The sequence below is a fragment of the Temnothorax longispinosus genome, chromosome 9 (assembly GCF_030848805.1).
Source record: "Temnothorax longispinosus isolate EJ_2023e chromosome 9, Tlon_JGU_v1, whole genome shotgun sequence".
NCBI lineage: Eukaryota > Metazoa > Arthropoda > Insecta > Hymenoptera > Formicidae > Temnothorax > Temnothorax longispinosus.
Genome location: NC_092366.1, coordinates 9,728,892 through 10,005,660, shown reverse-complemented (window position 1 = coordinate 10,005,660; position 276,769 = coordinate 9,728,892). Strand labels below are relative to the sequence as shown.

At 37.3% G+C, this 276,769-nt stretch overlaps 10 protein-coding genes, 7 long non-coding RNA genes and 3 pseudogenes across 44 annotated transcripts; 14 read left to right on the top strand and 6 right to left on the bottom strand.

Annotated features, from left to right (window-relative positions):
- The first annotated feature begins 5,253 nt into the window (after positions 1–5,253).
- On the top strand, positions 5,254–5,604 carry LOC139819236 (uncharacterized). The gene has a single exon (XM_071788436.1). It carries the CDS (start codon positions 5,254–5,256, stop codon positions 5,602–5,604), a length of 351 nt encoding a protein of 116 aa, XP_071644537.1.
- A 5,009-nt stretch (positions 5,605–10,613) lies between these two features.
- LOC139819355 (uncharacterized) lies at positions 10,614–16,395 on the top strand. The gene is made up of 6 exons (XM_071788626.1): positions 10,614–10,992; positions 11,120–11,252; positions 11,436–11,720; positions 12,514–12,609; positions 13,056–13,214; positions 13,595–16,395. Exons 1-6 carry the CDS (start codon positions 10,839–10,841, stop codon positions 15,411–15,413), a joined length of 2,646 nt encoding a protein of 881 aa, XP_071644727.1. The 5' UTR covers positions 10,614–10,838; the 3' UTR covers positions 15,414–16,395.
- Positions 16,396–45,739: 29,344 nt separating this feature from the next.
- Positions 45,740–50,260, top strand: LOC139818900 (uncharacterized). Its single transcript, XR_011733556.1, has 5 exons — positions 45,740–45,896; positions 45,970–46,096; positions 46,209–46,543; positions 47,628–47,851; positions 47,924–50,260. It is a non-coding gene; the product is annotated as an uncharacterized lncRNA (long non-coding RNA).
- Positions 50,261–56,928: 6,668 nt separating this feature from the next.
- On the top strand, positions 56,929–61,681 carry LOC139819238 (uncharacterized). Its single transcript, XR_011733643.1, has 3 exons — positions 56,929–57,987; positions 59,214–59,301; positions 59,372–61,681. It is a non-coding gene; the product is annotated as an uncharacterized lncRNA (long non-coding RNA).
- A 1,577-nt stretch (positions 61,682–63,258) lies between these two features.
- On the bottom strand, positions 63,259–68,433 carry LOC139819237 (T-box protein 2-like; annotated as a pseudogene).
- An 8,086-nt stretch (positions 68,434–76,519) lies between these two features.
- LOC139819111 (uncharacterized) lies at positions 76,520–78,355 on the top strand. Its single transcript, XM_071788293.1, has one exon. The coding sequence runs from the start codon at positions 76,780–76,782 to the stop codon at positions 78,079–78,081; it is 1,302 nt and encodes a 433-aa protein (XP_071644394.1). The 5' UTR covers positions 76,520–76,779; the 3' UTR covers positions 78,082–78,355.
- A 16,427-nt stretch (positions 78,356–94,782) lies between these two features.
- LOC139819156 (uncharacterized) lies at positions 94,783–142,857 on the bottom strand. Of its 2 annotated transcripts, XM_071788356.1 has the most exons (4): positions 142,109–142,857; positions 98,016–98,392; positions 97,757–97,905; positions 94,783–97,677 (listed from the first exon to the last, which is right to left on the bottom strand). In XM_071788356.1, the coding sequence occupies exons 2-4, from the start codon at positions 98,350–98,352 to the stop codon at positions 97,327–97,329; spliced, it is 837 nt and encodes a 278-aa protein (XP_071644457.1). In that variant the 5' UTR covers positions 98,353–98,392; positions 142,109–142,857; the 3' UTR covers positions 94,783–97,326. The 2 variants fall into 2 exon arrangements, with proteins under 2 accessions (XP_071644457.1, XP_071644458.1); XM_071788357.1 differs by lacking the exon at positions 142,109–142,857 and having other exon boundaries at positions 98,016–99,807.
- Positions 118,850–126,481, top strand: LOC139818715 (uncharacterized). 4 transcript variants are annotated; one of them, XR_011733490.1, is made up of 7 exons: positions 118,851–118,965; positions 119,044–121,348; positions 121,831–122,117; positions 122,236–122,481; positions 122,593–122,938; positions 123,011–123,141; positions 123,219–126,481. It is a non-coding gene; the product is annotated as an uncharacterized lncRNA (long non-coding RNA). The 4 variants fall into 4 exon arrangements; XR_011733492.1 differs by having other exon boundaries at positions 118,854–118,965; positions 119,044–119,582; XR_011733491.1 differs by having other exon boundaries at positions 118,854–118,965; positions 119,044–119,587.
- Positions 133,163–134,543, bottom strand: LOC139819107 (uncharacterized). Its single transcript, XR_011733601.1, has 3 exons — positions 133,652–134,543; positions 133,426–133,500; positions 133,163–133,302 (listed from the first exon to the last, which is right to left on the bottom strand). It is a non-coding gene; the product is annotated as an uncharacterized lncRNA (long non-coding RNA).
- LOC139819106 (uncharacterized) lies at positions 133,219–136,656 on the top strand. 3 transcript variants are annotated; one of them, XR_011733600.1, is made up of 4 exons: positions 133,219–133,508; positions 134,554–134,685; positions 134,957–135,168; positions 136,037–136,656. It is a non-coding gene; the product is annotated as an uncharacterized lncRNA (long non-coding RNA). The 3 variants fall into 3 exon arrangements; XR_011733598.1 differs by having other exon boundaries at positions 133,228–133,508; positions 134,957–136,656; XR_011733599.1 differs by lacking the exon at positions 134,957–135,168 and having other exon boundaries at positions 133,229–133,508.
- A 6,777-nt stretch (positions 142,858–149,634) lies between the features above and the next one.
- On the bottom strand, positions 149,635–161,975 carry LOC139818745 (uncharacterized). Of its 3 annotated transcripts, XM_071787622.1 has the most exons (11): positions 161,116–161,975; positions 160,101–160,242; positions 159,529–159,622; positions 154,106–154,294; positions 153,958–153,986; positions 153,050–153,327; positions 151,994–152,193; positions 151,551–151,847; positions 151,377–151,446; positions 151,057–151,142; positions 149,635–150,867 (listed from the first exon to the last, which is right to left on the bottom strand). In XM_071787622.1, the coding sequence occupies exons 4-10, from the start codon at positions 154,114–154,116 to the stop codon at positions 151,077–151,079; spliced, it is 951 nt and encodes a 316-aa protein (XP_071643723.1). In that variant the 5' UTR covers positions 154,117–154,294; positions 159,529–159,622; positions 160,101–160,242; positions 161,116–161,975; the 3' UTR covers positions 149,635–150,867; positions 151,057–151,076. The 3 variants fall into 3 exon arrangements, 2 of the variants coding, with proteins under 2 accessions (XP_071643723.1, XP_071643724.1); XR_011733499.1 differs by lacking the exon at positions 153,050–153,327 and having other exon boundaries at positions 149,635–151,142; XM_071787623.1 differs by lacking the exon at positions 153,050–153,327 and having other exon boundaries at positions 149,635–151,142; positions 153,958–154,294; positions 161,116–161,302; positions 161,408–161,975.
- Positions 157,176–170,172, top strand: LOC139818747 (uncharacterized). 4 transcript variants are annotated; one of them, XR_011733501.1, is made up of 4 exons: positions 157,349–157,657; positions 158,027–158,153; positions 158,596–158,736; positions 158,838–161,206. XR_011733501.1 is itself a non-coding variant. In XM_071787626.1 (3 exons), the coding sequence occupies exon 3, from the start codon at positions 168,308–168,310 to the stop codon at positions 168,992–168,994; it is 687 nt and encodes a 228-aa protein (XP_071643727.1). In that variant the 5' UTR covers positions 157,217–158,153; positions 161,967–162,070; positions 168,298–168,307; the 3' UTR covers positions 168,995–170,172. The 4 variants fall into 4 exon arrangements, 2 of the variants coding, with proteins under 2 accessions (XP_071643727.1, XP_071643726.1); XR_011733500.1 differs by having other exon boundaries at positions 157,176–158,153; XM_071787626.1 differs by lacking the exons at positions 158,596–158,736; positions 158,838–161,206 and adding exons at positions 161,967–162,070; positions 168,298–170,172 and having other exon boundaries at positions 157,217–158,153.
- A 307-nt stretch (positions 170,173–170,479) lies between these two features.
- On the bottom strand, positions 170,480–184,739 carry LOC139819233 (elongator complex protein 1-like; annotated as a pseudogene).
- A 403-nt stretch (positions 184,740–185,142) lies between these two features.
- LOC139819232 (probable cytochrome P450 6a14) lies at positions 185,143–190,925 on the top strand (annotated as a pseudogene).
- A 3,920-nt stretch (positions 190,926–194,845) lies between these two features.
- On the bottom strand, positions 194,846–235,815 carry LOC139819673 (uncharacterized). Of its 11 annotated transcripts, XR_011733792.1 has the most exons (11): positions 234,612–234,759; positions 221,591–221,711; positions 221,379–221,471; positions 221,108–221,227; positions 220,896–220,988; positions 220,631–220,744; positions 220,420–220,512; positions 219,931–220,056; positions 196,661–197,569; positions 196,243–196,350; positions 194,846–196,131 (listed from the first exon to the last, which is right to left on the bottom strand). XR_011733792.1 is itself a non-coding variant. In XM_071789230.1 (9 exons), the coding sequence occupies exons 4-9, from the start codon at positions 221,194–221,196 to the stop codon at positions 197,518–197,520; spliced, it is 567 nt and encodes a 188-aa protein (XP_071645331.1). In that variant the 5' UTR covers positions 221,197–221,227; positions 221,379–221,471; positions 221,591–221,711; positions 234,612–234,759; the 3' UTR covers positions 196,371–197,517. The 11 variants fall into 11 exon arrangements, 8 of the variants coding, with proteins under 8 accessions (XP_071645331.1, XP_071645332.1, XP_071645329.1 ...); XR_011733793.1 differs by having other exon boundaries at positions 194,846–196,350; positions 196,661–197,589; XR_011733791.1 differs by having other exon boundaries at positions 194,846–196,350.
- Positions 214,885–216,445, top strand: LOC139819675 (uncharacterized). Its single transcript, XR_011733794.1, has 4 exons — positions 214,885–214,899; positions 215,411–215,529; positions 215,652–216,055; positions 216,141–216,445. It is a non-coding gene; the product is annotated as an uncharacterized lncRNA (long non-coding RNA).
- LOC139819676 (uncharacterized) lies at positions 233,022–234,046 on the top strand. Its single transcript, XR_011733795.1, has 2 exons — positions 233,022–233,650; positions 233,752–234,046. It is a non-coding gene; the product is annotated as an uncharacterized lncRNA (long non-coding RNA).
- Positions 234,199–238,758, top strand: LOC139819672 (zinc finger and BTB domain-containing protein 41). Of its 4 annotated transcripts, XM_071789221.1 has the most exons (7): positions 234,199–234,428; positions 235,742–236,067; positions 236,480–236,672; positions 236,748–236,887; positions 236,963–237,125; positions 237,307–237,561; positions 237,732–238,758. In XM_071789221.1, exons 2-7 carry the CDS (start codon positions 235,976–235,978, stop codon positions 237,867–237,869), a joined length of 981 nt encoding a protein of 326 aa, XP_071645322.1. In that variant the 5' UTR covers positions 234,199–234,428; positions 235,742–235,975; the 3' UTR covers positions 237,870–238,758. The 4 variants fall into 4 exon arrangements, with proteins under 4 accessions (XP_071645322.1, XP_071645321.1, XP_071645324.1 ...); XM_071789220.1 differs by lacking the exon at positions 234,199–234,428 and having other exon boundaries at positions 235,678–236,067; XM_071789223.1 differs by lacking the exons at positions 234,199–234,428; positions 235,742–236,067 and adding an exon at positions 236,091–236,272.
- Positions 238,759–239,206: 448 nt separating this feature from the next.
- On the top strand, positions 239,207–252,593 carry Bugz (Bub3 interacting GLEBS and Zinc finger domain protein). Of its 3 annotated transcripts, XR_011733790.1 has the most exons (7): positions 239,214–239,540; positions 240,996–241,122; positions 241,203–241,606; positions 242,547–242,907; positions 243,043–243,514; positions 248,502–252,202; positions 252,291–252,593. XR_011733790.1 is itself a non-coding variant. In XM_071789211.1 (6 exons), exons 1-6 carry the CDS (start codon positions 239,500–239,502, stop codon positions 244,679–244,681), a joined length of 1,428 nt encoding a protein of 475 aa, XP_071645312.1. In that variant the 5' UTR covers positions 239,207–239,499; the 3' UTR covers positions 244,682–252,593. The 3 variants fall into 3 exon arrangements, 2 of the variants coding, with proteins under 2 accessions (XP_071645312.1, XP_071645311.1); XM_071789211.1 differs by having other exon boundaries at positions 239,207–239,540; positions 244,659–252,593; XM_071789210.1 differs by having other exon boundaries at positions 248,502–252,593.
- Positions 252,594–255,652: 3,059 nt separating this feature from the next.
- On the top strand, positions 255,653–274,145 carry Yellow-b (L-dopachrome tautomerase yellow-b). 2 transcript variants are annotated; one of them, XM_071789219.1, is made up of 6 exons: positions 255,653–258,952; positions 265,798–266,075; positions 266,717–267,129; positions 267,411–267,588; positions 272,433–272,644; positions 273,075–274,145. In XM_071789219.1, exons 2-6 carry the CDS (start codon positions 265,802–265,804, stop codon positions 273,411–273,413), a joined length of 1,416 nt encoding a protein of 471 aa, XP_071645320.1. In that variant the 5' UTR covers positions 255,653–258,952; positions 265,798–265,801; the 3' UTR covers positions 273,414–274,145. The 2 variants fall into 2 exon arrangements, with proteins under 2 accessions (XP_071645320.1, XP_071645318.1); XM_071789217.1 differs by lacking the exon at positions 255,653–258,952 and adding an exon at positions 260,419–261,085.
- The last annotated feature ends 2,624 nt before the right edge of the window (positions 274,146–276,769 follow it).

Sequence of the window (276,769 nt, the reverse complement as noted above, 5' to 3'; positions counted from 1 at the left end):
TGGAGTTTATGGCTTCTGAGAATAAGCAAAGACGGATGCGCCGCGCGCTCCGACTATCAGCGTTAAGAACCATAATGGCTTATCGTACTGTTTCATACGAGGCGGCCACGCTCCTGGCCCGTGTTCCACCTCTGCATTTGTATGCAGATTTCTTGAGAAGGACATACTTCCGACACCGAAGAATGAAGGAGAATGGAACGTACAATGAGGTATCGGCTCCGGCTGTACGTTTGGAAGAGTGGGAGGCACTACGAGTGCAATGGCGCGCTCATATCGCGCAGGGAAACCTTCCTGGAAGAAGAACAAGAGAGGCAATCGGCCCCAGTTTCGAAGAATGGCTAGATCGCAGCTCTGGCTTTCTTACTTACAGACTGACTCAGTTTCTAACAGGTCACGGGTGTTTTGGCACCTACCTATACAGAATTGGTAAGGAGGACACCCCAATGTGTCGGTACTGTGATGTTGAAGAAGACACCCCTGAGCACACCCTGGAGGTGTGCCATTTCTGGGCTCTAGAGCGCGGTGAACTCGCTGCTGCGATAGGTCAAAATCTTTCTCTGGGAAACATCGTTGCTCGGATTTGCAACTCGAAAGAACGATGGAACGCATTCTCGGTTTTCGCTGAGCGCGTTCTCCAGCGCAAGGAGGAAGATGAGCGAAGGAGGCAACAACAGCAAATCGATCCGGGATAATTGCGTTCTTCGCGATGTCACTGCGACGTTGTGTACTGCGTGCGTTTTTCTTTTGATGCGATTTATTATGCGTGCGGACGGGGTTTTCTTGCCGTTCCTGGGTTGCCCGGGTGCGGGCCGGTCCTGGCTCTCCTCCTCCTGGGGTCCGGTGCGTCGCTTCGGCGACGTTCCCGGATCCCTGGGGGGTGGTGGGTTGGAGGCGGTCGGCGTGCGGGTCTTCCTATGGGCGGCCGGATGGCTCTGTAATAGAGAATAGAATTAGATGTAGTTTATATACACACATACTTGCTTCTTTTCCTGGGAGCTCCGCTGCGATGGGTTGGGGCTTCCCTGGGGGTCGGTCGCCCGTGGTCTCGCCGCTCACCGCTGTGCTTGCGGGGCTCCGGCCCCACTGCTCCGCAGTGGGTCTGCCGGAGGCCCCGTTGTGGCTGCGGGGTGCGGGTGGTCGTCCTTCTGGGTTTCCTCGGCCTGCGGCGGGGTTCTTGGGATCTTTTCTCTTTTCGCGCCCCTCCCTCCCCTTCTCCCCCCTTCTGGGGGGCCTGGGGGCGGGACGGGCGTGATCTTTACTACAGCCGTCTATGCGGCCCGTGATGCGGACTTGAGTCCGACTGTTTTCCTTGGTGGTGGGTATGTCAACCCTCAATGTTAACGAGCGTAGCTCGTGGCTTTTTGATTTATGTGGAACCTCTCTCCGGGTAGAGGGGTTCCTGTTCGTCTGGTACGTACATGTCCTATGGCCCTGTGCGTTCTTCCTTGGGATGTCCGTGGCTCCCTATGGAATGGCCACGCAGCCAATGAAGAGCGTCCCTCAATGATATGACTGCCCGCGGTCACTATCATGAGGACCTCCGAGGCGGTCGAACGTTGGCACTCGTGCCAAATTTTCGACTAGTGAGTCATTCCGGCGGGTTCTGCGGCATCCCTGTTTGATCCTTCGTATGATTTCGTGTACGGTTTACGTTTTCTGTCGCCTCTGCGAGAGGACTGTTGTGGCACGTGATGTAATACCTCGAGTCTCCCGCGTGTTGCAACTGTTGTCCAGCGTGCTAAGTGTTTGGGAGAGGTTTTTTAGTGGGTGCAAGCCCCACATATCCTGGGGGACGGCCCCCGGTAGAATGCGCGAGGCATCTTCCACGAAACAAAAAAAAAAAAAAAAAGGTTAGGTTAGGTTTAGATTACGCGTTGAGATGCATCTCTTCTCGACTAACCGTCTGTTCTAGGACACCTGAATGGAGAGAAGAAATAAAAAACATATACACCAATTTTTCTTTTCTTTTGTTATTTATTTAATTATCACCGATATACCGATATAATTACAATGTGTTTGGACTTCTTTGTCTTAATGTTCTTGTTTATGTCCATAATATGCGTTATCACATCACATTACATTATATATATATATTATATTCACCCACCGACTTCTATTCAATTGTTTATTTATAAAACTGAATATGTTACAACAAATTTGTTCACTGACAGGTAGGTTAATATATAACGCGCGCGCGTATTATTATTTTTTGGGCATGAGTCTTGAGAAACACATGATACGTAACTCACAGCTACATGTTGTCACCTTAAGGCGGATTTACATGTACGTTAATCTTTTTGAAGATTCTGTTTCTATGATATGAGATCTGCAATAGTATTGTTAGACTCATGTGTTTCTTGATCTTTCGATTTATACTTTTGTAAATAGTATTTTGTACATTGTCTGGCAATTTAACTATGATCAAATAATGAAAACAAACAAACTAAATAAATTAGAATAAAATAAATAAAATAGGATAAATAGGATAAAATAAATGAATAAATTTATATTATACCAGGCAATTAGCCTCAGCTTTAACTATACGGACTATATGCTATCATATTGGATAGCATTATATATATGTGAAATGACTAAACCTTTAGTCATTATTATGGAAGGTGACTCTTTAGAGTCTATTAATGAATAATTCTTGGATTATTCTCTAAATTAATCCCCACGTATTGCTCATTTCTGCGTGGGATTAATAACTTTGGCAGTCCTACATCTGACTGCAAGACTCGCAGCTGGACACTGCGAACTCTTCGACGAGCGGTCCTAGGATGCACCATGGGCGAGGTGCACCCGAACTTTAATGTCCTAAGGGGAGAACACCCCTGAAACAATGAAACGAAATATGAAAGGTAAAAATAAGGAGAAGAAACTTACTGTCTCAGGGGGTTCGGAGACCCAGAGGCCGGCGCGGGAAGAGTGCGGTCCCAGCGATCCCCGTGTCGATGGGCTTAGCCCTAAAAAGCCAAGTCCAGAATCATACGATGGGCCAAACGAAAACACAAAAATAGCACTGCGTCCTGATTGGACAGGCGCAGTTGCTGATAAAGAGACTACTAAAGAAGCCACCAAGGAGGTGGATATGGAGGAAGAGTACGATAAAGGAGTGGACCTTGCGAGGAGGATTATCGCGGACATCGATAAGTCACCTGAAGATCCACAAGCTCCCGATGATACGAAGGCTGATCCTACGTTCGTCCCTCCTGGGGTATCTGATTCGGAGGAATCGATGCACCGGGATGAACATGCAGCTGGTGACGTAATAATGATTGAGGATGATGACGATGGCGAGGATACACCTCCTCTACCTACCCCTAGTAGGGAAAAGAGGAAGGAGCGATTCTCGTCGAATTCCCCAGACAATACGGCAAAACCTTTCAAAAGAAGGTATACAACTTCGGAAAACAAAGTCTACACTTCCGTTCTAACAACTGCGAAGCACAAACTTACGATCCATCCGGTGACTGCCACCAATCTGCGCACATACAACACTGAGCAGCTGACTAAGTGCGCTACCGAGTGTCTGGAGAAGATGGAGACTATCCGAACGAGCAGCAAGAATATTAAGGGTAATTTCTCGGGCTATCTCAGAGATGGGATAGCTAATATCTTTGAGATCATAGATATCTATCGCGAGCGTCTTGGCGCTACCGGCGATATCGCAGATTTAGAGTTACAAAACAAAAATCTCACAACACAATTACGTAAGATCACCCGTGAGCAGGAGTTCCAAAAGAAGGAACACTCCTTGCTCCGTAAAGAGAATGAGGACCTCCGTAGGGATGTGGAGATGCTCCGTAAGGAGATAAGAAGTATGAGGGACGCCACAAATACAGGATCCTCTTCAAAAGTACTCTTCGAGAACAGTCCTGCTCAGGGAACTGATACCCGTAAAGTTAATATTAGGGAAACAGAAAAGCGCATGGAGGATTATCCCCCTCTTCCGCAGAGGAAGCCTAGGGTCATTTCTTCTGAAATACTACGCGATAAAACTGTTAAATTACGAAAACATCCTACGAGTGCTTCTGGGTCAGAGACTGACATAATCGAGGCTCCCACTTCGAGTAAGAAGAGATCCCCTCCCGGAAAGAACAGGAAACCTGATAGGGAAACTCTTTCCACGCAGACTCCCATTCGTACTTCGTATCCAGAGGAGGACACCGGTCCAAATTACATGCTTGAATGCATGAACAAACAGATCGTGCAACTGGTTGCCAATATGGAGGAATTGCGTTCCAAATTTGGCACAAAACCAGAAGATTCTTCGAACAATTATAAGAAGAAAAGGACCAAAAGAACTTCTTTTAAGAACGACACCACGGAGACCTCTGGCATCTCGGACGGGGAAGCTCTAGGCCCGCAAATCTCTGCGCCGCCTACTGTTGATGTCGTGCGTAACGAGACGAATGTCCGGAATGATGGATCTCGACGTGGGGTCATCGGAGGTGACCCTCGTTCGATCACCCGTCCGCGCAGACCTCCGAAAACTGCCGCGGTTTCGATTACAAGCCTTAGAGATGACGTCAGCTACGCTGACATTCTGAAGAAAGCTCGTGAAAGTATAAGCCTGGATACTCTCGGTATTGAGACCTCAAAGATCAGACGCGGTATCAACGGCGGGGTCATTATTGAGATTCCCGGCGCTGACGGTACCTCTAAGGCTGACACGCTAGTGGGTAAGCTCAAGGAGGTTCTGGATATTAATAACATACGCATCACTCGCCCGACCACTATGGGCGAGCTGCGCATTTGGAATTTTGATGACTCCATTTCCCCGACGGAGATCCTTAACGAGATTTCAGTGGTCGGAGATTGTGACGAATATCTCGTCAAGATCGGCAATATTCGCAAAATGAATAATGGGCTTAATTTTGTATGGGTCAAATGCCCCCTTTCCGCGGCTATCAAAATCTCGGCCACGAATAAGTTTAAAATAGGTTGGACCATTGCTCGGGTCGAGCTGCTCGAGACAAGACCCGTCCAATGTTACAAATGTTGGCCTTTCGGACATGTCCGCACCACATGTAGCTTCCCTGAGGACCGGACTGGCGCCTGTTTTAGGTGCGGTGAGCGCGGTCACCAGATTTGCGCCTGCAGAGAAGACCCCTGCTGCGTCGTCTGCAGAGATGCTGGAAGACCCAGCGATCATCGTCTGGGATCGCTCAACGTTTGCGCGAACAGCGTTGAACCTACGCGTGGGAGACGTAGGGACCCTGTTATTAACGGTCGGGCGGCGGCGCAGAGATGACTCTGTGTCTCCAACTGAATCTTAACGGTAACAAGGAGGCTCAGGACCTCCTTGTTCACCATTCAAGGGAAATGGGGGCTGCCGTTTGTGCGATTTCCGAACCCGCCCGAACGCACAGCCCTTATCAACTATGGTTCTACAGCCACGACCATCTCGCGGCCATCTTTGTTAATAACAGGGTCACGGCACACCCTGCCACGTTGGAGGTCCGTGGTAGGCATTGCGTACTGGTCAGACTGGGAGAGTTTTACATTCTTTCATGCTACATCTCTCCCAACGTTGATCTTCCGACATTCTCGGACTTTTTGGAGGAGCTATCCACCTGCTATCCATTTGCTCCTGCGTAGCACACAATAACAGGATCATCATCTGCGGGGATTTTAATGCCCATTCTCTCTCCTGGGGATCGAACACTTCTAATGTTAGGGGCGAAGCTCTAGAAGAACTTGCGTCGCAACTCGACTGGAGATTGGTGAATCAGGGAAATCACCCCACCTTTTCGAGCCACCAGGGGACGTCGATAGTGGACCTCACCTGGATTTCTTCCGATTTATCTGGCAGAATATGTAATTGGTCGGTTTGTGACGACTTAGAATCCATGTCTGACCACTTCTACATTTCTTTCAAAATCTTAGACTCATCGACTCGGCGTATATCAACACCGCTGCCCCGTCGATGGAACTTCAGAAAGATGGACATTGGGCTCTTCCAGGAAGCCATTGAATGGAGATGTGCGGTGACTCCTGGTGATCCGGAATATCTGATCGGGGTGGGCCCGGATAAATGGATAAATAACTGCATTTATGATGCGTGTCAGGCGGTCCCTCGCCTGCGCGCTGCTAGGGTGGACAGGGCCTATTGGTGGAATGACCGAATTGCACAATTAAGAACTGAGGCTATCGCTGCGAGGAGATCCTGGACTCATGGTAGGAGTAGAGATCTCCCGGTAGTTTTGGAAGCTAAAAGAATCGCTTATATTGCCGCTACTCAAAACTTAAAACACGAGATACAGAACGCCAAGTCCGCCGCGTGGCAGGAACTTATTGACACGCTGAAGGATGATCCGTGGGGCCTTCCCTACAAGTTAGTTTTAGGAAAACTTAGGAAACCTACTCCGGGGCTCAGTACCACCCTTGAGCCAGAGGTGCTGAATCGTCTATTGGATGACCTGTTTCCGCCTGGTAGGAAACTGTCTCAGGTTAATCTAGGTGATTGCGAGGAGGGGAGAACCCCCATCACTTCGGATGAAGTGGAGGAAGCGATAGCGGCCAAGAAATCTACCAACACGGCGCCTGGTCCTGACGGCTTCAAAGCGACCGTCCTAAAAAAGTTACCTCCTACTATGGTGCATCGACTGACGGCTAATTTTAACATATGCATGCAGTCTGGGGTCTTTCCATCCAGGTGGAAGTTGGCGGACCTCGTTTTGATACCCAAAGGAGATATTCCACCGCGCGGCGAGGTGCCTAAGGCAAGGCCGATTTGCCTCCTGAACGAAACCGGCAAGATTTTTGAGCGCGTCATTGCCAACCGTTTGGCCACTCATCTTGACCAAAATCCCAGATACGATCTCTCGGCGAATCAATTTGGATTTCGTAAGATGCGTTCAACAACTGACGCTCTTTTCTTGGTCAAGAATATAATTACCGAGGCCCGCGCGAACGGCAGGGTGGTGCTGGCCGTTTCGCTGGACATTAAAAATGCGTTCAATTCCATTAAACATTCTAGAATCAGAGCTGCCCTAGGAACAAGCGTGTTCCGCGGTACTTGAGGCGTATTATCGAGGACTATCTGAGAAACAGAGTAATCAGATACGTCTCGTCTGACGGCACCCGTCGCACTAGGCGCGTCAACAGAGGGGTCCCTCAGGGATCGGTGTTGGGTCCTCCGCTTTGGAACTTGGGTTTTGACCAGGTGCTGCGCACTCTGCTTCCGGGCGATTCCCATGTTGTGTGTTACGCCGACGATACACTGCTCCTCGTTGCTGAAGACGATTTTGACTCAGCCTGCGCTCTCGCGTCTGAGTGCCTTGACAGGCTTATGATCAACATCAGAGACCTCGGCCTGTCTGTGTCCTGGCCCAAGACGGAGGCCGTATTCTTTGGACACTGTCCCCGAAATTCGAACTTTGTCTACGAGGGACAGAACATCAGGATATCCAGCAGCATAAAATATCATGGCGTTTACATTGACAAGAGATGGGCATTTAACACACACGTGAATTATCTTGCCGCAAAGATCTCTAAGGTAAATCGTGCCCTGTGCGCAATCCTCCCAAACCTCAGAGGGCCTATCGAAAACAAGCGCCGGTTATATTATTCTGTGGCAACTTCTATTGCGCTCTATGCCGCTCCCATTTGGAGCGAAGAACTTATGGCCTCCGAAAACAAGCAGAGACAGATGCGCCGCGCACTTAGACTGTCTGCGCTAAGAACCATCATGGCGTACTGCACTGTTTCGTATGAGGCGGCTACGCTGCTGGCCCGTGTTCCGCCCCTGCATCTATATGCGGAATTCCTAAGAAGAACATACCTCCGACATCGAAGAATGAAGGAGAATGGGAATTACAACGAGGTATCGGCGGCCGCTGTACGCTTGGAGGAATGGGACGCATTGCATGAGCAATGGCGCATCCATATTACGCGCGCAAACCTCCCAGGAAGAAGAACGAGAGAGGCGATTGTCCCCAGTTTTGATGACTGGCTGGATCGCAGTTCCGGCTTCCTCACATACAGAATAACTCAGCTCTTGACAGGTCATGGGTGTTTCGGCACCTACCTGCATAGGATTGGTAAAGAGGACTCTCCGATCTGCCGGTATTGCGACGTGGAAGAAGACACCCCAGAGCACACCATAGAAGTGTGTCACTTCTGGGCCTTAGAGCGTGGTGAACTCGCTGCTGCAGTTGGCCAGAACCTTTCCCTGGGAAATATTATTGCTAGGATTTGCAATTCCAAAGAACGATGGAACGCATTTTCAACTTTTGCTGAACGCGTTCTTCAGCGCAAGGAAGATGACGAGCGTAGGAGACAACAACAAATGATCCTCGACCCGGGATAAATGCGTTTTCTGCGATGTTGTTGCGGCTTTATGTATTGCGTGCGGTTTCTCTCGATGCGATTTATTTTGCGTGCGGACGGGGTCTTCCTGCCGTTCCTGGGTTGCCCGGGCGCGGGCCGGTTCTGGCTCTCCTCCTCCTGGGGTCCAGTGCGTCGCTTCGGCGACGTTCCCGGATCTCTGGGGGGTGGTTAGTTGGGGGCGGTCGGCGTGCGTGTTTCCCTATGGGCGGCCGGATGGCCCAGTAAAAGAAAGTAGATTTAGTCTTATATCTATATATATTTTAAGTTTTTCTCCTGGAAACTCCGCTGCGATGGGTCGGGGGCTCCCGGGGGGTCGGTCGCCCGTGGTCTCGCCGCTCACCGCTGTGCTTGCGGGGCTCCGGCCCCACTGCTCCGCAGTGGGTTTGCCGGAGGCTCCGTTGTGGCTGCGGGGTGCGGGTGGTCGTCCTTCTGGGTTTCCTCGGCCCGCGGCGGGGTTTTCGGGATCCTTCTCTTTTCACGCCCCTCCCTCCCCTTCTCCCCCCCTTCCGCGGGGCCTGGGGGTGGGACGGGCGTGATCGTTACTACAGCCGCTAAAGTGGCCCGTGATGCGGACTTTGAGTCCGACTGCTTCTCCTGGTGGTGGGTATATCCCAGCAAACGAAAAAAGATTGAAAAGAATTAAAACGGGATTGCCAGAAATTCAATTAAGGACTTTCCGAATTCCATTTTGTCCAAAAAAGGGATTGAAATAGTTTCAATATCATGGAATTTTTTATTTTGGAAAGAATTTGTCTTTTTTGAATCCCATCCAATTCCGACACAAAAATGTAACAAAATAAATACCACTGAATGCCAGGTTAGGGATTGGAAAGTTTCGTGATGAATTCCATTGAATACCATTGATTCCGTTAACGAAATGAATACCACTGAATGCCAGGTTAGGGATTGGAAAGTTTCGTGATAAATTCCATTGAATACCATTGATTCCATTAACGAAATGAATACCATTGAATGCCAAACTAGGAATTAAAAATTTCCGTATTGAATTCCATTGAATTCCGTCTATTCTGACAATAAAATGAATACCATTAAATGCCAGGATAGGGATTGAAAAGTGTACGTGTTAAACTCTGTGGCGGTACGCGCCACCAATAGTACACGCCCGCGCGGTATCTGCATTACCGGCAGTTCGCGTCGACGCCGCTAAGCGTCGCATCGCCGGGGCATCTTCTCGAGTTCAAAGTTTCGTCTCGACCGCTATGTAAAGAGACCCCCTACGGTGCCTGACAGATCTTACAAATCTCATTTTCGGGCTAATTGCCCGTCGGCAGTAGTGCGTGTAATGCCCTTAGGCATACACAAAAGCTCACCGACGAACAACGGCGCTTGGTCGCCCAACGGAGGCGCGAGACGTTTTCTAAACCATCTAATGCCATGCAATTTCATAACCTTTACGGATCCCATAGGATTGGATGGAATTGAAATTTTTCTTTTTTGGATTCCATGGGATTGGATCATCTCATTTCGAATCCCATCTAATTTCATCTAATTTCGCCAAAAAAGGGATTCAAAAGTATTAAAAAATTTCAATATCTTTTAATCCTTTTGCGTTTGCTGGGATGTTAACCCTCAATGTTAACGAGCGTAGCTCGTGGCTTTTTGATCTGTGTGGAACCTCTCTCCGGGTAGAGGGGTTCCTGTTCGTCTGGTACGTGCATGTCCTATGGCCCTGTGCGTTCTTCCTTGGGACGTCCGTGATTCCCTATGGAATGGCCACGCAGCCAATGAAGAGCGTCCCTCAATGATATGACTGCCCGCGGTCACTATCATGAGGGCCTCCGAGGCGGTCGAACGTTGGCACTTGTGTCAATTTTCGACTAGTGAGTCATCCCGGCGGGTTCCACGGCGTCCCTGTTTGATCCTTTGTGTGATCTCGTCTCTGGTTTACGTATTTCTGTCGCCTCTGCGAGAGGACTGTTGTGGCACGTGATGTAATACCTCGAGTCTCCCGCGTGTTGCAACCATGGTGGAAGAATACATGGTGTGCGCAAAACTCGTAAAGGTGCCTTTTCATGCTGACGCTCGACGCTCATTTTCAGCGGCAAGAAGGTCGCATGACCACAATTGACGCCGGCGTCAATTGAAATTCATGAAAAGGAAAACAGCGTCAAAATTTCGGCGTCTTCGCGCTGCTTTGGCTTTGACGCTTGAAGTTGGAAAAATCCAACTTCTCTTTCTTGACGCTGGCATCATAGTGATGTCACGTGACGTCGCTCAACGCTGTTGAGCGTCAGCATGAAAAAGCACCTTAAACCACGCCTCTTTTCAGCCTTTGGGGCACGAAAAAACACAGGGCAGGCAACTGCGAAAAACAAAATGTTTAGCTTTGAAAGTTTGGTACAATTGGTGTCTAAACATCCTTCTCGCACTCCCTGGTTATTATCTTCTATCTTACTTGATCTTACTTTACTTCTGCATATGTCATTGTTGACATTCTCTGTCGAAACGTGAGCGTCGTGAAACGTGAAAAATCGTTGAAAATGGTGCGCTGCATAGTGAAAAACTGTGAAAATAATTGCAGAACATGCACACCGGAGCAAGCAAATTTTCATAAATTACCGGATAACAAAATAATCCGTGAAGGATGGTTTCGGAGCATTGGAGAGGTTATATTGCCTTCGAACATCGTTAACGGTATGCCTCTGCATGATAAAATTTAAATTTGTTTATTTTGATATACTGTATCATGAAGTAACAAAAACTATATTGTTTGAAAGATCAGAAAAGTTTTGTAATGTATCTCTTTTATCTGTTATTTAAGCACGAATTTGCTCCGTACACTTTACTCCGGAATCTTTCATTCAATCGAAGAGAAAAAGAGGAGAAAATATTTTTAAAAGACGACTTTTGCCAACTGCTGTACCAACGTTGCATCTGGTAACAACAAACGAACAGTAAGTTGGATGTGTAATTTATTAAACAAAGCAAATATTGACGCTCCCTTTTTTAAAAATAATTATTAAGAATAATAAAGTTAACATAAACTATTAATATTCATACGCTTATGACAAGATGACTATGGATGTTGCTCCAAGAACCATGTGACAATGAAACTACATTTATATTTTCTTTATTAGGGCACATGACAAAGGCAATGTAAATTGTAACATTGTTAAGCGGACCTTTAATTTGGTTTGTCCATCAACGTCACCTCTAGAAGCAATAAATGCTGCAAGTCTGTCGCCTGTGCCAGGCCCATCAAAGGAGAGAATCTCATCTGTTGAGCCGGAACTTTCATCTTTGCTACGTTCATCAACACCCGTATCAAGGATGATGACAGAACCTTTGCTTGATTTAGGTCTGCTGGATAAGGCAGATATGACAGGTCAACATGAAACTCCAACAACGTCAGTGTCTTGTCGGTATGTATTACACTACAAGTACTTAATTAGCGCTACTAATAATAATAATCTCATAAATGAATATTTTAGTACCCACAAACCACTACAGATATCAATAGAGCCATAAAAAAAAACAGTTTTCAGATCTTTGGTCATACCACGGGCAATAAAAAGTTTATAAAAACCATTATCAGTGATAAAGTCTCATAAAGTACAGATTCTTATGGAGGATTTACATTACGTCCGATGTTCGACGTACGACGATCCGACATCCAATAACAGAATTTATTATTAGAGACAAAAATTTCCTATTGGATGTCGGATCGTCGTACGTCGAACATCGGACGCAGTGTGAATCCTCCATTATCAAACAAACCTGCCGTTGAGAACGTTTTGTTACTCGTGGTAAGACCGAAGGCCTGAAAACTGTTTTTACTACCGACTGCAGTTTTCATGTGCTGAAAAATACAAATAGAATTTTCAAATCTGCACTCATTACTACGAATAACAAACTTTATTCTTAAAAGACGTATAAGACTTTTCTTTGCCAGCAAATAAAAAAAAGTTCAAATAATAAATACTTTCTTCTTGACTTTATCTGGCATTTATTAAAAATCAATTACAAACGACACAACGTTTCGACTAGGCGCTTCCTAGTTATTCTCAAGTGTACCTATCAATAATTACAAATATTTAACTAGGAAGTGCCTAGTCGTAACGTTGTGTCGTTTGTAATTAATTTTAAATAAATGCCAGATAAAGTTAAAAAGGAAGTATTTATTATTTATATTTTATTCTTTTTATGTCTTTTCAGAAATCCTTGGCTGGAACCAAATGGCAGGGTCAACCGTACACCAGAAGGGCCTTTTGATTCGTTGTGCAACGTACGGAATTCTACGTTCCCAACAAGGTTTGTAATACTCACTTTGAAGATATATCAATTCGGGTTTTTTGACAAATGTCTATTGGTTTCAATAAAAAATTATTTTTTGTTGAATTATTCAATCTACCATGAAATGTATGACAATTAAGAAATCTCTCATCGCCCACATAGTTGTCTCACAAACATATTTAACAAGTTGTGAGAAAAATGTTAAGTCAATCGGTTCAACCCTTTCATCTCAAGAACAGTGTACCTTGTCAATGATTATGAATATACACAAATTGGTATATCTTCGGATTGATTGTTTATTTTTTTCTTACATTTCGTGGAATTACATTTGCAGACAACATTTGTATAGTAGATAACAAATATCTATAATTGATTTTGAGATTTGAGATCTATTGTCTTTTTGCTATGAATTTTTCCGACTAACTAAGTTTTCGAGTTACTTTACTTATGCATTTCTTTTGTAGGTGTGAAAGAAAGAAAGCTGTATTACATAGGCGCAGTGAACTTTCAGCCGTTCGTCAATTGAAATATGGGAAAACCCGTTTGACGTCGAAGATCACGGGAAAAGAGGAGAATGAGTATTTCAGCGAGGAAGGAAGTCAACGATTGAAACGTCAGCATCGGTGAGAAATACTTCCTTATTTACTGCATAATTAAATATTTTGTTACGTTATCAGCATTATTTTTTATGAGAAAAAAAAGTTTGTTTTTTAAAGTAGTATTAAAAAAAAATGTAATAATCTGTCAGCTGTAATGCTAACATTTGTATTAAACTATTTTTAATGTAAACAATTTTAAAAAATGCAGTAGCGGTAATCTTTTCAGTATTAAAGTGAGATCACCTACAAAATTTTAAACTAATTTTTCATTTTCACACTTCCTTTATGTAACGAAATGACATCAATATTCTTCATATCTTTCAGACTGTACAGTAACTTGAAAATAACATAAAAAAATATTATGTAAAATGTAACGCAAAATAATGATCTAAAACTTATTTCAGATTTGTGGATGACAATTGCACCGGCAGTAGCCGTGACAACACGACACGCAAGGAAGAGGATCCGTATGAGACAATTAAGTGGATGAAGGAAGAATTAAACCATTATCGAACACTTGGAGAATTTCATAAAAATTCATCGGAGAATCACTTTCAGGAACAAAACTTTCTTCAAGCGAATAACGTGGCATTAAAATTGGAATTAACAGAACGGGAACAGCAGTTAAAGGCAATTCTTGCCGAAAATTTAACACTGAAAAAGTCCATTGCCGATCTTCATGTAAGATTAGAGACAACGAATCTCGAAAAAGAAACAGCACTGACAGTGGGTGTCACTGAAAAGGTCAAAACGGTACTAAACCCATATTTTACCGAGGGGCAAATATGGTGCTTATTAGAAAATAAAAAATGGGTGAAGTGGTCAGTTGATGATTATGCTTCTGCCATTTCGTTTCGGAGCATCAGCCCCAAAGCATACCGTTACTTCCGTTTAAAATTACACTTCAGTCTACCATCGCTGGCATCATTACGAAGATGGGCACTAAAAAAGTTTGATGTCTACGAAGGCTTTTTAATGGACGTACTAGCGATCATGAAGCAGAAAAGCGCAGACCTATCTGAAATGATGAAGATCACTGTACTCACTTTTGATGAAATGGCAGTATCTGATGAAGTACGCTTCGACTCGAAATTACAAAAGTTGATCGGACCATGCTCCAAAGTACAGGTCATTATGGTACGTGGACTATTTGGGAATTGGAAGCAACCCATTTATTATAAATTTGACCAGCCAATGAAGAAAAACATTTTGGATGATGCATTAACACTCTTGCATAATGCTGGATATCAAGTTGTTGCATGCACATCGGACATGGGGAACAAGGGAGTATGGGGAGAATTGAAGATCACTCCCGAGAAACACTACTTCCAACATGCGTCAATTAAAGACGCTAAAGTGTTTGTTTTTGCAGACGTTCCTCATCTTCTTAAGCTTCTAAGGAACTGGTTTATTGATGATGGCTTTACATTAAGCAACTGCAAAAAGACATTTACTTCTCAAGTTTATGAGGAAATTGTGAAGATGGGTAACTCTGGAGATCTTCGCATAGCTCACAAAATAACCCAACAACTCCTTAATGCTCGACAAAACTTGAGGCAGTCAGTGCACCCGGCAGCAAAACTCTGGTCCCACACTGCTGCGAAAGCCATCAAATGGGCCGGTGATCACCAGCTTTTAAAAGAGGTGGAATATCTCAAATACTCTGATTTCGTCCTGGCTGTTAATAATTGGTTTGATGTTCACAATTCCCAAACCAAGTACGGCACACACCCAGGTGTTAATGGTTATGGTATGGATCTGGAAAAGCAAGAACAAATATTATCTCTGATGACTTTGCACATGGAGAGCATGCGAGTGGGCCGCAGGACAAAGATGATGCCATTTCAGGAAGGCATTATTATCAGCAACGCTTCTCTACGTGCATTACATGATTATCTTAAAATCAAATTCCCCCAAGATTTCCAATATATAATAACACGCCGACTCCAACAAGATATATTGGAAAACTTCTTTTCGTATATTAGGGGAATGGGTGCAACCAATGACAACTCCTCTGGGTACGACTTTCGGTACAGACTCCGTTGGTACGTCCTTGGTAAACATTCACAAGCTTTGTTTACCATGAACAGAAATACGGAAGAAGACTTAAATGCAACATGCATGTCTTCATTGTCAAGTGCTGGCACTTCTCACACTGCAGAACAGCCTATACATCCCGATATGTACAATCGGCTCAAACGACGTCGACAAGCACATCTGTGAAAAACATGACTTTATCAACCCCAAATTCAGAGTTACGACTTAATTCGTTTAATGAAAATTTCACGGATGCGACTGTTGTAGAGGACAATTTCAAATGTGCAGACGATAATCTCCAAGAAGAAATAACTCTCACACAGGAATTATTTAAAAACATTATCAATATTACATGCGATGAATTATTGGAGGATTCCGTCCATGAGAGAGATAATGACAGAAGTGACAATTTAGAAATCTTGGATGATGATGTATGTGAGAATGAAAATGAAGAAAACGACTTGTGGAACTTTATGCAATGTGGCTTCAAAATCCAACATCAAGAGAAGGAACCAGTCAGCTGTACCAATAGCAGCGATATAGTCCAAACAGCAGGACTGCAATATGTTGCGGGTTATGTAGCCCATCGCTTCATATCAAAATATCCATTTTTAGGAGAGCGTACAATCAACATTACTGACAATTCTCGTACGGAAGAATGTGACTGGGTAAAAACAGTTTCCAAAGGGTACCTAATTCATTCATCAGAGGAGCTTATGAATCTAAGCAAAGTTGTGGATGAATGCTTTGTAGCTTTCCACGGTGAAGGCTTTTCAACTGAAGATTATGTCATCCGAAAAGTTGTCTCCCTCGTTAAAAACTCCGGATACGATTCAAATTGGGTACCTGAGGAAGTGCTACAATGCCTCGTTAGAACTCGCACATACATCAGAGTGAACAAAATTAATAAAAGAGAAAATATAAGAAAGGAAGAAAAAAAAAAGACAAAAAAGTTAAAAAAAATGAATGTTCTTCCTGCAAAAAGAAAGCGCAAATAAGCGCAATCTCGTCTACTCGAGAAAAAACAATGTACAATATATATAACGTTTGTAATTTTGTATTAATTATGTAAATATACTTGACAGAATGAAATAATGTATATAAATATGTGTACCTAAAAGTAAAATTTATAGTAATATTGTAATAAATTACATTTTTATTTCATACAACTCTCACTTTCTTAATTTCTAATGTTTCGAAACTTATGTTAGTATGCAAGAAGAAAAAGTTGTTTCAAGAAATGTTTCAAAATAATACCGCACTGTCGAGAAAGGATTGAAAAACATGAAAACACTTACACTTACACTTATTAATTTTATTCGTGCAATTTTATTTTTAATATTGATATTTTTTAAATATTTTTTTTTATATTAAAGTATGTATTAAGATGTAAAAGAAACAATAAAGATAACAAATAGTAAAAAGGAATACATTCAGGATTTAGAGGTTTCCATTTATGCAACAAACTGTCTACTTTTACATATATAATTTCACACGATTAACGAATTATCAATTAATGTCACATAATACACATACATATGTACATATGTAGTTGTATGTACATATGTTACAGTCTAGTCAGTCATAGTAAATTCTGCAATGTACCGCCACTTACATCCCTAGAATTCTAGGGATTTTTTTATGTTGGTAGACATATATTTTTTCGTGTCGCAATCAGAAAGAAACAATAGATTTTAGACAAAGAAAGAGTCGTTTTGCGCACACCATGTATTCTTCCACCATGGTTGCAACTGTTGTCCAGCGTGCTATGTGTTGCGGAGAGGTTTTTTAGTGGGTGCAAGCCCCACATATCCCGGGGGACGGCCCCCGGTAGAATGCTCGAGGCATTTTTCCTCTTCCACGAAAAAAAAAAAAAAAAAGGTTAGGTTAGGTTTGTTTTGGGCATGAGTTTTGAGAAGCTCATGATGCGAAACTCACTGCTACATGTCTAGGGACTTTTGTCACCTTAAGGCGGATTTACATGTACGCTAATTTTTGTTTCCATGATACGAGATTCGAAATAGCATTGATGGGCTCATGTGTTTCTTGATCTTTCGATTTATATTTTATAGATAGTATTCTGTACATTGCCTGGTACTTTAATTATAATTAAACAATGAAAACAAATAAAACTAAATAAAATATATCAATAAAATAAAATAAACAAAAATAAAATAAATAAAACGTACATTTGTATTTATATTTATACCAGGCAATTAATCTTAATTTCAATTATACTAAATTGGACTTTATGCGAATATATCTGCTTAAACAACATTATACACATATGAAACGACTGAACATCAGTCGTCATTACGGAAGGTTGACTCTTTAGAGTCTCTTATTGAATGAATCTTGGATTATTCTTTAATCCCCACGTATTGCTCACTTCTGCGTGGGATTACTAACTTTGGCAGTCCTACACCTGACTGCAAGACTCGCAGTTGGACACTGTGAACTCTTCGACGAGCGGTCCTAGGATGCACCATGGGCGGGGTGCACCCGAATTTAAAATGTCCTAAGGGGAGAACACCCCTGAAATAATGAAACAAACCATGAAAAGTAAGAATAAGGAGAAAAAACTTACCGCCTCAGGGACTTCGGATACCCAGAGGCCGGCGCGGGGGGAGTGCGGTCCCAGCGACCCCCGTGTCGATGGGCTTGGCCCTAAAAAGCCAAGTCCAGAATCCTGCGATGGGCGAAATGAAAACACAGAAATAGCACTGCGTCCTGATTGGACAGGCGCAGTAACTGATAAAGAGGCTACCAAGGAGGTGGATATGGAGGATGACTACGATCGAGGAGTGGACCTCGCGAGGAAAATCATCGCGGATATTGATAGGAAGTCACCCGAAGATCCACAAATTCCTGATGATGTGAAGGATGATCCTACGTTCGTCCCTCCTGGGGTGTCTGACTCTGAGGAGTCGACACACCAGGATGAACGTGCAGTCGGAGATGTTATAATGATAGAGGACGACGACGACGACGAGGATGCACCTCCTCTACCTGCCTCTAATAGGGAAAAGAGGAAGGAACGTTTCTCGTCGAACTCCCCGGATAACACGACGAAACCTTTCAAAAGAAGATACACGACTTCGGAGAACGAAGTGTACACTCCTGTTCTGACACCGGCGAAACATAAACTGACTATTCACCCGGTGTCTGCCAACAACTTACGTACCTTTAATACTGAGCAATTGACGAAGTGCGCCTCCGATTGCCTAGAGAAAATGGAAACTATTCGTACGAGCAGCAAGAACATTAAAGGCAACTTTTCTGGCTATCTCAGAGATGGCATAGCAAATATCTCCGAGATAATAAACATTTATCGCGAACGGCTTGGCGCTACTGGCGACATTGCGGATCTGGAACTTCAAAACAAAAACCTCACGACTCAACTGAGCAAGATAACGCGCGAGCAGGAGCTACAAAAGAAGGAGCACTCTATACTTCGTAAGGAGAATGAAGACCTTCGTAGGGACGTCGAGATGCTCCGCGAGGAGATTAGAAGTATGAGGGATGCTACAAATCACACAGGATCTTTCTCAAAAGCACCTTCTGAGAACAGTCTTGCTCAGGGAGCCGATATTCGCAAAACTGATATTAGGAAGACAGCAAAGCGCCCGGAAGACTATCCTCCTCTCCCTCAGAGGAAACCCAAGGTTATTTCCTCTGAAATACTGCGGGACAAAACTATTAAAATCCGGAAACACCCTACAAGTGCCTCCGGATCCGAGACTGATATGATTGTAGTTCCTACCTCGAGTAAGAGGAGATCTCCTCCTGGAAAGAACAAAAAATCTGATAGAGAGACTCCTTCCGCGCAGACTCCTACTCGCATTTTGCATATGGAGGAAGACACTGGTCCTAACTACATGCTCGAATGCATGAATAGACAGATTGCGCAACTAGTTACTAATATGGAAGAACTGCGCTCTAAATTTGGTTCAAAACCAGAAGAATTCTCGAGTAACTACAAGAAGAAAAGGATTAAAAGAACATCCTTCAAGAACGATACCACTGAGACCTCTGGTATCTCCGACGGGGAGGCTTTAGGCCCGCAGATCTCTGCACCGCCTACCGTAGATGTCGTACGAAACAAGGCGACTGTCCGGAACGATGGATCTCGACGAGGGGTCGTCGGTGGTGGCTCTCGTTCGGTTATCCGCCCGCGCAGACCACCAAAAACTGCTGCTGTCTCGATTACCAGCCTAAAAGAGGACGTCAGCTACGCTGATATTTTGAAGAAGGCGCGGGAGAGTATAAACCTGGACACTCTCGGCATTGAGACTTTGAAGATTAGACGCGGTATCAACGGCGGAGTTATTATTGAGATTCCCGGCGCGGATGGTACCTCCAAGGCCGATACGCTAGTAGGAAAGCTTAAAGAGGTCTTGGACAACAATAACATACGTATTACTCGCCCAACTACAATGGGCGAGCTACGTATCTGGAATTTCGATGATTCTATCTCCCCGACTGAGATTCTTAATGAAATTTCAGTAGTCGGAGATTGCGATGAATACCTAGTTAAAATCAGTGGTATACGTAAAATGAATAACGGGCTTAATTCTGTATGGGTCAAATGCCCCCTATCCGCGGCGATTAAAATCTCGGCCACGAATAAGCTTAAGATAGGTTGGACCATTGCTCGGGTCGAACTACTTGAGACAAGACCCGTCCAATGTTATAAATGTTGGCGTTTCGGACATGTCCGCACTACATGCAGTTTCCCTGAGGACCGGACTGGCGCCTGCTTCAGGTGTGGTGAGCGCGGTCACCAGATCGGTGCTTGCAGAGAAGACCCCTGTTGCGTCGTCTGTAGAGATGCCGGAAGACCCAGCGATCATCGACTGGGATCGCTTAATGTTTGCGCGAGCGTTGAACCTACACGTGGGAGACGTAGGGACCCTATGATTAATGGTCGGGCAGCGACGCAGAGATGACTCTGTGTCTCCAACTAAATCTTAACGGTAACAAGGAGGCTCAGGACCTCCTTGTTCATCACTCAAGGGAAATGGGAGCTGCCGTTTGCGCGATTTCTGAACCTGCCCGAACGCACAGCCCATATCAACTGTGGTTTCACAGCCACGACCATCTCGCGGCCATTTTTATTAATAACAGGGTCACAACACACCCTGCTACATTAGAGGCCCGTGGCAGACATTGTGTACTGGTTAGATTGGGAGAGATTTATATTCTCTCATGTTACATCTCTCCCAACGTTGATCTCCCGACATTCTCGGATTTCTTGGAGGAGCTTTCCACCATTTGCTCCTGTGTAACACACAATAATAAGTTGATCATCTGCGGAGATTTTAATGCCCACGCTCTCTCCTGGGGATCGAGTACCTCTAATGTTAGGGGCGAGGCACTCGAAGAATTGGCATCACAGCTTGATTGGAGACTGGTAAACCACGGAAACCACCCTACTTTTTCGAGCCACCAGGGGACATCGATAGTAGATCTTACCTGGACTTCCTCTGATCTATCCGGCAGAATCCGTGATTGGTCGGTCCGTGGCGATATGGAGTCCATGTCTGACCATTTTTACATTTCTTTCGGAATTATGGATTCATCGACCCGGCGTACATCACCACCATTGCCCCGCCGATGGAATTTCAGGAAAATGGACATTGGACTCTTCCAGGAAGCCATTGAGTGGAGATGCGCGGTGACTCCTGGTGATCCAGAATACCTGATCGGGGTGGGTCCAGACCGATGGATACACAACTGCATTTATGATGCGTGTCAGGCGGCGGTCCCTCGCCTGCGCGCTGCTAGGTCAGACAGGGCCTACTGGTGGAATGACCAGATAGCGCAATTAAGAACTGCTATCGCTGCGAGGAGAGCTTGGACTCGTGGCAGAAGTAGGGATTTGCCGGAAGTACTGGAAGCTAAAAGAATCGCGTACACTGCTGCTACTCAAAATCTGAAGCACGAAATACAGAACGCCAAGTCCGCCGCGTGGCAAGAACTGATCGATACGCTGAAGGAGGATCTGTGGGGCCTTCCCTATAAGTTAGTTTTGGGCAAACTTAGAAAACCTACTCCGGGGCTCAGCACCACCCTCGAGCCAGAAGTGTTGAATCGCTTATTGGACGACTTGTTCCCGCCTGGTCGGGAACTGTCCCGAGTGGATCTGGGTGATTGTGAGGAGGGGAGAACTCTCATCACCTCAGATGAAGTCGAAGAGGCGATAGCGGCCAAGAAGTCTAGCAACACGGCACCCGGTCCTGACGGCTTCAAAGCGACCGTCCTGAAAAAGTTACCGCCCACTATGGTGCATCGACTGACGGCTAATTTCAACATTTGTATGCAGACTGGGGTCTTTCCATCCAAATGGAAGCTAGCGGATCTCGTCCTGATCCCCAAAGAAGATATTCCACCACGCGGCGAGGTGCCTAAGGCAAGACCGATTTGCCTCCTTAATGAAACCGGGAAGGTCTTTGAGCGTATCATTGCCAACCGTTTGGCCACTTATCTTGACCAAAATCCTAGATACGATCTTTCAGCGAATCAATTCGGGTTTCGTAAGATGCGTTCGACGACTGACGCTCTCTTCCTGGTTAAGAACATAATTACTGAGGCCCGTGCGAACGGCAGAGTGGTGCTGGCTGTTTCTCTGGACATCAAGAATGCGTTCAACTCTATTAAACATTCCAGAATCAGAGCTGCCCTAAGGAACAAGTGTGTTCCGCGGTACTTGAGGCGCATTGTAGAAGATTATTTAAGAAACAGAGTAATCAGATATGTCTCGTCTGACGGCACCCGTCGCACTAGGCGTGTCAACAGAGGGGTCCCGCAAGGATCGGTGCTGGGTCCTCCACTTTGGAATTTGGGCTTTGACCAGGTGCTGCGCACTCTGCTTCCCGGCGATTCCCATGTGGTGTGTTATGCCGATGACACATTACTCCTCGTCGCTGAGGACGATTTCGATTCGGCTTGCGCTCTCGCGTCTGAATGCTTGAATAGGCTGATGATCAACATCCGAGACCTCGGCCTATCGGTGTCCTGGCCTAAGACGGAGGCCGTATTCTTTGGGCACTGTCCCCGAAACTCGAACTTCGTTTATGAGGGACAAAACATCAAGATATCTAGTAATATGAAGTACCTTGGTGTTTACATTGATAAGAAATGGGCATTCAACACCCACGTCAACTATGTCGCTGCAAAGATATCCAAGGTAAATCGTGCCTTGTGCGCAATTCTTCCAAACTTGAGAGGGCCTATTGAGAACAAGCGCCGACTATATTACTCTGTGGCAACCTCCATTGCACTCTATGCCGCCCCCATTTGGAGCGAGGAATTTATGGCCTCCGAAAATAAGCAGAGACAGATGCGCCGCGCGCTCCGACTCTCTGCGCTAAGAACCATTATGGCGTACCGTACCGTTTCGTACGAGGCGGCTACTCTTCTGGCTCGTGTTCCGCCTCTACACCTCTATGCGGAATTCCTAAAACGGACATATTCCCGACATAGTAGAATAAAGGAGAATGGCAATTATAACGAGGTATCGGCTGCCGCTGTACGTTTGGAGGAATGGGACGCACTACGAGAGCAATGGCGTACCCACGTCACGCGTGCAAATCTTCCGGGAAGAAGAACGAGAGAGGCAATTGGCCCCAGTTTCGAGGACTGGTTAGATCGTAATTCTGGCTTCCTCACTTATAGACTAACTCAGCTTTTAACAGGCCATGGGTGTTTCGGCACTTACCTGTATAGGATTGGTAAAGAGGATACTCCAATATGCCGATATTGTAACGCGGAAGAAGATACCCCAGAGCACACCCTCGAGGTGTGTCACTTCTGGGCCCTGGAACGTGGTGAACTTGCTGCTGCAATTGGTCAGAACCTCTCCCTGGGGAATATTGTTGCTAGGATTTGCAACTCCAAAGAACGCTGGAACGCGTTTTCGGTTTTTGCTGAGCGCGTTCTTCAACGCAAGGAAGAGGATGAGCGTAGGAGACAACAGCAAATGATCCTTGATCCGGGATAATTGCGTTTTCTGCGATGTTATTGCGGCGTTATGTATTGCGTGCGGTTTTTTCTTGATGCGTTTTATTTTGCGTGCGGACGGGGTCTTCTTGCCGTTCCTGGGTTGCCCGGGCGCGGGCCGGTTCTGGCTCTTCTCCTCCTGGGGTCCGGTGCGTCGCTTCGGCGACGTTCCCGGATCCCTGGGGGGCGGTTGGTTGGGGGCGGTCGGCGTGCGGGTTTCCCTTTGGGCGGCTGGATGGCCCCGTAATAGAAAATTAGATTTAGATTTATATCTATTTATTGCGTCTTATATATTTTAATTCTTTCTCCTGGGGGCTCCGCTGCGAGGGGTCGGGGGCTCCCTGGGGGTCGGTCGCCCGTGGTCTCGCCGCTGTGCTTGCGGGGCTCCGGCCCCACTGCTCCGCAGTGGGCTTGCCGGAGGCTCCGTTGTGGCTGCGGGGTGCGGGTGGTCGTCCTTCTGGGTTTCCTCGGCCTGCGGCGGGGTTCTTGGGATCTTTATCTTTTCACGCCTCTCCCTCCCCTTCTCCCCCCCTTCCGGGGGGCCTGGGGGTGGGACGGGCGTGATCGTTAATACAGCCGCAAAAGCGGCCCGTGATGCGGACTTTGAGTCCGACTGTTTTTCCCGGTGGTGGGTATATGTTTAACCCTCAATGTTAACGAGCTTTGCTCGTGGTTTTGATTTGTGTGGAACCTCTCTCCGGGTAGAGGGGTTCCTGTTCGTCTGGTACGTGCATGTCCTATGGCCCTGTGCGTTCTTCCTTGGGACGTCCGTGATTCCCTATGGAATGACCACGCAGCCAATGAAGAGCGTCCCTCAATGATATGACTGCCCGCGGTCACTATCATGAGGGCCTCCGAGGCGGTCGAACGTTGGCACTTGTGTCAAATTTTCGACTAGTGAGTCATCCCGGCGGGTTCCGCGGCGTCCCTGTTTGATCCTCCGTGTGATCTCGTCTCCGGTTTACGTATTTCTGTCGCCTCTGCGTGAGGACTGTTGTGGCACGTGATGTAATACCTCGAGTCTCCCGCGTGTTGCAACTGTTGTCCAGCGTGCTATGTGTTTGGGAGAGGTTTTTTAGTGGGTGCAAGCTCCACATATCCCGGGGGACGGTCTCTGTGAAGTTGGCACCTCACTTTCAAAAATCGAAAGATTTATCAACAGTTCTATTTGCACCCGCAATAGTTCTACAGTTCCTGCTAATTTTTAGAAATAGTTCCGTTGATTTAGTTAAAAAAAATGAATTTTGAAAATATGAGGTGCTAACTTCCCGTAGCACCTCATGTTTCGAAAAAAATAATTTTAACCATGACATTTTATAGTTCTCAAAAAGTTCTACAGTTCCTGATAGGTTTTAGCAATAGTTCCGGTCAATAAGTATTTTAAAACAAATTTTTAATCTGACCACGAGCACCTCAAGTTCCAAAAAAAATTGATTTTTACCATGAAATTCTATAGTTCTCAAAGAGTTCTACAGTTCCTGATAGATTTTAGCAACAGTTCCGGCCTCTAAATATTTTTTTAACAATTTTTTACTTTTACCTCTGGCACCGCACACAAGAGTAAAGTCACGAATCGCAGGCAGTTCTGATCGACTTCTTGACAGTTCTCGATAGTTCTCGCATAGTTCCAACAGTTTTTATAGGTTTTAGCAACAGTTCCGGCCTCCAAATATTTTTTTAACAATTTTTTACTTTTACCGCTGGCACCGCACACAAGAGTAAAGTCATGAATCGCAGGCAGTTCCGATCGACTTCTTGACAGTTCTCGATAGTTCTCGCATAGTTCCAACAGTTTTTATAGGTTTTGGCAACTGTTGGAACTATGCGAGAACTATCGAGAACTGTCAAGAAGTCGATCGAAACTGCCTGCGATTCATGACTTTACTCTTGTGTGCGGTGCCAGCGGTAACAGTAAAAAATTGTTAAAAAAATATTTGGAGGCTGGAACTGTTGCTAAAACCTATAAAAACTGTTGGAACTATGCGAGAACTATCGAGAACTGTCAAGAAGTCGATCGGAACTGCCTGCGATTCATGACTTTACTCCTTTGTGCCGTGCCAGCGGTAACAGTAAAAAATTGTTTAAAAAATATTTGGGGGCCGGAACTGTTGCCAAAACCTATAAAAACTGTTGGAACTATGCGAGAATTATCGAGAACTGTCAAGAAGTCGATCGGAACTGCCTGCGATTCATGACTTTACTCTTGTGTGCGGTGCCAGCGGTAACAGTAAAAAATTGTTAAAAAATATTTGGAGGCTGGAACTGTTGCTAAAACCTATAAAAACTGTTGGAACTATGCGAGAACTATCGAGAACTGTCAAGAAGTCAATCGGAACTGCCTGCGATTCATGACTTTACTCTTGTGTGCGGTGCCAGCGGTAAAAGTAAAAAATTGTTAAAAAAATATTTGGAGGCCGGAACTGTTGCCAAAACCTATAAAAACTGTTGGAACTATGCGAGAACTATCGAGAACTGTCAAGAAGTCGATCGGAACTGCCTGCGATTCATGACTTTACTCTTGTGTGCGGTGCCAGCGGTAAAAGTAAAAAATTGTTAAAAAAATATTTGGAGGCCGGAACTGTTGCCAAAACCTAACCTATAAAAACTGTTGGAACTATGCGAGAACTATCGAGAACTGTCAAGAAGTCGATCGGAACTGCCTGCGATTCATGACTTTACTCTTGTGTGCGGTGCCAGCGGTAAAAGTAAAAAATTGTTAAAAAAATATTTGGAGGCCGGAACTGTTGCCAAAACCTAACCTATAAAAACTGTTGGAACTATGCGAGAACTATCGAGAACTGTCAAGAAGTCGATCGGAACTGCCTGCGATTCGTGACTTTACTCTTGTGTGCGGTGCCAGCGGTAAAAGTAAAAAATTGTTAAAAAAATATTTAGAGGCCGGAACTGTTGCTAAAATCTATCAGGAACTGTAGAACTCTTTGAGAACTATAGAATTTCATGGTAAAAATCAATTTTTTTGGAACTTGAGGTGCTTGTGGTCAGATTAAAAATTTGTTTAAAAATACTTATTGACCGGAACTATTGCTAAAACCTATCAGGAACTGTAGAACTTTTCGAGAACTATAAAATGTCATAGTTAAAATTATTTTTTTCGAAACATGAGGTGCTACGGGAAGTTAGCACCTCATATTTTCAAAATTCATTTTTTTTAACTAAATCAACGGAACTATTTTTAAAAATTAGCAGGAACTGTAGAACTATTGCGGGTGCAAATAGAACTGTTGATAAATCTTTCGATTTTTGAAAGTGAGGTGCCAACTTCACAGAGACCACCTTCTCGCGGTTTCCGTCGAGCAACAACATGTACGTTGTACATGTAATATAAATACAAGATATAAATATCGATCTTAATTTTAAAAAAAGTTATTCTACTTATTAAAAAATTAATACTTCATTTTTATTAAGAAATGTTTTCAAAATTTTTATAACAAAATGTTTTTAAAATATATTTAATATGGCATTAAACAAAACGTACACGTTAGCCAAGAGTGGCATTTCATTATTTTTTGTTTTAGGATTTTTATAATTTTGTTATATACATATAAAAAATATATTATGTACAAAGAATATGTATATCTAAATATTTTTACTGTTCAAAACAAATTACTTATAATGTAAATTTTGTTGACTCTTTCTTTATTGAACGTATCGTCAGCGCCGCGCTCGAGCGGCCCGAAAGAGAGATGTTAAACCCGGTCTACATAGGCCGCAGTTCGCAAAACGCAAGACACACGCACAGTCTACATGTCAATCTAATCTCTTTGTGTATACAGGTTAGATTTAATTGAAAACGCGAATATCCATTCTCCAATAAAGCAGCCGCGTTCAACACGAAGCTCACGCCAAAATTTCGAGGCCCCCTCGAGGTGCGCAAAATTATTTTTCCCGTAATAGTCGGGGGACAAGAGCGACAAGAGCGGCAAATGGATACATCATATCCACATCCAGGATTTAAAATCGGCCCCCTCCCGTCAAAAGATATCCCTAAAGATTTGCCATCTTCTGCTACAAAAAGGAGCAGGGATATAATTGAAGATGATCCTGATGACCCATGCAAACGAGAGGAGGAACCAACTCCAAAATCTTCGAAAAAGGGCAGGGATATAATTGAAGATGATCTTGATGATTCATGCGAAGAAGGGGAGGAACCAACTCCAAAACCTTTGAAAAAAAATCAGCTATATGCACATAAATATAGACACAAATGGAAGACCAATCCTGAATTTAAAAATTGGATTCAACCTTCCACACTTGGTAATACTTATTTTGTAACGATGCGTCTTGCAAAGCATCGTTCCCGCGCACCACCCGCCGGATACCGCCCGAACGAATTTTTTATCATTTGAAACGCACCGTGTGCGCGGGAAATCCGCCGCACCGGTGCCTTCCCGCACGACGCCGACGAGCGCCGAAGCGAGCCGATCCCCGCCGAAACGAGCACGCGGGATCGCGCCGCTCCCACCACCGCGCCATCGCCTGACGATCGGCCTCCCTCCTGCCAAGCTCACCGCGCCGAGCGGTATAAAAAGCCGGCGCGCTCGACGAAGAGACACTTCGTCTTTACCACGGCTCTCCGCTATTCCTGACGAAGCTACCTTCCGAATCCTAGGGCGACACGCACAACGAGGTCCAGAGTTCTGGTCCTCTACTGAGGGTTCTCAGAGCGTCTCCGAAAAGCTCCCTGACACTTACCCCGACGGCCACGGCACCGTGGGGTCGAGCGTGCTCGGCCTCGTAGCGAGGGTTCTCGCGACCGTAACCCCGGGATTCCGCAATCCTCCGTTGTACATATCGCGCTCCCGCCCACGTTATCAGCTTACCGATATTCCAGATACCACGTCGAGTGCACATGCACTCCCGTCCTTATAAACGCCGCGTCCAGTTGAAGACCCGCGTTCCGATATCCCGTATACCGCGTCGAGTGCACCGGCACTACCGACCAATGTAATATACCGCGTCCCGTTATTCGTTGTGTGTAATACCGAATCCCGAGTACCACGTCGAGTGCACCGGCACTACCGACCAATGTAATATACCGCGTCCCGTTATTCGTTGTGTGTAATATCGAATCCCGAGTACCACGTCGAGTGCACATGCACTCCCATCATTGTAAACGCCGCGTCCAGTTGAAGGCCCGCGTTCCGATATTCCGTATACCGCGTCGAGTGCACCGGCACTACCGACCACTGTAATATACCGCGTCCCGTTATTCGTTGTGTGTAATACCGAATCCCGAGTTGAATAAAGTGAATGTTACTGGTACGTTGCAAATTGATTATTGTCTCTGGGCCTTTCATCGAACTCCCGATCCCGTAAACTAGTCCGCGTTCGATAAAGTCAGGCCGTTACAATTTTAAATGTAAAATATGTGCTAAAGATTATATTGGGGGCACGGCAGCATTACGAAAACACATGTCTTCTAAGAAACACCAAGATAAGGTCACAGCTGTCATTTTACAACCTCCTGTAACACAAACTTTTAAGACTGAGCCAAAAAATGCTATTAAAAGAAGTGAAATAAGACTTGCTGCATTTATAGTTGAGCATAACATATCTATTAGCGTTATGGATCATTTAGTAGAAGTGTTCAAACCTATTCAGAAAGATATAGGCAAAAACATAGATAAATTGTCTTGTAATCGAACAAAATGTATAGCCATAATTAATAATGTCACAGGAAAAAGTAGTTTTGATGCACTAGTAGACCAACTCAGAACAAATAAATTTTAATTGTTAGTTGATGAATCAACTGATAGTTCGATAAAACATTTGGCTATGGTGGCACGAATTAATGTCAATTTTCAAATTCGTGATTAATTTTTAGCTTTATTACAGATAGAAAATGCTTCAGCACAAAGTTTGTATAATACTATTGTTAATTTCTTTAAAAAGAATAACGTACCTTACAAATTAAATATGATTGCTTTTGCTGCCGATGGTGCTAATGCAATGATGGGTCGTAATCATTCTTTAAAAACTTTACTTACTAAAGACATACCTAATTTATTTGTCATGAAATGTGTATGTCATTCTTTGGCATTGTGTGCTTCATATGCATGTGCAAGCCTTTCTAATAGTCCTGAAAAACTCGTCAGGGATATTTATACGTACATGCAATATAGCTTCAAAAGACAATCACAATTTAAAGATTTCCAAGTTTTTTGGGGTTTAAAACCTCATAAACTTCTCCAACCAGCACAAACATGTTGGTTGTCTTTGGAATCAGTAGTAAAAAGAGTTCTAGAGCAATATGAAGCACTTATCCTTTACTTTCGAGTAGAACAATTTGATAAAATAAGTGCTGCTTCTGAAATCTACGAAAATCTGATGAACCCGGCGAATAAACTATATTTACAGTTTTTAGAATATGTCCTTCCAATTTTCAATAATTTAAATCTTGAATTTCAATCGGAGTCTCCAAAAATCCATCTCTTGTATGATAACGTAGAAAATGCTTACAGAACATTACTAAGTTACTATATAAACCTAGAGTACTTGAAAACAATAGATGTTACCAAAATTCAGTACAGAAATCCAACAAATTATATGCCTCTTGATAAAATATATTGTAGCCCAAAAGTTGCATTAGCATTAGAAGGAAATAATTTGTCTAATGAAGAGAAAAAGTGTTTTAGATGACGATGTCTGGATTTTTATATTAGTGGCGCTCATGAAATTTACAAAAGATTTCCATTCAATTCCCCTGAAATGTCAGTACTGAAACTGCTTTCATTCTTAAATCCAGAAAAAGTCAGTTCAACCGAGACGTTGGTACATTTAGCTGTAAAAATTCCACACATAATTTCTGATTTAAATGCATTAGATAGGGAATGGAGATCAATCACTCATATGTCGAATAAACCAGAGACTAAAGATGTAATAAATTATTGGAAAACAATTTGTGAGAGAAGGAAGGGTGATGAGAGTTTGACATATCCGGAAATTAATAAATTGGTGTCATATCTTTTGACATTACCACATAGCAGTGCTTGTGTGGAAAGAGTTTTTAGTGCAATCAATCTTAATAAAACTAAAGTTAGGAACAGACTAGGAGGTGAAACATTGTCAGGTATTCTACACACTAAAAGATTAATAAACGAACACGGAAAGAACTGTTTTAATTTTCAGGTCGTTTCCAAAGTGCTTGAACATCACAACAAGATGATGTATTAATTTTAATTAACGTCCCGGACGTTAGACGTTATTTGTCTATACAGTCGTTGATCAGGCGCGGCCGAGGAAACGTGTTTGTGCCGGTTCCAACCATTTCCAGCTTAGCGAAAGTAGTGCATAAAACGTGCACATACAGTGATTGTGGTTTTTCCGATTCTGATTGTGATTATATATTTGATTGTAATATATATTTCGATAAGTGTCCGATTTCGCTCGATAAAACAATAGTTAAATATTAGAAACGGCCAAATTACGAGCTATTAATAGGTGTATATTTATTAAAACATATTTAATGTCTCCTCCGAAAGATAGCCCAGTTTATCCGCACAAGCCCCACTCGTGCGAGGGGTGCAGTTTGTAATATAAAAATTCCTGTGATCAGGTGTCAGGTTGACTCGAACCCGGTTCCTCGGAGTTACGAGTCTGGCGCTTTACCACAAGACCACGCTGCCACCCTAAACTCTTTTATGTTTATTATCTGTATATATTGCAATAGTTACTTTTAGATACTTAATTCAAAGAAATTAAAGCAATGTACATACAAAGCAATGTACATATTGAACGATGTCAAAATATTTTAATAGTTGGAAAACGTTTCTTCTTACAAGTTTATATATATGTTATACTTATGCTATACTTGCTATATGTTATATGTTATATAATGTTGCTACATGCTATATGTTATATAATGCTATACTTATGGCTAGATGCAATGTTTAATTTTTTAATTAAAAAATACATAAATAATCGTATTCTAATTTACATGGAGCTTATAAACTATACAATAAACAATATCTTCCGTATTCTAACGCAAGAAAAAGAGAGAGAACATTACGTGCGGCTGTCCTCGTCCTACGGTATGCATGCACAGTATGTATGTACATGCTATGTTCATATCAGAATTAATCGCCTAACGGAAAGTATACATTTTTACGCGAGAGGACAACAAATCATAAAAGAATCTTTCGTTCTGACGAAAATAAATTTTCGACAGCCCTGTATATTAACGCGTTTTGCCACAACACGAGAAGTGATTTTGTGAACATTTATTTTGCTAATGAGTTATCGGAAAGGCGTTACATTTGGCAAATGGATTTTAAAACAATACTGGATAATTTGGTTGGTGTTGAAACTACCTAAACAGATGAAAATGGAAGTATAGTGTAAGCAAATTTTAATATATACTAACAATAAGTTAAAAAACAACAATAAGTTAAAGAGATTTTACTCCAAAAGAGTCACTCCAAAACAGTTTTCAAATCAATCTTTGACATTTATATAATTCATCTTAGAGAACACACAGTTTTGTCGAACATGCCTGCACGGGAGATTTATAAAATCGATGAATGCCTAACGCAGACGCATTTCTATGAAACCTTTGTAATTTCTTCTAAACTTCTGGCAATTGTAGTATCCGGTTTTTCTTATATTACTAACAGATTCAATGAGAGAATTAGTCTTCGATGCAGACAACAAGCAGTATTGCATTTAGGATACGCAAAAATGATTATCGAGAATGTCATACGACATTTCGAATCTCAATGGGGGCGTTACAAGGAGCTTGCAAAAGTGGACTATGTCACAATACCGGGTTTTCCTCATACGAGCATGGTTAAGTTACGCCTCGACAGAGTTCACGGAAATATTTTATTAGCGGCGTGACGCTCCGATGCTCGACTGGGCATGCTTCTTCCGCGAGTCGACCGGCTAATTAAGAAATAATTAAACTCAGCGCCATTTACTTTGGCAATCAAAGAACTAGGAATTAACCTCAACAAATAAATACTGATATATGATAAACACTTGTATCATATTGATGTAGATCGACGTGGAAACGATTCGATTGTCGTCACGTGCTTGCAATCGATGTCGAACCAGTCGAACGATACCGTGTTCTTTTCGACAAAATGGCATCAATCGGCGAACTTAATAATTTTGCGATTGAGACAAGAATATACAAATTTGCCCCATTTTTCCTATCCGAAACGTGACTTTAGTAAGAATCGGAATATTCTAATCTAATTGTTCTTGATCTAATCTGCTCTTGAACAGCAGCCAAAGATTGATTTAACAAATCCGTCTAAACAAACTTGTTAAATATGAGCCTGGTTTCAACCTGTGCACAGAACCAGATAAATTATGCTCAAACGCACCTCAAACATACCGCATTCCCATTCATGCGGATTTCGTAATCGGTTACTCAAGTCTGCCAGGTATTGTCATTTGCGCTATCTAAACATTAACCCTTCATTGCCAATCTTACGTTATTTAGCCAACTTATGTGATATAGATAAATCCAAAAATTCGACCCAAGTGGTGGTAGCTTTAATTTCTTCTTAACAAATAGTTTTTTTTTTACTCCCGTCGCATTCTTCCCTAAATAATGTATATTGGTTTTTTATTCAATCAAAAATTTTACCTAACAAACGACCTCGGAAACCGTTTGTTTTGATTTACGCCCCTTTTTTGAAATCCCTTAAATACCGAATTAAGTATATCCTACCAGTTTTGCTGTATCGCTCGAATCGTACCGATCTTATCGCGGCTCTTGTATATTCGCTTATCACGAATAAAAGTTCGCTGTTCTAATTCTAAAGACTTTTTGTTTTTTCAATCCTTATCACAAAATTTATGCGAAGTAAACGAACTGAATCAAGCTAATATCGTGAAGGACACGTACGAGAAGAAGCTATAAACTAGACGAAACAGTATATTTGCCTTTCGATGAAGTACCTACCTGCGAAACTGACAAATAAAACATTTGAAGAATAGACGGCCTACAAGAATGGCAGGTCTGAAAGACTTGTGGAATTACTTCCGCGATGTACGTGATAATTTGGCAAAGTGCACAATGCCAAAGTGTACAACTGAAATTGAGGCAGACGACTCTTCAATGATACTAAAAATGAAATGCCACCTAAGGCAGACCATAATATAAATACAAAGCGTATACGTACCTCTGTACCATACAAGGTACAAAAATGGAAAAAAAAAAAAAAATGGAGAAACAGTTAAATGAAAAAATTTTCAAAATCAAATACCTTTTTACAATTTTACTGTATCGCAAAGTCGTGATCCGCGCATTGAAATTCGCGGTATAAAAAGGCGCATTGATATGCTTGGTTCCACATGCGAATTATCGCCAGTGATACCAAAAGTAAATAAGCCAAGGAAGTATCGAGCAAGACGCTAGAAAATAATTTCGTACCTACAAACAATTTTCAATCTATCTTACCTATATCAAAATAACGCATCACATGTTTCACGATTTCGTCAAGATTTAACGAATATTTCAATGTCTATGATAATAAATAATGAAGATATTAACAATGCATCAGAGTTACTGTCTAAAGAAAAATTTTTATGCAACACGTGCATGGAAAGTGCCCCATTATGCACGCTACGCGTGCGTGATAGACCACTTTCCAGGCACTTGCAACATAAAATAGGGAGTGTAAGTCGTGTGTAAAGATGAAAATTCCCGGGTGCGGAGTTTACGCACGAGCGTATATGCACTGTTAATAACGAAGAGAATCTAGATATAGATCAATTATCTGATGTCAGTGATTCTGTAAGAGCATTGCTCAATGACTCACCTACATCGCAAACACCTATTAATGAAAAAATCAAGCAATGGACTTTGCGAAATTTAGATACATTACGGTTAAATGTAGTTTCGGAGTTACTATTAATATTGAGGGAAGAGGGGCATACATCCTTACCTCAAACAGCTCAGACTTTATTAGGCACAAAACATAATCGGGTTTTGCAAGTGATGTTTAGTAATCGGGAGACTGAGGGAGCATACATGTATCTAGGAATTCAGAACGGGTTGGAAATAGTTATTTGTGTAACAAGTCAGATATTATACAAGTCAGATATTATCAGCCATAAGCTCTGCGAAGCAGAGTATACTATATAATATAGATAAAATAATTAACAAAGTAAAGAATACAATTGCAGCCAACACTATCGAAGCACCAAGAGACAATGTCCGCGATATTAAAGACAAGTTGGAATTTGTGCTTCCCATAAATACTTTAGAACAATTTCTGTCGTTTGAGGAGGATATCGCAGCATCAAAAGAAAAGAAAGAAGCTTTGGTAATTCTATCAGTATTATTAACATTACATTTGCTTATATAAGCAGAACGATACAATAGAGTTACTGTTATTATCAAGAATAAAGCTCTCGAAAACAATAATAGATAAAGTCATAAAGGCAAATGAGAGCCGTTTCGCTCGATGGACGGGCGACAATAATAACAAAATTATAAAATTAATATATATAATATAACGCAAACGTTTCGGTCCTTGGTTTGGACCCTCCTCAGTACATACAGATGGTCATCAGGGTGAATGCAGTGGTCAAAAGGTATAAAGCAGTGGTCACAATAATATAATGTAGTCAACTTCCGCTCTCCGAGATTTTTTGAGAGTATGCATCTCGAATCTCCAATCCGACTGTTACCTTAATTCCGTCAGAAGAAAATTAAATAAATATAAATGGTCAAACATTAAAAATTAAATCGTAAAAGTTACCTGACAGTCGAATTGATCAGAGTTAAGATATCATCTCTTCGCGTATTATTACAACGTTAAAACGTCCTTCTTTAGACGAGCGCAAGAGTTACAATGACGAAATATCATGAGGCATCGGCATAACATTAAATAGAACTGTTGTGAGAAAAGAAATCAACAGTGTGGAAGTCCCTCGATAACAGGCGTGTAATTATTACTAAGTCCCGCCGTGTCCTCCTGTAAGTTAATGCCGTTGTTTTGGCGCTTAATATAAAACATCTCCGAAATGCTTCTCCTTAAGTAAGATCTCTCCCGATCCATAATTAAGACATTGTCCCAATCAAACTCATGCCCCTCCAAACGGTGTTGTGACACAACTAAAAGGTCCCTCGGATTTCTGCTAAGCTGATTACGATGCTTCTTAATACGGGTTCCCAATTGTCTCTTAGTCTGGCCGACGTACGAAGCATCACAATCCTGACAGCAAATTTTATAAACAACTCCGCTCAAGAAGTTATTATGTAGCTTGTCTTTCAAAGGTTTGATAATCCAGCTCAGTTTGTTCAAGCCAACAATTGCAGTGCGCAAATTAAATTTTTTAATTGTATTACAAAAGCTATTAGTGATTTTATTGATGTAAGGAACAACAAAGAAACGATCTTTAACCATGCTGTCAGGTACTATACTAATAGCTTTTGTAATACAATTAAAAAATTTAATTTGCGCACTGCAATTGTTGGCTTGAACAAACTGAGCTGGATTATCAAACCTTTGAAAGACAAGCTACATAATAACTTCTTGAGCGGAGTTGTTTATAAAATTTGCTGTCAGGATTGTGATGCTTCGTACGTCGGCCAGACTAAGAGACAATTGGGAACCCGTATTAAGGAGCATCGTAATCAGCTTAGCAGAAATCCGAGGGACCTTTCAGTTGTGTCACAACACCGTTTGGAGGGGCATGAGTTTGATTGGGACAATGTCTTAATTATGGATCGGAAGAGATCTTACTTAAGGAGAAGCATTTCAGAGATGTTTTATATTAAGCGCCAAAACAACGGCATTAACTTACAGGAGGACACGGCGGGACTTAGTAATAATTACACGCCTGTTATCGAGGGACTTCCACACTGTTGATTTCTTTTCTCACAACAGTTCTATTTAATGTTATGCCGATGCCTCATGATATTTCGTCATTGTAACTCTTGCGCTCGTCTAAAGAAGGACGTTTTAACGTTGTAATAATACGCGAAGAGATGATATCTTAACTCTGATCAATTCGACTGTCAGGTAACTTTTACGATTTAATTTTTAATGTTTGACCATTTATATTTATTTAATTTTCTTCTGACGGAATTAAGGTAACAGTCGGATTGGAGATTCGAGATGCATACTCTCAAAAAATCTCGGAGAGCGGAAGTTGACTACATTATATTATTGTGACCACTGCTTTATACCTTTTGACCACTGCATTCACCCTGATGACCATCTGTATGTACTGAGGAGGGTCCAAACCAAGGACCGAAACGTTTGCGTTATATTATATATATTAATTTTATAATTTTGTTATTATTGTCGCCCGTCCATCGAGCGAAACGGCTCTCATTTGCCTTTATGACTTTATCTATTAGAGTTACTGTTATTTTACAGACAAACTTATATCGGATCATAATATGTGGGAAGTCGTGTTTGACGAAAGGCGTAAAAAACATCATGACGGCAACACTGTCAAAGGATGGAATATTCAGCCACAGAGATGGAATATTCAGCGTTCGGACGACAAATTCATGGTTTAGACAAACGCAACTTCAGCAAGACTGAAACTTATTCGTGTATGAAAGGTTAGTATTATTTAAATCTTAAGTCTATGAAATTTTTTCAGGAAATATAATTTTTAACAGGGAATTATTTGTCATGCAGATGTATTAATGCAAAAATTCGGCAATAGCAAAGCGTTTCCCAATATATTGAGTCGTTGGTTGTCCGGAACAAGAGACAGAGAAGGAGGAAGAAAAGAACGGAATAAAGATGTCCCGGTATAAATGTTCGAGGGAAACACGCACGCGCGCACATAGAGGATATCTGTTACGTTAATTTTCGGCTATTTATTGATTATCAAAAGTTCATTAAATCCGAGGTTTGTACCCTAGATATATATGTATTAAAGATATATGTAGAAAGTTGAAAATGTCGGTTCAATAGTCTTTAAGAAATGTCGCGCACCGACTTCGAAGATATAATTAAAAAAAAAAAAACGCGTTTAAGTACATTTTCGAACAAGCATTACTTTTTATATTATACTTTGTTTTATATTTGTATGCAATGTGTCAAGTTGCGTAGTTCTTTTTGATAAAATTGCTGAATATAGTTTATTTTGCTGGATATCCAATGGCCCATTAAAATTTTTTTATTCGACGAAATATAGACATATGTGATACAATTAACATATGCAAATATTTATTTACGAAAGCAGAAAAGTTAACAGGACTGATTGTGCTTTAGAGATTGTTTAATGATGCTTGAACAATGTTTCTTATATTTTTGACAAGTATGACCAGTTATATAGTGTATACTTTTCGTTATTCTGCGTTACCTTGCGTACCTTTGCGTAACATTGCGTACTGTAAAAAAGAAATAAATTGATATACTATTATTTCTCTGTAAGAAATTGTGATACTTTATTGATACATTTGTCGTATAACGAGGAATGGCAAATGATATATAACGATTCAACGATAATATATATTAACGCGACGATATAATAAGAATGAAATAGAAATAAAGAATAATACTAAAACCTTTCATATTGGTAAACATTGTAACACTACCTTGGATTGTACATCATTCTTTGATGAATAATTTAACATATGTATTTGTATGTATATGACAGTTTTTATTGTATAAAGATTATATTAATAAACTGTCAAATATATACGCAGCATGTTCAATTTTTTTCAAAACATGATTTATAGTTGTAGCTTTACAATGTCTTTCAATAAATTGAAATTTGAATTTTTCACTATACATATTTTTATTTTAATTTCGTAATTGTTTACGTTGATATTAAGTATCATTGCCGAGCCATTATATATTGTTTGCCATTCTTAGTACCATGTTGTCCCATGCGTAATCCTATGCTACGCTAGTAATTTTTATCAATATCCGGCTGGCGCTATTATCGCACACTGGACCAATGCTGAGCCGATATTGTTGTTAGTATTGCGCCAGTTCTTGCCCCGAAACTCTGGTAACCAGTACAAACATAATATTAGGCCAGTAGTGATCCCAGCATTCGGCCGAATCTTTAGTAACCAGTACTGTCCTAATACTAAGCCTATTGTAAAGCCGTTGCTGAACCAGTACTCAACCAGTGCTACACCGGAATTCTGGTGATAAGTAATGGACCAGTATTGGGCCAATAACGTTTCCAGTGTTGCCTCAGTACTGCGTCGGGACTCGGGACTGTGGGTAACTGGTACTGACTGAGTACTGGGCCAATGTTCTTTCTAACTGTGCCCGTTTCGTAACTAGGTAATTTAGTATTGGGGCAGTACTGGGCCGATTGTAAAGCTAATATTGACCCAGTACTGGAAAGCTACGGCTGGGCCAGTACTGTCTGCCAGTATTGGACCGGAGTTATCATCCATGGTTGCACCAGTACCGTTTCAGTAGGGTTACCAGTACTGTGCCAGTACACCAACTGTGGGAAACACACTGGCTTAGTACTGGGCCGGTTATAAAATCCTACATGGGTAGTTTGCATTTACGCCTCTTCGGCCCGTTCTTCCTTTCGTTTTTTCCCTCCTTTCCCTCTTTCGTTCTTCCTGCTCGAGCCCGTCTTTTGTTTCACGCGTACATCTCTTCGGGCGAGCGGAGACGAGACGAATACAATGGGACGTTATGCGACGCGGATTCTACGATGGAAACATAACGTCTCTTTTACGATCCGTACAGATTAAAAGTTAGAATTTGAATGAATGCTAAGTTCAAAAGGCAGTTATCTCTCTTTTTTTTTTGTTTACGATTTTTTCTTTGTCTATAATCGCCCGCGGTCAATGGCCCTATTCTGTAATATTTTGATTTTATTTCTAACTACATCAATCCCCTTCTCGTTCAGTTCGAGTATAGTTTCTTTGAACACTAGTCCCAATAGAGTTACGAGTCAAACATCAATCAACAAATCATAATAGTTTTGCCCACTCCAGGTAGACCAGCGATGATGATATTTGGAGTATTTCCATGCTGAGCGAAAACAGCTAATCTAGATACAGTGTCTTCGTTGACAACAATGTCGGAAAATATCTGAGACCAACATTTTTCAATTCTAAATTATATAACTAATGATATTCTCTTGTATTTATAACTAACGATATTATAATTAATAATAATCTCATGCTTATATTATCAAAAATGTAACAACTGAAGAGATTCATGCATTTATTAATTAATATTGCTGTCAATATAATCTCTCATTTACTACAGATCATCATTTCATAATGATGCATTTGCAACGAAATAGATACGTCAGCAACATTCGAAACCATCGACTGGAAAAAACATTCCTCTTGGTCTATTCGTTGTGACGGATAAAATCATATAATTTCAGCACTCAGCAGTGGATTCACTTCAATGCAATTTTAATGCGGAGCTCAATTCAAAAAATCCTCGTTGTTACTAAATATGCTTGCAAGGCCTCGCTCAAAACGCTTGAGGAAGTGAAGGACGATGACGAAACAAGGCGAGTCATAAGATTCCTCTTCGCGCTCTATGCATCGTGGGCGTACTCACAATTTCTCACCCGCGACAAACTATCGAGCATAGAAACAAATAGGATAATGCAACGTTATTACCTGCGTTGTGAAAGGGCCTTTAAATTACGGTCCTTTTTACACGAATTTAAATCCCAGCCATATCAAGAACTTCGCGCCAAAGTCGCACACGTCATACTTCTACTTCACAGAATCGCACGAGCCATCCTCGAGCCCGACACACCGCGCCGTTCGCGCGCGTCGCGCGAATGACGGTACGTATCGACGACGAATTTCGATTCCGTCAAACATTAATAACATTTATCGCGAACCACATGGACGTATTCCCGCTGTACGTCATACAACCAACTGGATATTATTACAAGTGGTGCGTTGTAAAAAAAAGACAAGCGGTGACGGTAGAATATGTCGCGAAACGATTGCAAAAGATACGCCGCTACAAAAAACGCGATAGACCAATGCCACCGTCCTCCTCCTCCTCCTCCTCCTCCTCCGACGACGACGACGACAACGACGGCGATCACCACCACCGCCGCCGCCACCGCCACCGTCACGGTTCATCGTCCGTCGTGCCACCGACGACGGAGAACGACGACGATGACGACAGCGAAAACGACCGCGAAGACGAATTTCAGCCGCGGCGTCCAGGTAGGAGAAGAAAAAGAACTTTTATAGTCTCGTCCAACGAAGACAAAGATGCGTATACATCACCGCCGCCACCGCCGCTGTCGACAAGAAACGAATCTCAGCCGATTAGTAGAAAAAGAAAAGAATCGTTCATCGTCTCGTCCGACAACGGCGACAACCAAGACGAATATCAGCCGCGCCGTCCAAAAATTGGTAAGAAAAGAAAAGAAACGTTCGTCGTCCCGTCGCCCGTCGTCTGGACCGACGAAGACGAATGTCGTCAGCCTTCTACTACCACCGCCGCCGCCGTCTCTTCCAACCAACGTAGACGCGATAGAAGTTCATCCAGAAACGGCGCAGGAACGCTATCAGCGTCACCGGCTGCAGCGTCAACTGCAACCGCAGCAGACACTGCAACAACAGCGTCAATTGAAACAGCAGCAGACACTGCAACAACGACGATTGCCAATCATCACAGAGCAAGTAATCATTTCAGCCGTTCTTTGTCCGCCACCTGATCGTCCGCGACACGAACGTCTGCGAACGGCAATATCGTTTTAAAAAAAACATCCGGTACCGATAAAAAAGCCTGCGGAAACGCCTCTTCCCAGGACGCCGGCGCGTCACCGACGACGTAGTCGTCATATCCGACGACTCCGACGTTGAGAAGGAATACCATATGCCGCGTTTAATCGTTTCGGATGACGAGGAGGAAGACCGTATGTCGCGTATATACATTTCGGATGACGAGGAAGAAGCAATTACGATTAGGGATGCGCAAACTTCACCGCGATTGAGCAGCGATGACGACGACAACCGTCACCCACTAATAAGACGGCTCAATCCCACCGTCCTAAACGTTGACGACCCAACGAGTTATATTAAGACGAGCGATATAGATTCGTTGATCGTGGTTTGCAGGACGCTCGAACCATTCAAATGCGACGTAATATGCAAAATCCATATAAAGCCAAAATTAATCATGCTCGTAAACAACACGAAACTAACTAGATACATCGTAAAAAAAGACCAATTTCGTCCGCCCGTACGCGAACCGGCGTTCGCCGTCCGCTACGACGATGAAGTAAACACGCGCGGCCAGTGTTCTACGAATTCGAATTAGGGACGATAAACTTTATCTCCGTGTACGTATTGTTCCAGATAGACCAGGAACATTTATTTTTTCAAGGTGTTCCGCGACAAACAAACCGCGAGGAGGACGGAATATTGCGGCGTGCCGTGGCCGCATTTATCCAGCGCATCGTCGTACGCGCGGCACGATTACTTAATTCCCACGCGGACGGAAACGACGCAAGCGGGCATTAAGTACGTCGCAAACGAGGTAGATCGGACGTCATGTGCGTAGATTTTGATAGATTCGCTAAATTGTTGACCGAACGATTAGGAATATGCCACGACCTGACGAACACGTGCGGTATGTCGTACGTGCGACTATACATGTACGAGCATGACATGCGCCTCCCAAAGGATGTCGCCAGATGCATGGTGGATCGCATGGTCGATGTCGACCATCCGCACGTCGACATCGTGCAGATCCACCGAGCCGACGTTTTCCGATCGACCGGACCTGAGACCGCGTTACTCGTTAAACTGTCCGGCACCAGGCGCAACAATTCTCTCGTTGGCATTACCGCGGATGGAATTAAACTCACGTACAGATCCACGCATAAGTATCGCGTCGGCTTTACCGCCGATTACGGCTATTTCGACGCTAGCGTCTCCCCGCAGCGAGGGATTACCCCGGTCACCTACATGCAGACGTATATACTGCTTGGCGGCCAAAATGGCACGCCCAACGGATTCCGGGTTTACGGCGGCGTACGCGATCTGCCGCGGATTCGCCGACGGCGATCGCGCCTTCTCCTTGACCGCGAAGCAATATCGGCAGCACGTGACGGACTTTCTCGCGTACTGCGATAATTACGTGGTAAAAAATCACGCGCTGAGAATAGAAGAGGTATTGACGTTTGATTGTCTGAGAACCCGTCACGTGCCGACACCGTGTCGCAGAGGTTCAAAATTCACGGCGTGTTTGACTACGACCGCGTGTGCATAACGTCGCGCGCGATGTTAAGGCTCGGTCTCTGCATCTACAAAATGCACAATTGGGGGAGACATACCCGGAAGTGCGTCGGACGAGATCTCCGATACATGGGAAAAATCGCCCAGATGGAAAACCCGGAATACGCGACGGCTGTATGGACACCATCCGCAACGACGAGCCGCGCGATACGGGCCGAATTCCGTGGCATGTACTTCGCGCACGGAATAAATCCCGTGTATAACTACCAGGTCACGGGAAATATGTTCCTAAAAGGACGCGAGAACAACTCCGTCGTTCGGGGTATGGTACGATTGCGTCCGTTGGACGACCCGACGGACGATTTTATTTATCCGTTATACACGAGCGCGATAAAATCCTGCTTCGCGAATCCTATCCGACACGCGCGAGACGTCGCGTATCAAATAGACACGATTGAGGGGGTGCCGAACGAGGACAAAACAACGCGAGCGATAAGATTCGTCGTCGCGCTGTACGCGTCGTGGGCGTACTCACAATTATTGAGCAAAGAGACGTTAACGAGCGAGGAAAGAAACATAAAAACGGAATATTATTTTCAACGTTACAAAAGGGCCTTCAAATTGCAATCATTTTTGATGGAATACCAATCCCACCCATTAGGACAACTTCGCGCTGTAATGCACAACGTTTATCCAGCAACAAGAATCGCGCAAGCCATCTTAGAGCCCAAAACACCATTCGCGCGCGTCGCGCGAATGACGGTACGTATCGACGACGAACTTGGATTCCATGAATTACTAACAACATTTATAGCGAACCACGTGGACGTATTTCCGATGAACGTCATGCAATATTCCGGGGAATACTACGCGTGGTGCGTAATAAAAAAAGACAAAGTGCGCGGCAAACAAACAATGACGGTACAAAATATCACGGCACAACTAAGAATGATACGCCGCGAAAAAAAACGCGACCTCGGGCCAGTGCCGTCCGACAATCGTCGCGAAACCTACGACGACGATGACGACGACGACAACTCTCAGCCGCGGCGTCTAAGTAGAGTCAATAATAAAACAAAACGAAAGTTCGTCTCGTAAAAAAAAAAAAAAAAATCTAAGGCTTCTGCTACCGCTGCCATTAGTGGTAGTCGTCGTTCTCCTGCTGCTGTGGCACCACCGTCACCACAGCCGCCATCGCCGCAACTATCGACGATAATCGAAATCCACGACTCGACCCCCTCGTCGACCCAGAGAAAACGCTCCACGCAAAAACAAACGGCAACCGAATTGTCCGTCGTGCCACCGACGACGGAGAACGCCCATGACGAGAGAGACGACGAAGACGAATCTCAGCCGCGGCGTCCAAGTAGAGTCAATAATAAAAGAAAACGAAACTTGTCCTCGTCCGACGAATTCGAATATCCATCTTTTCCGGGAATATCCACTACCGCTGCCACTAGTGGTAGGTCGTCGTCCTCCTTCTCCTGCTGCTGTGGCGTCGCATATCAGCCTCTCATCCGACAAAGAGTCGAATGGCCGTGCATCACCATCACCACCGTCACCACCACCACCACCACCACCACCACCACCGTCGAAAAGACTGAAAAAAGCAGCAGCCTCACCGTCGACGTCGAAAATAATCATTGGTGACTCGACCACCTCGGCCACCTCGACCCCGAGACGCTCGAAAAAAATAAAAAAAGCAGCAGCCTCACCGTCGACATCTAAAATAATCATTCATGACTCGACCAACACCTCGGCCACCTCGACCCCGAGACGCTCCGAGCGACTGAAAGCAACAGCAGCAGCAGCAGCAGCCGCCTTACCACAGATCGAAATTGATGACTCGGCCACCACCTCGGCCAGATCGAAAAACGATCCACACCGGAAAAAAGCCGGATCGAAAAATGAGGATACATAAAAGCGACTTTACGCAAAAAATGGACGCATTGATAATGAGACACATGCTCTAACAACGTGTAACCCGAACAGCTTATATTCGTGGGCGACTCTCGTAGCTTTGCGGCCCGTGTTCGCGAATTTTACGCCTTCGCAACTGCGCTACTGTTTTTTTCAGCTGTGCGACGGATTGCATAGCGAACAATTCGATGTGCAGTACCGCGATTTATTGGAGAGCGTGCGAAAACTCTGCCGCGATCAAAGACTTCTTCGTTCATGTAAATAATGTAAATAAATATCGCAAATGTAAATAATGTAAATAGGTATGCATGTGTGTGCACGTGTGTAGGTATGTGTGTATGCGTGTGTAGATATAATTGAAAACCAGCTTCGCGTGGTCTCCTAAATTTCCCCTTCCCTATTTTAATTTCCTTCTTCTTCGCATTCCCCTTTCCCCCCCGCCAATGTGGCCGCCACCTTGTCGCGGTGGCGGGGCTTGAGCGTGCGTCCCCCCTTGACGCACCGACCAAGAACTGTGCCGCGATTATAATTAAATTACGCAAATAAATACATGCGCGTAGTGACAAGTGTAAATAATGTAAATAGTATGGTAGATGTAAATAGTGTAAATAGTCTAAATACGTGCGCGTAGTGACAAGTGTAAATAATGTAAATAGTATGGTAGATGTAAATAGTGTAAATAGTCTCCTTAAGTCTCCTAATATTCCCCTTCCCTATTCCAATTTCTCTTTCCTTCCCATTTCCATTCCCCCCCCCCCCCGTCCAATGTGGCCGTCACCTTGTCGCGGTGGCGGGGCTTGAGTGTGCGTGTCCCCTTGACGCACCGACCAAGAACTATATATGCCGCGATTTTAAACTACGGAAATAGGTACGTAAATACCCAGATAGCACATGGACGTCCACTGGAAAAAGATCCAACGGATAGCTGATGGACGTCTATTCGACGTACATTTTGCACAACTTCGGACGTTCATATATTGAATCACTTTTACAGAAAGAAGTGAAAGCCATTTTTCTTAATAAAGAGAAAACGTACATAAATGTTATAAAATTTTATTTCAGTACTGTTATTTTAATGAGGATACTTTGATGAAAAACAAACATCTTATAATAATTGAATTGCATTCAATATTATCGTCAACGATAATTATTCAACGTCAATTAAATCATTGCATTTTTTTTCCAAAATATTCCTATCAGCATAAAATAACACAAGTCTGCAACAAACAAGCATGCAAAAGTGAACATGCGCAAGTTATCGTTGCATGTCTTTCATTTCTTATGGAGTACAATCCTATGAAATGAACTATTTTCAAGTATTTCAAATACTTTCAGTAATAAAAAATGCATATATGTATACTTATATATATAATGTTTTATAACGTAAATAGCATCTAATTCAAAATAATAATCAGAACAGAGAGAAGTATACACGTGGATCTGTCTGCAAGTCACATCGTTCGTTGTGCTGCTTTCGAAAGGTTATCGTCATCAGTTGCTAGAAGTACGTGAATCACGTCAATACATCGTGAATCGTTCGTTGTGTCTGTCTGCATGGTCTTCGCTCCAGTTTATGCGAAAATCGTAGTGCTATCACAGTAAGTATATTCATATATATACATATTTGTTAAAACGTAAATAGCATCTAATTCAAAATAATAATCGGAACAGAAAGAGGTACACGTGAATCTGAATACAAGTCGCATCGTTCGTCGTGTCTGTCTGCAAGTCACATCGTTCGTTGTGTCTGTCTGCATGGTCTTCGCTCCAGTTATGCGAAAATCGTCATGCTATCACAGTAAGTATATTCATATATATATATATATATATATATATATATATATATATTTGTTAAAACGTAAATAGCATCTTATAAAGGTTTCTAATTCAAAATAATATAATCGGAACAGAAAAATAGATATTTTGAGAAAAACCGGTCTGTGGTTTCTGTATCTTTTGAATTGGAACAATTTGATACTGCTACAATACGTCTTGTTGAGGAGAAGAAGGAAAGTGACTCATCGCTGGTGGTGAGTTCGGCCGGTAAATCAGGTGAAAGACGCCCAAGATTTCTACTCTAACCTCGTCAGGGAACTTTTGAAACTGATCACGAAGAATTTTTTGGGTTGTTCCGAATGTCGCCTGATCAGTTTCGTCTTTTGGCTGACTTCCTTCACCCTCGTCTTAAAAAGCGAAGTAATCGCACACCACTACCAACAGACCTTCGTGTTGCCGTCACATTGCTGTGAGTTTTTTATATAATTTTTTTTTAGCCTTGCTTGTTTCTGTTCAGTCTATTTTTTAATGTCATCTGTGATAAACTTTGCAGGTACTTGTGTTTAGGATTAAGCTAAAGTCGTTACGGTGAGGCGCTGTCGCGACAGCGAACGCCCCTGGCGCGAGCAACGTCCCCCCAACAACCCTAAAAAAGTTTCATTGATCCCGCTTCATTTCCGAGCTCAAATGTCTAATTTGACTGGGCTACAATGCGGAAAAAAGTACTTCTTTGACCAATATAAATATATGCTCAATGTACATGCGATTTTATCAGCAAATTGGCAGATAATTGTTTTTATTGAAAGAGTATAACTATGAGCATTTAATTCGACCCCCCAGAAACGCGATACGATTGATCGAAAAACGTGTTTCTTTTAGGCTTTGTCGTGTTCTCAAAGTTTATACAAAACACATGATTAAGAAGCGTTTGTTGTTCAGTGAATCTCAGGATGTTAAGTGCACTCGCATTTGTACCTCCAGCTGACGTTGAAGCTGCATACGAAGCATTAATTGCGTCATAATTTTACTCTGATCACACTGGCAAATGGGAAATGTTGCTTTCTTATTTTGAATCAACTTGGATCGGTACTATTAATCGGCGTAAAGTACGAAGTGGCGCTTTATTTCTCGTAGCCTTGTGGAATCATTACAATACTACTCTTGAAAGTGGAGATCGTACCAACAACATCGTTTAGGAATTTATTGAAAAGAGAATGTCTCTTTATTACTTTTAATTTCTCGAGTACACTTTGCCATTCGCTTTACTCATAGCATTATACAACTTTACTCGGTCAAGATGGAAATATCGATTTTGCGATAACAATTCGTATTCAGCGACACGCTTTGCCGATGAAACCTGTAATTGACTTTGTTTATCAAATTAATTATAATTTAATTATTTAATTATCAAGTTAAATTTTTGGACGTACACAGCACTTTCGAAACGATCGTTTATCTGCGATCAATTCTTACACTGTTAAATTCATAGTGTCAAATTATACTTAATTTTAATAAATTTACACACTAAGAACAAGACAAAATTCTTTTTACAGGACAGTTGCTACATACTCACATGTATTATAACATGAACCACCCTCATCGAGAAATAGCAATTATCTTCAATCACAAAATTTTCAAAAATAAAAAGGATTTTACTCGCTTCGGTACGGAAATCGATTGTAAGAACTTAAGAAAAACTTGGGAAAATCTTGGATTTCAAGTTAAAACATATATACCGATTATACTTACAAAAAAATCCAAAAAGAATTAAAAATAGGTAAGATGCTTTATCATAGATATAACTAAAATATGTGTAACTGAAATAACAAGCAGATTATTATTTTCACAGCTGCGGAAATGGACCACTCCAATCACGATACTATCATAATATCTGTGTTAACACATGGTCACCAAGGACGACTCATGTCTTACGATGCTAGTTATGCAACCACTTCTATTTGGAATTATTTCACGGCCGAAAAATGCCCAACTCTGGCGGGAAAGTCTAAGTTATTTTTCATTGAAGCGTGCCAAGGCAGTCAGTCTGATCCTGGCTTTAGTTTCAACGCACACATTGAAAACGATGGATTAGACACAACAGTTTCAACAGTTAAAACAGTCCGCATACCGATCTATGCGGACCGGGGCTCGTTGGCACCGTTTTCACAATTTCGGGATTTCACTTTTTATACAACCAATTATCATGATTAAACAGGGCGAAACTTCCGAAAACGTCCATGCTCAGATTTAGATGAAACTTTGTGAATAGGTTCCTTTTAGATAGAAAACACATATACTAAAAGGATTTTTGCGACTCCAAAGTTTAGCAACTTTTTTAACATTTTTAACTTACTGCCTCCGCACATACATTTTCCACGCGAAACAAACCAAAACAGCTCTCAAGTAATGTAAACAACCATAAAGTCATACCCGTCAAAGTGATAACATAAACATCATTGGTGAAACTTCCTCTGTGAGGTGAGAAGTAGAGGTGAAATACCACCTCTACTTAAACGAGCTTGTAAAGCGCGCCATACGAACCTATGTGGCACCTCGTTTCGCGTGGACAGTGTATGCGTGAACTATTTCGGGACTACCGCACCTCCCCCGAAAGCACGGGGGGGTGTGCGTGAACCTCGGTTCGCGTGGAAAGTATATGCGTGAACTATTTCGGGACTACCGCACCTCCCCCGAAAGCACGGGGGGGTGTGCGTAAACCTCGGTTCGCGTGGACAGTGTATGCGTGGAGGCAATAGGTTCCGCCCCCCCGCGGGGGGCTCCACTTTTTTCGGTAAAGCAGAGTATATAAACTAATATATTTGTACTTTGTGTATGATTTTATAGTTGTTTACATTACTTGAGAGCTGTTTTGGTTTGTTTCGCGTGGAAAATGTATGTGCGGAGACAGTAAGTTAAAATATGTCCTTCCTAATAGCTTTTGACACTTTTCTGTTTATAGAGTTTATTTCTTATTGCCCTACATTTCTATCGCTTACAAGTGTTCTTCTCTCTTCCATCTTTGATTTTGTTTTTATACTAATACTAATTTTTTTTTCTCATTTTTTGCACAGAATCTTTTTTGTGCTTCCGTTTTTCCGTTTAACCTCACTTCGCTCATTCGCTGACAGAATGGTATATTCGTGGACAATACGGTGTAATTTATAGTAACATTCTAGTACCTTTTGTGTCGAAAGTGTTGTGTATTGACTAGAAGTATAGCATTTAAAAAATAGCTATTCGTTAGATACGTAACCAGAGGTTTCAATGAAGAAAACGAATTTTTAGTTATTTAACGGATATCTTTATCTAGAAGATAGCTATTGGGAGGTGTGAAGAAATTGGGCATAAGTTGTTCAAGGCCTCCATATTATTTGTTGATATTTTGCTTTGCAAAGTTCAAGATAAAGATACAATTTTTATCAAGAAATACGTATCTGTTACCCATTTTGTGTTTCTATTACGTTTTCATTAATTTAACGTATATTTCGCGATTTACATCGATCTATGTACAAAGAACACTGATCCTGATATAATTGTTCCGACAGACCGGAGATTCGTGCACGTGAATGATCGGGCACGAGGGCGGAACGTGACGGAATGACCGTCGGGTCGAAGCAACCGAATCAGGAATTAACGCACGCAGTGAAACGGATATCTTGAAACGGAAATCTTGAGACGCGAGTACCGAATGGAGATTTTGATGCGCGAGGATCGCACGGAGATCTTGAGCGCGCTGTAGCGTGGACGCTCGATTCGTCGCTGAGACCTTCGAGGAGAGCTACTCCACTCGCGCCCAGCTCTCTCCCAATATCACGGGAGGCCGGTTTCGGTAGACGTATACGCGTTACCGCGCGGAAAGTAGTCTCGTTGCCTAGCGGTTCGAATAAGTCTATGTCAGAGGTCCGTCGAGCTTGAACTGAACTCGCAGGATCGTCGCATAACACGCGAGAAGCCGAATTCGGCAGCGGCGCCGGTATGCGGAAGCATGGCCCGCGCGTGATCCTATTGTCGGTGACACATGAACGCGTGATTGTCGTACACGCTATCGTCATACGCGAACATCTCGATAGAGCTTAAATTCCGGAGTAACGGCGAATCCGGAACACTATCATATTAGTACTGTTTAAGGCTGTACTTCCGAAAACGTCCATGCTCAGATTTAGGTGAAACTTTGTGAATAGGTTCCTTTTAGATACACTGTAAAAAAATTCTGTAAAATTACAACTATTATAGTGGGTAATTTTGAGACCCACTATAATAGTTGTAATTTTACAAAATTACAGTACGGAAGGAAAAAGTAATTTTGTATTACAATTACACAAATTAAGAATGTGTGGAAATTTACACCTATTATAGTGGGTCTCAAATTACCCACTATAATAGTTGTAAATTTTACACAAATTTTTTACAGTGTAGAAAACACATATATCAAAAGGATTTTTTGCGACTCCAAAGTTTAGCAACTTTTTTAACATTAATAGTAGAAGAGTTTTATGAAATCTTATATAATAGTCAATTACCGTTAGACTCAAAGGAACGTAGTACAGCAAAAATTACGAACGTAGGATCAGAGGATATTTCCGATATCACCACAGATGAGATACACAACGCCCTCAAGAAAATGAAAAACGGTAAAACTCCAGGGGAAGATGGAGTTATTACGGAGGCCATAAAAGCTGGAGGCCCTACCATAATTCGTATGCTGGAAAAAATATTTAATCTGTGTCTAAAAAACCAAGATATCCCATCGAGCTGGAATAGACAAGGCACGGTGTGCCCTTTTTAAACTATTAATCTCGCGTATCAGTCCGCAAACGGACTTAGCGCGGCAACCGACTCGAAGCGCCGAGCGGTGCCGAAAACGACCGAGAGCCACCGAACGCAATCGCGGCGTCGGGGCGCCGTACTTCCCGAACGCTCCACCGCTCCATCCCGGCGCGCGCGATTGCCGTCGCGTATACCCCCGCCACGCCGACACGCCTCCGCGGGCGTATATAAACCGAGCAATGTTGCTAGGTTTGAGATTCCGCCGTGAGCCAGCAAACCGATTCTCCGCTGCTCACGGATCCCGAAATTCCACAGTCGAACAACCAGGAGGTAGAGAGTGTTCTCTGCCTCTGCCGAGTGAAGCATCTAGGCGGTTGACTCGAACTTCCATACGAACACCTGTGACACCGGAGTGAACCAGGGTAAGAGAGTTCTTCTCTTACTCGCCAAGGGTCTTGGCCACCCGGTGCCGCCTCCCGCCTACACGAATCGATGCGCCAGGAGATAGAAAGTATTTCTCTATCTCCGCTAAGGGTCTTAGCCGCTCGATATCACGTCCAATCGCGATCCAGCGCCTTACGCGCTCACTGCCGCCGCTATCCAAACCTGCGATACCGCGTCACCCGCGCCGAAATCGCACACCGTACTTCAGCGAGCCCGCACGCCCGCCGACCCGCGAAACTCCGCGATCTCCGTGTATCGTCGCTTTACCGGCGTCCGCCAGCTCCGTGATATCTGTATATCACCGCCGTTGTAACCGCCTCCGCGATCTATTACCCGTTCCCATCGACTCCGCGATATCTGTACGTCACCGCCATTATAACCGCGTCCGCGACCTATTACACGTACCCAGCGACTCCGCGATATCTGCATATCACCGCCATTATAACCGCGTCCGCGATCTATCACACGTAGCCATCGACTCCGCGATCACTGTAAACCGCCGCTATCGTAGCAGCGACCGCGATCTTTTATACATATTCACCGCTCCCGCGAGCATCTCTATGTATTCACGCATAATTGAATAAACCTTATTTTGTTTTGTTATATTTTAACCGAGTCTTGTGTCTTCCTCCGCGCCTACTCCGAACCCTGACCAGCCGCGAGCTAAATCCGCGCTTCGGAAGCTAGGTTGTTTTAAACTTTATTAACCATAATTGATGAATATTCAGTAGACTATAATTTTTAATAAATTTATAATGTAGTTATTACTACGAGTATGTCATATAATATTTTAAGGAGTGATCTGATCATAATTAAGCTAGCACGCGTGATGTTGTATCAGAGTAAATTCGGCAGAGATAGATATGCACTAACTCTGTGCTTTAATGTGCTATAAAGACTGCTATACACGAAGTAATCTATATGAAAATTATTGGTGCGGTCTCACAGACTGCGCGCCACTTTTGAAAGATTAATCGAGAGCAAATAAATTATTGGTTGAATAAACGACTCACGGCCGGTCGTTTCCGGATGCAACGATGGCTTCGGCCTAACGCGTATCGCGGGAGCGCGTAATTACTGTTTCTTTCACGCCCGGTCTGTTGAGCGTCTTACTATGATAATAAGGATCGTTTATTACGACAATTACGCAACGCATCTTGGCAAATCGTTCCACAGCAGAACCGGCGATATACGAGGTGCTAACGACTGTCTCAAATACTAGGTTGCGGAACAACGACGCGAGAAGGTGCATTTCGGTTCCCGAAGTATCCCCCTCGCGATACCAGGAAGCGAGTCCTTATCGGATATCCGCACTGTTACACACATACACATACATCCGCCCCGATCATTTCCGTCGTTTGCCCGACGATCTATGCGGCGGGCCTGTTGCCGGGATGACTTGTAAGATCGTAAGCTCCTCTATGAGGAAGCTTGTATTTTATTCGATGTATAATTATTAGTATTTATTTGTTTTGGCTTCCTCATAGAGGAAGCTTTGTGAGCTTTCAAGCGCGAGAAGAATCATTGACTGTGATTGGTCTATTTTCTTACGGCCTTACGATTATGACTAAAATGTTGTTACGTGCAATGGCCTTTACTCCGTGTATTGTAGACGACGCTTTACGGAACGTGGCCTATGCAATTTTACATGTTTTATTAATTACAAATTATTTATATTTTGCAGATATACTAGAAATTGCCATGCTAATGATGAGAACCAATGATAATGATATTTTTAAAATGGTAATAATTTTCATTATATTAATAATATACTTATTTATATACTTAATAATATAATTAATATATATATTTTTTAAATATATTTTTGCACACAGGAATGTTCCAGAATTTTCTGGAATTGACGAGCAGGAAGACATGACATGACAACACACAAATTATACTAATATAGATTTTTATAGCTGGTTGAAGTTTGGAACGTTCCTGGAGCGATTTTTTAAAACCGATTTGTTCCATTTCCCCTTTCGCACAGAGTTAGTTCTAAGCGTCAGACAAACAACAAAAAATAGTAGGAGCGAATACACGCGTCGGAAAGCACCATTACACACGATAAACTACCCTTCAGACCACTAAAAAAATTCTTGCGTCTCTAAAACCGATTTGTTCCACTTCCCCTTTCGCACAGAGTTAGTTCTAAGCGTCAGACAAACAACAAAAAATAGTAGGAGCGAATACACGCGTCGGAAGGCACCCTTACACACGATAAACTACCCTTCAGACCACTAAAAAAATTCTTGCGTCTCTAAAACCGATTTGTTCCACTTCCCCTTTCGCACAGAGTTAGTTCTAAGCGTCAGACAAACAACAAAAAATAGTAGGAGCGAATACACGCGTCGGAAGGCACCCTTACACACGATAAACTACCCTTCAGACCACTAAAAAAATATAAATATTAAATATAAATATATATATATATATATATATATATATATATATATATATATATATATATTATATATATATTAAATATATATATATATATATTTAAAATATAAATATTCAAGAATTACCGGCAACTTGCTCGAAGGCAGGTTTCTTGAGTATAAGGGTGTCTTCCGCAAAGTGTATCGGCTCGATCTCTTATGTAATTTGTGTGTGGCACTTAGAAGTTGCTCTGTGCCAAAGGAGAAATGGAACAAATCATTTTCGACGTAGCCAGAATATTTAAAGTGGTCCGGGGGTAGGTTTTTTGAGCAGAAGGGTGTCTTCCGCAGAGTGTATCGGTTCGGTCTTTTATGTACTTTGTGTGTGGCACTTAGAAGTTGCTCTGTGTCAAAGGAGAAATGGAACAAATCATTTTCGGCGTAGCCAGAATATTTAAAGTGATCCGGGGGGAGGTCTCTTGAGCATAAGGGTGTCTTCCGCAGAGTGTATCGGTTCGGTCTTTTATGTACTTTGTGTGTGGCACTTAGAAGTTGCTCTGTGCCAAAGGAGAAATGGAACAAATCATTTTCGACGTAGCCAGAATATTTAAAGTGGTCCGGGGGTAAGTTTTTTGAGCATAAGGGTGTCTTCCGCAGGGTGTATCGGTTCAGTCTCTTATGTACTTTGTGTGTGGCACTTAGAAGTTGCTCTGTGCCAAAGGAGAAATGGAACAAATCATTTTCGACGTAGCCAGAATATTTAAAGTGGTCCGGGGGTAGGTTTTTTGAGCAGAAGGGTGTCTTCCGCAGAGTGTATCGGTTCGGTCTTTTATGTACTTTGTGTGTGGCACTTAGAAGTTGCTCTGTGTCAAAGGAGAAATGGAACAAATCATTTTCGGCGTAGCCAGAATATTTAAAGTGATCCGGGGGGAGGTCTCTTGAGTATAAGGGTGTCTTCCGCAAAGTGTATCGGTTCGGTCTCTTATGTAATTTGTGTGTGGCACTTAGAAGTTGCTCTGTGCCAAAGGAGAAATGGAACAAATCATTTTCGGCGTAGCCAGAATATTTAAAGTGGTCCGGGGGTAGGTTTTTTGAGCAGAGGGTGTCTTCCGCAGAGTGTATCGGTTCGGTCTTTTATGTACTTTGTGTGTGGCACTTAAAAGTTGCTCTATGTCAGAGGAGAAATGGAACAAATCATTTTCGGCGTAGCCAGAATATTTAAAGTGATCCGGGGGGAGGTCTCTTGAGCATAAGGGTGTCTTCCGCAGAGTGTATCGGTTCGGTCTTTTATGTACTTTGTGTGTGGCACTTAGAAGTTGCTCTGTGCCAAAGGAGAAATGGAACAAATCATTTTCGGCGTAGCCAGAATATTTAAAGTGATCCGGGGGGAGGTCTCTTGAGTATAAGGGTGTCTTCCGCAAAGTGTATCGGTTCGGTCTTTTATGTAATTTGTGTGTGGCACTTAGAAGTTGCTCTGTGCCAAAGGAGAAATGAAAAAATCATTTTCGACGTAGCCAGAATATTTAAAGTGGTCCGGGGGTAAGTTTTTTGAGCATAAGGGTGTCTTCCGCAGGGTGTATCGGTTCAGTATCTTATGTACTTTGTGTGTGGCACTTAGAAGTTGCTCTGTGCCAAAGGAGAAATGGAACAAATCATTTTCGACGTAGCCAGAATATTTAAAGTGGTCCGGGGGTAAGTTTTTTGAGCATAAGGGTGTCTTCCGCAGGGTGTATCGGTTCGGTCTCTTATGTACTTTGTGTGTGGCACTTAGAAGTTGCTCTGTGCCAAAGGAGAAATGGAACAAATCATTTTCGACGTAACCAGAATATTTAAAGTAGTCTGGGGGTAAGTTTTTTTAGCATAAGGGTGTCTTCCGCAAAGTGTATCGGTTCGGTCTCTTATGTACTTTGTGTGTGGCACTTAGAAGTTGCTCTGTGCCAAAGGAGAAATGGAACAAATCATTTTCGGCGTAGCCAGAATATTTAAAGTGGTCCGGAGGTAGGTTTTTTTAGTATAAGGGTGTCTTTCGCAAGGTGTATCGGTTCGGTCTCTTATGTAATTTGTGTGTGGCATTTAGAAGTTGCTCTGTGCCAAAGGAGAAATGGAACAAATCGGTTTTAGAGACGCAAGAATTTTTTTAGTCGTCTGAAGGGTAGTTTATCGTGTGTAAGGGTGCCTTCCGACGCGTGTATTTGCTCCTACTATTTTTTGTTGTTTGTCTGACCCTTAGAACTAACTCTGTGCGAAAGGGGAAGTGGAACAAATCGGTTTTAGAGATGCAAGAATTTTTTCAGTGGTCTGAAGGGTAGTTTATCGTGTGTAAGGGTGCTTTCCGACGCGTGTATTCGCTCCTACTATTTTTTGTTGTTTTGTCTGACGCTTAGAACTAACTCTGTGCGAAAGGGGAAATGGAACAAATCGGTTTTAAAAAATCGCTCCAGGAACGTTCCAAACTTCAACCAGCTGATTTTTATATATATAGCATTGTTATCGTTATGAGACACATTCATTTATCCTAAAAGTTTATTTATACGTTTTTTATTTGTTTTTTTTTATAGTTACTTTTCTTAAATAAAATTGGAAAATAATTCTCTTAATTAAAAATTAATGTATGTTAATTTGTTTTAGATTTAAAAATCAAGCATGGTAATCAACCGTTGAAACATATAACCCGTTATACAGTGGGTAAAAGGGTGAATGACTTACATAATAAACAAGTCAGTGAAATACGTAAAGCGATGAACAGTGCACGTTACGTTTGCACAACGGCCGACATTTGGACTGGTTCAAATAGGAGATTTCTAGGTGTTACTGCTCACTGGGTAAGAAATGTGTTATTGGCATAAGATATAATTAAACTAACTGTCAACGTAACTAAATGGTAATTATTAGATTTCTATACAGTTGTTTATAAAAACTTATAATATCAACAGATTGACGAAAAAACTCTAGACAGAAAATCGGCAGCTTTAGCATTCAGGCGATTTCCCGGAACTCATTCGTTTGACAATATTGCGGAGATGTTAGAAGGAATCCATACAACATTTGGATTAACATGTGACAAAATTATAGCTACAGTTACAGGTAATAGATCTAACTTTGTGAAGGCTTTCCAAGAATTTGGTATATATGACCCAAAATGTTTTTCACAAGGTGATTAAAATATCGTATGCGATAAAGTTAAAAAGTACGGGCACTGCTAGGTTACGAATCTAATTTGGAAAATATGCCATAAGCAGGTTCTGAACATACAACTTGTAGATATGCTGGACGTGTGGGATTGTTTCCACGATGTGGCTGACAACGTGGCAAAATGCAAAATCGAGGGGTGTAAAATAGAAATTCGTGAGGACAATTCTTCAATGTTGTCAGAAATGAAACGCCACCTACATGCGAAACACTGTACGGATTTTAAATGTTTACGTACATACCTCCGTACCTTATAAGGTACGCAAATGTTATATTAGTTCTGAGGGTACGGCAATGTGCAGATTATGTGGGCACATAAGAAAACTGTGTAAACAAGATGTTGGAAATACGTAAAAATATCGGTAATATCGTGAGATGGCTACAGCCATCTATTGCATTAATAATATACTTTCGCGGTTCCATGAATGAATGCTAGATGGCAGATCGTTTCCGCCTAGTAACTATTGCAAGCGGACGCGCGAGCAACGCGGCGCACCGAGTTCAGCTCACGCTAAGATCACGTGACAAGAAGGCGAGTGGAGGGGATGCGCAAGCACGAACGTGCAGAGATACGATCCCGGCCATTCTCGCACATTCTGTCGAAAGTGAAACAGTTCGAGTCACGTACTGGGCATTCTGCCACGATAATACTTTATCGGGAACATGTTCAAGTTCAGTTGAAAACTTATCGCTCGTGTCGTATTAATTACTCATGTTGTATTATTGCCTTTGTCATTGCTCGTGTCGTATTCAACGCTCGTTTCGTTTTAATAGCTCATGTTGTAATATATTCCGTTGCCGTGAGTTTATACACGAGTTTCGCAATACTCAGTCAATATTCAAATCACGAATAATATTATCAAACACGTCAAAGAAAGAGAGAAGAACGACGTATATTCGGGGCTCAGCCGAGCCTTTACTTAATGGTGGACATTTGTTCGAAGTTGGCAATCGAGAGCGGCCATAATTGATTTCGTTCCTCTCATAAAACGAGACGGAATAGCAGCCATTATCCTTAATATCTGGCTCGCATACGGCGAATGAGTTCCCACTTTTAGTGGATGATTTTCCGTCTAAATAAATAGCGGATTATTTATAAAGAATTGGTGGATGCTGCAGATTCCACGATAAGGTACCTTTGAATTTATTATCTCGAATATTCGGTTCTTTTGTCAGATATATCCCTGATGAAAGTGATACTTTACAAGTGCGCACGTGCTAATTCAAATATTCGGTTACCGGACATAACGTTATTTGCTTATATTTGTCCTCAAAGAAGGACGTTTATTATTTATTCAGATTAATAAAAAAAGGAGATAAATTCTTATCTCGGAACGTAAATTCAGTGGAATTCCAATTAATACTTCTGATTGATGCATACATGGATTAGATTGATCATGAAATAATATTCCTTCGAATTCGTTGTGTGTCTTATATATATATTAAGGACTCATATTTCGTTCACTTTATAAAACTCTCTCGTACATACTGTATATAACGAACTTTATGTTAATTTGATAGATTATTACTGTTTAAGATAATATGTTGACTACTCGATTTTTTCGAAATAATATTATAAATTGATTAACGACTTACAACAATTATGAACCGTGCGAACTAATTAACTTCTTTACTCAATTACGTTATGTAAAGTTACTATTGCGTTATGTAAAGTTACTATTGCGATCCTCTTCGTATTTCTTTCGATTAATTATAAGGATTTATGCTACAAAGATTTACTGCTTTCAGTAACGTATATGGAATAATTATATTTACTACTTTCAAGGAAGAAGTTTCGACTTTAATTAAAAAGACAGTTACTGATAGACTGTTAATTTATAACATTATCGAATTTAATTCCTGCATAATTCTTTCATTTATAATAATTCTCACGTTGAGATTTAATGTATTTTGAATTCTTTTGTTTTCTTAATTCCATATTCGTTATCTTAATATGTATTAATTGTGTTCATTCTCTTTATATTATTTTTCGTACTTATATATTTGCTTCGAAGATAATCCCTTGCAGAAGTTCTACATAGAGAAGAGATCACTTATTTCATTTTAATAATTGAAAATATTTAATACATTAAATATTCTTTAATACTTTATTCCTCGATTTTAGTTTGAAATATTTCGTAAATGGATCTCAGTCTTAACCTTAACTTATTATTTGTAATAAGATTCCGTTAAACGAAGGGAATATCTTCTTTACAATGTTTTGTATCGAAATTACATATTTATGATTACATTTATGTTTCACGACCAAATGATAGAATTGATTGTTTTATGAACTCAGTAAATTAACGATTCTATTTCTTAATTTGAATATCGTTTCTCCTTCTTCACCATCCTTAGCTCACGCAACATACGGGGCGTGTACACAAGACCATGCTCGGGAGCTGTCAAGACATGCAGAAGAACAGCATCCAAACTGGAGAAATGAGTAAGTACATATTAAAAAAAATAAAATAAAATCTACATACGGCAAATCTGACAATATCATTTCATTGCAGACTTCCCTCTGAAGGGCGGCGCGAAACTATAAAAAAGGCAATCGCAAATTTGTTGCGATATATTTGGGTTCAAGTTCGAAATATTTTTTATAGAATTTTTAATTCTGATCTTCGTTACATGGACAACACTAACAATATACAGTTAACTGACATTGCGAAACTCGCAATAATATTTAATTCGTGATTCGTGTTTTAAAGCTGGTATAAATCACAAATCAATATTGAATTGTGAATTCAAATAAAAAAATCAAATAGATAAATTGTCTTCATGTTCAAATTTCTATCTGGAGGAATTAGTAAATGTACAAGAAAATTTGTATTTCAAACTTGTGCCAAAATTACTTTAAAATTGTTTAGTTCTGATTAAAGTTCCAGCTTCTTTTTGAAGAGTAAAAGAGTATTTTTATGTTTATAAGATAAATAATTTTCCCATTTGCTAACAGAGCACGGTAATGTTCGCATATATATGTATATAATATTTATTTTTAACAAAGTCCTGCTTTGTTTCCGGTGTCGAGTATTAACAACGAAGTATTAACAACGAAGCTCATTATTAGTATCCAGACATTGTCCAGATTTTCTCGATTTTTCAGCCGAAAATTCGTAATTTTTTCTAGAAAGTTAGATCTCGAAAAATTTTCACGTGGTGAACCAGTTTGATGTGTTTTAAATAGTTTTATTATATGTGTAAAGACGTGAAAGAAATGTTTTAGTTACATATATTTAATCTCGCATGACCGCTCTGACCTTACACTAGTAAGTCGCACGCGCGTGCAACCTTGACTTTCAGAGCGAGTTGTGCACGGAGAGGAATGAGAGAAAGAAGGCGCGTACTTAGTTCATTCTACTGTTTTTTGTTGTAAAAATGGCGAGATTGCTTTCAACCAAATCATTGAGGTCATTATGCTCATTTAGAGAGATTGATGCCATTAAAGAATTAAAAAAATCAAACGAGAAACCACTTCAACAACAAATTCAACAGCTCAAAAAATCAAACGAAGAATTAAAAAAAGAATTATAAAACTCAAACAAACAGCTCAATTCAAGGCTTAATGAGACTGGCTAAAAGTAAAAAAAAAATTAGAGCATTTACCAACTTAATATGGATTTTGACCTTAGGCGAAGACGCACGAATCAGTAAAAAAATTATTGACAAATATCTACGACATCCACGACAGATCAAATTCTTTGAAGAAGAATCAAGTTTTTCTATAGAATCTCTTAATAGAGATATACGCGTAATAATTAAACATCGAAACAGAATTGCGCATTGCAAGAGAGAGGAGGTAAATAAAATGTTAAATGAATTTTATAACTAGACTATTTCGTTACAAGAAATTGAAAAAAAATTTCTTGTAACAAAATATATTTTAAGTTAAAAAATTTAATTGTAAATATTTAATTGTAATTGTAAATATATTTTAAATTAAAAAATTTAATTGTAAAAATTTTATGACAAATTAAATTATGAAAAAAAGAAGAAAAAAATTAAGGTATATATAAAACCGAATAGTTCTGAATAGCTCATCTGAAGCATTTTGAAGAGTACTAGAGTTCCTGATAAAAAAAAAATTTTTAATTTTTTTCAAAAAACAAAAAAAAAGTGATTTAAAATCAAAATAGTTTTAAGTAGCTCATTTGATTCCTTTCGAAAAGTTCTAGAATTCCTGATAAAAAACTGCAAAAACTTAGAATTGTTTCAAAAAATCATCATCAAAACGCAAATGACATTCACGGCAGACCTTCGAAGTCGAATATCTCCTTAAAACTCCCATCAAAACGCCTGCAACTCTACTCTACTAACTACTAGTGATCCGGCCACTAGTTAAGAAGATATTCGAAGATGCAACGGATGAAATTCGACTAAGACCCGTTTCACACGTATCCGACACTGGAGACTACTGACGCTGGGTATCCGATCGCGAAGTGTATGGATTAACATGGGAGCATTAACAGGTTTGTCCGATAGCCAATTTGTGAAAACAAAAAAAATCGATCGGGTACCCAGCATCGGTAGTCCGGCGCTGGATACCTACGTGTGAAACGTCTTAATCTTTCTGTCCGTAAACGATACGGACACGGCACGATTATGTCTAAATCAATCTTAAATCGGAAATATATTCACGAAGGGAGTTCGTTATACGAGTAATATTGATACAAATCTCGCAGCATCGAAATATACGCGTATAATCGATTAAAGATCTAACGATAAAATTATTGTAAACAATATCAAAGAGTAAAACGCATAATTTAATGCATCAAGTACAGACATTCATGGCGTATTAAAAAGTTGAAGAAAGTTACGTGCAACGTGCGTAACTTTCTTTCATTTAAAAAAGAAATGTATAATTTTATGATATAATGAGAAATTCTTTTTCTATACGGCTAATTCACTGCAAATCCAAGTGTGTTGTTTTAACTAAAGCTCTTTTTACACATTTCTTGTCGTTTTGAATGATGCCATTTAACACGGTTGAACATATTAACACGATTAAACTTGTTAATTTAACACGCAACAAAACATGTAAAACGAGCTTCAAATGTGTCATTTTTAAACGTATATATGCATGTAGAAATGACACACTTGGATTTACAGTGTCTGATAAAATGGTTTGCAATTACAATTAATTACAAAGTATTCTATACATACAATCATTAGTCTACATAGGGTAGAAAGGGGCACGTTGTCACACGGGGCACGTTATCACAACGGCTTTATTTAAAAAACTAATAACCACAGGGCAGCACCCGTCATTCTCAAAACGTGTTAGTGTATGCCCATCTTTGGTGTGTTTACAGTGTTCAGATTGTTCCAGCCGTGTTGACGTAAAATCAACTTGAAAGTTTTTTGCGACCGTAAGTAAAATTTTATTGTCTAATATTCAACGTACTGGACATGAAGCTTATGTTTTTTCAGAATAGACTTTTATATTATCTTAGTAGTACTTTTACCTACCGCGTGCAATACTACTTAGTAGTACTTTTACCTACCGCGTATGTACTTTTACCTACCGCGTGCAATACCTAACCTTATGAATATTTCAAACGTGTCGGCCATGAGGCTGTTTGAAGTAAAAAAATGCCCTCGGGGCACGTTGTCACGAATTTGATGGGAATCTATTGCGAATCTTCGGATGACGATAACGAGTAAAAATATTTTATGTTTAATCACCGACATGATTATAAAAGAAAAAATGTGTATCAATAAGTTGCGCATTCGAGTGAAATTCTTGTATTTAGATTAAGACGAAAACTTCGTGCTTTTTGAACTTTTTTAAAATAAAATAAATGTTTCTGTGAAGGATTTTACTTTTTTACATTGCAGCGCACTATAATATATTGATATTTACGTTGAATACAGTTTGGATAACATTTTGCATGCAATAACATTTGATGTGACAACGTGCCCCGGTCACGGGGCACGTTGTCACAAGCGACCTGTCGTTATTTATTGTTATGTAACAACTGTAGAGTAACAATCACACAAAATTCGATACTGTCCAATTGAAGCTGAGGGTTCACTCGAAATTTTGGCATATCGAAGTACTCTTAAATATTGAATGTAAAAAATACAAAAAATATTGAACCAAATGTGTGACAACGTGCCCCGGTCTACCCTACTCTATATAAATAAAAAAATGGTATAGTTACTATAACTCTCCCTACGCATTAAATATTAAAAGATAAAATTTAAACCAATACCTTAAGTTAAATAACATTTTGTTCTTTTTAATTACCTTGTGTCGAAATTTATTATTTTAACACAAATAATGTTATTTTAACTCCATTGATTAGTCAAATTATCATTAAATTAACATTGTTTTAGTTAAATTAACTCTTTAGAGGCCAGGTTATAAGATAATCTTAAAAGACGTGCCTGACGAGGGTTTTTTTTTTTTTTTTTTTTTTTTTTTAATGTACATAACTATGTACACAGGCCCCTAAAGGGTTAACGACATATTGAGTAGCAAAGATGGTCTTACTTCGCGTGGCCAAAATACCAGAAGAGAGTTCACGCCGGCGAAACTGGAAACGATCAGTTAGATTACATGATCGGAGGCACTGTTGGCCATGTACCAAACCCGCGGCCGACCGACCAATCGCTCGTCGATCCGCGTTAAGTATGCGATCGCGTATACACGTACTCGTTATCTCGGACCTACTACCGGTTATCACGCTGGCCACGACGGCCTCGCTCCCGTCCACGTTGCAAAGCGGCAAGACTACTACCTTTTGTAAATCGTGGCAGAAAGGAACGCGAAAAATTCAAGTGGCCTGAAAACTACGCTGGTGCGAACATTGTCGTATTGTATCGAAGAAGTCAGGCTATCTCAGGCCCTTGATTCTCTGCACGAGTCTCTTTGGGCCTGGGGTCAGAGTCAGTTTACTGGTCTGATGATGCGAATATATAGCCTCTCCTAGTCAAGTCATGCGCCCACCTGCCAGTGGTCTCGCTGGATCGCTGCAATGGGGCTGTTCCGATTCAGTACGGCTCGGTCGCAAGATCTGATGTCGGCTGGCCAGCGCGTTCTGCAGTAACCAAGTGGCGTCAATGGCGATCTGACTGCGCCTCTAAGAGCTGTAGTGATACGGGCCCAAGTACCGCTGGTGAGTTGTGGAGCCAAGAAAGGGCACGGTTATCTAGAAAGCTCTCGGCTGTCAATCCGTTTGCTCCCCAACACGCAGTAAATATAAAAAATGAGTGAATGAATGAATCTTCACGCCCGTGTTCTCGGTTGGTCCGGGCACGCACAATGCGAGATTGATGAATCGGTTAGTGCAGAGACACCCACTGACTGCGTAGATGGCTCCTCGAGAGTAGGCGCTAGTTATCGGGTATAGAAACGATTACGCCTCTTGACGCACGAGACTCATGCCACGAGTACCCGTGGCCTCCAATAGCCTTCTTCTTCTTCTTTGTAAATTTTATGGCACCTAATCCTCCTCAAGATCACATAACGGCTAAGAACAAGTCGAATATAATAAATACAGACTCGAAAGATTCAATCCAAACTCGGCGCTGATTGCATCAGCAATCTTCAAAAATCATTCAGGACAAAACACGTCCGAACATGTCCATGGTCTCGACGAGACTTGCTCCAGTAGCCGTGTCAAATTAAAATAGAAATAAATAGTAATTAGTTATTTCGTGAATGGATATCCATATGTGTCAAACGCAGTGCACGGGCACTGGTTTCAAGCATGCCCGACGCCGGGGATCGACTCGCAACGGTGGCGGGATTCGCGTCCGCTTCTCCCACGTTGCAAGGCCGGCCAACTTCGACTCCCCGGCTAAAGTAAAAGATAATCGCATGCTTTAATGGGCTTGGAACCCTTAAGGGGGTGTCATTCGGCTGATTCGATTCGAAGTCGTGTGTCAATGAGACCCCTTCGTCAGGACTGGAATACGATTGGGCCTGATGATCGATCAAATGATGCTTTCGCTTGAACCGTGACTGACCTATCTCGCGAAAACCCTTTGCAAATGGATTGTTATTGATTTTCAACTTCGCGATGTTCTCGTTTTGGTATGCCGTCACCGCGATAAATTCCGTCTCCTTAAAAGCGAACAACGCGGCTGAATGAGTAAAGAGCTCGTTGTAGTTCTTCGCATCGAAGCAACGGACTATCTAGATCCTAGGAATGTATTTGTGCATCGATGTTAATACCAAGTTATTGTTGGGGTCGTTGATGTTGTACGTGAGCTTCAATTTATTGAAGCTGATTGTCCATCCAGTGGCTCCCCGTTGCCGGACTCTCGGGATGCTTATAAATCCTATAGCCAAAGGGCTGTTGCGGCTCTGCCGGCCCCACGAAACTCCAGCCACCCATATTGCTGTTCTCGCCCCCGTTCTGGTATCCACAGTACTTGTGGCAGCGATCGGAAGCCGGTGCGATCTTCATAAGAACATAATAATTCTTACGTTTCTCCAAATCGTTTACGTTTATTTAAACGGACGAAAACATGCGCCGGCCGCTTTTGGTAATTATCATTTCTGTATTATTCTCGTAGAATTGCTACCAGAGGTTTCGATTAAGCAGCTCCACGTTGACTCCGCGCAGCAATAAGGGTTGAAATACCCATTCACTTGAATTGATCCTCTCACCTAATTTGCGTTGTAGAGCGATCGGTGACTGTGCGAAGAGTGGCAATGCCAGTTGCATATTCAGTTCCAGTAGCATCAGTGCGTTGTTTAAATTCTGAAGAAACATCTCCGATGATCGACGTTTCTTCTCCGATACCGTCAGTGTAAGGTATAAAGCAAATACAGAAATGATCAGAACAAACGTCGAAATCACGTGCAGTTGTAGAAAGGAACTGAGACAACCGGTTCTCGCCTACCAGTGACCTACCACAAAACGGGATCAGTGCAATCCGCCGAAGCTAGGCGAACTATATGTGTCGTCGGTCGTTCGGCGCCAACATATGAGACAACTATGTGTCCATGAACCTCTTGTCCTTTCTGCCGCGGTTTATAAAAAGTAATATATAAAGTAACAAACATATAACGTACACATAATAATTTTAAATGCCATAATCTACTAAGCCAGTTAAAATAAATATTAACTCATTACGCGTTGTTAATCCATTTGTCCATTAACTTTCTCTTTTTTTAACCCTTTAGGGGCCACACATCGATCCCGTTGGAGTAAAATGTTATAATTTATAAGGTAGTCTTAAAAAACGTCTCTTATGAAAGTTTTTTAGTTTTGTTTTTGTTATTTTTTTTTTTTAGTACATAATTATGTACATAGGCCCCTAAAGGATTAAAAATGTTCAGATACTGTCTGTTCCTTTTCCTGGTAATTTCAGTAGTCTCATCCTGCACTTCTTCAAGCTTCTCACATATTATACATATTTGCCTTTCCGCTAAATCTCGATCAGTCGAACTCAAGATATTAAGATTCTCTAATGATTCGATAATATTCCAACAACGTTCAGATGAAGAAATTATTAGATTAATGTGTGTACAAATGGCAACAACTGGCTTCTTTTATGTACAGTTTACATTAATGATATATATTAGCGATATTTAGACCCTGATAAAAGTATGTGCACGGAAAGAACGGTTTTGCCGAAGTATCTAAAAATTTAGCTAAATATTCAGATTTGAAAATAATTTTGTTACACCATTAAAATAATTATAGTAAGTCGCTGAAATATGGCGATTCTGTAAAAAAAAATTGACATTTTAGCAATCAGTTTAAGTTCTACATAATTATTTTGATCAACCACCAAAATTATTTTCAGATCTGTATCTAGCTAAATTCTTAAATACTACGGGTACAAAATTCCGTTTTGTGAAGCGCAAACGAAAGCCAGAGACTTGCAGAGTTTCTTATTCACGCATCATGGAAATGCACGCCCTTAATCTACACATACGGAAAGAACGGTTTTCTGTTTGAAAATAATTTTGTTGCACCATTAAAATAATTATAGTAGGTCGCTGAAGTATGATGATAATGCTGTAAAAATTTTGATATTTTAGTAATCAGTTTGATTGTTTTACATAATTATTTTGATGATGCAACAAAATTATTTTCAGATCTGTATCTAGCTAAATTTTTTGATACTTCAGCAAAACCGTTCTTTCCGTGCACTATTCTTCTGTACACTCTTTACAAATATAGAAAGAGGATATCAAAAATAAAAATGCGTTAAGTCATTACAATGTTAAATTTACGTAAAAATCCATGTACACGGGAAATCTCGAGATTTTTCTCTTTTTCTCTCTCTCTCTGATGCGGTAATGAAAACTCACGTTTTCACGCCAAATCGCGTATTACGATATCGTATTAAAACTTATGATAAACGACTGTTTCGGCCAAACTTCAACCGATAACGTAATGTGCGCCTTTAAATATCAAAATAAAAATACATAATTATACTCAATGTATACAAAATAGAAAACAATAGACGTTTAGCTTGTACACGTAAGTGAATCTCGCGTATCATTAATGTATATATTATAAATGTGTATTTGGCGCCTTCTTTTTGCCTTTTTTGAAAATTACATTTACGTGGTATCATTAACAAAACGATATTTTCACAAGCTCGGACTATTCAGTATATCCGCTGTAATCTACTTTTCATTAAAAAGTACTCTTTTGTGAACTATTCATCATCATATACTGTAAGTACCAATAAATTCTAGATTTAGTAAAAACACAAGATAAATGCTATCATTTATCAAAACTCATTTAACCGAGCAATTAAGGGGAAATACCCAATTGGAAAGTTCGAAAAAATTGATTGTTCAATTTTTGCATTCCAAGCAAGGTGGAGGACTTATATTATGGACCTGGAATCGATGATTCTATGTAAGTTGAAAAATTTTCGCGATTTATTTATTGTTCAATTTTCAAACGCGTTTTTCTCGAAACCATGTTAAAAATCGGTGACCAAAATATCTCGGCAACCACGGAACCGATCAATTTGAAATTTATAGAGGTTATTCTATACATAATTATCTAGTCTGTGTCGTAGGATTTTTTTTTTAAGTGACTTAGTTTTTTTTATCGGCAAAATAAACCTGAATTTTTTCCTAAAAATCGAACCCTTAAATTCAAACGCCCGCCAATTTGTCAAAAATCGATATTTTCAAAAACCCCTACGACTAAGACTAAATTATAGTGTCAATTTTAATAATCTTTTTGGTCTTTTTGATTCTGATGATTACAAATGAAATGGGAGTGGTCACCGCGGAGGACCTTTTTTTTGTGGCAGTCGACAGAACCCATGAATACTCCGTCAATATTGAATATTTTTTAATAAAAAAAATTTAACATATTCTTAAAAGTGTGTACTTTCATGTAGAAAAAATACCAATACCATAGTTCATATAGGTTTCCTTAAAAAAATTCACAAAAATTGCTTTTTTTCGCGCTTCTAATTGGGTATTCCCCCTTAATTATACGGATTTAATTTTAATTGTCATATACAAATTATCGAATTCTCTGATAAAAATTCGAACAAATTTAGATTTTGTATTAGACATTTAATCATTATGCAGTCTAATACAAAATCTAAATTTGTAGAATATAAAGTTTATCTTTATTTTGCATATAATAGTAAAAAGAAAATACCTTATTAATTATTTCGGTTGGTGTGGAAGAAAATTATTTAATTTTCAGATCCACTTAAGGTATATAGGTACTAATACCCGGACACTTAAGAGTAGGTAAATGTACCAATGCCTGGACACGTATCTATGTCTGGATACCTTTAAAAAAATATAAATTTATGGAAATAAACGTTTGGATACCATGACTAAAGTTTCAAACTACAAAAAAAAATTTTTTTATCTTTGATTTTAATTCGCGTTAAACTTATAAATAATAACTTTCACGTTCTGATAAGAGTTCCGTTTTTTAGTAGAACTCTAAGAATGAATTTCTGAAAGGAATTTCTATGATCGAAAACGATCCAATCACTAGTTAAGAAGATATTCGACTTCGAAGGTCTGCCGTAAACGTCATTTGCGTAAGTTTTGATGATGATTTTTTAAAACAATTCTAAGGTTTTGGAATTTTTTACTTATCAAGAACTCTAGAACTCTGCTAATCACGAACAAATGTAATACTCGGATTAAACGCAACGCATTAAAAATCTATTTTTTGTTATACGACTAAAGTTATTCTCTTGAGAATCAAAAATTCCGATGCGTGGTAATTGCTTTCAAAGTGTCAAGGTTTCCAAAACAATTTTAAGGATCTAAAAATATGAATTTGTTTATACTGAATTTTGTGAGAAATTTTGTAACGCGTGTGCACCATGTGATTTTGCCTAATTTTTTTGTAGTATCGGTGATGTGCGACGCGCGAAAGTGTAAGTACAAAAGAATTGTTTGACGTAAGCATGCAATGAGTTTCTACACCATATGCATAAAAAGAATGGATCGTCTGACGACACGATAGAAGAAAATGTTATCGCAAAAAAAATGCAAGTATCGTGTCTGTACGGTCAAAACGCAGCGTAAGGCTTTTTACATTTGCATTATATTGAACGCACTTTATATTCGTTAAAAATGATAACTATCCTAACTATTTGAGTGGCAAAAGTCAATGAGCATTTGGTACATTTATGACAGACAATTGTTATATTACAATCTTCGTCATTTTAATCGCATTTATCGATAAAGAAACTGATAATAATATCCATATTGTATCACCAGTTACATAAATCTGATAGTTATTGTTACGTGATACACAAATTGTTCCTATCATCCCTCAAAGAGTCAGGAGTTCAACGTTCTTTGCTCGAAGTGAAGAATTTTCTCCCTCCCCTCCCTTCTCTGTGATTATTCATTTCTGTTCGACGCGAGAATCGATTTCTCAAAGAACCTCGAGATATTTATTATTATACTATCATTTGCTCCAAAGAAGATATTTTTATAGATTACACTTTACGCCAAATTCCTGCTGTGCAACGTAATATGAATCATATGACATTGCGTTGCGATGCATTGCATTGCACTGCATTGTATTAACATTTTTTACAGGGTGTATCGAAAGTCGTACGCTCTCTTTCTGCCGCAGTTATCGTGAATAAACAGATCATAATAAATTAAAAAATAAATTAAAATAATTTGAAAAAGGGAAAAGAGTAATGGAATTTTTTCTTTGATTGATTAATTTTTATAATTGGGCAGATTTTTTTATCTACGGCTCTTATTTACTCAAATGTTTAATAATTAAATGACTGTGCAATTTAATGGAATTTCCAATGAATAACATACTATTTATCGCATGATCTCGTACAGAAAGAGTGTAAGATGCTTCAGACACCCTACCCACGTTTCAGTGTATTATATTACTATATATACTATATAAGCATCTTGCACTCTTTCTGTACGAGATCATGCGATAAATAGTATGTTATTCATTATTGGAAATTCCATTAAATTGCACAGTCACGTAGATATATATAAAATAGAAAAGAAGGAAGAAAAGAAAGAGGATGATAAGGAGAAAAAGAAGAAGCGGAAACAAGAGTGACTATAAGTTGCTGATTTCACATATTAAATGTCATAATCATGGAAAATACATCGGAAATGAAAGCGATAAGTAATGAAATGGAACATAATTCGAGTGAAGAATCAACAGAGAGATTGAGAGAATTGGAAGAAATTAGAAATGGTAAGTAAGAATAATAATTAATTAGTTAATTGTATATAGATGTTTAAATCGTTTATACGATTTCTTTCAATATATAAAATTTCAGTATTAGAAGATGGTGAGGACGAGATATTAATAACTGCAATGATTGAATTTGAAAGATCATAAGATAATATAACATTAGAATGTGAGAAGGAAGAAAATTGTATGGAGGAAAAGAAGGAAGAAAAGAAGGAGGATGATGAGGAGAAAAGCCTGGAAAAGAAGCGGAAACAAGACGCTGACAATTGTATATATGGAGGAAAAGAAGGAAGAAAAGAAGGAGGATGATAAGGAGAAAAGCCAGGAGGAAAAACTTATCATTCCCTGTTCAAACTTTCAATACCAATTGATGATGGAGCTAAATCTAATATAAGAGGAAACTCTCAAGCTGCACGTGAACTGATCTCTGCTAAACTCATCATATGGGATGAGGTGAGCATGACGGTTGGGCATGCCTTAACAGCAGTTGATAAACTCTTCAAGGATCTAATGAAGAATCCTGAAGACCATTTGAAGGAAAAGTTATTTTATTTGCAGGAGATTTCAGACAAAATCTCCCAGTAGTACCTCATGCACATAAAGCAGCCATAATTGAGTCGACTGTCAAATACAATCTTATATGGAGAAATGTAATTCAGGTTAAATTACAACAAAATATGAGAACTGCGGATAAAAAGGAATTTGCAAATTGGCTAATGCAACTAGGAGATGGTAAATTGTCAAATACGGATGGGTTACATCTTGATACAATTAAAATCTCCCAGGATTTTATATCAAAAGAATCTATTATTACTGAGATTTTTTATGATAAAATCACCATGAAACAGATTAGAGAAAATCCAGATCGAGCAATTCTTTGTCCTAAAAATGAAGATACTTTCAAAATTAATGACGAAATCCTTCGTCTAATGGAAGGAGAAGAAAAAAAATATCTCTCAATTGACTCTATTGTGAGTGATGATCCACAAAAGCAATTGAATTATCCGACTGAGTTTTTAAACTCTATATGACACCTTCTGGAATGCCAGTTCATCGACTTAAAATAAAAATCAGTGTTACAATTATCTTATTAAGAAATTTAAATACTAAGAAAAGACTTTGCAATGGCACAAGATTTATTGTTACTGATTTGAAACCTAATCTTATTTATGCGAAGGTTCTAACTGATCCTGCCCGAGGCCAGATTGTCTTCATCCCAAAAATCGATTTCATTACAAATGACTCGGAAGTTCCATTCAGGCTTAAACGGAGACAGTTTCCTATTCGAGTATCATTTGCTATGACAATAAATAAATCCTAAGGACAAACTTTACAAAAAATTGGGATTTATCTGCCACATCCTGTATTTGCTCATGGTCAACTCTATGTGGCATTTTCTAGAGCAACCAAAAAGGAAAATGTCAAAATTAAGATTGATGAAACGAGCAATCAAGGACATCTCATTGAAGAAAATCCAAAATCTTATACAAAAAATATCGTATACAGAGAGGTTTTATAAATTAAAAAATTAAAAAAATGTATGAGAGCTAATAATATAGCGGGTAAACGGTGGGTACTTAGAAGTAGTGATTTGGTATGAGAATAAATTGTCGAGCATTTCGTGCAATATTTCTTGCGCATGATTTTGTTTTACAATCTTGTCTCGATTTTTTAATATCAAATTTCATATTTGTCTCGTATTTATCAAGCCGCCGTAATCAATCGAGCAAACAAGCGAGATCAAGCAAAATTCTCAAAAGAACAAGATAAAAATTTCGAGATTCTTTTCATATAACTGAACATTCTATCGAAGTTTGACATGAATTGTGAATATAGCAAAACTCGCTTTTGTTTTTGTTATTGACGAGCAAATTCAAATCTCGTTTCAATCTCGTCTCGATGTCATATAGCTAATATAAAATATTAAAGTTTAATATTATAGTTAAAAAATAAAAAATTAAAAATGAAACGAGTATTATCTGAAAAGGAAAATCATATTGAGTTAAGACCGAAGACTTCAAAATATCTTCAAGCGTTTACAATAATTAATCTTGAAAATAATACGAAATTCGCAACGTGTAATTTGTGCCCTGGAAAAACAATAAAAATGACGAATGGAAATACAACTGGTGTAAAGAGACACTTAGTGCGGGAACATTCCGAATTATACAGCCAAATTTGCGGTACAGATGCGGAAACGTCAAATAAGGTAACACCGATCTCAATATTTTTTATCTCTAATTTTGCGCATTTGAATTGTTCAAAATTATACCGATTGCTTATTTCATTTCGTGTTTGACCGTTAAACTGCATTTTTTCATTAAAATAGCGTATTTTTCTAAAAAATTTATCTATATACGTAACATACACAATCTGCAGAATTTTGAGATTTGTTCCGATCCTCAAAAGTGGCCATTCCAATAGGAAACGAATAATCAAACATAAAAAATATTATTTTCTAAAAAATAAATGTTTCTAGGGATCTTTTATGTTGTTAATTCAATTTTAATCACAGATTTATTTTAGATATTGAACCATTAAATTTACTTAAACTTTTTTTACTTTTTTCTACTAGATTTAATCACGCAAAAAACAAATCGTTATCAGTCACAAGAATTAGCTTAGCATTGCATGGATAGCATATACACACATGTATATATTGATATATTTAGTATTAAAAAGATCACATGTATCACCCAAAAAAAAGTAATTTACTTATTAAGTGAAATTTCCTGTAATCTCATATTCTAAGCAAAAGCTTTTACAGAAAGAGTATTCCTCTTCCAATAAAGTAGACTAATCATAAAGAATCTATTGGTTATTATTTTAACAGTTTTCCTCTTGTATTAATAGGAATATGTTTTCTTTATGCGGAATGCTTTCTTACATGCAATACGAGAAATACGAAAAACAATGTGTGTCGCTGCGTTCTACCGTGATTAATCAAACATCATGTTGCGTATGCACAAGATAGACGCACTACTCAAGGATAACTTTCAGTGCTCAGAGATAACTTTTCTGCGTATTTGTGTCATGTGTTGATGTGTGTAGTGTTGTGATCATAGGAAAGAATTATTGTTTACTTCTGGTGTTACTTCTCCATCAAGTTATTTCATCATGAGTGAAATTGTTGCATCATGAAGGTTAATTATGGCATTTTCCGTGAATCGATGAAACCTTCGTGATGGAACAATCTCACTCATTATGAAACAACTCGAAGGAGAAGTAACACCAGAAGTAAACAGCAATTATTTTTTTTTATCACAACACACATCAACACACGGCACAAATAAATTTATTTAGGAACAGCCAGACTTATATTGCACAAATACACACAAAACAAACTTCCTTTAACTGCAAGAATATTATGCTAATATTGTAGAACATTTTGCTTAGAACATTTTTCTCTTAACCTTATAGGATTCCTCTTGAGGCCATATATAAGAATAAAATCCTCTAAGATTTAGAGGATTCCGCCAATACGAAAATTATTTTTTCTTGGGTGATATACATATATTATATAACATAAATATATTAATAATACATTTAGTATTAAAAATATCATAAACTTATTAGCACACTCAAAAGTGGCTATCCCGGCAGTCTAAAGATTGAATAAGACAATAATAATACTGATATATTTTCAGAGTGGAAATAAAAGTCGAGTTTTCTCACAAGAACAATTTGAAACTATGCTGGTTGATTGGGCTGCAAAAAAGTATCTTCCTTTTAACTTTTTTGATGATCAATCGACTCAAGATTTGTTTCACTACCTTCATCGCGGTGTAAATATTCCAAAGCATGATGGAATGCGATCCAAAACTTTAGAACGATTCTCTAAAATGCAGGCAATAGTGTTCAAGATACTTCACGACAATGTTTCGAATATTTCTTTTACTATTGACGCTTGGACGTCAATAGCTCATAAATCTTACTATGGGATAACGGCTCACTTTATTGATGATCAATGGAACATTCAATCTCTAGTTGTAGATTTTGCACCTTCTAATGGTCGTCATTCTGGTAAAGATATTGCCAAAATCTTTTACAAGAGCTTAAAACCATGGAATCTCCTTTCTAAAGTACAAGGCATAACTCTCGACAACACTCTAAAAAATCCAAAATAAGACATGTTTGAATTTCAAACATTTTTCTACAGAAAGTGACTAATTTTCAGACAACAGCGCTATACTCAGTTATTTTTCCTCATTGCACAAAGTTCTTCAAATGTTTGATACTAAAGCATTAAATGTAGTAAGATGTTTATATGCAACTTACTTCGGTGATCAATCAAACGTTTTTGTAAAAATAAGACAGTTTTCTCTTTTCAAACATTTTTGAACTTATAATATTTTACTGATTTGAAATCAAACACTTTTGGTCTTAAAAGAAATATATACAAATGACGCAGCAGCCTAATGCTCAGTGACGATATTGCAGGTGATTAATTCCCTCACAGAACACTTTTGAAGAAAGTAGTTTTATTAAAGTTTTAGGTAAAGAGATGTAACGATGCACCCCCAAACATGCATCGTTCCGGCAGGAACACCACGCCGAAACCACCCAGCCGACCACCCGCGGGGGTGAAGAACGGGCACGGTGTGCCCAGCGTATTTTTAATCGTTCTCACATGCAATGTTAGGAAGTCCGCGAATGGACTTAACGCGGCAACCGCTTCACCGCGCCGAGCGGTGCCGAAGGCGGCCGAAGACCGCCGAACGCGATCACGGCGTCAGGGCGCCGCGATCCCCGATCGCTCCGCCGCATTGGCCCGGCGCTCGCGATCGCCGTCGTTACCCCCACCATGCCGCGACGCCGCCGCGACGCGTATATAAGCCCGGCGTCGCTGGCACAGAGCGCGATTCCCGATCATCCGTTTTCCCGACAACACCGATCCAGAATTCCCGCACTAACCCGAGTCGAAATTTTTCTCCTATTTTCGACCTCAATGTTTAATATAACACCTACTTTCGACCAAAATGTTCGACCTAACACCTACTTTGATACTATAAGCAGTCACATCACCCTATTTTGAACCTCTTCAACCTCTGGCTCCTATTTAGAATCTGACAATTCTGTTTGAAAAGAAATCATGCTTCTACTTTAATGTTCCTAACGTTTTCTTAATTTATTTATTGCATTTAGTTAATTTTTATTATTATAGGTTTATTATATTTTCGATTAAATATTATATATGATTTATTAAACGTTTATAATAACGTTTATAATAAATGTTTATAATAATGGTTCTCTCTATTTATTAATTTAATCAAAAATAGTAAAAACAAAATTAAAAGGAATTTTATTAGGTTAATAATAATAGTTATATTATTGATAACTAAAAAAAATAATTTTATATATGACGTATAAATTATTATTTATATAAAATTGTATTTTTCTATATTATTTTTTCCTTCTTTCTCTCTTTTTTTTTTATTTATTAAAATAATTCAAAATAAAATTAAAAGAATGTGTGTATGTATGAGTACGCATGCGTATATGTGCAACTAAAGGTAGGAAATTTTAAATATATACAAAACTATTACAAAACATCTTTCTTTTTGTTATTACTTCTTATAATTACTTATCTTCATATATTTACATATTACTAAATTTACGATAATTGAATACCCAGTAAGCAAGGAACATTAAATTAACGTTTAAAAATATTGACTTTATGTGTATTTTTTAAACGTTTTTTAATAATATTATACACATATTTAAAAAATATTATTTCGTAATATGATTTTTCTGAATGTTGTTAAAATATTTTAAAAACGTTACAGAAAATATTTTTCAAATGTTACTCTGACATTTATTTGAGATTAATGCAACAGTTCAAAATTCCTTGTAATTTGGACTTGGAAATAACGTTGGTAGTATATTAATTTTCTGTTATTAGAATGTTATTGTTTTATATTGTGCCCAACGCTCATCGCGACAGCCATGATGCGTACATTTACGTACGATGCGTGAGTGCGTATACACCAGGGCCGGTAAACTCCCTTGTTCTCGCGTTGCCAGTGTTTGTAGCGCCTCTACAAATCTTGCCCCACCTTTGAGGAACTAAAATTCAATATGGCTGTCGATTGTTGTCAGCTGCGGTCAGCTGCTGTTGGCTGCTGTCGTGAACTTTTAGCAACGTGGTTCGCATTCAGTTCACATTGTCTGTCGTGGTCTGTCGTAGTGCATTGCATAAACGTAGAACGTTTAAATATATTTTTTAAACATTGCTAAAGGTAATTAGAAGTAGTGTGAAATAGAAAAATATGGCAAGATCGTGCTGTGTACAAGGATGCAAATCGGGCAAGATAGTGCCGTCACATGGGATTCCTACCAATAAAGAACGCCGCAAACGATGGTTACAGATTTTGAAGCTTAATATTACAGATGAAGACGTTATAAAACAGTTACGAGTGTGTCATAAACATTTTCGTGAGAATGATTACTCTTGCAGTCCAAGATATCGAAGATTATTAAATACTGCTGTCCCATGCATGGAATTAGCATGCTCAGAAGAGGCGGGTACACAACTCCAACAAGAAGAAGTATTCCAGCAACAGACAGAAATGACAATATCTCAAAATAGAGAAGAAATTCAAGAGAGAATGGAAGTGCTGCATCAGCAACAAGAGAGAATGGAAGTGTTGTACCATCAGCAACAACAGGAAATGAAAGTATTGCACCAACAGCAAAAAGAGAGAATAGAAATGCTGTCTCAAAAGCGAGAAGAAGTTCAAGAGAGGATGGAAATGTTACATCACGAGCACGAAGAGAGAATGGAAATGGTGTCCCAAGAGCAAGAAAAAATTCAAGATAGAATGGAAATGTTACATCACGAGCACGAAGAGAGAATGGAAATGGTGTCCCAAGAGCAAGAAAAAATTCAAGATAGAATGGAAATGTTGCATCACGAGCAAGAAGAGAGAATGGAAATGTTGTCCAAAGAGCAAGAAAAAATTCAAGAGAGAATGGAAATGTTGCATCACGAGCAAGAAAAGAGAATAGAAATGGTGTCCCAAGAGCAAGACAAAATTCAAGAGAGAATGGAAATGTTGCATCACGAGCAAGAAGAGAGAATGGAAATGGTGTCCCAAGAGCAAGTAGAAATTAAAAAAAGAATGAACATGTTGTATCACGAGCGAGAAAAGAGAATGGAAATGTTGTTTCAAAAGCAAGAAGAAATTCAAGAGAGAATGGAAATGTTGCATTACCAACAACAAGAGGAAATAGAAGTGTTGTCTCAAAAGCAAGAGGAAATAGAAAAGCAATTAAATAAAGACAATAAACATACTTTATCTGCAAGAAGAAGACCTAATCTTTTGAAAATTACAAGACAAAGTAAATTAAATCCCCAAGCCCGATTGTTTTATCAGAAAGTAATAAAATTACAAAAAGATCAAAGACGATTAAAGCAAAAGATTCGGAAAATGAAACAAAAACGTACATCTAACAGAATAATACTTAGCACTACAGATCATAGAGGCAGAAAGGATAAAACTTCCTTAATACGACAACAAATACTTGATCTAATAATAAGGCATGATAAAGTGGCACCTCAGGTACATTAATATCTTGATCAATATTGTATATCCTTCGTCTATATCATTCTTCAATCATGTTTGCAAATTTATTAACAATATTTTTTCTATTGTTTTAGTTATTTTTTCTTTCTTTTTCTTTCTTTTTTCTCTTTTTTCATGCTATTTAATAATATTGTTTGCAATTGTATTTATTTTATTTAAAAATTATTAAAAATTGTATATATAAAATTAAACATAAAATTAAAATTTTGATGCATATATTTTGTATTATTGCATTCTATGGATGATATTTATATAATCGGTTCTTATATATAAGACCGTCTTGAGTACAATTTTAAGACGGTCTTGAAATAAGAACAGACTATAAATATTGGCTTATGATTATTTTCTTATATATGTTTATTATGTTGTATTATGTTTTTATTTTCAACAGGCTAGACGTTACACTCTTGAAGAAAAAATGTTTTGCTTAAGTCTCTTTAAAAGATCTCGTACATCATATAATTTTCTTTCTAAATATCTACACTTTCCTTCTCATGTCACTTTAAAGAAACAATTACGAAATATTCCTATTGATACTGGGTGTAATAAAAGTATTCTACAATATTTATGTTTAATTAAGAAAGAGATTGATCCTAAAGATTTATATGTGGTGCTTATTTGGGACGAAATGTTTATACAACCTGCTGTCCAATATGATCCAAAAAATGATAAGATAATTGGCTTGGAAGATTGGGGTACAAAACGAACTAGAAAGATAGCAGATCATGCGATTGTTTTTTATATAAGATGTCTCGCCTCTGGAAAGCACATGCCAATTGGCTACGGATACAGTCATAGTGCAACAAATTCAATTCAATTAGCCAGATGCATCAAAGAATGGTTGCTAGCACTTATAAAGTGTGGTTTCAAACCAGTTGCAAGCGTTTGCGATCAAGGGGGAACTAATATTGCAGCGATCAATTTATTGATACAACAAACGCGACCTGCACTACATGGTAATGGTGAGTAATTTACATATGTATTGATATATGTATTTATGTGTGTACCTGTATTGTATAAGTACTAAACATGCATTAAATTTTTTTCAGAACCACAAGGACATATAAAAGATAACACCATTTTTCTTAAAAATCACAAAATTATACCACTCTTTGATTATGTTCATTTGCAAAAAGGCGTGCGGAATAACTTACTAACTAAACATTTAATGCTTAACAAAAATGTATCAACAGATTTGAAATGTCCATACGCCACATGGGATGCTATCGAACGTTTGTATACTATCGATAAACTGAACAAATATTCAGATATTCAACAACGGATGATGCCTAAATTAGTGGATAAGCATATCTATCCAGCTTTGATTCCAAAGATGAGAGTAAAATATGCTGTCCAAGTGTTAAGCCATACTGTGGCTCATTACATGGCTATAGTCGTATCTTATAAACAAGGTAAATAATAATGGTCATTTATCAAAAAAATGCTGGAAAATTTTAATTTGCATGCACTGTAGAAGCAAAAAAATATTCTGACTTTACGCATTATTTATTTATATTGCAGGTGTTGTTGAAACTATAAAAGGCACGATACAGTTGCCAGAAAGCGCCGCTGCTACATCAAGAACGCTATTATTCTTTGATGAATTATTCGATTCCTTTAATGGCAAACAAGGACAAAGCCTTAGTAGTATAATTAGTCCACAAAGCACACATAAACGTTTTTGGCAAAAGGCATTATTTACGTTGGATAATATGCAATTTGTTGAAAAAACAACACTAAAACCAATAAGAAGAAATGCACCAAAGTGCTTAAAAAATTGGATGTGGACGATCCGAGGTGCTGCACGTCTATGGGATGTCCTCCAAAGAAGTGGATTTACACATCTTAATTTAAAATATATAAATCAAGACGTACTAGAAAATTTTTTCGGCTAAATAAGAGACGTAGGACGTAGGAATGTCAACCCAACTCCTTACCAATTTGGAACGGCATTTAAAACACTAATTACTGCTAATATTACGTCCAAGCATTCCGTCTCTTCTAATTGTGAAGAAAACGAAACGGATAGTTCCTTAGCATTAATGACTATGTTTCGCGCAGCAGAAATTGCACGCATGGAAAATAATGACACCAACATAGATTGTGCTGAAGCTGCTGTACCAATAGTAGAAGCAAGAAATGTTTTTGTGAATGTGCACAAAATATTGAGTTTTATGCGTAAAAAATGGATACCTATATGCAGTGATTGTGCAAAAAAATTAGAAAATGAACAAATAACAAATATATTACAACAAGCGATATATATAACTGAAGTGCAATTTCCAAACTTTTGCCACAATATCAAATTAAAAGAACAAGTTTTAAATAGCATGGCGACGGAGACAAATTATTTAACAATGCACTGTAAGTCTGCTTTGAAGGAGTTGTTGGATATGGTTGCAATGGAATTTATCCAGCAGTGGTGCAATTTTCTTAATAAAATATTAAATAAAAAAATATTAGCTGAATTCCAGCCAAATTATATGTATAATCAAGCTAAATCATTGGCAATGAGATATGTTAAGAAAGGTAAGAAGGGGAAGTATTATGTTTACACTCGCAAATAAAGGAATAGAATGAGTTATTTATTAAAACAATTATGTTTTTTTTTTGCAGGTACTTTATCCAGGTATACGCATCTAAATTAAAATATGTTTATACACACACACATACATATACACACATATACACCGTACATACATATAAACACATACACACATGTACACATTCTATATCTATTTTATAATTTTATATATTTTTCCTATTTCGAAATATTTATAATAAAACTTGTAATAATTAAATTGTAACAATAGCAGTGTAACTTAATTTTTGCTTCCTAGCCATTTTTCTGTCATAATTTTTATAAATAGCAATAATTATAATATGAAAAAATCAGCTATTATGGATTTAAATCGAGCGGTTCGACAGCCATATTGAATTTTAGTTCCTCAAAGGTGGGGCAAGATTTGTAGAGGCGCTACAAACACTGGCAACGCGAGAACAATGGGAGTTTACCGGCCCTGGTATACACACGTGTGGATCGAGCAGTGCGGAGTGCTCTTTATTTACAGTATATTTATATATAAGTAACTATTATATTCTAAAAGTTGTATATTAATAATAAAAACTCAATTAACCATATGTGCTATGAATAGTAGCTGATATGATGATCTATATAACCTATAATTTAGGTTAACTACAAATAACGTTCTTTGGGTATCGGTAGAAACTTATATATAGTGGAATTATTTGCTATTTTCTTGCAATTTACTGCCGATTATTTTCAGCTGTTTGAGTGCGTCGAGATCATGAGCAAACGCACGCTTGTTGCGACAGCCAATCGGAAGCAGTAATAGTTCTGGAGACTGTAGTCGCATTATCTTACATATACGTATGATGTGTGAGTGTGTCATATATACGTACGTTTGTGCTTGTGCGCTTGTGCGCTGTCGAGCGCTTTTAATTGTATACAACATTTTTATATGGGTAAGTAATTATTATATTCTAAATCTTGCATATTAATGATAAGAACCCTGCAATTATCTAATGTGCTGTAAATAGGTAGCTGGTGATTCAAGATCTATTTTTCGACCTATATAAGAGAAAAATTTGCAGAAGAAAAAAAATATACCAAAGTATTAATAAGGATCGAACATATTCTTGATGTACTCGAGCCGCGAGGCTGAGCAATATTCTAAGGAAAGTATTGTACAAGATACAAAGATTGGACAATATCTCATCCCTTTATCTTCCATTGACAATTTGAAGATATGCTAAAAACTGATCAAGAAGCTTTCATGCAAGTTGTAAGTAAAGCTGCTTATCACAATTATAATTAATTCTATAAACATTTACAAATAACATTCCCGGTTAGTATAATAGTTACATAATCGTAGTAGATATAAATTTACACAATAAAATCTGCAGACTTTGAAAATTTAAGAATTAAGAGAAAAGACTGTAAGAGATATCTCCTCTCCCTCCCTCTCTCTCTCCCTTTTTCTCCCTTTCTCCCTTTCTCTCCAAGAGTAGTAAATATAATATTTGCAATTTAGAGTCTGTTTATGTTCTAAACTCAGAGTTACAAACTTATTCTATGTCTTACATGATACGCGCACGCTATATAGATTAACCTTTTACGATTGGTGGAAATATAAATCACTAGCATGAGACTTTCACTTCTATATATTTTTATGTTTCCGGACGTTGCTTCCGCCTTCTTCTTGCAAGACTTTTCGTTATTTTCCGTTGAACGTGCAAAACAGCGACCTATTGTATTATCTTTCATCGTAATAAATCAATTGGAAAAAATAAACTCGATTATTCTGCGCCATCAGAGTCGACAAAGAAATCACCAGGACTTGTAATTTTTACCGATTTTTTGGTATTATTTTCAATGTAGTGCCTATAGCAAAGATCTCGGCAAAGATAGTAATTGCGCATTATCTGTATCTACTATGTTTATAGTTATTTTGATTGTGGCGTAACATACAGACAAAATCATCCAAACGTCATATCAAATAAGTACTAACGCATTCATACTACATTGTTCAAGTCTTTTATGCATATATGGATCTTCTATATATAAATGTGTGTTGCTTTGTTTTACCATATTTAGCAGAAAGCTTAAGTATTTATATATAAAAATCTTCTTGCAAACTTTTCATATATTTTTAAGCTTTTAAATTTAATGGAAATGGTACAGTAATATTTTTTTACAATTTTCTTTAACGGAGCAAACATACTGATAATATATAAACAATTTTTGTAACAAATAAATATTTACACTGACAGCTCGAGATCTTTACTTTGAAATTTTTAAATCATTTTTGTAATATATTGAGCAAATGCTCTAATTGATTTACACCTATTTTTATTATGTAAAAGCATTTGTAATTCTATGCAACCAATACGATATATGTAAACTTTCTAAAAGAAGGTAGAATTTTGTCGATAAAGTTTTCAAATATGGTATGTCCTTCAAAAATCAAAATGTATTTGTATTAATCTCCATAATGTATTCAACTGTATATTTTATGTATAAAACGATCAAATAGAATCTTGAGGAGGAGCACTCAATGCGTTCAAAACCAAAAATGGTTACTCTGACTCTTAATCTTACAAACTTATATCTATAATATATGTCCTTTAATATGTTCTATAATATCCTATAATATGTGTTATTATATTTTAAAAGTCTTCTGAATTATTTTCCTTGCAATTTATAATAATAAACTGCATTATATATAGAATTACAAGTATAAATTTTTCAGGTGAACAAGGTTATGTTAATTGGAGGGAAACATGAAAAGAATTTTATTAGAAGAAGTTTGAGGGCTACATTTTCTGATGACTTAGCCTCCATGTGTTCATGAACTGGCCAAAAAAATAATTATAAAATTGGAGATACGCACACACACAATTCTGAGCATTAAAAGTAAGTAATTTTTTAAGAAATGTATATATTACTTGCAGTATTAAATGCTATGTTTTATGTCTCAGAATTTATTAAAATTGTCTCCTTATTTTTTGTAGCAATCATCGTTAAAAAGCAGGACACACATACACGTTAAAAATTCTTACGAAATAAAAGAAAAATATATATATCCATAAACTAATATTTTTGATCGATTTAGTATATATGTAAACTATTCCGGAAACTTTTGTGTTATTTCAATAATTATCATAAGTTTTAATTGCCGTTAAATTAACATTATTTATTTCTTTCATCTAACAATAAACTGTATTGAATTTTCTTATTTCAGAAGCTTTTAGAGCAATATTCCCTCGAAATACAGAAAAAGATTTTCAACACTTTGTAATGGAGTGGTTCAGATTCGCAAACGTCCGTAAGGAAAAAAAAACATTAAAAAGGTAATGTAATGTATTTCGGTATATACTCTCTATAAAATAAAATTATTATAGTTTGCCGCGTTATAATTTATAAGTAGCTTTTTCACTAATTTAATTCTACTTTTATTTTTCAGGAAGTGATAAATATATTATCTTACTTGCGTGGCTCCGCGCGAGTGATTATTATAGTAACAAATTTTTTTATTTGAAAGATGAGTTTTATCCCAAAACCTTACGATAGGATCAGTGATCTTCACCAAAGATATTATTGTGATAAACTGAAAACTGTAATATATGGTATATATTATTTTTATATAAATAAAACTTTTTTATGATAATTAGTGAATTATTCCCTAATGCAGATTGGTATATAACAGGCCTGGGCAACTTCGAGCTCCGGAGCCACGACACTCCCCTACTTTCCGTGGATAGAAAAGAAGTGTCGTGGTTCTGGAGCTCAAAGTTGTCCAAGCCTGGTCTATAAAAAAGCAATCTAAATAATAATTAGACAATAAATATTGAGATATTTTATTACTATTGCATATTTATTGAAAACATGTTGCCTGTAATAGAAATAAAACATCAATAAGAACTTTAAATAAATGTTAGAATTAACATTACGGTAATCTTAATATAATATTGTAATAAAGTTGATAGTACGTTTAAATTTTTATCTCAAAAACATTACAGGAATGATAGAAAAACCTTAGCGCAATGTTATTTGCAACGTTATGGCACTCCCATTTCAACATTACTGAAATTTCGGAATCGTGGTCAAAGTATGTTCATAATGATGTTCTATACAACATTAAGAACTACATATTTAACAACATTACAAGTTCTAGAATATCGTTGCAATAACATTGTAATAATGGTTTTTTGCTTACTGGGTATGGACTGGTATTTATTTATTCAAGCTCTTGCCCAATCAGCAGACAATGTTTTTTAAATGTGTTTTTAATATTCATTTTTTATTAATTATACATTTGTACAATTCATTGTAAAAATAATATTTATTTAATGTTTATTAAATATTTATTTCACATTGATTATTTATTTGAAGTAATAATTTAGAAAAAATATTTATTAAACGTTTATTTAACGTTTATTTAATATTTGTTTTACATTAGTAAGTTATTTGCAATAAGTTAAAAAAACATTTATTTAACATTTATTCGACATTATTTTAATATTTATTTTACATTAACTATTTATTTGCCATAATGAATTGAAAAAACATTTATTTAACATTTATTCGATAGTAATGTAATATTTATTTTACATTAATTATTTATTTGCAATAATGATTTAAAGAAACATTTATTTAACATTTATTTAATATTAATTTAATATTTACTTCAGATATTGCGCTCGAATTCCTTCGCGTTTTGCAAACGCCCGATTGTTTCATTCAGATGTAGATGGCGCGACGCGTGAGTCGCCACTTTCAAAGCGCCCCCACTCCTTCCTCGCTCGGCTCGCTCTCGTTCAGTCAGTTCAGTGTCATGGCCGCTCTTGCTGCGTTTCTTCGGACGAAACGAGTACGTTTTCCTTCTTTCGTAACTGATTGAGCTAAGCGGCACATATTCTGGAGACCAACCGAGCGAGATTCGACTTCCCAAGGAGAGCTCACCGCCAGGAAAAGGAGAGTTGCGGCAGCTCGCGTCCGAGAGGGAGAATTGAGGCGAGGAGTCCGGTCCAGCGAGCAGGGCCCTTCCGATATTCTCATTTGGGACGCCATATTGGAAGATCGACATTGTTCGTAGTAGTACAAGGAGCTCTGCAAGGTTAATCTCGATCGTCTTGAGATCTTGGAATTGCTCTTATTCTTGTGACTCTGGTTTATATTTTGGCCCTAGAATTTATCTCGTAGACAAATGCAGAGGCCCCCCTCTCTTTTCTTCTCTTTTCTTTTCTTACTTTGATTTCAATCGGTAATCCAGACTCCTTAATTCCGTATTATTAATATTATTTGTTAAATGGCATTTGTGATATGCGATTAGTTATTTGATATTAAGGTATTAATTTTAAGTTTTATTAGTATTAAGATATTTCATTTTAAGATACTCACAATCAGTATCAAGACATTTTTCAATTTTAATTTTAATTTTGTTGAAACTAAATTTTAATTTTAATTTTTATTAAGATACAATACATATATTAATTGTTTTAAATGGTTAAAAATTTTTTTTTTTTTCGTTATAATATAATATGAGTTTAATTTAGATAGTATGCAAGAGTACATAAACAAGTAGATAAAAAAGTGTAAACAAATAAATATATGTTCCTTTGTACCTTAGAAACAAACGTGTGCGATCTCTTAGATTTTTTCTGACTCTCCCCCCTATATGCTATTTACCACATTATCATATTAACATGCTCTATGTCATGTATATTATCGGTGACTTGCAGTGGAGTTTTTATTTAAGTTGTGTTTCATATGGTTAATAAAAAAAAGATTTATTATATAAATTTTATAACATTATTAATTGTGAGATACATGTATGTCTTGTCACGACTTTTTGCACTCCTGGACCGCTCCGGGACGTGTGCCGGATCAAAAGGACTTAGGAGAGCGGGATGGTTGGCCTCTCCAGTGATTTCCTCGCACCTCCGATACTCCACGAAATGTTCCAAATGTTGGGCGCCAGACGCGTACATTCGCGTCCACGAAATCGCGAAAACCTAAACGAGACGCAAAACGAAGTGTGGAGGTGCGTGGAATCGGCTAGCTTGACCTAATCACGGGCGGGGTTAATGAAGGGCAGCGCTATATTCGGCGGGGTGACACGATAATTTCATACTCAGTCAGATAACAAAGAAAATAACATTTATTGAGTACTGGTTGTCGAGAAAATAAATTCAATAAACAAATCAAGAAATTGAGTCTCTAATAAACACGCTGAAGGCTCTATTCTCACACAATTAATAATTTGAGTCGAAAACCGTACGAAAACTCTGTCGCAATGATATCTTAACTTAACGCGAGATATTCGGCTCGGGCGCAACGGGGAGGCGCCGAGTCGTTTAACCAAGCAAGTCGCGATATCGCTAATAATGTTGGGCGCCAGGTGTGGAGAAGGCCACACCACCTTTGACTCGAAGTACGCGTCTAATAACCACGGAACGCCAGGAAGAACTACGCAAGTAACATCTAAACGCACGAAACGTGTGAACGCCGGTAATTTCTTAACGCGAATACAAGTCTAACATAATTAATCAATCGGCGGGAACGACCTTCGACCGCGATTAACAATGCCATCGACATTCCAACGCAAAATTCGAGATTATCACGAGCAGGGACGCCATAGGACGTAACGCAATTAATACCGGACGCAAGTTTCTCAACGCGAGAGCACAATTATCACCCGTAATAACGAGATCCGAACACAAATCGATACGCTAACACCGACGCTCGAACACAAGAATTTCCCGGCGCGAAGAAACGGTAACGCAATTGACGAAATACCGGCCCGTATGCGGCCGTACACCAAGGTCGCGAGGACAACGCAATATACTCGCGATATCGAACTCATTAACGCGCCTATCACGATCTCCAGGGATTCGCCATAACGCTTGTACCACGGTTCCGCGGCCACGATACCATCCCGAGGCCCTTCGCTCTCGTTATCGATCGCGAAATTACACTCGATCTTAACATGCGTCATCCCGAGCGAGAGCGTGCACCGGAGGGCGGTGTCGTGGCTTTACATTTCGCGATTTGCGGGCAACCTCACCGGTGATATGCCTCCTCCTGGGCTCCTCGCCGTCACCTTCCTCCAACGATCCTCGATCCGCCAGACAATTATCGAAATACCCGACTCGGGGTGGCTATCGCGTATCTTACAAACGTATCGTGCCGACGGACGACCAGAGAGAGAAACGCTAGACCCGCTCGATTGCGGAATCGATACGGTACCCCTTCCTGAGGGGCGCGCGAGCCAATCGGGCGCGAGCTTGCAAGCCCGCGGTGTCCCGGCGCAGTGCTGTCGATACGAGATCCTTCGGGGGCGGGCAACGGTCCCTCGGCGGCGTACAACTCCTCAAATTTTGTCCTTAGCGGCGGACGGAACTTCGCTCGTGCCGGTGTGCCTCCGGTTTGACCCTGGGGCGGTGGCCAGCCACCCCGTGGGTCGGTGTTTTGTGGAGATCATTTGCTGAAGCCGGGTTTTTACCCAGGCGTCTGGGGCCCCGCTATTGGCGGCCTCGTCCGTCGCTGCCTCACGTGCCGCACGCCTGCCGCGTTGCTCTCGCCAGCCCGTGATCTCTGCTGCTTCCGTGCTTGCCACCCCTCCTCGGTTATCAATCGTCCTTGATTTCCTTCGCCGATTACTCCCTCGAAGGTTTGCCGTGGTGTGGATGAGGTGCCGCGCGTATTACATTGCATAAAAACAAAAGAAAGTAATCAGAATGCGGAAACGCGATTAAATACGACCCCTGGAGATCTCGCCGTTGCCTCCCCGGTCCGTCCCTGGGCGCGAAATTCCGCGTCTTGTGACGGCGGCGGGGCGCCGCGACGATGCGGCGAGCCGCAACGTCACAGTCTATATGTATCTGATTAATTAACAATGTTATAAAATATTTTGCGGTAATATTTTTTTAATATTAAAAATCTTAGATTCTAAATAATAAATCTAGATAAATATTGCATTTAACAGAGCAACGAGATACGACAACATAAGTCAAAGTCACAACCGTATCTCGTTGCTAAATTTACCAAAACCTATACTATATGAATCACCGATGATGTACGTGATATGGAACATGTTTCATTACGATTTAAAAAGTAGTAAAAATTAATACATTGATAATAAAATGTACTACAATAAATGTTTTCTCCAATAGTCCTAATAAAGTATTCTTTTGAATTCAGTAAATATTTTATTAGGTTTAGAAAATTTGTTTCAATTGGATGAATATTTTTTTCATTCGAAAAGTATTAACTGAATTAAAAAAATACTTTATAAGGACTATTGGAGAAAACATTAATTAAAATTTAGTACATTTTTCTATCAGTGTAGGATCTAGAGGGTTTTAGGAGGTTTAGGAGGGTTTTACCGATAACTCCTCTTTTAAACCTCAAAATGGGAAACAGTCCGTTTTCTGCCGTTATCAGGCACAAAGTAGGAGCTAAGTACAATACAATTAGAACCTATCAAAATCCTCCAGAATCCTGAGATGTGAAAAATAAGAGGTCAAAAGAAGGAGTAAAATTTCGACTCGGGAAGCCAGTCCGAACGTAAGGTAGAGCGCCTCCGACATTCTCTGTCTTCGCCGAGTGTGTCTCGGCTAACGACCAGCTTTCCGCAGTTATCCGAATCACCCGAAGCCGTCCGAATAAGAAGGTAGAGCGCCTCCGGCATTCTCTGTCTTCACCGAATGCGTCTCGGCGAAGGACCAGCTTCTCTCTATTATCCAAATCATCCGAAGCCTGTCCGGACATGACGGTATATAGAGCGCCTCCGGCATTCTCTGCCCTCGCCGAGTGTGTCTCGGCCGACGACCCGCTTTCGCCGCGTTACCCACGCTTCGCGATCCATATCGCCACCGCGCTTTGCGCCATTTTTCCGCGCTCCGGGCCGAGCCGACCGGGAAACCGACGCCGCCCGTACCGATACCTACCACCACGCGATTCGGTCCACGAAAATACGAAAGCAACGGCTCCGCCTCGCACATACCGCGGGTTGCTCCGCGCCGCCCGCGATCAAACCAACGTCGCCTCACACGCACGCCCAACCGTCGGAAACCGCGCGGGCATACGCGAGCGAATCCCGCTAAAGCGGTACACACGCATTGACCCGTTGTAAATGTCGCGAGCATATATTGTTATTGTTATAGAATAAACTTGACTATTTTCTGTTAACCGAGACGCGCCTTCATTTCGCTAACCTCGCCACCCGTCTGCTTCTCCGCACCTCCTTCGAACCCAGGCTAGCCGCGAGCTAGATCCGCGCTTCAAAGCCAGGTTGTTTTATGGCGCTCGAACAGGGACTCGACCGTAAGAAGCAGACCCGGGAGAACGGCAAGATGAAGGAGTTTTACTACCGGCTCAGTAAGAGCGATCTCGTGCACGAAATGGAAATACTCGGACTCGACACCGAGGGCAGCCTCGACGACCTCCGGAAACGATTGAGTAAATTCATCGATGAAAATCCCGAGATGTTCGAAGCACGGGACACCCTCCGCCTCCCGCCCCCAGCCATAACACTAAATCAAGACCCCCCGCTCACCCCGGTAACCGTGATACACGCCGACCCCCCGAGTAACCCGTCCACGGAAATCATGAACCAAATGCGGAAGTGGGGGTTGCATTTCGAAGGGAAGGACCCGTGGGCATTCATGGAGCGAATCGACGAACTGCGGGCCGCCTACGAGTTTTCCGACGCGCACTGGCTACGCGGGTTACCCGAATTACTCCGGGGGGACCCTACTGTGGTACCGGAATAACCGCGACAACTAGACCCGCTGGGCGAAGTACCTAACTACGCTCGACCTCAAGAGCGGGTACTGGCAGGTGCCGCTCACCCCACCCAGCCGACCGATCACCGCGTTTACCGTACCGGGGAAGGGGCTCTACCATTTTAAAGTAATGCCGTTCGGCCTACACTCCGCCCCCGCGACATTCCAGCGGCTGCTAGATACCGTGCTCAGGCCGGAACTCGAACCTCACGTCTTCGTATACCTCGACGACATTATCATTATCACGGAAACATTCGAAGAACACCTCCGGATTTTACGCAAAGTATTCCGGCGCCTCCGCGCAGCCAGTTTACGACTCAACCCGGACAAATGCAGATTTTGCGTCGACCGCCTACAATATCTCGGCCATATAGTCGATCGCGAAGGGATCCGTACCGACCCTGAGAAAGTGCGGGCAGTCGCCCAGTGGCCGCGGCCGCAAACCGTAAAACAAATCCGGCAATTCCTGGGGGTGGCATCGTGGTACCGACGGTTCATCCAAGACTTCGCGACCATCGCCGCGCCGCTCACCGCCCTGACGCGAAAGCACGCCCGCTGGAGTTGGGGGAAGGCAGAGGATACCGCGTTCGAGAAATTAAAAGATACCCTGACCTCCGCGCCGGTCCTCTCGTGCCCAGATTTCACGCGACGCTTCATCTTACAAACCGACGCAAGCACGACCGGCCTCGGGGCCGTGCTCACGCAAAACTTCCCGGAGGGGGAGAGAGTTATCGCATACGCAAGCCGCACATTGAATCAGGCCGAACGGAACTACAGCGCGACCGAGCTCGAATGTCTTGCCGTAATCTGGGGAATACGGCGGATGCGCGAGTATCTGGAAGGATACTCATTTACAGTAATTACCGACCATCAATCCCTCCGCTGGCTGCAAAAATTAGATGCACCCACCGGCAGGTTGGGACGCTGGGCATTCGAGCTCCAACAATACGATATGGACATCAAGTACCGCAAGGGAGCCCTCAACCGGGTCGCAGACGCCCTGTCGCGTCAAAACACCGCCGCCGCCGTCACGACCCCGCCTCGCTGCTCGTGGTATCGCCGGACGCTACAAGCGGTGCAAGACGCTCCCCGGGAACACCCCGATTACGAGGTGAGGGACGGGAAACTGTACCGGCACATATTGCACAACCTCGACTTTAACGAAACCCCGCCCGAAACCCAATGGAAGGAATTCATAGCTAAGGAACTGCGCCCCGAGATCCTCCGCCGAAATCACGACGCCCCCACCGCCGGACATCTCGGCATCGCGAAAACGATCGCTCGCGTCGCCCAGTTATATTACTGGCGGTATGTTCCGGGAAATCGCACAATACGTGCGAAACTGCCCTCGGTGCCTAAGGCACAAAGTCGCGCAAACCCGACCGGCGGGGACACTACACGCCACGTTCGTCACCCGCCCGTGGCAACAGGTCACCCTCGACCTAATCGGACCGCTGCCGCGATCGAAGCAAGGCCACACATGGCTCCTAACAATGCAGGACCGCTTCTCCAAGTGGTTGGAGATGCGCCCCCTGCGTCGCGCCACCGCCACCGCAGTAACCACGCACATCGCCGAAGCGATTATATTCCGCCACGGCTGCCCCGACACGATATTGTCGGACAACGGCACGCAGCTCCGTTCCAGTAGACTCGCAAAAATGCTCGCCGCCCATAACGTCCGACACGTATACGCACCGGTCCACGCGCCACATTGCAACCCGGTCGAGCGAACAAACCGGGTTGTAAAAACAATGATTTCTCAATACGTCGACCAAAACCACCGTAATTGGGATGAGCGCATCCCCGAACTCCAATTCGCGTATAATACGGCCCGCCACGAAGCCACCGGCTACACCCCCGCGTATCTCATATTCGGCCGAGAACCAATCTCCCCTCTCAACCGCCCCGAACCGGAGACCGCCCCAAGCACCGCGGCCGCTCCGCCGGACGAAACGCGCCGACACCTCGAGGAGGCCTACGAACTCGTGAGAGTACACCTGGCGCGCGCTTTCCAGAGACAGGAAAAATATTACAATCTACGACGCCGCCAATGGGCACCGAAGGTCGGGGAGTGGGTATGGAAACGCGAATACCCACTCTCCAACAAAGCCGCCGAGGTTTAACGCCAAGCTGGCACCGAAGTTCCGCGGGCCCCTCGAGGTGCGCCGAATTGTATCACCGATAATCGTCGATCTCCGCGACAGAAGCGGCAAGTGAAGCCGCCATATCCACGTACAAGATTTAAAACCCGCGCCCGCCGCCCCCGCACCTGACGACAACGAAGAAAACAATGACACCAAAACCGACACCGGCGAAAACAACGAACCTGACATCGAGGATGACGGCAGTACCGAAACCAAAACCGACAACGATGAAAACACGGAACCGGGAAATAACGACAATAACAACGAAACAAATTCGGAGGACGACGACGGAGCCGAAGATTAGGCGAAAAACAAATCGCCCCACTCCCAAAAAGGAAAATAAATACCGGCGCCGAAAAAGAAAAGCTCACAGACGAGCCATGGCAGCCAACCAGAGCGAGTCGACAATCCAGCGCAATATCCTCGCCGAGATCGAAGCGATACTGGCAGAGCCGGTAGAATACGACCCGGTCTGTCCAGGATTCGGGACAACGTGGACGAAACTCTTCGCTCCGGGATCCGCCGCCACCGCCGCCATCCTCGCAAAACCCGCAGTCGCACCGCCGACACGAAAAACCGTGCCGACGGTCGGCTGCGCGGTACAGCGCTCGGACACGCAGCAAAGACGGAAATTGGAGTGGCTCACCACCCCGCCACCTCCACTAAGCCAGACGAGGCCACGATCCAGACCCAAGATCACCAACGTGGAGAGGGTGAATCTCGATCTTGCGGCCATCCGGGGCCGCCCAACGACCAAGCCCCTGGCACCGCCACCGACACCGGCCAACAACTCGCCGGCATCGACAAAACCTCCGCCGCTACCGATCACCGGCCCAACGGCGCCGCCGGAAGCAACCACGGCCAGGATCCCCGCGCCGCCGCCGCCGCGGCCAGCACCAGCCGACGTCCAACCATTACGGGCGGAAGGAACCCAGCTACCACCATCGATCCCGGTAGCTGTAGAGGACGGGCACATCGTATGGGTGCCCCACTACCACGCGCACGTCTCCCGGCAGCACAAAACGCGGTCGGGAGGAAAACGATGGCACATACGATTTAATGCGACCGGCTCCGTCCGCAGCATCCGGGAAATCGGGCCGAAAACGTAGAGCGCCGAATTCGCGCTTTCCAAGGAGGGGGGGGTGATGTAACAATGCACCCCCAAACATGCATCGTTCCGGCAGGAACACCACGCCGAGACCACCCAGCCGACCACCCGTGGGAGTGAAGAACGGGCACGGTGTGCCCAGCGTATTTTTAATCGTTCTCACATGCAATGTTAGGAAGTCCGCGAATGGACTTAACGCGGCAACCGCTTCACCGCGCCGAGCGGTGCCGAAGGCGGCCGAAGACCGCCAAACGCGATCACGGCGTCAGGGCGCCACGATCCCCGATCGCTCCGCCGCACCGGCCCGGCGCTCGCGATCGCCGTCGCTACCCCCACCATGCCGCGACGCCGCCGCGACGCGTATATAAGCCCGGCGTCGCTGGCACAGAGCGCGATTCCCGATCATCCGTCTTCCCGACAACACCGATCCTGAATTCCCGCACTAAGCCAGTCCGAACGTAAGGTAGAGCGCCTCCGGCATTCTCTGTCTTCGCCGAGTGTGTCTCGGCTAACGACCAGCTTTCCGCAGTTATCCAAATCACCCGAAGCCGTCCGAATAAGGTAGAGCGCCTCCGGCATTCTCTGTCTTCACCGAGTGCGTCTCGGCGAAGGACCAGCTTCTCTCTATTATCCAAATCATCCGAAGCCTGTCCGGACAAGACGGTAGAGCGCCTCCGGCATTCTCTGCCCTCGCCGAGTGTGTCTCGGCCGACGACCCGCTTCCACCGCGTTACCCACGCTTCGCGATCCATATCGCCGCCGCGCTTCGCGCCATTTTTCCGCGCTCCGGGCCGAGCCGACCGGGAAACCGGCGCCGCCGTACCGATACCTACCACCACGCGATTCGGTCCACGAGAATACAAAAGCAACGGCTCCGCCCCGCACATACCGCGGGTTGCCCCGCGCCGCCCGCGACCAAACCAACGTTGCCTCACACGCACGCCCAACCGTCGGAAACCGCGCGGGCATACGCGAGCGAATTCCGCTAAAGCAGTACACACGCATTGACCCGTTGTAAATGTCGCGAGCATATATTGTTATTGTTATAGAATAAACTTGACTATTTTCTGTTAACCGAGACGCGCCTTCATTTTGCTAACCCCGCCACCCGTCTGCTTCTCCGCACCTCCTTCGAACCCAGGCCAGCCGCGAGCTAGATCCGCGCTTCGAAGCCAGGTTGTTTTAGAGAATTTTAAAAATACTCATACTTATACATCCGTACTTGTTCGTTTTATTAAAAAATTACAGAAATATAATACAATAATATTACGATAATGTAAAATAAAAAAATATTTAATTAAAAAAAAATGAGTATAGTAACAGAAAATGATAGCGTCCTTCCTTCCCAGTCTATTGGTTTTTTAGTAACCTTATTTACAGTCAAGAAAACCTTGAATTAACGTGTGTCTTATTCATGTAGCTGATATACTAGTACAATTAAGCCAGCTAGCTCTAGCCTATAAACTCTGTCCGTTTATGATATGTCAAAAGAACATAATCACAGGATCCATATTCAAACATTACAAGTAGATGCTTACAAATCAACTTACTAATTGGTACAGCATTAAACTTACTGGGTTTATGAGGCCCAACTTTATACGCATTTAACTTTGGTTCAAATTCATCAGTAAAAAACTCTTCATAAACAATTACATGTAAATCTTGCCATACAACTATTTCTAAAATTTTACCAAACAAAGGAAGACTGTCATCAACTAAATTAATTAAGATAAAGGATTGTTTGTTGAAACAAAAACCCATTGTTGTTACACTACCACTACACATTATTTCAATATTTTCTGGAAGGTTTCGTAGATATGGACTGACAAGATTACGATAAATAGAATCTCTGGGCATTGGTATACCTGGAGAAACAATATCACCATGATACAAGAAAGCTCTAGTAGTAGTTCCAGGCATTTGAGCAAACTCAAGACATTGAAGTTTTTGTTTCCGCACGGCAAAACTAAAAGGGAGATTTTTGAAATTTTTTATTCTCGAAGCTATATTCTTGAAATAACTGTGTAAGGCTTCCAGCCTCATGCATCAATGTTGACGAGGCAATCCAAACAACAATATTTGCTCCGTAAGGTGAAGCATATAGTGCCACTTAGGTGTAATCGCAGCATCACCATACAAGACCTTGAAACGTATGTGGTGAGTTTGAATCATAATATTCAAAAGATCCACATCATCTTCATGCAACTCATAAGATAATGCAATATTGATAATTTGCAATCAGCAAGATAAAAGTTCTTATGTGATCCTCAACAGTTTCATCTAGCCACTTTCCAACAATGAAAGCCAAAGTCTGACCAAGACAAAGCATCTTGAAGATGTGCAGGCAGTATAGGTGAAGGCGTTATTTAAAAAATTATAACTCACGAACAAACAAATTGTTTGTCACGATCATTTGTTTTCCGCAACAAACGAGTGTTAGAAACTCGTGGGGACCGAAAGGGCGGGTTGGAGGAAATATAGGGATATATAATCTCGCTATAATTATAAATATATATAATATTATAATGCATTTTAGCATATGCTAAAAAAGAAAGGATTATTTTCTCCATATTTTTTATCTTCTTTTAGAGAGACAATGACGACTTTAAATTGCGAAAGTTGTAGTCGATATCCCTACATCGGCAGAGTATCCGTAGAAGAGAGTAATGTTGACTTTGTCTATTAATTTGTGAAGAAAAAATTTGTCCAGAGAAAAGAGCCCCTAACATATACTGCACCTAACATAATTGGGCCACCAAATGATAGTGGAAAAAATTTTCATTTAAAATGCTTTTTTGGAGAAAAAGATGTATGTGTATTTCCTGGTATTATCTGCTATCGTCTTGTACAAAGAAATCGCTATCTGTAAATTTATGTTACAAGATTTTCTATTTGCATTGTGCATGGCTATCTTTAGAAAAACACTTATAGTCAAAATTGGACACTGAAAGATTAAGATCATTCAAAGTGAATTTTCCTTCAAAAATACAATGTTTAATAAACACTGTGATGTGGGATTCCAAAACACCCTCTAGAACTATGTGCATAAAATCGTGAGGAAAACAGCGTGTTACGTCCATATTTTCTAAGTTTAGCAAACAGCTTCTAGAATTTATCCCAAACTGCATTGACCAGAAAGTCTTCGCTTGTGGAGTCAAATCTTCACTGAGGATGTTTAGCTGATCTGAATGTGAACTGCTATCCCTTAGGGCAAATGAATTAATATTAAAGTTACTTTTCAGTTCATTTTTGCTTATCATACAACGCCTGCATGGATGTGTAGCTCCAGCAACCCCTTCTTTGAAACCACCAAGCAAAGCAGAAGCTGGAGTGTCACCAGCTATTACGGTCACGAACCCATGAAACACACGCTCTACTCCACACACTTGCAATTTAACTCCCTCTCGATCTCCCAACAGTTGCATGTCATGAATAAAACTTTCTAGAACAGGTGCAACTCCAAATGATTTAAGGTTACTTGTTTTTGTGACAGCTAATAAGTTGTGCACTCTAAAAGATGATCTGAATTCTGGATAGATATTCAGCAACACCCAATAAAACATTGCCAATTTGTGAGTTTTAGATCCTAATGGATTACAATACTCCACATCATCATAGTAAATCATTATGGATAACGCTTTATGATCATACTGGTACACTGGATGATTACGATAATAATGACCATCTGTAACCGTCTTGAAAACTTCTCTCCTTTGGACGGGGGTTGTCAACACATTGTAAGATATCACGATTATTTAAACACAATTTTAGACTCTTCAGGAATGGTACCACGTATGCTACAGCCTTCTGTTCCTTCAGTTCTCCATTCTTTGACCAAATTCTTTTCTTACCAATAATAACTTTCTCTGGTGCAATCATATTTAATGATTTTAACATGAAGGAATGTAACTGATACGGATTTTTACAATGCTGGAACATTTCGGATGGCTTACAATCTTTAAATACATTACGTATTACTTGTGAGTCTACAGGTTCATCAGTCGACAGCAATGAGTCCTGAAACAAGTTAATATTTAAATTAATAACAATATTAAATTCTTAAAAAGAAAACAACTCACAGTATTGTACTATATACCTGAATAATAGCCAAATAATCTTCTATCAGTAGGCAGGTACTTTCTATAATGCTCTGTACTGTAGATTGTGGTATCATAAGTTTTTCTGGTAAATTCGCAACGAATAATGCACTTTGAAATGCAAGTTTCTGGGTAGGAGTCATAGGCTCTGTAAGAAAATGTGACAAACAATGAATGAATGAAGTGACGATTAAGATACGCGTTATATTTAATTATAGATTTATTTGTTTTAAAGTTAAAGCGTTCACATCAACTAACCTATCGGTTCCTGCACAAGTGGTTCTTCGTCAATAACAAATTCTAGAACATTTTCTTCCATGAGTATATTATCTTCATCAAGTGGTTCTTCGTCAATAGCAAATTCTAGAACATTTTCTTCCATGAGTACATTATCTTCATTAAAATTCCTTCTATGTTTGTGCCCATTGTGTTGCACTGGTTGCACATATGATCTCCACTTCGAGTACGAAGTACCACAGCCGGGGAAATCACAGTTTATGCGAAAGTTTGGTTCATTTTCATGAACAATTCCAATGTGACGGTTGAGTAAATGGGGAGGAAACAACATCCCGCACATCAAACATTTTAAAGCCATTTTTTAGTAAGTTTTAATGTCATCCGCTCAAACCAAATTCCTTGGAAAATAAAACAAATATTAATTTGTTGAGACCAATATATATATATGTTTAAAGCGTCGTCTACAATACACGGAGTAAGCGTGGAGTAACCCTGCTAAAAATGACCGATTGAATCCAATTAAAAATTTTGAATCCGCATGAATCTGGATTCTTGATCCGGAAATCACGGATTTATAACGATTACACCGACTGAAAACGATTGAAACGGATTGGTATTCAAAGATGTAATTTCAATCGGATTCTATTGATTTGAATTGTTATGATTTTATAACGATTACACTGATTGAAAACGATTGAAACGAATTGGTATTCAAAGATGTAATTTCAATTGGTTCCTATCGGTTTGAATCGTTACACGCAGAAAATTTTTCTCGAAAATACAAGTATACACGAACAAAATAAATACCATACTAATCTTGCACGGCTAGGATATAGTCATAATATGCAAAAGATTTCCAGAAAGTATAGGGAATTTAGAGAGCAAAGAATAAAAATATGGCTGATGGACAAAAAACGAGACGTCGGTTGCAGTCATGGCAAAAACATAAGTTGCTGTTATAGGCTGTGGCAGTCAGCTGTCCGGCACGAGCGAACTTGAGAACACTGTAGAAACCCTGCCGAGCTGCCCTAGATATAGGGGTCGATGTTGAATCTTAATCACGCGAGAATATACCGGCGATGCGCCGCGTAGCGGGCGCGAACCGAACCCTTTTGCCGCGCGTTGCCGCTCGCGCCACGCGATTTCCGTCGTCTATATACATATTAGTATAGGACTTTTTTTACTTTTCTCATATTTCCTTGTTATATTAGTATGGCAAACTTATTTACCTTTAGGTTACAAGATGTATCTGATTAAACTATTACTTTTCTATTGTCATATATTAATTTCCGGTTGAATACGCGTATATCCTACCGGTGCGATGCAAATCTAGTAAATTTTATTATGAATATTCTACATTATTCGAGAAAAATTTTCTGCGTGTATGATTTCATAACGATTATACCGATTAGAAACGATTGAAACGGATTCGTACTCAAAGATGTAATTTCACTCGTTTTCTATCGGTTTGAATCAGTCTAAATTGTTATGATTTCGTGAACTCCGAAATCACGAAATTATAATGATTTAAACGGATTGACTGACCGATTCAAACTGATAGAATCCGTGAATTCCGGATATATAAACAGGATTATTTACTACTTTATTATAATTCCATTCTTTGTACTACAAATTTATTACAATGTGCAGTATTTATTTAACCCTTCGAAAACACCTTTTTTTTCATTCACGGAGAACACTGGGTCAATCTGACCCTACACACACTTTGATCGTCTACCATTTTAAATTGACGAGTGCGATTAGCTTGAAAAAATTCCCAGATGTACTTGGAACATTGTTAAATCAATTGATATAAATAAAAAATGCCATTGGAATTATTTACATATTTTAAAAAATTCAAAAAGAATTCAAAAAAAATTTTTCTCTTTTTAAATTTTTTAAAGTATGTAAATAATTCCAACGGCACTTTTTATTTATATCAATTGATTTAACAATGTTCCAAGTACATCTGAAAATTTTTTCAAGCTGATCGCACTCGACAATTTAAAATGGTGGACGATCAAAATGTGTGTAGGGTCAGATTGACCCAGTGTTTTTTTGAAAAAAAATTTTATTTTTTTGTTTAATAGTTTTGGCTAAAAATTTTTCTGGCAAAAAAAGGTCAAATTAACCCCGTGTGTTCTCGAAGGGTTAAATAAAAACATTTTACAGTTTTGCAAATATAGAATTCATGACTTTACCAAAAGGAAATCCTGTAGTAAGAACTCTATTACGTAAAAATTATGTGTTATATACAATTTTAATGATTAAAGCGGATTTAATCCGATTCACATAGCTACTTTTACTACCCAATTTAAATGGATTAAGCGCAGATACGATTGAAACCGATTGAGTAGAATTTAGATGAATCCGGAAATATTGCATTAAATCCGATTCCGGTGTTGTATTAAAATTTCACGATTGATGCCGATTCAATACGATTCATGTGGTCATTTTATTTACCCGATTAAAATGGATTAGGATTAATACGATTGAAACCGATTCAGTCGGATTCAGATGATTCCGGAAATATCGCATTAAATCCGATTTCGGTGTTGTATTAAAATTTTACGATTGATGCGGATTCAATACGATTCATGTGGTCACTTTATTCACCTGATTAAAATGGATTGGCATTAATACGATTGAAACCGATTCAGTCGGATTCAGATAAACCCGGAAATATCGCATTAAATCCGATTTCGGTGTTGTATTAAAATTTTACGATTGATGCGGATTCAACACGATTCATGTGCTCACTTTATTCACCCGATTAAAATAGATGTGCATTAATACGATTGAAACTGATAACGACCGATTCAGATCAATCCGGAAATGCCAAATTAAAAACGATTCCGATTGATTAGTTATTAGAACCGATTCACTTCCAATCGGGCATCCAATTAACCGGATTGAAAACGCATTCATTCCGATTCAATTTCACCAAATTTAATACGGAACCAATCGGATTTAATCGGTCATTTTCAGCAGGGAAGGAGTAAGAGTAAGCGTAAGAGGGCTATTTTCGGTTTAAGAAAGCTGACGTAAGGGCGTAAGCGAAATAAATTAATTTTATTTCAATCAGGACACAATGCTTACTATTGCTTACTCCTGCTTACTCTTACTCCTTACTCCACGCTTACTCCGTGTATTGTAGACGACGTATGTTCTTAACGATTACGACGCTTGTCTAGCGTTACAACATAACCTAACCTAACTTGTCAGCTTTTTCGACGTGCGAAGAAAAATGTGTTTATATATATATTGGCATATATATACTTACGGTTTACGACGGTTTCATTGCTTACGACCACGATCAAAGCGTTACGATAACTGTAGTTGTAGCTTTATATTACCCGCGGGCGGTATGTCACGAGCCGATCACGTGATTCCCCTCGGGCGCTTCCGATTATCGTCGGGCCCTTTCCGTCTCGAGCGCGGTTGCCGGTTGCCGCGCCTTCACTTGTCTATGATTGTGCGTGAGTTGCTTGCGTCCTTTGTATTGTTTCAAGTTTTGGTGTATATCGCGGTTACCAAAATGTTAAAGTTCGTAATTTGTCAGTTTCACGGCAGGAATAAAAAGATTTCGTTTACATCTACACCGCAAACGCCGGATAAAACAAATCTACTAAACGCGTTTATAGCTGCTGGAGAGTGCGACGTAAATGTAAAATTCAAGTTGGAAAATCACGATGTGATCTTCCAAAAATGTTTATTGACATTGAAGATGACGACGTGATTGACAATAAAACAGTGCTTAAAGTGGTATTTACCCCACGTGTAACAACGCCTGAAATAAGTGCTTCTGCTAAGGATTCGAGTCAAGAGTTATCTGCTATCAACGAGTCAGTGACAATCTTGCCCTTAGAGTCACAAAGCAATGTGCTCCAAGAAGTACTTGAGTTCAAAAATTTGGAAGCATTCAATGATTATCTTGACAAAAGCGTTAATCAGGATTTTTCATCAACTCCAGCTACAGAACTTACGAAAATGATGTCGGTAGATTGTAAAGATAAAATCACTACCACTCAATCCTCTGAAGACAAGGTACGCTCATATACTGTGTTACTTTATTAAAAGAATACATATCTTTCTTAAAGCATTGTAATCGCGTAGCCATTTTTTTTCTAATTTTACAAACATAAAACGCCAAGAATTAAAGTCAGCTCCTGTTCTTAAATGGAACATATGTATTTAGTTTAACTTTTTAAACGTTGTGACTACAGTAAGCTACAATGACTATATATTAAGTGTAAATGCTAAATAGTAATTTCTATTCTAGACTTCTGATAATGACACCGATTGTGACATGGAATTAGATTCTACTTTTAAAATTAATGTAAATATATATTTTAGTTAGTAAGTTATTAAGTATATATAAGTAAATATATTTGTCATATCCTGCTGATTTAAAGTCTCCTTTAATATTGTTACGCCCGTGCTGGACACTGAGTAGAGAAGTCGCGGAAAGCTGTGAAGCGCGCTTCTTGACAACGGGAGTTTGTTGATGGATTTATTGATTTTCTGTCTGGCGAATTTTTGGAATCCGCACGCGTTCTGTTTTACGAGCTTGGAATAAACGCATTTCTTAAGTTCTTTTGAGTTCTCTTTCCTTTTGCGAGTTCCGCGAAATACGTGCGCGAGTGTGGAGTGCGCGATAGTATTACGGCGGCGAGCTTACTCGACGAGCGTAACATTTTTTGAAACGTTCCTTGATGTGAACCGGTTCAATTGAACGGTTCACGAACCGTCTGCCCATCTCTAACTCCGAGCGTTGACGGAAACAAATGGCGAGACCACTCACTGGCAAAAATAATCGTTGTTATCGCAGGACGAAATAAACGTGCCGACGTCGACACGCCGCACGTGGCCACGTGTCAGCCTCCCGGCTGTGATTTGGCGGGTCTTCTAGGCAGTGCTCCGTGATCGATTCGTTGGGCAAGAAATTAAATAAGTACGTACAAAATGCCAAAAATGTCAATTCGAAAAGCCAAGAGGGTTGGTGTGTGTACTAAAAGAACGCAGTACTTTCAGAGGAATCATTACAAAGAACAGATATTCTGTAGATCACTGTGTGGGAAATTTAACAACAACAATAGTGCCTTGGCCAAGGCGCTTTCAAAAGAGAAACAGAAGAGTAGGTCACTGTACACAAAGAATGTAGAACTAGAAGGAGAAATTCAACAGTTACATCTGGTATGTGTTCGGAAGCGCGAGGTTGCGCGGGAAGGCGCGAGGTGAAGGACGACCACAGTAAAGTTCACAGCACGTAACCAAGATTAAGAGTTTATAATGTTCCAAAATCATATATATACAGTTATTTACAGAGTGTTTCTTTTAGATTTAACAAACGTAGAAAGCGGTAACACGCACAGGCGTTAGAGTGGCAAGCGGCGATAGCAAGCAGAATAGATTTCTCGCGGAAAGCGGTGTAACTCAGCGGTGTATAAAGCGGTCGTATAGCGATACGTGTTGCAAGCGAAAAAACCGAAAGCGTACTCTAGTCGCCGCGGCACGGCGCCGCGGCGAAGGGCTTTTATCACCTCCCGAAACGAGGCTCTTTCCAGAAATTTCCACCCATTTTCGGGAAGGTGATTGGCCCTCAGCGACCTGCGTCACCGTGCCTGCGTCATGGTTCAATTCGACGATCGTTACATGTTTTCGCCAGAATTGTTTACAGCTTGTATCCTTCCTTTGTTTGAGACCTTGTTATTGCGAACCGTTAGCTTGACTTTATTATTGTCACAGAATTGTTATTACAGAATGTTCTCGAAATATTGGAAGGATCCATGCTGTGAATTTGCAGCGATGCGATTTCTGTAATGCGAGATGTTACGCAAATATTCATTGTCGCAAGCGTGCATGCGCTGTCATGCAACCGAACGCGGTTTTCGAGATGCCGTTTATCACGATCTCAAACAGTATGCAACACGCGAAATACGTGCGCGAGTGTGGAGTGCGCGATAGTGTTACGGCGGCAAGCTTACTCGACGAGCGTAACATTTTGGGGGCTCGTCCGGGATACGAGGCGACGAACGCAGTATCCCGAATAGGATGACGACCACGCACACCCCGCCGAGGACCCGTTCGCAGGCCGCGGCGTCGGCAACAACGGAGGCAGGCGCGACCCATCCGCAGGATGCGGGGGCGACGGAGGCAGAGGCGGGCGCTTTCGAAGCTGTCTACTTGGAGCTTCAAAAGCTGCGCCAGGAGCGGCGGCTGGAGCAGCAGGAGCAACAGCTTTTCCGCAGCGAGTTGGAGGCTCGCCTGAAGGAACGCGACGCTGCGGTAGCACGTCTTCAGGAGCAACTCGCCGTACATCAGCTAAGTCCCTCCAATAATGTTTCTCGCGGCGAAATTTCGAATGAGGCGACGCGTGAGATAGGCGCGGGTAAGGGCGCGTGTGCGGGGCGCACCGCGTGTGGAGGTTCGAGTGAGACGTCGCTCGGTTATAAATTAAAGCCCGACACGTTCGATGGGAGTGTTCCTCTGCGCGAATATTTAGCACAGTTCAATTTAATTGCGCAAGCGAATGGCTGGGAGGAATCTTCGAGAACCGTGGCTTTAGCCTCGAGCTTAAGAGGGAAAGCGCGTGCCGTGCGGATTGGATGGGGTAACCGAATTCGAGAGCCTTCGCTATTCTGAATTAGAGGCTAGGTTAGAGTTGCGTTTTGGCGAAGCGCCTAGGTCTCAAACGTTTTACACCCAGTTCACTAATCGGAGACAAAAACCCGGAGAAGATCTGCCCGTTTTGGGAGCGGATTTAGAACGTTTAGCGCGTTTAGCCTATTCGGAATGCTCGGCCGAGGTGCGGGATAAGATTGCGTGCGCCCAGTTCGTTGCGGCGCTTTCTGACGGTTTCGTAAAACGAACTCTTCAGTTAGAGGGATTAACTTCCTTGAGAGCCGCCATAGAGAGGGCCATGGCAATAAAAGTCATCCAAGCGAATAGTTTTTCGCGGAAGTTTGAAAGTAGAGATCTCGGAAAAGGCAGAGCTGGGAACGAAATTAAATCGGCGGGGAATGAGAAAAATGAAAAGAGTTCTGCAAATTTTAAGAAGAATTCGGGTTTCAGGACGAGATTCGGGCGTGAGGAAAAGGAGTGCTGGCGGTGCCAAAGGGCACTTTCGGTCGGAGTGCCCTTCTCTAACTACGGAAGAGAAGGGAAACTCGGAATAGCCGAGCTCAGCGGGGCATGTTTGGCTCAGGAGTGCAAAGGCCCTGCGAAATTAAGTAGGATAAGTAGCGGGTTAAGTGATTTTTGTTTTCGCGGCCGAGTTAATGGCCGGACTTGCGTCTTTAGAATAGATACGGGCTCCGATGTGTCGGTACTTAGGGAAGATTTGTTAGGTCATTTGAAATCACCCACTCCTGTAGAGAGATATTTCTTGACCTATCCAACGGGAGAAACGGTTCCTATAAAACATAGAGTGGTAATTGAAATCGAAATAGGGAAATTTTCATTGGATTTTCCGGTAATCATAGCGGCCATAAAAGACGAGTGTATTCTAGGAGCGGACTTTCTTTCAAAAATAGGGGTAGGAAGCGTTTTCTCTTCGGTTTTTGAGGAAACGGTGTCAGAGAGTCAAGAAAACTTTTTCTGTTCCCGAATTTGTAGTTTTGATAGGGGAATTCCTTTTTTTTTCTTAAAGAATTCTTTGAGAAAAATTCCGAAACTCTCAACGCTTCTCAAAAGGAGCAGTTTGCTGAATTGGTGATCGAGTTTCAAGATGTCTTTTCGGAAGATGTGGTTGCAAGAAATTGCTCCGTCGTTGAGCATGCTATTAGGGTGAAAAATTCTTCTCCAATTAAACAGGCTCCTAGGCGAATTCCACTGCATATGCGAGAAAAGGTGGAAAAGATTTTAAACGAAATGAAACAACGTGGTGTCATTGAAGAATCTCATAGCGCCTGGGTTTCTCCAGCTGTTTTAGTTAAAAAGAAAGATGGAACGATTAGATTCTGTATCGATTTCAGGAAGCTCAATGCCATTACAGAAAAAGATTCTTATCCTATTCCCAAGATAGATAATCTTTTTGATCGTTTATCCGGAAATTCCTGGTTCACCACCTTAGATTTAAAAAGCGGCTATTGGCAGGTAAAGCTTCGTCCTCAGGATAGGGAGAAAACGGCCTTCTCTATAGGAAATGGCTTATGGCAGTTTACTGTAATGCCATTTGGATTATGTAATGCTCCTGCTACTTTTGAGCGATTTATGGAGCAAGTTCTTCGTGAGATATTGAATAAGATCTGTATGGTTTATTTGGATGATGTCATCATCTATAGTAAAACTTTCGAGGGAATGCTGGCAAATTTAAGGGAAGTATTTCTTCGTTTACGGGGTGCAAATTTAAAACTCAATCCAAAAAATTGTACTTTCTTCGGGAGAGAAGTAAAATACTTAGGCCATGTCGTTTCAGAAAGAGGAATCTCCACTGATTCGGAGAAAATTAAGACCGTTCAAGAGTGGCCTATTCCTCAAAATAAGAAGCAAGTGCGAAGCTTCTTGGGACTCTGCTCTTATTATAGGAAATTTGTGAAGGGATTTTCTCTTATTGCTAAGCCATTATTTTCTTTAACTGAGAATCTTAGAAAATTTGTGTGGGATGGGCGTTGTCAGGAAGCTTTTGAGAAGCTTAAACAAAACTTAATTTCTCCTCCTATTTTAGCTTTCCCAATAGAAAAAGGGGAATTTATTCTTGATACTGACGCTTCAAATCACGGCTTGGGCGCGGTACTTTCTCAGATTCAGGATAGTAGGGAGAGGGTCTTAGCTTATTATAGTCGGGTTTTGAGCAAATCTGAAAGGAACTATTGCGTAACTCGTCGGGAGCTGTTAGCTTTGGTGGAGGCTTTGAAGACCTTCCATCACTATTTATATGGACGTGAATTCTCGGTTAGAACGGATCATATTTCGTTACGCTGGTTGATGTCTTTTAAGAATCTAGAAGGGCAGTTAGCACGTTGGATGGAACGCCTACAACAATTTAATTTCGTAGTCAAGCACCGAGCAGGAAAGGTGCACGCAAACGCTGACGCGTTGTCTAGGCGTCCATGTGCGGAAGGAAACTGCAGATATTGTGATAAAGTGGAGATGGGGAAAGAAAGTATTGTAAGGGGAGATGTTAGAAGAATGATCTTCAAAGAAATTGAATCTGCGGACTGAAAAAGAATGCAATTGGAGGACCCTTCAATTGTAGGAATTTATCGTGGAAAAGAGGAGAATAGGCGACCTCTTCGTCAAGAAATAGCTCAGAGAGATTCGACTGCTAAGGACTATTGGCTCCAATGGGATTCCCTGGTGATTAAAGACGGGATTTTGTGGAAATGGGAGTCTCCAAATTTATGTTCCGTTGTTTTTCAAACTATAGTTCCTCGAGGAATGATTTCGCGAATTTTAGAAGAAGCTCATGATTCTTCCACAGGTGGCCATTTTGGTGTCAATAAGACCTTAGAGAAGATCCGGAAACATTTTTATTAGGCTTTCTGTAAGCAGGATGTCAAACATTGGTGTAGGACTTGTAAAGTTTGCGTTTCAAAGAGAGGGCCATCTGATAAAGGAAAGTCTTCTATGCAAATTTACAATGTCAGTGCGCCTTTCGAAAGAATTCAAATGGATGTTCTTGGTCCCCTTCCAACTTCTTCTTCGGGAAATAAATATCTGTTGGTGGTTACGGACTGTTTCACGAAATGGGTGGAAGCTTTTCCGCTTGGAAATATTAGGGCTAAAACGATTACGGAAGTTTTCTTGAGTCAAGTGGTTTCTAGATACGGCATTCCTTCGGAATTACATACTGACCAAAGAAGAAATTTTGAATCTCGATTATTCTTGGAACTAACTCAGTTATTGGGAATTAAAAAAACAAAAACTACTCCATTTTACCCTCAATCCAATGGTCAGGTGGAACGTCAACATCAGACGTTGTTAAATTATCTGGCAAAGTTCGTTGCTGAAAATCAACGAGATTGGGATCGTATTTAAGTCAGGAGTTAAGATTACCCTTGGATCTACTTCGCGGACATCCTCCTGGTTCTGAGACTATTCCTTCGGAAAGAGAATATTTCCGTCACTTGAAAGGAAAAATGGATCTCATTCATAACATTGTATGTCAACGTATGGAAATTAAGTCTCAAAAAGCCAAGGCGCTTTATGATCGGAAGGATAGACAATTATGCTATGAGCCTGGACAAAGTCTGGTTATTTAATCCTCGAAGAAAAATAGGAATAACTCCTAAGTTACAAAGTAATTGGGAAGGTCCTTTTGAAGTCGTTAAAAGAATAAATGATGTAGTTTATTGCATTCGTAGGTCTAAACGGCATAAGAACAAAGTCGTTCATTTAGATAGATTAGCTACTTTTTATGAGAGGTAATTCCTTTCGAATCACGATTTTCATCCGGAGCGCGGAGCCCGAAAAATTTCAATTCATTTAATTAGTTTTTAGGTTTTTAAGAAAAAGATATTTTTCTTTTGTTGTTACTTTCAGCTACTTCTCCGGGAAGATGGTGCCGAACAACATCAGGCGAAGATATTAGCTGAAAGAAGACCGCCTTGCCCACAGTTTTTAATCGTGGTTTTTCCGTGGGACTTAGGGCAAATGCCAAGGCGGGGACTGGGGAGTCTTGCGAGACGCAGGGTCCACGAAAGCTTCCCCCTCCAGTCCGAAGACTCTCAAGAGGACAGCGCTGGTAGTAGAAGGAAAGCCGACGTTGAAGAGGTTCACACGTGGAAAGAAGCGTTTTTTGGATTGAGGGAAGAAACGAAGCTCGTTAACTCGCAGCTTAGCTCGAGGTAGAGCAGGAAGCGTTTCAAGTTCCCGGAAATTTAAGAGAAAGAAACTGCTTGCAACTTTCCTCTAGTTGTCGGGACGACAACTTAAGAAGAGGGGGACAATGTTACGCCCGTGCTGGACACTGAGTTAGAGAAGTCGCGGAAAGCTGTGAAGCGCGCTCCTTGACAACGGGTTTGAAAAAATTTGTTGATGGATTTATTGATTTTCTGTCTGGCGGATTTTTGAAATCCGCACGCGTTCTGTTTTACGAGCTTGGAATAAACGCATTTCTTAAGTTCTTTTGAGTTCTCTTTCCTTTTGCGAGTTCTGCGAAATACGTGCGCGAGTGTGGAGTGCGCGATAGTGTTACGGCGGCGAGCTTACTCGACGAGCGTAACATTTCGCCGCGAGATGTTTATCTAAAAATTCACGCTTAATATATTGTTGCATTTGTAGCACAGAAAAACCAGCGTTTCATATCCGACGGACCTGTCATCCATTAAAAACACAGGACTTGAAAATTACAAGACTGATTTAGAAATCCTTCAGCATGACAATGAATTTTTTAGAATGTGGGCTTCAGACTTATGTCGGAAGACAAATGGACATCCCTTGCCTTCTCATTACAAAAACTATGCCCTAAGTATCCTTAATACTTATCCACTATTTGGGCAATCTGTTTTAAACAAGAATGTGCCGCAAACAGAGCAGACAACAAGTCAAAGTACACTTAACCATGTAAGTTGAGTCGGGCATTGAATCCATTGACAAATACCATTAAAACAAATATAATGAACAAAACGTTTCCATCGGCCGTTGGTCATGAAACTGAGCGCATGTATAAGGAACAGAAGAAACTGGTTGAAGAAACGCATCAGCAGTAAAAATACAGGAAGCAAAAAGTAAATGTTACAGAAACTAAAAGCCGATCACGTCTGTCTCACGATAGTTACTAATTAATTGTTTTTGGAATAGTACTTACACGTCAGAAAAACATTGCAATTATAATTATAAAATTCACATACTTTGCACAGTTCTTGAGGGGGTTAATGTAACTGACATGATCGTTTGTTTAATCCCAGATTTTCTCAGCAGTCAGCTAAAGTGGAATCTTATGCTAGTAGTTCTAAAAAAGACAATCTACAACCAGCATAAGGGAACGGGCTTTTTACCTTGGAGACCTGCTGCGGATATGGGTACGAACCGGCGCGACACCTCCACGTGGCCCTCTCCTGGATTTTCAAGGTCCGAGGGGAAGATCCGGACACCGCCGCAACTGCGGTGCTCTTCGCGTTCCAAACCCTATCTCCCTGCTAGAGGTTTCCAGGGAACTCGAACGCTTATACAGAAAAGAAAACTCTTCCCGGATCTCCCGACGGCGTCTCCAGGTCATTTTGGGTTACCCCGACGAACACTCTTACGAGGGCCCGAATTGTATGCGGTTCCGCTGCCGGGTTCCGGAATAGGAACCGGATTCCCTTTCGCCCGACGGGCAGAAGTCGAAGACAACTATTAGCAAAGACTCAAACAATTTGTTGAAGGAATTAAAAAAATCCACTAATATTAAAGATATAAATCACGTAAAAGTGTTACTATCTGAGACATTCAATACGCGCCGACAGTGGATAAAAGATTTAGGAAACAGCTGCTCCGTAATTTTGGACGAATATCCTGTCTTGAAAAACACTGATCTTGTAAGTATTTTAAGTACTTATAATTTCTTGAACTCCTACTGAAGTATTGTAAAGAACTGTTCCTTGAAGTACTGTTTCTTGAAGCTACTACTTCAAATCTTTAACTGCAAACATTTCTATCAATTTATTTTAATTTAAAAAAAGTATAGATATAAGTTTAAAAGTATAGATGTAAAATTTCTGTTACTTGTACTTAAAACTTACGAATTTGTAGCTATTATATGAGGCCAACCTTATGGGCATTCTACCCGAGACTCGGGTGAAAAAGAACCTGCCCGATGTTATTGAAAAATTGTCAGTGTATTTTGACTTGCCTGCAAAATCTGATGCTGTTAATGAGCTCACACTCCTCACAAAATTAGAAAGAGAACTGCAGCAGACGAAAATAGCAGCTGCAGTACCTAGAGTTTTTACAATTTGAAAGGTAAGTTAAATATTTTTATCCTTCATACCCGCCTTTCTTTCAAGGAAGGCAAAAACGGCTACGTACAGTCTACTATAATGGGAGAATATTCACCACTGTTTATTACTACTTAACTATGTAAGATATAGTTTTATATCTATGTATATAGTCTAGTATTATAGTATAGTATTATATCTGTACTATACAATAATACTGTGATCACCGGTGAAAAGTTCAATTATCTCGAGAACGGTGCACATTAGAAAATTTTCATTAAAAAATTCAGTTTCAATTCGGCGAGAGGTATCCATTGTTTCAGAATTACCATTAAACCAGAATTACCCTATATAACTTAATTCCTACTGTTTAATATTACAGTGACTCGCATTTGTTTTCATAATTCTTTCCTTCTCGTTCCAGATTTTTGAGAAGACCGATGATTTGAATTCGGAACCTAATGAATCCTTGCGCTTGGTACTATATGTAGACGTCGACAAATTAAAAACTGGCTTTTTGATTGGTGAAGGACTCATCTTTGAAATCTTTGAAATCACCGTTGAAAAATGTGTAGTGGTTCTCCTCGCTGCATATTACGTGTTTCAAAGAGGATATCCGTTAGCTTATCTGAACCTCATGACCTTTTTGGACGTGAACTTGCTGGAGACGCCACCTCCCTCAAAGTGCCATTCCAAATATACAAAATTCATTCAAAAATTGAATTTGGTGCACTAGTTTACTATAAATAGTAAACTAGTGGCGTCTCCAGCAAGTTCACGTCCAAAAAAGTCATGAGGTTTAGATAAGCTGACGGATATCCTCTATTTACTATTTATAGTAAACTAGTGCACTAAATTCAATTTTTCTGTAGTTCTGTAGTAAAAAATCTACATGAAAAGTATTGATTTTGGTAAATTTAGATCATAATTTACAATTTAGCTACTTCTAAAGGGGGATTTTAAACGTCGTCTTTCGCTTTGTGTTTCTTTTGAATAAAATTTTTTAAATAAGAACTTTAAGTTGTTTCGTTTCTCTATTGTAATTGTATTCAATACATTTCAGAGATTTTTATTTTCATTTATTACTTTATTTATATTTTATCCGTATTATATTTATATCTATGTTATTACTTATTCATATTTCGTATTTCCTCTGTACTGATTGATTTACTAGGGATATACATTATTTAGAATATTTGGGGCATTAAATAAGTTCGTGCACAAATCTTTTAGTATTTGATGCGTACGATTCTTCCTTCGCCATCGTCCTAAATAAACGACGATCATATCCTGTCTAACGGCGTACCCTCTCAATCCTTCGAAAATGGTTCTATCCCATATTGCCGATATCGAACTAAAGCGGGGAGCACACACTTCTGCACAACGCATAATGCGTAAGCATAAGAAAATTGATTAGTCCATACACATGTGCATAAGGAAATAGACCAATCAGTTTTTTTTATGCTTATATATTATGCGTTATCAAAAGTCTGTGTTCCCCGCTTAACCCATTAAAAACATTACATCATCCCTATATATTATAGGCACGATGCTCGCTGACAAATCGACGCGATATATCACCGAGCGGGGTACTGGCTTTTGTTGTATAAGTTGTTTTTCCTTGTAGACTATCATTCATCATTCATCAATTAGAATGCTTGTATACAAAACACTTTTATAGGCATACAGAAAAACTTTTTTAAACATATACTTGGCTTTGCTATCTGTTGTTACTTTCATGATAATGTGCACAATCATTATACAACCTGAAAGTTTGTGAAAGCCAATAGTGTACTGAAAGAGAGAGAGAGAGAGAGAGAGAGAGAGAGAGAGAGAGAAAGAAAGAGAGAGAGAGAGAGAGAGAGAGAGAGAGAGAGAGAGAGAGAGAGAGAGAGAGAGAGAGAGAGAGAGAGAGAGAGAGAGAGAAAGAGAGAGAGAGAGAGAGAGAGAGAGAGAGAGAGAGAGAGAGAATAAGAGATACAATTAGAATGCTTGTATACAACAATTGTATCTCTTATTTTTTCTCTCTTTCAGTGCACTATTGGCTTTCACAAACTTTCAGGTTGTATAATGATTGCGTACAGCGTACATTATCATGAAAGTAACAACAGATAGCAAAGCCGCAAGTGATATATGTTTAAAAAAGTTTTTTTTTGTATGCCTAAAAGTGTTTGATTTTCAAAAATAAAACACTTTTATGTAACTGAAAAAATGAAAGACGTCTTATTCTCAAACACGTATTGCTGTCTTACAGGTGTTTGATAGTCAGTTACTTATAAATGATGAAAAGTAGTCTACAAAAAAAAAACAACTTATTAATCAAACACTTATTTCTTAGAGTGAATGCATCGGCAAATACAAAATTTATGAAAGAGCTAGAACCACTCATGGATGCTGAAAATATTAGTTTTGACCCAAATAATCAACATTTTCATTGTTTTGCACATGTAATAAATTTAGCCGTGAATGATATGCTCAGACTAATACAGTCTAATATCGATGAGATAGACGACGAACCGAGCGAATCCGATGAAGATGAAGAGATTTATCCCGATAATTGTACGAGAGTACTTACAAAACTTCAACATCTTTTTCGCAAAATTAAATATTCAGAACAGTGGACAAATAAATTGAAATTATGTTGCGAAACAACAAATTCTCGCATGATTTCACCAAATCTAGGTGCAGCTACACGGTGGAATTCGGTTTGTGACATAATAGACTCTGCGCTGCAGATGAAGCAAGCTCTAAATTTATTGTGCGAAAATAATATGATATTATGAAGAAATACCTTTTATCGGAAATGGAGTGGTCTCTTTTGAATATTCTAATTAAATTCCTATACGGCAGTTTAAAGTTTTGTCAACTACTCTAAGTGGCGAAAAATATATAACTTTACCGCTTGTTGTAATTGGTATTAATATGATGCTTGATAAACTTAAAACGTTCATTTTATCATATCAAAATTTTGATATGATAAATTGACAATTTTGTCACAAAGAATGTTGTCCATCAAGCCGCTACTGCAACCCGAGACAAATTAATCAAATACCTACTACAGAAAGTCTAATTGGATTTATTGCATAATACTCATTCTCAATCCACGACACAAAGTAGAGACTTTCCAACTAACAACATGGAGTAGAGAAATGATAGAAGAATCAATAAAGCAATTTGAATTCACATACCGAACTAAATATTACGAACCAAGAATGCTCGATCAAGCCAATCTCTCTACAACACCTGTAAATTTTGATGAAAGTTTGGAAAATGTTCCTGCCACGACACTCAATGCTGTACTGAATTTAGGATCTCTTTTTGAATCGAATAAATCAAATCAAAATTTAAGTACAAATTGGCGAAAAGAGTTAGATGATTATTTGCGTCTTCAACGAGCTGATAAAAATGAAAATATTCTTTCTTGGTGGAATCAAAATGAAAAGCAATTTCCCATATTAGCTTCAATGGCACGAGATTATTTTAGTATTTAGGCTACATCCGTTTCAGTGGAACGTTTTTTTTCGAAGGCATCGCTAGTAATCCGAAAACATCGCAATCGACTCAACAATAAATCAGCACGAAGCTTATTATGCTTAAATTCGTGGCTTACTTGCAGCCCCTCTTCAAAAATAATAACGACACTTGAAAATACCGAAAAATAAGCAAAATATTTAAGTGCAATGTGTGACGGAATTTAAATTTTTCTTATTATTTATTTTTTTCTCTTTTTTCTTAATTTAATTTTTATGGTGTTATTGTATCATTCTTTGTGTCATTCTTTTAAATATTAATGTAATGCTGAATTAATTAAAAAATAAATTTTAATTTAAATTTTCTTGTGTAAAAATTTTTTTATTTTAAATTTTTGATAGTGGAAAAGCTGGCAAGAGTACGCGCTTAATTTTTAAAGGCCTGTAGTTTTTATATTTTTAGATTTAGAGTTACAAACGCAAATGTTATAAAAATTTTTAAATTTTGAATTTGAAAAAATAACACACAATCCTTTATTTTAATCTCTCTTTGTATAAATAATAAAAAAAGAAAAAAATAAATAATAATAATTAATAATATAATTAATAATATAATATAAATATATATAAATATATATACATATATATATATATATATATATATATATATATATATATATACATATATATATATCTATATATATAAAATAGAATGTCTGTATGTATGTATGTATGTATGTTCTTTATACACTGTTAAACTATTCGACCGAATTTTTACCAAAAATATATAAAATAGGGGTAGAATTTCCCGGAGAATGCTATAAACTGTATAGTTTTTTGTTACCGATCTTTTTGGGAATCTGTATCCGAACTGATAAAGGAATTTTTTTCGATTAAGAATATTGAAACACAAATGAAGTCGTTTGAAGAAAAGATGTTATAGTGTATAGTTTTTCGTTACCGATCTTTTTGAGAACCGGTATCCAAAATTTTTCCAATTTTTCGGGAAATAATTGACCGAATTTTAAAAAATTGTATACATAATAGGGGTAGAATTTCCCAGGGAGTGCCATAAACTGTATAGTTTTTCGTTACCAATTTTTTTGGGAATCGATATCCGAAATTTTTCTAATTTTTTGGGAAATAATTTACCGAAGCTTAAAGAATTGTACATAAAACAGGGGTAAAATTTCCCGGGGAGTGCTATAAACTGTATAGTTTTTTGTTACCGATCTTTTTGGGAATTATTATCCAAAATTTTTCTAATTTTTCGGGCAATAATTGACCGAATCTTAAAGAATTGTATATAAAACAGGGGTAGAATTTCCCGGAGATTGCCATAAAGTGTATAATTTTTCGTTACCGATCTTTTTGGAAATCGGTTACAAAATTTTTCAAATTTTTTGGGAAATAATTGAGTGAATCTCAAAGAATTGTATATGACAGAATTGAACTTCAGTCGATAAAAAAGTATTATTTTTCAATTTATAGCATTTTTTGTGGATTGGTGTGTTATGTATGTGTATTTATCTTACAAAATTATATTTCTTTTTTATATGGAATACGAATATATGTTAACTCTTATAAAGTGTACATACATGGAAATAAATGTCTCAGGATTGTTTACGCGTCATGTTTACGATTCATTTACGCAATGTACCATTTAATCAGATATGAGTATTAGATGATGAGGTAATTTATTATACACTACAGACATAATTATATTGGCATAAAAATTTTTCTATTTATTATCACTCTTACATACAATCTAATTAATTTGCTTCTTTATAATAACACGCAAAAGTATTTGACAATATGACTTGGATGACCTTTAATGTTTCGTGGGCCATGTCGTATCCTGATTTTGCAGATTTGTTACTTTAGTACAAATGATCTATAACTTGTAGATTTCATGAAACATTTCTCGATGTAAAAATATACATAATGTGTTATTATATGTATGTTGATGCGTGATATATACTCTATACTGTGATATAAATTAAAATATATATCTCTCTCAAAAACATATAGTTTTAACATGGATGGAATTATTAATTTTTTATTATTTATTAATGAAAGTTTATACAAAGGTTATGATCTTAGAAGATCGAAGTCGACAAAAATACGTTTAATCAGACCACGTATAAATTATTTGGTATTTTTTGATAATAATTATTTTAAAAAAAGATTTGTAATGTTAAAATACAGCTATTCATGAAGTGGTACGTCACAAAGAGGTAGGTTAAGTGTGCGCATGCGTCAACCGAGTGAGACGGTGAGCATATTGCTTTCTTAAGGTCTTGGCACATAGAAAAACTTAAGCAGTAAAACTCAACCAGTAAGCAAATCAGCCAATCACAGTCAAGAACTTAAGGCACGGCCCTAAGCGGTAGCGAATCCATACTGTTGATTTCTTACTGCTTAAAGTTTTACTGCTTAAGTTTTTCTATGTGCCAAGGCCCTTACTCGTGTGATTCCACGCATAAATGGCGACCATCCAGTTGTGGCCAGACTCTTATTAGAGGGTCTCTAGCCATATTGCGACGGGGGCGCCGCGCGACGCGGCACGGACACGGCGCGCGCCTCGGATCCAGACTCCCTCGCGGCCGCTGGTAATTGACCGACCGTGGCGCGGCGATCGATCAACGTTCGCCCGTGACGTCACGCCCGTTCGAATCCGCGACCAGCGTCTTCGCTCGCTTCGCCGCGCGGCTTTTCGTGATGGGCTTAATTCGCGGAGTTTCGTGCGTTTATTAGTCGATTAGTACCGAAGACGTGGACGCGTCGTGGCCAGGAAACGATGCCGAGATGGAATCGCGTCGGGAAATGTTGCAGGCGACGGTCATGATGCGAGGATAAGTGGTAAGCCGTATACTCATTCTCCTCCGCACCTCACGCGACATCGAAATCGATGGTATTCTCACGAACGCGGATTGCGTTACTGCGAATGATCTGCGAATGATTTCGTCTATTCTGGCGACGAAAGCACGGTGCTCGTCTTGTAAGCGACGTTCAGAAACGATAAGATAGTTTCGGCGACTGTAAACGCGATAAATCCAAAATTGTATGAATCCTAAAAGTCTTGAATAACACGGAACCAATTAATCGTGGTATTCGAGGGTTACCTGTATAGTTATACAGATTTATTGAAAAAATAATTGCCAGAACAAAATCTATATAGTTATATAGATTTCGTTATGCTAATTATTTTTGGTTTGACGGACCAAAATCAGTATTTTTTTTTTAAATTAATTATTATATTATTGTGTGTGATAACCCTTTATGTACAAATTATTATTAATTAGTTGTTGCAACAGAGGCAATGGGAAAGAAGAAAAATTGAGTAGATCCGCGGGAGAAATCATTGTAATCAGTAATCATAATTCACGGTACGAAGTCGAGATGAAAGAAACAATACTTTGCAATATCGACACGAGACTCACAAAATATTGTCAAATTTAAGAAATCTATTACGCATCTCTTTTGCTGATTTTTCTCTCTTACGATATATTTTTTGTATCAATAATTATATATTTCTGAAATAATTTTTATAAACTATTATATCTACTTATACAGCATTAATATGACTATTGTAATTATTTATAATTATTATTTTTTTCTACTTTATTTAACTATATTTATTATATTTATTATAATTAACATTACTAGTTTTCTTAATTCATACTTGTTCATTTTTTTTTTTTCGCAACGGGCATAGGGGTATAAGCATGGTGAAATTGCCCCGGGCGAATATTTAATTGCCACTTCGAGGATATGTAGGTATTGATAAAAGACAATAACCCTTAAAAAATCAGACGTCTAACTCAACGGGTTTTCGAGTAGGTAAATCAAAAAATACTTAAAAATAAAAAAAAAATTTTTTCTCGGGAACGGCTTGATCGATTTTGATAAAATTTTAATATGTTATAGGGACATATAAAGACTTTCTTGAGACAGAGCAACAACCGTATAGAGTTTCATTATCCAGTAAAAAAAATTGTTTTTTTCCAAAAATTATTTTTTTAAGCATGATATGATTTGAGCAAAATTATGAAATTATTTTTTTTTAGAAGCTTTATACTCTCTTATATAAAATATATTTTTTTCGATTGATTCGAAATGGTGCGCCGTACTGAAAAAAAAAAACTTTTATACTATGAATTTTCCGGTTTTTGATATTTATTGGTCGTTATTTTATAATAACAATCTATATATTATAGATTTGTGCGAAAAAATCCAAATTATTTTATTAAAATCGGTAAAATAATTTTTAGATCAATTTATTAATTTTTATTATTTAAAAAAACAAACAATGACGGTTTTATAAAAAACTATATTATAATTATGTTTTTATAATTAACTATTCATTTATGTTTTTATATTTAAAAAATTAGCGCCATTTTTCCAACAGTTCTCTGAATGCCCATAAGATGGCATTCTTTCAGATCGGTAACTATGGCTACGGTCAACGTGACGCTACAAATGCTTCGAAGCATTCCTCTTCTCTTTTCTTTCAATGAAGAAAGAAGGAGAAGAAGAACGCTCCAAAGCATTTGTAGCGTCACGTTGATGACCTATATAGCCTATAACCACGATTGACGATTTGCAATATAACCTAAAACTCTTCGATGAACATTTGTAAGTTAAATACTAACCCACATGATAAAGTTATGTTACAACTAGTGCAATAAAGTTTTCTGTTACTTTTGTTTTTAGCTGTCTTAAAAATGTCATCGTCTAAAACTAATACGGCTTAGTGTTGTATATGCTTCACTTATTTGCGAAAAACTGTGGGTAATCACAAGTTTATATTATCAGAAGAAGACGTACATGAGTTTTCACCGTTTTTTGACAGTGTTTACATTGGGGATATTATATGTGCCGTGTGACGTTGCACCGGGTGCCCGTCACTGGGACCGGGCACGTAGAACCCCCTCGACCCTTTATACGGCGCGCGTACCCGCTTGTCGAGTCATCATGTTTTTAGTTTAGATATTAGTTACAGGAGGAAGCGTTCGGGCGACCCGAATAGGCCGGGTGGCGCCATCCGCCGGCGCGGTGAAGCGCCCCAAAATTATAGAAGGCCGCGAAGCGGGCCCGCCACGATCGTCACTGTTGGGCCGATCTCGAGCGTGCGTGGACGTCCGGCGAGGAGTCCTGAGGGTGTATTAAGCGAGGGCGGCGGCCCTACAAGCCCACTAAGAAGGAAGGATCGAGGACCACGAGAGTATTGTAAACGACCGGCAATCCCGAAAGTAAGGTAACGGGGCCAGCGGGGCGGAACGTCGAGTACCGTTTCACGTATCGTATTTCGTATTTGGAGATGTGCGTAGGATCGCTTCCCGACCTACGCACTAATGTCGTGAATCCCTCGGGATTATTGCTTAGGTAATCTTTACGGGTATGACAAATCCCGCCCGCTGCTACCCCGTGAATAGCGTAAAAGAGGGGCCCGTTTCCGCTCGACTCGACAATCCGGTGCATGATTGCGTGTGATAGCGTGTCGGCGACGTGGCGGCCTTGCCACTCGTCACGATCCTTGAGAGTGTTATGTGATTATGCGGATCGACTCAACAGTCACCCGACGATTAGTTTTCGCGTTGCCGTTAATCCGAGGGTTTATTTCACGTTTCCGGTAGTCTTAGTGTTTCGTTAATCGTAAGCCTCGCGTCCACGGTGGCGTGAATCTCGTCCGTGCGTTCATTCTAGGGCGTATCGGTACGTAGACCCGTTAATTACCGCGCCCGGTGCTTCGAGTGTGAGGCGACGGAGTAACGAGTCGGGGGTGTGCATTTCGGATTATTCCGTGTACCGTTCCGCGTTTTGGTCTTAGAGTTCCGTTTACCGTTTAGAGTTGCGTCCTTTCGAGTGGAGATATCACGCGCCCCGGAGTGTATCGTGCGGAAGTATCACGCGCTCACGGAGTGGACCGAGGAGCGAGAAGAATCGTACCCCGTATATTGCGTGTACTCTCCCGGTAGTTACGATTGCGCGTATCCTTTCGTTTGCGGGTATTATTCCGTTCGTTAGCTTATATGGTCGCATTCCGTATATGAGTTGATATTAATGTTCGCGCTCCCGTTAAGCTCTATTACGGCGTTTCGCGTAGATTCTTTCTTGCGTGTATTATTTCGTCGGCGTATATTATTCCTTTTCGCGTATTTCATAGAGTAGAGTACTTCTTGCGTGCATTATTTCGTCGGCGTACATGATTACGTTTCGTGCGTTCCATCGCGTGGATTATTTCTTGCGTGTATTAGTGGTCGACGTATATTATTACGTTTCGCGCATTTCATCGCGTAGATTATCCCTGGCGTGTATTATTGTGTCGGTGTATATTATTGCGCCTCGCGTACTTCCTAGCGTAGAGTGTCCCTTATTGCGAGTATCAGTTACCCGTACGTTTTTCCGGGAATATTATTCCTGCGTCCGAGTTTATTTATACCGCGCAGACCCTTTGAAAGACCTTACGTGGTCAATGGAGTGCGATTGATCGCGGCGAATATTTCGCTCGCGTTCTGCTAGTTGTAACACAATTATCACGCTTTCTAGTATATTATATTTTGATTTACATGTTATTTGAGTGCTTTCTTTTGTGTTTGTCTTCGCCTCACCACGGTCAAACCCCTCCGCATTCGGCCTATGGAAGAACCACGACCCTCTACCGAAAATCCTGAGCAGTCGTTGCGATCGGTCAGAGCGGGTGTATCTTGATTATTGAATTAAGAGTCATATCGATAATGAGAGTTTGTTTCGGATCTATGTAGAGTTTATGTAGAGTACTTTTCACGGGTTAGAGTAAACGGTGGTGTGGCCGTATCCACACCTGGCGCCCAAAATAGTTTCGTATCGCTTCCGAGACCCGCTCTGCCACCCGATCAGAGATTTGCTGCGCGAGTCAGTCCCGCCTCACGGCCCGGGGAAAATAAAATATAGAGAAATAGCGTCGCAGCCGCTTGTCGAATGATAAAATATAAAAAACCAAAAGTTGATGAAACAGTTGTTGAAAGTTCTTCTGAGAGTGAGTCTGAAGTAATTTCATTGACGCTAGAAACCAGCGGCAGCGTCAAGAAAATGTAGTGGGGGAAGAAGTTCCGTTGAATTTTGCGGTACGCTAAAAAGTTGAGACGGTCTGAACTTCTTCCCCCACTACATTTTCTTGACGCTGCCGCTGGTTTATAGCGTCAATAAAATCGCACCTTTAGTTTGTGTGCGTGGAATCTTCACCAAAGTGCGCGGTGTCATATATAAAAATTGTTTTTCTCGTGTTAATTAAATAAAAAATGGGACTCCTACATGTGCTATTTGAAAAATTGAGATAGAAGGATAAAATTTTAGGAAGATCTTTTGATGCCTAAAGCTAACTTTTTCCATGATAAGAATTAAAAAAATTACTTTTTTAAACACATTCTAATATACATGGGTATCGAGAATCAAATCCTTCCGATTTTGAGAAATTACTTTTATTCTTGAGCAATATTTATCTTGTACTATATTGACCAGGTTTCGGATTCGAGTACAGAAGTATCTGAAGCAAGATCTGAAATGGCAGAAAATCTATCACAAAGTTCATCTGAGGACGCTTATAATTTAAAGAGACACAACACTTTTGCGGGAAAATTGACATATGCCTTAAGAACAAAAACTATCAATGTCAAAGAAATTCTATGTACAAACATCCAAGGAAAGGCGATTGTAAAATCTTATCAAAAACACAAGTCTTTGTCGCGACAATCTAGAATGCTAATTGTCGACATCATTCTGACAGAATTACTAAATCAAACCATCCAGTAATTTCATTTTACATTTTTTTATAACATGTATTTCCGTAATATATCAACATATGTTCATATATAATGTATTCATAATATATAGGTATTTTCATTTTTGCTTATTTTATATTTTTAGTTTGAAAAATGATGATTTTCTATACATAGCAGAGGAAATAGTAAAACTTTTTCCTACCGAAGATACAAGCACATACTACATTCCACCAATTTCGAAAAAAAATATCGCGAATTGGAAAATCTCTAATTTCACGTAGAAAATTACTGGACAAATATCGGAACAAAACACGTGCCTTGAAACTCATTCATGAGTGGAAATCACCAGACGACCGTAGAACCGATAGTCCGGACTCATCCTCCGATGAAGGTAGCCTGTAGTTATATTTTTTTTAAATATACATATGTATAAACTCAAAATTACATTCTACTTATTAAATTAATCAAATGTTTACATCCTAATTTCTGTATCATCTTACAGACGCTATTCTAGAAGCTAAAGCATGGCTGCAAAGTCATTCAATGCCATGGGAAATTGTTGTTACAAATTGGAAGTTGACGGCTGAATATCGATGAAAAAGTATAGTCAAACCGCAATTGGAAATTGTCTCAAATTTTTGAAAGCTGGCCTATTCTTAAACATCCAAATGCATATAAATTAATTGAAGAGGATTACTCATGTCTAAAATTATCAACGCGAGAATTAACATTGGAAAGTTGGACAACTTTTTTTACAAAAGTTTTAGCTGCTCGGCCACAAAAAAAAGACGATGACGCTGCAAAAGCTTTTGTAAAGTTGATTCAATCCGACGAGAAATTGACCGACAGTAAGTATATTTGCCTCTAAATAAATATACAACGTATTCACCTTGTGTAATTAATGTCATTTCATCAAACAGATGCAAAAGTTGTTGCGCAACTGAGACTTCTCCCACATCTACTTCCACCTAAAAACCGATTCCGTGTGAAAAAAAATCAGTGGAAACCATCGATACCTGAATGTAAAGATAGCCTAATTATTTCAACTACTGTAAGTATCATGATAATTAATATTCATCACATTCAAGTATACAATTACTGGCCTCTATATAGTACAATTTTTTGCAGTTAATAGCAGACATCACGAAAATACAAGAAGAAAAGAGACAAGCAGCCACGAATCTAGGGATTACATTGCAGCCTTTCATCGTTGTCGGCCCATCTAACACGGATATTTCTGATATTTTTATATCAGTTGATGACACCTTGTACAAGGTATTGTCAGTCCTAAAAGCTATAGATTTGTGCTTTAAAATTTTTCAAGTCTTTGACCTTGAATACCCGATAGAAAGCGCTCACATATGGTTATTATTTCAAAGAATTTTATATGGCTATGAAAATAGTTTGGATAAAATGACTCCGAATATAATGGAAACAATAAGCGATATAATGTCATTTAAAGATAAAAACACGTAATCACAGATGCAAACAATTTTTCCATTGTTTTATTTCATTTTTTAGTCAAAACAAATTGTTTATTGTTTCGTTCTAATTTTTAGTTTATTAGAATAATGCTAGAAAGATTTTGTGGAAAAAAGTTTGGTTTCTTATTGTTTGGATTTATCATAGTTGATAAAATAATTCTCGACAGAGTCTGCAACAAAAAATTTTTATTTTGTGTGGTTTTGTTTCAATGTTTAGTTTTTTTTTAAAGATACTGTAAAAAAAGCCTCCGTGCAAAAAAGTTTTCTTTCTTATTGTTTCGTTACAACCTTTTCGTTCAAAAAGATAGTACCAAAAATGATTCCGTGCCCATTTTGCGAAACGAAACTTTTTTCCGAAACTTGTCTTACTAAACACGTAAAATTGCGCCATAAAACTTTAATATTATCAGCCTGCTACTGTCCCCATGAAAAATGTACAAGAAGTTTTAACAGTTTTTATTCGTATAAAAGACACTTTTTCAAGGCATTTTAGTTCGTTTGGCAATAAACCACGGATCGGTCTAAATAGAAATCCTAAAAATAATTTTTCAGAACTTGCAGAATTGGAAAGTTTGAGTTGTCCTAACCTTGTGCCCTCGAATACAATTATTCAATCTCAACAACCGGAATGTTCATTTCACGAGCTTGCAATTTTCAATATCGAAGCTTTTGAATATATGTATAGTACAAACAGAAATCTTATCATTCGTTTCACAACTTTACTCGGAGTTAAGTCTCACACGATCGTTTGTTTCTACTTTGATTGATAAATTGAAGAATTTGTATGATTTAACTCTTATACCGATTTTGAAGCAAAAGTGTAATTCTGAAGATTATAAACAGGCCCTTTCAGATCTCACCAAGATGTTAACAATATTGCAACACGGTTTTGATAATTTTAAATCCGAACATCACAGTTTAAAATATTTTGAAAACGCAAATACTTTGATAAAACCACAGTCGCTCAAAATTCATGCATCGATAAGTTCCCGCTTTATCGGGGGAAAACGCAAAGCTGTTATTTCAAACATAGAAATCCAAGTGATATCAATAAAAAAAGTCCTAACAAAATTTTTAGAAATACCAAACGTTTTATCTTCAATTTTACAACATATTAAAGAATGCAAATCTAGTGAATCATTAATTTCAAATTTTCAAGGTGAATTATGGCAGAACATTGAATCTCAATTTGAGGAAAAAACCGTACTTCCATTGATATTTTATTTTGACGATGTTGAGATCAATAATCCTCTCGGTTCACATGCTAATATACGAAAACTCGGTGCCGTTTATTTTTCATTAAGATGTATCCCATATGAATTTAGTAGTATGTTGGAAAATATATTTCTTGCTCAACTTCACTATACGAAAGATCACAAGACCGCCGGTAACATGAAAATATTTCGTAATATTATCGATCAAATAACAGATCTCGAGAAACATGGGTTAATTGTAAATGTGGATGGTCAGCAACGAACGATTTATTTTTCTCTGTTAGCAATTATTGGTGATAATCTAGGTATGAATGAGATTTGTGGCTTCACAACAAGCTTTAACGCACAAAATGTGTGTAGAATATGTACAGCAAACAAAATTGAGAGCCGAAAACAAGTGAAAGAAAATACTCAAATGCTACGGACTGAACAAAATTATCTGAAAGACTGTGAAAGCTGCTCTACGGGAGTGAAAAGTAAATGCGTTTTTAATGAAATCCCGAAATTTCATGTTATACTAAATGCAAGTCTTGATCCTATGCATGATTTTTTCGAAGGAATATGTAAATATGAAATGGGTAAAATCTTGAATATTTTTATAAATATAGAGAACATTTTTTTTCCCTTGAAATTTTTAATGCCTGCTTGCAGCATTTTGATTGTGGTCGAAACTTTGGAAAAAACATACCAATCTCAATATCTAGCAACGCTCTTACTGCAGAAAATCTAATTATTTCAGCGTCAGAAATGGTTTTTTTAGTTAAACATCTTGGTATTCTGATCGGCGATCTGGTGCCCGTAAATAATAGCGTTTGGGAAGTTTTCCTCGTATTGCGACAAATTATAAATATCGTAATGAATTCATCATTTACCTCTGCAACAATTCAACTCCTTGAAACTTTAATATCGGAACATCATTCGCTGTATATGGAAGTTTTTGCGGAGCCACTAAAACCTAAACATCATTTCATCGTACATTATCCCCGATTATTGAGAAGATTAGGACCACTCAAACATTTTTCTTGCTTTCGTTTCGAAGCAAAGCACAAGCAATTCAAGGAGAATGCGAAAGCAATAAGATCCCGCAGAAATTGCCCGTACACTATGGCACTAAAACATCAACTTATTCTGTCACACAGATTTCATAGTAAAAAAGGATTTTCTGTCCGATTAAGTTTAGGGCCTACACTACGTCAAGAATTAACTGATCTGCCTGATTATCTTGATTTCAAAAATACACTTCCATGTAACATCCAATACGAATATGTACTCGACACTTGGTTAAAAGTGAATGGCATTACTTATTACAAAGATATGGCTATAGCTATGTATATGAAAGATAATACTATTATTTATGGCGAAATTCATTACATGACTATTAATAATATGCGCCAAATATCATTTATATGTACAGAATTTCATACCAAAACTGTTAACAGGCATTACTGTGCATTTAAGTAATTAAGAAATCTGTTTGGAGATTTATTAGGCTACAATATTTATTCTCTTATGTTCCGCAAAATGTTCACATGATGAGCGATGGTAATTTATATATTTCATGCAAATAGGTATAAATGTACCTTAATTTAGAAAAATACACTTCAATTCATACGAATTTGTGTTCAAAATTTTTGTCTTTAAAACTGTTCAATATATTATATAATTAATAAATAAAAATATTTTTATGTATAAATTGTTTACATCTTTATACTGGACTTTTAGTTCTTCCAACACATAGTTTTAAGGCTCCTGGATACTCGTCTCTTCTATCCTTGTTTGATGACGTCATTCAACTGATGACGTTCTACACTTATATGGTTAGAAGAACCTACAATTTCGTAGGATAATATTATAGAATAATTTTGTTGCAGCAATATTGAGGCTCCTAGGTACTCGCCTCTTCTATCCCTGTTTGATGACGCCAGAAGTGAGAAATGAGTGGAAATGACACGTTGAGCATTCTTGCACTTTATTTCCAAATAAAAAAACATTTGCACAAAATAACACTACAGATCATTTCAGCACAGTTTAAAAATATTCCGACTGCATCCTTTTCCCTCGACAGTTAAATAAACAGCCGTAAAATAAATGTAATACGAAGACTAACTATGCAGGCTTGTGCGCCCTGCGCATAAGCCGGCATGCTTATTGTTAGTCTTCGTATTAAATTTATTTTACGGCTGTTTATTTAACTGTCGAGGAAAAGGGATGCAGTTGGAATATTTTTAAAGTGTGCTGAAGTGATCTGTAGTGTTATTTTGTACAAATATCTTTTTATATATTTGGAAATAAAGTGCAAGAATGCTCAACGTGTCATTTCCACTCATTTCTCACTTCTGGCGTCATCACACAGGGATAGAAGAGGCGAGTACCTAGGAGCCTTAATATTGCTGCAACAAAATTATTCTATTATCCTACGAAATTGCAGGTTCTTCTAACCATATAAGTGTAGAACGTCATCAGTTGAATCAACTAAATAAATTGTTGAAATAAACAAAACTGTTCTACCGGCTTAATATACTGTTTAGTTCCTCAAATAAAAATTGCATTGTTCAACCTAAATATTGCGTTCTTTTGACAAACATTTTGGCTAATTGAACGACAGCCTTATTCAAATCAATCCAGAATTCTGTTCGTTAATTTCAATGAATGAACATGCTGATCGCATATTTCATTCGTTTAATAAGATAATTATTTATACTGAGCGAATATTTAGTTATTTTTACTTTATATTTTGGTGGACGCTTTATGTATACGATTGCTGTAATAAAAAAATTCAGTTGCTTCAACTCAATGTAGGATTTTTTCAATAAATTGTTTCTATCGACGAAATAAAATCTCGGTTTGCTCTATAAAAGTTTTTTATCAAACAACAAAACGTACGAATGCATCGATCACTTAACTTGTTCGTTAAATTACAACACTAAATATACGAACTGTGTATTGAAGTCATTCAACAAAGCTTTTATTTATATCAAATGTATATTTCGTTATCTCGATTTCATCTTTCGATACAGACTTCATGTATTCAGAAACATAATTTTAGTTGCTCTATATTTTCGTGAATATGAATTTTAACTGCATTTTAATAAATGAAACTGAATTTACATTCATGAAACTAGATATGTTGTTGTTTTAAGTTATTTTTCGTTTAAATAGAAAGTGATTTTGTTCAAAAAACATAATTTTAGTTGCTCTATATTTTCGTGAATATGAATTTTAACTGCATTTTAATAAATGGAACTGAATTTGCATTCATGAAACTAGATATGTTGTTGTTTTAAGTTATTTTTCGTTTAAATAGAAAGTGGTTTTGTTGATTGGAATCAAGATTTATTTGAAACAAAAAAATTTATCTGCATTCAACACAGACAAGTCCGCGTATTAAAAAAACATTATATTACAGTACCTGTGCATGTTTTAACTAAACTCTCAACTTTGTTGATTTAAATAGTGTTTTGTTAAATTAGTAACAAATTATTTTGTGTCATAATAATAATGTTTTGTCGAACGTATCGGACTAAATATTTTGGTTAGATGAAACAAATTTTGCCTTTTTCAACAAATTTTTTTTCTCAGTGCACATACCGATGTTGATAAAGGGAATAAAATATCTTCGATAAATTCTAGGCACATTAAGAATGATTGCCTTATTACGACTTCTGCAGAAATGTTGTATTTAATTTGTTACTTTGGAATGATCGTCAGTGACGTAATTCCTGAAGATGACGAGGTCTGGATTTTATATCAAACATTATACGATATTGTCAATACAGTTACAAGTATAAGAATTATTTCAGAAAAAGAAATCACACATTTACAGCAATTGATTAAAGAGCACAATAGGTTCCCTTACAAAAATATTTCACCGCTTTTACACCTCATTTAGATCGTTTTTAGCCCGTTTTTAGCCCGTTTTATCATTTTTATGTCCGTTTCTTGCACTCTCAAGCACGCGCAGTCTACATGATGAGTATACGCGAGTATGCAATCGTACACAATCCGCTTTAATCACTCGTTTTTAAGCAAAAGGGCCTTTTTGCGCCCCAAAAACGGGTCATACTCATTGCCAAATGCACGTTTTTACTACTCAAACTGACCGTTCTCGCGGTCCAAAAACGGTGAAAAATTTTTATAAGGGTTATATATGACGTTATTTAATAAAACACTAAAACCAAAATATCATTTCTTAATCCATTATCCAAACATTATTCATCTCATGGGCTCTTTAAAAAATTTATCTTCAATCCGCTTTGAAGCGTATCACAAAATATGTAAGACATATGCCCGAATTGTAGCTTCACGCAGAAACCTATTGTTAACATTATCCACAAAACTGCAATTACAATTTAGCTATCAATTATTAACTAAAAAAGGCTTCACTACGTCGGTGAATGTAGGTCGCACTATTGGAAAATTGCCTTATTATTTAAAACCTGAAATACTCTCAAAAGTTTGTTCGGAAGAAGATTACGAAGTATCATGGATACAAATTAATGGAAAAATGTATAAATCAAATTACAATATACGTTTAGGCATAAACGATGACGATAATCCGGTATTTGCAACAATTGTATCCGTAATAATATCTTATAATAATCATAGCGTTTATTTCACGTATAAGATTTGTGATACACTAGGTTTAAATAGTCATGCTAAAGCATATAAAATTAGATTACAAGGACACGAAATTAAGAAAATTCAAGTGTACAAAATTGACGATAACTACAACAATGTACCACCCGTATATGCAGCATATACGACATCCGGCGGTCGCTGCATGATTTCCGCCAGAAATTAGTATCATGTATATTATATAAAACAATATTTAAATAAAAAAACATTCCAGAATATTTCATGTGTTCTCAATAAAATGTCTACATTCAATTACATGTTAAACATTTCAGGTCATCATATATACACAAATTTGTAATACATGCTTATTATATATATATATATATATATATATATATATATATATATATATATATATAATTACAAACGTCGACGCGGATTTCCAGCAAAATAAAATTATTTACTATTAAAAAATATTTAATTGATGCAAAAAGATATTATTTTGTGCCAAATTCGAATTCCTTACCTAATAATAAATCTTCCGTTAATGTAACAAAATATACCTTTGTGCCAAAATTATATTCTTTAACTATTAAGAAATATTCAATTGATGCAAAAAGATATTCGTTCATGCCAAATTATATTCCTTAACTGTTAAGAAATATTCAATTGATGCAAAAAGATATTCGTTCGTGCCAAAATCAGATTCATTAACTATTAAAGTACGTTAATTTGGGGCAACAGAATATTCACTATTATCACAAACCAACGATTGCATTGATTCAACAAAATATTCGATTCGCCGTATCCAACCATGCCATTTATTATCTGTTAACGAGTTTTATTTGGTCCAAAGAAACCTTTTTCTCAGTGTACATCTAGCCGCCCTCCTACAATTTCATATTCTCAATTACATACTAAATCCATTAAAATGTCTGCTTCAAAAATGCAAACTTTTGTTTTAAATGCCGGATTAATATTTGGGTGATCTCATTAATACTGATTCTCATAATAAACATTGGGAACTTTTTATATTGTTAAGAAAAATTCTTTCTATAACACTTGAGTACCAGTGTCACTGAATCGACAGCAGATTTACTAAAAAACTTAATTAATGATCATATGCTGTATATCGAATTGTTTGGGGAAACATTGAAACCCAAGCATCACTTTATGTTACACTACCCTCGTATTATGAAAATTGTTGGACCGCTTCGTTCTTTATGGTCGATGAGGTTTGAAGGCAAACATCGGCCTTTAAAACAATATGCACGTGCAATTACTTGCAGAAAAAACATATGTTATAGTATAGCTGTTAAGCATCAATTAATGTTAAGCAATTTCTTCATCACATTAAAATGTGGCAGTGCACCATACATCACATATACAGAAGATAATTTATTAAATACTATTAACAATGTATCATTAAATAACTGTACAAATAATATCACGTTGAAAAATGTTTCTTTTGGAAATGTTACACTTAGAAGAGGCTCGATCCTTTTGTTCGGTATTGACGATGATGAATGTCCTATATTTGTTGAAATTATAGATATTTTTAAAACCACAAATGTACACTAAAAAAAAATTTTCTAAATTTTAGTAAATATATTTACTAAAATTAGATTTACTTAATATAAATAAATAATGTTTAAAATTTATAGTTCGTTTTTTTTATTATAATAAACTTAAGCATAAAATGAAGAAATGATTTCTTATTAAAAAATTTATTTAAATCTAATTCAGATTTGGTACATTACAGTAAATATTTGTTGAAATTTATTTACTAAATTTTTAAAATATAAAATCAAGGTTTTTTAATTTAAAAAAAGCCATTTTAGTAAATATTTGTTAAATCTCAGTTTCCCAAATGTACAAAGATAATAAATAGGTTACTTATAAAAAGTAAATAATTTTTACAAACAATTTCTTACATTTAAGGAAATCCTTACTTGAATATAATTAATATATTCGTTAAAAACAAGAAAAAATTTTATTTACAGTAGGGTAAATTGAGGAGAGACGCCACGTGGGGAGAGATGCCACATTTCTTATGTTTTCCGGTATGTAACAGCGACATCTATACTTTTGACGTTTTTCGATAAAGGCCCCGGCGCTTAGAAAAACATATCAAGCCGGTCGGCTGTGACATCGCGTGTCGTGTTTCTAAAGTATTAAAGCCAATTTCGCCGAAAAAGTTACGCGAAAGTTTCACGCAAGTGACATACGGATGCCGATTACAAGCATAGCGGAGATATAACAAAGTAAGTGACTATTTTAACGTGTTATGTGGTTTCTTCTCAACATGTTTACACAGTATTTTTGCCAGATTATGTTCGTGGTGTGTTATCTGTGAAGTGTGGCATCTCGTCCACAAGATAAGAAGAGATGCCACATCAAGAGGTATTTGTTTTTATTGTTCTTATGACATGTTTTTTGCATTTTAGGATGCTTCTCAGCTTGCGGAATTTTTCCCCTGAACCCGAATGTTATCCCTGATTATTTTTTTGCCGTGTCTAATTTGATTGAAACTGCTCCCTTATCAGTTCTTCCTACTAAATCTCAAACTCCATCAGCATCTGGATCTCAGCTTTCAGTCATGCCAGAGAATAAAGAAAGTCCAACAAAAGCTCCTTGAGACAGTGCATCCAGTTCCAAAACTGCCAATCTCAACTGTAAAACGTAAACAAGCATGTGTCTTGACATCTCCTAAAAATTTAAAGCATAAAAAAACTTCAAATCCCTGCCCTGGTAAAAAAAGTAGCAAAAAGGCACAAAATAGCTACTGATTCTGCATCGTCTCGCCAGGATTCATCCTTAACGCCCATTGAAGATGAAAGCAACAAGTGCATAGAATGTTTGGAAAATTATTTTACTACTAAAAATAAAGCAGACTGGATTAAGTATCCCTCATGCCTAAAATGGCTTCACGAAACATGTACTATGTATTCTCCACACTGCAATAATTGTGGAAAAGAAAATGTACGCAAAAAACGTGTCAGCAAAACAAAATAATTATGTGGTATTTTTCCTTTATAGTGTGGCATCTCTCCCACAGGTTGTAGGAAAGACGCCACTTTAGCCACTTGTCATTTATTATTTTTTATATCGTATTGTTATGTATGAAAATTTTATTTTTGTTCTTTTTTGTATAACAGAGGATACGTACTTTATAATAAAAAATTAATTGTTTTATTTTATTCAAATACCTAATTTTTATTGCCACTTTAACGAATGGGGTGGCGTCTCTCCTCAATTTACCCTAAACAAGTTTTTTTAAATTTAAAATTGCAATTTTTACTTATAACTACTTTTTCTTTCATTTAAGTCTTTTTCTGCATACTGTTTTAACAAGTCCTAATAATTGCATCTTAGCAAAATAATATTTGCAATAAGAACATCTGATCTTATATTTAATGGCCCGTATTCAACACGCGTTTATAACGATGTTAGTGCGCTATTGCGTCATTTTATTCTTTTAATGTAATATATAAAGAACGATAGATTGACGCAATATTTGTGTGCTAATATTTTTATTTCATAAGCGTGTTCTGATCATAAATAAATTTCAACAAATATTTACTGTAATCTGTAATGTAAATCTGAATTAAATTTAAACAAAGATCATCTTATAGTTTTTGCATAACGCAAAACAAGAAAACGTTTGTCGCGCGTCGCGCGATATCTATGGGTCCGTTCCGTTTCACGCATATGCGCGCATTTATCTATAGCATACGTAACATTTACTATAGACAATGCGCGCATCATGCGTGAAACGGAACGGACCCTATAATAACGCGCGACAACTAAAGCGCGGGGCGCGGAGCGAGGGAACTACTTTCTTTTGTTCGATCGTCTATCTTGCATCATTCCGCCATCCGCACCATCGTATGACCAGACGCGTTGAATCTATGAGTTTCAACTCATTATCAGTCTTTCCTACGGTAGAAATTCGACGCTCGTGAGCATTGTGCTGTGTTTTCATCGATATAGACTTACGTGAATATTGTGTGCTAATATTTATAAAGTGTGAATACGGAGATTACGCCAAACGTTACGCACATTCGCCACGTGGTATTCAGCGTGCGGCAGCTAGTGTGCGGTAGGCAGTTTGTATTTTTCATCATTTTGGGAAACCTTTTGAGGTATAGTATTCATTATTCATAATATTCGTATAATATTTTGTAAAAGTGCATCAAGTATCGAGTCAAATCTTAAGCCTAACCTTGAGGCGTGAACATTTCGGTGAATTTTCGGTCGAATCATAATACACGGCGTTAATACGTACCTATGCCGTCCGCGGATCGACGCCATCTTATCATTGTGTCGGTGTGTAATCGTGTCGATTTCGGTGTCTTTTTTGAGCCTCGTGTCAGCTCGAAGGACGACGTATATGAGGTGTGTTCCACTTATCGTCCACAGCGACCGCGGGCGATAAGTGGAACTTAGCCATAGTCTATCCTCGCGGACGGTGAGTACTTGGCTTTCTCGGAAGCGTACCTTCGCGAGAAGATACATCTCGCCGACGACTCAAATCACACGCGTTGAATCGTGACGTCATAGCGAGCGACTGCATGGTAACAAATTTGAACGCGTTGTACTATTTCGTTTTGTGCACTGAAAAAAATATATCCTTTATAAAAGAAATAAATATTTACTCAAATCAAACATTTCGTACTTGATTTAAGCACAAAATGCTAGATTTTAGTAAATATTTACTTCTTTTATGAAGGATATAATTAATTTCAACGTGTTGACCGAAATATATATTAAATTCAATTTCTTTTTCAGTGCACAAAACGAAATAGTACAACGCATTCAAATTCGTTACCGGTCGCTCGCTATGCATGACGTCACGATTCAAAAAATAAATATTTACTCAAATCAAGCATCTTGCGCTTGATTTAAGCACAAAATGCTAGATTTTAGTAAATATTTATTTCTTTTAAGAATATATTTGTTTGAACATATTGAACAAAATTTATATCAGAGAGAGGGGGGGATTATTAGCTGCGTTACAGTAGAAAAAACTTTGCAATTATTACAGAATTCTTCAATATAATTGTTTTTATTTTTTGTTTGTACCAGATCTAAATATATAAATTAATCATATTAAAAAATGTTACAACAGTTGCAAATCTGCATTTCTTACTGAATGCAGCTATTACTTACATTATTACTTTTTTACAGCTATCATACTCTTATGCCAGTACATATACATAAGTACTTCAAGAGGAATAATATTTTTTATATATGAAAATATGGAGATTACAGATATTTTACAACAATTGGGAATAAGCACTTATGCTAATGTTTTCGAAAGTAAGTAACTAATAAGTTTTATAATATTATCTCACATTTTTTAAAAAGTTAATGTCATTACACAATGACGTATTATTTTTTGCTTTTTTCTTGTGATTTTGTTAGATAAATAATTGTTAAATGTTTGAGAAATTGATAAATGTTAATTTTAGAAATATTTTATAACACATTTTATACACATTTGCACGCACACAAGCACTTCTACACACATTCTAAAATTGTTTCTTTTTTTAATTTATAAAAATTAATTTTATAAATGTTTTATTCGAAGAAAACGGAATTACAATGGAGTTAATTAAATACTTAAATGAAAAATTAATTGCTGAACTTATTCCCGAAGTGGGTCCACGTATAATTTTTTTGTCGTACTGGAAAAAAAACTTTTCACAAACGAAGGAGACAAGTTCAGTAGCAAGTTCAGTAGCAAGTTCAGTAGCAAGTTCAGTAGGAACTTCAGTAACAAGTTCAGATGCAGAAACTAATGTAAATTTAATTAATAAGTATTTCATTGATATTGCTGTTTTGTTTGGATTTATTTAACTCAAATAAGTTGCTCTATTAGTGGTGCAAAGTATTTACAAAATTATTCCATTAGACATTTGGTTATTTCGTTTATTAATATAAAATTTTTGTCGGCAACATGTATTTGTATTTTTATTATATAATTTTTTTAATTTTTCCTATATGGTTATTTTCATTGTGTTAATATAACCTCATATATTATTTAATAAAAATGCAAGACAGATAGCAAATGTTTCTTTTATATTTCTTGTACATTTCATGTTCATATTAAAAAAGAATGTGGCTCAAAAAATATTTTATTATATCATAATTTTATAAAATTATATAAATTAAAATAATATTTATGTTATTAAAGAAATAATATTTATAATACAGAGTGTTCCATCTGCTCAGGTACGCATTTTTAATAAAAAGATTTCAGACAAAAATTGTTTGATTCGAAGAGGGACATAAGATTGTGCCATTTATTTGATCTTGGATTGCCGTTTAAAAGTGATATATGACAGATACTTTCAATTTCTTAAATGAAATTTTCTATTTTTTGTTATATATTCTTGTAGCTTACTAAACAAAAAAATTCTATTGTAATGGCTTCAAAATTCTTAAAATGGGACACCTTGTACAAGAAGTATTTATATAATAATTGGAAATTAAACGTAACTACAGTCTTTCATGCATGCGATAATTATTTTACTCGTTTTGACCATTGTAATAAATTATAATAAAAATTATTTAAAAGTAAGAAAAGTTAATTTCATAATTATGTTTTAATACGATACAAATCAAATAACGTGTTAGAAAATATATTTCTCTCAATACTAATTGTCAGACATTGGAGAACCATTCTTTCCGCCAGTAATATTGTGTGATAATAGAGCTGCAGGAAATTGCATTAAGAAAGATGGAAGTCACAAACTTAAGATGTTTGATGATGAACTAGAGGAAATAAAGAAAAACTTAAAAGAAAGAGAAGATACCTACTGGAAACCGAAAGCACATGGCAGATACTCATGGAAATTTTGTAAAACAATGTGCAGACCAAGGGAAAGTAGAAGTTAGATGGATAGAAACTAGAGAAAACTTAGCTGATATCATGACTAAACCATTACCTTTGGAAGCATTCGCATATCTTAGAAATAATATAGCAAATTTAGAGTTTAAGAGCAATTAAAAGCGAAATCTTACTCGGAACTAATATTTTGCCATTTTTCAGATAAGAAAGAGACTTAGAGGACCCGAGCCCACTACCCGCACAAAGGGAGGAAGTGTTGGAAAGATGCTTTGTGCGAGTAGAGCACATGCGCCCTTCCAGAGGGCATTGTGTGGCGCAGCAACGCGGGCGCGCACGCCGTACGATGCGACAGACGATAGTCCGAGCTCATCGCGTGTCTTATATACGGTGTCTTATATTGTGTCGAGAATAAAGAGTTATAGTAACAGCATATAAAAGAGTCGTTCGTTAGCAATCACCACCACCATCTCGATCCCTGCGGAGAGCATAATTCCAACAAAAACCAACATTACATAAAATAAACAGAATAATAAATTTCTTTTACCCCAGTATATAGAATAACAATTAAAGTGATTTAAATCGACCTGACTGGCAATCGACCCGTCTTTTCGATATGAACATTGAAAAATTTAAAAATTACATCAACTGACCAAAACCCATGGTCGAAATTAATAATGTCTCGATATTGATCTGAAAAAAGTGCTGTGTGAATCCGACAAACCAAGTTGGCTCAGTTTTTCAATGTTCATATCGGAAAGACGTTATATATATTGCCAGTCAGGTCGATTTAAATCACTTTAATTGTTATTACATAAAATGTCCGGATATCCGGCAGATGCAAAAGAAAAGTAATGCGCGTGTCGCAGAGACAGCAAGAAACGTTACGTTCTATGTGCGTCGAACCAATTTCAGAGATGTTTCGATGTAAAGGGAAAGAACACAGCATGAGAGTGAACTAAATTTATATCTCTGCTTTATATTTAAAATTATATCTAATTTCTACAACAGTGTATAGTCTGCGCCCTGCGGGCCGTAGTAGACTTCGGCTACCGTTGCTTTGTATACGCTTCGATGCCATAGCATACGACGCGAATAGCGACGGTGCAACAATTGTAGCAGAAATGTGACGTCGCGTCGGCGGTCGTTTTACAAAAAAGTAGTTTAAAAAATCGTTAATCACCGGAACTGTTTATAAAAATAATTATAAAGCATAGAACTCTTATAAAACTGTCGAAAATAATTGTTAGAAGTGTGAAAAATAATCAGCACGACACTTCTCACTAAGCGTCGTGCTGGGCACGGGTAAAAATTGTTTAAAAACTGCTAATTGTTAATTGGTATGTGGCGATTACATCGACACACTCGTCACCGCTGGGTGAACGACCCAAATAAGCTATTGTCTATGTGTTTTTAAAAAGAACTAATTCTTTAGTGAAATTTTATTGATTCATACGATTATTCAACACTAAAAAAAAGTAAAAAAACGAAAATGCTATTAAATTAAGAGGTACACTTCTGAGATATTAACAAAAAATATTGTTTTCCATTGTTTTTGAAATATCTAGAAAACGACGCAAAATACGAAAAAAATACAAGAGAACTTTTTTGTAGGAAATAAAATTTTGCATCAAATACGTATATAAAAAAATTTTTGCGATATCGGAAACCCAAGAAATAAGATTAAAACGGAATTAAAAAATAGCAAAAGAGAAAAAAGATTTTTTTTACATTTTTGCGTGCAACTTTTTTTCTAGCAGTCTAAGTGATTTTTTTGTTCTGAGATAAAAGAAAGTAGAAATTCTAACAAAAAAAATGCGGGGTTGAAAACATTTTTACGACTAATAGTGACCGAGATATTGTTCACGCAAGTTGAATGGTTTTAGTTTAGGGTCTTCAGTGTTTTGCTTTTATTTTAATTTAATGTTATTTAAACTGTTTTTTTTACAATTATTAACGAAAACATATGTATTTCTTAAGAAAAGTCTTTTTCAGGCACAACAACTCAATTTCTTTGTCCACAACATCGTGAACATCATCATAAGTTTCAAACGTTTTGATGTTTTCGCAGTTGACACCTTGGCACTCTTTACAAAAAATTGAACATTGTATGCCCAGTTTCTTGCAACCACAGTTCACTCGGTAGTTTTTTGTACATTTGCAGGCTATAAGCGTCAGCAAGGATTGTGGTGCAGGATTCTGAGTTATACGAAGAGGCTCTCAGTTGTAATCGTCGGAATCATCTCTTTTTCTTTTTATTAATCTCGGACCACTTAATACTATTATCACCTTGTTGAGGATTATCAGGGACATTACACGTAGAAGCTCTCGGTTGACTGTAGAAATTATCTCTTTTTTTATTCATCCTGACCACTTATCGCCTCTAAAGATATGAAACAGAATATCTCAGACGTTTTAGGAGCAGGACCAAGTCGCACCCCCGAAAACATGGAAAAGGTGCTGGAAATAATTCAGTGTCCGTAGAAGTCATCAGAAAGTTCACTGATATATCTACAAAAAAATTAAATATTCTAAAAAATTTGGACAAACAGAAGGTTGCTGGACGCTTCATACCGCGTAAACTAAAAGACGAACAAAAAGCCGAGAGAATAAAATACTGCGAAGAAATGCTAGCAGCAGCAAAGAGTGATAAAAATTTAGTAAAAAATATCGTAACTATTGGTAAAAAATGGTTTTACTATGAGCAGAAACCAGAACGCACAGAGCAGCAGAACGCTTCAGAAGAGACAAAGTCGAAAAAAATGCTGCTGAAAAAGGTATTGCTGATAATTTATTTTTATTCAGGTCTCATATATCTTGAATTTATTCCGGAAGAAGATTATACAATGGACGCTGTATTATATTCACGTATTCTTGAAAATTTGTGTAATTGTTTCCCTCGAGTTCGGTCTAAATATCAAAAGAAAAGGTCTTGGTACCTATCTTCTGCACGAGAATTCACCGACGCGACGCCGCGACGACCAAATCTAAGATTGTGCGCGATTTCTTGGCCACAAATCAAATAAAAGCGTTTGAGATCCCCCCATATTTGCCTGATTTAGATCCGTGCGACTATTAATTGTTCCCACAACTACAAAGAATGATGAATTGTGAAAGAAATCAGCCTTGCAATACCATTGAACAGATACAAATAAATGTATTCTCGAATATAAATACGCTTACAAAAACAGCGTACGAACAATGTTTTGATAGGTTTTCTGAGTGCTTAAAGATTTGTCTTCGCACAGAAAAAATAGGCGATGAAAGGAAAGCGATATAATTCTAGATAACGTCACTAGATCGTCGTGTATATTTTTTAATATAAAATTCACAAATTTTGTTTTTTCCACATTATAGAAAGAAGAAGTGGTATCTTCGCCCTAGGGAGGAAAGTTGTTACTTTCCCGCTAATGCCGTCCTGGCATGAAATTGGTCACTTTCGCCCCTCTCTACAGGCATGGAAAGTCGAACTTTCCGTGGAGGTTTTGTGAAAAAGCCTACTTAGAACTTGATCCGTTCACTCGTTATTGAGATCTCAACATCTCGGGTACTCGCAACCCGTCGCGTCGCGTAAAAAAGTCACGGTCGGTCTCGCTCCGCGTGTACTTGGCGCGAGACACTACCGTGTCTCTTGATTCTGCCGCTAAAGAATTTTTAAGTCGATTCTTATGAATCAAGCTTGAATTCGATGTCTAGGTGTCCCAGGTTGCCGATGACGAGATTCACATAGTGCGCTTCATAGTTTTCGGTATCCAGGTGTATTAATACCTTGAATTCGATGTCCACGTGTTCCAGGTTGCTGATGTCGGGTTCCAGATAGTGCGCTCTATAGTTTTCGGTGTCCAGGTATAATACGTTGAATTTGATGTCTAGGTGTCCCACGTTTCCGATGACGAAGTCCACATAGTACGCTCCGTAGTTTTCGGTGTCTACGTGTATTAATACCTCGAATTCGATATCTATGTGTCCTACATTCAGATTTAAAGTTATTAATACACCTAGACACCAAAAACTACAAGGCGCACTATGTGGACCTCGTCATCAACAACCTGAGACACCTAGACATCAATTTCAAGATATTAATACACGTAGACACCGAAAACTACGGAGCGCACTATGTGGACCTCGTCATCGGCAACCTGGGACACCTAGACATTGAATTCAACGTACGATTACACATGGACACCGAAAACTATGAAGCGCACTATCTGGATCCCGTCATCGGCAACCTGGGACACGTGGACATCGAATTCAAGGTATTAATACACGTAGACACCGAAAACTACAGAGCGCACTATGTGGACCTTGTCATCGGCAACCTGGGACACCTAGACATCGAATTCAACGTACGATTACACCTGGACACCGAAAACTATGAAGCGCACTATCTGGATCCCGTCATCGGCAACCTGGGACACGTGGACATCGAATTCAAGATATTAATACACGTAGACACCAAAAACTACGGAGCGCACTATGTGGACCTCGTCATCGGCAACCTGGGACACCTAGACATCGAATTCAACGTACGATTACACATGGACACCGAAAACTATGAAGCGCACTATCTGGATCCCGTCATCGGCAACCTGGGACACGTGGACATCGAATTCAAGGTATTAATACACGTAGACACCGAAAACTACGGAGCGCACTATGTGGACCTCGTCATCGGCAACCTGGGACACGTAGACATCGAATTCAACGTATTATTACACCTGGACACCGAAAACTATGAAGCGCACTATCTGGACCTCGTCATCGACAACCTGGGATACCTAGACATCGAATTCAAGCTTGATTCATAAGAATCGACTTAAAAATTCCCTAGCGGCACTTTCTGCCAAGCGTAGAGAACCTTCTTTTCCGTTGACTTCATATATATTATATCAAGCTTGATTCATAAGAATCGACTTAAAAATTCCCTAGCGGCACTTTCTGCCAAGCGTAGAGAACCTTCTTTTCCGTTGACTCAATATATATTATATATTACCTAATTTACCTAAATAGAAATCTTCCTCCTGACCGATAAGTCTATCGACCTAATTTCGAAATACGCGCGCGATATCGAAACTGGCGATACCTGCGCCGCCAGCGTCGAAAAAGTGAAAGTGACGTTTCTGATTATGACGTCATCATATATATCGGCGTTAGGAGGAGGAAGTATCTTAATAAAAAATTTTCACATTTGGACTTTGCGTCGCAATATCTCCGCTCGTAGGGCACGTAGCGGAATATTATAAGAGAAACCCCCCCCTAATTGGACCCCAAGCTATCGATCAAGCCTACTTAGAACTTGATCCGTTCACTCGTTATCGAGATCTCAACATCTCGTATACTCGCAACCCGTCGCATCGCGTAAAAGAGTCACGGTCGGTCTCGCTCCGCGTGTACTTGGCGCGAGACACTACCGTGTCTCTTGATTTGTTCTACAAAATGCAACAGAACTAATTATATGTGCCCGTTCTTTAACGAAAGAATGGAATGTATTCGTGGACGCGTATGTACATTTCAGCTTGTCGCACTCTCGATATTAATATACATATATATACGTTTATCGAAACAAGCTCGCTCTTTCGTTCGTGTTCGTTCGCGATCGCGACAAGAAAAGTGAGAACGCGCCAAACACGCGACCGTTCTCTTCAATCAAACAGCTGATTATTAATTTCCGCCCTTATGAGAGGTTCACGCTATTTATCGAAGCGTCTTCCCGCACGATTCACTAATTCGGTGTAAAAATCGAAACGGGGGGGGGGGGGAGAGGCAGGAGACGCGAATTCCGCGAGGTTATCGTCTCACTGCGACACGCGCGGGACAACGATTCTATTACGATTCGGATGTATCTCGCTTCGAATAATTTATTTCTCATAAATATATGTATAATTCACTCACCGATCACGGAAGCGCACTGCAGGAAACTCGCCAAATCACAGCCGGGAGGGTGACACGTGTAAGTCCAGCACGGCATTCGGCGTTTATTTCGTCCAGCGACGGCATATCCCACTCGTTGCAGTCGACGCGAGAAGGAACGGAGTATTCGGCGTACATTCAGCTTGCAAAACTCTGGCAATACAGGATTGCTTTTTGTTCACGAGAAAAAGGAATTCCAAAGTCACACGATCGACAACGTCTCGCACCGCACCGACGTGAACTGAACGCTGAACCGGCTGAACACGTCGCGTGTTGAGCCCGGTCTACATAGGCCGCTTAACTGCGCTATTAATTAAGCGTGTCGCGTGTCGCGTGTCGCGTGAGCCGTGAGCCGCACCGGCCGCTGGGCGCCGGCGCGCCGCCGCGCAGTCAGGAGAGCCGTTGAACGCGATTGGCTCCTGTCTCTCCTGAGGGCTCTGTAACGAGAGAATTCGAAGGAAGGTATCACAACAGTATCCTCCTAGAAATAATAGCACGTGATTTGGTGCTGATAATCACGAGCAACCTCGAAATATTTTATACTTTCAAATTCGCACGATAGCCCAGTAAAATGACAAAATTTGGAGGAAATAATACTGACTGGGCTGAAACTTTGTAAACAGGCTTGTTTTAGGGTACTATTTAACATATTAAAAGTCCCCATGTGTAGACGCTACGTTGCGGGCAGGGGAGGGTCCAAAAGGTCCAAAAAATTAGTTTTTCGCAAATAACTCGGAAAATATCAACTTTACGGAAATTTATGTAGATATTAAAATTGTAGCTTACAAAATTCCGCACAATTTCGTTTTTTATTCAAGTCTGTACGACCAAATGGAGCAGAGATAGAATTTTTTTAAACATCGGTAGTTTTGCAACGCAACAAAAACGCGTACGCGCGTCGCGCATTTTTCGCTAATATCTCGAAAATGGACTCTTAAATCGAAAAATGTTTTAAATAAAAGTAGTAGAGAATCTAATTACGAACAATTTCGTTTTTTATTCATTTCTGTACGGTCCAAATTCGCCGAGTTATTAATTAAACGACAATTTTATTTTATGTTGATAATGGATGTTTTGCATGTAAAAATCAGTATTAACTCTGAAAGTATAGGTCGTACACATATAGTATGTATAATGAAAGTTAAAGAGAATAAAATTTTGAACATGTTGATGTATGCATGAATCCATTTTGGTAAAGATAGCTTGAAGTTAAGAGCAAAAAACATGAAAAAATGTTATTTTTTAGTGCATTTTGGAAAATAACTTTTTCTAATTAGTTGGAGGCAGTAATGTTATGTATTTTTCTTGAAGATATTTTAATTATCTTTAAAATGAGACGTCATAGACCTTTTTTCATTGAAACGTTGATGAATTACAGGTGTTTAAATATTGAAGAAAAAAAATCAATTTTTGTTAAATTAACATTTTAGTCCAAAATATATGGATAATAATTTTTCAAAAATTTATTTTACCTTGTTTTCATTACTTCATATATATATGAACGTGCTGGAGTAGTATAAGTCCTTCGCAAAGTATGTTTTATTTAAAAAAAAAGTTCATGAATATTGCTGTATTTTTGATAAATTGTGGAAAAATTGCATTATCATTCCTTTTTTTGTAAATATCTCCGTTTCTATTAACTTTACGAAAAAACTTCAAGAGACCGAAATTAAAGCTGACAAAATTTCCTATAAAATAGAGTTTATGACATGTAATTTTGAATGCATTGTGATGGGAAACTGGCGTTTCAAAAGACAGGTAAGTTTACGTATGTAGCAGATCATCACTATAAGTCGCCTGAAATGATGAAAAAACGTGTCCTTAACATTTTTCTGTACCTATTGAAGTGTCGGAAGTTATTCTTGGGGTCTTTCTGAATCGTTTGGTACTAGGCCGATATTTTTAGGGCCGATAGTTCTGTACATAGGTATTTAAAGATTGAGAAGAGTCCGAAGTCGGTATGCGGCGCGCGGCGTGGCAAACACGTTACGACTCGTTTTATTTAAAAAATCATAACTCACTAACAAATTGACGAAGCTTAATGATTAAACACGCAAATTAAAGCTAAAAGTAGTGCGAATGAGAAAAAAATATGAGATAATTATTAATTAAATAAGAATACTTAATTTCGTCGCCGCAAATTTGGTAATTTTTAAATGGTACAGAAGGACTTTAAGGACTTAAAGAATGCTAGAAAAAAAATTTTTGAATAAGAAAAAACGAATTTGAAGTGTGACAGATATTTTTTATGTAAAAAAATTAATTTATTATTTATTATTATATTATTATTAATATTATTATTATTATTTATTGTTTATTATTATTATTATTTATTTATTATTATTATTTATTTTTAATTTTTTTATTATTTATTAATTTATTAATTTTTTTTATTTTTTTTCTTAAATTAATAGCATGTAAATGCAAATCAAATTGCACCGGGTCATGTGGCTGCAAAAAGGCAGGGTTAAGATGTTCTGACCTCTGTGCTAATTGCAAACAGAACGGCTGCCTAAATATGTTTGTATCTGACGAAATGAGCGATTCCGAATCGGATGAAGACTATTCAAATAGTGCAAATGAAGAAGAAGAAGAAGAAGATTAACAACTAATTTCCATCGTATCTCTTCTATGGCGGTTATAAATTATTTAAATATTCATATTTCCTCGATTTTTCACTGTACAGAAATGAATAAAACACGAAATTGTTCATAATTAGATTCTCTACAACTGTTATTTAAAACATTTTTCGATTCGAAAGTCCATTTTCGAGATATTAGCAAAAAATTCGCGAAGCACGTACGCGTTTTTGTTGCGTTGCAAAACTACCGATGTTTAAAAAAATTCTATCTCTGTTTTATTTGGTCGTACAGACTTGAATAAAAAACGAAATTGTGCGGAATTTTGTAAGCTACAATTTTGATATCTACATAAATATCCGTAAAGTTGATATTTTCCGAGTTATTTGCGAAAAACTAATTTTTTGGACCTTTTGGAGCCTCCCCTGCCCGCAACGTAGCGTCTACACGTGGGGACTTTTAATATGTTGAATAGTATCCTAAAACAAGCCTGTTTACAAAGTTTCAGCCCAGTCAGTATTATTTCCTCCAAATCGACAAATTTCGAGTCATTTTACTGGGCTACGATCATTTTAACAGCATGATTGCATATAATTATACAACTAATAATATTTTTTTGTATTTATGACTAACGATATTTTATATAATTAATAATTATCTCATGCTTGTATATCATCCAAAATGTAACAGCTGAAGAGATCTTCATGCAATTAATTATATTGGACGTAGATTGCAGTTGTTTTTTTGTCGTATCCGGAATTTGTGTTTTTATAAAAATTGAAAGGGATATGAATTGGGAGATAGAATTAGGGTCTCATCTTACAATTATATGGCAGGATATGGAAGGATAACGCGTTAGATGGTTATATGTATCAAGAGACACGGTAGTGTCTCGCGCCAAGTACACGCGGAGCGAGACTGACCGTGACTCTTTTACGCGACGCGACGGGTTGCGAGTACCCGAGATGTTGAGATCTCGATAACGAGTGAACGGATCAAGTTCTAAATAGGCTTGATCGATAGCTTGGGGTCCAATTAGGGGAGGGGGTTCTCTTATAATATTCCGCTATGTGCCCTACGAGCGGAGATATTGCGATATTATTTACACGATAGAGGTGAGATGCTTGACTATACTGTTAAGATTATAAAGATTTGATCGGTTTTTTGTCATTTGCATCGAGTTTAAAATAATTAAAAACGCAATATTTTATTCGATTTTAACATAACAATTACTTAAAAAATACTTAAAAATTCACTCTCATTGAATAACGATTTTACACAACCCAAGTGTATTATTTTTAGCTAAAGCTCTTCTTACACATTTATTCTTGCCTTTTTAAATCACGTCATTTAACACAATTAAACGTATTAACTTTTAATTTTGTATGATTAAGCGTGTTGTAAATGACATAATTTAATATGTGAAGAAGCACATGTAAAAAAAGGCTTCAGTCAAATGTGTCATTTTTAGACGCTTATACGTGTAAAAATAAACGCACTTAGATTTACAGTGTAGTATATTTTAAAGAGCAGTTTTCTAGATTTTTAACGATGAATGTGGTACAAGTTATTAAGATAGATATAGATACTTAAGGCCGGTATTTATAATAGTTATTTAAGACCGTCTTAAGTTCAATCTTAAGATGTCATGAACCAATCACAGAGCCGTATTAGCGTCTTAAGACATTACTTAAGACGATCTTGAAGACTATGAATACCAGCCTAAGGACGGTATTCATAGTCGGATCTTATATTTAAGATCATCTTAAGTCTGGTCAAAAGCAGTCTTAAGACTCCGTTCAGCCAGTCAAATGACCGTATTAGCAACTTAAGACATTACTTAAAACGGTCTTGAAATAAGATCCGACTACCGGTATTTATATAGCCAGATCTTATATTTAAGACCGTCTTAAGTACGATCTTAAGATGTTATGAATCAATCACAGAGCTGTCGTATTAGCATCTTAAGACATTATTTAAAACAATCTTGAAATAAGATCCGACTATGAATACGGACTTAAGAATTGAAAGATCAATTTTCCCTTAACCAATGAATGAGTCTGTGAAAAAATATAAAATGACAATCTATAACAAGACAAAAGAAAGAAAAATCTGTTCTTCAGAGTCCATTAAATGAAATTGATATAGTAGTCCAAGAGCTGACGACACTTTTGGCCAAGTGATTTTATAAATCACGATTTTCCGTTATGCGTGGACGACTCTCCTTCGATAATCCGAACACCTGGCTGGCCGTACTTAGGGGGTTTAGAAGTACGCAGGTGAGAAAAAAAAACGGATTTTCAAGTCATAGTATAAGTTTAAATTTTTATCGGATATTGATAATTGATCACTCAGGAACATGCAAATAAATTGCCAGTTTGATTGCTCAGGGGGAATTAGTCGCCAGGCTTAATTAAAAATAATTAAAAATAATTATTTTCAAGTCATACTATAAAAGCTGGGTTTTTTTTACTAACAAGTATAGTGCTAACACATACCACCCAAAAAAAAGCCAAGTAAAAATTTTGGTAGCAACATCTCTAAAAAAATTATTGAAAATGCACAAAGCCGGCGCGCGGCGGAGGGGTCTGATGATGGCCTCAATTGTTTTTAGCGTCCATAAGTTTTTAAAAACGTGTATTTTAACTATCATTATCGTATCAATTTATGAAAAAATTGATAAATAATAAATAGTATGTAAAAATAAAAAAAATGGCTTTGCTGGCGCAGCGTTGCGTTTTTTGTGAAGCCGGATATAACCGTCAGACCTCTCCGCCGGCTTTGTGCATTTTCAATAATTTTTTTAGAGACGTTGCCACCAAAATTTTTACTTGGCTTTTTTTGGGTGGTATGTGTTAGCACTATACTTGTTAATAAAAAAAAACCCAGCTTTTATAGTATGACTTGAAAATAATTATTTTTAATTATTTTTAATTAAGCCTGGCGACTAATTCCCCTCGAGCAATCGAACTGGCAATTTATTTGCATGTTCCTGAGTGATCAATTATCAATATCCGATAAAAATTAAGACTTATACTATGACTTGAAAATCAGTTTTTTTTCTTACCTGCGTACTTCTAAACCCCCTAAGTACGGCCAGCCAGGTGTTCGGATTATCGAAGGAGAGTCGTCCACGCAGATTATAACGAAAAATCGTGATTTATAAAATCACTTGGCCAAAAGTGTCGTCATAGCTCTCCGCCTATAGGTACGTTACTCGTTGAACGTCGGTACGAGTCGCGGCGAGACGTTGTCGCTCGTGTAAGTAATTTCTTTCTCGTAAACGAAAAGAAATCCTCCGGTTACAGAGTGTGTGTGTGTTGCAAGCCGAATGTACGCCGAATATTCTGTTTCTTTTCGTGTCGACTACAACGAGTGGGATGGCCGAAATGAACGCCATGCTGTGGACGCCCGTATCACCCTTCTCCTGCAGGTCTCCTGCAATGTGCCGTGATCAGTAAATGAATTGTGAATTGTGCGTGAGAGACAAATGAATCGAAGCGCGATACATCCGAATCTTTAATAGAATCGTTGTCCCGCGTGTCGCAGTGAGTAGGCCATAACCTCGGAATTCGCATCTCTTGCCTCCGTTTCGATTTCTACTTCGAATGAGTGAATCGCGTGGAAAGACGCTTCGATGAATAGCTCGAACCTCTCATTAAGCACGGGAATTAATAGTCTAATATATCTGTAATTAAAGAGAATGATCGCGCGTTTGGCGTTCTCACTTTATTTGTCGCGATCGCGAACGATCGCGAACGAGGGAGCGAGCTTGCTCCAAAATGCGTATGAACGTCGAGAGTGCGAATTAACAACCTCAAACGTGTGTATGCGAATACAATTCCGTTTTTCGTTCAAAAACAGACACGTAATTTGCTCGTTCACATAATTTATTACGTTTACAAATGTTTTTGTATGTGCTCCTAATCTAATAACTTTGTAGAAAATTAACATTAAATTGTATCGTTTATAAAAATTTCGTCGCGATACGTGTAAGATATAAATATTAAATTGATCCTCAACCAATTACAATCGAGAATATTTATATCTTACATGTATCAATAAATATTAACTTATTTTATATATTAATATATTTATATTTTATATATAAATATCTAACAGAGAGCCCTCTCTCCTTCTCTCACTTTCTCTCTTTTCGACAATGCCGATAAAACATCATTTTAGTGTGCGTCCGTGCTACATCTGTAAACTGCAAATGTATACATCATATATATATTACATTTGCAGATGTAGCACGGACGCGCACTAAAATGATGTTTTATCAATAGTGTCGGAAAATAAACGTGGTTACGTAGTACCAATTTCGAAAATGGATGTACTGGCTATAGTGTACAGGGGCTTTCGATAGTTCCACGAAAAAGGCCGGGATGGCCTCTCTCAGGCTTCTCTCTGCTACTGTTAATAAAAGACAGCTCTCGATGACGTAGTCATTGAACTTATCATAAAACTTCAGCAATTATATGAGATCAACTGAAATAGTTGGAAACAAGACATTATAACGTTAAACTTATGATACAAATAAATGATAATTAAAGTTGATAAAAATGATAAGAAGTCTCTACAAGAAGATCGGCTTTTATACGACAAAATAATGTATGTGATATGATTTTATTTCTTAAAATTGTCGTTTAACACTAATTGAAAAATTATGTTCTTTCGCTTACAGTGCACAACGTTCTTTGAAATCAAAATTTCTGGATTAGCAAGGTTCTTTTATAAATACTAATAAGTATTAGTCAACATAATTATTGGTTATTTAGAAATATGTTTTATTATTATAATTATATAGTTTTATTAATATAATTATAGTTTTATTAGTATAGAAATAGTACATATATAGTAATAAAATCAGTAATAATTTAAAAAATATAAAATAAGTATAAAGAAAAAATAAGGTGTATAACTTATTGTGGCTTAAAAGTTGTAAATACATTAATATTTTTAATATCAATAACATACAATTTTTAATATTAATAATAACAGATACATATGACATATCTAATATTATTTAATATTAATATAATAATGATTTAATTTAAACAATGTTAATAATATCAAAAATAATAATAATAAAACCGTACTAAAAGTATTAAAAATAATTAAGAATAATTTAAGAAATTAGTAATAATTAAGTAGCAAACAAACTTAAAGCTAAAAATAAAGATATAGATCAGAGCAAGAGACATTACACGAATTATTCTAAGACTCACTATTATATGCTTTTTGTTTCATATATGATTCCGCAATCACTCGAAAGTATTTACTTACATTTAGTATTACAAGTACAGCGATAGAAAAGTAAACTGGTATTAAAGAGAGTACGTTATACAAGATTTAAATGTAATGATGTAAACACATGTTTATATCATTACATGTCGATTGATTGATATAGTTCTGTTTATATAATAACAACTTTATAATAATAATAACAAAGTTATAAAATAACATTTATGTTTATTAATATAAAAGAAATCCTTGATTTATCTTTGTGATGAATTTATTATAAATTAAACTAAAATGTAAAAGTTAATACACGGACTCTTATACACATAAAGTATACTTTTACAAATTTCAAAAAATAATATAATCTGCGGATATAGATTTATGTTAATTGTATACGCATTTTAACTTTTGTATGAGTTTTTATATGTATAATCGAATCTCTCTCTAAAATTAGTTATTGTCAAAATTTATAAATTATAACCGTATCAAATTTAATTTAGACCAAGTATATTTTAAACCTATAGACGTATTCCCCTTACATTATGACACTTTTGAAATCAACATAATAACTTTGTGCGAAATTGTATACTTTATTATAAATTTTTGTATACTTTATTATAAATTGTATACTTTATATTATAAGATATGTACATACAACTTTTTTTTTAATGTCTTAGAATAATATTCATGAATGTCTCTTATACTGAATATTTATGAAGACATGCGGCAATGATATAAAATATTATCTGTAATAAAAGCAGATATGTCTCATTATATTACAATCCATTAATTGCGCACAAGATTTTGGAAATAATTTAGCTGATTCTTAATTGCGGACGAACGTGATTTTATTTTTTGTTCAGCAGCCGCATCCCAACTTAATTGAACCGTTTCTCAACATTATAAAGTTTCCGTAGCCGAAATAAATTATTCTGATGTTTACCAGCAATAAATTATCACATTGTAATTGAAATGTAAGGAGATACAATTGTATTATATCGAGCCATTAAAATATAATGTTACTTTATATGTGTCACGTACGAAGATAAATATCTAGAAAAACAAGAAAATACATATAAATTAAGTTTTGTGTTCATAAAATATACCTTTTTCATATGTTCAGGCTTTCAATTCGGAATATGCTGAATATATATTTTTATAGCCTCCCTTTTATGTTTCACAAATTCAAGTATCTAGAAATTAATTATTTTAACATTGAATATATATATATATATATATATATATATATATATATATATATATAAGTGTTGGTAATACTTCGAAGTATATATGTATATGATGTAACACCATAGTTTGGGGTTTCAGCGCGATATAATTAAGTAATTGATTATTAAATAAGTAAGAGTAAGTTTTATAATAAAATACTAGTAAAGTCGAATAGTTTTTGGATTAATTATAAAATTTACCTTATCAAATTGCTTCTTAGACTGTACATGGTTAATGATATTAATTAATGCTACTCTCACATTGATTCCGCTATTAAATTAAACGACAAGTTTGTATTTAGTACATATTATAAACATTTACAATACTTACAATACATCATAAACAATGTTTTAATTAAAAAATATTTTCATTACCTTAGTATTATTTTATCAAAATTATTTAATATATGTTCTAATACTTTGTTATCTTTTGCATGCTTTGCAATAGTAAGAAGAAAACTGTTCACAAGGTCATTGCAATGCAATATTACATTCTTGTAGTCTGGCTTGTTTAAATCGCAGTTTTCCAATTTACGGATTAACATGTTTGAGTAATCGATGGTGATAGTAGGAAACGTAGAGCAAGATAAATATTCATCATATACATCCCACCAAAGAGTTTCATTATTCACTAGATCATTACAATATACCCATTTCTTCCACTCTGACAACCTATACAATATCGAGAAAAAAATAATAAAATATAAAAATTGTATTTTGTGGTCTTCTGCTTTAATCGTATTTATTATATCAAATATTTTGTATCATTATTATAAATATATGAAAAAGTGGTTATAAAATTATTCAAAATATTGTACCTTTCAGTACCATCCAAGTGCCGCGTCAATTTAGAAAAGGCAGTAGATATGCAATTGGAATCATTGAGGACATATGCCCATTTGGCAGCTTCTTGCCTTAAACATTTAATAAAGTCATTAAGTTTTTCATCAGATTTCTTGGTGTGTGTTATATGCTTAAGAAGCTTAAGAAGCTCTTGCAAGATGTTCCGCATGTGTTTCTAAAAATCAAAAAATGAAATAATTAATTTGTAAAAAAGTCTAACAACAGTGATCGAACATAATGTTATATTTACGTAACATGACTTGTATATGTATAAATAAAACATGTAATAATTTCTATGCATTCTTATGTATACATATATGAATAAATTATATTTTTATATACGTTGCAGAAATGATTATCGCACCCCAAGAAGAATGTTGTCGTATCTTAAATATTCACTAGTTTCAGGAGGGAAAAAAAATTTAATTATTTTTTTTTAATTGTGAAATAACTAATCCAATTATAATTACGATATTGTATTATATTAAAACTTATATGTGATTTACTTGTCAATTTTCTTATGACACTATTCATCCAGGTTAATTAATCCAGAAAACCGCAACATAACTGGTTTAAAAGAATAACAATATTTCTGCCCTATGCAGCGGATTTTGCCTAGACTTGCGACAATGTTATAGCACGCAGATAACATTTTAAGTCCGTTCTTTATGGGTTAACTCAAAATCAAAATGTTTCGAGTTGTGTGACAGTATTCTTTTAAGGACGCGATATATAGATTTATTTTATAATACAAATTTTATTAGCATTATGTGTATATAAAATGTATACAATATTTAACGTTAAAATAAAGCTGACATCTGTATTTATATTCTCTTGAAACTGGTGTTTATAAAGACAGTATAATAAAGTTTTCTAATTATTTACATGTATTTAATTATTACTATATATATTTTATTCTTGAAAAAATATTTAAATTATTTATATAAAATTGCTTATTATTTTGTAAAAAATAATAGAAATGTAGTGTAATGCTTAAAAAAATTTCTTCTTACAATATTTGTTTTATGTACCTTTATATATGCGCTTTCTTCGAATAAAAAGAAACCAGACATATATTCAAGAGCTTTAAACATAGGATACCATGCTATAAAGTCTGTCTCTCGTTGTAGATATTTCGTTAGTTTCAAAAAAGTGGACAAGGGAAGTTGATCATTCATCAGAAAATAAAATGTATCATCGATAATTTGAGCACGATTAAGCACATGTATTTTTGTATGTTCGTCAAATGTTAAATAATTGACAATTCGGTCCCAATACACAACATCGTAATTGACACGATAATAATATCCTACCATAAATACATTTTGGTTACTAACTATACATGAGTAACGCAATGTAATAAAAATGTTTACAGATGTTAATGTCTTTAATGTGGTATAATATTAGAATAATTTGCTTATATTTTAACCCGTTGAGGTTCCATGGGGTCCAGTGGACCCCAGGCTTTTTTTTCTCTCTTAAAAGTATACTATTTTGAGAGTAAAACGCACAAAGTTTTTTTACTTTATCTCAAAAAATTTTGATGAATATTTTTGTGAAAAAAGTCAAATTTTTCGAAAAAAAAAAATTTTTTCCTCGCGTTTTTTCAACATAAAAATTTTTTTTAAATTATTGGATTATCAAGAGGAAGTCATAAATTAATTCCAGTTCAAGGTTTGAGTCGATACATCAAAAAGAACGCAAATGGAAACTGTTGTGGGGTCCATTGGACCCCATGTGATCTCTACGTTACTTTTAGGAGGTGTGACCTCAACGGGTTAATTAGAAATATTGTAAAAATTATTAAGTAAACCACTATATTATTTTTTTTTTTAAACATTATGTTGATTTAAGTTGTGTTTTTAGAACTTTAAGCTAAATTTGCTCATGCAAGGAAATAATCTGAGAAAGACAAAGAAATTTTAATTATTATATCTACCTGTTTGTTGCATGTTGATTATCATCCAACTATTTTCATTTGAGGGAAGTATAATACTAGTAGTATATATCCATTGCGGAGTAATATAAGGAGAAGTGTCATTAAAATTGCAGTAATCTTGTGTGGTATATGTTACAGGTATATTTACCGTCTGTGCATTATTATTAAAGATTTCCACGTTTACAAGATCAAATTCCGTCACCTTTAGCACAGGATAATACTTTAGTTGTGTCCAAGTTCATCATTCATCATATCTTTTATATTAAATTTGTAGATACCAGTTGAATTATTTAAAGCAATTTGCATAGCGGTCCACAAATCATCGAAATTTAATGGGCTAAAAACAAAAACCATAAATATAATATAATATAAGGTTTTGGTTAGTTAAGGATAGCGCGCGAAGAGGATGATGGCAAGGCAATTATTAATTATGATTTAGTCTTTAAATATAGCCCGATGTATTGCACCGCAATTACAGTCTTTGTCTCTGTTCTAAAGTCTCTGTTGTAACGCTCACACGTCCGCGCGCTTGCGAGTCCGAAAGTCGAATGTCGAAGCTCGAATGTCTTTGTTAACTGTCTCGAGCCGGTTTTTTAATTATTATTGTCCCCTCTAAGGACGATGTGCTCTTTGAGACTTTTCTCGAAAGTCGAGAAAAGTCCGTCCGCGTTTAATATCGACGGCGGGCACTCTTTTAACGACTCTGATGGTTCGCCCGCTGTGATCGCCCGGATGCATCTATCTGTAATGCATCGTCGCATCGCATCGCGGGAGACGTAGGCCCTACATATATTCTAAAACGCTTTTCGCTATTAAGTTTGCAATCCGGGGGTTTAACGATTCTCGGTACCTGTTCACGTGATTATTCGCTGTCTGTTGTGTTTACGTTTATTATTATCTTAACGTTTTTCTTTGCGCGAGCGTTTGGGTCGTTTCCAGGCGGTGACGAATGTGTCGATGTAATCGCCACAAGGTAAAATGGTATAAATATAAGGAAGTATAAAATATAAACAGAATAAGAAATAGGAGAGAGAACATTAAAACGGAAAAATACGGAAAGAGGGAAACAAAAAAACAAGAGAAATAAAAATAAAACAATTGTACAAGTGATAAGAAGTGTTGCATAACAACAAAGTAAAACAAAAATTAAAATAATATAATATCATGAAAATCACATAGATCGGAAGAACAAAACCTGAAAACAACGTATATGCATGATGAAAATAAAAAGACGTCATCTTTACAATGAAAGACAAAAAAAATTATCCTGTTAAATCAGAAGAATCTGGAAAGATCTGTTCAAACCAAGTGATGAGTAGGTTTTCTGTAATATTACACTCTTCTTTGTTATTACATTTTTCATAATTTCTTTTCATTGAAAGTGGATTTATTTAACACATTTTGAAACTACATCAAATGGCTGTCTCATAAACTAAATAACCATTTCCTTTATGACGTCAGTGTATGTCGAGTCAGAATTAATATCTTCCTCTCGTCATTAGGGAAAGGTACCACTTAAAAAGAACACAATTAGCTTGGCGGATTATCAAGAGACACGGTAGTGTCTCGTGCCAAGTATACGCGGAGCGAGACCGACCGTGACTCTTTTACGCGATTCTTATTTACACGAATACTGACGTACAATTTTTGTATTCTTTTATTAGATTTTAGTTTTTTTTTAAATATCGTAATAAATGTATGTTACAACATTCGATAAATGTATATTTTAAACAAAAATATTAATTTTTGTGAAATTGTGTTTTACCAATTAATAGCTGAAGTTTATTGTTAAAAATAAATCAGTGTTTTTGCATTTGAATTGCACTTCATTACTTCATTCACTAACAAGGGAACGGTCGGAAGTATCCTTACCCGATTTGGATGTGCTTTGGATATGTTGTTGAGCATAAAAAAATATTAGACACGTATTTTTTTCTGCGGTGTATCTCGACGTTTAGGGGTTGAAACAACCCCTTGAAAATAACGGATTTTATAGTTTTTAGCGAATATCTTCGAAAATATAAGGCGTAACGACAAAACATTTGTACGAAATGTTTATGGCTTTTTGTGCTCTTTACAATGGCGTAATCAGATTTTTCAAATTTGTCACATTTTTTAATTTAACCCCACCTCCACCTATTATTTTTGCCAAATATAACAATTTTTCCAACGCAAATTCAAGAGCGTCAAATGCCAAATACATCCATGTGTATTTTTATTATGATACCATTATTAGATTTTTGGCAAGACGAGATGATATGTGGTATAGGCGTCGCGCTGTAGGTAGGTGTTGCGTTATTTCTGTTCAGTTGCGCCATACGCTTAAAAATTTCAATTTTAACTCCGAGATGACCGAAAGCGCTGATGCAAAGGCCAGCGCAAGGCACTGACAGCGATAGGTTAACGCTATTTCGAGAGTCCTAGACTAGCAACGGAATGTCGACTCCGATATTATAAATACCGCCGAATTGTAAGATCGGGCGGGCAGTCGCAAATCATAATCTGAACGAACACGTGCGTCACATTAACCACTACAATAATATACTATCCCGGTTACGGCACAAAATCAACAACCAAATTCACGCATTTGAATATCATTTGCTTGTGTCATAATTCCGAAAAGCAAGCATTTCAGATCATAAGTCTGAAGTGTAAAGAACTGTGTTGTACGCTGTCGTTTTGTGAACATGTAAGTGCATTTTTATTGTTAACTTTTATTGGTTTCTTACGCTTGTTACTTTTTTCTTTGATATTGAATATTGAATATAATTTTTTATTCAGCTCTTACTCTTATAGTCACTGGCAAGACTGGCAAAGAATTGTCTTTGCCAGTCTTGCCAGGGACTATATAATCTTTTTTGTTCATAAAATGTCACGTTGTAAGCACCTACTATAGTATATATTGTGCACCAAGGAGAGAAAGCAGCGTTTTTCAGACTCTTGTGATTTGCCGCTCTCGCCTTTGGCTCGGGTGGCAAACTTTACACTCGTCTGAAAAACGCTGCTTTCTCTCTTTGGTGCACAATATACTATAGTAGGTGCTTACAACGTGACATTTTATGAACAAAAAAGATTATATAGTCACTAGCAAGACTGGCAAAGACAATTCTTTGCTGTCTTGCCAGTGACTATAAGAGTAAGAGCTGAATAAAAAATTATATTCAATATTGAATATCAAAGAAAAAAGTAACAAACATAAGAAACCAATAAAAGTTAACAATAAAAATGCACTTACATGTTCACAAAACGACAGCGTACAACACAATTCTTTACACTTCAGACTTATGATCTGAAATGCTTGCTTTTCGGAATTATGACACAAGCAAATGATATTCAAATGCGTGAATTTGGTTGTTGATTTTGTTGTGCCGTAACCGGGATAGTATATTATTGTAGCGGTTAATGTGACGTACGTGTTCGTTCAGATTATGATTTGCGACTGCCCGCCCGATCTTACAATTCGGCGGTATTTATAATGTCGGAGTCGACATTCCGTTGCTAGTCTAGGACTCTCGAAATAGCGTTAACCTCTCGCTGTCGGTGCCTTGCGCTGGCCTTTGCATCAGTGCTTTCGGTCATCCCGGAGTTGAAATTGAAATTTTTAAGCGTACGACGCAACTGAACAGAAATAACGCAACATCTACCTACAGCGCGATGTTTATACCACATATTATCTCGTCTTGCCAAAAATCTAATAATGGTATCATAATAAAAATACACATGGATGTATTTGGCATTTGACGCTCTTAAATTTACGTTGGAGAAATTGTTATATTTGGCAAAAATAATAAGTGGGAGTGGGGTTAAATTAAAAAATGTGACAAATTTGAAAAATCTGATTACGCCATTGTAAAGAGCACAAAAAGCCATAAACATTTCGTACAAATGTTTTGTCGTTACGCCTTATATTTTCAAAGATATTCGCTAAAAACTATAAAATCCGTTATTTTCAAAGGGTTGTTTCAACCCCTAAACGTCGAGATACGCAGCTAAAAAAAACACGTGTCTAATGTTTTTTGATGCTCTACAACATATCCAAAGCGCATCCAAATCGGTCGTTATTTTCAAGGAGTTGTTTCAACCCCTAAACGTCGAGATACGCCTCAAAAAAAAATACGTGTCTAATATTTTTTGATGCTCAACAACATATCCAAAGCGCATCCAAATCGGGTAGGGACACTTCCGACCGTTCCCTTGTAAGTGCTGCATTTTTCTCACAATTCTTGTATCCCCCATTAATGATGGCATGTTACTCAGTAAGATGCCAGTTTTACAGGAATAAACATATAATCAAATTATAACATTTTAAAAATAAATAAAGAGTGATTGCAAAAAGACTTCTTATTTGCCCATTTTTTGGACTTCGAATTTTAAACTTTTTTTTATACCAAATAGTATTACATGATGGGACATTAATCCCAGAAAAATTTAAAAATGAATATAGGCACGGTTTCGGAGATATGAAGGGGTGAAAGTGATGGTTTCTCATAATCCATGAAAGTACACGAAACTCTTCAAGTGTCCATAACAAGGAATAAAATATATATAACGAAGTGAAACACACACACACACACACACATATCGTTTCTTATGGATTTTTTTACGTTGGATTCAAATATGATCTTAATTTTCGTCTAGCATGAAAATTCCCCGAGATAGATGGAGTTGAAGTAAAACTTGACACCGCCTCTCACGGATTGGACTGCTTTTTTACTGTGAGACCTCTTGCCTTTCACATATTGGGGTCCTACCAAACACAATGCAACATGTAACGTACAGGTTAGTTGTAATTTCCTACTCAACAATATAAATGCAATATAACACACGTTGTATTGTGTTTGCTGGGGTGCCTTTTTAATGAGTCCCCTTTTCTCTCACAGATTGGGGTGCTTTTTTAATGTGAGTTCCCTTGCCTCTCACAGATTGGGATGGCGACAAAAAATACTCTCAATAATACGCGAACTTCAGCCACGCATTCTTCCTTATGCACAATACACCCTGACTGGAAATCATCACTTTCACCCCCTTGTATCTCCGGGACCGTGTCTATGCTCATCTTGAAATTTTACTGGGATTAATGTTTCATCTAATAGTACTATTTGCCACGAAAAAAAGTTTGAAATTCGAGGTCCAAAAAATGGGTGAAATTTGCCATCACTTTTTAGAGTTAATATTTTCAGCACTGTTATGTAAAAGCTTAAGTATCATTTTTCAAAAATTGCAAAGCGATTTATAACTATTGGCTCGCTCATATTTCTATATTTCTTAATTATGGCATCTTCTCCCGACTTACTTTAAATAAGAAACAGTGACATAGTCGACTAAGAGCTTTCTGAGCTATTGCAGCTCAAAATAAACGCAAAAATGATAAGCATACCTAATGATTCTAATTGACTGACAAAAAAAGAAGAATATTACTAATAACTAATGCATAAAGTAATAAATAATGATTTCGGGATGAAGAGGAGAATAGTATTAAAAATTAGACACAATCAAATTATACATTTTATGTCTCTATCATAATACTTATTTAAATTTATGTCTATAGAAAGTAATTATTACATTACTAACCTTTTACGTACTTTATGATTAAGAAATACCTTGATACCATTCCAAAAGATCTCTTCACTTAATGCATGTTGCAACATACGTAATATAGCTGGTCCTATCATGATAGTCATAAAAAGATTGGATTAAATATATTTTTATACAAATTTAATATAAAAAATATATTTTTTAAAATAAAATTAAGTATAGATATATATACCGGCCCATAAATTCTACAAAAATACATAATTTCTTAAATAAAGATAAATTTAAAGTTTGAATTATATATAAGAATATGTTTCTTTTTATTTTGTATAACAAAATTAATTTATTAGGATGTAAAAAGACAAGTTCGTTTATGATAGTTACGAAGCGGCAGATTCTACTGAATTTCTGCAAGCAATTTAACTTCATATATTGTTAGCAAATTTTGTTATATTTTTGTTGGCATTTTATCGACAAAATTTGTAGCAGATATGTACTTTCAAAATCAGTTCACGACAAACTTGGCTATCCGATTACTGTACCTATTTTTCCATATAATCTATTTTCAAGAATTTACAGACAATTTTTCAATTAAATTTGTAAAGTTTTACCTTTGATGTAACAAGAAAAGGGTAATGGTGAATTAATTTCAGTACTGCTGGCCTCTGACATAAAAGAATGAGTATCCAAACGGAGAGATTCTTGATGGATCTGGACTACGAACAGATCCCATATTCGAAATTCTGGATAAATCTGAAAGCGAAAGTTTTGACACGGTTAATTTTGATAGCTGTATATTCAATCAGAAAAGATATATGCATTGAGAATTTCAAATAAAAAGGAAAGCCTCTAGTTTCACAATTCTTTTTAATAACTTAATGACCAATTATTTTCTACAATATTATCACATTAACAAAATTGTCTATTTTTTGAGAGAAAATATTTATTCCTTTATTTTTTTTTTGCTAGATAAAAGTACAACATAAGTATAACTAAAAACTTAATAACATTGAAATTATTTGAAAGAAGCTTTTATCGTTTTCCTTGTATATATTGTTCTAATCTGAATATCTATAATCTAAATAACTATAATCTGAATAACTATGTGGGAAAGAGAAATTTTTTATACGTTTTAACACGTTGAATAATGTGCGTTTTTAGTTTTAAAACGTACAAAAACGTTTGCAATTACTCATAGAATGCTCATTGTTTTGAGGAAAAATGTTTTAGACAATAGTTTATTTTTTTCCCGTTTATTTTGTAGGAAAGAATAAATAAAGATTAATCTTAAAAATTTAAAAGCCGTTAGAATCTGTAAAATTTAAGAATAAAATAATTAAAGTTAATCGCGTAGTTTTCGGGATATTACAGTTCCAGGTGGGACATAAAACTATAAATAATGACATAATAAATGAATAATAATAAGTCATCATGATGACTTTATCATGACTTTATTCAACATTTAAGAGTTACATTAACGCCACTTTAACATCACTTTGACGTCATCGTGACCTCTTGTTCTGCATGGCGTGTTAAACTTTACATGGATTACCTCGTATAACGTTAAGCAATACAAATAAAAACATTTATGTAAGTAAAACAGTATGAAATAATTAAGAAATTTACCTTGTTAATGGCATCTGCTACATATAGCGTAAGAATTCCCTCTTTCAAGCACATATGTTGAGACAAAGAGGAAAAACTAACCGGATTTTCCCAGCATTGATGTGCTAATGCACGTCCTACTGATCGCGCCACATCTATTTTGCGTATAAAAGCGTCTATTTTTTCATCATAAATTAGAGTAATTTTCCTAAAAATTATTTTCAAATATAAATGTAAAAACACCTTATAAAAATGTATGCCAAGTACATAAATAACATTTAAAAGTATAAACATTATTAAATAAAAAACTAACTGTTCAAAAATTGATATAAATTCCATTTAATTAGCCAAGTATTACTGAACAAACTAAAAATTAAAAAAGATAATTTTTGAGATACTACATATATGTATATTGATAGTATATTATTATATTTTTTTATAAGTATTATAATTCTACGCAACTTTTAAATTATATAAAGCAAGCTTATAATCAGAGAAAATATAAAAATGTAATCGCATTTCATTCAAAAGTCAAGAGATTATTACATACAACATTAATTATAATTTCATTGATTTGTCTTTAAAATATTTGGGTTAACTGTATATTTTTATTGTATATATGTATATATTACTCTACTTTGTGTCTTTCATGTTATCATAATATTACATCTAGTATAATTTATTTATAATATATGTATAAAAAATTATTCTTTTTTTAAATTATGAAATAGATATAATTACACTTCTTATTGTATATTTAAGTAATAAAATGAGTATAATAATCGAAGTTCGCATGTTTTTTGTGGCATATTGTATTTGAATATAAACTTGAAAATGTACTATAATGATTTTAATTTTGCTTTTATATAAAGAACGATATAGACAGGTGTGCAAGTGAGCGAGAGCAAAAGGGTTTAGAAGAGAGTGACGAGGGAGGCTGAGGAAGGAGAGGGTGATAGAGCGAGGAGGTGTGGAGGTGAGAGAGTGAGGAGGTAAGAGGGGGAACAGAGAAGGGGCAGGTAAGAGGAGATAAAGGGAGGTAAAGTGTCTAGGCACTGAGAAGGTGAAAGCACGAACGGTAGCTGAGCTAGAGGGGCGCACGGTAGGTGAGCCGAGCCGAGAGCGGCAGCACGAGGTAGGGCGCGAACAATAGCGAAGAGAGAGGGACGACTCGACGCAGGATCCGGGACGCGGTCAGCAGCGCGAGGCAGGGCATAGAGTAGGTGGTGGAGCTAGAGGGGGAAGTGAGCCGAGTTAGGAGGAGATGAGTGAAGGGAAAGAAAACGGGAGGGAGGGAAAGAGTGCGATAGGTAAGGTTAAGGAAAAGGAGAAAGTTAGAAGGGGGAGCACGGGAAATATAGAAGAGTTGTGGAAAAGGAAGAGGGAGGAAATGGATAGGAGCGGAGGGGAGGAAAAGGAGGAGATTTTTAAGAGAAGTAACATGACGGCAAGATCTCCTAAAAAAGACTCGGAGATAGGTGTGAAGGAGTTGGGAGAAAGAATGGGAGAAATGATGGAGGAATTTAGGGCAGTGAGAGAAGAGCTAAGGGAGGGTTTCAAGGAGCAGGGTAGGAAGATGAGAGAAGAGATAGAGGACCTGAGAAGGGAGTTTAGGGAGCGAGAGAGGAGATGGAAAGAGGAGAGGGAAGAGACAAGTAAGCAGAGGGAGAAAATGGAAGAGAGAATAAGGAGGTTGGAGGAAAAAATGGAAGAGAGGAAGGAGGAGAAGAAGGAGGAGAAAAGAAACGGTAGAGGGGAGGTGGGGGAGAAAATGAGAGAACTGGAGAGAAGGCTGGAAAGGAAAGAAAAGGAGGAGAGAAGAAGAAATATTGTAATAAGAGGGCTGGAAGTAAAAGAAGGAGGGAGGAGAGAAAAGGCAGAAAAGTTACTAGAAGGAATAAGAGCGAAAGTAAAGGCAATAGAGGTGAAGAGAATAGGAGGTGATGCAGAAAAAGGAAGGGAAATGGTGCTGGTGAAATTGGAGAGCGAAGAACAGAAATGGGAGGTTATGGAAAAAAAGAGGAGCCTAGTGGGGAGAAAGGAAAGAATTACGGAGGACCTATCGTGGGAGGAAAGAAGAATGAATTGGAGGTTGAGAGAGATAGCGAGAGGGGAGGAAAGAGAGGGTAGGAGGGCATGGATTAAGGCAGGAAGAATAAGGTTGGAAAATACCTGGTGGAGATGGGATACGGAAGAGGAGGTGTTAAAGGATGAAAGGGGAAGGAGAAGAAAGGAGAGCAGAGGAGGGAAGGAAGGGAAAGAAGGTAAAGGAGGAGAGGGAGAGGTAGGAATGGAGACGGGGGAATAAGAGGAGAAGAGGATAGAGGGGGTGAGATAAAGAAGGACAACGCGAAAGCTAGAAGAGAAGAAGAGGGGGAAAGTAAGTCAGTTTGGAGGATAGTATTCTGGAACGTAGCTGGGTTGGAAAATAAAGATAAGGATTTTTGGGAAGGGCTGAAGAAAGAAGATGTGCTAGTCATGTTAGAGACCTGGATAGGAGAAAAGGGCTGGGAAAGAATAAGGGGGAGACTTCCAAAAGGGTACGAGTGGGGGGTGCAAATGGCGAAGAAAAAGAATAAAAAAGGAAGAGCAATAGGAGGGATGATAATGGGAATAAGGAAAGGATTAAAAGAAAAGGGAACGGCAATAGAAGTAGATAGGGAGGGTTGGATTACGGGAAAGGTCAGAACAGGTGGCGAGAACTGGAGTATTATAGGGGTGTATGCAAAGAAAGAGGGGATGGAGGAGAACGTACAGGAGTTAGGAGATAGAATGGAAAAGAAAGAAGAAGGAAGGTATACGATAATTGGGGGAGATTTTAATGCGAGGACTGGTCAAGAAGGTGGGAGGATAGAGGAAGAGGAGGGAGGAGGACTGGGAGAAGGAAGAAGGTCGAAGGACAAGAAGGTGGACAGAGAGGGGAGGCTGTTGGTAAAGAGCTTAAAGGAGAGAGGATGGGAAATATTCAATGGAAATGTGAGAGGAGACGAGGAGGGGGAGTTTACTTTCACGGGGGGAAGAGGAGGTACGGTGATTGACTACATAATAGGGGAAGGAGAAGTAAGGGAGAAGATAGTGAGCATGGTAGTGGGGGAGAGAGTAGACTCGGACTAGGGATCCTCTACAGAGGGATCGGACTAACCGTCGCCATTTTGTTTCAAAACCGGAAGTAGTATATTCAGCGGCAAAACTCAAACGTGTTTCAATGCAAATGTGTATATTTTATATAATTAGACATGACAGACGCGCGCTACGCGCGTGTTATTTAGCTTTAATTATACAATTCCTATTACATTATACTATTAACGAATTAATACACAAACTGTCAAAATAAGTAATGATAGATGTTTACGAAATAAGTGCAATAAAAAAGCAATCAGCATCGCGGAAAAATCTCAACAATGAAACCTTACATGACTTTTTTATGAGTAAATTATTCTTATACAATGAGAAAAATAAAATATTTCATATTTAAATACCGAAAATGTTGTACAGTAATTCTTACAGTTATAGTTTATTTACAAATAATAAAATATAAACAAATTCTTTCAGTGGTAATTGGTGCGCAAGAGTTCCTTTCGTAAAAAATATTTAATGATTCGTAAAAAATATATATTGATGACAAATTGTAATTTTACATGTATACAAGTTGTAATTTTTTATTCCGTTTATTGGCTGCAATAAGACTCTTTTTCAAAGCTATCCTAGATTTTTCCGATTTGTCATATAATTTTTGTAATCTATTAAATCGTTGTTCAAGTGTTTCTTCGAAAGGCGTTTTTTCCTTCAGTTCTTCAATACTTCCTTCAGTTTCCTGAATTTCTTCTGAATTGTTGTGAACATCACCTGCACATAAATTTTTTGAAATAGAAAACTGACACTTGGTCGCAGAAGAAAAATTAAATACTGGTTTCAAAAGAAGTCTTATTAAAAAGTAATAAATATACAGAGCAACGTTTCACGTGAAATAATGGGTGCGTTCAGCCGATACTCCGCTAGCCTAGCAATCGTGAGCAGTCGCTCGTTTTCACTCGTTTCCTCTCCTTTGACCCAATGGATTAAAAGGAGAGAAAACGAGCGACTGCTCACGATTGCTAGGCTAGCGGAGTATCGGCTGAACGCAGCCACTCATAGACGAGGCAAGGGCACCGTAAAGTTCCTTAACTAATTATCGTTTCGCTGGCGTACTAACCTACACGACTAACTTGTCCTCGTCCTTCTCCGATCGTTGACGCCAAAGGAGAACGCTGCATCGTAGGTTGACGATGACGACGACGACGACGACGACGACGACGACGACGACGACGACGACGACGACGACGACGACGACGACGACGACGACGACGACGACGACGATAACGATGACGACGGCGACGACGACAGGGTATACCGTGACGACGCGGTTTTCTGTTTACTCGCTCTCCTCTCCTCGTTTCGTTGCGATTTACGGTCACGCGCACGCGTGTGTGTATGGCTCTATCTCTCTTACTCGCTCGCTCTTTCTCTCTCTGTTTCCGGTTTTGAAACAAATTGTCGCCGACCAATAGAAAACGATACCCACTTAGTCCGATCCCTCTCTGGAGGATCCCTAACTCGGACCATCACCCATTGGAAATAATAGTAAGAAGGGGGGAAGAGGAGGAAGGCAGGAGAAGAGGGGGGAAGAAAAGAAGCAGGGGGGTGTGGAACGAGGAAGGAGCAAAGAGGTTTATAGAAAAAATAGGAGAGGTGGAAGAAAAAGAAGAAGAGTTGAATAAGGAATGGGAAGAAATGGAAACAAGAATAACAGAGGCAATAAAAGGGGTAGAGGAGGAGCTGGGAAATAAGAAAGGGAAGGTGGGATGGTGGGATGAGGAATGTCGAGAAGCGAAGAAAGAGACAAGGAGAAAATTAAGGGACTGGAGGAAGAAAAGAGGAGAGGCCAGTGCGTACAAGGAAAGGAGGAAAGAATTTAAGGAGATATGTAAGAGAAAGAAGGAAGAGGAGAAACAGAGATGGGAGAGAAAAGTGGAGGGAGCAAGGAGGGAGGCGGAGGTATGGGAGATAGTGAATAGGGAGAGAAGGAAAAGGAGGGGAATAGAGGAAGGAATAGAAGAGGAAGAATGGAAAGAGCACTTTATGAAGTTATTAGGAGGAGTAGAGGGGAGAGTGAGGATGGGGAAGGAAGGAGAGAGGGAAGAAAAGGAAGGAGAGGAGGAAGAGGAGATAAGTCTAGAGGAAATGAGGAGAGTTATAAAGAAGCTAAAGGATGGAAAGGCAATGGGAAAGGATGAGATTCCAGGAGAGGCCTGGAAGCGAGGGGGGAAGGGATTGGAGGTTTGGGCATGGAAATTTATCAATAAGATATGGAAGGGGGGAGGATGGCCGGAAATTTGGAAGGAGGGTATAATTGCGCCAATCGTAAAGAAAGGGGAAGGAAAGAGGGCAGAGGAATATAGAGGGGTGACAATAATGCCTTCTTTGTATAAGGTGTACACGGCTATTCTGGCGGAGAGGATAAGGGAGGAGATAGAGGGAAAGAGGATGGTACCGCACAACCAGACAGGTTTTAGAAGGGGAATGGGAACGATAGACAACATTTACGTGTTGAACTACATGGTGAACAGAAGGTTAGAGAAGAAAGGGGGAAAACTGATAGCATGTTTTGTGGACCTTAAGGCGGCGTTCGATTCGGTGGATAGAGGAATACTAATAAAAGCTATGAGAGAAAGGGGAATAAGGGAAGGACTGGTAAGAAGGACGGAAGAGATGTTAAGAGAAACGAAGAGTAGGGTAAGAGGAGGAAACGAATTGGGAGAAGTATTCTGGACGGGGAGGGGAGTAAGGCAGGGATGCCCTTTGAGCCCGATTCTGTTCAATGTGTTGCTAGCAGACCTGGAAGAGGAAATGGGTAGAGTTAAATGGGGAGGGATAAAGCTAGGAGGCAAGAGGGTGTATACTCTGGCCTACGCGGATGATATAGTGCTAATCGCAGAGGACGAGGACCAAATGAGGAGTCTGATAGAAAGACTAGAGGGGTACCTGGGCAGGAAGAGATTGGAATTGAACGTGGGGAAAACAAAAATAATGAGGTTTAGGAAAGGAGGAGGGAGGGACAGTAAGAGAAAGTGGAGATGGGAAGGAAAAGAGTTAGAAGAGGTGAGGGAATTTCGGTATTTAGGATACGTGTTTCAAAGAAATGGAGGGCAGGAAGCCCAAATAAGGGAAAGGATCAAAAAGGCGGCCGCAGTGATGGGAAAAGTCTGGGGGATAGGGAAGAGGAGATTCGGGAAAGACTGGGGAAAAAGACTGTGGCTGTTCGATAGACTGGTGTGGACGGTGTTGAGTTATGGAGCGGAAATATGGGGATGGAGAGAAAGGGAAGGAATAGAAAGAATGGAAGAAAGGTACATTAGATGGGTATTGGGAGCGGACGTGAGAACACCGTGGTATCTAGTGAGGGAGGAGTTACAAAGGGAAAAATTAAGAGGGAGAGCAGGAATGAGGGCATGGAGATTTGAGAAAAAGTTAGAGGAAGGCGGAGGAAGTGAACTGGCGAGGGCTGCCTGGGAAGAGTTGAAGGAAAGAGAGATGGAAGGGAAAGCTGGCTCAGATTGGGAAAGAGAGAGAAGAAAGTTCTTCGAAGACAGAGGTGTGGGGTTAAAAGAGGTGGAAAAGATAAGAGGAGATGGAGACGAATGGTTTCTTAAACTGTTTGAAGGGGATAGGGAGACGCAGAGAAAAGAGAGATGGGAGAGGATCGAGAAATCAGATTATAATAAGTGGTATAAGTGGATAAAGGGAGAGGGTATCCCGGGATATTTGAAGAAGGGATGGGGAGAAAGTAGATGGGGAAGGGTGGCGAGATTCAGATTAGGGAATGAGATAGGAGAGAGCAGATACTGGGAAGCGGAGGAGAAAAAGAAGTGTAGGTTGTGTGGGAATAAGGAGGAAACGTGGGAACATGTATGGGAAGAATGTAGAAGATGGAATTCAGGAAAGGGAAGCTGGCAGGAAGCGGTAGGATGGGTTTTGGACGAGGAGGGAGGAGGAGAGGAATGGATGCGAGAATTAGAAGGGGAGAGAATGAGTGGAAAGGGAGATTTGGAGGAGTTAAAGGAGGGTAGTGGGGAAGACGGAAGGAGAGATGGGGGAGGAGGATAAGTGGGAGGGGAGGAAGAGGAAAGTAGAGAAAAAGTGAAGTGATTAATTGTTCTGTTACAGAGCAGGCAGGATGGAGCGTGAAGGGAGAATGATAGTGGAGGCAGTGGAAGGGATTGTAGAGGAGAAGTTAAGGAAGATGCTGAGGGAAAAGAAGGAGGAAGACAGAAAAAAGGACGAGAGGATGGAGGAGCTGGAGGAGAAGGTAAGGAGGCTGGAGAGAAAGATAGAAAGGTTGGAACAAAGTGGAGGCAAAAGAAAGAGGGAGGATAGCGAGGAGAGTAGGGCGGGAAAGAAGAAATGGTGGGCAGGTGAGGGTGAAAGGAACGAGGACGACTTCAGAAAGAGGAACATAATTATAAGAGTGGAGAAAGAGAAATGGGAAGGTAAGGAGACCAACTGGGAGAAAGTGAAGGAGCTTTTCACAGAAGGGCGGAAAGTGAAGGTGAAGGTAAGAGAGGTGATAGTGGTGGGGCAGAGAGGGATTTGGTTAACGATTTTGGTAAAGCTAGGAGACGAGGAGGAGAAGAGGCGGGTTTTGGAGGCGAGAAGAAGGGCAGGGAACACCATAGGAGTTAAGATACACGAGGATAAGCCGGTGGAAAGGAGGGTTAGGGAGAGAGAAGAAGGGAGAAGGGAGGTGCACAGGTGCACAGGGAGATCGGCGGAGGAAGAAATCACGAGAGGGATGGAGGAGAAGCTTCTCTTGAGCCCAGAGGAGGAGAAGGAGGAGGGACGAGAGAGGAAGCAGGCCAAATAGGGAGGAGTCGACAGGAAGGATGGAGGTGGAAGGAAGGAAGGAAGAATTGACGGCAGAAGCGGAGGAAGAAGAAGAGGGATGAAGAGGGGAGGGGAGGGGGGGTAAATATTTTTGTAAGGTCGCAAATGGCCAGGCACAGGGGAAAGAAAATGTACGAGGTTTGGGTACGTTCCTCATAAAAAACGCCTTGTAAACCCTACGGGGAAATGCAATAAACGGCATACATACATACATACATAAAGAACGATATAAATATGTACATATGTATGTTTCTTTGATAAGTTGTATGATATAAATTTGTGTTATTGTATAAATGTATTAAAATAAAGTTGTTCCTACATGGCACATAGTGCTATATATCCAGTTTCAACACTCCGCTATTTTCGATTTTTCAGACTTCTATTTTAACACGCATAACGTCGGTTCATATATATTACGTAAAAGATGGATTGACATAATCTTCTCCGTAATACGATACATCTTTCGATAAGTTTTACATATATTTTTTATAAACATTTCAATTTTGGGGAAATTATTATTTTCTAATCATTTAGGAAACAGTGTTGTGTTTAGTTACACCTGTGCAAGTGCCAATCACTCTCACTCCTCGACATTTTAATTAATCATTGTGTATTTATTGTTGAAATAAATAAGCCTAATAGTAAATATGTAATATTTGAAGAAGGGTAAATATCTTGTAACAAAAGTTATTTAAAATTTAATAGATTAAAAGCGAAGAGAGTAAATTGGACTAGTGATCCAAGTTAGTTGTTATTGCTAAATATAAACTGTTGTCTAAATAAATATTAATATTGTAGTGTCAAACGTGTCGAATTGTAATGAGATTATTTTTAGTGTACAGACAAAGAAGAAATGTTAATTTAAAACTTAAGTTTTTGTAATTATATAATTAATTAATTATATAATTATCTAATTATTAATGTATTAATTATATAATTTATTAATTATATAATTTATAAATTATATAAATAGAAACACAATTTGGGATTATATGTCCATATGCCACACTTATAATTTTCCTGTCGATGTGGTAAAAATAATTTTGAACTTCTGGAACTATTGTTAGTAAATCAATTTATTATTATATTTATAGGAAGTTTTAAATAGATTTTTGTCATAGACTGATAGTAAAAAACATTTCTAAGATGTAACGCCAACGTGATAACTCAATTAAATCTTATAATTCATTGTATTATAAATAGTAATATCTTATTTCTTTCTGAATAAATTTTTTTTTTATTACAAAAAGTATTTGTGGTAAACATCCCGTTTAGGGGACCCACCTCCGATGGCCTTGACCTTCACATATGTTGTCAAGGTCACCCTTCTGAGTGACCTTCAGAAGGTTTTAGTCGGGGGTCGCTTTTTATTAAAAAATTATTAACAAAAAAAAGTTTGGCGATCTCACCGATTTCAATGACCTTGATATATGTTATCAAGGTCATGACCCCGAGTGACCTTTAGAAGGTTTTAGCCGTCGCTCGTTATTCGTTAAAAAGGTATTAACAAAAAAGTTTGAAAAATACGTAGGTTAGATGACGCGCTATACAAGTATTTAACTGTTTAAAGCGCGTCATTAATCTACATAGGTTAGATGATGACGCGCTTTAACAGTATTTAATTGTTTAAAGCGCGTCAACTAACCCATGCGTAAACCATTTCGGGGCTACCGCACCTTCCCCGAATGCAGGGGGGGTGTGGGTGAACCTCGGTTCGCGTGAAAAGTGTATGCGTGAACTATTTCGGGGCTACCGCACCTCCCCCGAAAGCAGGGGGGGTGTGCGTAAACCTCGGTTTGCGTGGAAAGTGTATGCGTGAACTTTTCATGCGTGGAAAGTTAATATGCGAGATGCCACATGGGTTAGATAACGCGCTTTAAAAGTATTCAACTGTTTAAAGCGCGTCATCTAACCCATGTAAGTATTCTCTGCTTTAACAAAAAGACTTCAATTTATCAACAATTTACTGCTTCAAATGTTGTGTTTTGGTAAAGCAGCGATTTTCTTGCGAAATAACCCACACAGCAACGAAATATTTCAGAAAGCTTTCAAAAAGCTGTCAACGAAATATGAAACCTTTCAAAAAAACATTTCAGACATGTTTCAGATATGTTTCAGAAAGGTAAAATGTCCGCCAAGCTGAGATTTCAGAAATGTTTCTGAAATCTCAGAAATATTTCTGAAATAATTCTGAAATGCTTTAGAAATATTTCTGAAATGCTTAAGAAATATCTCTGAAATGCCTAATAAATATCTATGAAATGTTTCAGAAATATTTCAGAAATATCTCTGAAATGCTTCGGAAATATCTCTGAAATGCTTCGGAAATATCTCTGAAATGTTTCAGAAATATATGGGAAATATTTTAGATACTTTTTTTCACATACAGGGTGATCCGGAACAGTTTCCTGTCCTTCATAAATCATATTCTTGAACACATTGTAAGACTATTTTTCCTCTTGCAAAATGTTATCCGATTCTTAGTTGCTGAGTTATTAAGCTAATTGTTTGTCTAATACGGGCCGGGTACAGGAGGTCGACAGGAGCGGCACAATTCACCGTCAGATGTTCAACTTCTGCGTCAGCATCTGACGGTTAATTGTGCCGCTCCTGCCTATCTTCTGACCGGCCCGTAATAGACAAACTATTAGCTTAATAACTCAGCAACTAAAAATCGGATAATATTTTGCAAGAAGAAAAATAGTTAACAATTTGTTCAAGAATATGGATTACTTATTAAAAACAGGAAATTGTTTCGAATCACCCTGTATATCTGTAACAAATCTGAAATAAATCCTTATTCAAAGATGTATATTATGTCTGTTACGTTTATGTGAAATATTACAGAAATATGTAGGTAAGTCAATAAAATATTTACAAAATACTTTTACAAAAACGAGTGTATCCTTTCTGTAATTTTTATTTTAATTGTGATAGTACCTACACTGTTGCAACAGTTCGCAACTAACAGCCCATAACGGTATATAATATGTAACAATGTTATTGACATACATAATAAATTTTCTTTATCTCTTGTAACACTTAACACTTTTAATATCACAAATTAATACCTTATAATAGAGAGATAAACTGATATTATTATATATCACATGTGTGCGTAAAAAAATATTGTATATACCTTAGAAAGATAAACACATATACTAGATATTGATTCACTTGATTATTATAACCATTCAGATCTAAACCTCGAACATCAGATATTATTCATATTGCATATTTCCAAGATCTTCCCTCACATAATAGCGCAACTACTTCTTCAGCATCATTTAGATATTCTTTTAATATTATAGCTGCATGTTTATATTTCCGCTCTGCTTTCAAACGTTCAACCATCAGTGTCTTATAAAGTTTTTATGAATTTGCTGGGCTGAAAAAATTAATTCTTATGTGTAGAACAGCATATGTAATTAATTCTAATGATAGGATAATATTCTTTCATGCATATACGAAAAAAAATTGTATATCTTTACCTTAATTTCATCTCTTTTGACATTGCGATTACATCCTCCCAATTATCATTTGATATACTAAATGTTTCTACAGCTTTGTCAAGATCGCCACTTCTATAAAACATCATACCAGCTTCCACATATTTTCCTTCACTTGACAAAAATTCTCCATAAATTTCAGCCACCTTTTTATACTCTGTAGTATTCTTCTTAAACAATTTTATTGCCGCCTGGTATAATTTTTAATTACGTATCAAATTTAAGCATTCCTCAAACTTAGTTGGATCTTTAGACAAATGCTCTAACGTTTAAGATGCACATTAATAGAATACTTCATGTAATTTGGGTCTAATTTTTTCAAATTGTTCAAGAATGGAATATATTCTTTGGGATCTTTTTTCGATGATTCAGACGCTATAAACATTGCGAGTTCTAAATCATACATGCCTAATGCAACATCATATAACGTATCGATATATATATATATATATATATATATATATATATATATACCGTATACGCTTCATGAGCGGATACGGTAGAATCACGTAACTCTGATCTCTGTGAATCCTCCAACATTTTCACTTGCTTTATTTTACTAAGTGCCTTTTCCAATCCTTGTCTTTGTTGATTTTTCACCAAGCTTATCATGATATTGGTTGTATTAAATTATCCGCAACTTGATGTTTCTCTATGGCATCTCTTAATAATTTACAGATCTCGTCTACCTTATTAATTGAAGTTTTGTTACTTCTAGCGTCAGATTTGACAGGGCGATCTGCATAACAAAACGCGTACATTGTACGGGTGACATCGACATTTTATAATTCTGACAAAAACAGATTCAACCAATTTAACTTCTTATGCTGTACAAGATCTTCTAGGAACTTTTTCACATTATCCAGAAATAATTGTGGATCGTGGTCGTATAATAAATTCAAGTTTATACGTTGTTTAGTCATTATGGCAAATGCCGTCAAATAATCACAGTTAGTCAGGTAACATTTAGTATATGCACCGATAATGCCTTTGGCTGTATACATTCTAAATTTCCTGTAGGCAGCTGTAAAATTATTTTTGAGTCGTACGGTATTGCCGTTATTATACGAGAACCTTTTTCGAATCGTCTTTAGATACCTGTAACGATATATTTAAAGTCAGAAAAATATGCTATATACAAAATAAAAGAGATTATAAAAAGTACGTATTTACCCGCAAATAAAATCTCGTTCATATTTAAATCCCAGGGCTGGATATAGTTAAATCACGTTTACTTAGCTACTTTATATTAACTTCGTTCAACAAGACACAAATCAAATGTACATTGCAGTGTTGTAAGAAGCAAAAAATCAGAATGTACGTAAAAACTTGTAATATTCTTAGCAATTTCTTTTCCGTCGACCAAGAAACTATTTTCCAGAGACAGAGCAAGGATATCTTTTGAATCAATTTGTATAACTTCTATTTGCTCGCACTGTTCGCTTAACGTTATATTTGTTCAAGTTTTCCGTTTCTTGTGTATTTAAATATTCGATCTCTTACTTTTATGTAAGCTGTATTTGCATCAGGAGAAGAAACAATAGGAATATTCAAATAAGTTAGAGTTTAACGGTTTGACAGGTTATGTCGGGTTAAAGTCGGGTAAAAAGTTAATTTTTACACTTTTAACCCAAAGATTAATGTGATAGGTTAATGTGTCACTTATGTATTTTGCATAACCTTAAAGAGTAGCGCGCCCAAAGTTAATTAATTAACTTTTTACTCGACTTTAACCCGACATAACCTGTCAAACCGTTAAACTTTAACTTATTTGAATACCCCTTATCAAGAGACACGGTAGTGTCTCGCGCCAAGTACACGCGGAGCGAGACCGACCGTGACTCTTTTACGCGACGCGACGGGTTGCGAGTACCCGAGATGTTGAGATCTCGATAACGAGTGAACGGATCAAGTTCTAAGTAGGCTTGATCGATAGCTTGGGGTCCAATTAGGGGGGGGTTTCTCTCATAATATTCCGCTACGTGCCCTACGAGCGGAGATATTGCGACGCAAAGTCCAAATGTGAAAATTTTTTATTAAGATACGTCGTCGTCGTCTACGTCGACCGCTCTCATCTCAATATTATTATGATTATCAGAGAAACGTCACTTTCACTTTTTCGACGCTGGCGGCGCAGGTATCGCCAGTTTCGATATCGCGCGCGTATTTCGAAATTAGGTCGATAGACTTATCGGTCAGGAAGAAGATTTCTATTTAGGTAAATTAGGTAATATATAATATATATTGAGTCAACGGAAAAGAAGGTTCTCTACGCTTGGTAGAAATTGCCGCTAGGGAATTTTTAAGTCGATTCTTATGAATCAAGCTTGAATTCGATGTCTAGGTATCCCAGGTTGCCGATGACGAGGTCCAGATAGTGCGCTTCATAGTTTTCGGTGTCCAGGTGTAATAATACGTTGAATTCGATGTCTACGTGTCCCAGGTTGCCGATGACGAGGTCCACATAGTGCGCTCCGTAGTTTTCGGTGTCCAGGTGTAATCGTACGTTGAATTCGATGTCTACGTGTCCCAGGTTGCCGATGACGCGGTCCACATAGTGCGCTCCGTAGTTTTCGGTGTCTACGTGTATTAATACCTTGAATTCGATGTCCACGTGTCCCAGGTTGCCGATGACGGGATCCAGATAGTGCGCTTCATAGTTTTCGGTGTCCATGTGTAATCGTACGTTGAATTCGATGTCTAGGTGTCCCAGGTTGCCGATGCCGAGGTCCACATAGTGCGCTCCGTAGTTTTCGGTGTCTACGTGTATTAATATCTTAAATTCGATGTCCACGTGTCCCAGGTTGCCGATGACGGGATCCAGATAGTGCGCTTAATAGTTTTCGGTGTCCAGGTGTAATCGTACGTTGAATTCGATGTCTAGGTGTCCCAGGTTGCCGATGACAAGGTCCACATAGTGCGCTCCGTAGTTTTCGGTGTCTACGTGTATTAATACCTTGAATTCGATGTCCACGTGTCCCAGGTTGCCGATGACGGGATCCAGATAGTGCGCTTCATAGTTTTCGGTGTCCAGGTTTAATCGTACGTTGAATTCGATGTCTAGGTGTCCCAGGTTGCCGATGACGAGGTCCACATAGTGCGCTCCGTAGTTTTTGGTGTCTACGTGTATTAATACCTTGAATTTGATGTCCACGTGTCCCAGGTTGCTGATGACGAGATCCAGATAGTGCGCTTCATAGTTTTCGGTGTCCAGGTGTAATCGTACGTTGAATTCGATGTCTAGGTGTCCCAGGTTGGCGATGACGAGGTCCACATAGTGCGCTTCGTAGTTTTCGGTGTCCAGGTGTAATAATACGTTGAATGCAATGTCTAGGTGTCCCAGGTTGCCGATGACAATGTCTAGATAGTGAGCTCTGTAGTTTTCGGTGTCTACGTGTATTAATACCTTGAATTCGATGTCTAGGTGTTCCAGGTTGCCGATGACGAGGTCCACATAGTGCGCTCCGTAGTTGTCGGTGTCTACGTGTATTAATATCTTGAAATTGATGTCTAGGTGTCTCAGGTTGCTGATGACGAGGTCCAGATAGCGCACTCCGTAGTTTTCGGTGTCTAGATGTAATAATACCTTGAATTCGATGTCTACGTGTTCCAGGTTGCCGATGACAAGGTCCACATAATGCGCTTTGTAGTTTTTGGTGTCTAGATGTATTAATAACTTTAAATACCTCGAATTCGATATCTACGTGTCCTACATTTAGATTTAAAGTTATTAATACACCTAGACACCAAAAACTACAAAGCGCACTATGTGGACCTTGTCATCGGCAACCTGGGACACGTAGACATCGAATTCGAGGTATTAATACACGTAGACACCGAAAACTACGGAGCGCACTATGTGGACCTCGTCATCGGAAACGTGGGACACCTAGACATCGAATTCAACGTATTATTATACCTGGACACCGAAAACTATAGAACGCACTATCTGGAACTCGACATCAGCAATCTGGAACACGTGGACATCGAATTCAAGGTATTAATACACCTGAATACCGAAAACTATGAAGCGCACTATGTGAACCTCGTCATCGGCAACCTGGGTCACCTAGACATTGAATTCAAGCTTGATTCATAAGAATCGACTTAAAAATTCCCTAGCGGCAGAATCAAGAGACACGGTAGTGTCTCGCGCCAAGTACACGCGGAGCGAGACCGACCGTGACTCTTTTACGCGACGCGACGGGTTGCGAGTACCCGAGATGTTGAGATCTCAATAACGAGTGAACGGATCAAGTTCTAAGTAGGCTTGATCGATAGCTTGAGGTCCAATTGGGGGGGGGGGGTTTCTTTTATAATATCCCGCTCCGTGCCCTACGAGCGGAGATATTGCGACGCAAAGTCCAAATGTGAAAATTTTTTATTAAGATACTTCTTCTTCTATCTACTTCTAACGCCGACGTCTTATATGACACTACAAAAAGGCGTGATATCCGTACAAAATTACCTTTTTCAAAAAAAAGGTAAAAAAATGCGCCAAGTACACGCATAGTAGTATATATGTATTATGTTGTTACCTCGAAAAAAACAAAGTGGTAGTATTATACCTCGAAATAACACCCTGTACATATTGTTTATACAATGCGTAATACTACAAAAAGGCGTGATATCTGTACAAAATTACCTTTTTTAAAAAAAAGGTAAAGAAAGGCGCCAAGTACACGCATAGTAGTGTATATGTTGTTACCTCGAAAAAAAAAACAGTGGTAGTATTATACCTTAAAAAAATCTAAGTAACAAGTGGTAGACGAAATCTTTGTATCTTGAAAAATCTCGAAAAAACCTAAACAGTAGTATCTTCACCTCAAAAAAAAAAAAAAACAAAGTAGTAGTATTATACCTCGAAAAAACCTAAGTAACAAGTGGTGGACGTAATCTTTGTATCTCCAAAAATCTCGAAAAAACCTAAGCAGTATTATTTTTATTTCCAAAAAATTATTACTCAAGTGATACACATCACAAAATTACGTTACCTTATCAAAAAATGAGTCGCGTTTCAAGTGATCTATTATTACAATTACAAAAAAGAAATGATATCTCTTTTTAAATTACAGCGCCAATTACAGAAACATATATTTTTCGAGATACAAAGATTACGTCTACCACTTGTTACTTAGGTTTTTTCGAGGTATAATATTACTACTGCTTTTCTTCGATTAGAATAAAAAATTGAATCATGAAGAATTACACAGAGGTAACAGTACAAAATACAAATATTTTATTAAAATATTTAAACCCAACAAGGGAATACAAGGTATTTAAATACAAAGTTTAGATATGTATTTTAAAAGATTTAATCGCATCGCAAAGAATTACAGAGGTAACAGTACAAAAAATAAAAATATTTTATTAAAATACATAAATTTTTCTTGTCAAAAAACTTGGCGCTGCTAGAGAGAGAGAGAGAGAGAGAGAGAGAGAGAGAGAGAGAGAGAGACCTTTTACAAATGTAGATATTACTTATTCTATACTTATTCTATACTTAATTCTAATCGCTTTAAAAATCTAAACTTATCCTAACTTATCCTATACTTAGTAATAAGCCGCATTATTCACCGTCACACACACACACACACACACACACACACACACATCGCCCACACCCACTCGCTCGCACATACACACCAGGCTGACCTAATTTTGAGGTCTAGCAGCGCCAAGTTTTTTGACAAGAAAAATTTATGTATTTTAATAAAATATTTTTATTTTTTGTACTGTTACCTCTGTAATTCTTTGCGATGCGATTAAATCTTTTAAAATACATATATAAACTTTGTATTTAAATACCTTGTATTCCCTTGTTGGGTTTAAATATTTTAATAAAATATTTGTATTTTGTACTGTTACCTCTGTGTAATTCTTCATGATTCAATTTTTATTCTAATCGAAGAAAAGCAGTAGTAATATTATACCTCGAAAAAACCTAAGTAACAGTGGTAGACGTAATCTTTGTATCTTCTCGAAAAATATATGTTCTCTGTAATTGGCGCTGTAATTTAAAAAGAGATATCATTTCTTTTTTGTAATTGTAATAATAGATCACTTGAAACGCGACTCATTTTTTGATAAGGTAACGTAATTTTGTGATGTGTATCACTTGAGTAATAATTTTTTGGAAATAAAAATAATACTGCTTAGGTTTTTTCGAGATTTTTGGAGATACAAAGATTACGTCCACCACTTGTTACTTAGGTTTTTTCGAGGTATAATACTACTACTTTGTTTTTTTTTTTTTTTAGGTGAAGATACTACTGTTTAGGTTTTTTCGAGATTTTTCAAGATATACTTCTAACGCCGACGTTCTTGTATGATGACGTCATAATCAGAAACGTCACTTTCACTTTTTCGACGCTGGCGGCGCAGGTATCGCCAGTTTCGATATCGCGCGCGTATTTCGAAATTAGGTCGATAGACTTATCGGTCAGGAGTAAGATTTCTATTTAGGTATTTTAGGTAAATTAGGTATATACTTATATAATATATATTGAGTCAATTCCTTCATGTTTATCTGGAAAGATTTCGTATCCTTACATCGTATTACCACCGCTGCCGGAAAAGAAGGTTCTTTACGCTTGGCAGAAAGTGCCGCTAGGGAATTTTTAAGTCGATTTTTATGAATCAAGCTTGAATTCGATGTCTAAGTATCCCAGGTTGCCGATGACGAGGTCCAGATAGTGCGCTTCATAGTTTTCGATGTCCAGGTGTAATAATACGTTGAATTTGATGTCTACGTGTCCCAGGTTGCCGATGACGAGGTCCACATAGTGCGCTCCGTAGTTTTCGGTGTTTACGTGTATTAATACCTTGAATTCGATGTCCACGTGTCCCAGGTTGCCGATGACGGGATCCAGATAGTGCGCTTCATAGTTTTCGGTGTCCAGGTGTAATAATACGTTGAATTCGATGTCTACGTGTCCCAGGTTGCCGATGACGAGGTCCACATAGTGCGCTGCGTAGTTTTTGGTGTCTACGTGTATTAATACCTTGAATTCGATGTCCACGTGTCCCAGGTTGCCGATGACAAGATCCAAATAGTGCGCTTCATAGTTTTCGGTGTCCAGGTGTAATCGTACGTTGAATTCGATGTCTAGGTGTCCCAGGTTGCCGATGACGAGGTCCACATAGTGCGCTTCGTAGTTTTCGGTGTCTACGTGTATTAATACCTTGAATTCGATGTCCACGTGTCCCAGGTTGCCGATGACGGGATCCAGATAGTGCGCTTCATAGTTTTCGGTGTCCAGGTGTAATCGTAATTTGAATTCGATGTCTAGGTGTCCCAGGTTGCCGATGACAAGGTCCACATAATGCGCTCCGTAGTTTTTGGTGTCTACGTGTATAATATACCTTGAATTTGATGTCCACGTGTCCCAGGTTTCCGATGACGGGATCCAGATAGTGCGCTTCATAGTTTTCGGTGTACAGGTGTAATCGTACGTTGAATTCGATGTCTAGGTGTCCCAGGTTGCCGATGACAATGTCTAGAGAGTGAGCTCCGTAGTTTTCGGTGTCTACGTGTATTAATACCTTGAATTCGATGTCTATAAGGTGTCCCAGGTTGCCGATGACGAGGTCCACATAGTGCGCTCCGTAGTTGTCGGTGTCTACGTGTATTAATATCTTGAAATTGATGTCTAGATGTCCCAGGTTGCTGATGACAAGGTCCAGATAGCGCGCTCCGTAGTTTTCGGTGTCTAGATGTAATAATACCTCGAATTCGATGTCTACGTGTCCTAGGTTGCCGATGACGAAGTCCACATAGTGCGTTTCGTAGTTTTTGGTGTCTAGGTGTATTAATAACTTTAAATCTGAATGTAGGACACGTAGATATCGAATTCGAGGTATTAATACACGTAGACACCGAAAACTACGGAGCGCACTATGTGGACCTCGTCATCGGCAACGTGGGACACCTAGACATCGAATTCAACGTATTATTACACCTGAACACCGAAAACTATAGAGCGCACTATCTGGAACCCGTCATCGGCAACCTGGAACACGTGGACATCGAATTCAAGGTATTAATACACCTGGATACCGAAAACTATGAAGCGCACTATGTGGACCTCGTCATCGGCAACATGGGACACCTAGACATCGAATTCAAGCTTAATTCATAAGAATCGACTTAAAAATTCCCTAGCGGCAGAATTAAAATTATGTCATGACATAATAAAAATTCGCTGAATTAAAATTATGTTTAGACATAATAAAAATTGGACGAATTAAAATTATGTCTAGACATAATAAAAATTGGATGAATTAAAATTATGTCTTGACATAATAAAAATTGGATGAATTAAAATTATGTCTGACAAAAATAATTCCGCATTTTTATTATGTGTATACACATTTTTAAAAAAAAGGTAAAAAGAGGCGCTAAGTACACGCATAGTAGTGTATATGTATTATGTTGTTACCCTGTTATGTTGTTACCTCGAAAAAAAAAGTGGTAGTATTATACCTCCAAATAGCTTTACCCTGTACATACTGTTTATAAAATGCGTAATACTACAAAAAGGCGTGATATCCGTACAAAATTACCTTTTTTAAAAAAAAGGTAAAAAAAGGCGCCAAGTACACGCATAGTAGTGTATATGTTGTTACCTCGAAAAAAAAAAGAAAGTGGTAGTATTATACATCGAAAAAACCTAAGTGGTAGACGTAATCTTTATATCTCGAAAAATCTTGAAAAAATCTAAGCAGTAGTATCTTTATTTCCGAAAAATTAAACCCAAGTGATCTATCAAGACACATCACAAAATTATGTTACCTTATCAAAAAGAAGAGTCGCGCTTCAAGTGATCTATTACAATTACAAAAAAGAAATGATATCTCTTTAAATTACAGCGCCAATTACAGAAAGAACATATATATTGCCTCAAAAAATAATTGTTGCACTACTTTGAAAAATCTTTACATTGTGTCAATTAGAAAAGAATGTATGATAACAATTTTATAAGATTAAAAAATTTTATTTAAATTTAACAAGGGAATACAAGATATTTAAATACAAAGTTTACATGTGTATTTTTTAGTGGTCACAAAGAATTACAGAGGTAACAGTACAAAATAAAAATATTTTAATAAAATACATAAATTTTTCTTGTAAAAAAACTTGGCGCTGCTAGACCTCGAAATTTTAAATAAATAAGGACAACAATAAATAAAAATAATTCAGAAAATAATGCGATGGGAGTAATATTAAATGATTATCAGCGTGGATGCGTGCGAGTGAGTGATATGGGTGTGCGTGACGACGCGGACGGCGGATAATGCGGCTTATCATTAAGTAAATATTTAAAATTTCGAGGTCTAGCAGCGCCAAGTTTTTTTACAAGAAAAATTTATGTATTTTAATAAAATATTTTTATTTTGTACTGTTACCTCTGTAATTCTTTGTGACCACTAAAAAATACACATGTAAACTTTGTATTTAAATATCTTGTATTCCCTTGTTAAATTTAAATAAAATTTTTAATCTTATAAAATTGTTATCATACATTCTTTTCTAATTGACACAATGTAAAGATTTTTCAAAGTAGTGCAACAATTATTTTTTGAGGCAATATATATGTTCTTTCTGTAATTGGCGCTGTAATTTAAAGAGATATCATTTCTTTTTTGTAATTGTAATAGATCACTTGAAGCGCGACTCTTCTTTTTGATAAGGTAACATAATTTTGTGATGTGTCTTGATAGATCACTTGGGTTTAATTTTTCGGAAATAAAGATACTACTGCTTAGATTTTTTCAAGATTTTTCGAGATATAAAGATTACGTTTACCACTTGTTACTTAGGTTTTTTCGATGTATAATACTACCACTTTCTTTTTTTTTCGAGGTAAAAGTTACTTGATTATAAGTAAGTGTGCGCATCAAATATCTAGTAACTACAGTGTACACGGTAAGAATTTTTCGTTATATTTTACCGTTAAATTCAAACTACAAACTTGGAACAGTTTGAGACAATTTGGGACAACTTGGCAACCAATCAAATATTATTGATAACGATAGGAATTTTTGAAATATACAAAAGACATTTTACAAACAACGTAATAAAAATTACCAAGCATAATTTTTTAAAAAATTAATAAACTTTTACTATATATTTTAGTAAAATTAATCAAACATATTATATATTTTATTATAATAAATAGTAATATTTTTTATTATGGTAGATATCAATTGGAATAGCTCGCATAAAATTCTTGGTAATAGGTGTTGTCTTACAACTATCATGATTTTCAGGGTAAATTGTAAGAGAAAATTCTTTCTGTCTGAACATTGAGGTGACTAAGAAATTCGTGTTGAGAAGCACGTACGCCTCGTTCTATTGTTGTACTCTACAGATTAGTCATAGAGTGTAGACGTGCTTCTCAACACGAATTTCTTGCTCACTTCAATGTCTACACTATAATGACTAAATATTTGATGCGCAAACTTACTCATAATTAAGTAACGTTTGTATATATTGTAACATTGCCACTTGAAAAGGGCCAAAATCTATAACAGAAACGTTGTGCTAATAATAATAAATCTGGCCAGTTGGGTCAATTCTTTGAAAAATAACTACTTTTTTAAATTATTTGCTGGCAACGTGAAAAGCTCCTAAAATAGGTAAAATTGTGTAAATTTAATAAATAAGTAAATAAATCACTAAATTTTTTATTTGGACAATTTAGAAATTTATCTTTTTTATTTGTTAGATTAAATGTTAGACTAAATTCTATTAATAAGCACAAATAATTCTTAATTTATCAAAGCAATACAATTTTATTTTTTTCGAAACGTAAAAGTTTGGTAAAATATAATAACTATAAATTAATTTTTATTAATCTTTATATCTTTTTCAATACATATATGATATCATATATATTACATATACAGGATGATTTACTTAATAAGTGTTAACACATGTTATCTCCTGAATAGTTAAAGATATTGAAATTTTACTGTGAGATAAACTAGATAAAGAAGTTAATGTACTAATGAACTTTAAAAAATATAAAGTAAGATATGTTTACAGTAAAAAATGATATTTATTTAAAAACTTTTTGACCAGGTCTAGCAAAAATGTAACAACTGTGGCGCCGGCGCCACGTGTCAATGAGCTGACAACGATTGCCTAAAGCGATTCACTAAAAAAATCGTCACGGATAGATACTATTTTTAGTGCTGATAAGAAGATACATATAAATGCATAGCCTATTCAGACTTCGGTTTCAGTAGTGCGCTCCGAGACGTGAAAACAGGATACAGTAGAAATAGGATCATCTCCGAGATAGTCGATTCACTTAAAAAAAAAGGTTAGTATTAACAATAGATTCTATAAAATTTTGTAAAATAACGTATACACACAAAATATGTTAGACTAACATTTTTTTTTACAATAAATTGCTTATTAGTCATTCTTTACATTAAATCGCCTAGTGGAATTAAATTAATTCTTTCATCAAGAAAAACAGTTTTTGTTTGCGTAGGAAACAGAAGCGCAAAAATTCCATTATTTTAAATCATATATTGCTGGTTATATGATTTGCCATGTCAAGAAACACGATAGTATATCTCGCGCCCAGTTTATATGCAATGAAATTACTGTACTTACGCAAGCTGCCGGAATTTCATATTTTTCACCGATCGAGTTTTAATTTCAATTAATAGCTGAGATTTTAATTACATAAAAAAGTATTTTTAGTTTTCCTCTCTGTGCTCTGGTAAATGGAGATATCGTATAACACTATGTCCAAACATTTAATTATATATGTAACTCCTAATCAAAATTTTTAGACCGCAATTGGTATTTAGAGGTATTTAAAGGTATTTAGGAGTTGCTCTTTCGGAAATTCTATTTGGCGATAAGAGATATTAAAAAAAAAAGATATAAAGGTTGAAAATAGTGAAAGATATGAAATAACTGAGTTATTTAATTTTGTTAAATAATCCGGTAAATCCGGATTAATAAGCAACAAAATTCGGATTATTCTCTTCAAAGTATTCATAAATCTCATACGGACTATAAATTGCGAATTAGGAAACACACAAAATCTAACTCATAATCTAGCTCTCAAAGGATTAAAAAATATAAGAGTTAATATTCTCATTAAATCCTGCTCAATGTGAACATTTTACAAGGTGATTATCAGAGATCGGATCGCGGTGCCGTTTTTCTCACTCCAAGCGACCCAGCGCCATGAGCAAAAAAGGCACCGTTGCATAGAGTACACAAATATTTATATTTATATACGCGATGGTACCCCTTTTGCTACGTTACTCCGTTAGACCGACGCGGCGCGGCGTGGAGGGTACTGCTTCTCACGGCGCTAGCACACGCTTGGAGTAGAGAAAACGGTACCGCGATCCGGTCTCTAGTAATTGTTTAACGTTATATTTCGGTTATAGATTTGCGATGATACTTGCGGAATTAATCGGGGTTCTAATCGGGGTTCTAATTGGTGCCCTGAGCATTGTGTATATTTATTATAAATTTATGATATTCAATTTCTGGCGTAAAAGGGGTGTTTTTTATATTGAACCCGTTATACCAACTGGAAATATAACGGCTCTGGTAACTGGAAAAAAGCAAGCAGGCGAGTATCTCTATATTAATATAAACGGTATACGTATATTTATTTTCTTGTGTACTTTTTACATTTTTTATTAATTTAAATATTTAATTAAGATGGGAGAGACATAATTGAAATTTTATATAATAAAAATACTTAAAAACATAAAATTTAACCTTTGGAAGACATAATAGAGGTCTGTTTGTAAAATCTTATTGTTTTTCCTAGAACACGATTTATAATATTATAACCCTAGCTCGCCACACTCCGGTCCAGTGGATCGCTAAACGTTTTTCGGTTTTCTAGTTTTCACGTAATAACATAATTTTCTAGTTTCCTTATAATAAGTTCAGTTTAAATTTAAATCATTTTCTTTCTGATATTATCATAAACATCTTATTCAGAGTCTGTATTTCCAATTTCTACAGTAGGGGAGACCAGGGCTAACTCGACATCGGGGCAAACTTGACACTAGACTTTTTGCTAATTTAAATCTATCGTAGAAACTTGCCTTTCCTACTGTAAATGCGTCTTTATGTGCCAGTATTATCAACGGGATTTAATGACATTCTGAGTTATGGTGTAATTTTTAGCGCGACATAAGCGTTTTTGATGATAAAAAGTAATTTTTCTGATCTCTCGAAAATTTCTACTCTTTCATCGAGCTTTACTCTTGCAAACCTATATGTAAGTGATTTTCATGGAAAATTTGATGCTCTATATGAATCCGATAATCGTTTTTGGATATTTTCAAAATTTTCATATTTTTGAAGTGACAAAAGTGAAAAATGACGTCCGGGGCAAAGTCAACACCAAGCCGTTTCGTCGGCTCCCAGTAACAAACGATGCTTGTCATGCAGCCGTACGGCTCATGACAAATGTATGCGCACGTCCGATCGCGAGTTTACCTGCATTAATTGTTTTTCAGACATGAGTTTAGATGAAGATAATTGAAAGTTCAACAATTTTTGTTCTCATTATTTCAAATGATTGTTCTAGCTACTTTATTCCGAATTTTTGTACTTTTTAAATACACAATAAACAATGTATTTTCATTTTCAGACAGTAAAAAATAAATTCCAGATCAAATTGTGTCGATCAGACAAAGTGTTGAGTTTGCCCCGGCGCTGCGGGGTGTCGAGTTTACCCCGGCATTTTTCAATTCGAAAATTTGTCTTCGCGTCACTTTTCCTTTCCTGGCGGCAAAACAAAGCGACGTACAGCAAAACTTTCTGAATCAATTTTGTACCTGAAGGAACACTTTTTAAATATATACCATTGAATTTGCCAAAAAAATTTAATTAAATATTAAAAATTGCCTTTGAAAAAATAGTGTCGAGTTAGACCCGGTCTCCTCTACAAGCTTAAAAATATTAATTAAAATAAAAATGACAATGCGACAAATTCTCATGAATTATAATTCTGCAAAATGATAATCGCTGCACTATAATATACAATTACATTTTTACGTCACTTCTATCTATAATTATTACAAAAATTTGTTTCTATTTTTATAAAATTAACGATTTATTCTTTGTAGTGCTATTTATTGCATTTCTACTTGAAATAAGAAATCACGGAATTAATTAAACAAAACTGTCAAACGTTCTCTTCCATGATATCTACATGAAATATAAGAATCATCGCGCTATTGGAATGTACTCACTTCATAAACCAAACTTAGTAATTGTCAATCCTGATCTTATTCGAATAGTATTAACAAAGGAGTTTGAAAGTTTCCACGATCGTGGGGTGTACTGCAACGAAAAGATTGATCCACTAACCGGCAATTTGTTCTTTATGTCCGGAAAGAAATGGCGAAATATGCGCGTCAAGATGACACCTACTTTTACTTCGGGAAAAATAAAGCAGATGTTCCCGATTGTGAAGAAATGTAGCGAGATACTCGCGAAGTATCTAGAGAGCAAAGCACAAATGAGAGATTCAGTTCAGATGAAAGATATGTTTGCAAGGTAAAAATCTTATGTCGTAAAAGTATATATATATATCGACATCTAAATATATTGAAGTTTTCTTCTGAATTTTTAAAATTTTTTTTCCGTTCTTTCCTATCTTTTTTACATCTTCTCTTCAATATAGTATTATAATCTCCCGATATGCCAATCTTTCTTTATTTGTTTGAGATAATGCTTATGTAATTTTTGACCTATGACATTTCACAAATTTCGATAGAATTAATTAAAAATGGTAATTTTACTAATAGATATACAACGGATGTAATCATGTCAACTGCATTTGGCATCAAATCTAACTGTATTGAGGAACCGAATAATGAATTTCGAAAGCAGGGAAAAAAGATTTGTAACCCTCAGGGTACACACTGGGTTAGCGTAACCCGAGCGAATTTTGAAAGTAGCGCCATTTCAAAGGAAGTGAATGGTGGGGGTCCATACCGGGGGGAAAAAATCTTTGAGGTAGCTACTATGTAAGCGCCAAGGGGCAGCGTCAGTCTACGCTTGGTGCTCAAGTTATACGATTTTGAAAATTGAACTCGGGTAATCTACACCCAGTCTGTACGGAACGTTACAAAATCCGCGTGTTTAAAAAAAAATTTGTGTTTTTCGAGTATTTGCTACAGTAGAATTTTTTTTTTTTTTTTTTCAAGTATTCTAGTATGTATAATTTACTATTTTTAATATACTTTTGTGCATTCTAACCTCAAAATGATGCTCTGTAGCATACCAGCATAACGTATCCGTGCATGCATGTTAATATTATTTCAATATTTGTTATTTATTTATATTATACTAATCAACAACATCCAAAAGAACTATTTTTACTTTAAGATATTTTTTTTAGCGTTATTACGATAAATCAAGCAAGTTATATCGTTATCGTTATATCGTTATCGTTATATCGTTATCGCAAAAAAACGGGTATTTTCATAGTTCAAAAAAAATATACTTTTTGGAATGGAACAAAAAAACGAATTCAGCCATTTCAAAGAACAACTTTTTAGCTTTCAAACGCGACTTAAAAAATGTCGATATCTTTTTTTTTCATAAAGTTATGCAATTTAAAAGAAAAAGTGAATTTTTATGAAAATTTTTTGAGAATGGTTTACATTTTCAAAAGTATCTTTGTTTAAACAAGTAATGTAATAAACTTAATAAATCTATCAACGCCATTGAATTTTTGAGAAAATTTCCGATCCAAAGAAAAAAAAATTTGTTTTAATTGACAAATTACAGCCCGATATATACAGTCAATCAAAGTCGCCGGGTTAGCCTAACCCATGTCCGTACGGAACGTAACTTTTTTATAGTCTGTACCCTGAGGGTTAAAATGAATCCAATTTATATTGCTCTGTGTGGGTTTGCGCCGAAAATTATGGATTTATTTTCCATCCCTTTCACGGACCGACACGTCAGCAACTTTTACATAAATATGTTTCGAGAGAATGTGAAATATAGGTAAGCTCATAATATCGTCCGATATGATTTTATGAATCTGCTCATTCAACTCATGGAGAGAGGCTACGTTGATCCTGACGATGACAAGAAGACCACGGACGTAAAATGTTAATATATATTTGTATTCATTAGAAGGAACGGGCTAATTAATATATTTTTGGTTTCCTCATAGAGGAAGCTTTGTTTTCGTAAAAAAAATTTTTTTTCGTTTTTTTTGAACGTGTTCAGAATGTTCTAAAACGTCGAAAAATTGTAATTTTAAAAAATGTCTGTATGTATGTATGTGTGTTTGTATGTGTGTATGTGTGTGTATGTGTGTATGTGCCAAATTTACCGAAATTTCTATAACTCCAGAACTAATCAACCAAATCTTAACGAATTATATGTGAAATAGGGGTAGAAAAAACTGAAGAATATAATAGAATTAATAAAAATTGCTAATAATCAATAATCAAGGAGTTTTTTTTTTTAATTTAAATTTTGAATTTTTTTAAAAATGTCTCATGGTTGCTCTAATTTCCGCAAATTTGGAGATATCGATCAATTTTTCATTTTATTATGTTTTTCAGTCTTTTCTACCCCTATTTCATATATAATTTTTTAAGATTTGGTTTATTAGATCGATCCAGCTTTATACGCGATTAAAGGTCCATAATTTTGCTCGCATATAAAGCTAGAGCATATAAAGCTCGCATATAAAACTAATCAACCGAATTTAAAAAAATTATATATGAAATAGGAGTAGAAAAGGCCGAAGTAAAAATTGTTTTTTGAGTTTTCGATATCAATTTGTTGCTTATGTTCGAAAACGTCGAAAAATCGTAGACTATCATTAAAGGTAGGTTGGTGTTGAATTATCTTTTTTTTTCTATTTTATATATAATTCTTTAAGACCGGTATTCATAGTCGGGTCTTATATTCAAGATCGTCTTAAGTATAGTCTTAAGGCGTCATCAGCCAATCAGAGGGCCGTATTAGCATCTTATTATATTTTATTAATATATTAATATATTTTTACATGTTTCATACGTATATATTAATAGCTTCCCTATATATATTAAAAATATCTTTTGAAAGAGATTATTAAAAATATATATTTTGTTTACCCATAGCAAACATAAATAAACTTACTATGCTGGAAGTTACTGCGCAAAGTTATATCTTCTTTATAGCTGGTTTTGAAACCTCCGCGGCGACGACGACGTTCGCTGTATACGAATTAGCGCAACACCAAGATATACAAGACAAAGTTCGCAAAGAAATCGATGAAATATTGACAAAGCATGGTGGTTTGATCTACGACGCTGTAAACGAAATGACATATCTTCACAAAGTGATACATGGCAAGTATATTAAATATCAAAAATATATAGTTATTTACATATATGTACGTTTAGATATTTTGAAGGAGAGGTATACTTTTCTTTTACACATTGCAGAGACTATAAGAAAATATCCATCTCTTCCTGTCTTAAATCGTATCTGCACTAAGGATATAGATTTACCGACAACGAACATTCACCTGCCAAAGGGGACATTAATAACTATACCGGTGCTTGGGCTGCATCGAGATCCGTCAATATACTCGGATCTGGAAAAATTTGATCCTGAACGATTCAACGCAGACAAAATAGAAGAAAGGCATTCATATGCTTATTTGCCATTCGGAGAAGGTCCACGGAACTGCATTGGTAAAGATATAAATTTATCATTAAAATATTTAATTTGTATATCGCTACATAAACGTCTCATGCAAGTATTTTTCTTTATTTAATCTCTAATTTCTCTATTTCTCTATTTCTCTATTTAATCTTTAGGTGCGCGGTTTGGCTATATACAAACGAAAGTCGGACTCGTGAGTCTTCTTTCGAAATATAAGTTCAAACCTCATCCCCGGACAGCGGAGCCGTTCGTTTACAACGAAAAATCTCCTGGTCTCGCGATAAAAGGTGGTACATATAATATATTTTTATTGAACCACGATAAAATAATTGCGCTCTTGCGTGAACTAAAAATATTTCTACTTTTATTCGAAAAATATAGATACAAGTCTCAGATTTTAATAACAATATTGCGCCTCTATATCTGCGGATAAAAATAAGAAATCTGTTAGATGTAAAACAGTTATATTTGAAAATATTAATTATTCTGAGCGTTATTCTAATTTAGACATATTATTTGCATTTTGTTAGATTATTTGTAGTTTATATTCCAATTAAATACATATTGCGTTTTAGTATCATAATATTATTTCTGATAAAAAGAAAAAATATATTTGTCGCTTTTTTTTGTATTTTTAGTGTAACTTCTATGTGATTTAATTAACAAAAAGAAATAATTTTGTTCAATCAATCTATTAGATTAATCCGATAAAGTTATTTAAGATCAATTTGTAATGTACTATAAGATATAATTTAATATTTATTTTTTAATAAAAATCATACAATTGTACTTGATTTATAGCATCTGTAATTAATATTTATCATATACAAATTAATTAATTAAAGAATAAAATGGTACTTTTATTTAAACCTGTTGTATAATATCATTATACTTTTTGATTTTTAATATCTACTAAATATTAAAACATATTTTTGAGGAATATTATTTTGTTGTTTCTATTATTTTTAATAAACTTTTAATAAGTTTTGTTATTATTAAGAATACTAATAAATACTTATATTAACTAAAAATATCAAATACGTGATATAACCGCGTATATACGATTTCTTCTCTTGAGTGCAATAACTTCGTACACACTTCTACGATCGATCAAAGTGAGAGGAGCAAGAATAGATAAATTTTGCCATTTTTATAACCTTGCGTCAGAAAGCGGATCGATTAAATTTTTAATTTGTTTTTTCCTTTACGTAATATAATGTGCAAGTGACTCGGCACATTCAGTATGTTTCGAAATTAATCATATGTCACAGTGAATACATTGTATAAGTATAATCATAAATTACTCAAATTAATATATCTCTTAATTTTTAATAATACACTGACAGATACATACTCGCAATCAGTTTGACGTTCTTCAATCGAGACACACAAATAGAATACAGTAGAAATAGGAAAATAATATATCTAATAATAATATCTTTATTGATAATGAAATCTAAAGTTAACAAGTCGTATTGCTACAAGAAGCATCAAGAGAAGTGAAAGAAAGAATTGAGCATCTCTGAAACAGCCGCTTCTCTCTCTCTCTCTCTCTCTCTCTCTCTCTCTCTTTCTCTAAAAAAAAAGATAATGTTAACAACAAATGCATAATTTTTTTACAAAATTTATTAACGTACATAAAATATGTCAGAATAACATTTTTTACATTTTTCTAATTTAGCAAAATCTAACTGATTTAACTTAGGGCCATTCTATAATACGTCGCAAACGATGGCAACTGCTAGTTGAAAAGTGTTATTTCTTGAATGCCGATTGCCAGTTACTGTCGCCAAAAAAATTAAAAGTTCGCCAACTCTTTTTTGACAACCACAACTGACAAGCGCAACCGGAAATAACACTTTTCAACTAGCTCTGTTGCCATCGTTTGCGACGTATTATAGAATGGCCCTAACACCCAGCGACCTAAGTCTGTGAAATTAGCTAATCTCACAGTCTGACCTACACCGTGACTCAAAGTAAATCTAGTCATCAATCGTTCACATCGAAAGAGAAAAAGAGACCTACAAGGGCCATTCTATAATACGTCGCAAACGATGGCAACTGCTAGTTGAAAAGTGTTATTTCTTGAATGCCGATTGCCAGTTACTGTCGTCAAAAAAATTAAAAGTTCGCCAACTCTTTTTTGACAACCACAACTGACAAGCGCAACCGGAAATAACACTTTTCAACTAGCTCTGTTGCCATCGTTTGCGACGTATTATAGAATGGCCCTAACACCCAGCGACCTAAGTCTGTGAAATTAGCTAATCTCACAGTCTGACCTACACCGTGACTCAAAGTAAATCTAGTCATCAATCGTTCACATCGAAAGAGAAAAAGAGACCTACAAATTGACACGGTCATATTTAGGGTCGTCATAAAATCATTTGTTTTTTAAATCGCGTCGTGCGTAATCGCGTGTTTACATCGGAAATAATAACGTTTTACATTTCAGGTCAGGTCACTAAAATACAAGACCTGAGCTGAAGTCAGATCTGGTCACTTACCACGTGTAATGTTTTGTGGCACCAAGTAGTGCCGCCCAGCCAGACGACCTAAATAATTTAGGTCGAATTTGAAATATAAGGCGCGGCCTAATGCGAGATGTAAACGTGGCCTGCAATTTCCATCGCACCGGAACAGAAGCATAAGTCTACTGTTATTTCATACTTTTTCAAAAAAGGTAAAAAAAAGGCGCCATCAAGTACACGTGTGGTTGTTACCTCGAAAAAAAACCAAGTGGTATTATTAATTTTAAATTAAAAAATAAATAAAATTTATTCTAACCTAGGTGGTAGTAGCTTTAATTTTTTTAAACAAAATTATTATATTACAAAATTGTTACTTTATTCAATCCAAGTGATATCTACCTTAAAAAAACTTAAATAACAAATGATATCTATTAAATTAAAAAATAAACAAAATCTATTCTAACCTAGGTGGTAGCAGCTTTAATTTTTCTTAACAAAATTATTATATTACAAAATTGTTACTTTATTCAATCCAAGTGATATCTACCTCAAAAAAACTTAAATAACAAGTAATATTTATTAAAAAAAAATATGTGAAATCTTTTAATACTGCGCCAATTACAAAGAGAGAATATATATAAATATATATATACATATAATACCTTAAAAAAATTATTATTATATCACAAAATTGCGTTACCAAACTCAATCCAAGTGATACGTACCAACCTAAGTGGTAGTAGCCTTATTTCTCCTTAACAAAATTATATCACAAAATTGCGTTATCTAACTCAATCTAATTGTAAGTGATATGTTATTTCAAAAAAATATATGAAATCTTTAAATTACGCCAACTACAAAGAGAATATATGTATATATATTGCTTTGAAAAATAATTGTTGTGCTACTTAAAAAAAAAAATAAAACTCAAACGGTACGTATCTTTGTATTCCCATATCAAATATTTTTATTTTATAATGTTACCTCTTTAATTTTTTGTGATTAAAATGATTCTTTGTAATATTATAATTTTATCAAGGAGAATTAAAACTCCACTTGGGTTGATAGAAAGACCCTTAGGAATACAAAGATGCATACCACTTGGATTAAGTTAGGTAACACAATTTTGTTTTATTTTTTAAGAGTAGTTGCACTACAATTATTTTTCAAAGCAATATATATATTCTCTTTGTAGTTGGCGCAATTTAAAAATTTTATATATTTTTTTGAAATAACAATTAATATGTTATTTCAAAGTAATCTTAGGTGGAGTTAGGTAATGCAATTTTCTTCATATAAATAATGCAATACTTTTAATTTTCTGTTTGAATAGTGATTTTTTCAAACACTTTTATTCGTCTCCTCTTGAACTGTTCACCCAAAAAAAAATATTCTGCCGATAAGTGGGGAATTCCTCTTAGCAGGTCCTCTAAGCAAAAAAACCTTACATGAAGAATATCCTTCTTTAAGTAATACGTATTACTTTATAAATGAGTGGATGCGTAAGCTATAATCAAGAGTAAATTCCTCTACAGTAAATTCTACTATTAGCCTCTTAAAATAAGAGGATATGCTAGATATTTGCGGCGCGCGCGTTAAAGTTAAAAGACGATCGTCTTATTAGCTACGCGATGCGTACGCTACCACACGAGACGCCCGTGTAGAAAGTTCAGCCCCTTGCACAATGCCAGGCAGCAGGCAATAGGAACAGGAAATAATAAAAAATCGTTAATTACAACCTAAAATATTCGAATGTTATGATTTGTTGGCAACAGGCAATAGACACATAATTTCCAACGTGACGGAAACTCCTGTGTCTATTGCCTGTGTCACTGTTTATTCTGCATTTATACATTGATTTCTGATTTTTATTCCCTGTTCCTATTGCCTGTTGCCTGGTATTGTGCAAGGGCTTTATTAAGAATGGCCTTATATAACATAAGTCCTCGATCATTAGTTATATATTAGGGATGCCATAAGAAACGTTTTCTTATTTTTGTCTATTGAGGCCCTTGTAAGGATTTGATAAGAATGTTTTAACGTTTTAACTTTATAAACATACTATTTTCATAAATATATTTACGAACACAAAATTTCATAATAAGCCGGCACTGGTTTCTGACATTCACCCGACATTAAGAAATATTATATCATATATCTTATATCCAATTCAAAATTTTATTACTCTTTTTAAACTGAATTTGTTTATTAAGATGATTTTTGGAAAATTATATATTTCCGCTGGTTATGTAGACAATATATAACACTTACATCAAATTAAGAAGTGGTCTACCACGTAAGGCAGTTGGCTCACGATCCAGAGGTCCCGAGTTCGATCCCACCAAGGTAAGTGTTTTTTCCAATACAAGAAAATATTTATAATCATAGACTACATCTTAAGAAACAAATTTAGTTATAAAATAGTAATAAAATTTCAAAATAAATAATTTTTTTTATTTATTTCGGGTGAATATCGGAAATCAATGTCCTCTAATATTAAGAGGACTGCACAATCTTGAATCTAGAGTCTCATGATTAGAGGATATTCCTCTACAGTTTAAAACATCTTCTTAAGGCCCTATTTCAGAGGAAAATCCTCTAGCATGAACCAGGAACCGCTAAACTGCAGAATATTTTTTTTTGGGTGTTCGATCTTTTATAATTAAAAGCGACAAATTTACATACAAAAGAAATGTTTGCAAAACGAGGTAAAAAACATATTCGCGTGACAAAATGGTAAATTTTAATCGAAACGACGTTATTCGCCATGAAAATTCAATGTCCTTTCTCTCGCGAGAGGAGAGCTGCAATTTTGTTTCAATGGAACGTACAGAATCGCCGCGACAGATTTTCTATGTTTAACAAGCGTCTCATAACACGGTTAACGGAAATATAGAAAGCAATCCATTTTTCGACCGCTTTACATTCGACCTGCTAAATGATACAGCAACCGCGCTCTCATGCCCGATACATATATGTATGTTATTTCATACCGGAGAGTTACCTACATACCCAGCCTTGTACGTAACTCCGTATAATTTACACCGTGCATTATATCAGTACGTTCCATCTGAAATTCATTCAGCTATTCAGTCGACCGGATATTTCCAAATACCAAATACATCCAATCGATAACGATAACGTTATATGCGTAACAGACTCTCGCGTCGTTAAATCCTTTTTTTTTCATACAATACCACTATCTTTGCATATCGATCTGTTCATAAATTATTAAATTATTAACAAATATTCGGTTTATGTAAACCGAATTACATGTTGTTTATCGTATTGTTATACCGCCGGTAAAAATTTAATGCTAACATTAATCTCTCTCACAGTTAATCAACGCTAACGATTACGACTACAATCGTTCGCGGCTGCGTGAGGTTTTTTTAGCACAATTGCAATTTTCTCAGATTATCTTCATTGCCACTTCTATCGCTATCATACCTATCTAAAAAGATTGCCCATGAAGAAATAATTAATGATTGATAATTAGAAATACTTCATCGCGACGACAATTGGCCATAAATTGTTTGAACATTATAGTATTTCAATATTTTACCTTAAATATATCCGACATTTGGTGTCTTCTCAGATCATGCAAAGTAATGCGCATAATAAATATCAAAACCTTCCTTGACTATCTGACTTCTGCAGGGACAAACATATTCTAAAAATAAACCAAATATTTTAGAATCTTTCGAAAAAATCGAAATTTATTTTAATTTTAATAATGCATTTAGTATTTTCAAAAATTTTCAATAAAATATTCTTCTTATTGTTTAAAATATAATCGAAACAAAAAAAGAAAGTTATCAATAAAATTCATCTTTAATTTTATGCAAGATGTTATTTTTAAAATTAAAGCTGCAATTAGTGAAGGGTTATGTATCCGAAATAGATAAAGCAGAAATAATGAAAAATAATAAAAAATAATGAAAAACAAAATTAGATTAATTATCCGAAATACTGTTCGTTACCCCAAATCAAGCAGTTCCTGCAGTTCTGGTCGAAACGAATCTCTAGTCAAGTACCATTCTGGTAAATTGAATCGTTGCTTACAATCTCATCCTGCGATTTCTGAGAGTATGTAAGTTTAATCTTGAGAAAATTGCATACTCTCAGAAATCGCAGGCTAAGAAAGTCATCTGTGTACACATTAAAGAGTCCCTTTAACTAAAAGGCTACAATTGAAACAGTGCTAAATCAGGTATTATAAATTATATTTTATAAAAGCGTGCCACGAGATAAGATGGGGATTTTTAATTAATAGAAGATTTAAATAAAGTTTTGAAAAACATTTTGGCTTACAAAATGGCAAAATGCAATAGTGCGATAACGAATTTTGTCATGTAGGTCTTTTATCGAGTTACTATTTTTCATCATTTATTATTATTTGTCGAAACTTTCAGATTATTTTCGATTTTCTCTTCATTGTCAGACACAATTTGTTACATTATTTTTGTTTTTCTTTTCTTTTACACGATTAAGAATGAATTCAAAGAGCTAAACATCTGACGTGTATCGGTGTAATATCATGTCAACGTCAATTAAAGATGAATGAGTTGTACTGCCGAAGTAACGAGCCGTAATTGAATTTCAACACGCCCGTAGGATCGCTGATGTCATTTTTACTCATTCGTATGCGCAGTTCGTCCCCGATCCAGCGTTTGATCTCCGCGACAGCGTTCTCTCTCGTTTCGTCGATCTCGTTCAGCTGCTGCATATCTTTTATCCTCTTTAGTCAGCTCTTGTGGAACATGAGGCACAGCGTCATCGTTGCAAGTGGACGAGGCTTCGCGTTCATCCACGTTTACTAACAGTAAACGTCGCGATGTTAGTAAACGTAGATGAACGCGAAGCCTCGTCCACCGAGGAGAGACCCGTATCTACAAATTACGTAGATGCACTGTAAGATAAGACAAATATCAAATGCAACATTGTTTAATATAATGTGTTATGTAACACGACAAATAACACGGAACAATCAAATACAATCAAATTAGAATAAATGCCATTTTCGGTCCGAGCTTAGAGAGATCTTTGGTAGCTTAATATAAATTTCCGTGCATATATATATATATATATATATATATATATATATATATATATATGTATATGTATATTTCAACTTATTAAACTGCGCGCTGATCACTTTCGGACTTGAAACACAGTTTATTGTTGGAACAATGGCCCCTTCCTCCCCGTAATTAAAACGATACGATTTAAATAATCTATCTAAATAACTGTAAAGAATTTTAATTTCTTAATCCATTGCAATGTAACACGCATTAGATCTTTTAAAAAATATGAATAGACGAATATAGAAAACGGGCTAACTAAGAACCAAGCGCGGTAAATGATCCACGAAAGTTTTATTTTTATCTCTATTTTACATATCTTCCAACCTTTACCCGCCGACAAATTTAGTCAAGGCGCACAGTCAAGGTTGGATATGGCACGCCGTTTTACTTTTTAATGGCATCAATAATATTCTACACAATATAAAAGTTTCCAAAAATAATTGTTCTAAGAAAAATAGCGATTCTTACTAATGATTTTAAATTATGTCGAACATAATAAAAATAGGACGAATTAAAATTATGTCGGGACATAAAAATAATTCCGAATTTTTATTATGTTCCGACATCATAGTAATTCATCCAATTAAAATTATATCGGAACATAATAAAAATTGTACGGCAAGCCGTTTTACTTTTTAATGCAAGCCGTTTTACTTTTTAATAGCATAATAAATATTCCATTCAATATAAAAGATCAAAAAATAATAGTCTTAAGAAAAATTACAATAAATTAAAATTATGTCAAGACATCATAAAAATTCGGAATTATTTTTACGTGTCGATATCATTTTAATTCAACCAATTTTTATGATGTCACGACATAATTTTAATTCATCGAATTAAAATTTGATATACATAATAAAAATTGCATGGCACACCGTTTTACTTTTCAATAGCATAAATAATAATTTATACAATATAAAAGTTTCAAAAAATAATTGTCTTGAGAAAAATAGCGATTTTTACTAATGAATTAAATTTATGTCAAACATAATAAAAATTGCATAAATTAAAATTATATCGGGACATAATAAAAATTCGGAATTATTTTTATGTCCTAACATAATTTTAATTTCACGAATTAAAATTATGTCTGGACATCATAAAAATTAGATGAATTAAAATTATGTCGAAACATCATAAAAATTGTATGAATTAAAATGATGTCGACATCATAAAAATTGAATGAATTAAAATTATGTCGAGATATAATAAAAATTGTATGAATTAAAATTATGTCGAGACATCATAAAAATTGTATGAATTAAAATTATGTCGACATCATAAAAATTGAATAAATTAAAATTATGTCGCTACGTAAAAATAATTCCGAATTTTTATGATGTGTCGACATAATTTTAATTCATACAATTTTTATGATGTCTCGACATAATTTTAATTTATTCAATTTTTATGATGTTTCAATTTTTATGACATCTCGACATAATTTTAATTCATTCAATTTTTATGATGTCTCGACATAATTTTAATTCATTCAATTTTTATGATGTCGACATCATTTTAATTCATATAATTTTTATGATGTCGACATAATTTTAATTCATACAATTTTTATGATGTCTCGACAAAATTTTAATTCATTCAATTTTTATGATGTCTCAATTTTTATGATGTCTGAATTTTTATGATGTCTGAATTTTTATGATGTCTCAATTTTTATGATGTCTCAATTTTTATGACGTCTCAATTTTTATGATGTCTCAATTTTTATGATGTCTGAATTTTTATGATGTCTGAATTTTTATGATGTCTCAATTTTTATGATGTCTCAATTTTTATGATGTCTCAATTTTTATGATGTCGCGACATAATTTTAATTCCGGAGCTGGTGATTTTCATCCCACAATATTGGCAGCATTGTGTAAGTAGCGTCAACAGTTCTCACAGCTTGAATTCGATGTCTACGTGTCCCAGGTCGCCGATTACGACGTCCAGATAATGCGCTCCGTAGTTTTCGGTGTCTAAGTGTATTAATACCTTGAATTCGATGTCTACGTGTCCCAAATTGTCGACGACGAGGTCCAGATAGTGCGCTCCGTAGTTTTCGGTGTCTAGGTGTATTAATACCTTGAATTTGATGTCACGTGTCCCAGGTTGCCGATGACGGCGTCCAGATAATGCGCTCCGTAGTTTTCGGTGTCTAGGTGTATTAATACCTTTAATTTGATGTCTACGTGTCCCAGGTTGCCGACGACGAGGTCCAGATAGTGCGCTCCGTAGTTTTCGGTGTCCAGGTGTATTCATACTTTGAATTCGATGTCTACGTGTCCCAGGTTGCCGATGACGACGTCTAGATAATGCGCTTCGTAGTTTTCGGTGTCTAGGTGTATTAATACCTTGAATTCGATGTCTACGTGTCCCAGGTTGCCGATGACAACGTCCAGATAATGTGCTCCGTAGTTTTCGGTGTCTAGGTGTATTGATACCTTGAATTTGATGTCTATGTGTCCCAAGTTCCCGACGACGAGGTTCAGATAGTGCGCTCCGTAGTTTTCGGTGTCTATGTGGCACTATCTGGACCTCGTCGTCGGCAACCTGGGACACGTAGACATCGAATTCAAGGTATTAATACACCTAGACACCGAAAACTACGGAGCGCATTATTTGGACGTCGTCATCGGAAACCTGGGACACGTAGGCATCGAATTCAAAGTATGAATACACCTAGACACCGAAAACTACGGAGCGCATTATCTGGACGTCGTCATCGGCAACCTGGGACACGTAGACATCGAATTCAAGGTATTAATACACCTAGACACCGAAAACTACGGAGCGCACTATCTGGACCTCGTCGTCGGCAACCTGGGACACGCAGACATCGAATTCAAGGTATTAATACACCTAGACACCGAAAACTACGGAGCGCATTATTTGGACGTCGTCATCGGAAACCTGGGACACGTAGGCATCGAATTCAAAGTATGAATACACCTAGACACCGAAAACTACGGAGCGCATTATCTGGACGTCGTCATCGGCAACCTGGGACACGTAGACATCGAATTCAAGGTATTAATACACCTAGACACCGAAAACTACGGAGCGCACTATCTGGACCTCGTCGTCGGCAACCTGGGACACGCAGACATCGAATTCAAGGTATTAATACACCTAGATACCGAAAACTACGCAGCGCACTATCTGGACATCGTCATCGCCGACCTGGGACACGTAGACATCGATTTCAAGCTGTAAGAACTGTTGGCGCTACTTACACAATGCTGCCAATATTGTGGGATGAAAATCACCAGCTCCGGAATTAAAATTATGTCGCGACATCATAAAAATTGAGACATCATAAAAATTGAGACATCATAAAAATTGAGACATCATAAAAATTCAAACATCATAAAAATTCGGACACCATAAAAATTGAGACATCATAAAAATTGAGACATCATAAAAATTCAGACATCATAAAAATTCAGACATCATAAAAATTCAGACATCATAAAAATTGAATGAATTAAAATTATGTCGAGACATCATAAAAATTGAATGAATTAAAATTATGTCGAGATGTCATAAAAATTGAAACATCATAAAAATTGAATGAATTAAAATTATGTCAAGACATCATAAAAATTGAATGAATTAAAATTATGTCGACACATCATAAAAATTCGGAATTATTTTTACGTATCGACATAATTTTAATTCATACAATTTTTATGATGTCGACATAATTTTAATTCATACAATTTTTATGATGTCTCGACATAATTTTAATTCATTCAATTTTTATTATGTCTCGACATAATTTTAATTCATCAAATTAAAATTATGTCAAACATAATAAAAATTGGATGTATTAAAATTATGTCGGGACGTGATAAAAGTTTGAAATTAAATTATATTTTATATATGTCCAGACATAATTTTAATTCGTGAAATTAAAATTATGTCAAGACATAAAAATAATTCCGAATTTTTATTATGTCCTGACATAATTTTAATTTATCTTATTTTTATTATGTTTGACATAAATTTAATTCATTAGTACGAATAGCTATTTTTCTCAAGACATTATTTTTTGAAACTTTTATATTATGTAGAATATTATTTATGCTATTAAAAAGTAAAACGGCGTTCCATAGTTGGAAGATATGTAAAATAGAAATAAAAATAAAGCTTTCGCGCATCATTTACCGCGCTTGGTTCTTAATTAGCCCGTTTTCTATAGAATATATATATTCGTGGATTTCCATTGGAGCCTGTACTTCGAATTTTAAATATGAATAGAATTCATGTAAGATAAACTTATATTCAAAAATTATAATTATATTGTTATACTTATAAATTAAGCATATAAGATTAATAAGTTGAAATGTATGTCGAATATCTAATTAAAGAGTTAAAATGACGTAAACAAAAATGAGTTCTAGTTGCAAAACGAGTAATACAAATTTCTTTTCTTATTTTTCTAATTTTGGAATGCAACGAATTTTAATTAGAAGTTTAATTTCATACATCCGCTCTCGTGCATTATACTCTCAAGTGTCTCTCTGTGCAATGAAAGAAAGAGAGAAATAATTTATTTTCCTCGAAACATAAAACTGATTCTAATTATATTTTGCTTGCGTACCAAAATACATATTATATACATTATGCACATTTCTGTGTTCTAAATGCAGATATTCTTTTTTGCTCCTTTGACTAATTGAAGATATGAATGATCGCTATATAAGTGAAAAATATCTTGATTAAAAAGTAGCAAAATACAATAATTGCGAGAACGAACTTTATTATAAAAAATTTCTATTCAGTAACTATTTACTATTATTTATTGACACCTTTACTCTCACTTCTCTTTTCGCTAACAAAAACGCCACATATATGTTACATCTTTTTTTTTTTCAAGTAAATATATATCAGATGTGACGACACATTTCCGCGGATTAAAGGTGACTTCTTTTTATCTTCGGAATTAATGAAATATAATTGAATTTCAACGCAATATTTCATGTGGGATCGTTGTCCGTTTTACCGTTACGTGCATGTAAGTCGTCTTTCTCCTTGATCCAGCGTTTAATTTCCGCGAGGGCGTTCGCTCTAATCTCATCAGTCTCGTTCAAATATGTCGCTGCATATAACTTATCCGCGCTGGTCAGCTTTTCACGCAAAGCGTAACACTCTACACTGTCGTCGTAGTCACTTGTATTTGCCATCGTATTACCACGAGATGCTTCGTTCGCTCTGGATCTGGAGGATAATTTACGTCTGAGATGCTCTGCCCATAGATTTATATAGACCGGCCCCTGCCGTAAAGCCTTGTATACACGATGCTAGAAATCGGTCCAAGTTTTGGTTTAAGCCAATCAACTTGCAGTTCTTACAGAAAAGTAGCAGTTTCATTGGCTTAAACCGAAACTCGGACACAGTTCTAGCATCGTGTATAAAAGGCTTAAGAGCATGCATCCTCTCTCTTTTAAAGGCAAGGACGCTTGCGTAACGCTTGCGTAACGAAAGAGAAGGAGAACAATTTATTTTCTTCGGTAAAAGGCAAAATAAAGTATGGCCAAAAACTACTTTATTATTCGGTTAAAGTAAAACTAAACAATTTATTTTATACAAAATTAAATACTTCCTGGCATTATTGAGCTTTTGGCAAAATCACTGATAGATCTTTCATGATAAAAAAGTCGTACGCGCCATACTTTAATGCATGTTGCATAAAGAGATAAACCTGTTTCTGCGACGAGTAGTGTCTTATCTTCATTAGTATGCAGGTGCCGTTATTCAGTGAGTTTGCTATCGTGACGACAGTAAATTCTGGTGAACTCGGAGGTCCCCCCGGTCTCCAGAGAAGAATCAGGAGGTATGTCGGATTCTTACCGACTAAAACCTTCTATAGAATGACCTTATGAGGAAGCCTTTTTTTATGTATAATTATTAGTAGAGATTTATTAATTTGGTTTCCTTATAAAGGAAGCTTTATAAGCAAAATAAAATGTTGATTAAGCAACGTGCAAATTTATAATTTGCATACTTGAAAAATGTGAGAAAGTAATGTTCAAATTTATAATTTGTACACTTAAAAATTATAAGGAAGCAATGTGCAAGTTTCTACTTGCACACTTAAAACTATGAGGAAGCAATGTGCAAATTTCTACTTGCACATTTTTTTTATTGTGATAATCTTTATTGCGACTAATATTTGTTATACTATCACAATAGTTTTTTATTTCTATTTTAAAACAATTTTTTAAATATATAAAAATTGCTTTTATTAATAAAATTAGGAAATAATAAAGAATGACCCCAAAATCAGTGGTTTTTTCGCCTATTTTTGGTCCCGCGATATTGGAACTGAATTGTGTATCAAATGATACCTTATGACAAGACATCAATCACAAAAAATTTTTAAGTTGAGGTGAGAATTGATTCCAGAGATATGGGAGGTCAAAGTAGTCAAAATTCATTAACTTGTCAGCCCGTACGCTTTAAGGGGATGCTGGAGCCGCCTGTAACCGACAAAATTACCATTTTCTATGTTATCGACTATATCTGTCCTTGTATAGAAAAAGATATAGACAAGAATAGCACGCTACATTGCACGCACACATACGCACGATGCACATCGACATTATACTTTTATATTACGCTTCCAAATCTTGATTTGGAGGGTTTATCGATGTTTTTCTTGTTGTGCAATTCGGGGGAACTTGTTTTCGCGTTCGTACCAATGGTATATCTCTTATATGAAATACATCTTGTGACGAGCTGACAGCTCGCCGCAACTCGAGACGCCATATTGGGATAAAAGTAGGATAAGGAAATCTGTACTTCCGTAATTTTTTCTCGTTTTCTATATAAAATCGGAGTTCCCCCGAATCATTAATGTATATACTGCAATTCTGGAGAAGGATTTTTAATTCTGTTAAATTAATACAACAAGCTGCTAACAATAAATTTGAAGTCAGATTTTTAAAATTCATAATGGCCGATTTAATATGGCGGACTATGTATTTAAAAAATGTTTTAATTTCTTTTTCTTGTTAAGTAAATCGATCCATAAGTATGTATGAAAAATCTGACTTCAAATTCATTGTCAGCAGCTAGCAAAACCCCCGGGTACGAAGTTTTAAATTATCGGACTGAAAGAAAAATTCGTGCTTTAAAGCGTACGGGCTGACGAGTTAATGAATTTTGACTACTTTGACCTCCCATATCTCTGGAATCAATTCTCACCTCAACTTAAAAATTTTTTGTGATTGATGTCTTGTCATAAGGTATCATTTGACACACAATTCAGTTCCAATATCGCGGGACCAAAAATAGGCGATTTTTGGGGTCACTCTTTCCTTAATTGGCTTAATTGTCTGGATTTTCTCAATATTTGAGATATCGGTCTATTTTTAATTCTATTATATTCTTCAGTCTTTTCTACCCCTATTTCATATATAATTCTTTAAAATTTAGTTGATTGGACCAAACTTTATAAGGCTTCTATGTATGTACGGATTCTCCGAAATTTCAAACGTCTGTAACTCAAGAACTGATTAACTAAATCTTAAAAAATTATATATGAAATAGGAGTAAAAAAGACTGAAGAATATAATAGAATTAAAAATAGACCGATATCTCAAATATTGAGAAAGCTACAGCGTAAAACAATTTTTGTGAAAAATAAAAACCCCCTTAAAATCCATACCGATCGACAGATTTTAATAAAATTAGAGGAGAACATACTTTCTATGATACTGTATTTGTGTGTAAAATTTCAACCCGGTATCTAAAAAGTTGTAGAAGTAGATGCGTGTACAAAAAATCCGTACACACACACACACGTGCGCGCGCGCACGCGCACGCACACGCCTACGCACACACACATACATACTTCCGGAAGAGGTGTCGCTTCGTAAAAGGCTTAATTAGGTTTTATTAATGATTTTCTTATATGCCTGACACAGATCCAAGTTCTTAATTTAATTATTGACGTATATTTAAAATGTAATGACTTTGACCTCCGTAAAAATTGTTCTAACGCTGTAATTGTGACTTTTGAATTGTTTATTATTATTTTTATGTCGTAATTTGCTCTGAAGAAGACCAAGTACGGTCGAAACGTTAACCTACGGCAATTCTGAATAAATGAATTGCTCAAATTAAGAATTTTTTATTTTTATTTTTAACACCTGATAAATGTTCGATATATAAAACGTGTTTTATTTTAACATTTTCTTAGCACGAAAACCCAGCTTGGTTTATAAACTTTTTTTTATTATATTTGATTTTTAATCCTTTTAGCCTATAAGATTTTAGTTTTTTTATTATTATATTTTTGATAATACTCTTTCTTCAAATGCAATCGTATATTCAAAAGTATTCTATATTATGTGATTATACCGCATATGTCTTTTTGCTTCCTCATAGAGGAATTAAGCTTTGTTTTCATAAACTTCGTATATGGACCTTTGATCGCATATAAAACATCTAATTAACCAAATGTTAATGAATTATACATGAAATAGGGGTAGAAGAAACCAAAGAAAAGATTGTTTTTTGAGTTTTTAATGTCAATATGTTCAGAGTGTTCTAAAACGTCGAAATATTGCATTAAAAAAAATGTCGGTATGTGTGTATGTATGTATGTATGTATGTATGTATGTATGTATGTATGTATGTATGTATGTATGTATGTATGTCTGTGCCAAATTTATAGAAATTTCTATAACTCCCGAACTAATCAACCAAATTTTAACGAATTATATATGAAATAGGGGTAGAAAAGACTAAAAAATATAATAGAATGAATAAAAATTGTTAATAATAAAGGGGTTACCGATTTCTGTTAAAAAAACAGTCAAACTTACTAAAATTTCTATAACTCAAGAATTGATTAACCAAATTTTAAAGAATTATATATGAAATAGGGGTAAAAAGAACTGAAGAAACCAAAGAAAAGATTGTTTTTTGAGTTCCAGAACTCAAATTATGGATAGATCGCGAGTATCATTAAAGGTAGGTTGGTGTTGAATTTGGCAATGATCGGTGAAAGGGTTATCGATTTTTGCCTAAAAAGTGTACAAGTTATATATGTAATCTTATATATAGAACGTATCATTAAAGGAAGGTTGTTTTGAATTTCGCGAAGATTGGTGAAAGTTACCAATTTCTGCCTAAAAAAATTTTTTTTTTTACCCTTATTTCATAATTTTTAAGATTTGGTTGATTAGACCCAGCTTTATACGCGATCAAAGGCCTCTAATTTTTGCTTCCTCATAGAGGAAGCTTTGTTTTCCTAAATTTATATATGAACCTTTGATTGCGTATAAAGTTGGCTCTAATCAACCAAATTTTAAAAAATTATATATAAAATAGGGGTAGAAGAAACCAAAGAAAAGATGGTTTTTTGAGTTTTTAATGTCAATATGTTCAGAGTGTTTTAAAACGTCAAAATATTGCATTAAAAAAATATCGGTATGTGTGTATGTATGTATGTAAGTATGTAGGTATGTAGGTATGTATATATGTCTGTGCCAAATTTACAGAAATTTCTATAACTCCAGAACTGAGCAACCAAATCTTAACGAATTGTATATGAAATAGGGGTAGAAAAGACTGAAGAATATAATAGAATTAATAAGAATTGTTAATAATAAAGGGGTTACCGATGATTTTTGTTAAAAAAAAGTTTACCGAAATTTTTGAATTTTATTATATTCTTCAGTCTTTTCTATTTCTATTTCATATATAATTCTTTAAGGCCGGTATTCATAGTCGGGTCTTATATCCAAGATCGTCTTAAGTATAGTCTTAAGGCGTCATCAGTCAATCAGAGGGCCGTATTAGCATCTTAAGACATGACTTCCTTTATGAGGAAGCCAAGTGCCTAATTTGCACAATTTTTTGATATGGTGCTGCACTCTATGCTAGCTTTTTTTAATGTGGTCTGATTTTTTACATAAAATGATATTATAATTGTAGGGATAATTATATGTAGAGATGTATATCTTGTGTTAAGGCAGATACAACAGAATATTATAGGTAAAGATTGAACTAGATATTTTTCTCTTTTTCTCTGTTATAAAAATAATTGCTGCAAGCTAAATTATCTTCAGCATAAAACAGGCAATTTATTTGCAATTTAACTGCAATTGTTTCACCGTGAACAAAATGCGATCAAGGATACGCATGATAATAATAATTTCCGTAATTTTTTCTTATTTTTATATTTTCTCTAATAAAACACGCCATATAACTTTTTTATACCTTGCAACTAAATTCCGATTATTTACAGATTTTTAATTTTACAGTAATATATCATGTTACGCGTGTATTATCCCCGATCAATAATTTCTACGAAAACAATAACGAGCACAAGACTTCGAGAACCACTCGAATTTCTCGTAATTCTACGAGCTCGGTAGATCTGAAATTTTCCACATTCTCAAAGCTTTCCGAATCGCGTTGCGTGTAATATGTAAGCTATTCTGAAATCCCGCGATTTGCTGGCCAACGATTTTCGACGGAGCGGACGAGCGAAGGAATGAAATTACGCGCGCAAACAAGCACAAACAATCGTTTTATCACACAGATTTCAAGTCTTGATCTTGGTGGGGAGGAGAGAAGGGGTGGAGAGTGGGAGGGGGGGAGAGCGGTCTAAATGAATTTCTCCGGAAACGCGTTGAATCGATTAAACACGATGCGGGCGGTCGGTTGATTGAAATATCAAGTAAAAGCTGAAGGCCGATTCCCGCACCTGAGGCCGCCCGCTCCGCCGCCGCCGCGGCGCCGTCGCGTTGCGGAGAGCGCCCCGTTACAAAGAAGAATCGTTACGAGGAAGTGTTAAACTATCGCTTAATAGCCGGCGGGTTCTGGCGCGCTTCCGGCCGCCGTTTACATAACGGCCGTATTTACGTGCAACGTGTTTTCGTATTATTAATTACAGGTTTGACTACCAATCATCGGGAATGGACTACCAAATGTCAGCACGCGACCATTAAACGAATGCTTACAGTTATAATAATATACGCAGTCTGGAAAGCCGAGTTTTACAAGAGGGGGGTGGGGCTAACTTCACGCGTATAGTATGTCTTTTTTCGCATTATTAGTTACAGTTTTGATTACCAATCATCGGAAATGGACTACCAAACACCATCAAACGACCACCAAACGAATAATAGTTATTATTGGATTTTCCGAGGGATTTTCAGTAGTAGGGAGGCCAACTTCACACAGCTCAGAAATTGATTATGTATTTTGCTAAAAAACTAATATATGATGCATGATGATATTAGGAATAACATATTACAAAATGGGGATACGTAGCGGTACACTTTATGTGTAATTGTAATCCGAAGTTCTTCACGAAGTTCTAACGGTATTTTGATGGTATTTTGACGGTATTTAGAAGGGTGTCACCATGGAGAAGTGGCAACACTGTACAGTCTACGCTAAAAATTGTGGAGTGGAGAGAAGGTCGCGCTGGTCGCGCTGTACGGAAACACAGCCGAACGCGCGCGAAACTTTTGGCTACGATTATAACCGGTCCTCTTAATGGCCCTCTCAGCAAGAGTGGAACAATATTATTAGGCTTGCACGTTTATATTTGAGACAAACTTTTTAACTGTTAAATGCATTTATTTCCCAATAATTGTACGTTATAATATAGAATTTATATCTATATAATAAAGGGCCTAGCGGAGTAAGCATGTGAAATCGGCCCTTGATCATACAGAGCTGACATTAATGTCACAAGTTAGTACCAATATGATAAAACTTTCCACCAAATATTATTTTTAAAAAATTCATTTTTTTAGAAGTTATGCAGGGAGAAAGTAAAATAAAGAAATGTATTTTTCTCGAAAACCACTTGACCGATCTTGATGAAAAAAATATATGTTATGTAGACTAATAAAACTAATTAACAAAAAAAATGTCCAAAATGTTTGCCAAAAAAAGACCAAAAAAAAAATATTTGAATTTTTTAATATTTTTTTTAGGGTGATATTTTCGAGGTACCCCTTTGAAATTTTTACGAAAATTTCTCTTAAAGTGTCCACTATAACATATATTTTTTTCAATTTTTTTTAAATGGTGGAACATAGTTAAATATACGAAAATCGTAAGCGTCGCGTCACTCCGGCGCACAGTGCAGTGCCATTCCGCGTTGCGGGTGTTCGATGTGACTTTAATAGCACTTATGTACGTCTGCAATTAGCCTATAATATGTATACTTTTTAATTTTTATAGTTTCCGGAGTTTACCACGTGGAGGTTGCAGTACGGTTTTAAACTCCTTATCGGGGTGCTTTTTTAACATGAGTCCCCTCGCCTCTCACTATATTTCCGTAAAATCGGGGTGCTTTTTTAACGTGAGTCTCCTCGCCTTTCACTACGTTTCCGTAAAATCAGGGTGCTTTTTTAACGTGAGTCTCTTCGCCTCTCACTACGTTTCCGTAAAATCGGGGTGCTTTTTTAACGTGAGTCCCCTCGCCTTTCACTACGTTTCCGTAAAATCAGGGTGCTTTTTTAACGTGAGTCCCTTTGCCTCTCACTACGTTTCCGTAAAATCGGGGTGCTTTTTGAATGTAAGACCCCTCGCCTCTCATTACACCTTACACCTACGATTTATTTAATCTTCTTCACTATCACTGTCTATTACTGGAATGTTATTTGTTTTCTTAAACAGATCGCTAATGGGCTACGAACAATTGGATGCTGCTGTCATATTGCTGCAATTATATATTATCTATCTCATGCAAGATATTTAGCGAAAATTTTGAAACCAGCAGAAATACTGAGCGATCTGTTTAAGAAAACAAATAACATTCCAGTAATAGACAGTGATAGTGAAGAAGATTAAATAAATCGTAAGTGTAGGGTGTAATAAGAGGCGAGGGATCTTACATTCAAAAAGCACCCTGATTTTACGGAAACGTAGTGAGAGGCGTAGAGACTCACGTTAAAAAAGCACCCCGATTTTACGGAAACGTAGTGAGAGGCAAGGGGACTCACGTTAAAAAAGCACCCCGATTTTACGGAAATATAGTGAGAGGCGAGGGGACTCACGTTAAAAAAGCACCCCGATAAGGAGTTTAAAACCGTACTGCAACCTTCACGTGGTAAACTCTGGAAACTATAAAAATTAAAAAGTATACATATTATAGGCTAATTGCAGACGTACATATGTGCTATTAAAGTCACATCAAACACCCGCAACGCGGAATGGCACTGCACTGTGCGCCGGAGTGACGCGACGCTTACGATTTTCGTATATTTAACTATGTTCCAGAATTTAAAAAAAATTGAATAAAATATATGTTATAGTGGACACTTTAAGAGAAATTTTCGTAAAAATTTCAAAGTGGTACCTCGAAAATATTACCCTAAAAAAAATATTAAAAAATTCAAATATTTTTTTTTGGTCTTTTTTTTGGCAAACATTTTGGACATTTTTTTTTGTTAATTAGTTTTATTAGTCTACATAACATATATTTTTTTCATCAAGATCGGTCAAGTGGTTTTCGAGAAAAATACATTTCTTTATTTTACTTTCTCCCTGCATAACTTCTAAAAAAATGAATTTTTTTAAAATAATATTTGGTGGAAAGTTTTATCATATTGGTACTAACTTGTGACATTAATGTCAGCTCTGTATGATCAAGGGCCGATTTCACATGCTTACTCCGCTAGGCCCTTTATTATATAAATATAAATTCTATATTATAATGTACAATTATTGGGAAATAAATGCATTTAAACAGTTGAAAAGTTTGTCTCAAATATAAACGTGCAAGCCTAATAATATCGTTTACACAATTAGCTACGGAGATGTTGGTCAAGTACCTGATCATACCTGAATTGATTAAAGACGTCCCACGCACCAGCGATTAAAAAATTACCGCAAAGTCGACGGGCACTATATCTGTTCCAAAATCAGGAGTATAACGATAAAATCTTGTAATTCCAAGTAGCGAAGGCACCATAAGGCCTAGTGGCCCAAACATATTCTCTATCCACCCGACAAGTGGTTCATTGGTGCTAGAAAAAACTGAAAGAAATCTTAATTATTCATTTTTATGTAGATTCGCATGAATCAAATAACTTATTGTTTGCTAAACGCGACATACGCACACACGCACATCCGCGATTGTTTATTATTATTTTACAATTGTAGACTTTCACAACACATAATTATGCAAAGCAGTTGAAAATTATTAAATATAAATGTTATTTAATAAATTCAATAATATAATTAGACTCGTGAAAGTGTCAAAGATTTAACGGAGAATGCGAGTCGGGCGCGGAACGTGGTGCGCAAATAAAACTAAAACGTGTATTTAAATGTGACGAAAGTTTCGACTCTTCTTTCGAGCCATCTTCAGCATTTATTAAGTAGTCAAAACTACTGCGACTTTTCAATTTTTGTACTTCTTTGACTGCTGCAGACCTTGAGTGGAAATGTGCACTATAACGGTGCGTACCAGTTCGCTTGTCACGACATCTCCTCAAGAAAGGATCTTCCTACCTTGAGCTTTGCAGGAATAGAATAAATCTTCTTTTCTTAATAAATGCTGAAGTTGGCTCGAAAGAAGAGCCGAAACGTTCGTCACATTTAAATACACGTTTTAGTTTTATTTGCGCACCACGTTCCGTGCCCGACTCGCATTCGCCGTTAAATCTTTAATAAATTCTTTAGCAATAAAACTGCTAGTTTTTATAATTATTCTGTTACCTATTGCAGGTCAAAATATTCCTACTGGCAAGTCTCCGCTTTCATCTCTGAGAAGGTCTTCCGCAATCGCTTTCGTGAATGATATATGTATTCGACCATCGTGAAATGATTCTAGTCAAACGATATAGTTTATCTCTCTCTTTCATTATTAATATATTTAATTATTTTATTATATTGAACATCAAAGAATTATCTAGATATTTATTTCGTCAATTATGTTTTCGTGTAAGTAACGTATGAACACGATAAGGTCTTTGTGATTAATCAGTTATATCGTGAAGTTCACTCTTATAATAAAGTGGCACGCTTAAAAAATAACATTTGAAAATATATAACAATTTTCTAAGACTTATTTAAATATATATGTCCATATATAATCTTATATAATCATATATGACCATATAAACTCTTATCAGCCCAAAATTCATATATAATAAGATAGCTTCTTATATGAGCATATAACACACTATAAGAGATATTTTTTATATATCCTTATATGTATAATCTTATATAATCATATATGACTATATAAGATCTTATGCGGCCAAAATTCATATATAAGCATATAAGACCGCTTCTTATATGAACATATAAGACATTATAAGAGTTTTTTTTCTCCCGGACATAACGTGCTTTACTGTGTCGCTTGTACATACGTATTTTGTACAGTTGTGTGTAACATCATGGTTATATAAAAAAATTAATAAATCAATCAATAGTACTTTGATCCTTGGTAAAGTTTTTTTTTATATATCCGTAATTACGTATGTATTCCTTTGGATACATGCTTATTGCGTCTTAATAACTTTCCCTTATTATCATTCGTACATCCTCTCTTGTTTCCTCGAGGTTTATCATAGAAATCGTTTTTTCAATGTTATTTATATTGCGGATAAGTGCAAATATTAAGTCAAACTACTTTGTGATATAAGCTGCGACAACATTATCGTAGCCGTTTTAAAACTTCATGTGCTAGTTCATGGTTCGCAGTTCGCTGTTCGTAAAAAATTCGTCGTTTGCCGATGTGGATCTTGTATAATGTTCGCACAATTCGTGATTTGTCAGTCGAAAAACAATTCTTGTTAATGCTAGTCAAATTTATTAATGGGGTTGGTAATTGCTACTTATTTCTTAAAAATATTTGGTAATTATTTACTTTAATTTGATATTATTTACACCACGCCGATGACTTTGATCTTGATTTATGTTGTCAAAAACACATTTTCCAGTCACATTTGTTAATAACTTTTGAATAAACAATGACCAATGACTAAAACCTTTCGAAGGTTCTTCAGGATTGAAGCGTCGGACGCTGATGGGTATTGTCGTGGAGCGACAAACAACAAACGTTTGCAGTTAACAATATTCTTTTGTCTTAAGGGGATCCTGCAGTGACAGGCAAACTTCCTCGATGTCGATAATGTCAACCTTTCTAATTTTGTTTTTCCTATATCTGTCTTCGTCTAACGAAATAACATCTGTCTTTGTCGTTCGATTGCTCGCCATCTTACGCAAGATCCGGCAACTACTGTTGCTGCTCTTTTTGTCCTGCATCCGTATTTGCATTACTAAAATAATTTTTAGATGGATCTTTTTTTGTACGCATTGAATCTTACTTCTAATTGCACGATATTATTCCTACATGTTTTCCCAAGGGTAGATGATAAACATTATGTATGTATAAACTGCAGAATTTTTGTTTTAAGCAAATATTGTCGTCAGGTGACAGCTTGTGTATGTGCCCCAATAAGTAATATTTTTAATTTTTTGGTGTTTTTGATATAAAATCGCGTTTAGCACCCTAGATTTTTGTGCGGACTTTAATTCTGTAAAAGATCCATCTAAAAACGATAATGTCGGTAAATCATACGGCTGCAGGATCCCCTTAACGTTGTTTGTCGCTCCACGACAATACGTGCCTAGCGTCCGACGTGCGTGAATTCTCGAGAATATTTCGATAAATTATAAGGAGATGTATTACTGCTCGAGAGTACACCGACATGTTGATTACGTACGGAATGGCTGGAGAAAACGTCCGTGCCGTCGTTCGACTTTACGCGGAACGATTCCCCGGGCATGAACGACATCCCGCATATACAACGTAATTTTGGGATGTGTCCGACGCGCCAGAAAGACAGGATCTCTTTTACCACATTAGCGACATGCTGGTGCACCATTGCAACGTCGCGTAATTGACGAAGAGAGAATCCTCCAAGCATTCGAGGATTTCCAGGACAACCCCGAGAACCCCTATATAGAGACGACCTACCGTGCGCCGCGCGCGCCGGCGCGGCGCTGTGTCGCTGGTATGCTAGGTCTCTCCCAAAGCGTCGTATATCGGGTTCTACGCCAGAACGGATTTCATTATCAACGGGTGCAGCAATAACTTATTGCAAGAGATGGAAAGCAGCGCGTTTATTATTGTGAAGGTACTTTTATTATTTTCTTTAATGTTTACGCTGTTTTTAACAAATATTAATTATCCCGAAGAGATTAGATTGTGTGATTAGGAAGGGCAAAGATGGGTTGCTGAATCTCAGTCAGACTGAGTTAGTTTATATAAGATTGATTGTGCAAATTGTGATGCTGTATATATATATTGGCCAGACAAAAAGGCACTTAGAAACACGCATCAAAGAACATCGATGTGATATCAGGAAAAATGTAGATAATCATTCTGTTGTGAGTAAGCACCGGCTTGCACACAATTATGATTTCAAGTGGCAGCATCCTGAAATTTTATATAAAGAAAAGCATTTCAAAAAAAAAAAGAAATATCCTAAATGTTTTTCATTAAAAAACATGATTGCACAATCAATTTACAAAACGATACTGAGAGCCTGCCATCTATTTATAATCGTGTCATTGGTATTACTTAGTTTGCTCTTCATATTTCGGTTCTGCTCGTTTTTCCCCCAGAGCGCTATTTGTCATTCGCAGATTACGTTGACAACTTTAGTTCGACTTTGACTGTCTTACTGTTCGGACGTTGTGTCTCGATATGGCTGGTGACGTTTTGATTTCATGTATCACCGTTTGTCTTGGAACGCATAAGAATTGTAAGCTTTTAACTAATTTTACAATGTTAATTGACTTTATTGATTTTGACTATTGTGATATTGTAATAATTCTGTAGAGTTTTTCTATTGTTAAATGTATAAATTCTTTCTCTTGTGTTTAGCTTTGCGTTTATCTTGATGTAGTCAGAACACCACATCAACGATGCAATTAATTTTGTTATGCGGATCGGTGTAACTCGAATAAAGGCACTCTATAAGGACCGGAATTCGGTCGAAACGTCGTGCAATTCCTGTATCAATTGGCCAGTTGGGTCGAAATAAAACGACTTACTTTAAATATTAATTATCGACGAAATACACAGGGTTCCTCGCGCAGTGTCGGCGGAACGCTCTTTTCCCCGACCGCATCCTATGGACGGAATAAGCGACCTTCACATCAAATGGCGTGTTTAACTCCCATAATTTTTTATTATGGAAAGATGAAAATCCGCACGCCATTCACCAAGGCGCGTTTCAATATTGCTGGTCGATAAATGTTTGAGCAGAAATAAAAGCGAACCGAATTGTAAGTAGTAAGTTTATAAGTTAAGAAATTCCGTCTTTGTCTCCCTCGCAGTTTTTTCAAATCACACTCTTTCTATGATTTTCAGATCGGTCTCTATATTCTCCCGCCACGCTTAACCGGGGAAATTTACGCGCGGTTTTTGGAAAATAAGTTGCCCAGTCTTCTGAAGACGTTCCCCTTCGCGAACGGGAAGAGCCTTGATTCTGTCAGTGAGCAGCTGTCAGTTTTCTTCTTCTTCTTAAATTTTCGGCTCCTGCCGCCCAACGGCGGACAATACGGCCATATATTCCCCTGTTTGATTAGCAAAGTCTGAATCACCGTTAGCGTGGCAAAGTCTAAATGGAAATTACTAAGTCTGAGTGCGGATCAATGCAGACAGTAACACACACAGTCGCAATACTTAAAAAAAATTTTCCTTCCGGACAAAACACATCCGAACCGGTCTGCGCACGTTGAGCGAATAGCAGCTGTCAGTGAAAGCTGTTGAACAACGCTGTTTGGACAATTTTTTGTTTTATTTCAGTCAGAACTGTGATATAAAAAGTAGCGTGGCAATTCATAGTTTTAACGAGGTTTGGAAATTTTGGAAGAGGTGTCTTACGTTATTAATACAGATACAGAAAAAGGATATGTACTAAGAGCGAATTTCTCTCATGTGATATTGTGTCTAATTTTATTCCTAAATTAAAGATATTCGTTGCTAACTATTATTGTGATGCTTTAATCGGTTATGGTCCTTCCTTGCGGTATTCCTAATTCTGTCCTCTAGGAATGTTCATTATACCATATTTCCTTTTTACTAAAACAATTAATATCTTTTCCGAGAGTAAATCGGCCAGGCAGGATGCTGAAATTGCTGACCACTCCACCTTATATAGTCTGTGAAACTCCATGGGCTTTCTTAAGGAGGTTGAAGCAGTTTGGTCAACTCTAGATTTTAGTTTGTAAAAAATATATATGATAGTATAGGATCTACCGCATGTGTGAGAATTATTTCAGATTTATTGACCATCCAGAAGCTGAGATATTAATTTCCAAAAATGCGTCGTTTTACATGGGGTTATATGGAGAAAGCGTTGACGGCGATGATTGATCCCAATTTTCTTTAATATCTAGTCTATATAAACGCTCAAAAAACGTGCCTACGCGTACAGTAAATTAATGCGAACATTTAGAACGCAAGAAAACACGTATTCACCATCTAATAACAAATATATTACAAGTTAAAGCGATCGAAATTAGACTGAAATAGCAGTTGATAGTTCGCGAGTAGGTAGATGTGGCAACGCAGCGTCGCCCGCGTTTTGGCTGTACCCGAATGCTGTCGGTATGTGCACATTTTTGTGGTTCTCTTCCGTGCTATGTCCACGATTATTTTATTCTCTTTGGAAATAAAACCAAAAAATCATGAATCTAACGAAAGAAAACCAAAAAATTGTGAACATGACATAAAAGAGAACCCTAAAATCGTTGACATTACTACCGGAAATAAGTTGGCAATGCAAGTTCATATTTTTTAATTTACTATAGCTCAAACGATTGCTCCCTAATTGCTCCCTCAGAATCGACGATTGCTCCCCTTTTAAGATTATTATTTTTCGAGATATTTAATAAAAACGAAAAATTTTTAATTTTTATTGAAAAACATATTTATAATAACTCTATGCAACTTTATAGGGCATAGAACGATTGCTCCTTCATTGCTCCTTATTGCTCCATCATAATTTTAATGATTTATTGCATTTTTATTGAAAAAATAACAAATTAATCATTTCACAAGGCCGCCTATTGTAACTATGGCTCGGCAGCGCATGCGCATGCTACCATAACTATGCGCATGCGCGATGGTATCTGTTAGAGCTTTTACGGATACCATAGCGCATGCGCGTATGGCTTCTGCTTTCTGCTCATGGCTCCTGCAATTTTATGTGCTTCCATCTTAACTATTTCTCGCTTCGCTCTATTGGGATTTTTAATCGCTCCATTCGTATAATTAATTTTGTATGATATTTTAGCAGAAAACTGTTTATTTTCTTGGAAAAATACATTTCTCACAGTCTTCTGCAAGTATATCCAACATAAAACGATTGCTCCTTAATTGCCCACCTGTCAGCATTGTGCATGAGCCCTTATTGACGTTAGGCTTAGTTTCCACGCGTCGCGTCATCTGTCGTTAAAGCCTCTTGCACAATGCCAGGCAACAGGCAATAGGAACAGGGAATAGAAATCAGAAATCATGTATAAATGCAGAATAAACAGTGACACAGGCAATAGACACAGAGTTTCAGTCACGTTGGAAATTCTGTGCCTATTGCCTGTTGCCAACCAATCATAGCATTCGAACTTTTTAGGTTGTAATTAACGATTTTTTTAGTTATTTCTTGTTCCTATTGCCTGTTGTCTGGCATTTATTTTTCGTTTTTAAGACTAATAATAAACCAACAAACGCTAAAATTAGACCAACAATCATCAGCAAACAATTACGCATCGATTAGGCTTTTTTGAAATTAAAAATAAAATTTTTCCGGCTAACTTAATGCTAATTTTTCTTTTTAAATTTAAAAAAAAATTAAGAACCAACAAACGTTGTAATTAGGCCAACAATCACCAACAAACGACCAACAAACGATAAAAAAATATGAAAATTAATAAAGTCGAAGTTGACCGGTTAAGTTACCGGAGCCATGTTGAGCCGCACGTAACGGCAGTTGCTAAACGTAAACATGCCGGTGAATTTTCTGTCATTCTGGATAAGGTTAGGTGCCCGCGTTTTGGCTATACCCAAATCCTGTCGGTATGTGCACGTTTTTGGTTCTCTTGCGTGCTGTGTCTACTATTTTGTAGTAATGTCAACGATTTTAGGGTTCTCTTTTATGTCATGTTCACAATTTTTTGGTTTTCTTTCGTTAGATTCATGATTTTTTGGTTTTATTTCCAAAGAGAATAAAAAAATCGTGGACATAGCACGGAAGAGAACCACAAAAATGTGCACATACCGACAGCATTCGGGTACAGCCAAAACGCGGGCGACGCTGCGTTGCCACATCTACCTACTCGCGAACTATCAACTGCTATTTCAGTCTAATTTCGATCGCTTTAACTTGTAATATATTTGTTATTAGATGGTGAATACGTGTTTTCTTGCGTTCTAAATGTTCGCATTAATTTACTGTACGCGTAGGCACGTTTTTTGAGCGTTTATATAGACTAGATATTAAAGAAAATTGGGATCAATCATCGCCGTCAACGCTTTCTCCATATAACCCCATGTAAAACGACGCATTTTTGGAAATTAATATCTCAGCTTCTGGATGGTCAATAAATCTGAAATAATTCTCACACATGCGGTAAATCCTATACTATCATATATATTTTTTACAAACTAAAATCTAGAGTTGACCAAACTGCTTCAACCTCCTTAAAAGAGGATACCTTTATCAACCTTATGTGCCCTATTGTGAGTTGTTTCTATTTCCAGCATATATTGTGTCATATATGTATTTTTAACAAAAATATAAAGATGCGATATTAGGAACACTTTTTTTCGACGACAAAAAATGCTATTTTTTTGTTTTCTTTCAAAAGATAATTAAAGTAAACAATGAACACATTCATGCCATGGACATCATATTACGATAATCCCAGAATAAAATGATGCGGTTTAATTATAGTCTTATAAAACTTTTTAGTCAAAATTTTGGTTTTTAAAAATTGGTTGCGATATTAGGCACAGTTCCTCTAATCCTGTATTCCTGTATTATAGCATTATAGATTAATGCTCTTATACATTAAGATAATTTCTTATATTTATTAATTGTTATCGTTGGAAAAAGAACGTAACATTGTATAAAATAATATTAGAAGCAAATAATTACTCATCAACTGCTCCTTTTCTTTTCCTCGTTTGTTCAGATAATAGAGTTTGCAAGTCAGGTTGATCTCCACTTCTACGTTCTGCAGGGGGATTTATATCATAACCCGTTGAAGTTGAAGAACTTGTTCTGCATTAAAATGTGGTGTCATTAAAAATTGAATTATTTAAAATATTGTAGCAATGTGCCAAAAAATCAATATTTAAATAGTAAGATGTTATTATATTTTATGACATAAGTCCACTGAGAAAAAGACTTGTTAATCCCAAGAAATATTTAGTCCGATACGTTCAACTAAACATTTTAATTAGTTAACTAAACATTAGTTGTTTCAACAATTTATTTAGTTCTTTTAATCAAGAATTAATTAATTCAAATAATGTTTAGTTAATTAAGTAGAATGTTTAGTTGAACGTATCGGACTAAATATTTTTTCGAATTAACAAATTTTTGTTCTCAATGTCATTATAAGTAAAAAACAAGTATAATTACTTATCAACTGCGCCAGGGTCTTTTGTCGTTCGTTCAGGTAATGGAACGGGCCGGCTATATTGCTCTAAAGTCTTGAAAGCGCTTTCTACAGCTCTGCATTAAAATGTAATATGATTAAATGTAGAAAAAGCAATTTTTTTAAATAATACAGTTGTAATTGTTTTTAGTAAAATGCCATTACATTGAATGATATAAACAAAACGATAATTACTTATCAATTGCGACGAAGTTTGTTTTTAGTTGTTCACGTGCAACAAGCCACTCTTGAATTCTCTGTTCTGCAGAGGGACCCATATTAGAAACCGTTGAAGCTGAAGTGCTAGGTCTGCAATAAAATGTGATGTCATTAAAAATGGAATTATTTAAGATATTAACATTGTAAATTATTCTTATGCAGAAAAGTCAAAATATTTAAATAGTAAGATGTTATTATATTTTATGTTATAAGTCATTATAAGTAGAAAACAAGTAATTACTTATCAACTGCGTCTGAGTCTTTTGTCATTTGTTTAAGTGTTGGAACGGGCGGGCTATCGTGCTCTAAACTCTCGAAAGCGCTTTTTACAGCTCTGTATTAAAATGTAATATGATTAAATGTAGAAAAAGCAATTTTTTAAAATAATACAGTTGTAAATTTTTCTAGTAAAATGCCATTACATTGAATTATATAAGCAAAATGAGTAATTACTCTTGAATTGTTTCTAAACTTGTTAATAGTTGTTTAACAATCTGTGGATCGGGCCGCTTTTGAGTTCCATCTTCTGCAGAAGGACCCATATTAAAAACCGTTGAAGCTGAAATGCTAGGTCTGCAATGAAATGTGATGTCATTAAAAATGGAATTATTTAAGATATTAACATTGCAAATTATTTTTGTGCAGAAAAGTCATAATATTTAAATAGTAAGATGTTATTATATTTTACGTTATAAGTCATTATAAGTAAAAAACAAGTAATTACTTATCTACTGCGCTTGTGTCTTTTGTCGTTTGTTCAGGTGATGGAACGGGCAGGCTATATTGCTCTAAAGTCTTGAAAGCGCTTCCCCACGTTCTGCATTAAAATGTAATATGATTAAATGTAGAAAAAGCCATTTTTTAAAATAATACAGTTGTAAATTTTTCTAGTAAAATGCCATTACATTGAATTATATAAGCAAAATGAGTAATTACTCTTTAATTGTTTTTAAACTTGTTAATAGTTGTTTAACAATCTGTGGATCGGGCCGCTTTTGAATTCCATCTTCTGCAGGAGGGACCCATATTAGAAACCGTTAAAGCTGAAGTGCCTGGTCTGCAATGAAATGTGATGTCATTGTGATGTAAAAATGGAATTATTTAAGATATTAACATTGTAAATTATTCTTATGCAGAAAAGTCAAAATATTTAAATAGTAAGATGTTATTATAATAATACGTCTTTATTTCAGCTATACGCCAAAAAAGGACTTGGTTTATAATTCTTACTTAAAACACACATCCATCCACACATCATCCATCTTTCTTTTTTACATACTAGACACTACAGACGCGCGCTTTGCGCGCGCTATTTAGCTTTAACATTATGCTATTACTATTACATTATTAACTCCTTGATACACACAACTGTCAAAATATACAATGACAGCTGCAAATGAAGTAAGCGCAGCAAGAGAACCAATCGGCATCGCGGAAAAGCGACAACAATAAACTTCACATCTCCTTTTTAGAAGAGGACCCGCCGCTATACATTGTTATTTACAACCGCTCTGAAGCTATTTCCATTACTGTCTCTACTCACGCTCCTTCCTGACTTATCTCTTCCTCTTTTTTCTTTTCCTTTATCCTATCTTTTTTATAGCATTCTTCTCTCCTTTTCCATAATCTATTTAACACTTTTTCTTTTTCCATTCTAAATTTGTCATCGCATATGTTCACTAATATCTCTTTGTTATTCCTACTTAGATTCTCAAACCACATACTTGTAATATTGCACTCGCTTATATAATGCTCTAAGTTGTCCCTACCTGTTTTGCAGAATCTACATTTCGTATTTTCTTCGTCCATCCAATAATTATTTGTGTCCTCTAAATTTCCGCACCTTAATTTTACCATTGCTCTAATCTCATCTCCTGTTTTTACTTTATCCAAGTTTGCTTTTAATAAATAACTAGGTGTTTTGTTTCTCGCCTCTATCTCTTTGTACCTTGTATCATACCTTGCCTCTGCTATTTTACTGTTTATTATTTGCCCTTGAATGTCCTGTTCCCTTATTCTTACTAAGCCTTTAGTATTTTTGCCTTTATTATTTAATTCTTTTATTACTTCAGAGCTCCAACCATTATTATTATAAAATCTTTCTCGTTCCAAATTATATAAATCCTTTTTCTTTTTATCCATGTCCTTTTCATCCCAACATGATGCCTTTACTAAACTTCCGTCTTTTTTCTCTCTGCCTCTTTTCTCGTACCTCATGGCTCTTATACCCCAACAAATTTTTAGTTTCTCTAATCCTAGTTCCCTTAGTATTACACACCTCGGTGTGCAAAAATCTAGTCTAAATACCCATCTTACATAACCTAACGTGACTTTTTCAACTCCTTTTTTTCACTCCACCCCCATACCACTCTGCTCCGTATTCCATTACACTTTTCACTAGGTACTTAACCTTTGTTGTGCACACCTCTTCAAAATTACGTATTGTGCACAGGGGGTCTATTAGACCCCAGTCACTTAATTGTTTATTACAGACGTACAATTCGTTATTTTGACTCAAACAAAATTGCTGGCTATTGTTCAAAGCTTCCAAAATATGGTCTAATACATAAAAGAACTATAAATGATGTTAACTAAAAAAACCGAAAAATGGACTTTTTCACAAAAAAATGCATAAAAAATTCAATTTTTAATATTTTTTAATAATTTTTGCGGGATTACTTTCTTAAAATACTACACTTTCAAGGAAAAATATTAGTTTATAGCGGAGTTAAAAAAAGTATATTTACTATTTACTTTTTTTTTACTTCTCACTACTGCCAAGAGCAGACTAAAGCCGGACGGGCAAAACTATGTATAGGATCTTGAAGTGTTATTCCTAGACTACAGGTAAATGGCAGCACAGATCCCGATTCGCATTGTACGTATTAGAAAAACGCGTTTGAAAATATGATGGGGTCTAAAAGACCCAGTGTGCACAACAAAGGTTAAAAAGCGTTTATCTCCTATTAAAATCATCTTTGCATAATCTTTCTCTTAAACCTCAGACCCTATTTGCAGCGATCCTTCCTTTCCTTTTCAGTTCTTTTATATGATCGACATAATTACCTTTCCCATTAAACGTGAATCCCAGATATTTAAACATTTCTACTTCCTCTATTATTTTATCGTCCCATCTTCATGTCTTCCTACCTTTTTTACCTTTACTATTAAATACCAACACTTTAGTTTTTTCTGTACTTAACTCTCCGAAAACACAAAAAGTCAATTTAATCGTTTTTTTGCCAGAAAATTTTTTAGTCAGAAATATTAAAAAAAAATAAAATTTTTTTTCGTAAATTACGTTTTTTTTTTTTTCAAAAGAACACTTATGGGTCAATTTGACCCTACACTCATTTTAATCGTCCATTATTTTAAATTATCGAGTGCGATCAGCTTCAAAAAATTTCCAGATATACTTGGAACATTGTTAAATCAATTGATATAAATAAAAAGTGCCGTTGGAATTATTTACATATTTAAAAAAATTTTAAAAAATTTTTTTAATTACTTTTTTTTAATTTTTTTAAATATGTAAATAATTCCAACGGCACTTTTTATTTATATCAATTGATTTAACAATGTTCCAAGTACATCTGGAAATTTTTTCAAGCTGATCGCAATCGTCAATTTAAAATGATGGACGATCAAAGTGTGTGTAGGGTCAGATTGACCCAGAGTGTTCTCCGTGAATGAAAAAATAGGTGTGTTCTCGGAAGGTTAATTCTAGTTTCCTTTCTTTTAAAAATCTTTTTAACATGCTCATCATATCTAGTAAAGCCTCTCTATTTTTCGCTACCAAAACCATATCATCCGCGTATGCTAATGACCACACTCTCACTCCTCTTAGCTCTACTCCTCCTATGCCACGCTTTTCTAAAGCTTTATCAATGTCCGCAATGTATAAATTGAACAGGGCGGGACTTACCACACAGCCCTGCCTTACCCCTTTCTTCGTCTTGAAGCACCTTGTGAACCCATCCCTTCGTCCTTATTGTCACCTCCGTCTCTTTATAAATTTCTTTTATCTTGTTTATTAAACTATGTTCCACCCCTTTCTCTTCCATTATCTTCCATAGAATTCCTCTGTCTACGTTGTCGAATGCTGCCTTTAGATCCACAAATATTGCAAAAATCTTGTCTTTCCCAATTGCCATACCTTTCTCCCTCTCCCTTTGCACAATATGGTTCAAGATAAATTGTTGTCCATCGTAGACCTCCCTTTCCTAAAGCCGGCTTGGCTGTCAGGTATCATTCCTTTCTTCTCCATTGTTTCATTCAATCTATTCTTTAGTATTTCCACATATAACTTGTATGCAGTGCACAGCAGAGAGATCCCTTGATAGTTGTCTGTTCTCTCTTTATTCCCCCTTTTATATAAGGAGACAACTATACTTGTTCGCAATCGCCATTCAGTCGGAATTTTACCTTCATTCCAAATAAGCTTCAACAGATCAGTTAGACCTCTTCTTACTGCTGCGCCACCATACCGCCATGCTTCCATTGGGATTCCATCGACACCTGCAGCTTTGCCTAACTTTATGTTCCTGACTGCCCTCACTATCTCCTCTTCTTGCAACTCCCTTTCTGTATCTTAAACCTGTTCCTTATTTATTTCTTCTGTTTCCATGTCACGCATCTCCAACACCTCTTCCCTTACTTCCATCTCAGTCTTCCCTAACAACTCCATGAAGTAACTTCTCCAGTTCTCTTTTGGAATATTATTCTCTTTCCATTCTTTCTTCTTTTTTCGACTGTTTATGTAGTTCCAAATTTTCTTTTCGTCGTTCAGTTTTCTTAATTCTTCTTCTTCCCTCTCTCTCCTCTCCATCCTTTTCCTCTCTAACCACCCCTTCAGGCATTTCTTTCCTTCCAAATAGTCTTCCTTACTTCCCTTTCCACTCTCCGTCTTCTGTATTTTTTTTTTACCTCCCTCTTCTTTCTGGTGCAGCTCCTATCCCACCAATCTTTGTGCCCTATTTTTCTTCTCTTTATCTTGACTTCCTTATAAACTAAAGCTTCAAGGATTCAGTTTTCAATTTTCTCCCATTTCCTATCCACCGACTCTATTTCCTGGTCCTCGTTTTTATTCCATATCTCCGTCCTCTCCCTGTATAATTTCCTTACCTCTTCGTTTCAACATATGATCTTCTTTGACATATTCTGTTTCTCTTCTTCCTCTTCTGTCTACACTCTATTTGTCTCGTATTCTCCTCTTTCTCCAGTAACAAGGTCAAAAGCAAATGATCCGAGTCCACCCTGTCCCCTTTTCTAAATTCCAACACTCGTTCTTGCGCACTATCATTTACAATTGTATAATCGATTACCGAGCACCCTCTCGCACCCACATACGTATATTCCCCATCCCAAATTCCCTCTGTACATCCATTCAAAAAATACTATCCTTTTTCATTTATCATATCCACAAAACTTCTACCGCCATCTCCTATGACTTTATCTTTACTCTCGTTTTCAAAGTCATACTCATCTTTCCTACACCCTCCTAAGTTTCCTATTCTAATATTAAAATCGCCTCCTATAATAATATCCTCTCCTTCGGATCCTTCGCATTGCTCTATTATTTTCGCCATTATCTCTTCAACATCTTTCTTTGCTTCTACATTATATACTGTAAAAATATTTAGTCCTTTTTCCTCTTTTACTATTCTCGTTCGCGCAATACTTTCTGTAATCATTACACTTTCATTTTTCTCCACTTCTGACCCCCAATCTTTTCTAATACTTATTAGTAAACCTCCCTTTGCCCTACCCTTCCTCCTTTCCCTTACAGCGTTAATGTTTTTCCAGCTGTGCGTTTCCGGCAGTCTACCCTTAATTCTATCCCATCCCTTATCCTCTAACCATGTTTTACATAACCCAATATAATCGAAACCTACAATGTAATTCCAAAAATCTTTGTCCTGTTTCTCGATACCCGCTACATTTCAAAAAATTATTTTTCGCCTATTTTCGTTCTTCAGCTGCTGCACTTTTCCGGCCTCCATTCGTGTTATTTGCCTATTGTCATCTTGAATGTCATAACTTGCTGGTTCTCTACCCCTAACTTGGCAACCATCTATAAATTTTTCTTTTCTATTAGCTTATTTTCTTTCTCGCTCCATACATACTTCCTACCTTGTACCTCTAGCTTCTTATAACTTATTTTCACCCATTTTCCTTCTGTTTTCTCTTTCCATGCCCGTTCTTTTATCCGTCTTTGCACTTCTCTGTCCTCAAAGGTCACGTCATGATCAATAAAAATTTTCTTACTTCCCAGCTTCTTCTTCTCCTTCATGATATTATCCTTCGACTCCCAGCAGTCCATTTCAACTATTACTATCTCTCTTCCTTCTTTGCCTGTCGACCGCACCTTCTTTACTCCTGCTTTTGCACCAAACTCCCTCTCAAGAAACGTCTCCGCTGTGTCCATTAAGCTCTTGTTTTCCTCTTTATGTAATCCTCTCATCACTGGATTATTTTTCTTTTCCTTTCTTTCCTTCATATTTCTTTTTCTCTTCCTAACCATCTCCGCCACCTTTCCCACAATCTCCTCCATTTTGCCGCCGTTCGCCTCTTCCGTTATGTTTTCACTCTTTCGTTCAATCTTTGATAGTCTCCCTTCTATCTTATCCTTTCCTCTATCCTTTCTTCTTTTTTTCTTTATCCCTCTTCTAAGACGCTCAACCTCTCTCTCATCTCTCTCATCTCGTCTCTCAGGTCCCTCATCTCGTCTCTAATTTCTCTCAGGATTGCTAACGACAAACCATCCTTCTTTGTTACTGACAAATCTCCTTCCTCTTCTCTCTTCTTACCTGCAGCGCCGACTCCTTCCTTCGATTTGTCTATTCCTGGTGGCGTTCTCACAGTCTTGTTACCTCTCTTGAAAATTTCCTCCGCAAGTTGTTCTTTTTTCTCTCTTTTCTTCTTAGCTTTCGCTAACTCACCTGCCATACTATTTTCACTTCTCTGCACATACTCCAGTATGCTGATCGAGCTCGATTTCTCTCTCATTCTTACCCAGGTAGAACAGCAAATCACAATAAAGTCAAAATGATATCAAAATGACGACAAAATGACGATTTTTGGTCATTTTATTATCATTTTAATATCATTTTGACTTTATTGTGACTTTCTGTTCTACCTGGGTACCTCCTCCGTTGTAAGTCTTCCTTTTCCTCTTTTTTCTTCTTTTGGTGTGGCAAAAATTTCTTTACCCGTTTTCTCACTACTTAAACTATCCAAATTTGTAGCCAAATTCACATCTTTATTCCTTTTTACTACCTTCTCACTTTCGCCTGCCTCTCCCTCCATCCTGTACGTCACTTGTTCACGCTCTCCTTCTAGTCAATGGCTACGTTTACACCCAGCGACCTGATCGCGGCCTGACCTATATTGTGGCCCGAAGTAGGTCTAGTCATCATTCGTTTACACCGAAAGAAACCTAAAAATTGACGGGATCGTATTTGGGATCGCCCTGAATTGCAGCGAATCCGAACAAGCAAATAAAGCTTTTAGGACGCGTCGCGCTTGATCGCGCGTTTACATCGCAAATGATAACGGCCGATTTCAGGTCGGGTCACTAAAATCACGGTCTTACATACAGGTCTGGAAACTTCAATGGTGGGGGTAGGTCGCTTAGTGAAGTTGTTTTTAAGTCATCTAATAGCCACTAGAGTCGTTGCGATCGATGTTCGCGCGGTGGCGAGGGACGCCGGAGGCCGGGGGGGATATCTGTCATATGAAATTTGGCGGAGTGGTTTTGTGACAACTTCGTAGTCTCGACATTATGGGTTCGAATCTCCGTGCCCTTAATTTTTTTTTTAAATTCTTTCACAATAATAATGTGATAAATAATAATGCTTTAAATAATTAAAGACTACAAATTAATAAAATATGTATAAATATAAATATAAATAAAAATAAATATATAAAAATAAATATAAATATAAAATAAATACGAGTTTTTATTCTAAAAATTAAGAACAAATAAAAATATTTTTTATATGTGTATTTTTATCCTTTTTTTTTATTTTTGTGGGCATTCCAGGTTGTCAATTCAAGGTAAGTATAACGAATAAAAATTAACTCTTTAATTTTATCTCCTTTTATTTTATTTTTAAAATTCTTGCAGGTATTTTAGTTTTTAAAATCAAGTACATACGAGAGAAAATATAAATCAATCCTTCAATTTTTGCCATTTTATTTTATTTTTTACAGGTATTCCAAAGTTGAAATGGACAGTGTTTGGCTGCATGCAAGAAAGTATTGCAAGGTAAGAAAGATGATATTATTGAGTAAGAAGGATATTATTGAGTTAGGGTCAAAGCACGTAATATTGCGTAGCGATATATGACTGTCATATAATTGACTAATGAATAAGGTGCTTACGTTTCGCTTACGTAAGCACCTTATTCATTAGTCAATTTGGATAATTTTTTCTTAACAACAAATTTTTTTTTCAGTTTTAAATTTTCCTGGTGAGCGTTTTGCCTCATTCTTAGTCGTATATAGTAAACTATTGCATAGGACAGGATTTCAGATGCATGTTCTTTACAGGGAAACGTGAAGGTGTAAGAATCAAGTACTTCATCGAGAGTTACATCGAAGAAAAAAAAATTATCCAAATTGACTAATGAATAAGGTGCTTACGTAAGCGAAACGTAAGCACCTTATTCATTAGTCAATTGTATGACAGTCATATATCGCTACGCAATATTACGTGCTTTGACCCTAACTCAATAATATCCTTCTTACTCAATAATATCATCTTTCTTACCTTGCAATACTTTCTTGCATGCAGCCAAACACTGTCCATTTCAACTTTGGAATACCTGTAAAAATAAAATAAAATGGCAAAAATTGAAGGATTGATTTATATTTTCTCTCGTATGTACTTGATTTTAAAAACTAAAATACCTGCAAGAATTTTAAAAATAAAATAAAAGAAGATAAAATTAAAGAGTTGATTTTTATTCGTTATACTTACCTTGAATTGACAACCTGGAATGCCCACAAAAATAAAAAAAAAGGATAAAAATACACATATAAAAAATATTTTTATTTGTTCTTAATTTTTAGAATAAAAACTCGTATTTATTTTATATTTATATTTATTTTTATATATTTATTTTTATTTATATTTATATTTATACATATTTTATTAATTTGTAGTCTTTAATTATTTAAAGCATTATTATTTATCACATTATTATTGTGAAAGAATTTAAAAAAAAAATTAAGGGCACGGAGATTCGAACCCATAATGTCGAGACTACGAAGTTGTCACAAAACCACTCCGCCAAATTTCATATGACAGATATCCCCCCCGGCCTCCGGCGTCCCTTGCCACCGCGCGAACATCGATCGCAACGACTCTAGTGGCTATTAGATGACTTAAAAACAATTTCACTAAGCGACCTACCCCCACCACTGGAATTAGCGGTAGTCTCCAGACCTGTATGTAAGACCGTGACTAAAATACGCGGCCTGATCTGAAGCCAGGTCCGGTCGTCTATCAACTGTTTACAGCAGGCGGACTAAATAATTTAGGTCGAATTTGAGGTACAGGCCGCGGCCTAATTTCAGTGTGTAAACGTAGCCAATCTCCTTAACCGCTGCCTATATGCCTAGACTGTTCTGTCTAATGGCTACGTTTACACCCAGCGACCTGATCGCGGCCTGATCTATAATGTGACCCGAAGTAGGTCTAGTCATCATTCGTTTACACCGAAAGAAACCTAAAAATTGACGGGATCGTATTTGGGATCGCCCTGAATTGCAGCGAATCCGAACAAGCAAATAAAGCTTTTAGGACGCGTCACGCTTGATCGCGCGTTTACATCGCAAATGATAACGGCCTATTTCAGGTCGGGTCACTAAAATACGCGGCCTGACCTGAAGCCAGGTCCGGTCGCCTATCAACTGTTTACAGCAGGCGGGCTAAATAATTTAGGTCGAATTTGAGGTATGTACAGTCGTTCACGGAAAGGTTGCAACACTTTTTTTTTGATGATTTTTGGAACGCGCAGAAATTTTGAGATCGCGATCCACCATCTCTGTATACACGTAGTGAACGGTATGATAGCTGTCAAAGTGAACTATACAAGGTGGAGGTTCACGAAATGTATCTTGTGCGCCGCGGAAAATCTTAAGATATCAACTGGATACTGTAATATCGGGGTTAGTATAAAAGAATAAGCTAAATACACAATTTTATTTTATAAATTAATTTTTATTTTCAAGACATGTGTAACATTAAAAATTAATGTAATATAACCTATTAATATAATTACTTATAATTATATTCATATATTGTGTTATATGTTATATTAATTTTAATTACATAATTAATTACGTAATTAATAACATTAAAATTAATTAATAACATATTAATTTTAATACATAATATTAATACATAATTAATATAACAGTAAAATAAACCGGTGTCTGAATTAATGTTCGGCAAGCAGAGGACATCAGTCGATCGAAGAAGCTACCGTGGAAGACGTGGATACTGAGACCGCGAAGCCACATCACCGCTTCAAAGCCAATCCTTTTCGTCAAATAACGATGAAGTAATCTTTCTAAAAAATTACAATTATAAAAATTAATTACTTACAAATTCAGTTTTAGTATAAAATCATCATTTTATTATAATTATATTAAGTTGAGAAGATAGATTTACTTACATAAAATTGCCAGATCGCTGATTACTATTGACTGTTCAGTAAGAACAGATCAATCGCAATCTGTTGTCCGCTGCAATCCAGAGCAAATCTCTTGTAGAAATTCGTTGTGGGATTAAGATGTGCACGTCTTTGTTCACTGTAGTACTGGGATCTTCTTTCGGCTGCAGGGCCCCTGGACCGACATTAGGCAGGCATGTTTGGAAACGGCGATACGTCCTCGGGTGCTGGAGAGGAGTTTGTGAGCAGCTTGAAGACCGGTACCAAGGGCGTTGTTATTGTCAAAAGTGCCACAGAACTTGATGGGCAGCTAGGCGAGAAGGTCACGGAATCGGGGCCCAAAGATATTTCGAATGACTTTTGCCTTGTGCCATGTTTATTCAAGATTTTCATTCCTTTATTCGTTCATTCATTTACGAGAGTTGTTCACGTCACAATCATTCAATTTCAAACATATTATTCATTTATTCATACATCATCTTGGTGAAAAAACTTCTCATACTTTCTCAGAAATTTTACAAGAATTGGGACTTGTGAAAAATTCTGAAGAAGTATATGATATTTCTCAGATACTTTCAGAAATAATTGAAGATTTTTAGAATATTTCAATATCCGTATATATGAAAATTTCTGACAAATTGCACAGATTTTCTCATATTTATTTAGATTTCTGCAAGGATATATTAGCGAAAAATACTTTATTCTTATTTCGTCTGAGAGATGTTTAATTCGTATAAAAAATCTGAAAATTTTTATAAAAATTCTGATTAATAATGTGAAAAATTCTGATATTTTTTTACCAGGGCATCCATGGAAGGTCACATAGTAATAATACCGTGTGACACTTCCATATGATTCTCTATTTCTACATTTAATCTTTGGGGCATAGATGCAACTAAATTTTGGAATAACTCGTGCCTTGCGCGGAAATCTTCCCATACGATGAGAACATGTTGCGCCAATGTCTCGCGTCTACGTGGAAATTGAGGATTCCATATTTTCTGAGTAGGTTGTTCCTCTCGTTTTCTATAATGTTACGCGCCCAGGCTCCTAATATGCGATAGCGCAAACCGTGCGGCGTAGATGGCGAGAACAGAGACACAATCGATATAAATCGGCTCAATATAAACAATTAAACAAACGCCACAAAGAACAACGGCTTTTGCCTTGCAGCATTTGGCACAGAAACATGAATGGACAAATACCGTTTTCTCGAATGAGAACGTATTTTCGATGGATGAATCTGGGCGTGTAACATTATGGAAAACGAGAGGAACAACTTACTCAGAAAATATGGAAACCTCAATTTCCACATAGACGCGAGGCATTGGCGCAACATGTTCTCATCGTATGGGAAGATTTCCGCGCAAGGCACAAGTTATTCCCAAAAGTTGCATCTATGCCCCAAAGATTAAATGTAGTAATAGAGAATCATATGGAAGTGTCACACGGTATTAATACTATGTGACCTTCCATGGATGCCCTGGTAAAAAAATATCAGAATTTTTCACATTATAATCAGAATTTCTATAAAAATTTTTAGATTTTTTTTAGAATACTCAGAAATTTTCAGATTTTTTATACGAATTAAACAACTCAGACAAAATAAGAATAAAATATTTTTCGCTAATATATCCTTGCAGAAATTTGAATAATATAAGAAAATCTGTGCAATTTGTCAGAAATTTTTATATATACGGATATTGAAATATTCTAAAAATCTTCAATTATTTCTGAAAGTATCTGAGAAATATCATATACTTTTTTAGAATTTTTTACAAGTCCCAATTCTTGTAAAATTTCTGAGAAAATGTGAAAAGTTTTTTCACCAAGATGATGTATAAATAAATGAATAATATGTTTGACATTGAATGATTGTAACGTGAACAACTCTCATTAATGAATGAACGAATGAAGGAATTAAAATCTTGAATGAACATGGCACAAGGCAAAAGTCATCCGAAATATCTTTGGGCCTGCCGATTCCGTGACCTTCTCGCCTAGCTGCCCATCAAGTTCTGTGGCACTTTTGATAATAACAACGCCCGGGTTGGTGCCGGTTTTCAAGCTGCTCACAACTCCTCTCCAGCACCCGAGGACGTATCGCCGTTTTCCAAACATGCCTGCCTAATGTCGGTCCAGAGGCCCTGCAGCCGAGAGAAGATCCCAGTACTAGAGTGAACAAAGACGTGCGCATCTTAATCCCACAACGAATTTCTACAAGAGATTCGCTCTGGATTGCAGCGGACAACAGATTGCGATTGATCTGTTCTTACTGAACAGTCAATAGTAATCAGCGATCTGGCAATTTTATGTAAGTAAATCTATCTTCTCAACTTAATATAATTATAATACAATGATTATTTTATACTAAAACTGAATTTGCAATTAATTTTTATAATTGTAATTTTTTAGAAAGATTACTTCATTGTTATTTGACGAGAAGAATTGGCTTTGAAGCGGTGATGTGGCTTCGCGGTCTCAGCATCCACGTCTTCCACGGCAGCTTCTTCGATCGACTGATGTCCTCTGCTTGCCGAACATTAATTCAGACACCGGTTAATTTTACTGTTATATTAATTATGTATTAATATTATGTATTAAAATTAATATGTTATTAATTAATTTTAATGTTATTAATTACGTAATTAATTATGTAATTAAAATTAATATAACATATAACACAATATATGAATATAATTATAAGTAATTATATTAATAGGTTATATTACATTAATTTTTAATGTTACACATGTCTTGAAAATAAAAATTAATTTATAAAATAAAATTGTCTATTTAGCTTATTCTTTTATACTAACCCCGATATTACAGTATCCAGTTGATATCTTAAGATTTTCCGCGCCGCACAAGATACATTTCGTGAACCTCCACCTTGTATAGTTTACTTTGACAGCTATCATAACCGTTCACTACGTGTATACAGAGATGGTGGATCGCGATCTCAAAATTTCTGCGCGTTCCAAAAATCATCAAAAAAAAAGTGTTGCAACCTTTCCGTGAACGACGTACAGGCCGCGGCCTAATTTCAGGGTGTAAACGTAGCCAATGTCGCTACCTACTCTATGCGTAACGTAAATCTCGCTCCCTTTTGGAACGCACAACTTTATTCTCCCGCCTTCTCTCACCTAACCTCTCCCTCTCTCTAAAACATTTAGCGCTCTTTTCCTTCACTATTTAATATTTCCCTACTACATCTATTATCTTATCCTAAATTTAAGTTATTCTTCCTACCTTTCTATCGGTTTAGAACCTACCTCACCTCCTATTTCCCTCTAAAATCTCGCCTAATTTATCCGTAACTCTCACACGCATATGCACAACACACACGCTTCACTAACCAAATCCTCTATAAGATGTTATTATATTTTACGTTATAAGTCATTAGGCTTGTTCGCGTTGCTTGAAATCCCCAAACATTTTGCACTTGAAATGAGATAAATATATATTCGGCCGTTGGAGAGAGAGAAAGCGAAGATGCTGAGTGCAAAAAGTGCAAGCAACGCGAACAGACCCATTATAAGTAGAAAACAAGTAATTACTTATCAACTGCGTTTGAGTTTTTTGTAATTTGTTCAAGTGTTGGAACAGGCGGGCTATATTGCTCTAAACCAGAAAGAAACCTGAGACTCCTGAGAGAGGCGGAGAGGCCATCCCGGCCTCGGGGTTTTTCGTGGGGACGCATTTTCCGACGCGTCGCCTGAGAAAGTGCAACTCAACTACGTCGTTTTGCTCGGTAACTGCACATGGTTTGCGTCCGTGCTAATGGTTCGTGTCCGAACTAGCCAGCTAGAGGGGATATTATATGCTGGCCGCGATGGCCGCGCTTGGCTGGCCCAGCCAGTTAAAGTCACAATGAGAGGAATAAGGAATTAGGAATCAGGCATATTGCATCTCACTTTAATGTACGTGTACTGAAGTGAGATGCGACATTCCCTTATTTCTTATTCCTTTATCTTATTTCTTATTCCTCTCATTGTGACTGAGTCCTTACCTTACCGAGCGAAACGACGTAATTGAGTTGCACTTTCTCAGGCGGCGCGTCGGAAAATGCATCCCCACGGCTGGGTTCATTTGTGCGCCGCGTGTCGGTTAGATGGCGCGTCCTTTCGACGCGATTAAGGCCTTCACACATAAAATGCCGTAAGGACGTAAAACGTAAGCGTAAGAAAATCGATCAATCCCAATCAAGTATTTTCCCCTACTGGGGTTACGGTCAGCACAATACTTGATTGGGATTGGTCGATTTTCTTACGCTTACGTTTTACGTCCTTATGCGATTTTATGTGTGAAGGCCTTTAAAATGGCCGAAAATTGATTTTTTACCGTGTTCGTCCCCCGATCAGTCCGATCACGATTCCCCTTTCTCACGCTCGCGGGGTCACAGGTATCTCGCCAACGACGAGTGGACGAAGCGGCGACGGCGGACGTCGGCGGACGTTCGATCGGCCGATCGTGACAGTTTGCGGTAATTTCGCTTCGAATTTCGGCGAATACCGCGCGCGATCTTGACGCTCCGATCAGTGGCTCCAGTGCAGGCTCCAGCTGACTCCAGCTCCAGCTCCGCGTGGATCTCGCCCGTTGCCCGCCCTTCCCCGTTCTCGCGTACCCCGAGCGCCAAATGAGTACCCGGAGGAGTATGCGGGGCCAGCACAATTGCGTTCTGTGCGACTCGAAGCTCGACTCCAAGGAGGCATTGCAAGAACACTTTAGGTACACCTCGTCGTCAAGTCATAACCAAGTCGAAAGGTTCATGAGATTCACGGTCAGTCGGAGTCGGTCAATAATCGTGATTCCGCGACGTTGTCGTTGTCGGCGATATTTTCCACGTGCGTGGACGAAGACCGATCCGAGGGGATGATTCGAATCGTCCAAAACATTGGACACGCGCGCATACATACGAGTTGTTGTTATGCCGGTATGAGGTAGTAGATTCCTTGGAGATGGGAAATTTGACCTTAGAATCAATTTATTGCTTTATTATTCAATTTGTTGCGCAGGAGCAAATTTAGACTATTCGGCTCTCTGTGCTTTTCATTATTTTGAACTATTTTCTATGTGCAAATTTATTAGTCATTATCTGTATTTTAAGTAAGTTTTTCATCTTTTGTCATGTCTGACACAGGAAACATGCAAATAAGGAGATAGACATGCGTGGGCTGCCGATGAGGAGCAGAACCAAGGTAGACACTCAGTGCGACATATGTAATAAGTCGTTTGATTCGATACCAGCAACGATAAGACACAGGTTTAAGATACACTCCAATTCGTCGACCAAGTTCTATTGTTCCTATTGTGGAATGCAGTTTCCTTTAAAGGTAAACACTTTACATCACTTCTTTTTGTCTTTTTGTCTTCTGCTTCTGTAATAATCTCGCGAAAATCTTGTTCAGAATCACAGGGATAATCATCAGATGTCGCATGACGCGACTGAAAGCGAGAATAAAGATCTACATAGAAAATGCGAGGAGTGCAACGTAATATTCTACAACGAGAAGGCACTGAATTACCATCATCGTTCCTTTCATAAAAGGTAGCGTTTTATCGATCCATCTTTGAGAATGCATATTTCTGAAATTATTATCTGACTGCCTGTACTGTTTTTCAGAATGGTATACATGTTCCAACCGATAGCCACTCCTCCGCCCAGCAACAAGATCAAATTGAACTCTATGAACGACGCGTTGAGCGTATATTATTGTCATTTGTGTGGCGTCGAGTACGTTGTAAAGTTCAACTTGCAACAGCACCTAGAGAAGATGCACACGGAAGTAAGAAAGATAAATATATTACAATATAGAGATATATTTTAAAAGTTGCCATTTGTTTTAAATGTAAGTGAAAATAAATGATTATAAAATACCATTAATTAAAGAGTGTGACTGAGTAATTCTGACATAACTCTGTGCGTTTGTAAACTCAGGTATCTTTCTACAATGCACTGTTTCGCAGAAAGAAAGGGAGTCTATGCCGGAGGATTTGATCAAGTGTACGGTGTGCGCAGCCTTGTTTTGCAACAAGAAGGCTTACAACGTTCACAACAATTACCATCAGCCGGATGATTTATACGTAACTTCCGAGCAACAGAGAATGCAGACAGTGACCAAAATTGATCAGGACTTCGACATTAGGAGAGTGGAATCTACGGCTGAGAAATATATACCGCGATCTAATCTATTTAAGAGGACGATTAAGGAGAGGACAAAGGTAAACCATAGTTTCACACTCTTAATTCTTTTGCTTTTATATATATAAAATCTCTGTATGCAGAGCAAGTTATGACTTGAAATAATACAATATAAAATAAACACGAACTTACACAACTTAATATATGAATGCAACAAGATTTAAGTTAACATGATAAAATGTAAATTTAGCCGGACAAAATGCCGAAGACAGAAATTAAGATAGAGATAAAGAGAGAAAGGTCCATATCCTTGGATGATCCTGTGAGTACCATCGAGTCCAGTGATTCCGAAAGCGACGTCCCGTTGGAGCAAAGGATCGCCAGCTAACGGAGGTTTTTCTTTCCGATCACAAAAGATTATCCCTATCTCTGCCTCGAGGGAACTTTGTTATACGAGAGATTTACAAACTACTGCTGCAATCGTAATAGTTGTCAAATCTGATTTCGAGCTTTCTCTTTACAATTGTTATTATATATGCATATTATACAAGTTAAGGAGATGTGACATTGTAGAATGGCGGTTGTATATTTTTTTTTGTTTTTTATGGCACGGATTGCGTTCAAAAATTACAATTGTAATAACTGAATGTTATTGACTAATTATGAATGTGAAGTACTGGACGAAATTTTATAGTAGGAAGAGAGTAATTACGACAATTTGCTAATTAATTCTTGAATAATTGTGTAGATGTGTGTTTATGTATATTATACTAAATATATATACATAGACCACACATATACAGGGTGTCTAATAAGTACCGTGTCACCTCGTGGACAGCTTTCAGTGTCACACGTGTCGTTCGTGTCGTTCACAGAGGCCTCCCAACGCCTCATCGCGCGCGTAGCAAAAAACTGGGCTGTTTCTTCTCGTCGAATCGCATGGACGCACACTGATGTGTGGATCTTTAATTGAGAAAACTTACAAAACGATAAAAGACTTTTATTCAGTTTAACGCACTCTATCTACCCACGAAAGGTAGCAGGTGACACGGTAATTACCAGACACCCTGTGCATTATAGATACATTATACATATTTATATACTGCGTTTGATGAAAGATATCTTCTGAGCATGATTGGTTATATTTTTTTATTTTTTTATTACGGTGTGCATGTTTAATGCGCGATACGAACACGTTTTATTTGCTGTTTTTCTCCTTTTCACGCAATTTGTATCAAATTTTTATGTACAAATATATATATATATATATATACATATACGTATAGATCCAGAAATTGAGAGTAGCAGTATCGCTTTCGATTCCCGTTGCGTGATCCGACTTAAAAGGCCGATATCACAGTTTCCGATTAACGCGATCCTCCGATTAAACCATGGTGTAAGGCATGGATTAAACTCACTCTGCATTTCTTTCTAACTGTCCCCCTAGAAAGAGACGAAGAGTGAGTTTAATCGGAGGATCACAATCGGAGACTTGGGCCGATATCACAGTCTTCGATTAACGTGTCCCCCTAGAAAGAGACGAAGAGTGAGTTTAATCGGAGGATCACAATCGGAGACTTGGGCCGATATCACAGTCTTCGATTAACGTGATCCTCCGATTAAACTCACTCTTCGTCTCTTTCTAGGGGGACAGTTAGAAAGAGATGCAGAGTGAGTTTAATCGAAGGATTACGTTAATCGGAGACTGTGATATCGGCCCTAATTTGTAATTTCTAAAATTCCCGCCATCTCTAGGAAAATTTGTCCGTCAGGCAATTCACCAGATTCCCCTAGGCCTTAGAATCTTGAGGCGCGCCACGTTGGCGACTTCCGGCGTCGGGCGCCACGGAAAAGACGTACTACGGCGGCCATTTTGCATTATCGGTTTTCGCGTGTGTGCGTGTGTACTGTGTAGTACGATTGCCGACGTCCTCTTGCGCCGCGTATATACTTGGCACGTCGAGGATCGTTTTGCGGAGCAGGGTCACCGAAGTAGCGACAAGTAATCCGGCGGGAAGATGGGCCGCAAGAAGAAGAAGCAGTCGAGACCCTGGTGCTGGTATCCTTTTTGTTTCCTCTTAGGAAAACGGCGGCGACGACGACGATGACGACGACCTGCAGCGGTCGCCTTTACGTAACCGTATTTTTGGACCGCGACGTTACCGCGCGATCGCGCGGCGAGAAACGATCGCGATTGCCACGTGATTTATGCGGCGGGTGACGATCTGTCCCTCACGCCCCAGGACGAAGCTCGTGGAGGCCCGCATCGGTGTGGCGAGCGCGGCGTCCGCGGAAAGCGGGGAAATCGATACGCGATTTTCTCGCGACACGCGACATCTCTGTGTGTATGTGTACGTGAGAGAGCGCAGCTGTTTCCACCAATTCCATCGTCCGCGCGTTCACGCGGCACGTTACGCCGATGATGTAACGCGTACGAAGGGCTTCCGCACGGAACTCGCGGAAGCGGCTGAGTCGAGGGACGGATCGATGTTTTCTGTCCCCACGAAATTAGGGATAATCATTGAGTCCGTTTGCTATTGCTGAACTGGCTGCGCTAATGCAGAGTTTATCTTTCTCCTTCCAATGTGGAGTAAGAAAGATCAACTTTGAATTAGTGCAGCCCATTCAGTAATAGAAAACAGATCCTTTGTATCAGAGTCTGTTCTCTATTGCTGAACGGACTACGCTAGTTCAGAGTTGATCTTTTTTATTCCACATTGGAAGGAAAAAGAATAAACTCTAAACTAGTTGAGCAATAGAAAACAGATCCTTAGATTCGGATGGTTCTCCTGCTTAGGTTTTCTGCTTAAGTTTTTTCAGCTGGTTATTTATCACAGTTTTCATGTGGGCTAATTGAAAATATAGATGATTCCTTCAGTGACTCGTAAAAAAAGTCTAAACACCGAGAGATCTTTAAATTAAATTTAAGCTTTCCGTAAAGAATTTACTGGGGAGAATCAATGGAATTTATTTTGTAAAATCATGAATAATCTATGAATGTTTTCGTGACAAGCAGTTAGAAGTCGGAAGGATATGCAGCTTTGTAGCGACTTGCTTTGAGCAGTGTTCAATCTATAAATTGAATGAAAAGCTTCCATGTGGATAAGTCGAGATACATTTGAAATTTGTTTTGTCATATTACGAGTCATCTTTCAAGTTATTTATTTATTTAGTTGTTTGAATTATAAAAACTTGAAGGAAAGATTTTATCTGTAATTGTTTACAAGATTGGCTTAAATTTAAATAATACATATTTTTCTGAATTTAGAGTTAAAACTTTGTTAAGCAAAACTTTTATTTTAAAAATTAAAAATAATTTTGAAGAAGCCTAATTTTAAGGGACAATTCTTCATTTTTTTATGTTCTATTTTATTTTTATTTTCTTGTAAGTTATGAATTTTTCTAGGTTTATTATTTGTGACGTTACTTACCTAAGAGACTTGACTTGATACATAAAAACTAGCTATTATTTAAATCTCATTCTGTAAATTTCCTTAATGCCATACTTCAAAAGGTATTGTAACCGTGAATTCGAGGACGAGAAGATCCTTATTCAACATCAGAAGGCAAAGCACTTCAAATGTCATATCTGTCACAAGAAGCTATACACTGGACCAGGGCTTAGCATACATTGTATGCAGGTAAACAAAATTACATGCTTATTATGTTTATGTTTTATCTGCTTAATATTTCAAGATTAACGCATGTCCCGTCTTCACAGGTACACAAGGAGGCGATAGACAAGGTACCGAATTCATTGCCAAATCGTAGCAATATCGAGATAGAGATTTATGGGATGGAGGGCATACCACCGAATGACGCAAAGGAGCACGAGAGACAGCGAAACGGTGGGAGACCTGGCTCGCCATCGTCCGGCGAGGATGAACCGGTACAGAAAAAGGCGAAACCCGAGGGTTTGTTAGGTTCTGCGCCAGGTGCGATGTCTGGTATGGGGGGCGGTCTACCAGGGATGCCACCGCAGCCAGGTATGCCGCCGCTACCTGGTATGGCACCCCACCCAGGTATGGCGCCACATCATGGTATGCCGCCACATCCTGGTATGCCTCCCATGCATCCCATGATGCCGATGGGCCACGTAGGACCTCCATTCATGGGGCATTCAGGGTATGTATTTCTTGATTAACTATATCAAGAGACACGCGCGGTAGTGTCTCGCGCCAAGTACACGCGAAGCGAGACCGATCGTGACTCTTTTACGCAACGCAACGATTTGCGAGTACTCGAGATGTTGAGATACTATTATACCTCAAGTGTATTCGTATTAATTTCACTTTTTAAATTTTTATTTCTTTTTGACTGTGGATTTTCAACTACTTAGTATTATAGTTTATCTAGAATCCGATAGAATCAAGTACAAATAATAATGTTTTATAGATTTTTAAATGCTCTTTATCTTTATATTTCAGCAATAATATATAACAATAATCTTCTATCTTTCTTCATGAGGGCTAATTACAGCCATAGACAAAATTATTAGGCACCCTTGTTTCTTCTGAATATCTTGAAATTAATGAGTTTTCTGCTTACATGTTGTTTTTATCCTTATTGATCTTATGAATGGTTCAAACAGTTGAGGTACAAAGTCCGTTATCTTATTTATCTTATTTCGATTTTGATTAATACGGACGCGATTATTTCCATTTTACAAGCAATTGCTAGACTTTTTTGTCTGTAGGCAGTGAACAGACAGAAAGTCTATCAATTGCTTGTGAAATAGAAATAATCGCGTCCGAAATACGGAGTGAACAGTTTTCTGAATAATATTGCTATTCCCCTAAGAAAGATAATGGACTTTGTACTTCAAACAACAAAAAGCTGTAAACATTCAGTTCCAAGATATTCAGAAGAAAAAGGGTGCCTAATAATTTCGCCAATGGCTGTAGTCCAATAAACATTCTTCATGTTAAGTAAGCTTTATCTTTTTTTTTTTTTCGTATTTTTCCATAAACGATTAATAGTCCTTAACACAAATGTTCGTTTTAAAGAATGCAAATAACGAATTGTAATTGAACTTTTTTACAAAACTCACTTTTTTCTTTTCTAGCATGATGCCCGGCATGTCGGGCATGCCTTCCGGGATGCAGCCGCCAGTTTCAGGTGCATCAATACCGCCACGTCCGCTATTCCCGAGCGCCGCTGCTGCAGTCTCGACAGTGGCGTCATCGACGGCGGCGTCGGTTACCGGATCTGCACCTCTTGGCACAGATTTCAAGCCGATCACATCGGTGGCCAGTGGCGGTTCCATAGGCCCAGTAAAGCCGACATTCCCCGCGTACAGTAGCGCTGGCGAATCCGCTGGCGTTAACACCGGCAATAGTCTCGTCAGCGGCGATCAGAAAGTAAATCTTATCGCGACCACCGGGGCCGCCAGTAAGATCATTCATCCTCCAGAAGATCTCAGTCTAGTAAGTTTTAATCTTTATTTTTTACATAAAAATTTAAAAAATAAGTAGAAGTATTTGATATTCTGAGAATAGTCCTTTTAAACAATGGAAACCGCTAACATAAAATATATTTTAAACAAAGAATTCGTCTTTTAGGAGGAAATTAGGGCAAGACTGCCAAAGTATCAACGTCGACAAACCGATGAATCTGGACGATCGACACAAGCGGAAGCAGCAGCGGCGGTGGCGGCGGCGGTGAGCCAGCAACAGCAGGTCGCCGCCCTGCAACAAGCGCAGCAGCAGCAGCAAGCAGTGCAGCAGCAGCAACAACAACAGCAGCAGGCGCAGCAACAGCAGCAAGCGGCTGCTAATGTGGCGGCGGCCGCGTTTCAGGCGGATCAGCAGCAGCGACAGCAGCAGGCGGCGGCATTGAACGCACTGCAGCAACAGCAACAGAGGTTCCAGCGGCCGCCGCAGACGGTCATGGTACCGGCCTCAGCCGCAGCAATGCCAGTTAGCTCGGTTGCGTTGATGGCTCCCCTAATGCGGCCAACCATGACCCTAGCCGCGCCTGCTCTCATTCATGGAGGTAACATGATGCGACCGCCCCCCATGGGCCTGCCGCCAGGTAAGTGTCTGCGGGTTTGAACTTTACGAAAAACTCTACCCGCCACCCCCTTTACCCCGCACCTCCACCCCACCTCTACGTACTTGACGAACAGATCTGCTCTGCTGTCTTTTTTGTCCCCTCTTATCGTTGAAATTTGGAAATTTCCCTCTTGGTATTTTTTTGACGATTTCTTTCCAATTACCCTCGCCCCGCCCCTCCCCCCTTACCGGCTGTTGAAGACAATAACTTTAATTGGCGCACAAGAATAAATCGTATCGCGATTAGGTTTTCTTTTTTTCCTTTTTATCACGCGTAAAACTTTATAAAGTACCTGTATTGAACTGAAAGTCTCTTGCCCCGTTTCGAAAACGATCTCCCTAGGAATATCCTCTTAAACTTTTTTTGCTTCAAGGATATCGCAGACCCATAATCTAACAATCGATTTGCTACGTTGTATTAATGTAGAAAAAAGCGTTTTTGATGGAGCGTTTATATTTAACGACAATTCAGTCATTAATTATCGGGTATTTAAATTTTTTAATGTCTTGCGCGATACGTTGAATTAAGCAGATTCTTTTCAGGCAGTGATTGAGTAGCTCCTTATTGAGCAATTTTAATTCATTGACTTCAGATTCCATCGAAAATGCGATGTATTTTATTCTCATACTTCGTGAACACAACCCTGAATGTATCATCTTTACCCAGTCCTACTCGGTCGATGGCCGGGAGAGAATTTTTCTGTCTACGAATGAGGAAGAGAAAATGTCGGAATATTAACCAAACAATACTTTGCCTTAGTTTAATTCGGTTACACGTTGCACTGCACTAGTTATTCATGACAACAGCCACTTCTATCCTTTGAAAAAGAAAACTTACTTAAAGAGAGACAACGAAAGCGAGCGTTGAGACAAATAAACAAGAAACAGACTTGACATTTAGTGGGAAGGGGTCAGAAAAATTGACGACGTGCGCGAAATTGCGTATATACCACTGACTCGAAACGGCAAAGAGAAAGAAAACCGAGGCGGGAAGAATATCGTGACTATTCAGATAGAAACTATAGAGATCAAGATTTCTCGACCGAATGATACGCCACAGAATCTCGACGACACAGCGTCTTGTAGTCCTTGTTCGTTTATACGTTTTAACGGTGCGTTTGCAGGGCGCCCGGTCACTCCTCGATGAGTGTCGAACGAACCCAGTCTGGTTACTAAAACCGTGTTTTACAATACAAGCGCTACAAGGTTGGTCCTTAGCAATTAGCATGCGGTGACATGGCCTATATCTATATACATATATATATCTATATATATATATCTTGTTATATTTATTATTCTCTTATATATTGTTGATTAATCTTGTCATCATTGTCATTAATACACCTACATGTATGCGTATATACGTGATATATATATAGTGACTCCCGAAAACTCAGAAGGACGGTGTAGGAAACTGTTTCGAGTAGCTTTCGCGAGCCACCGTGTATATATTTCTGTATATTCGTAATATTTTATCACTGGGCAGGTGGGTCGAGCGGCCAACGACACGTTCCTTCTTCCATCTTAACTCCAGTTTCTTCAACGGATTTGCAACACATTTGAACACTTGTTGAACAATTTGACTTTTCCGATTTGAGAATGCCTATCGCAGATTAAAGTAACGAGAGTCGGTATTGGAAAATATATAGAGAGTAGCTGTATCGCTGAATGATCGCTCCCATATCAGATTGATCAAAACATGAATCCGATTAAATATTGAAGTTATTATGTATGATTAATGCACATGCAGACTAATAAATAGTAGAAATAAATGAGACAGAACAATAACCATCAGTCTTAACTGCATTGATATGAACTATTAAAGAAAATTACTGCACTTTTTATTCGCTAAGATTCCACGATATTATTATTAAATCCATAATCGTTACACAATTTACAACAATTATTTTATTATTTCTTTGTTATTGTTTGATTACTACTCGATATAGAGAATTTCGATAATTATTTAATTAAATTAATCTTCAAAATTTTATCGTAAGAAGTAATTTTATATAATGAATTACTTAGTACCTTTACTTTTCAAAGATATTAAATGATTCAATGGATTTTTTCCCCATCGATCGTTCACTGATGCATCTATCCGATCACATTTCTAAATTAATATTACCTTTACATCGTGACACTCGTTTTTCCATTCACGATTTCGTAGTTTTATACATTTTTTTTTTATAATTTTTTTGCGACAATTTGATTCCTGTACAGTTCATGGTACAGTTTATTATGCGAAAGACAAAGATAGACTTTTCGGCCGCTCGGCCGTTACAACTTTTATACATCTCTTTCATGTATGATTTCTTTGTTTCTTTTCCGTTCCGTTTCTTAGCTTCTTTATTCACACTCTCTCGATTTAACCATGTTACTTTTCTTACGACTCACATATGCCATTATTTACCTCGCCAGCAGCCGTGTTGCCATCTTGTCTCTCTTCAGTATTACTTATATATTATATATAGCTTGGAATCCTGGTGTTGTGATACAGTAGTGGAGAAACTGCTTCCTTGGGCACGGTACTGACAGTCGTTCGAAGTTGTCGTTCCAAAGTGATAAGAAACAAATGATAATTACAAACGATAATTATTTTTCTCTCGCGATCTGTCCCTTCCTTCTTCGCATTCGATTGATGATCATGTTCTGATAAGTCGGTCATCAACTGAAGTCGCTATAACTTCGACGATTTCAATATTTGGGACTACACAAAATATCGCGGATCTATCGAATCACTATCCATGGATTCTTTGACTAATTTAATAATCACTTTTTCAACGACAATATGAAAGAATTAATAATCTTTATTGAATTATGAATAAGTGTGTAAGATTGCGAAGCTGAGCTTCTGCGATTTAAATAGTAGAACTCCGAAGTTGTGAGATTTAAACAAGCGTCAAAAACTTTGTCCTTTAATTTCAAACAGACTTTCTTTTTCTTCAACAGATTTGCAATTTGAAAATTATCAAGATATCTGTTGACATTCAAAACTTGCTGTGTGCAAAGTACAAACTTGCGAAGAGCGAGCAGGATATCTTTACTTAAAAAGAAATTGATTTCAAAATTGTTCGAAGAATTCCTGAGTGAAAAGTGACTTGAGAGATCTGGGATGCATTATAAAATATAAATTATGTTAAATATAAATGGAATAGCACAAAACAAGATATCGTGAAGAGGGAAAGGATCGAATTGTGTTCTCACCGTGCTCGCCGGTGCATTTTATTTTATTTTAATTTATTTTTTTTTTTTCATGGAAAGTAAGAAACTAGCAACGAGAACGAACGTAATGTATCTCCCTCACACTATAGCCTAGCTTTTGTGTTACACAATGAAAGATTTTAGATAAATTGAGCTGAGCAACAGTAAGTAAACGACTTCACGTTACCTAGTATATCTCTCTTGCGTTCAATTCGAGGGTCCGTCCGATCAACATGATTTTTCTCTTTATTACGCCACGCGGATACTCATCGAATATCGCCGAGTATCGCTGAAAACATACAAAAGAAAAAGCTAGAAGAAGATAGTGCAAGTAGAAGAAATTTGATGCTGATTTTTCTCGCGTCCGGATGATGCCTTCGAGAATTTCAAACCAATCATTTTACACTGCTCGATTGTTGTTAGAAGAAAAAAAAAGGCAATGCCGTAGTTCGAGGACTTCTGAGTGACTAAGCGCGTTTTTGGCGGCGATGTCCTTGTTGGAAGAAGTCGACTGGCAGCTGAACGATCTTCCGTAAGCGGGCTTCCGTAAGAACATTTCGCAATGTCGTGCCGATGTTGCGCGTCTTCCTTTCCCCCCCGAGTGAGACTCGTTCCTTGTATGGTGTGAGGTTTTTCTCTGTGTGGTACCACCTTCTTGTCAGTTTTGTTTGTGACTTGTATTGCGTATGCGGCGCACTGCATGCTGAGCTGAGTTCTACGTACGTTATGTACCTATCGTATATACGCATATCTAGTTGGCGATTCGTATTGATCAGATTGCTGGGTAGAACGTAGTACGTGAGCCGCCGAGAAACAAATCGGACCGGGTGGCACAGTCCTTCGGACTTTTACCTGGAGGAGAGACTCGCGTCGCACGAAGAAGCGCGCTTCTCTTGCAGGTCGAACTCACGCTCGGCCGGCTAAAACGCTCATCTCGGCAATCGGAGACGATCGCACGAGAGAGAGCAAAGCGCGCTCCGATCGATCGCTGAATTAATATCTCGTACTTATTTCTTTCGGTGCAATAATCGTTCGGCTGTCAGGCGACTTCCTTTTCAGCGGAACATGGGTCTGAGTTGTGGCATTCTTTGGATCTGAATAATTTATTATGATTCAGGGATCGGATTAAGGAAGTCATAATTTAGACGCGTTGAATAAAATTTTATATGAAAAATTTAACTCAGTAATTAAGTAATAGTACATTATATATAGGTCTCTTAAAGATATTTAATCTTTACCAACATTTTTCAATTTTTATCTTTAAATTTTTTTTTTTAGTTTTTTCACATTTTCTTATTTTCTAAACCAGATTATTTCGGAAGATTATTTTATTCCCTAATCCGTTAAAATTTTTAAATTTTATTTAAAGTGCCACGACGATTATGTGACTTATTTTGCGCTGAAGCTCGCGTAGTCCTCCAAAAACGAGCACAGTATACGACATAGTAACGGAAAAGAAATACAATAAGAAAATTGAAACTGCGCAATACGCAGGACCCATTATTACCTTGTAACGTGAACAGTCGCGACGTAAGTATTACCTGGGGATCCCGATCCCCAATTAAAAGAGAGAATGAGAGAGAGAAAGAGAAAAAGATCCTATTACGGGAGCCTGCGAACAAGACGTCGTCTCGTTCGGCGGCGTCGAAGCTCGAGTAATGAAAAGCACGTGTATGCCGCACGTGGGCAACGTACTGTTTTCTTTGCCCCCCCGCGAGATTCGATCGCGAGTCGTACTAATCTCCCGCTGCGTTGCTTTGCAGGCATGCATCTAGGGGCCCTACCACCGGGTGCCGCGATGCATCCGGCCTTTGCCGCTGCGCCGATGGGCTTTCCTGGGCCGATGCTGACGCCGATGATGCATCCGCGCTTCAGATGATCGCCCCCCATGGACGGGCCCAACCCCCCGCCGCTGCACTTCGTGCTGTGGGCCCGCCCCTAATTTTTCGCTGGGGTCTGGACCTGACCGAGGAAGAGACACGTAGAGTCACATACACAAACGAGAGAGGGAGAGAGAGAGAGAGAGAGAGAGAGAGAGAGAGAGAGAGAGAGAGAGAGAGAGAGAGAAAAGAGATGAGAATGAGAGAGAAGGAAAGCAGGAAATAATCTGCATGGTAGATTCTCCGGGGAGTTCCCCGTCAATTCTCTCTCACGATTTTTTTTCCTTTTTTTATTATATTGCTGAGAGACGGAGAAGCAAAACAACACTGAGAGGAAGAGAGAGAGAGAGAGAGAGAATGTGAGAGAATGGAAGGAAGAAAGAAAGAAAGAGAGAAAGAGAGAGACACACGCACTCACATAATGTCATCGATGTCTGAGAGGATTTCTTCGAAGAAATCGGGTGCGCGCTGGAAACGGTCAGCTCTTTCGTTTTTCTTCTACCTTATGCTACTTTATGAAAACACAAACAAAAGGAAAACACGGACGCGAAACGTTAATCGTCCTCATCGACTGCGAGTTTGTGTGTGTGTGTATGCGCGCACCTACGCTACGTTGGTCGTGTGCCAGGTGAGCTACAAACTCGAGCAAGTCTCATCGCCTTTTCTACGGATTGAAGTCAAAATAATCGCTCTGTAACAATACCGTCGTTTGCCCTGCGCGAAAACTCCAGCACGAACTGTCTGTCGATTTATCTCGCAATCTTTTATTATGCATCGGACAACCATTGTATAGTACTAGTGGTATGTCCGTCGAGATTGCGTTTCTCATTCTCGTCGCGATGACAACGCGGCGCGCAAAAGACATTATCCCTCTTGTACGAGAAGAATCAATCTGAGGATTTGGTGCGAGAGTTGGGTCCCGCAATTTGTGAGATCAATTTAAAATAAGCCTTTAAAATGGGCCTTGCAAATTACGGATTTTACCGCTTTATTTCTGTGACAAATCCTCTAATCGTGAGTTCAAGGTAATTGTGACGCTGTTGAAATTTTCAATGACAAGAGCCTTTATGTGCAGTTCATTGAGTTCTTGATAATCCAGATATGATTTTTCTCAGTTGTATAAAGTTTTCTAAACATAATTGTATAAATAATGCGCACTGGTATATTGTTATGAAATTTTAATGACTTAGAACGAGAAATTAATATAATTTAATACAATAAAATTTAAAAAATATTAAAAAAGCAGATATATTTCTTCGAAATTCCTTGTTTTATTTTGCGCATTGTTACGTATAACACGCAATAATTAATTGTTATTATTGGTCTGAAGTCTTTAAACTATTTGTTGAAAAATCCAACTGAGTCACATTTATCCAGTAATGTCGTGTAAAATTTTAAATTGATAATTGACATCGCAGTTCTTCTTGGAAAATGATTATACCTTTAACAACGACAAGGTGCTACGCGCTTTTCCTCTTAAAGAAGTTTTCCTTTTTCGCGCATTCAGACCGTTTCCAACACGCGCTGTTCCCCTCAGCCTCCATGCACCTGCAGTATCCTCTTGGAAAGGCGCAATCGCGGATAAGGTGGCGCTTCACGCTGCAGCTGGATGATGATTCACTAACAATAAGTAGAACTCGAGATGAGAGCATTCTCGAGACAGTTCCGTTCCGTGACGTTTGAAATTTTTGTTTCTCTACTTGCCTCGAGTAAACTCGATGTAAGGATTTCCAGAGGGATCGAAGACGCGAAAATACTGTCCAACTCTTTTCTAAAAAGAGGAAACTAGACTTGAACTCACTTAATTATTTCAGCGAAAACACTTGAGAGAAAGGTTTATTTTATTTCAGTCTTTTGAGAATTTAAAAGGAAAATAACATGAATAATATGGGTTATAGATAGGTATTCATGATAATATATCTATAGATATTTTAGAAGACTCGCGAGTAAGTTGAGAACCTGGTTTATAATTTGAGTCAGTTATTTATGACTTTGTTTTTTATTTTAAAAAATTTATATTTTATTTTGGGTTAATTTTACACGGCGCGTCTTCGATTTTTTTCGTTATAGAATAGCGTGGTTTTTTTCTTTTTCTGAAGAATAGCTTAAATTTCTGATGATTTTCGTAACTACGAAAGGAAGTAGTGATGACGGAGAGTCTCGGTATAATAACACGTTTAACTTGACCAGTTCTCACGAAAATATTATAGAATCAAGAGCATAGATCAACGCAAATGAGAGATCGAGTGTACAGTTTAAAACCTATTTGCTAGCCGCAGTGTGAAGATTCGGTCGCCTCAGGTTAGTCTGTCGCAAATTTTATTTTATTATTATTCCAATTCGAGCCGAGGCACCCTCGCGACGAGCAGAGGATAAAAGAGAGAGCATAAAATTAATCTACTAAACAAAAAAATCGATTTTTTTAGTTTATTTTATTAATTTACAAAAATAATCTGCAGAACTTTCAAATTGCTGTCTGGGTGAAAATTTTAATTAAATATTAATAAGGTCTTAATTTGAGAGAAAGATGACACCCGCAAATATATGCTAATTTCGCGATTTAAGATAAATGAAGATGTTTAGAAGAATGAATAACAAGTAATTTATATGTATAAAAAAGTGAAAGTAGAGTTTCAAGATTGACTTGCGAGGGTGATTGACTCGGCTCAAGAAAGTCCCCTTTTTCCCTTTCTGCCAAAGGAACAATGTTGGCGACGCATGAGTGAGTGGTAAGTACGGAGGGTGCTCACGGAATCGAACACCAGCTCTCCACACTCGACTCACGCCGTTTTCTTCACTCTTCCTTTACCTTCACGTCTCGCCGATTCTCATCGCCGATCGTAGAGCGTACCCGATCTCGCGGGCGGACTTTAACTCGTGATTTATTTGTCGTTATTCTGAAAATCTGCTTCTACTTTATTCCGTCTATAGACCTTCGAGCGCGAACTCGCGATTCGTTCGATAGCGTAGTTTTCATATATTTAGCCCTAATATAGCACTTGATATTGCACCTTGCTCTACGATCGGAATCACGCTCAATTCTTCCTCGTCCTTTAACTTGGCGAACTTTCTCCACTCTGTCTACAAGACTCTTGGCACCTCCCGAACTTCTTTTATCTATTCTCTCGCGTTCGCCTTACATCTCTTACCTTTTGTCTACTATACGCTCTTATTAGTTTCTACTCAGGGTGTCTATTGATAACGCTGACCGGAGTGTCCGTTTCTCCGCGAAATTCTCGTTGCTTATGTATCGTTAAGTCCACCTACAAGACACACTGTTCCTACAAAGCTGTAAGAGATATTGTCCTAACTTTTTACAATTAGTTGAAAATAATTGTATCGTTTTTAATGTCTTAGCGCAGTGGAAATATTTATCGGTGTCGATGTCGAGTTAATTTTAATCTTAAGTCATCGTTTGTCTCTTTCCGGAACTAGAACCAAACTAGAAGAAGAAAATAGATCGTATACTGGGATCGAGGGGGTCACACTCGGCGAGAGCGAATGCGTATCGATCGGCTTTATACCGACGCCGATTACTTTCCCAGTTCGGCTCGTCGTCGATCCCTTCTAGAGAAAGGGAGAAAGTAAATCAATTATTAATTTAGCAAAATTCGATGTGCGTGCCGTTCGTTGCGCGACCAAACTTAACTTTTCGGTCAACTTTCGTTCTAGGTTCAATCGATTGATCGTCCTCACGGACGAATAATCGATCCGATCGGGCCGAGATTTAAGCGAACGATAACGGAAGAATCGCCCGTGCATATATAGATCGTTCACGCCGTGATCGTTCGTAAAGTGGGCGCGGTGACGAAGACCCCTGATTGCTTCCTGTATTGTTGTCTTCAGTAGGCACCCTGCTGCTGGTTCTCATTCTTTCGACCACTCTCGCCCACCGTCATCGTCCGGTAGTGTACTACCAACGCCTCCTCGACCAAATAAAAAAGAAAAGAAACAAAAAAAAACAAAAAAAGAAAATACAGAAAAATAATAGAAATGAAAATGAAACAGCATTGAAAGCGCGCCGTACAACACGTGTACGTACCATAACATGATCTACGCATCGTTATTATAATTCCTTTATTTTTCAGGGGTTGTCTTTCCGAATCTCCCCCCGCGAACACTGTCTACCGCTTTACTCTCTCGCTTTAAAACAGCGCCTCGTTCGCGACCATTCCGAGGGCCACCGGATTGTTGACTTGCTCAAGGATACAAGTAAAATTATTAAGATTTATATGACTATTGATAAACACGATTTTTCTTTTTTTTTTCGTCAAGTGCCTGTTTAGATAAATATTTGGACTCGAGAGACGAGGTTTTCCAAAAGAATGAAAAATTGGAAACGAAAGTGGACGATCAATCCGTAGAGACTATATATAGCAGTTACGTGATATGACAACCGTTGTATTACGTAAAGCTGCCTTTGCATAATCGATCCACAAAAATCAAGCCGGGTTTTGGTTGCGCGATTTTTTCCCCAAGAATATAGAAAAATAAAGATGGAAAATAATATGTGTAAATATATTATTTTTATATAATTATATATTACATATATTTATATGTGTATATTATATAATTATATAAACACGATATATATATAATTATTGAATGTGAAAAGAAGAGTTTCTATGAATTTGTAAATTTTATTATAAAATTGCGTAATTTTTTTTTTTTTTTCCCCAAGATTTTGAGAATTGTGCGAACCAAACCCGGGGATGCCCTCGTTTTTCTTTCTTTGTTTTTTTCCTTTTTATCTTCGTGAAGAGAGAAGCGCGTTTCACGCAAAGCCTCGCACTCCGGCGATTCGGCAGGACAATCTAACAGCAAAATTTTAAGATGTAGAAGTTCTGTTATTTATTGAGTGTCATATTACCGACATGTTTCGAATAAAATAAAGAAAACGTTCTGTGGAAAGCTCGAATGTTTTGGGCATAGTCTGCTGTTCTGGGATATGTCGCCGTAGCGATCTCGCAATCGCAGTTCCTCAACTTGGCCGATGTGACAAAGTTGACGGAATCTCTCGCGCACGCATCACATTTTTATAATTATGCATAATCTAAATATATTATACGCTTTTGTGTCTCGTTATCTAAGTCGGGGATTGAAGAACGGTGTGATTTTTTTTCTCCCGATCACGATGTTATCGCTGGATCCGTATCCCAGAATTGCGGGCGACAGCCACATATTGTTTCAACCAATCACAGCAATCTCATCGCTGTTGGACCTAATCGGTCCCTTGCCTCAAGGCAGGCGATTGTTTGGACCTACCGTCCTAGAGTCGAGGCAACCGAGTCGCAACCTCCCGTATTTTCTCTGGTTGGAATCGCATACCGACCTGGAAGAAAAGCGAACGAGCTCTCCTCTGAGATTTTCAATTTTCAGTTTTGAAATTCCAAATAGGAGGCTGGAAGAAAATCGCAGAAGCGAAAATCGTGTTTAAGAGAAAACGAGTAGATTTTTATTTTTGATCAATTTTTATCTTATTTAAAAATTAATGTTATCGCGTTTTGATTTAATGTATAATTCGAAGTTATTGATCTTTTTACAGCATCAATATATTTTTATATCTATCTTATTATATTAGTTGTCAGTGTAGCTTCATTTATATATACAATTTTTTACGCGATAAAATTCAAATATATTTTTGCTTATACGTTTTCTTCCAGACAACGGCTCGATTCGGCTTTTCAAATTGCATCAGGATCGAAGAGAAAAAAAAATCTGGGAGAGTAACGGTTCTCGGCTTGGCGGACGCGTGGCTGGACCGAGAAACAATATTAATAATCGGTTAATGAATCGCGGGTAAATCGTATTAACCGATCGATCGTTCGGAACGTCGAAACGAGAGAAGATTGTGTTCAGATATGTAGAGCGATGCAATTAGCACGTATCTCTTTTGTCGACGAATTTTAATCCTTTCAAGATGCTTTCTGATCGCTTGGCTTCTGTAGAAAGACACGCATCCTGAATAACACAACGATTGGCAATTATTTAGATATTATCTAAGCGTTTTTAACTTCTGTCTAGTGGAGTCCGAATCTTTTTTCAAATCTCTAGAACTAATATTTAAATTCTAAAGAGAGGGAATATAGTTTTTATTTTATTTACCGCTGTTCTTATTCGAACGTTACATTTATTTAGTTATTTTTATTTTATTAATCTTCTAGGAAGAAGAAGCATTTTTCAAAATACGATCAAATGAAAAGATCTAAGAAAGTTTATATTGAGATGAAGATATTAAATCCCTAATCAATGGTTAAAAATATTTTTCTGGGCTAGTGACCTGGCAATTATTAATTATAGCATTTCTGTAATATTATTATCATCATTTCGTAACTCAAAAAATTATTAATTTAATTTCTAAATTATTAATTTTTTAAAATTTGCCATATATTTTTTTATTACTTTATTTACCGCATTGTCTCTAAAGTGTCGAAAGGATTAATAATGCATAATTGCAACTCTGCGGCTGTACCGTCGAATAATCGTGAATGTTTTCAAAATTGCCTGCACTCGAAATTTCACTCTTTTTTTTTTCTCCTCGAATTGACGGCAAAATTTGGCGGCTCTCGTTTTCGACAGTTCGATCGTATCGTAGAATGCTTAGCTGGTTCTCTTTCTATATATATATATATATATATATATATATATATATATATATATATATATCATATATATATTATATGTGTATACCGATATCGTCCTGTATCCCTTGCGCTCGCGCGCAAGGACCTCGCCTCCCTGCCCCCGTTCCCTTTTTAATATCCTTACGTCCCCCTTTACGCTAATAATGTCTTTACACTTGGTGACAGCGGATGCACGATATTCGCTCTCGTGGGGATCGCTTTTGCTCGACGAACCGGTAACACGGTCGCTCTTTGTCATCCTAATACTATTATCCCGCGGCTCGGTCCATTCGGGAATAAAACGCGCCTGTTCGGGATCATTCCAACGTCTCTCTCCCTCGTCGTCTCAGGGTATCGTAATGATCGGCTGTCATTTTATAGCGAGATTAAAATAAATAAAAATTGTTTTTATTTTTTTACTTGGATGAGTTTCTATTCTTGTTACGACTTTCGTAATCACATCTACTTTGCTGTAGAATAATTAAGAGGAAATTGAGATAAAATCAATATATATACCACTATTTTAATATTTTTATTCTCGAATGAATTTTTATCTATCGCGATTTTATTTCAATATAATTTTTCATAACCCAAGTAACAATTTCATAATTTATTAGGAAGTATAATTCCAGCAAATTTGATATTAATGTTTCAGCTGTTTTGCTTGTCGGTGAGATCCGCGCGAATCGCGTGCATAAATTTTCCGTTGCAAGAGTTTAACGATGCGTCGCCGAGGTGTTTTATCGCGTGCTCACTTAGGCATTTAACGGCGCGATGTTCTAAGCCGCTTAGCCAACATCGCTTAATAAACACAACGATGTATTAGAGAGCCGATTTACGCGCAATTTCAACGGCCACTTTAACTTGGACGTGCTGAAAGAAAAAAGAAGGCGCTTTGCGAGAAAGCGAGGCCGACTTTTCGCGTTCGTTTAGCGAGAGGAGGGCGATTTTGCGGATCCAAGGAAAGAGACGAAAGTCTCTCGTTCCTGCTCGTCGCCTTTATTTCCGAAGCAAGGACCGACCGCGGGGGCTCTAGACGTAGCTTTCTATCCTTCTACAACCTTGTTGTTTTCAGCCGACTGCGTTACGAGCAGAACGGACAATAATGATCGAGGAAAAGAAAGAGAGGGATATGAGAAAAAAAAGTAGCGAAGTGACACGAGTGTGTGTATCCATTCAGACTGATCAATAAAATCAATTCGAACGAGAAAGAACACCGAGCGTTTTTGCGATCGAAGTCGCGGCAAATCGATTGAAAGAGACGGAGGGGAGAAAAGAAAAATAGAGGTTGATCGAAGTGAAAAGATTTTAGAAGGAATCAGGCTGTGACTTCGAGCGTAACAACGTTCGTCTATTTTATTTTCTACGTGATCCTTGACCATAAGAGAGTGTTCCACCGCACCGGTGTTAAATGTAGTCCTAGCGTAACAAGTGGAATCTAATTGAATAAGTCAGATTAGATCCACAATTGAGTGAACTGAATTGAACAAATAAAAAAAAAATAGAATTATATTTAAATTGAATAGAATAAGTTGAATTTAGTTTGCGATTAAAGAACGATCGAATTAAATTCGTTATTAAGTAGAATAAATTAAATTAAGTTAATTAAAGTAAGAGAATCGAATCAAGTCGAAGACTGCATTACGTAAGACTCGTAATTATGAGAATTGAATTGGATTGAGAAAAACAATGACGGATTTATCGTCTCGCGCGAATGGAGCTATAATTAAATCAAGCCTGCGTAGTTCGCGCGGGACCTCTTACGAGGCTCAGGGAAAAAAGATCGCTCTGATAACTCGACTTGATATAACTTAACTAGATAATCTCTCCTGCGAAAGTGGTTCAGCGGTAACTTTCTATGAGGCCCGCGGTTTCTCATCGCTTTCGCGTTCATTTCCCTTCCTTTCTCGTCGGAAAATAATTTCTGCGATTATGGAAATTTATGGGATGATTTTCATTTCTGTCGACCAGCAGAAATCTTATTGACAATGTATCGCGCGTTACTCTACGTGAAAAGTTTAGTTGTAATCCGCAAAAAAATCCGCACAGAAAAATCATGAACGTTGTAAACAAGAAGTATCTAACGCTCAAATGATTGCAGGTACAAGTTGATAGGCAGGTACGAGTAAATAATTTTGCAATTTTTCTCGTCTCGATAGAATCGATAATCGAAGTTTTACTTTCAAACCATCGTGTCTTGCATAATGTACATTGTTGGTAAAGCGTTAGTTCGAGAGATGGTTTAGGAATAAACTATCAGAAAATTAGTCGACTGATGCGACGTTCAGCCATGGACAAGAGCGAATTGCAGACACTCCTGCGAATACCGATGGCATAGTTCGAAAGTCAAATGCCATGCTGCCTTTTCTGCCAATCGATAGGTGCTTCGCCACATAGGTCTGTGCATCGATCTGCCCGCGCGATATCTAGGCCGACGAATTTTTCTTTGTTTCTCGAAACGCAACAGCTGGATCGCATGTCGTTGGGCGTACGGTGTAATTCGGTGACCCCTTCCTCTGCAGTTAAAAGGATATCCGGTTTCAGCCCTATATACGTATCGCCGAGGTCGACATTCACGATAGTATAATCGCATAATGTGAATGGACTGTAGTATGAGCGAAACTGTTGTATTTTTCATTCATCAGCGGTCGTTCGCTCGTATCGTAAGATGCGATAATAAACGATGAACGCGAGAATGCAATAGTTAGAGCCTCATAACTTCATTATCGCGATATGTTTTATGGGAGCTCTTTCGAGGTTTCTTAAGATTATCGATAAATATTACATAAGACCGTCGAAATTTCTCTTTTTTTAAATTAAACTGGTTTGACAATTTTCGCTTTCAACAATATTTTAAAATAATATACTATTATTGTCTTTAATTATAAATAATTAGTTTTACACACGCAGACAATCTGCGAGATTTTGTAAGATTATTTTTACAATTTATTTTTAAAGGAAATATATTTTTTTGCGTCATGAATTTTTTTTATTATATGATTAATTCTTTATTGATACCTAAATATTTATTTTGTTTTATTAATTTTGTTTTTATAAAGTCATATTTATCTGCACTATATCTTTTGGCGAAGACATTGTTAAAATTACAAATGCGACGACATTGAGAATTGAGAACGCTAATTACACGCCGGAGGAAAGAGCTGCTTTTCCGCTGATTGAACGTTTTGATTAATGTTTATCATCCAGAGGCGAGCCGGTTGTTGGTCTAAAACGAGCTTTGCTTGCGGCAGTCTTTATCGGGATTATTTAATCGACCCGAAAGAATTGGGCGCCGTAAATTGCGCGATTGAAATATGCGGGCACGTCTTCCGGGTGTTGCTGATAAGGACTTGCGCGGCCGACTTTCGAAAGCTTAGACCTTTTTCAGGTTGATCAGAAGCCGAAGCTGATTGAACTACGCTTCACAACACTTCTCAAATGACGCAAAAATGAGGAACAATTAGAAAATGTTTTGTAAAGCTTCAGGGATTAAATTGACAAAGAGATCGAAGGAAGTTTTCAATCTCGCTACACTAATAAAGGATTAGACGGGGAGGAAAACGAGACGAAAGGAAGAGCAAGGTCTTCAAACTTACAGAGGATGAATCCAGGTGAATAGGTGAACCGATCGATCAACGGTGAACGGCAGGACGAGCTAATCGACACAGTGCCGAGCGTTGTTTAACCCGCAACCTGGCATCTGCGCCCGATGTAAGAGAAGAAACTAAGTATTATAAAATTTAATGTTTCTAGCACAGAGAGAGAAATCGTCCAATCGATATTGTTAATTATTCAAATTAATTATAAATTTTTTGAATTGTAATACGATGAATATGTACGAGATATGCAATGTGTGTCAACGAGCGAGCCAGCTTTGTTGTTTTAAATAAATATTTCCGGTGATTAAAATAGAAAACCGATAATTTAGAATTTTATTTAGCTCGGGAATTTATTTAGAAGTCATTAAACATGTTAAACAAAAGAGCTAAACGATCCAAAAACAAGTTAATTGAGTCATGTACCGCTGATAATCGCGAGATGCGATCATCGAGGTTAACGAGGTTAACAAGCAAATTCGCCATTGAGGCTGACTGGCTAACTTTTATCTCTCGAGTTCCAAATTAGTTTTATCTCTTTTTCTTTCTTGCAGCATAGTGCACAGGCCTAGACGTTCTATGCACGAGCGGAGACGACGCTAGCGACGACGGTCGTACGGCACTGACAATCACGAAAGTGAAAGCCAGGTGTAATACACCGCCAATCGACCTCGAAAACGCGTAACACTCCCGCGAGAGTAGCAACGCTATAGAGCTCGGGAGAGATATTGCGCGATGCTGAAAAGGCTAGAAAAATGCTCAGCCGAGCCACGAGCAATAGGACAGAGATCCTCGTTCCCTTCTCGCGCGCGCGCTTCGCATCGAGATGCAAATAACGCGCTAATCTCACGGCGACGACGTTTTCTTCATTGTGCGCTTGGATAATAATCGTCCGCGGACTCGCTCACCCGGATGAGAAGGCGACGGGCATTGTGACTCGCAACTGGAGAATTTCCTGAGTCGCGTTCTCCAAATCGTTGCCTTTCGTTTTATTTATTTATTTTTTTTTATTAACTTTGTCGTTTGTCCACTTGCTTTAACGGCGATTTTGTTTTTTTTATTAAGTAGCAAATAAAGCGTAGCGGTAGTGATACCGAAGAGAAAGTATAAGCTTGGTTGGCTTCGGACGAGATTAATTTAATTGTAATTAGTTTGCAACAATGCAATTATAGATAATAATAAGGTTGTGTAATCTATTGGAGGATCCGTTGTTATGTCTACGTTATTTTTTGTCTTTATTTGTCACTGAAGAATAATACGATAATATATTTTACTTATTGATGTATTGTTGTAAACGTCATTCTTCTAAACATATAATGTAATAAATGGAATGCCATTAATATAACTCGTGTTATTTACAGAAGCAGTTTTATCATTTTTCCAAGATTGTTGAGTTATTTAATTATTCGAAATATTTTATAATCTAAAAAGGCGATTTATGTATATTTTTGTCACACTATTAAATATTAAAGGATAAAATTTAAATCAATATACCTTGAGTTAAATAACAAAACAGTATTATTTTAACTTCATTCGTTTAGTTAAATTAATATATTTGACATATTGAGCAAGAACAAATGGCGACCTAAAGAATGATTAAAAATGACTCCAATATAATTTGAATATAATTTGATTCTATGATTTTAACAGTGCACTTTTTAATGGATTTTGCTTTTCAAAAGCCGAGGAAACCTTATCTACTTCTGAGGCATTTCGTAGACAATTCCAATTACGTACAGTAGATCTCACTATCCTTCGATAGACTTTTTTGCGATTATTCTCACTCGCTGTCCTCGCGCGTTAACTGGATCAATGAAATTTCCAAAGGTGTCAACCCTAAGATATCTCAAGGAGTCATAAGTGACAATTACCGCCGTTATACTGCGGATTGCATTTTCGATCACCTATATTTCTTCGCGATCGCCGCTTGTCCTCGCTCGTTAACTCAATATATAGGCTATAATATAGGCTCGGCACTTCCCTCTTCTTCCCCCGCGCGATTCTTTGTCGCGGCGAATCGACGGACGTGGCCGACAGGTTGGCCGACCGGATCTCCAACGGTACCGTACGGCCGTACCCCAGGAAAAGCCGAGCGCGGCACCGCACCGGCCAGATTCACGCCGCCACGCCGTCCAATTCCCAGTTTGTCGCGCTTAACCGGTGCGCGTGGTCCGACCTGTCGCGCCGTTCTCACTCGCGGAAGAAACGTTCGAGGTGTAGTGGTCACCCAGGATCGAGCGGATCAAGTGTAAATATTTATTAATACTTCCTCCCCTTCTGTGCCACGTGGATTTCCTCCGAAGCGTCAATAAATGTAAAATTACGAACTTAACAACGCTCGTGAAACACTGCAAAAGTACGCACGCAAGAGATCTGCCAAAGATATTTGAAGAGTGTGAAAAAATGAGCTTAAAAAGAGTGTTTGATGTTAAATATTAAAGAATGAAATTTGAACAAATACCTTGAGTTAATCAACATTTTGTTATTTTTAACTACCATGTGTGTTGAAATTTATTATTCTAACTCCATTGGTTTAGTGTATGATGAATATAATTTGACACTACGAATTTTTAACAGTGAAGGATGTCTAAAAGTTGCTTACAAGCTAAAAATATATATATCCTTCACAATATATAATATATTACGTAACCCTGTTGCGTAATTAAACCCATGATAAGTATTTGCATCGAATTAATATTTAAAATAGAATCTTCAATAAAGGATACGGTTTAATTATTACTGACGAAGAAAAAGATTATCTCAGGATGATCTTCAATTTTATTTACATAAATTTTGAAAATATTTATTAATTTCCATTATTATCTCATTACTGTTCACCATTTTTTCTATCGTTCTAATTATTTATCTAAAAGTGACTGGACCTCCTGAACAAACTATTTTAGTGAATTTCGGACTCGGGAACTTTGCCGTTTTTTTATTCGATAGACAGGTCGCCGCTTTTCGATCGGCTCCGTTTCCGTCGAGGAATGAAACGAGTTTGATTGGCATATTTAGTTGGCGAGATAAAGTGTCTACGCGGGGGCGGAATGCGGTTCCGCAAAGCCGCCTGACGGTCAAAAATCGCGCGAAAGTTCGCGCCCGTAAAAATCCGTGCGAGACCAGTTAATTGTACGTGGAAACTCTTGTTGACTTGACAGAAAACTTCGTTCCATTTGGTCGCAAGCATTTTGACCTACAAGGCTGTGCCATTAGCTTCTAGCCGTACTTTCTACTCGAGGCAGAAATCGCGCGTGCAATTTGAAGCGAAACTCAAGCGACGCGAAACCGCGTTTCGATACGTGCGTGTTTTTTTTCCTCGCCGCGGAGCAATCTGCGATAATCTGAGAAAATTGCAATTGTGCTAAAAAAAAACTTCACGCAGCCGCGAACGATTGTAATCGTAATCGTTAGTGTCGATTAACTGTGAGAGAGATTAATGTCAGCATTAAATTTTTACCGGCGGTACAACAATACGATAAACAACATGTAATTCGGTTTACATAAACCGACGAATATTTGTTAATAATTTAATAATTTATGAACAGATCGATATGCAAAGATAGTGGTATTGTATGAAAAAAAAAGGATTTAACGACGCGAGAGTCTGTTACGCATATAACGTTATCGTTATCGATTGGATGTATTTGGTATTTGGAAATATCCGGTCGACTGAATAGCTGAATGAATTTCAGATGGAACGTACTGATATAATGCACGGTGTAAATTATACGGAGTTGCGTACAAGGCTGGGTATGTAGGTAACTCTCCGGTATGAAATAACATACATATGTATCGGGCATGAGAGCGCGGTTGCTGTATCATTTAGCAGGTCGAATGTAAAGCGGTCGAAAAATCGATTGCTTTCTATTTTTCCGTTAACCGTGTTACGAGACGCTTGTTAAACATAGAAAATCTGTCGCGGCGATTCTGTACGTTCCACTAAAACAAAATTGCAGCTCTCCTCTCGCGAGAGACAGAACATTGAATTTTCATGGCGAATAACGTCGGCGATTAAAATTTATCATTTCGTCATGCGAATGTTTTTTATCTCGTTTTGCAAACATTTCTTTTGTATGTAAATTTGTCGCTATTAATTATGAAAGATCGAACAGTTCAAGAGGAGACGAAGAGTTTTAAAAAATCACTATTCAAACAAAAAATTAAAAATATTGCATTTATTTATATGAAGAAATTGAAATATTTTGATTTGTAATTTATGATGCTTATTAATTAATTTATCGCATGCTCATAATTGCGTAATATTGTGACAGCATTTAAGATTATATTATATTTTATGTAATTTCGGCTTTTAAATTAAAAACTTCTCGTTCTTATTGTTAATTCCTAATTTTAATTTTAATTTCAATTACCAATCTTTAATTTTAGTCGCTAGTAAACACGTACGCTTCTCTAGTGATGTTGAATTATAAAGATGCGCTTGAACGAGTCTCAGTTAAGAAACGTTACTTAAAATTACAAATGACGTTCTATGAAAAAACTGCTAACGGATCAGCAATGACCTTCGACGATTCTCCAGCAATCACTCGACTGATGACAAATGCGATAGCGAATTATCAGTTCTTGGAGTGTAAATATACCATGTTGGCACTCTTAGATTATTCTTGCGTTAGTTTTCTTGTTTGTATAATAATGCACCACAGGTATTAGGATATTATAGCGACTTGAGTTTTTGAAAACCATTTATAAAATATCCGCATGGAAATTATACTTTCTGAGATCATATTTAAAAATTATTTCTGCAAACAAAATTTTAAGAAATTATTAAATGTTTTGTTTAAATCAGCTTCGAGTAAATGCTCCTTTAATTAAGTGGGATACGTTAATATAGTTTTCAGTTGATTTAGGAATTTCCATAAATTAAGCTTCTGGAATAATCAAGCAATATTAACTTTTCTGATTGACACAAGTAATTATTTAAGGGGTCATGCCTAGTTGGAAGTGCATGATTTTCGGGGATTTTTATAAGAAAGTCAATTTATTTTTTCTTACAACAAAAAGTTGATATCAAAAGTACATATATTGAACAACATTCAGAATTTTTTTCGTTGAAAAATATTGCAAATTAAGGAAGTGACGGCCACTCCTGATTTTTCAGAGGTGTCGTGCGGTGACCACGATAACTCCAAGCCAAATCATCTGAAATTAAAAAACCAAAAAGATTCTGTTAATATATGAATATATCTTGTTCGTGAACGAAGGAGGTTTTTTTTTAATAAAAACTTTTTTTATTAAAAAAAAACGAAAAATTAAGAGCCCGAATAATTGCGTTTTTCCTTAAAACGGCCGCCATTTTGTCAAAAATTATTTTTTCAAAAAATCCTTTGTTCACGAACAAGATATATTCATATATTAACAGAATCTTTTTGGTTTTTTAATTTCAGATGATTTGGCTTGGAGTTACCGTGGTCACCGCACGACACCTCTGAAAAATTAGGCGTGGCCGTCACTTCCTTAATTTGCAATATTTTTCAACGAAAAAAATTCTGAATATTGTTCAATATATGTACTTTTGATATCAACTTTTTGTTGTAAGAAAAAATAAATTGACTTTCTTATAAAAATCCCCGAAAATCATGCCCTTCCAACTAGGCATGACCTCTTAATAATATCTAGATTTAATTAATTAAAGAATAATTATTAATGTTTCGTCGGAAGAACTTAATTCTGAATTTATTTTAATTCATTTTACTTTTGACTTCTGATATTGATTAAGGTTTTTCTGACCTTTCACCTTATCGATGAAAGAAATTAAAATTTGATGACGAATAATCACGCGATAAAGATTGGACGATTTGTCTCAGAAAAGTTTTTTCAATGATCACGCTTCGGTTTAATATGTTTCTTCGTACTCATTCATCATATGCTTGGAGAATAAAAACCTTGGAAACCGCCCAATTTCTGTAAGCACCGACTCCAGTACCGTTCTTTTCACGACCCGTTATGTCATTGAAATGATATAAAAGAGCCAAGACATTTGTGAAACACATGCGAGATTACTATGTTGATTCTCTTTTGATTACTTTGCGGATTCTTCTTGCTACAATAAAACAAGATATTCCTGCGTGAAGTAGAAAATAAATCAAATATTGTTATGTAAAAATTTATATTTTAAATAATAAAAATCGCAAGATAAAAAAATTTTGAAGTTATAAACTTGAAAGTTAAGTTTTAAATAATAAATTGAACAAGTATAAGTCGTGAATTGAATTGAATAAATGAAAATAATTAATTGTGACGTAAAAGATTCGAATATAATAAAAATAAAATATAATATAATGCGATAATATTTTATCGTCAGCATATATCTGACAGGCCAACCAAAAAATTCCTCAGCATCTATGTTGCGTATTATTAAAATACATGAAATTTATTGAAATTTTAACATGCTTATTTACATTTTAAATTGAAACATTTATTTTGGACAATAAACGAGCTAGAAAAAATATTAAATTCACACTCACCATTATTGATTGCTCATCATTTATTATTCATTTTCGTTTCGCAAACGATTGTCTTTCACACGTGTGGGCGTTGATAGACAGACCTCATTTCCGCGACTTCACAATTAGTCACGCGTGCGTATTAATTATTAGCGAGTCGCGGTAACTATGTACCGCGAAGGCCGTCGGCTTTCAAGGAAAAACTGGAAATGCAATCGCGATCTATCTCCTTCAGGATTCTTATTTATGCCTGCATAAAAGTAGTAACTAAATATAGACATTAATAATGAGTAGCAATGTACAAAATCCCAACTCGCGAGCTTAAATTAATATTAAATTTAATTATTAAACGTTATTTACATCTAAATTAAACTTAATAAAAAAAATGTCAGATTTAATTTCAATTCGAGGAAACTTTAAACAAACTGGAAATATTAATTTTTCTTAAGGAACGATCTAGATTTATAACGAGGTAAATTGCGTACGATATTCTTATCAGAGTAATGACAATGCGGTGCCGGGCGTCGTCGATCGTCGTCGCAGCCGCGTTTCTGATCGTCCTGCTGGACGGCGCGATCGGCAAGCTGCGGGTCGCTTACCGATGGAAGCAGATCGATTACGAGTGGCCGAACAACGACATTAAGAGGCTCTTCCCGGATTACAAGCAGGAGGACAACCTACCCTTGGGTCTGGAGGTGGTCGGCGATCGGCTCTTCATTACGGTGCCGAGATGGAGGCAGGGAGTTGCCGCCAGTCTCAATTACATTTGGCTCAACGGTGATTAGTCTTATTCTCAAAATTACAATTACCTGCTCAAAAAGCCCTGAGAAATAGCGTAATTACTCGTCTAACATGATATAATTTACAATTTTATGACAAATGTTCGAGGAATCATTAATAATTTTAATTATATTTATATTAACCTTTAAAGACAACATCTCAAGTCTCAACCACTTGAAACTCTTCAAAAATTGATGTTTTTAGACAATTTAATATTAATCATTGGCAACTTTTCTAATTCTATTATATTCTCCAATCTTTTCTACCCCTATTTCATATATAATTCTTTAAGATTAATTGATTGATTAGATCCAGCTTTATACGCGATCAAAAGTCCATATGCGAGGTCCATATAAGGACCATGTAGATTTTAAGGGTTAATAATATTTTTCTCATAAATATAAACAGATTTAAATACTCTTTGTTATTTTTTTCCAATTCTCTGATGATGTCTGTTAAATTATTTTTCCATCGACTCGTATTATATATATAACTGCTAATTATTAGAAATAAATCTGCACGCGAAAATTTTCAAAAAATTTTAAATCGAAAGGAAGACAAACGGAACTTGATTGACAAATCTCTTTCCTTTTCTCCGGGGGTCGTCATTGGTTGTATCAGAGCTCGTTGGCTTTCAGACACGCGCGAGTCGCCACCCTTAATCCCGTATCCTTCCTGGGAGGCCCATCAATACGGCGCCGCCGGCGTGCCGGAGATCGTCTCGACGTTTCGCGTGCGCGCCGACCGTTGCAACCGGCTCTGGATCCTGGACACGGGGCTGACGGACATCCTGGGCAACCCCGAGCAGCAGGCGCCGCCTGCGTTGATCGTCTACGACCTGGCGACCGATCGTATGCTGCGCAAATACGTGATACCGTCCGACCAGAGGACCGCCGATTCCCTGTTCGCCAACATCGCCGTCGAAGATTACTCGTGCGAGGACTCGTACGGCTACCTGGGCGATCTGGGCGGCCCGGGTCTCGTCGTCTACTCCTGGAATCTTCGCAAGTCCTGGCTCGTCAAGCATCACTCTTTCCATCCGGATCCGATGGTCGGTGGAGTTCAAAAATGCACGCGTTTGTCTTTCGGTTTATTTCTTTCCGATCTGTTCAAAATACGTTGACGCGAAGCTAACGATTATGCATAAATAACTATTAATTTTGATAATCTTCAATTACGCTAGTCGCAGTAAATTTATTAGTTCTACATGTAATTCATTAATTAAGAATACTTATTGATATACAATGGGCAAAAATCTTTGATAAATTGAGATAAACGCATTGTCTGAGCGAAGTTTCACAGCGAGCTCAAATGGTGTGTTGTCTTTCTCAGGGCGGAGATTTCAAGGTGTCGGGAATATCGTTCCAATGGAATGACGGCCTGTTCGGAATGGCTCTCGCGCCGACTGGTGATGGTTACAGCACCATGTACTATCATCCACTCTCCAGCGGCATGGAATTTTCCGTCAGTACAAGGTTATTGCGCGATCCTCAGCGTGCCAGTGCTGCGGGTATGTTTTTAAAAAATAACATCACACGCGCTTGCAAAAGAAGGATGATAAACACAATCCTTTGACTGTCGAGCAACGAGCTCCTATTATACTTTATTTCACGTGCGATTTGCCTCTTCCTAAGAAGAACTTTAGTAACTGCCGGTCACATCCGAAGATCTTTAGTCGTTTTGGTTTCGTAATTTGATTTAAAAAGACCTTTCTGTTTTATTTGTATTGATTTCTGTTTTATATATTTTAATGCAGTGAGTACGTTTAAATATTTGTGAATTAAATACTTTAGGGAGCTATATATTATCAGAGCCATATAATTAATTATTCAGATTCTAGAATTCTTTAGAAATATAAATTAAAAAAAAAAGTTGAACAAGTTTTTTTACACATTTTAAGAATATAAATACAAAAAGGCACAACAATTAATAAATCAAATAAGGGGCTGAAAGTCACAACATCTTTGGTATATTAAAAGTAATTTAACAACTGAAACCCGTAAATAATAAAAAAATATAGTTTACAAATACGTATATACATTAAATGTTCATCGCAAACTCGTAGATCATACTAAAACAATAAACGTAAATCGTGTTTCTTTAATGTGGAAGTGACATAGTAAAAATTGTAATTATATAAAAAAAGGTTTACTAATATTAACGTATATAATCAAAATTAAAAGTAAAAGATAATTATGATGAATACATTGAACAAAAATTTATTATTTGCAAGAAAATAGATTTCTTTGAATTTAGTTTCCTTAATTCAAAGAAGTATTGGATAGATTTAAGAAAACATTGTTCTGAGTTTAAAGTATTTTCTCGAGCCTACGTAATACTTCTTTGAATTGTGGAAATTAAATTCACAGAAATTTATGTTCTTGCAAATAATTTTTTTGAGTGTACATATGTATGTAAGAGTTGTGAAATGAGGCTCTCAAATATTTTCTGTACAGTATTATGTTATAAGACTGCAACTCATGTTATTAAAAGCCAGAACAATATTGACAGATAGACACGAGAGAACGTGTTCTTACATAAAGAGGGAAGGAAAAGAGGGGAAATAAGGAAGCGTATAGGAACATATGATGCTAATGAATGAGAAACGAATTCAAAACCGGAAGGTATTCAGCAAATGAAAGTTGAGTAGAAAGGGATTCATCATTTTCTTCCATTTATTAGATGCTAACCACGATTTTAATTGGGAGGATGTTCAGATTTTAAACCAAGAACCTTCTTTCACACGGATAATATTATTAGGTTTTCCAGTCCTGAAATGAACAATCACCGAAATGATACATATCAAAGATCAAATCGCCGTATTAAACAAATAGAATGATGCCGAACTTCTGTCTGATGAGTACCTTCCGGTTTTGAATCTGTTGCCTACTCATTATTTAGGCCGGTATTCATATATAAGTACTATCCCGCTATAGTCATTTCATTGTAGCTATAGATGAAGTCTTAAGACTAATTTTAACCACACTTAAAACGATCTTAAATATAAGATCAGACTAGGATTGCTGCCTTTAATATGATCTACGGGTTTGCGATGAATACTTAGAGCGAACTATGCCTATTTGTCAACTTTATTTTTTGTTATTAAATTACTTTTATTACACTGAACATTATCTAATAACAGAAGTTTGTAAATTTTAATTTTAATATAATATTTTAACACAAACACCTTGTTATTGTGACTCTAAGCTCTTTATTTATTAGTAAATTTATCTTAAAGACATTAAAAAATTATTTATAATATATAAGATGATGTTCACGTGTTTAATGTGATGCTGGAGCTGTATAACCGACAAAATTACCATTTTCTATGTTATCGACTATATCTGTCCTGGTATAGACAAAGATATAGACAAGGATAGCACGCTGCATATTGCACGCACACATACGCACGATGCACATCGACATCATACTTATTTTATATTACGCTTCCAAATCTTGATTTGGGGGGTTTATCGATGTTTTTCTTGTTGTGCAATTCGGGGGAACTTTTCGCGTTCGTACCAATAGTATATTTCTTATATGAAATACATCTTGTGACGAGCTGATCTTGTGACTGAGCTCGCCCTTACAGAAAAGTATTACTGACTAAATACTTAAAATCTCAGTGATTTAATACTGTCAATATTTATTTGGGAAATACTGGGAAAATACTGGTAGTGATAAATATTATAGGTAGTGATTAATACTACACAGAACTACTGGTGCTTAGTATTGAATTACTCACCGATATTTCGATTTCCGATATTTACCCGGCATAAAAAAAAATTATTTTTTTTTCGAAATTTTATTACTATTTTATAACTAAATTTGTTTCTTAAGATGCAGTCTATAATTATAAATATTTTCTCGTATTTGAAAAACACTTACCTTGGTGGGATCGAACTCGGGACCTCTGGATCGTGAGCCAACTGCCTTACGTGGTAGACTACTTCTTAATTTGATGTAAGTGTTATATATAGTCTACATGTGTCATAACCAGCGCAAATATATAATTTTTCAAAAATCATCTTAAGAAACAAATTCAGTTTAAAAGAGTAATAAAATTTTGAATTGGATATTAAATGATATCCTCAGTACTATATTTCAAAACTTGTACACTTTTATCACGACGAATTAGTACAGACCTTCATATAAAATGTATTTGTGCCTTACTTTTATCTCTTTTCCTTAATATTATCAGGAATTACCCATTATAATGTTTCTATACAAATTGTAGTACTGGTCAGTGATTAATTTCACATGGAATATTCAGTTCAGTACTTGAGTATTAATATTAAAATACTGGCCAGTGATTTATTACACATGGAATCCTTGGTTCAGTACTTCAGTACTAACATTGAAATACTCATCAGTAATTCAACACAAGTATTTATTACACAAGTATTTTTCACCTAGTATTAAATGCTTTCTCATCAGAAATTTAATACTAAGTATTCAATACTCGTCCTGTATTAAATACTACTTTCATAAATTACTGACCAGTAATAAAATACTATGCAATACTTGGATCACAGTGATTCAAGTACTAATAAATACTTAATTTTAGTATTATTAATACACAAAATAAGTATTTATTACTAACCAGCTAGTAATACTTTTTTGTAAGGGCGCCGCAATATCGAGACGCCATATTGGGATAAAAGTAGATAAGGAAATCTGTATTTCCGTAATTTTTTCTCGTTTTCTATGTAAAATCGGAGTTCCCCCGAATCATTAATGTATGTACTGCAATTCTGGAGAAGGATTTTTAATTCTGTCAAATTAATACGACGCTACGTGACGACAAAAAATGCCGGTAAAACAGACGGCTCCACTACATTTTGTATCTTTTTAACAATTAGTTTTAAATGTTTTACTAACTAAAATTAAAATTAAACTCCTAAAATTTGCTGGAATTTAATTAAGTCTAGGGAGTAAAATTAATTGTATTATTTGAGTAAGTAACTAAAGAAATGACTAATCTCCTATTATTCGGAAATTATCGTCTCGACCTTTCAAAGAGAAGGTCCCGATAAAAACAGTACGTGAAATCCACGTTATTGCTACGTAGATTAGCATCGTGGAATCCACGTGGACATTCGAGTGGACAATCTGCTCAAGAACGGTACTGTAGTCCACGTGGATGAGATCATCGATTTGACGTGAAATCCACGTATTTCACTGAATAATTATTCACCCGACATAAAAAAAATTATTTATTTCGAAATTTTATTATTTTTTAACTAAAGTTTCTTAAGATGCAGTCTATGATTATAAATATTTTTTCGTATTTGAAAAACACACTTACCTTGGTGGGATTTGAACTCGGGACCTCTGCATCGTGAGCCAACTGCCTTACGTGGTAGACTACTTCTTAATTTGATGTAAACGTTATATATAGTCTACATATGTCATAACCAGCGCAAATATATAATTTTTCAAAAATTATCTTAAGAAACAAATTTAGTTTAAAAAGAGTAATAAAATTTTGAATTGGATATATGATATAATATTTCTTAATGTCGGGTGAATGTCAGAAACCAGTGCCGGCTCATTATGAAATTTTGTGTTCGTAAATATATTTATGAAAAAAGTATATTTATAAAGTTAAAACATTCTTATCAAATCCTTACAAGGACCTCACTAGACAAAAATAAGGAAACCTTTCGTTAATGAAACTTTAGAAATAATGCAGAAACATAAATTGCTGATGCACCGACTAGGGCTAAAATGTGTCAATCGACATGGCAATTGCATACAAAATCTTATTCAATACAAGTTTATTCCACCTGCAGTATACAAAGTATAATTGCAGCATCAAATTATAATTCACTATTGATTATCCATTAAAAGCTATGACATTGCCATATAAACGCAGTATAATAATACTTTTATTGATTAATTATAATCTTTAATAGAAATTACGTGGATGTAGATTTATCCACAAACTATCCACATGGATGCAACGTTTTTTTTTCATCACTAATCGAAGTCTTTTATCCTCGAAATGTCGATAAAAATTCCCTGTACATATCTCTTAATAGATATATCCACAGAGAATCTACATTGATATTTCGAGGATAAAAGACTTCGATGTAGTGATGAAAAAAGAACGTTGCATCTATGTGGATAGTTTGTGGATAAATCTGCATCCACGTAGTCCACGTAAATTACGTGGATTCGACGTGGATGTGACGTGACTGTTTTTATCGGGGTCAACTTAAAGAATTTTAAGAAATAGATCGCTTAAAGTAAAGAGAAATGAAATATAGCCTGGGATTTCACACGTCATCCGAAGGACGAATGTTTTACGGGAGGTGTTTGTCAAAGTCTCATTTCACGCGTTTGTCACAGAAACGTCCCACGAATTCCAAACGCTGGGCTCACGTGGACCCAACGGCCAGAGCAGCGTCAGCTTCCTGGATCCGAAAACCGGAATTCTCTTTTACGCGCTTACGAATCTAAACGCCATCGCCTGTTGGAGACCGCAGAATAAATTCACCGTTCAGCAGCAGGGCTACGTTTACCAGGATAACGTCACCATGATATTTCCCAACGATCTTAAGGTAAACCGCGAATCTATCAAAGCTTGACGCCCATTACTCAATCAATAATAAATTATTGCATTAATTATAATTACTTATTATTATATACCGCAAGCTTTAATAGATTATATGCCATCACGCATTATGAGTTGCCAAAGCAATCACGATAGGAAAATTTTACGTTCATAATCTAGTTATAACTGAAAATAATTATCCGCTATATTTTTATTTAAAAAAAAAAAAAAAAAAAAAAAAATGTGATTAATTAATTCAACAATAATTTGGCAAACGTAATTCTTATGTTCTCCGTATTTTTATTATTCGTGAAATTACGAATTAAATAAACCGTCTTTGATACTTTAATTTTATTAATATGATTTCTTTCTCTATGTTTTTTGTTTTATTATTAATTTCTGATTGTCATATCGCAATCTCGTTTTTACCTCGACAGGTCGATCGAAATGGCAACTTGTGGATCCTCTCCGACAGACTGCCCGTCTTCATGTACTCGCAGTTGGACCTGCACGATTATAACTTTAGGATACTTATGGGGTCGACCCAGGAACTCATCATAGGTACGGTTTGCGGATCGACATCGTTTACGCCTTACTCCACGACGTCGATTTACGATCACAGAGATCACATAGATCACATGGATCACAATAATCACATTGATCACAGAGATCACACGATGAGCTTGACGCCCAGGATCGGAAACTCTGCCGGTTTCGTAAAGACAGAGATCGCGACCATGATGTTATTGATATGCCTGAGCAAAGCTCTTGTTTGAAAAGCGACTACGAAAAATTTGGGAACGAGAATTAAAATAATAGAATTAGAGATAAGATAAAAGTAAAATTAAGAGCAAATGTAGATAGAGATAGAAAGGACGAGAGGATAAGGGAGAAGAAGAAAGATATGGAATATTCATTATATATTAATATTATTTCTTTTATAAAATGATTTCCGTAATTTAGAATAATCTTCAATGAAGTGAAGTAACTGAATTGACCAAACAAAGTTTTATCGATAATGTATAGAACTATCACTTATCGTAAAAATATGGAAAACTGATATTTATTTAACTGCGGTTACAAAATTAGAGCTATTATTCCTATTATCGGAAACTTATTTATCATCCAATTGCTTCACTTGAGCCTATCTTTTAAAAGTCCGAAAAATGTAGCGTATTAGTAATTATCCTAATTATATAATAATTTGATTACTACAAATATATATGTATTTTTAGAAGAGTTCAGATTGCAGTAAAAAGAAAAACACAAAGGATTGGTACAAATTGTTTAGATCGCGATCTAGTGAATAATGGACCCATATTAATTGGATAGCTTTCACGTGCACAGTACAAGCGTTTTTTGATTAGACGTTCGTTTTCTCGTTTGTTTATCTCTCGAGGAAACGTTTCTCTCCTTCGTCGAGTATACTATTGTTATTTACTCACGCTAAAACTGCCATTGTATTTACGTGTCAGATGTAATATAATATATACCATGAGAAAAAAGAAGTATCTCCAATCCAGTGATGATTTCTTTATCTTCCTTTTTTTTTTAACGAAATGCTCTGTACAGTCTAATCTTAAATTTATTATATCACTCTTTGTCACATTTTGATTACTAACAGAGAACGGTCGGAAGTGTCTAGCACCCCTTTAAGCTTGTCGCAAATGTCCGGAAACACCCTACATATAATCATGGAAGTATAATCATGCAATAAGTCTAATTATTTTTTGATACTCTCACTCTACAACATATCTAAAGCCCATAAAAATCGGTGAGGGATACTTCCGACCGTTCCCTTTATAAGATTAAATATATTTTTGTACACACAGAAAAATAATATAATCATTCTACAGCCAAGAAAAGCACTTACTTATTTTATTTTACTTTGTTTAAGTAAGTTTTCTTTTAACCAAGAGTATTTTCTTACTAATAGTTTTCAAATATTTTGACACATGTCAAGAATATTGTTTTGAGTAAATATAATTCTTGTACAATGACTTTATGGTAGATTTGCGGATATATACAAGCTTACCATTTACTTAATCCGCAAATTGTATACCATAAAGTCATTGTAAGAATTATATTTACTCAAAACGATATTCTTGAGAAGTAAAATAAAATAAGTAAAGTGCTTTTCTTAGCTGTAGAATAATTATTTTTCTGTGTGTATATTTGATTCTTTTTATCGTCGAACTCTTTTTTATTTCTAGGAATTATAATATCTTCGAATATTTTATTTTGTCGCATGACGTATTGCTTTATCGCGTATCATGTTTATTTCACCCTGGTTTTTGCAAGGTCTCCCCGGCATGGTCCATCACGCGCATCTCGGATGCTCGCGCGATAACGACAAGAACGCCGCGCACGTTGCGCAACGTGCATGGAAACAGTTCTCCGACGATTGATTATCAGAAACGCGTTGAAATCGTAAAATTTCACCGCAGAAAAAAAACGGCACGAAGGTATAAATCCCTGCCGCGCGTCGACATCTGCGCGAGAATCCCGAGAATTTTTCCCGGGGGAAAAGATCGGCCAATGACGTGCCGAGCATGATGATGATCGAGATAAGTCGCGCAAAATCATTGCACGCATATATTTACGCATATTTACGCTCTGGTGCGTAATCGCGTGGTCATCGACCTGCTGCGTCTGTACGCGGTATTCCGTACTTGAATATAAATCGCGCAGGAGCAAATCGCGATGCGCATCATTATATCTTCGCAGTGCTCAGTTGGCAGTCTGACAATTGCAGCGATGAAGAACAATTTCTCAAGAGGAGTCGTATACTCTTTTCCATCAAATGATATTGTGTGTTTCAGTACAAATAACAATTTTACTAAACGTGAGATATTTAATTATGACACGAACAAAATAATTTCGTATTATAATATTAAATTAATAATATGAATTACAGTAACGTTAATTATAACATCAAATTATCGTATTATCAAGCAATATTTATTAAATAGATCGAGCGTTATAAACTTTATACTTTTCTGAACGCTGCCAATGGCTATTAATAATACTAACGGGATATGAGCGGAATTATCTTTGCAAATACAATACAGTTGAATAAAACAGTTTTCACTTTTTTAATCGATATATTGAGTTTATATTTAACAAGATTTTTTGTCTTTACCAAAAAACATTATAAAAAAGATAATGATAAGATATCTTTTTTTATGTCATCTTTTTCGATATGATTAAAATAAGATGTCTTATATAACATATCTTTTGACAGTTTATTAAAAAAGACATCTCAAAAAAGATCTTTTCGTCAACTTTTTTATGATGTCTTTTTTAATAACGTTAAAAGGTGTCTTTCTCTCTTTCTCTCTCTCTCTCATACATCTTTTCGCTTTATCGAAAAGATAACTTATTAATAAAGACATCTTCTTCGTTATCTTTTAGTGTTATGTACTGTACCGTCTGGGTGTTGTTTGGTTTACACTAGTACATTAATTATTTTATTACAAAAAACAATTGCTAATTAAATATAAATAAATCACTGTCACATTGAATATTATTAGAAATATCTTTCTTCCTCAAACAATGACTATGTAGAATTATATTCTTTATTAATTAATTAAATTAATATTAATTATGTGAAATTTTAAATATCTTTGCTTAAAGATGTATGTCGCTTATGTCAAAATAAAGGGATAAAGCTGAAATTTACAGAGATGTGCACTTATATATCCCAAAAATCTGTGTTAAATTTGCGATCGATTGTCCGACCCGTTTCTGAGATATTTGCTTTAAAAGTTACAGAAATTGTATACATATATATATAGATATACTTCCCATGTAAATATCATAATATATAATATGTATCTCTGCTCATGTACGGTAAAAATGAATGAAATTTTTATGGTACACTTCTATGACATCGAGAATTGCAATTACGGTTTTTTAAGATTTTCTGTTTATATTTTTTTTCAATTTTTTAATGATTTATTTAAATAATATCAAGTACACAAAAATGGGACAAAATTGCGATTTTTACGCTTTTTCTGTCCCAATGATGCCATGTTGTTTATGAATAATTTCTGAGATTTGCTCTACACTGTTTAATCAAGAGAACAAAATTATACTACATATAGCTATAGCGACATACATCTTTAAATAA

What these genes read in the sequence shown, in the direction of transcription:
- Yellow-b (XM_071789219.1), top strand. Translation starts at nt 265,802, where the DNA reads ATGACAATGCGGTGCCGGGCGTCGTCGATCGTCGTCGCAGCCGCGTTT. An exon ending in CAATTACATTTGGCTCAACG is followed by an intron (nt 266,076 to 266,716) that starts GTGATTAGTCTT and finishes GTTGGCTTTCAG; the next exon opens with ACACGCGCGAGTCGCCACCC. An exon ending in CTTTCCATCCGGATCCGATG is followed by an intron (nt 267,130 to 267,410) that starts GTCGGTGGAGTT and finishes TGTCTTTCTCAG; the next exon opens with GGCGGAGATTTCAAGGTGTC.
- LOC139819156 (XM_071788356.1), bottom strand. Translation starts at nt 98,352, where the DNA reads ATGGCTTTAAAATGTTTGATGTGCGGGATGTTGTTTCCTCCCCATTTA. An exon ending in ACTTGTGCAGGAACCGATAG is followed by an intron (nt 97,906 to 98,015) that starts GTTAGTTGATGT and finishes ATTTTCTTACAG; the next exon opens with AGCCTATGACTCCTACCCAG. An exon ending in ATTATTTGGCTATTATTCAG is followed by an intron (nt 97,678 to 97,756) that starts GTATATAGTACA and finishes AACTTGTTTCAG; the next exon opens with GACTCATTGCTGTCGACTGA.
- LOC139818747 (XM_071787626.1), top strand. Translation starts at nt 168,308, where the DNA reads ATGGAGCGTGAAGGGAGAATGATAGTGGAGGCAGTGGAAGGGATTGTA.
- LOC139819672 (XM_071789221.1), top strand. Translation starts at nt 235,976, where the DNA reads ATGAGTACCCGGAGGAGTATGCGGGGCCAGCACAATTGCGTTCTGTGC. An exon ending in GCATTGCAAGAACACTTTAG is followed by an intron (nt 236,068 to 236,479) that starts GTACACCTCGTC and finishes TGTCTGACACAG; the next exon opens with GAAACATGCAAATAAGGAGA. An exon ending in CGATTAAGGAGAGGACAAAG is followed by an intron (nt 237,562 to 237,731) that starts GTAAACCATAGT and finishes ATGTAAATTTAG; the next exon opens with CCGGACAAAATGCCGAAGAC.
- Bugz (XM_071789210.1), top strand. Translation starts at nt 239,500, where the DNA reads ATGGGCCGCAAGAAGAAGAAGCAGTCGAGACCCTGGTGCTG. An exon ending in TTAGCATACATTGTATGCAG is followed by an intron (nt 241,123 to 241,202) that starts GTAAACAAAATT and finishes CCGTCTTCACAG; the next exon opens with GTACACAAGGAGGCGATAGA. An exon ending in CCATTCATGGGGCATTCAGG is followed by an intron (nt 241,607 to 242,546) that starts GTATGTATTTCT and finishes TTTCTTTTCTAG; the next exon opens with CATGATGCCCGGCATGTCGG.
- LOC139819673 (XM_071789228.1), bottom strand. Translation starts at nt 221,196, where the DNA reads ATGGGTCCTTCTGCAGAAGATGGAACTCAAAAGCGGCCCGATCCACAG. An exon ending in GACTCAGACGCAGTTGATAA is followed by an intron (nt 220,745 to 220,895) that starts GTAATTACTTGT and finishes ATTTTATTGCAG; the next exon opens with ACCTAGCACTTCAGCTTCAA. An exon ending in AGAAAAGGAGCAGTTGATGA is followed by an intron (nt 216,986 to 219,930) that starts GTAATTATTTGC and finishes ACTAAAATCTAG; the next exon opens with AGTTGACCAAACTGCTTCAA.
- LOC139819355 (XM_071788626.1), top strand. Translation starts at nt 10,839, where the DNA reads ATGGTGCGCTGCATAGTGAAAAACTGTGAAAATAATTGCAGAACATGC. An exon ending in CTGGTAACAACAAACGAACA is followed by an intron (nt 11,253 to 11,435) that starts GTAAGTTGGATG and finishes TTTCTTTATTAG; the next exon opens with GGCACATGACAAAGGCAATG. An exon ending in ACAACGTCAGTGTCTTGTCG is followed by an intron (nt 11,721 to 12,513) that starts GTATGTATTACA and finishes ATGTCTTTTCAG; the next exon opens with AAATCCTTGGCTGGAACCAA.
- LOC139818745 (XM_071787622.1), bottom strand. An exon ending in AATCAACATGCAACAAACAG is followed by an intron (nt 153,328 to 153,957) that starts GTAGATATAATA and finishes TATTTATGGTAG; the next exon opens with GATATTATTATCGTGTCAAT. An exon ending in TTTGATAAAATAATACTAAG is followed by an intron (nt 151,447 to 151,550) that starts GTAATGAAAATA and finishes TTAATTTAATAG; the next exon opens with CGGAATCAATGTGAGAGTAG.
- LOC139819111 (XM_071788293.1), top strand. Translation starts at nt 76,780, where the DNA reads ATGGCAAGATCGTGCTGTGTACAAGGATGCAAATCGGGCAAGATAGTG.
- LOC139819236 (XM_071788436.1), top strand. Translation starts at nt 5,254, where the DNA reads ATGACTCTGTGTCTCCAACTGAATCTTAACGGTAACAAGGAGGCTCAG.